Below are 252,640 nucleotides of genomic sequence, written 5' to 3'. Positions count from 1 at the left end.
TTACTATATTACCTGCCCAACAGAGTTTTTAGACTGATGGTGTTCTTAGTCCGTGACCTAGTGAACCAGTATCAGGATGTATTTATTGTTAGAGACTTCAAAGCACTGCTGGAAGTCGCTCTGGATAAGGGCATCTGTCAAATGTCATAAATGTAAATGTAATATAAATGTATTTGATGATCTAACACACACTGCCACTCCTTGGTTAACCTTAGGAAGGGTGTGTTGATGAGATTATGTGCAGGAAATCATTGAACTGGGCCATGTCATGTGTAACGTCACCACAGAATACTTCGCCATCTTTGGATCCAGCAGAGCGCGCGAGTTTCCAGGCGGTGGTGGCCCGCCAAGGCACCATCATTCGTGCGTATCAGGAGCAACTCGCGGCGCTACAGGCCGCCCACGAACATCTCCAGCAAGCAGCGGCGAGCCCCCTACTGTCACCACGCCAATCCACGGCAAATCGGCCTGGATGGCGCTCCCAGAAAAATTTGACGGCTCCGCGGAACACTGCCGAGGATTTCTACGGCAATGCGCGAATTTTTTTCGCTTTCCAACCCCTGGCATACCGAGAGGAGAACACCAAGTGTGCCTTCCTCCTGTCTCTGCTCACAGGGAGAGCACTGGACTGGGCCTCGGCCGTCTGGGACACTGACCCCCAGGTAAAAACCTCCTTTGCTTACTTCTCTGGGCTAATCCGTGATGTGTTTGAATACCCAGCAGGGGGGCGTGACGTGGCTGTTCAACTTTTGGAGTTACGTCAAGGCACCAAGCCGGCGGCTGACTACGCCGTAAAATTTCGTACCCTAGCGGCCCAAAGTGGGTGGAATGATCCTGCCCTGCTAGCGGTATTTCGGGAGGGATTACGGCCGGCTTTACAGGCCGAGTTGGCCTGCCACAGCACGGACGTTACACTGTCTGAATATATCACCAAGGCTATTCGTCTGGACAACCTCCTCCGCCAACAACGACGCATGTCTCGCCCACACTATGAATCCCGGTTTCGGGAGGACCACTGCAGACCACGGGAGGAGGGGCCGGAGCCTATGCAGCTGGGCGGCACCAGAGTCTCTCAGGACGAGCATCAACGTCGGGTATGCCGAAACCTCTGTTTCTACTGCGGGGGAGCTGGCCACCGGGTTAGCAACTGTCCCGAGAAACCATCTACCTCCAAGGTGAGAAGCGATTTCGTATCTTCCTGTATGACACTGAAAGTTACTGTGCATTACACTCAGGGTACCATTGTGGTTCCAGCGCCAGTGGATTCCGGGGCGGCCGTCAACCTGATTGACCAACAGCTCGCAGAGGACCTTCATCTCCCCACACTGCCATGCGAACCACCCTTGCGAGTGACGGCCGTCGACAATCGTCCCATCGGGGGAGGCCTCATCACCCATCAAACCCATCTGCTCACCCTACAGGTTGGCCTACTTCACTATGAGGAGACAGCATTTTACATCATTTTACATCCCCACTCCTTCGAATCCCATCATCCTGGGTTTTCCCTGGCTGCAACTCCATAACCCCGTTGTGTCCTGGAAGGAGGGAGAATTAGTTAGCTGGTCACCCCACTGCCAAAATCACTGTCTTCGCAGGGTTCAGTCACTGCCATGTCTCGTGACCTCCACTGAAAGCCCTGACACACCAACGAACATCTCCATACCTCATGAATACCAGGGGGCACTATGAATATCTCGTGATGCCATATGGACTAACCAACGCGCCAGCAGTATTTCAGTCATTCATTAACGAAATTTTCAGGGATGTACTCCATCACTACGTCATCACCTACATCGACGACATTCTTATCTACTCGTCCACCTAAGACGAACACATCCACCATGTTAGAACAGTCCTCACTCGGCTGCTGAAACATCAGTTATACGTCAAGGCCGCAAAATGCGAATTCCACCGAGACTCTATCACCTTTCTGGGTTATGTCATCTCGAAGAAGGGGGTAGAGATGGACGGCGGCAAAGTCAAGGCGGTCGCGGACTGGCCCGAACCTACCACGATCAAAGAATTTCAGAGGTTCCTGGGGTTCGCAAACTTTTACCGGCGATTCATAAGAAACTACAGCATCGCTAACCCTATGACATCACTCCTGCGAGGCAAACCACGATGCCTCCATTGGAATGAACAGGCCCGATCCGCCTTCAACCAGCTAAAGTCAAGTTTTACTACAGCACCGATCTTGAGGCACCCAGACCCCAGCCTGCCCTTCATCGTTGAGGTGGATGCCTCCAGCTGCGGGATAGGGGCCGTACTATCAGAAAGCCAGGGAAACCCAGGGAAAGTTCATCCGTGTGCCTACTTCTCACGTAAACTAACTCCAGCCGAAGTTAATTATGATGTCGGCAATCGGGAGCTCCTTTCCATTAAGGAGGCATTAGTAGAATGGCGGCATTGGCTGGAAGGAGCATGCCACCCGTTCTTAGTATTGACAGACCACCGGATCTTGGAATATCTACGCAACGCTAAGAGACTGAACCCAAGACAGGCTCGATGGGCCCTATTCTTCACCCGGTTCAGGTTCTCAGTCATATATCGACCAGGCACTAAGAACAGCAAGGCTGATGCACTATCCCGGCGTCACGACCCCATAAACTCGCCCAGCAGCCCGGAGCCGATACTACCATCCACCACAGTACTCGCACCAATCAGGTGGGACATCATGGAAGAGATCCAGCGCGCCCAGAGCAACGAACCCCCACCACCAGCCTGCCCACCCACGAAACTCTTCGTACCTACCTCACTACGTCCGAGAGTAATGCAATGGGTCCACGAGGCGCCCAGCTCCGGCCACCCCGGTATCCGGCGCACAACAGCCCTGATTAGCAACCGATTTTGGTGGCCCGCACTGGCACAAGATGTAGAGGAGTACGTGGGAACCTGCAGTACCTGTGCGCAGTCTCGAACCAGCCGCCAGCTCCCCATGGGTTTGTTAGAACCCCTGCCCATTCCCAGGCGTCCCTGGTCTCACATGGCCATAGATTTTGTGACCGACCTCCCTAGTTCGGCAGGATACACCACGATCCTAGTTGCCATCGACAGGTTCTCTAAGGCCTGCCGACTGGTCCCTCTCAAAGGCCTACCCACAGCCATGGAAACAGTGACAACAGTATTTCACCACATTTTTTGTACCTACGGCCTTCCTGAAGATATCGTGTCCGATCGAGGCCCGCAGTTCACGTTCAGAGTCTGGAGAGCCTTTTGGACCCATTTAGGGGTCAACATAAGCCTCAGTTCTGGGTACCATCCACAGTCTAATGGACAGACCGAGCATTTAAATCAGGAAATCGGCAGGTACCTCCGCTCCTACTGCAGTCGGGAACAACAGCGCTGGAGTGAGTTTCTCCCGTGGGCAGAGTATGCCCAAAACTCGCTCATCCACTCATCCACAGGACTCACTCCATTCCAGTGTATTCTGGGGTATCAACCTCCTCTGTTTCCCTGGTCAGGAGAACCTTCTGACGTTCCTGCCGTAGATGACTGGGTCCGCCACAGCCAGGAGGTCTGGGAAAGCGCCCATGTCCGCCTGCAACGAGCCATACGACGTCAAAGGATACAGGCGGACCGTCGCAGACGGCCACATCCCAGGTTCCAGGTGGGCCAAAGGGTCTGGTTATCTACACAAAATCTCAGAATGAGGCTACCCTGCCGCAAGCTGAGCCCACGATTCATTGGCCCCTTCCGCATCGTCCGCCAAGTGAACCCAGTGACTTACCAACTGCGACTTCCTGCCTCGTATCGAATTTCCCCCACCTTCCACGTGTCCCTGCTCAAACCAGCATGCCCCCGCCTGGACAATTCGACCACAGAGAATGATCCACCGCCACTGCTCGATATTGACGGGGCCCCAGCCTACAGGGTGAGCGCGCTCCTCAACTCTGGCCGCCATGGTAACCAGTTACAGTATCTGGTGGACTGGGAGGGGTACGGACCTGAAGAACGTTCCTGGGTAAATGCGGATGACATCCTGGACCCCTCTTTAGTAGAGGATTTCCATCGCCTCCACCCCAATCGGCCCGCTCCGCGACCCCGGGGCCGTCCACGTCGTAGAACACCAGGAGGTGTTCCTAGAGGGGGGGGCTCTGTAACATCACCACCGGCACCTGCCCGCCAGAGGGAGCCCTCACCTGAGTTTTGACTCCACGCTTGAGAAACACTTCCGGGGTTTTCAGGGACATTTAAGCAGTGCGTTCACCACATGAGGACGTGAAGTATTGTTTTCGGGACATTACTGAGCGTTTTCTTTTGCATTGTTTACGGTTTTCTTCATGTGTATGACCCTGGTTTGTTTTTCTGATTTTTGCCTTTGCCTTGCGATTTTGGATTATATTTTCTCGCTGATTGACTTCCTGTTTTTTTCGGACTTTTGCTCTCGTTTCCTGATTGTGTATTTGCCTGCCATTTCGGATTTATCTGCTTTGATCTCTGCTGATGGATCCTACACAACCCGCTTCGGACGAGGCGTTACATCATGGTCTTCCAGGATTAAATTTTATTTCTATAATATAATGTACAGAAGTTTGTTATTTAAACAAAGTGCAATGTGGCTTAAAGTTGTACAGTTTTGTACTGATATTAGGATGTAATGTAGTATTTAATTTCCATCATCTGTGTAATAAGATACACTTTCTGTGACATTTAGACCGGGACCACTGATTGCTGGTCTTAGGTAACATTTCTTTTCCTATATAAAACTGTTTGTTTTTATAATGTAGAGTCCAGTGTGAAGGCTAGTTTTGCACGTTAAGTCAGCACTGGAAAACAATGATACTTTTTATTTGCCAAGAAAATATATGCAAATAGTCACAATGCGCTTTTCCTAACACTGTAAGGTGTGTAAGAATCTAACCTTGACCTGTTTCTGGCCTTTAATACATCACGTAGATCCTTAGTTCTTTAGATCTGTAGTTCTTTGTAGATCCATCATTTTGAAATAATTACGATTAAGATGCCCCTATATTTTTCCTCTGGTTTCCCAATGGGTTAGATTTTATCTCACTGCCCCAAAATGCTGCCTCCTAGTTACCAAGAAGAGGCAGTGATGATTTTATAAAGCAGCCATGATAATATTGTGCATGCTGAATGTTGTATTATTGGCACATGGAAATTCCACACTAAAGGCAACCGAAGGAATTTGGTTTTGTTTAAATAAGGAGTCTCGATTCCAAGGGAAAGTTAAAGTAATATGGAAATCACTCTGCATCACATGTCATAATCTTTCCAGCATTAAGAGGACAGGTGAAGTAAGCAGATCAGCTTTGTAGAGAGTTGTGTGCAAGCAGTGAAGATCTAAACCGGAGAATCACCAGCCTTCAGATTTTCCTATTACAGGTATATTTTAATGCTCAATGCTTATCTTTATTGTTAGAATTGACTGAAACGTAAATTACATTAATTTACAGTTTGGAAATAAACCAGTTATAAGCAAGCAGTTGGTAGCATAATATTTAAAACCTAATGAATAATAATGAATAACTGCTGTAGAAATTTTAAAATTCATTTTATACAATGCATAATATTATATAAATGTTATAAAGTTAAAAACATTTTAATAAAGGCTTCATTTAATTATTGCCAGATAAAACTAATTAAACCCTGAAGCAATGTTTCATTTTTGTTAGTTGATTATAAATAATGAATTACTAAACATTAAAGTCCTTCTAAAATTTCATTGTGCCTGAAAGCTGTATACAGTATGTAGGGGTGTGTGATCAATATCTCTGTAAATATTATTTATAACAAACTGCATGACGTTTGTAAGTTAATATATTGTTATAACTATTATTTTGGTAATTACTCATCTACAAAAAGGGGGGGAGGGAGGGGGGCATAGACATCCAGCTTTGACACACATATTAGTTTCCAAGGCATTTATTGATATATTTCATACCCAAGGCAATCAAACACTTTACATAATGAAAATATGAGAGCAAGTCCCAATAGTTGAGGTTCAGAACAGTCTTAGCTCAACAAATCCGTTAAAGAGGATACTTGAGAAAAAGTCTATTTTGTGATGAGATCTTTAATCCCACCTCATATGAAAAGAAAAGAAAAAAAAAACACAGATTAGGGCAACAAACTCCAGTCAGTTCACACTACTAACATATCCTTGCACATATCATTTGCAATCATGTCTCCAGGCAAGACGATATCCCCATCTGAATTTTCTCAGAGGAAAAGAAATCCTTTATGATTGGCAGAAAAGAATCCTCAAAATCTCAACCAGGTCTCAAGATGCAAATGGATTGGCAATATAATCAGGCCTGACACAATCCTGACACGTCTCATTACATAGGAAACTCTAAAACAATTATCTAAACAATCACCCTCTAGTGGTCAGGATGAGCATTGCATTCACAAACACAGTAACAGAATTCTGTTAGTTAGTTTATACAGTGTTCATCAAGGACAAATCTGCTGCAGTGTTATACAGTGTTTAGTGCCGTACTCTGTAAATGTGAAGTTGTAAGCAGATATTATTATATACTGAAAATAATAGTATTGAGTTAGATGTTTATCAATGTGATTTCATCATGACACTTTAGGACACAGTGAACTGTGTCCTGAAAGAAATTGAAAAAATTTCAAATTCATTTTAAGAAAATAAATTATGCTTTGGATGCTCTGGAGGGAGCTCTGCAGGGGAGGCTGCCTCATCGGCCTCAGCAGGAGACTTCACTTCCTCTTCATCTCCAGCTTTCCTCTCCTCGTAATAGATACTGAACAGCTGAGTGGGTTCAGCTGACAGACTGGCCCTCCCCAGAACATTTTCTAAATCAAATTTAAAGTCAGCCTTCCCGTAAATCACTCTCAGGAGAGATATGAATTCTGCCATGCTGCCTAGGCCCATGGATCCCGTGGTGACCAAAAGCTCCACCCACTGGGCAGCTCAGCCGGGCTTTGGGTTCGACTGGATCTCAAAATAAAATTGGCTCTGAAGCAGGAAACCTTTGAGCTGGTCTTGCGCTGGGAACTGGACTGAGTTGAATGCCAGCATGGTGATCCTGGCAGTACAACCCTCTCGCTTTCCTGCTGCATCCACAGTGAAGGTGAAGTAATCTCTCTTCTAACGGGAGTTGAGACGGATGCAAATGCAGTAAAAGCATTTATTTAGACAAATCCAAAACGAGAGTCAAAATCAAAAAACAGGAAACAGGCAGAGGTCAGGTGATCCACAAACAACAGTGTTGAGGGGATATCCAAAAAACACAAAAACAAGAGACAGAATGAGATCAAGAACCACAGTAGCAGGTACGGAAACAAAAGGCTTGGTAAAGACAGGCAGCAAAACATTGAACACACTCTGAACTCCACACTTCACTGAACATTACTTCACCCCAAAAAGGCACACAGGGGTTTAAACACACAAACTAATCACAGGGAAAACTACGAACAGGTGTGAGTGACAATGATACAGAAACTTCTAGGAAATTCACAAGAGTTGTTTTAATCATTATGCTGAATGTGATTATTATATTTGTGCTGCACGTAAGTTGGCTTTCACATTAATAAGTAACAAATGCTACACTAAATATTATGTAGTGTTTTTTTTACTGTTTACTATGTGACTATCTACAGAGATTAGCGTTCACACTCTAATTATTGTTTTTCTTGTAGAAGATGTTTCCATCTGGCTGCACCCTCCAGGTCACTGTGGTGTTCTCCAGCATGCCATGTTGCTTCAGTTTCTGCTTCATCTAAAAAAAAAAATCTGAATTTTATAACTGAATTATAAAATTTGATTTGTTCATTTTACATGTGCTGCACCTCATGGACCAGGGTCTGTATTCACAAAAGACTTAAACCTTCCCTAACCCTATCCTAAAAATATGACACACTGATCCTTCTTAAGGCTTCTATATTTTTTCTACGCTCTATAAAGGTAAATGTTCTTTTTTTATGGTAGCTCTATTTCCTCAGTGATATCTTGGAACAAAAAATGACTGTTCAGAGAGTGTGCAAAATTTAGAAGGTTTAGGTAAGGTTTGTTTGAGGAGTGGCACTTAGTGCTCATAACTTTCCTTACAGCTTCATCTACAAAAAACTAAAAATTAGTGAACTTTTTTCAAGCGTTAGAATTTAGCTAAATGGAGTTTAGCATCAGATCGATGTACCATGTGAGCAGTAAAATAAAAAACCCACAAAAATTCTAAAGATATTGTGTTACTCACTTGCTCTAAAATGGACGACTGCACAGCAGGATCAAACACATTCCCATCAGACTTCACCTGCAGTTTTATTATCTGCCACCTCACTAGTGGAACTACACACACACACACACACACACACACACACACACACACACACTGCCACAGCCACCAGGGACAATTCCTCCCCAGACCACTAGAGGGTACCCACGTTCACCTTTTGAACTTTTTCTTTTGTTGTCTGCTCCATTTTCTCTTTTGATTATGCACACCTGTTTGTATTTTCTAATTTGTTGCCTTATATAAGTCCTGTGTTTTCCCTCTTTGTTTTGTTGGCATATTAAGCTTATGCTTGTGCCTGTGTTTATGTCTGTGGTGAGATATTTGTTGCTATCTGCCCTGTGTATAGTTCTGGTTTTCAAGTTTAAGCTTTCCTAGCTTTGCCTAGCTTTAGCTTAGCTCCTTGTTGTCCCAGTTTTTGGTTCATTTCCTGTGATTTGGTCTGTTTTAGTTGTTTTTGTCCGCATTAAAGAAGTTCTGCACTTTGTATCCCTCTCCCTGGACTTTCCCTTATGACACAAACAGAGTAATACAGCATTTTCAAAACACAGTGCAAGTGTGCAACACTAAGTAAAAAATATAGTAAATGTGTTGTTATTCTTATTAATAATAATGTTTTAATAATATAATAATAATAGCTAATAATAGCTAACTTACAGATTAGCAGAAAGATGCAGTTTGCCAAGTTTCAGCTCTGCTGGACTTGTGTTTCCTGAGATGTTTATTTTTCATACTTGTTAAAGGTTAGATAAATCCTAGGACTAGTTAATGAAAAAGTAGGTTTCACATATGTAAACTAGCTCAAAATCTAAGTGGGCGGAGCTTAATGATCCAAAGTGCAAACTGGCTTGCTATTAGCCACAGCATCAATACCTAGTGCTTGGCCCCTAATAATAAATTAGTTGTTGCTTATTGCTGAGTTTTACTTCCGCTACATAAATTCATCATGTTGAAAGTGTGACCTAGACACATCTGAATCAAATAAGGCACTAGTTAAATCAAGTACAGGGTTTGAAGAAGGAAGATGGTTTGTCATGCCCTGCAAGCTCACTTGCTCATAGCATTATTAAAATTTCTTTAGTTAGCAAGGAAAATGTGAAATATTATACAAGGCATGGAGGGCAATTAAAAGATCACTCACTGAATTCACAGAAGAAATAGTATTGGCTTGTGCATGATTCATCACCGAACAGTCCATCATACAGCATCCCGCAGTTCTCCTGAGGTCTATAGTTATCAGGCTGTCCAGGACCCCACAGGAGGTTTGAAGCTTTGGAATTGTTCAGCCACTTCCACGTGTCCCTGTACAGGCCAAACCAGGAAGGGCCCTGTAGAGACGCCACGTGCGCTAACAGGTCGTTGTCTGTTTGGTTGAGTGCGCTGGCCAGATCAGTGTGAAATGTTCGGCAGTAAGTCTGAGCTCCAGACCACGTCAGCTGAGGACTACTGACTCCGACGAACCTGCCAGCACCACTGTTACTAGCTGTAAAAACAAAATGGGTAGAAAACAAATGTAAAATTAATTTTCCAAGTTGGTTTTAAAAATTATTTTATTTTTTAATCTTACCCATTTTTTCTACAAATTTATCTTTACTTATTTATTTTTTCTACACATTTATCACATTTATCTTGTTAGTTCATCTGTACAGGTAGAGAGCTCATAGCAAATATGGTTTATAGCTACTGTGTGTGTAAAAGTTATAAAACAAAAGAAAACTAAAATTCAGGATGTTTACTCACCATTGTAGCATATAAATGGGTTCAGTGTTGTGCAGTTATAGTCATTCCAGTACCCAGGACCGAAGATTACACCACATGCTTCAGCCCCTTTGTAATTATCAAGTTGTCCAGGGTACCAACTCATTGGAGTTGTGTTTGTCAGTAGGAGGTTATTAAAGGACCAGCGCCAACTGTCAAAGTCATTGTACAGGCCGATCCAGATAGGCCACATTGTCAGACCTCTACTTGCCGCCATTTCTCTTAGTTTTAGCAAAACACTATCATCCATAACCCTAGCCAGATCAGTGTACTTCATCCTGCAGTAATTCTGAGCAGCAGGCCATGTCACTGCCTGGTTGATGAAATACAGACCACGCGTAGTTTGCAGAATGGAGGCGGTGATTGGCACCACGCCTGTCAACAATAATTTATTAAAGAATGCACCCAGTAGACATTTATCATTAGATCTCTGTTTTTAATGTGAAGTTTCAAAGTAAAGGAATAAAATTCAATTCTGAAATCTAGTCATGCTTCTGTGTTAACTTGACCTTGTTGACATTTCCTTAATGACACTGAACTGAAATTAGTAAAATAAGAAATATATACAATTTAATTTTTTATCAAGAAAAAAGAGGTTTATTTGTTTATTTAAAAAATGCTCTCACCACTGAGATAAAGGAGAAGAAACAGATCCAACTTCATGGTGGCTGAACAGCTAGGTAAAGAAATCGGTTACATTACATTGGGTTTGGAGAGTTAATTCCTGATGAAATTTCAGGAAACTTGCTGCATGTTTGGATCAAGCTTTTTGTCAGGGAGTGGAGAAAGAGGCGGATACAAGTGCAGGAAATTAATTAAATTATATTAAACAAAACACAAATAAAACAAATACAGAGAGCTTAGAATCATAAAACTGAACTATGAACATGAAGTAAGAACCGCACAGGATAATAGGCACACAGAACAACAAGCCACAACAGCTTAACCCTGAACACAAAGACACCAGAACTTAAATAGAGATACTCTTGAATGTTTATGAGTAATTTGAGACTGTGACTATAGTCACGTGATATGCTAGGGCTGTCAGCCATTTTGTGGCCAAAACCAGCATAACAAAATATTTGTTCAGTATTTCAAACATTAATCAGAACAGGGTGTATTTAGGATTAAGTGTATAGTGAGGAGTTAATACTGAAATTGTGCACATCAATATTCAGAGCTCAGATGTAACTACAGACGTGCACATAGCGTGGACATTTGTGCATGATTTGTATGAGCAGGATGGAGTGTGCCAAAAAGTGTAGTTCCTACCCAGCTCACCTGATGTGGATGTAAATACTTTCACGTTAAAGCTGAAAGTCTGCACTTTGAGCTCATATACATTATTTAATCTCCAATGCACTGCAGAAGATGGCTGAAATAACAATAACTTTAATAATTTTAGCATATATATATGCTGTAATTACTGATGTATGCATTTTTCAGGTTTGTAAAACATTACGCTCAATTTAAACACACTCTGACTCCGACACACTTAAGTATTAATTAATGTGTCTTAAAATAGAAATAATAGCAATTAAGCACTGCTTAACAATTTATTGATGTCCATGATACTTATCTGCAAGTTGTACTTATGTTAACAAAAGTCTTTAGTCATTCATTAGCAAGTACTTTATGAAAAGTAATTAAAGATATTTAACAAGTAGAACAAATGAAAGTTAAATAATAGAAGTAAAAAATTAAGCAACTATTGTAGACACTTTATTAATGCAATAATTAGTAATTATAGTATTAATTACTCTTAGGCATTTATCAATATGTTTTCAACTGTACTAAAACAATGTGCTGTTGTAGCTTTAAGGTACAAACGTATTGAAAATTAATTAATTCTATCTTATGAACTAACGCCAATGCCCTAGTCATTTTCATTTACTAAGAATGACATCACTATGTTTGGAGTGCAGCTTCACTGCTAACATCTGTCAGATAGCTAACATAACAGGATTTTAATTTATAAAAGTTCATACAAAGTGTACATAACTACAATAGCATAAAAGCTTAAAAAAGTAGTTAAATGAATGAGAAAACCATCTAAGCAAAGAAGTAACACTGAAACCTACCTGAAATTTAAAACAGACAGGATAGATCTGAGTGCTGCTCCTAGGTCTGTTTCAGATCTTCAGTAACATCCTCAGACTTTCTAAAGAAGCTTAACTGGACTTGTTATACCATCTTATGCAAAAGAGTTGTACTTGGAGATCATTTAAATCACAGAGACTGATTTCCATCTCAGCTCTCACTAGGTCTATCAGCATGAAAATACAAACTGCTTTTCCTCAAACCTAAAACCAGAGAAGATGAGGTCAGCATTTCCCGATCATAAATCTTTAGATACATACTGGAAAAATACAGTTTCTGACAAACTACAGTATAATAAAATAATACTACTACAGTGTAAATAAAGTCTTTTCTGTTCTTGTGGTTACTACTGTTTGCTATTACTGTATTGCTCCCACGTCTAAAAAGTGTAGTTCCTACCCAGTTCACCTGATGTGGATGTAAATACTCTCACATTAAAGCTGAAATCTGCACTTTGAGCTCATATTCATTATTTAATTTCATCTCCAATGCACTGCAGGAGATGGATGAAATAACAATAACTTTAACAATCTCCAAATATGTACCTGCACGTATATAAATATTAGGTTTTAGGTTTATAAAATATTATGATCAGTTTACACAAACTCCCAGATGTGTGTTTGAGCGTACAGACACTACAAAGAAAAAAATTATGAATCAGAAAACTTTCAGTGGAATTTATCTAAGCTTGTTTTTTTAATTAGATTTGACTTTTATAAATAAAGATGAGTATTAGGGGATGTAATGTCATGTCAACTACAGCAATAGTTATAGCATGAGCTTGAGACCATGCTAGTCTAGGTAATACAGGCAATAATAATAATAATAATAATAATAATAATAATAATAATTTTGAATGAGGAGAATTACTTGAAATGTCACAAGACTTTCAGTGAAAATCTGAGAAAATTGAAAAATCTGAAGGAGTGAAAACTACATTTCAGTCAATATTTGGTGTGACTCCCTTTGCTTTTTAAAAATGCCTCTGTACTCTCAGTCACACTGTGCAGTTTTTAAGGAATTATCTAAGCAGGAAGGTTTTTCTAAGCATCTTGTAGAATCTGCCACATTTCTTCTGGACATTTTGACTGTCACAGTTGCTTTGTTTTTGCAGGTAAAGCCTGACAGCCTTCAGTATGTTTTTGGTTTGAAAAGTAGTCTATTACGTAATGTGTTACCTTCTGTATCTTCTCTACATCTGTTCTGTAACATGTTTCTGTAACATTAAATTTGTATTGGAAAAGTAATGTTTGGAAATCCTTTTTACTGACTCAATAATTGTTGAAATGGACATTGGCACTTCATCTTCTGTGTAAAACACGATCTGTGTTTGTGTTTAAAAGTGAAAAGCTTGCCTTGCTACTCATTCCAACACTGGGGAAGACTTCCTATTTGTTAGGAAAATCTATTTAAATTGCCATGAAGAGTTATTCTGTGCCATTGCTGCTGTTTTACAGGAATTATAACTTTCAATAAACTGTATAATATCTTTTTTGTTACTAAAATATTGCAAGATGTATAATGATAGTAAATCCCAATAGAATTAGAGTTTATGTTATCTCATCTCATCTCGTCCTGAGGAAGACTGAGATGGAAATTTATCTCTGTAATGTAAATGTTTGCCAAGAATGCTTTGTATATAATTGTGCAATGCAAAACTAATCCCTGAATAAACTGTAGCAAGTTAAATATCATCTCATTTGGATTGGATCTTTACCTGGAACAAATTAACATTAGACACCAAGTAATTAAGGTCTAAGATTCAAGTTAAAGAGGTCACAATGTATGCATATCTCCATTTACTCCTGATAACAGACATCAGTTTGATGTGCCTGGGGTTCATTCAATTCAATTCTATTCAATTTTATTTGTATAGCGCTTTTAACAATGGACATTGTCACAAAGCAGCTTTACAGAAATAAATGGATTCACAAAAATATATTGTAAATATTTGAATTTATCACTGTGAATTTATCCCTAATGAGCAAGCCAGTGGCGCAGCAACTACAGCAATCGCAGTCCCAAGCCATTACAGTACAGCTCCCCATATGTGATCCCCATGCCATCTCCACAGCCCCCAGGTGGCGCCATCCCCAGCAATCCAAACAGTTCTTCAGGCAGTCCATATGGGGCCGCCCCCAGCAGCAGCGAGCGAACTCAACCGATGAGAACTCGAACCAGAAGTAGGGCATCAGGATGGGTCAGGCAGCGAGGAGGAGCAGAAGGGGTCAGGATCACTGGCATCTCTGGCATCTCAGAAGTAGCATGTGTAGCTTGACAGAGAGTGAGGGAGAGAGAGAGATGGAGAGAAAGGAAGAGATTGTTAGGTGAGCTTTTGTCCTCTAATGGTTAAGCACGATGTACTTTGCATGCAGAGTGCAAGCAGGGACTCCGGCAAGACTAGCTATGACAGCATAACTAAAAGGGAGAGCCAGAAGCTAACACAGACATGAGGGCACCCTGGGACATAAGGCAGCCAGCCACTCCACCGTCGACAAACCTGAGTGAACGTGTGAGAGTGGGGGGGCGACAGCATCCAAACATCCCAGTTCACCACAACACTCTATGCCTGTGAACCCTCCAGACCTGCTCCTGTACCTAAGAAAACTATTCACAAAAGGCTTGACTAAACAAATATGTTTTCAGCCTCGACTTAAACACTGAGACTGTGTCTGAGCCCCGAACACTAAGTGGAAGGCTGTTCCATAACTGTGGGCTTTGTAAGAGAAAGCTCTACCCCCAGCTGTAGCCCGCATTATTCGAGGTACCAACAAATAGCCTGCATCTTTTGATCTGAGTAGGCGTGGCGGATCATAAAAGATCAAAAGTTCGCTCAGGTACTGTGGCGCGAGACCATTTAGTGCTTTATAGGTCAATAGTAGTATTTTATAATCAATACGAAATTTGATTGGGAGCCAATGCAGTGTGGATAAGATAGGGGTGATGTGGTCATATCTTCTGATTCTAGTAAGGACTCTCGCTGCTGCATTCTGTAGTAACTGGAGCTTGTTTATGCATCCACTGGAACATCCAGACAGTAAGGCATTACAATAATCCAACCTAGAGGTAACAAAAGCATGAACTAATTTTTCTGCATTGTGTAGTGACAATATATTTCTTATTTTAGCAATATTTCTGAGATGAAAGAAAGCAATCCTAGTTATATTATCTACATGAGCTTCAAAAGAAAGACTAGAGTCGATAATCACACCAAGGTCTTTTACTGCTGCACATGATGAAACAGAAAGGTCATCCAGAGTTATTATGTAATCAGAAAGCTTACTTCTAGCTGCATGTGGTCCTAGTACAAGTACTTCTGTCTTGTCAGAATTAAGTAAGAGAAAGTTAATAAGCATCCAGTTTCTAATGTCTTTTACACATTCCTCAACTTTATTAAGCTGGTGTCCGTCATCTGGCTTTGCTGAAACATACAACTGTGTGTCATCAGCGTAACAGTGGAAGCTAATACCATGCTTATGGATAATTTTGCCCAGAGGTAGCATATATAGAGAAAAGAGCAGTGGGCCTAAAACAGAGCCTTGTGGGACACCAAACTTTACCTTAGTCTGAGAAGAGAAGTCATCATTTACGTTTACAAACTGATAACGATCAGTCAAATAAGACCTGAGCCAGGAAAGGTGAGAGATATGAATACCATTGATACCATTGATCATGCTATTCTCCTCGATAGACTAGAAAATGTAGTAGGCATTAAGGGAACACTTAATGCCTACTACATTTTCTAGTCTATCGAGGAGAATAGCATGATCAATGGTATCAATGGTATTCATATCTCTCAGCATCTCCACTTAGAGATAAAGGACAATGTGTGCTTCAAATGGTGTGAACCGCTTCTCAGGCTCGCTGGCTAAAGTGTGAAAATAGCTCAAGAAAAATCTCAGCATGATTCATGCGTTCACTTATCTTCAGTAACCAGGTCATTTTATAGAAAAATGATCAAATTCAGTGGTAAAGCCCACTGAAATATAATACCATAACTTTAGTGCATCTTGTACAGAAATTACTATATTTGTAAACAAAATGCAATGTGGCTTTATTGTTTCACTGAATTCATACAATCTGGCACTGACATTAAGATTTAATTTGCACTACTTTAGCCCACACTGGTGTAATAAGGGAGTCTTTCTGCTCTACTCTTTGTACAGTAGTTCGAAGCAAATGTAAAGGTTTTGCACATTTTTTTTACAAAAGTAACAGTGCTACTCTTTATTTGCCAAGAAAATATATTAAAATGAATATAACTGCCTTCTCTTGACATTGTAAAGGCATGTACTCTACATGGTATTTCTTCTTCTGTAACAGGATATTCGCTATTTAAATGTTACACAAAGGAAAATAACAGCAGCAGTGCTGCAGTTTTATATATTTAAACCATATGAGTGTGTAGTTTTGCAGTTGATTTCTCTCCTGGGATGACCTGGGGAAATTCGTGAATAATTAAAAATTAATTTATGATTGTGGGTATCTTTATCCGGTCACTTTGAGGAAGGGAAGGTAAAGACTTTTATCTTTTATTAACAGGTCTAATTAGGTTAGCTAATAGGCTAGTTCACATTAAGCTGACAGAAACAGCTAAGTTGGTGTTACGTTAAAAGTGAGAAATTTCTGCAACCAATTCAATGGAGAACAACGAATTAAAAATCTAGTGTTATTCCTGACCTCTTCTTGGTTTGGCCTTTTTAGGGAAACTTGGACATGGTCAGAAGGGACCATAGCTTCAAAAATCCTGTGGGTTCTTTCCAGTGCATCAGTGGCACAATCACGTAATGTAAATGTCTTACTAGATAGTTTGAATAATGTTGTCATGCTGAAATCAGCACTGAACTACATTACCCATCAGCCCCAGCACGTCACATGACACACACAAGTCTCATGCCCCACTGATCACTCACACCTGTTCTGTGTTGCCCCTAATAAGCACCTCTACTTAAGTTCTGGTTTCTGCATCGTCAAGCTTTTGTCACTATCGTGTGTGTCACAGTCTCACTCAGAGTCTGCTTGGTTTTTGCCTTATATCTAGTGTTTATGTTTATGGTTTTTGTTTCACTGTTTTGGTTTGTTTCTTTTACACTTTTATAATAAGACCTGTATCCTCTGTCTCTATATAATTGTGACAAATGGATGCTCAGCAGTGATGGATAAAATTGCTCAGGTTAGAATCAGAGCCAAACCTCTGCTGAACATCACCCTTAAAAACACAGCAAAATCTTAAATGCAAGAAATAAGAGAATGTAGGAGAGCAGAGCTCCAGGTCCATTATTTACACATGAAAGACCTGCTGTTCTCTACACCGTTTCAGATACGAGGACTGATTATTCCAAAGATTTGATTTCTTTTAATAGGCGCAACTCTGTTTTTATTTGACAAAATTGATCACCTGGTAAATGGTGCCCCCTCAGCTGCTCCTGGTATAATTATGGACTGTGAGAAACACATGACACGACAATTTTTGTTAACAAAATTAGTCATACTCAAGCAAGGATTACATCTCCACTCATTCACTGAGCCTTGTCTCCACCAAGTGGTCACATGGACAATCTCAGTCATTTCAGCCTTTTCTCCTTGCATGAATTAACGAACACTTTGATACTTGCGTCCATCCTCAAGTCCTTATCCCTGCTACATTAAAAAAAAAAAAAAGTTTTAGTGACTATTGCCCCCTTTTTTTATTTTTACTAGCTATCATATATGTGTCTCTTTCATCTGGTTGTGTCGCTGACTTTACCAAGTGCCTTTCTTTAGCCTCTGCTAAAAGAAAATTTGTCTGGATCCCACTGACTGTAATAATTATAGGCCTTTCACCAAAATGACATTCCTATCAAAAATCCTGGAGAAAGTGGTTTCCAAACAACTGCAAAATGAGCACAGAGACTGCACTTCTTAGAATTTTAAATGATATTTTAATGCAGCAGATGTTTCCATCTTGGTGCCGATAGATCTGAGCGCAGCCTTTGATACAGCTGACTATGATGGGTTAAAAGACGGGCTTCGTGAATGGAAGGGTGTATCAGGGACTGCGCTCAAATGATCTTATCACTAAAACCAAGCACAGAGAACACAGCACCAGTGCTGGCATCTCTTCACTGTTTACCATTCAGGATTGATTTTAAAAACCTGGTCCTCACTTACAAGGCCTTGCATGGCCCCAGAGTACCTATCTGAACTGGTCTCCTTTCACAGCAGTGAAAGGTCATTGAGGTCATCTAATCAAGGTTTAATCTCCTTGCCTATAACGAGGCTGACTCTAAAAGGTGATTATACTTTTTTCATGCTCCAAAATTATAGTACAGCCTCCTGTTATATATTTGATGTTAAAATTCATCTGTACACTGTTGCTGTTAATTCTCTTTTGCTATTTTTTGATGACTGTGATGCACTTTGTAACCTTGGGTTTTGAAAAGTGCTATATAAATAAAGGATTACTTACTTTACTTGCGTACGTAATATATTACTGTGCTGTGATCAATAGGAGGTCTGTGAGGCACCTGGAAACTTTGAGAATCATAGCAGAAAAACATACTCAGATCAGTTATTAAACTCACACCTTGTTAATATTTCATGCTTAAAGTTAATATTCTGCACCTGATTACATCATTAAATTAAAAAAAGAAAAGAAAAAACATTCTGATGTTATCTGTGGTGAAAGCACATCAGCACCATTCTCATGCTTCATGCGCAATACAGACTTTGACCACAAGGTGGAAGCAGAACACAAAGCAAATCATGCCCTGGTTGTGGAGGATTGTTGTGCTACAGGCAGAACATTCCACAGAGAGATAAAGACTCATGACTGCAGGGTAACACTGATATGGACCACATGATCATTTTCTAATAGCAAAAGTTCATCAATCCTTTCATTTTGTACACACACACATACACATGTATTTTAGTAATTGTTCACTTTTGCAGCCATGAATGTGAATGTGTAGTACAGCATCCTGTGGCACTTTTGCTTCCCTCACCACATTCGTTCCAAACACACACACACACATAAATTAATCAAACAGACCAGTACAACTTGGCCAAAATCTGTGCTTCAACAATAAGACAAAATGGAAAAAAGAACAACGCCAACCACTGTGTTCTCTCTTGCAGTGTTCTTCCAGTGAAACATTGCTAAAATAATCCACAGCTAAGTTTACTTTAACAGTTGTTACAGTAACAGACTGTTGTTATTTAAAATGTTTGGTGGAGCAGTGATTATATTATACCCTCTTTCAGTAAAAAAAAGAAGTCAGAAGTGAGATTTCTTGTTTGCTTTGGTTGTTTTTAAGCAGTCTTCACGCCACCTTTGCTTATCAGTGTGTACGGCTGTAAGAAGGGAAACATCACTGCCTGTCAAGACTTTTGCTGCTCTGAACTTGATCATTATTCTTTATTATTTTATTTATTACTTTATTATTAAGAAATAAAACCTACTCAACCCTGTTAGTTTGTTTTAATAAGTTATATGTGACTCATGAAAGCTTTAGAAATTACAGAAATACATAAAAAGTACAAATTACTCGAGTTATTTTATATGTGGAAGCAGAAAAGAGATGATTATTTTAATTTTAAAACTTATTGAATCCTAAATAATGAAATTTACACACCATTACACAGAAATATATACTTTATGAGTTACTTATGATTATGTACATTTTGATGCAGCACATTAACATTAATAGTGTGTGTTGATTGTTGACTGGGATTTGATGCTTTCAGACACATCAGCCCCAAATCAACTCTCTGTGCCACCACAATCATGGACCATGTCATTAGATCAGCCTGAATGTTTCCCTTATATTTTATTGAATTATAAATTATATATGCTGAAACTGAATTACTGAATTGGAATCTTCAAACACAAAACTTCATTTTAAAATGTATATTACTGAATACTGATACAAATATATTTTGAATTTCGTGGACGTTGTTTCAAAGTACGTACAACGGGGTCCAAAAGATTATAGTAGAATCTTTGAAACATTTTCATGAATTCGAGCGTAAGACTCCACAAGTTTGTGTAAAAACTGATGATCCATGTTAGAACAAATCCATCAGTGTTGTCTGAACAGGCGTTTCAATGGAGTTGATCATCTTGTACACAAGATAATCAATATCACAAATTTGATCAATTCAATTTAAATACCTAGAAATAGTTCAGAATCTCATCTACTAAATATTGAAGACATCGAAATTTTACTTTCTTTGTTTTAAATTTTTTTAAATTCTATAATTGTGGTTTCAGATTTTTGGAGCCCAAAATGCAAATCATTTAAAGTCAAATTCAAATTTTAATTATTTATTTACTTGTTTCTTTCTACAAATTTGAACAATTTTCACTAATCATAGTGGGTTTTTTTTTGCAATTTCACAGATAAAAGTGGCACTGACAGGTTCGTTGGTGTCACTAGTCCGATGTTGACCTGGTCTGATGCTCGAGCTTACTACAGAGAATTTCACACAGATTTAGTCACTGTGACCAACAGCACAGACAACAACCTGCTAGCGAACGTGGCATCACACAACAGTATTTGTTACTGGATTGGCCTATATAGGGACACGTGGATGTGGTCAGATGGAACCAAAATTTAAAATCTCCAGTGGGCTACTGGACAGCCCAATAACGCTTACAAAAATGAGAATTGTGGAGTGCATTATAACCTATTGGAAGATGAAAACTGCAACAACCTGCACTTTTTCATGTGTCACACCAGTAAGTCTTTATGAACAGTCCAGTTTTTGTCTTTATCTTTCAGAGGAGAGAAGGATATGAGGTTTGAATTAGTACAAATTCTTTATAGCAGAAATTCTTGTCAGGGACACCTTTAAAAGCTAAATTAATTCTACTCACCCCTCAGCACAGTTATATTGTTTTTAAATCCAACTAGACAAATGCTAGGCTGATTATTTAAACATATTCAATACTAGGCTGCTTGACCCTTTTTCTTCCTGAACATTCCACAGGCTTGCCAGCATGTTTTTGAGTTACAGAAGTTTTGATTAAACCCGTTTAATTCAACTGACTAGTCAAACTGCTGAATAACTATAAGAATAATAATAAATATATTAACACTGATAGTGGTGGGTGGTAATTTACACCACTTTAATAAAATGTCCAAGATGTTGTCTTGGTTCCTTAATTATTATGTGGCTTGAAGTTTACGTGTGAATGAAGGATACAAAGGAGGAAGAGGAGGAAATGTGGGTTAAACTGGTACATGCAATACTTCAATACCACATGGACTTCAACGCAGCATGCAACAATAAGACAAGAATATAACACATACTTACTGCTATCATTAAAACTTCAGATTCATAAAAATATGAAATCAGTTTGTCTACTTTACCAGATTTGGATGAAATGCTTTTTTTAATTGGATGGCAACCAAGCTTTAATATGTGCTTGCAATGTATTAAAAGTCTTAAGAGACTGCAGGTGAAGTTTTACGGGAGTGTGTTTGACCATGATGCACAATTATCCATTTTAGATGTGGTGAGTTTTACATGACAGAAATGTTTCCTACATTCCTAACCCCGTGAAGCAGCTCAGTAGTACCACTAATGCAATTCAATTCAATTCAGTTTTATTTGTATAGCGCTTTTAACAATGAACATTGTCTCAAAGCAGCTTTACAGAACATAAGAAACAAAAAGCATGCAAACAGAAACAAAAACATGCAAAGAAAGTCCTAGATGTTAAACAGAATTATCCCTAGTTAGCAAGCCTGAGGTGACTGAGGTGACAGTGGTGAGGAAAAACTCCCTGAGATGATGTGAGGAAGAAACCTTGAGAGGAACCAGACTCAAAAGGGAACCCATCCTCATTTGGGTGACACTGGAGAGTGTGATATGAACAATGTCCTTTCTGTATTTATTTATAGTCATGTAGGTTGTTGTCTTCCTCCTAATGCAATCTCATTCAATATGTGCTGTAATTCCAGCAAGTAAACAAGGTTGCCTCTTAACCAACCATTGAAAAATGTTAAACAAGTAGCGCTGCACTCAAACACGGGATATATATTTAACTCCTCTTAAGTCTGATTAAGGCTCTATATATATTGGTATTCAGTAATTAATGACATTCAGTAATAAAATCCTGTTCTGTCCTACAGATCAAGCAGAAGCTGGAGGAAAAGGGCATGATGGAGAACAGCACAGTGACATGGAGGGTGCAGCGAGACGGAAACATCCCAGTGCTCACCTTCATGTCAAGAAGATTGACGGAAATTCCATTTAATCTATTTAACATGTTAACTTTAAATCAGTAGGGGGCAGCAGAGGCAAAGAGTAGCTACAAGGACTAAGAATAGCTTTTTTTTTTTTTTTTGAGTCGTGCTCTTGTGCTGTTTGTAAAACCCCAGTCAGGTTCACTCTTTCACCCTTTGGTCATGGACTGTTATTATTTTACTTTATCAGAAAATGTTAGCTAAGCCTTGGAGGTCTGTACATAATATTGCTAATAATGAAATTACACACAACAGCAACATAGCTTAACATTTAACACCAAATTACAAGAAAAATAAATCGTAGATTTACCTGTATACAGGTTAAGTGCTGAAACACACTGCCAAATGTGCAATATTTTGCCGTAGCATTGAAGATGTGACCTTTCTGTGGACAAGCATTTTGTCTCTGCAAGCTAACAGTAATCTAGTGCAGCATGAAGGCTGATGCCTGTCGGGGTTGGTAACTAAACGATTGCAACAAAAAGAGAAGTGGAAATCTGAAGTAGGATTTTATGTAACAGAGTAAAGCGTAGCTACATTACAATATATTGTACCTAAAACACGTTGGAGAAAACGTAAATACTATGTTGACATTCAGTTTTTTGTAGTTTTGCGTAGTATTTTTTTCAAGATTACACAATAAGGGTCTGCACTTTCAGATCATGAGGTTAAGTTAAAGACGGCATGTTTAGACATGTTTTTAAAATGCAGGGTTTATTGTAGCAATTAAAATGGCAGATAAATATACTGTAATATTGGGTGGGATTTCACCTTAACCACTTGTTAAAACTCTGTACCTTGAATGGTTACATTTATTATTGTAATTTTGTCTTCTGTGAACTCATTAGGCATTTTTAGTCAGAAATTATAATTATTTTATTTATAACAATCATATTAGTAGTAGGTAGTAGTAGCTATTGGTTTTGTCTGTATTAATAAATGACTCAATAAATGTCTGTTTGTTTTATGAAGCAATTTCTGTTTATTGTACTATACTATTATCAGTCTGGTTTGAAATTTTATTTTAATAGTTATCCCTAATAATACATTATGACAGATACAGCAGGACACAAACTGTCCTCATGTCCCACATTTTCAGATAATACAGTATCCTTATCTTGGTTTTGACTTTCTCACAACAATATGTCACTAGTAACATTAAAACATTACTGATATATCAGTCTCAAGAAATCAGGCCTGGCTTCAGAAACATGCACACAGTCTTGCCCTTGCTGCATTGTGTCATGGTTGCCATGGTAACAAGAAACTTCTGTTTGGGATATCTTGTTTCTATTTCATCTCTAATTTTTAATTAAGCATTAATTTCTAACGTTTTCCTCATCGTGCTAACCTGTTTCTCATTTTTCTATCCTTAGTTTGTTTATTTAAATCTCGTTTTCATTTGTTCAGGGGAATATTCTCCTTGTGCATTCTTATCTACAATTCTGAGCCTTGATTTCCTCGTGTCTGTCGAGCATCTTGGAAAATAATCCACTTTGCTTCGAGTCTGGCCGTATTACACAACCCCATCGTGGATTAGTTTCCTATAACAGCACACACAGTCATGTTTCATTCCTTACTTATTATACCAGTCACAGAAAACTGCAATATCCTTTCATGTCATTTTTCGTTGTTGTTTACAGTAATTTGATCTTGTTGTTTTTTTTTATTCTTGACAAATTGTGTGCAATACTATTAGCACAGATTAAAGTTTATAATTAAGTGCATCATGTACAAAATATGTTTTTGTTTTTTCTTAATAAAGTCTCAACTATAATTTAAGTTACAGCTTTGTTTTACTCTCAACTCTGTAATTTGATACTTTTCCTGCATTGTCACATTTAGACCTTTGACACTGAAAGCTGGTGTTAGGTGACACTTCTTTTCCTATGTAAAGCAGGACTCAAAGAGGAGAGTCAGTAGAGCTTGATTTACACATTAATCCAATGCTGGTTAATCCAACAGTGCTACTTTTTATTTGCCAAGAAAATGTATTCAAAAAATCACAATGCAATTCTCAACCTTTAATACAGCAAATAGATCTTCCTTCATGATTACAATAATATTCCTCTGATTACAGTGTAGTTCCTTTTGTAGATCCATCATTCTGAAATAATTATGATTAAGATGCCTCTATATTTTTCCTCTGGATTCCCAATGGGTTAGATTTTATCTCACTGCCCCAAAAATGCTGCCTCCTAGTTACCAAGAAGAGGCAGTGATGATTTTGTAAAGCAGCCATGATAATATTGTGCATGCTGAATGTTGTATTATTGGCACATGGATATTCCACACTAAAGGCAACCTGATGAACTCATTCACTTCCTTTCTGTGCTGAAATCTGAGGACAAGGGGATCAGCATTTGGTTTTGTTTAAATCAGGAGTCTAAAACCGGAGGTAGTCACATCGAAATGTAAATCAGTCTACGTTGTCCAAGTCGTAATCTTCCAGCATTAAGAGGACAGGTGAAGTAAGCAGATAAGCTTTATAGAGAGTTGTGTGCAAGCAGTGAAGATCTAAAGCTGAGAAGAAACACCAGCCTTTGGATTTTCATATCACAGGTATGTTTTAATATTGAATGTTTGTCCTTATTGTTAGAATGACTTGAAGAGACTTAAAAACAATTTTTAATTAAGGACCCACTTGTCGTTTGATTGTAAATAATTTATTACTGAATTTTAAATTAAAGTCTTACAGGGGGTTCATTCTGAAAGCTGTATACAGTATATCAGGATTGTGATAACATTAATATTAATTATTACATTCTGAATAATTAATTAGAATTTAATCATTACAATTATTTAGAAATACTGTAAATGTACAGGTGGGCAATATTTCATGTGATATTGTTCAGTATCCAGGCAATAATAATAATGAAGATAGTTATTTAAAAATATTTCTTTGCAGCACTACTGAACTCCTAGGCTTAATTAAATAACAGGTCATTTATTTTCTCAAAAAACTTCCCTATTTTCTAGAAAATAAGCTAAAATTGTTGCTTCTCTAACCTGCCATTTTCTTTCTTGCCCAAACAATACAATGCTGTAAACCTTTTTTGTGACTCTCTAGTTTATATCTAAACTAACAGCAACAAGAAAAAAACTATTTTAACACTGAAGGGAGTATTCAAAAATCTTGCACTACTTTAGTTGAGGTTGTCTGCGGCTCAGCCAGTTTGCAAGCCATAACTGATACTATTTTTTTTTTTACTATAACAACAACTATTTCACAGCTAATCTCAGTGGTGCTGCAGGTTCACTGATGTTGCTAGTCCTCCGTTGACTCTCTCAACAGCTCAGACAGCAGCATGATAGAGCAGATGGTGACACATGAAGTTGATCCCTGGTTTGGGTTATATAGAGACACGTGGAATTATTAAAGCATTAAACCTCTCATGGGCTCCTGGACAACCGGATAATTCTGGAGGCAATGAGAACTGTTTATCAGTTAACAACGGACACTTCTACGATGATCCCCTGCGCCAAACTGCACTATTTCTTCTGTCACACAAGTGAGTCTTTTTTTTCCTCAGCTTTCTTCTAATATCAAGTTAATATTACTATCAAAATCCCTAAAAATTAATTACTTATCATCTTTTCATCTTTTCATTATTAATTATTTTGCTGTCTGTATCTAGTCAAACAATCACATTTTCAAACATCTTTAGTGGCTCCATAAGAAGTCAAAAAAGCCATGTTTTAATAAAAATAAGTTTCTGATAATGCTTATCAACAGCTTCACCCACAATTTATTGGAGTTTGCAATGCCTTCTGGGTAAACTGTCCTTCAGAAATGTCAATTTCCCTTGAGTAATAAGGAAAGGGAAGGATGGTTGACCAGGGCTCATTAAAAATATGTCTGCTACCAACTTCTTCTGAGCTGGATGTTTTATGCCTTTTACTCCTCAGGATCTCCAGAGTGATTGCTCTGGAAATCCCCAGCAGCCAACCTCAGCTGCGAGACGCCAGGCCTTCCACCCCTTCTGCTGTCTGTCGAAGATCAGAGGCTGGTATTTGCTGATCTTCCTCTCTTCCCAGGACAATGTCAGCTTGATTAAAATGACTTGCTTTGTGCCTTTCAAACAGAGGACAGTGTCTGGCTGGAAGTTAGTGACCGCAGTTTCCTCTGGGAATTTTTGCTGCCTTCTGATGTCTGATGTCCTCCTACATTTCCCAGTCATCCACTGTGCTCCTTAACTGCCTGGTCTTAGAAAATAGATGAAGTGTTCATTTTCCTCTCCTGTGCTTCTAATTTGGAAAGGGGAACTTCATATTAATTCAGTAATATGATGGATAGATGACATTTTACAGTATAAAAATATTATATAAATGAAATGATAAACTAAAATATAAGGGCTCTCTGTGCAAGTCTAGTCTGTCTTGTTAGTATTTTGTATGCCGGAATACTTTTAAAATATCCTTCAGACAGGGAGGAAGATACTGAAGATATTTGACCTTGCTGTGACCTTGTGCTTATGATTTATGAGCCTGTAATCTGTCTTAAAATGCTGAATTATACTTGTGTGCGTTCCAGAGTTTCCCCAATGACGAGTCAGACAGTGAAACTGCAGGTGAAGTCTGATGGGAGTGTGTTTGATCCTGCTGTGCAGTCGTCTGTTTTAGAGCTGGTGAGTCTCTGGATGTTGTGTTAAAATGTCCCTGTTAGCATTTCTCTCTGCATTTCTCACACAGATTGCCGGCCAAAGCAAGCTACTTTCATAAACACAATGTTGCTACAGTAATCAGACTGTGTTCCTGTAGTATTAAATATAGACAATATTCATTCAAACAAGTTGATACTTGATGTACAAAACTGACTTACGTTAAGTTAAGAATGATAAACAAATGGCCTCCCTTCTTTACTTTAAACATCAATAGTAATGAAGTGCAAACATGACGGTTTCTGACATTCACTGATCGTTCTGTAACTGTGACGTGTTTCAGGTTTTCTGTATTATAGCAACAGAATGATTAATAGAATGAGGCACAGATTAATTAAATCCTGATTCTGTTCTTCAGAACAAGCAGAAGCTGAAAGAAAATGGCATGAGAATGGAGAACACCACAGTGACCTGGAGGGTGCAGCCAGACGGAAACATTCAATTCAATTCAATTCATTTTTATTTGTATAGCACTTTTTTACAAAGGTCATTGTCTCAAAGCAGCTTTACACAAACAAAAGTAAAGTGAAGTGTGTGTGTGTGACGTCTCTGATGAGCAAGCAGGGCGACAGTTTAGTACAGTGTAGGGTTAGGGAAGTACCCTACTTCCTCCATTTCTTAAATATTTGAACAGATAGATTATACATAACTATACTATTGTGCTGTGATCATTAAGACGTCTGTAAATTTTTTAGATTGAGATGTGAGACCTGTAAAGTTTGAGAACCAAACAAAGCAGTAAACATCATACTCAGTTCAATTATTAAAATGATTCTTTTTAATATTTATTGCTAAAATTTTATATTGCGTAGCTCTTGTCTACATTATTACATAAGCTTTTTATTGAATAAAAGCTGGAATTAACTCACTTAGGAAATGTAATCCAGTCTGTCTGTGGTGAAAGCACACCAGCACCATTTTCATGCTTTATGTGCAATACAGACTTTGACCACAAGGTGGAAGCAGAACTGGTTGGCTGAGGACTGAACACTCAACGTTTAAGGCTACTGGACAAAACTTATTTTATATTTGTGCTCAGTCACTGGTTCCCCTTCACCCACTCTGTGCTCTGAAAGCTTCTCCAAACCATCTCACATCCCTGGAGAATCAAGTACTTTATCTTGTCCAAGACTAGTTTGGCATTGTCCAGGGTTGGTTTGGTTTCAGTAATGGCTCAAAATGTTATCATGAGATTTCATTAATTTTTATATACATAAGTAGTTTAGCTTTATAACAAAACTAAAGTTCTTTTCGTAGGCCAGGCATGTCTCTGATGATTTATTACATCTGGGTCAAGTGACAATTTACATGAATTTGTTTTACGTCAGAACCTCCAAATCCTGGACAAACCCAATGCAAATGAAAGTTCCAACAGAAGAAAGGAAAATTCAAGAAATGACTAAGCATTTACAGATTCTCTTCTCCAATGAGGGAAATGATTAAGATGAATATTGCAAGAGAATATTTTTAAAATAGAAATAAATAATTAGCTTAATTACATTATTACATTATAAATGACTTTATGTATACACTTAGTTATAACCTACTGTTAAATTTTCCCAATCATTTTTAGAAAACCTCCATGCCGAAAGAGAAAGGAACTTTGTAGGCAAATTTCTAGAAGCTTGTCTAAAAATTCCTTGTTTATTTACTAATGTGATTTTTGTCCTGTATTTTATTATTTCTGTGTTGATTTTATATTTATTATTGATCTGTAATTGTATTGAGATTCATGGTGTGTTGGGCATGTTACTTTATTCTGTGTTAAGTATTGCATCTTCATGCTATGTATCCATCCATGTACATATCCTGTCTTATCACCGTGTGTGTGTGTGTGTGTGTGTGTGTGTGTGTATGTGTCTTACTCTATATCTTTTTATGTATCTTTATACTGTATATCTTTACATATCCTGTACTAGCAATCTGTATATAGGCCTGTATGTGTGTGAGAGTGTGTGTGTGTGTGTGTGTGTATACAAGATCACCTCTCCATTATATTTTTTTTCTTATTTCTGTTTGATTTTAATTTATTACTTTCTATTATCAAATGGCATGGCATTCCATGTAATATTGTTTTAACTGGATTTGGTTTTGTGTAATTGTATTGTTTTATGTAATATAGTTAAAGTGTGCTGATTTACTAAAGGCGCAAAATGAGTCTACGAAGTACTTGTTGTGTATGCTAGCATCTTTAGAACAAAACAAAAGCTGCACCATTTGGACAGTAAGCATGTCTTTGATGATGGACTGCATTTGGGTAAAGTGGAAATTATCTCTGAACCTTTACGTCACGAAGAAACCCAATGCAAATGAAACGTTCACAAGGGGAAAGGATTATTTACTGAGTTCTAGGAAGAGAAATTTCTTTTAAACATTTAAATGTAAACTCTGTGGGGGGATAAAAGCTTGTATTATTACTTTTAACAAGTCACCATCATCCCAAACTTTCAACATCTCACAGCACACCATTAAATCCATCATTAAAACATGGAAAGAATATGGCTTAACCTTGACTAAGCCCAGAGGAGGCTGTCCACTAAAAGACTGTGAGCAAGTAAAGATGGGATTAGAGAAACAATCACAAGGCCAAGGGTAAGTCTGAAGGAGCTGGAGAGATCCACATCTCTGATGGGAGCAGCACCGGACAACCATAGCTTGGAAACTCCATAAAACGCCTGCAGTTCCAGGTTGTTACACTACAAATTGTGGTTGAACATACTTATGCAAACTTCCGTAAGTTTTCTTCAGCCAACCGTAAACAATTTCTTCTGTTATGGCTTCCAATTTAGCTCCTTTTAAGGGAAACCTTTTAGCCGCCCAGATTACAGGATGTTCTTTTACTCTGATGTGACACCAATGTTCAAGTAATCAATACTTTTCTATATTAAGTCTCCTTAACTTAATAAAAACTTAACTTGTCTACTGAGTAAAAATTCATACACTCACTAAATATTACCTTGAGTAAATATCTTCCTAAGTCAGCTTCAAAGGCTTGAAGTGATCTTAAATGTTGGCGTGAACAGCTAAAGGGGATATCATACACTTTATTTCAGACACACGCATAGTCAACTTTAAAGGGGTTACGGAACTTCAAAAGCAAAAACTGGATGTTAATTAGGGATGAAGGATCAGGTCACACACACCTAAAGCCAAGAATCAAACATCATGCTATTCCCATCTTCAAAGCCACTATCAGTTTACAGCCCTTATTGCTACAGCGCTGTCAGTGTGTGTGTGTGTGTGTGTGTGTGCGCATCGCTGTAATTCTACTCTACCCATGAAGCCTGTTTGTCTGCTGATATCTGAGGTTGACTAAGGACAATCGATGGGTATTTCCATGTTCTGGTGTTGTTTAGATAAGCAGACTCATACCCTAGGGAAATCAGTTTTCCTCATTGTAAATTCCTGCCATTCTGTAATCTTTGTGGATGCTCAAGAAAGTTTTGCATAAGAAATCTGAAATTTCAAGAGTTCACTACCCAGTTAAGACTTACAGAAAGTCCAACACTGGCAGCAAAGATCAGAAACAGACAGAGCTACTGAAGAAACAACAGCCTTCAGATATTCCCTTCACAGGTATGATTTGAGGTGGAACTCCTGTCATTTAGAAATCTCACTTTGGTTACGTTTTCATGTCGCTCGTTTCTTTAGTTTTTAAACTTTTTTTTTACTTGCATGGTGAAAAGCATATACTGCATTTACTGTAAGATATTGATGATAAACCATTGCCCAGTCGCTGCAATAGTCAGGGTACTGTAAATAAATAAATAAATAAATAAATAAAAGGGGTCCATATTTTCTCCTGGCACTCTTTTTAATAGTATTTGTTAAAAATTGGAAGTAGTACGCAGATGCCATGATTTACTGTAAAAAATGTGTGACTGGGTTGAATAATTATTGTGCTGCATATTTGATATTTTATACTATTTATAGTTTTACTTTATAAATATACTTTCACTATATATTCTAACTATATTTCAGTCCTAAAGTTATGTCTCTGGCAGATTAAGATACACTGAGATTATGGCAAAATTAGCATTAAAATATTTATAATATTTAAAAGATTATTATTGTTGGGATTTTCCTTTTAAGGTCTCAGATTTAATAACTGAACTGTTGCTTCTCTTCTTGTTTGCGCATTAATCATGATGAGATTTTCTTGTAATGTTGCTGCTATCAGTATTTGTAAATGGACACAAACCTTTTTTTTGACGCCCACAGCTACTTGTCCATCATGAAGCTAAATCTTTTTCTCTTGTGTCTCACTGGTGAGTGGATTTTTTTATCTATTTGTCCCTCTCACTGAAAAAAAAAATCTTAGCAAGTGAAAATATCTTGAGCAAAGGAAAAGGTAGCTCATATTTCTCATTATGAGGTTATTATATAACTAATATAAGGCCATTGAACTTATTTCTAGACTCATTTACTAACTTTAAATTGCCCTTATTATATTGACAACTAGTTTTGCTTCTTTTTTAAAATAAATTTGTGAAATAAGCAAAATTATCTGACAATAAAGTAAGTTCATTTCAATCTAGTAGAGATATATTAGCTGAATTAGCTCAATTTATTCAAGTTATTTTTACTTGCTAAGATTTTTGCAGTGCTCTTTTGCTATTAAATTTATTTACTCAAGATGGCATCAGTATCTCTAATTTTTTCACTATAAATGTTTTAAACAGTTATTGAGTAGACTTAGTGCTCAGTATTGCAGTAGGAGGCATGATAAGGCAATGTGAAAAATATCACATTTTAAAGCCGTCTATTTTTTCACATATTAAGCGTATCATTGCAATTATAGTTATTATTAGTGGTAGTATTGTTGTTGTTGTTGTTGTCTTTTCTTTATTATTATTGTCTTCTTTCTCTTTACTGACTCACTCTTCCTCTTCTATGTGTTTTCTATTTATTGTTACTAAATGTGGATGGGGAGGAATGTTAAAAGAGGTGGATGGACACACAAAATTCACTTTTGTCAAAAAAAAAAGTAACACACATTGTCTCTATCGAAACTCATACTGTCTGGAACATAAAACTGTAAACGATTCAAGTGTGAAAACCAGGCAAAAAAGAAACACTCGAAAACGAGAAGGAATAAACACAGCGGAAGAATGCATAAAAAAGCTCTAACAAATATAAGATTAACACCAGAGAGAATAAAATATACCTCCAAGTCTCCAAGAAAGACATTAAAATGAATCATTAACAAGCTGGGAACATTATATATCTCACATAAAAATATTACAAGGCACTATTACTGATTTATAGCCACATTATAGATTTTATTTAGAATGTAATTGGTTTAGTTTAATACTATGTGAATTGTTCACACTCACTCTATATAATTCAACCTAGTAATTATTGTTTAAATTAAGATTAGTATAAGCAATTAAATCACATACTTAGCATTTTTATGTAAACTACATGTAATATCTTCTCTTAAATCTGACCATAGTCACTCTTTTCAGTGTACCATCTATCTTCCAAAAAGACTTGTACTCAACCTCAATGTCCCAAACTGGCTTCACCTGTTTAATAATAATTAATTAATACTCACATGCAGCAATTTATAATGTTGATGCCTTAAAACCAAATCCAAAACCAAAATGCTGAAACCAACATAAGAGATCCATCCACTTATACCCGGATACCACATGCGCTCATAATAACACACCCAAGCCCAGCTTTGGAGAAAGAAATTTCCCAGGAAATGGATGACACTGAATATGTCTGAATTAATCATCTTCTTGATTAACTAATGCTGAGAGAGGGAACTCTACCACTTAACATGTACATAAGAGAAGAATATCTCCATAGCAAAATAACCTGTGCTACCTGTCACAAATCATAACCTTAATTTATCACGTTCCAACCAGCAATCATTATTAATTAATAATGTTGTTAAACTTAGAGTTTCTCAGATAGGTTATAAAGTAAGAGGTGGTAAAGTTCTTACATTTCTCTATCTACAACCTATCAATGTCTATTCTTCTATCAATCCCCGCTCTGTCCCGTCTCAGTCACTCTTCTCTTACCAGTATCGCTCCCTTTCTTCACATTCTATCCCTTTTTTTTTTTGGTTTGTCCTTCTCACAATAACATGAATATGTCTTTAGTATTAAAACATTACTGATATATCAGCCCAAGCAATATAGTATCCAAAAAAATCTGATCTTCTGATTTTCAGACACTTGCACTAATCTCACCATCTCACTATTGTATAATGGTGACCATGGCAACAAGAATCATGTGCTTGTTTGGATATTTAAATGCTGTTTTTCTTTGTCAGAGCGGTACGCTTTTTTAGTGGTAGCACTGATCCAAGCAAACTAAAAAAGATCAGTAGCACAAAGGAGCACACATTTGAAAACACATTCAAAAATAAACGACCTGTACAAAAATCTTGCTTCATACATTCATATCTGAGAATTTAGAAACTACTAATAAATTTAATGGGGAAAAAAAACACTCTAGAGACCATTAATCAAAACAAATGCAGTGTAATAATTCTGTAAAAGAGCTCAATCGAAATTTGAAAAAAGTCCATGTAGCCTTCACACCTGGATTGGAATACAGTAAACTGATTGAGGCCAATCCAAATTAAAGTCCAAATTAAAGTCCAAATTAAAGTCCTTTTATTAATCTGTTAAATGCAATAATAATAACCGTGTAACACACCTTTGTGTCTAATTACTTTCTCTACCGGAATCTGCTCGTGTGTTTGAGACACGATGCACTTCTTGGGCACAACCGTGCAAGAAAACAGAGTTCATATTACACATTTTAATCTGTTTAAAATAATTGTGAGGTTTGGTTTGGTATCAAAGTAGCATTTTAAGGCAGATGAGGAACTGGAACTGTCCTTGGTAAAGTTGGCTCAGTGTTTGAAATTAGTCAGATATTCAGTGAGAGTCTCAGTCACTTGTTCTTCTTTTATGTCATCGGCTATCAGGCCAATCATGTCAGCTCAACCCAGTAACTTTTTAGCGATTCAGAACATTACTTTCTTTTCACTAAAAACATCCTCATTCATCTGTTCATCTGTCTACAGCAGCGGTGACAGTGACAGGGTGGCTCGGTTGAGTCTTGGGAAGAGAAGCATCTCGACATGCGGCACATGCTTATAAGTGTTGTCCTGTTTAAAAACTGAACTCCGGTTATGTAGAGCATCTTTCTTGCTGTTTCATTTGCTTCAGGACAGTACTCACAGAACTAAACTTTGTGGCTTAGTCAGAAAAGCCAAGGCAAATCTTTAACTAATTGTGTGTCAAATTGATAGATTTTTGAGGGAGTTTTGAGGGATGAAAAATAAATGTGGATTGTTTACTTTTGGTTTATTTTGGCTGATTAATCATTAATGAAACTCTCATCTTGACTCGAGTGCTCTGTTTGTGTAAAATATTACACTGTTGCTCACAGGTATTGTGCCAATCACCCTGTCCACCGTCGCTCACAAGTACCACCTGATCACGACGCCGATGACGTGGTCAGCTGCTCAGAATTACTGCAGGGAAAAGTATGACGACCTGGCTGCGATTCAAAGTGTTACTGACTGGTTAAGGATATCAGCAGAAGCACTGAGAAAATTTATGATTTTTCCTGCCTGGATCGGAATGTATAACAACGTGGACAGCTGGCGCTGGTCCTTTAACGATCTCCCGTTGAAGAATATAACTCTGAGGAAGTGGTACTTTTCTGAGCCTTCTAATGGGAAAGAAGCATGTGGTGCAATTGATTTCAATGGATACTGGTTCGATTATCCCTGCACAAATCTGAAATCCTTCATCTGCTACGATTGTGAGTCTCCATCCTGATTTAAATATCCTGTTTCTGTTTACTGACTAGATTTACAACAATTCAGCAACACACAACATGCCTCTTAGATCAAGCGCAGCACACAGGCGTCGATTTTAACCCATGTTTCAGCCCTTGCTCAAGCCAGCGGAGATAGAAACCTGAGTGTATGTGTATAAATAGTGGTTTACAGTAACTGCCTTCAGATTGCTACACAACAGATCTGTGGTAAATTCTGGATAGTGTGAAATTGCTGCGCAGTCGTGTACTATGGGCCGTTTTCATTATTTTTTAATCTATGTTCATGCAGGCCGAATGAAACAGGGTTGTGGACCAGGTTTGTCCCTCAGGCCTTATGTTTGACACACGTGCCATAACCTTTTGGACTGTTAAGTAAGCATGCTTCGAGGCAGTTAGGTTCGCACTCTCAGATTTTGTGCTATGTATGCTACTACCTCTGATGCTGCAACCTTGTGAAAGAAGCAATCAAGATCATAATGAATATTAAATCGCAATTTTCCAGACAACAAAATTCTGTCTCATCCCTATGTATTATAATTTCTGCATCATCATATTGTTTAGCGGAACAACAGCCATCTATAGGTTAGAATATTTCCTGATTTAATGTATACAGTTCAAGTATGTTCTTTGGTGTCTCCAACTATCCATTAGTTTTGGGATGATATAACACTGATATTATAACAAATTGTCACAATACACTTTTCAGAAATCATGCATATTCATTAACTCATTCATGCCTCATAAAAATTGAAATGGTTCCACATGGACAAAATGTTTTCAGCTGCTCAAACTGATCTGATGCTGATCTGCTTCTTTGACCCTCAAGCTTCATATGTGGCCTCCTGCTCCTGTGACTTGTGTCCCACAGGATCCCACAGGATCCCACAGGATCCCGCAGGATCCCACAGGATCCCCGTCCCCAAAGCGCACCTCTGGCTCCGAATGAATGCATCTGTTCTGATCAGAAACAAATAGTGTTTTAATCACTTTAAAGTTTTCATTACCATTAAATTTTTTTATAAAGTGTTAGATATGACACGTAGGACTATAAATCTTAAATGCCTTGTGTGTTCTGGGATGGTTAATATTAAAAAGATAAATTATGCATATTATCATGCACTTCTCGAAGCATTAATCATGTATTTTTTTATTGTTTTTTCACAGCTAGATTGAGTGGAGGTGCCAGATTCATCCCCTACCTCCTTCCTCTTCTGGACTGGTCTGGAGCTCAGGCTTACTGCAGAACATTTCACACTGATTTGGCCACCGCATCCAACTCAATCGAGAACAGCGAATTAAAGAATAAAGTGTTATTCCTGACCTCTTCTTGGTTTGGCCTGTTTAGGGACACTTGGACATGGTTAGATGGGAGCATAGCTTCAAGCATTCCATGGGGTCTTTTCCAGCCGGATAACCTGTTTGGTGCGCAGAACTGCGCCACGTATGCTGTAGGAATGATCAGTGATGAAACCTGCAGCAGTGAATATGCTTTCTTTTGTCACTCCAGTGAGTCTGTTTTTTGTGACTATTTATTAAGAAAATGTTATGCTTTAACAGGAAAAGCAGTACTTATGATTTTATGATTCTAGCTTTTGTGTTTTCTTTTTTAAATCTCTCAACATCACTTAGTTCAAAGTGAACAATAGAAAAGAAAAGGAGATTTCTGTGGTTCAAATGTGGCACACGCATTAGTTTTATGCAATATAGATTTAACTTTATGTGGTTTATAAACAAGTCCATGCCACACATATACTAAACTTAGCTACAATTTATACTGCGTAGCTTAAACCATGGCAAAGACCTACAAGAAGAACACTAATGTTCATTAATAGGGACAGATGCAGGTGAGGGTGTCATCAAAAAATAAAATAAAATAAACATACCAGCCTATGGCACATTTTGTCTATTTTTTGCACTTTAATGTGCACGTCTACTTTAATATGACTAAAATGAGCTTGTATCCTGTCTTAAAATGCTGAATTATACAGAGTGTGTGTGTGTGTGTGTGTGTGTGTGTGTTCCTCAGCTCCCCCAGTGAGGAAACAGCAGATAATGAGACTGCAGGTGAAGTCTGATGGGAGTGTGTTTGATCCTGATGTGCAGGCGTCCATTTTAGAGCAAGTAAGTCACACAAAACTCACACAATAACAAATATTACAGCAACACTGCTGTACAGTATTTAATTGGTTTAGACCCTGCAGGATTTTACTCACTAAGGCACATACCTCTGAATAATATGAGATTTAATACTCAATTAAATTTAGAAATATGTTGATACTATGATATATCAATAATAAATACCTTTACATGACGTAAATGAGACCCATTCAAAGTAATACTGTCCAGATAGGGTTTTACTTATTCATCACTCAAAATTTTACAATCAATAGGATTTAAAGTAAAATGTGAAATTTCTTAGCTGATTTAAACAAAGTGTTAATCATCAGTGAAACCAGGAAACGTTTTGAAGCCGGGTGACTGGTAGCTCACATTGTTTTGTTTCCAAACAAAAGACATACAGCAACTATATGACAATACTAGTCAGAAATAAAAGATCTCATTGTTCCTCAGATTAAGGAGAAGCTGGAGGAAAATGGCATGTTGGAGAACACCACAGTGGCCTGGAAGGTGCAGCCAGAAGGAAACATCTTTTACAAGAAAAAAAATAATGACCTGTAACGTCTAAATGCCGACTCTGTAGTTAACATATAACATTTACTCTAAAGCTCAAATAATGTCAACTATAATATAACTGCAGTCTGCAACCTTTTTTTAGAGTTTTTAAGGTTACGCTTTTCTAGTTGCTCTGTTTGAATAGATGGATTATACATAACTATATTATTGTGCTGTGAGGTCTGTAAAATTTTTAGATTGGGATGTGAGAATTGTTTTAGACTGAAAGTTTAAAGTTTGTGCTGTAAAGTTTGAGACCTATTGCTGTAGACATCATATTCAGTTCAAATATTATCACTTAATATCTTTTTTAACAGTATGTTTTGAAAGTTAATACTCTGTAGATGTTTACATCATTAAATAAAAATCTTTTAATTGACAGTTGGTGTAGGAGTGATTTAATTTATTCACTTAGGAAATATAATCCAGTCTGTCTGAGGTGAAAGCACATCCATACCATTTTAATCCTTTATGTGCAATACAGACTTTAACCACCAGGTGGAGGCAGAGCACAAAGCAATAATATAAGCAAAACACTCAGAAAATCTGTTGTTGTTGTTGTTGTTGTTGTACGAATAAATTATTTAATATGTGTGCTCAGTAATAGTCACTGATTCCCCTGGAGCAGATATTCCACAGAGAGATAAAGACTAATGACTGCAGGGTAACACTGATACGGACCAAGTGATCTTTTTCTAACTGCAAAAGTTCATAAGTTATGTAAATTCCTTTCATACAGTTTTGCCATACAGTAAATATTCATTTTCACATGGTGTATGAAAAAAATTATATTCTCCAAAATGGTCAAATTCTTGGTATTAAAAAGATAATTGATGGATCAGATGCTCCTGTCCACACTTCACATGCTGTGCTAACTAAAATACTAAAAAACAATCAAATAATAATAATTATAATAATCTGCTGGACATGTCTTATCTAGAACATTCAGTGTCAGTGTTTACGGTGAGTGCAAACCTTCTCATCATATCGTGTAATTATATTTAACCTCAGTTTGTTCCTGTGTCCTCTCCGTGCATAACCACACACTCAGTCCATGATCACTGAACAAACTGTTGTGTTCTGTAGAGCGTCACATATTAAACCAGACCAGTGATTCTCATAATGTTAATAAACTCACTCTTCCTCTTGACGTAAATGTTCGAGAGCACAGTGTTTAGAGCTGTGTGTCTGCCAATCCGTCATCACACATCCACTTCTGATCAGCATCCCATGTTCTAGTGGTCACTACTATTTCAGCTCTACTGGTGCATCATCAACACTCGGAGACAAACACAAATTCTGATGCAATGAATACGATTTTAATATTCCCTTTGATTCTTTTTTATTTTTTAATGCAAAAAGTACATTTTAGTCACAATCTAATACTAGTACTCAATAAATACATAAATCTATGGATTTTTATACTCAGTAAGCCAATTAGGCTATTAAAAAAAAAAAATAATAATCCTGGTTTGATCTAGACATCAAGAATGAAACGAATGCTGATAGGTCAATTTTAACACATTCCAGGAACAAAGAGCACAAAACTAGAAAATATTAACGTCTTTTATAAAAGACATGACAAATGTTGTGCATCTCTGGCAATGTTACAACAAGTCCTAAAACTCTGTAAATAGCTCTGGTCAGGCAAAAATTAGGCTACGTTTCTGTTTGTTTGTTTGTTTGTTTGTTTGTTTTAGCTGATATTAAAAAAGTAAAAGCAAAGCACAGGCTTTATGGTTAAAGTCTAATGGATTGGAATCTATTGTAGGAAATATCAGCTGTAGATCATATTAAAAGCTTTAGTAGATTAGATTCTGGCATGTGGGTTACACTGGGGACAATATAAGAAAATATGTTGGGTTGTTTTAAAGGATCAAAATTTTAAACAACAGGGGAAAACAACTTAAATGTGAAGCTAATTAAAAATATTAAAACAAATAGAACGATAAATTGAATTATCTGGATTTCTTCACATCTGAATACACCACAGAGTCACTCTCCGCTTCAGCCTGCGTTACTCTCGAGTTTTCTTCCTGTGAGACACAACAGTATATTTCAGTATCTGAATCAGGGAGAGACTTTATCACTCCTGTGGAACAAATGTGATTTTTCTTTCATACTAAAACCAATAATACATTTCACATCATGATCATTTTCAACAGTTTTCTTTAAATGTTTTCCTCTTTAACTCTCTCTGCACTGTGAGCTGTAATATTCACATCAGCGTAAATCTGTTCATCAGGTTTTTCAGAAATCAAAGATAAAAAAATCTGATTAAATTTCATTAAACATGGAAAACATAAAAACAACACTAAATACAAGAACAAAAAGAAGATGCATTTCTTGCCTTGTTGTCTTTTCTTTCACTGTCCAACCCACACGGATACGGATATTATTAAGACCACAAAAAATGCAGCAGATATCAGGGCAGGAAGCAGTGAATTTAAAGAGTTACCTGTGAAAATTAAGATATATTCATAAATAGACTCAGATATAAGGCTGGGCAATATGACAAAAATAATCATGTTATAATACTTGAAGACATTCTTAAGATACGTGATATAGATCACAATATTGAGGCCAGCAAAACAGAAGCAGCAGGAAAAATAAAATACAAAATCTCTGTGTATTTTGTATATATATATACACACACACACACACACACACACAAAAGAGTGTACTGTGGCATAATTTATCACGATATAAATCTCATCCTATTACTCACCATGTTCCCCTACATAAGACACGTGTTAGTATTGAATCCACTGAATGATGTCATTACGCTGCAGGAAGCTCACTGACACTTTCACACACAGGTGTTTCAAATACTGATTTTTTCTTTTTGTGCAATCAGATTGACAGACCAGCAAAAATACATTTATTTTACACCTTAATCCTCAGTCACCTCTCGCTCAGTCCAACATAAATATTCATTATTCATTCATTATTCCCAACCAGAAGAAAGTAATGATGACTTCTGAGCAGTGACGTACCTGAGTTATAATCACAGAGCTCTGCGCTGCTGAGAGAAGCTGTTTTACTGCTGACAGGGTTTGCAGACACACAGGTATAAGCTTTATTGGCTGGGAGTTGTATCTGAAGTGGGAGATTGAGGGGAACACTGAGATCTGTGTTATTGGTGACACTGAGTCTCTCATTCTCTCTGTACCAGGATAACTTCACATCTTCTCCATTCACCACAGTGCACAGGAGGGAACACTTCCTACTTCTTTTTTCTCCATGATTTTCTATTACTGGAGTTGATACTGGAGCTAAGAAACAGAAACAAAGATAAAACAGAACAGGTTAGAAATAACAGCTTTAGTCAGGTAAAGCAGCATAATCATTAAATAAGATAAAACACATTGGGACATGCTGTTACTGAGGGCCAGGATGGTGTGAGGAAGAAGAGTTACTGTTACCAACCTGAAGATGATTATTTTCCTGTAACAGCACGTCCCCAGGTGTTTTATTTCTCTTATGCCACAGCAATTTACCAACCAGTTTTTATTATTTATTGAAGAACACATCATACATTTCTATCCATTTACTTATTTACATTTAATGTAGAACAGCTATGAAATAAGTTACTTCCTGTTCTCACTTATGGTATAACAGCTATAAACAGTCATTCTCTCACCAGCCTCTTGTTCTATATTTGGATAAAGTCTATTAACTGTACACCTGTACCAACATTATAGATCAGAGCTCTTCAAATCTGGCCCTTGAGGTCCACAGTCCTGCCAAGTTTAGCTCCGACACTAATCAAACACACCTGAACAAGCTAACCAAGGTCTTCAGGATTACTAGCTCCGTAGCCAGTGGAGTCTCAAACTCCTATTCAAAAAATTTCACTTTCTCACCCCCATAAAAAAATAAGAGAGACATCTCAAACCTGAAATGCTCTGCATGCACAGTATGCTTACCTAGATACCCTCTAAAAAATTAAAACTGAGACCTTCCCATTATAAACTGACCCTAATAGTGGACTTAAGTTCTAAGTCTAAGGAACAAGAATGTGCAAAATGCTTATATATGTACATTTAACTTGCAATGTGTTCTAGACTGCAGTCTTTGTTCCAAGGAGCTAAGACCATCCTGAGCCAAAAATTGTTGTGTGCCATGACACAGAGATGGCCATCATGGTTAAACAAAGTGAAATAAGGTTATTGTTCTTCTTCTTTCGGCTGCTCCTGTTAGGGGTCGCTACAGCAGATCACCGGTCCGCATATTTGATTTGGCACAGTTTGTACGCTGATTGCCCTTCCTGACGCAACTCTCCCCAATTTTTTTTTTATCCAGGCTTGGGACCAGCACTGGGAGCACACTGATAATTAAAAATGGTCAAGCAACCTGTATTGGACCATTTGAGATGGAATGACCCACATGAGACTCCTTCCATAAATGTTAAATAACGTCTCCTTACAGAAACTTCACCATATCAGTGATTACACATTTTTTATTTGATTTATGTAGAGTGTCTGCTGAATCAGCAGTCATTTTAGAAACTATAAAGTATTAGAACGAGCACATTAATACAAACCTGCAGCTGCGCTACTAAGATATTAATTCGTTTTCTATAATAGCAGCTCAGCAGCCCAGTCCTCAACCAGTTATCCAGCAGTGCCTCATGACCATAGATGTTGGTGATGCGGGACGACATTAATAACAACATAACTACAATCAAAATCAGCAGCTGAGATTCTACAACATGTAGTCATCCAGTGTACAGTCTAGCAGCTCGATTTAGCAGTTTTAGACATACATTTGTTCAACTGTTTGTATATTTTTTTCCCCCTGATTTTCTCCCTAATTTAGTCTTGGCCAATTTCTATCCACCAGTCAGCTTTCCCCATCATACGACAACTGCCATGTCTATGAAGTTAAATGGGGCATTGAGCATGTTGCACCATGATTGCATCTAGAAATGTGAGCAAATCAGTGGAACATCAGCTTATATCTGTCAAATAGCAGCATTATTTAATCGTTGGTCCTTCAAAAAGAGTACTTCATATTTCAACAGAATTTAAAATGTATGTAGCTGTGAATAAGGAGTTTATGAAGATTAATATTTGTTAAACGGCTCATATAGATGATGTGGCTGTGCATCACCTGTCCCTACTGACAAGCCACCACTGCAAGTATCGTTTTATCACACGTTTTACTGAAATATTACAGCTGAAGCCGATGAAGTTATTTACTGATAGACGCCAGTTGCTGGTTAGGTTTAAAACAAATGCTGAGGACAGTTAATCCAATCAGCAGCTAATGGTTCAGGATCAGGTCTTTTCCATGATTTGAACACTAGTCTACAAATGTCCAGGTTTTCCAGATTGAAATGATGATTATACAGTGAATTGTTTGCTTATGATGAATTTTTGTCCTTGATAAACTGCATCTGTCAGTGTAGTTTATAGTTGTTATAATAGCAAGAAAAAAAGCTATAACCTACAGTTTTTCCCCTATTTTCATAATAGGTACAAAGTAAAACTCTAAATTCTAAAATAAACCAAAAAAATTATATTTTATAGCAGATTCATCTCTAAATGATGTTCCTACTACAGTTTATCTACACACAGCTCTGATTGGCCTTTTGGTATTTATGAAGTTATGAGACTGAACATGGACAGGAAGGAGACATGAAACACTTTTACTCACCATAAACACTGACACTGAAAGTCCTCGTTGTGAGACGTCCAGTGATGACGTGTAATAAATAAACTCCAGAATGGTTTCTACTGACGTTCCTGATGGTTAAAGCTCCACTGGTTCTGTCCAGCTGCAGTCGCTCTTTAAATCTCTCACTGATTTCTGTAGCAGTTTCTCCTTTAAACACCTGACTGTTCAATATCTTTTCCTCTGCTTTCTCAGGTCCATAAGACCACAGAATCTGAGCATCACTCTGAATTCCAGTTATTCCAGTATGGAGAGTTATAGTGGTTCCTTTCACTTCCTGCAGTTTGACCGTCTCGTCTCCAGCCGCACACAGTAAACCTGCATCACAGCTTCAGCTTCAGATTCGTCATTTCACTCACAAACACAATCACATACAGTCCATTAAAACTACACTGTGCTACAGATTTGGGATGAGGGTCAAGATGATGCTGTTTTCAAGGCAGAAATGAAAAAAAAATCACACTTCTGGAAACTGAATATATGTGTGTGCGTGTGTGCGTGTGTGTGTGTGTGGAGTGCCTGTTATGGTCAAACTGGTGGATTCTTTAACTTCTACAAGTTCTTTAAAAGTTATACAGGAAAAACTGACTAACTGCGTGAAGCTCTTTACATTTACAGCTAGAGTTTCTTCTGTTGTGAAAGAAAGACACCAACTTACAGCACAGCAGGAGAAGAAGAGTCCTGAGAGTCCTGATTTCTGCTAAATCATTTTCATGAGCCATAGTAAGCGTTGCTCAGCTTAACTGTTTTCTCCGAGGTCCCGAACATCAGTGTCAGTCAAGCATGTTGTGCGCAGTGCAGTTACACAACCTTCCGTTACTGTTAGTGTAACGTCTTTACTGGCTCACTTCCATCAAACCACTGAAGGGGAACACCTGTGTCAGCTTGTTCAGTCTGTAACCTGCTCTTGCCTTGGTGTGGACAAAAAAATGCAAAAACACCAGTGTATACAGTTTGATATAAAACATTTTTTTTCAGACGTAATTAGTGGAGACATCGCATTCTCACCTCATTGTTAGATCAGTTTACAATTAGATTAGTTTAAAATGGAGCAAAACTTGTAAGAACAGTTGCTTTAAAAATATATAATTACATTGCAATCATACAAATGTTATATTACATTACAGAAATAAATGTAGAACAACATTTACTTTGCAGATTTTAGCATTTTGCTTCTGTATAACTTTTGTTCCTACAGTCTACAGTTAGATTTATGAACACTTCCAAGTGTTCTGAGTTTATATCTAGCTTTTCCTCAATGAGAGTAATGACAGTGTGTGATTTCCAGCCTGATTTCACTGTCACAGACAAAACACTCACAAAAAAAATAAATAAATTCTGGTCGGCACTTGATTTAGTGCCACTGCAAACAAAGATGGGAGATAATAAAAAAATTAAAAAAAAATTTTTTAAATCTCACAGTGCTGCTTTAACACTCGTCTAAAAGCCACCAATAGGAGGACGGTATAAGAAGACAACAAACTCACAGGACAAATAAAGTAATGGTGATTCAGAAACGTATACGAAACATGCTACTGGACAGGAAAATCTGCTTATTACTTCAAGCTCACTTCAAAGAATGTTTCCGTTTAAGCGAGCCAGTTTTCCGCATCACGCAGATCGATGATGTAAGCAGAACATCAGTGATTTAAACACAGGTCTATCGTTAGAGGATCTTCATTACGTAATCTGAGATGGAGAACGCAGATTATCACACATGTCTGTTATAAAATTTGGCCAAGATTTCTCTGGGATCCCATGGACACAGGAAGAACATGCAGAGAAACTGCACACAGATAGTAACCTGAGCTCAGGTTCAAATCATCAGCATCACCATAATATTGAATTTTTTTTTTTTTTTTTTTTTTGCAATATTGTACTAAAACAGAGAACAATTCTGACTGCCATTGTTATAGACCTTTATTTTGTGTGTGTGTGTGTGTGTGTGTGCATCAGATCAGTATGTGTCAAATCAGTTATGGAACGTTTACAGTATTTAGCACCACAGTAACCTACAGAAGTGTTTGTAGTCGGTAGAAAAACATCCTCATGATAGTACCGATAGTTCAGAGTATTAGTGTAACACAGTGCAGAGAAGTCTTACTTAAAATGTCTGTGCTTATATTTCTTTTTTTTAACCTTGCGAATGTGTTTCCTGAACTGCTTTTGTGTCATGAAGACCTCGATGTGTACAAAGACACCTGACTCGCTCTGACCCAGATAAAACTAGCCACAGAGTTTAAAAGATTAAAATAACATAGTTTGAGATTTTCCTGTGAAGTTCGCATATCACAATCTTTATCAAATCAATCAATTAAACATAGACTCACAATTTTTACATTTTAAAGCTGTTAATTAGTTATGATTTTAGTGTACTTTCAGTACTCCCGTCTAGATTTTAGCATAAGTTTGTACACCCTCAGGGAGATTTACTTAAAACTTTTTTTAAGTAACATGATTATGCTTTATTCTTACAAAGTAATCACTTCTGTGGTCTTTTTAAGACTTTGCAGGCCCTGTGTAAAAAAAAAAAATTGATGCTATCACCACTTCCCCTTTACCGTATCTGTGAGACGTGGGCTGCAAGCTTGAACCAACCACAAACCTCTGCAACTACAAGAAATATCAGTTCAGTGTTTAGTCATTTCCTTTCTCTGTTAAGGCTTCATTAAATGCTTTTGTGTGTATTTGGAGGTTGTGCATTGCAAACAATGAAGAGATGTCAGTATTTGTGTGAGACATTTTGGTACCTGAGCGCTTATTAAAGGTAAAAGCACGTGAGACGAGATTTGTGTCTCGTCAGCTGAGATACAGTTTAACTGTGTATCTACTGTATGTCCAATTAATTAAGCATTGTATAGACCTAATGGCATATCTACATTATTAGGTCAGTATTAAAGCTGCTATATGATGCAATCGCTAATAGCGATGGATAGAAAGATTAACAGATAGCAACATTAACCAACATTTATATAGCATGTTCATCTTGCACCATGGTCTCTTGCACTTTAGTATTGTTTTACCCTTGTTATTGCGTTGCATTTTTGTATTTTTGTATTCTTCATTTCATCTCCCCCTTGACTTTATATCTTTGATTCTGTGTTTGCACGTGACATCAAGACAAATTCCTAGTACTGTAGAGTATCCTTTACTGTACCTGGCAATAAATTGTTTCTGATTCTGATTCTACTGTTAACGTTGTTACTGTTATTATTGTGATGGTTTTTGTGATCCTTTCTTTTACTATACATTATATGTTTAATGTGTAATTGGTGTATTTGTATTTGTTTGTCTTTGTATGTGTTGTATTCCATTGCTGCAAAACAAATTGCCCCCAAGGGGGACAAAAAAATTTTAAGTAAGTAAGTTATTACTGTTACTGTTAAATAGACTAATAATGCTGCATAAATATCCAGAAGCACACCATCAAATGATGAGAACTGTAGTTAGTGAATATTATCCAGATAATTAGCTAGCTAGAGAGAGAACAGTCGTATCTGCATGGAAAGAAGTCTGGATGGAGGATGCAGGACTGAAGGGACTGTTTTGGTGACTGTTTGAAGCAATATGTTAATAATATGGCCAACAATTGTAACACCTTTAAAGTTCAGCTTTCACTGTCATTGTTTTTCCATGATATATAATGTTGAGAAGGATGGTCTTCTTGTTGAAGAAGGCTCTGGTACCTCCTGCCAGATGGTAAAAGGAGTAAATGGTCCATGAGAGGAGTGGGACGAGCCGTCCACAGTGCTGTGCTGAGAGACAGTTCATGGTAAGTGACCCTGTTTGAGGAGAGAAACACCCTGATAAGGTTCTCAGCTATTTTTTGGGTTTTGGGTTCGCATCTATTGTAGGTTTCTATGTTCCAAGATGTTGCGGTTCCCTTGTGTAATAGTTCTCCTTTAGAATGTAAGAGGGTGGAAGAACAGAGATGTGCTAAGCATCTGCAGGAAATGGAGGTGTTGATCGTCTTTTTGGCTTTCAGTGGTGTTAATTATAGAGAAGATTCTGTGATTGGACAGTGATTGCATTTCAGTGTTGCATGACTGCACTGCGCTGATGAAAGTGAAATAAAATGTAAAGGGCAAGTACATTCAGTTCTGATGTGAAGTCAGTGTGTAATTCTTAAAAATTCCACTTCTGTTTGTTTTATACTGGCAATAACGTTCTGGTCCTCTGTGATGTGAACACCAAAGGGCTTGGAGTTCTTCACTTTCTCCACATTGGGAATGTAGTAGAGTGTGATGATCACAGATCCTCCTGAAGTCAACAGTCATCTCTTACATTTTGTCCACATTTTGCTCCTACACTAGTTTGTGCTCAGGAAGTCCAGCACTGTCATCAGTAAACTTCATCTGCTTCTGAGATCTCCAATCAGGAAGTCCAGGATCCAGCTACAGAGGGATGCGTTCAGACCCAGCAACCTCAGTTCTGATTATTTATAGCCATTCATGAGCAAACAAAATAATTGACAGGAACATCTATGTCTTTGCAGAGATTTGACCATGTTAAAAAATGTAGAGCTGTTTAAGCAAGTTAAGATTGTTAGATTATATAACACAAGGGTCAACTTTGAAATAGATCTCCCCCCATACTCCCCCAGGAGTGTGAAGACTCTTAGGATTTATATCATACCAGCAAACATAGGTTTCGCTATATCTCTTTCTGAAGTCTAATATGATGAAGAAATTCCCCTCAGGTGTATGTATAGAACGAGGAATGAGTCAGTTACAGACAACAATGAGAAAACGGCTGATAACTCTTCACCTGCTTTCTGGTTTCCCAAAAGGCAAGCTTGAACAGGTTGAAAGATTTCTCAATACAAGTCCCATACTTCCAGTTTGTAAAATTCCTGCAGTAACTCTATTCTGGTGATGAGCCTTCGGTGTGTCTGGACTTGTTGCATTGATGTTAGAATTTAAGAAATGATAATGTAACATGACAATATGGTCTCCCCAAAGGTTTTTGTAAAACCTTTGTAAAACTAGTTTTACTTTTACTTTGTAAAACTAATATAACGAACGTGACCTCAGACAAAAATAGACACAATACATCTTACTGACAAGTTACTGCCACTTGACAGTTCAGCAAACACATCTTTTACTTCAGATCTTTTCTGTTAAATGCAGGGGAACGATGTGAAAGCAGTTCTTCCTCAAATAGTTTCACAGGATTCTAATCCTAATATCTGGCGGATATTTGAATAGGCTGCTCAAAATCACTAGTGAAAACTATAGCAGTGGTCTATTTTACATTCTTTAATATAATTGTAACAGTAATGATGTTCAGTAGTTGAAAACCTAATTCATGTAGACTGGTTTTTGTCATTGCACAAAAAAGGTGTGGCTGGAAGCATACTCACTCAACTAGGTTTTTTTTTTTTTTTTTTCATATAGGTGCGAGAGCTCTTTATAGCATTTTAATTATAGAGAATGATAGTGTTATAGAAATTTTATATAGAGAGAAGTTTGCCAACTGTGCTAGAGTTGTTTGCTAGCAAGATAGTTAGATATCTATTAAACCTTCTTACAAATGTAAATATATAACTATTCATCATAGTTTATATAATCATCATATATCATCTACTCCAACCTCTCTCCTGATAGTGTGTACTCCAGCAAAGCATTGTTAATGATTTATGGCACAACTCTAATGTGGTCAACTCAAACATTATGATCGATCTATGTAAGTTCATGGATCTGAGCCAGAATATCAGTTTATCTCACCTACTGTGCTGTAATGTGTATGGCATTCGCTATTAACAAGATAAGACACAGTGTCAGGAAGAACAAGTTTTCCACCAAACAAACGAGTGTATCGAGATTCACAAATAACGATCTTCAGTCAGTTTTTGATGGTCAAGCCTAAACTCCTCCTCTTCTCTTCACACACAATCGGGCGTGCAAGTCACATGGTAACCCAACCTGATTGTTGGCATTCTGAATTTTCACACAATGATTCTAAAGTTTATAATTACGTCATAAAGATAATCAGGCAAACTCCATCAGCTACTAAAAAAATGATCAATCAGCAATCTCTCATCATCTTTTATTCTCATAAGCCCTATTCAGATTGGATTAGTTTATCATGAGGACGTCAGTAATAATTTTTTACATGACTCCTTAGTGATAAAACTCTCACATCCAGACAGCAGTAAAATTACTACAGGACTAGTGGGTTGTGTTTTCACTTCGTTCACAGCATGGCAGACAAGTGATTGAAGAGGTGCTGGAGTAGAGAAGAGATGCTGTTTCAGTTTGGGATGAACTAAAGTTCCAGCAAACAATTTGAAAATACAATACAAGAACAATCACAAAGTATACAAGAAGCATCCGTATTTTGTTTCGTGATTTAGAAAGTGTTTAATATCTAAGTGAGGGGCACTGATACGCACACTATGAGACAAAATACAGCAAGTAGCAGCAGTCAGACATCTTTTTTTCCAATGTAAGCCGACATCTGTATAGAAAATCACGAAATGACCAGATGACTGCTGAGTTTGGAGAAAAACAGAAGGTAATTCAGCCTGTAATTTTTCAGTAGAGGCCTGAGAAACAAATAGGAGCTCCTGTAAAATAGGAAATTACCCCCAGAACCCCATGTACATTTAATCCCATCCGAATAGGGCTTTAGTCAGCAAATCCACATCTGTGTAGCGAGATTCACAAATAACGATTGTCAGTCAGCACACAAAAAACTAATCTGCAATAATTTTATTTTTTGTTCATTTTATGTACGACCTTTTTGCTGCATTTTTGCTGCTTACTAATATGTTATGTTTACATTTACAACATTTATTATTATATTGTAATATCACCTTGCACCTTATTCCACACTACAACAGTGCACGGGTCAGCGCCGCTCTGTCTTTTACTGTGTCTATCGCCCTGGATAATAAGTGTTGTACAGGCCTGTTGCAGGTTTGCAAACGTGCACTTTATGTAGTAATGTGGTGATGATAATGACATTAATGTAGCTGTAGAGTGAAAGACAAAAAAGAGATTAGATGTGTATGAAATTCTTGAAGCTCACTGCAGTGCATCAGTAATGAAGCTTGTTCACATCATTTCACTGGCTGATCTCATTAAATGTGTATGAGGTTCAGTATAAACACAAAAAGATCAATGTCTAAGTCATATATCAGCACTGTGTACATTAGATCAGTAACACACCACCTGCAAATATTATTAAAGCGCATGATACATGAAAAACCACCAGATGTCGCTGTTGTTCCTGATAGACTGTGAGTTTTTCATCACGTGAATCATTGTGAATTTCTGCAGCTTTACCTCAGCACTAAATAACATTTATTTAGAGAATTATTAAGCAGCATTTGACTGTTTCTTCTCTTTTTTCAGTTACTTATACATATTATTACAAATATCCTCCTGTAGCTCTGGGACTGAGTTCTCTGTTGTGTTTGCGCTCAGCACTAGTGTGTAGTTCCCAGCATGCTTTGCACCACCATGTCCTTGGGCAGTTTTGTGGTTATTTGTGGTCTGTGTTACATGAGAATCTTCAGTGCTACAGTATGAAGCTTTTCTTTAGTCATGAGTTTTATTTTTGGTGAGGTGTTTTTTCTAACACTGTGTGTTGTGAGTCTGTTCAAGTTATTGCCTTTTAAGAACTTGGCTTTAAGCTTGTGTTCTTCATATTAGAACCGCTCCAAATGACCTCCAACAACAGCATGATGATTCCAGTGTATATGTTGTAACATGTTGTACTTCATAAATAGGTTTAAATGTGATCTTTATTGACCAATAGTAATGCTGTGTTTGCTGGATGATTACAGTCTTCACGCTGCTTTAGTTACACACCTCTGACCACTGACAAAACAACTCTCTGTGTTACTGTTACAGCACAGTGTGGAACAAGGAAATGGACCAGACAAATCACCATGGAAACTGCTTCATTTTGTTCATTTTGTTCAAACTGAAAAATCCACCCTGAGTTATAGTTTTGTGTTTTGTGATGTAAGTTCACATTCGTATGATGTCATTGATATTTACTCCTGAGGTGTGATGGAAAGTCTCGAGGTATCTGACGCTACCAAACTTTACTCCTATTAATAAACTTTTGTCCCCTTTTATTCTATAATTAATCTTTGCAGTTAAGATGCCTTAAGCTCTTGGTCTTGCGGTTTATCTGGTTTTCCAGCGTGGAAGCGGCTTTCACGTAAATCACACCAGATCACAAACCTCTTTTCAAGTAGTATATCTGTCACAGCTCTAAAGGAAGTGGTGAGCAAGCAGTGGGCAAATGTGTGAAAGAATTAACAGAAGGTGTAAAAAGATGCTGAGAAGGTTCATCTTCGTATTTTCAGGTGTTTGAGGTTGTGATGTAGTAGAATGTTGTGTGTGAGGTGCAGACGGATCTTCACCTCAGTGTGATGTAGTGCTACAGAGACTAAAGTCAAAAAGCAAAAAGATGAAAGAGATAAAAAGACAAGCCCTCTTATATACATATGTTTTGGTGTCATTTGTAATAAATGACGTTTGTCACACATGCATGTGTCATTACTTTTGCATGCATGTTTTCAAAAGGAAACCAGCACAGGGTCTCGTGCATCTCTGTGTCACTGCAACTCATAATAGAAGCTGTGGCTAGCTGTATGTAGGGCAGTACACTGGTGTGTATGAATGCGGTTTGCGCTGTTCGGTGGAACACAAGTATAAACGTTTGTGTGTGAAAGTGTGTGTGGTGTATGGACTGCTTCTTCCCACATGCATAAAACTAGCACTTAAAGTAGAACACACCACTGATGTGAATGAAACTGTATGCTGTATATTTACCTAAAAAAGCATAAACCACCACACAGAGCATTTCTAACCTCCATAAAACAATTCAACATTCAATTTCAATTGATAGGAAAAAGAAAATTAATTTTATTCCTGGGGTGTTTTTATTATTATATTACAAAACGAAGGCCGTTTGGAATTTAACACCATTAACAGCTTGTTGCCATAACAACAGTTTTAGATTAAATATTAACTCTCTCACCTCTGCATGAACACACACATACACCTAACAAAGAAAGGCCTGACAGCATACACACCGAGTCGTTCACTAACAAAAGGCAGTTATTATGTGTTCAGAAATTCCAGACCAGCTGTTGTTCAGTTCAGACATCTGGTCTGTGGAGCATAAAACCTTAAACCTGCATTAAACACATTATAGAAGCTCAGAGGAGTCTGAGTTTAAAAAGGGCAGCTAGACCAGTGATCTGGAAAGGACGTGTGACGTACAGGTGGATAAATTACGATCAATTATTTATTTAAATTATTTATTTATTTATGGTCACAGATCAGCAGAGGACGATAAAAATAAACTGTAACATGAACCTTTATTTAACTGGACAGTTATTATAATGAGATATTTTGAAAGCTGTCAGATTTAGAAGTAGAAAAAAACTCTTTCCAGTTTTAAATAATACAGAATAAAACAAAACACACCACACACATTCAAGGTCTTACTCACGTGATTGTTCAACAGGAAGCGTGATGATGAGAATACAAAGAGGGTCTCATAGTCAGAGAGACAGGAAATGCAAAAAACCACAACGCAAAATATCAAACGTCATACACGAACTCACACATTTTACACCAGACTCTGTTTATAAGAGACTTTTTACTAGACAACATGGAAATACGACACACTCAGAGATATAAATGTGAATCTGTAAATTAAAATTCTGTATAAAATATGTAAAGATTGAGGAGATCAGAAAGAAACATTAGTCCTTTTGCACATTTTCTGTTACTGAAATAAAGTTTAGTCTTTTCACAGATGCGCCACTGCAATCAGTCACTTCCTTTAGCACATGAGTATAAACAAGCTGACCATCGAAACTTCCTGTTTACTCAGAAATTCTGTACACATGCCACTGAAAGATCCCCAAAGACTGGGTTAAGGTTAAGTCGTGGGCAAGTTGTTTGTTTGCCAGCTGCGGCTAAATGTGAAAGACGAGGTGCAAGACACTGTATCAATGTACCAGTCATGATGGTGGCAATGAAAAGTCCATAAGTTTGAGCTAAAGAGGAGGAAACCTCTGGAAAGTACCGAGACTCAGCAGAGTGATTCTGTCTGGCTCTGTGACTCATGAGTTATTTTTATACCAGATGTTTTAAGAATACTAGTTTATAAGAAATAAAAGTAACTGGTAGTGATGAGGATTTAATATAGCAGGACAGGAGTCAGTATAACTGGAGTTATCTGTGCAGGCAGATAGAAAGCTGAATGTTCTGTGTTACATTAATGCTCTGTCGTTAAAGCAATCTTCTGCTTTCAGCTTGTTCTGACTTGCTCTTCCTGACGCTCTGTGGTTGATGATGATAAGTCTGAATGCCATACACATTACAGCGCGGTAGATGAGGTAAACTGATATTCAGGCTCAGATCCTGAACTTAGATCCATTGTGGTGTCTGAAGCTTGGCCATGTGATTTTGCGCCATAAATCAATAACAAAGCGACTTTGTATGTAAGAAGCTCTCATCAGAAGTGGCTCAGCATGATGTGTTACATAACAGTGAGTTGGGTAACTTCAGATTATATAATATTCCAGTATATTTTGTATAAACAATAAACTTTGTAGTCTTTTTAGAACTTGTTTTAGCATTTCTGAAGCTCCTCTGCTGTGGTCCGTCCTCATTTCTATAACACTGTCTTTCCCTCCAGCTATAATGCTGTGTCTCTGTAACCGGCTCTGCACACGCATAAGAAAAAACTAGTTTAGTGGGTGTTCTTCCTTTCCCGCCTTTTTATAACGACATGTAAAATCCAGTCCTTATCACTAGTAAATCTACAGGAACAAGGTTTTCAGCTACTGATCACGCTTCCTGTCCCTGAACGATTATATTAGAGAATGTGAAATAGACCATTGTTATAGTTTTTAATGGTGCTTTTGAGAACGAGCAGACTATTTAAATATTTCTTGTTTGCAAATGCAAATTAGGATTTGAACTGTGTTAAACTGTTGGCTATTTGGGGAAGCAGTGGCAGACTAGAAAACCACATCTCTACCTCATTCAACTGCAGAAACTGGCCAGATGTGTTTGCAGAGCCATCGAATGGTGATGATGCTATCTGGCACTAAAAGCAACAAGCCCAGACCCACACTGAGGCTTACAGTCAGAACAGAGTGTTAGTGCAGGAATATTACAAACTGAAAGTATGAGACTGATGATAGAAATTGTTCTCTCAACGTGTTCCAGCTTGCTGTTTGGGAAAACAGGAAGTAGGTGAAAGCCATCAGCCGTTGTCTGTAACTGACTCAGTCATCATTATCCACAAACATCTGCTGGGAATTTCTGTTTTTCGACCATTTTCAGATTATAACCTGACAGAGGTATAGCTAAACCTGTGATTGCTTTCTCTGTGGTGTTAAATAAATCCTAAGGGTCTTCACACTTCTGCATTAAGAGAGAGAATATTACAGGGTGTGGTCATGCAGTAGTGTGTTCTGTAAAATGTTTGTTCAGACATGCTCTCTGTCTCTCTCTCTCTCTCGTGATGGACGATCAGACTGCAGAAATCACCAACTTTATTTTTCTTTTACACAAGACATGAAAGTTCTGAAACTAACCCAGAAGTGATCATTCTGTTCATTCTACACTAAGTTCAATTCAATTTTATTTGTATAGCGCTTTTAACAATGGACATTGTCACAAAGCAGCTTTACAGAAATAAATGGATTCACAAAAATATATTGTAAATATTTGAATTTATCACTGTGAATTTATCCCTAATGAGAGAGCCAGTGGCAACGGTAGTGAGGAAAAACTCCCTGAGATGATATGAGGAAGAAACCTTGAGAGGAACCAGGCTCAAAAGGGAACTCATCCTCATCTGGGTGCAATGGATAGTGCGCTTATAAATAAATCCCTTCTATTATTGTGTACTATATGGACAAATAGTGCAATTGTGTAACCAATAAATTCATCACAGTTTTTGCAAGAAGTCCGGCTGGTTAAAATCTATCCACTGTCCACTGATGGAGTCCTGAGTACGAAGCTGCTCGTGGTTCACATAGGAATTCCGAATATGGCCCTGGGGGTCTGTAAATAATAATTACTGGAATCACCTATTTTTAGTGGCTACGTATGTTATGTTAGAATAAAGAACTTCAAGTGTTAATGTGTTTATTCAGAACCAACTGAGCTATATTTTTACAGAGTAATTTTTTGTCTAAAACTTCATTACGCTCGTTTTAAAATGTCACATAAAAAATGAAGCATGATCACACATTATATAAAAAGTTTTTTTATTAAATGTTTGCAAGCATGAGCATGAGCTTTCTGGTTAGTCACAAGGTTAAACACATAAAATGTAAGCACAGACATTTAAGTAACACTTCACTAGTATCGTTATTGTTTATTAGCTTTTGATCTAACGATCTAACACACACAAAACATCAAGTCCTGTAACAATTACAGTCAGAACTGTTCTCTGTTTTAGTAATATTGAAAAAAAATCATATGGAATTATGTAAAGCATTTCTCTCAGCTTATTTAAATACATGATGAAAAAGCATAACCACTGTATTTTAAATGCAAATGACTTCAAGTGCAAACTGCAGTTTATAATGCACAGATTGATGGCTAGATGTGAGTCACAGAAGGCCCTGAACACTTACCTTCTTACATCCACATCTACAGAAGCTCTGCGTTCCTGTATGCGTTTCTCTTTTCCTTAATGACTTACTCTCAGTGTGGGAAAATCTCCACTGTTATGTTAAAGGATTTTAACATTAGACGAGGCCTGTTAAGCCTGAGGATGGAGTGAACATAACTATAGACTGAATAATCCATCTATCCATCTATCCATCTATCTATCTATCTATCTATCCATCCATCCATCCATCCATCCATCTATCCCTACTTTACATTGTGAGCTAAAAAAAACGGTTTTACTGTATAGTTTGAAGGAATGAGAAGGAATTGCAGTAACAGAGTTTGAACTAAGAAACAGAGTTTACTCTGTTTACACAAACTAAATGACTTTAGGATGAGAATATTAGCTATTTAGATTGTTACTGTTCCATGGAGATGGTTGGAGTTAGCAGTGTAGTTTATGGTCAGTAACACTGATGAGACAGCTGAATTAACTTGTCCTCTGTTTAGGACGTTGGAGCTGGTATCATGTGACGTCAGGTAATAATTACAGGGCGATAGTGTTTGATGAAGGTGTTTATCAACGTTCTTTAAACACCTCTACAGCCCCATTTATGTACACAGTACTGTGTAATTGTCAGAGACCACTGTGGGGTTTTTTTTAATCAAAAGGTCATTCAGTATTTATTGTTAATTATTTGGTGGCAAACAATAAATATGGGAAAATGTACAGTACATGAATTCCATTTTCAGTCCAATAGACATGCAGTACTTATTTATGCAGGTCAATATTAAAGTTCAATATTACAAATAAAATGTTTGCAGAATTCATGCTGTTTTTCTGTTAAATATATTTTCCTGTCATTTTTGCTCATAAATCACACAAAGGTACTGCATGGCTGTTTGACTGAAAATGGAATTAATGTACTGTACATTTTTCCATCATATTGTTTACCACCAAATAATTAACAGTAAGTACTGAATGACCATGTGATCAAAAACAAAAGGGTGCACTGACTTTTGTACAGACTGTCTGTAACATTTGTAGACTTATGTAATCATACAATTTAAAAGATTTGCAATTTTAGTGTAAACACATCTGAGAAAGCCGTTTTGTACCCACAAAAGAAGGTGCACATGAAGGTGCACAGAGCTGAAAGGAGTGCACTGAGCATGTACAGACTGAACACTGAGACAGGAGTGAGCTTTTCTACAGGAGGAGGCAGTTCACTAAGCTAACAGCGTGTGGAAGCTTGTGATCTGCAGCTCCACACATCATGGCGTTCAACTGCTTTGTGCACTGAATCCTTCACTCACACTGATGTTCAGGACGACGGGAAAATGTCTGGCTGACAAACACTTACTATGGATTATGAAAATGTGACTATTTTATCAGGAAACAGGATTCTCTGGACTTTTCTCCTCCTGCTGTGCTGTAAGTTTACACCTTTCCTTCACAACAGAAGAAAGTGTAACTGTAAATCTACAGAGTTTTATAAAAGAAGTCCGTCCTGAAGAAGGGGAAAGTGGGTTGTGAAAGTCAGTGTAATACTTGGTGTGTTGGATGGAGTGAATTTTGCTCAGTGTTAAGCTGAACAGTGCTACAGCAGTTTAGAGCTGGTGTTAATGAGTCCTCTGAAAAGCTCCTGTTTCACAGCACTTTGACTTTTCAGACAAAAGCCAAACACAGGAACCTGTTTAGTTTCCTTTCTATTAAACTCTCAGAATAAACACTGAACAGCACTTTTCACTGTCACTGAGGTGGGACTCTCTACAGCACATCATCTATTCCTGTAGTGTGTGGTTTTTTTAATTATATGAGTGTATTTTACTTTTAATTGATCTGAGGAACATGATTAGTTTAAGAAACTCTCATGTACATTAATTAGCTTTGAGAGTAATGTTTAGAGACACACCTGAAGGTACAGAAGGTGTTTTTCTCCACTCCAGCGACAGGGAAAGATCCAGTTCAGTCCACTTTTCTGCAAATAAAATAATGTTAGCAATTAAAGTGTTCTGACTGTATAGTAAAGACAGCTTGTGCTTATTGATTTAGGATTCTTAAGACTATAAATCCATGATATTATAGATTCATTGTGCTGATTTGTGATGAGGATCTAAGTTTCTATTTTCTAATGTGTAAGTCATTTATAATCTTCCTATAATCCTAATAGCTTTTAAGGGGTTTGAAAATTTTTGCAAGACACTGTATAGAGTTAGCTGTGACATATATAGTAATAGATGCACTACTGTAGTACATAATAATTTATTTGCTACAGAATATATCAGATTCTCTGAACTGTAATATTTTTGCATTTTGAAGTTGAAAACATCATCAGCTGAAATGACAAATCTGTAGCACAGTGTAGTTTTAATGGACTGTATGTGATTGTGTTTGTGAGTGAAATGATGAATCTGTAGCACAGTACAGTCTGTGAGTGAAATGATGAATCTGAAGCTGAAGCTGTGATGCAGGTTTACTGTGTGCGGCTGGAGACGAGACGGTCAAACTGCAGGAAGTGGAAGGAACCAATATAACTCTCCATACTGGAATAACTGGAATTCAGAGTGATGCTCAGATTCAGTGGTTTTATGGACCTGAGAAAGCAGAGGAAATTATATTGAACAGTCAGGTGTTTAAAGGAGAAACTGTTACAGAAATCAGTGAGAGATTTAAAGAGCAACTGCAGCTGGACAGAACCAGTGGAGCTTTAACCATCAGGAACATCAACAGAAACCATTCTGGAGTTTATTTATTACACGTCATCGCTGGACGTCTCACATCCAGGACTTTCAGTGTCAGTGTTTATGGTGAGTAAAAGTGTTTCACGTCTCCTTCCATGTTCAGTCTCATTAACTTCATAAATATTAGAAAGGCCAGAGCTGAGTGTAGATAAACTGCAGTAGGAACATCATTTACAGATGAATCTGCCATGAAATAAAAATATCTAACCATATCTATTTAACCTGTGTTTCTGTTTCTTAGCTCCAGTATCAACTCCAGTAATCAGAAATCAAAGAGGAAAACGAAGTGTGTCTTCCACAGAGCAGTGTTTCCTCCTGTGCACTGTGGAGAATGGAGAAGATGTGAAGTTATCCTGGTACAGAGGGAATGAGAGAATCTCCATCACCAATAACACAGATCTCAGTGTTCCCCTCAATCTCCCACTTCAAATACAACTCCATGATATTAACACTAACACTTATATCTGTGTGTCTGCAAACCCTGTCAGCAGTAAAACAGCTTCTCTCAACATCGCACAGCTCTGTGATCATAACTCAGGTACGTCAGAGACTCTAAACTATCATCACTGTGACTAGAACAGAATAATGAATATTCATGTAGGAGTGAGACAGAGGTGACTGAAGATTAAGATATAAAATAAATTCATTATTGATGGTCTGTCAGTCTGGTTGTTTAAAGAAAATTCAGTAGTTTAAATGCTTATGTGTGAAAGTCTCAGTGAACACAACATCATTCAGTGGAGTCAATATCAACAATACCATGAAAAAGTACATCGAGGATTCATATTTACTGACTGCAATGGAATATTAATCAAGTGCCAGCTTCATGTTACAGGTTTCTCATGGATTTGAGTCAAGAATCAAAATAACATGGGCTTAGTGTGTGTGTTATGTAGAGCTGGGTGATATGACGATATAATATCGCTATTGAGATAAATTATAACACAGTACACTTTTCTGAGATATTGTAATCTTTTTATGATATTTCTCTACTATTTTTGTAACAATTACATTTACACAATTACACAATAATAATTTAATAAATATCACCAAACTCTTTCTTTACATTTTGTTTTACTGCTAGTTTGTTAGAAAACCTAAATACTGTGATACGTATCATCTAACTTCAAGTATCATGATATATTTTTGTCATATCTCCCAGCTCTAGTCTTATGTCTGCATCATACAGAGAAAATAATTAATGAATATATCGTATTGTTCACAGGACAAACTGATCGTTCCCGTTCACTGCTTCCTGTCCTGATATCTGTTGGAGTTTTTGTGTTCATAATAATATCTGTATCTGTGTGGCTTTGGCTGAAAAAGAAAAAGCAACCAGGCAAGTAACGCATCTTTCTGTTCATGTGTTTAGTTTAGTTTTTACATTTGCCATGTTTAGTAAAATTTCATCTGATTTGTGTGTTTTTAGTTTCTGAAGTGACTTACGCTGCTGTGAATATTACAACTCACAGTGCAGAGAGCGTTAAAGAGGTAAACATCTAAAGAAAACTTCTGAACATGATCATGATGTGAAATGCATTAGAGGTTTTGGTATAAAAATCACATTTGTTCCACAGGAGTGATAAAGTCTCTCCCTGATTCAGATACTGAAATATACTGTTGTGTCTCACAGGAAGAAAACTCGAGAGAAACGCATGGTGAAGCAGAGAGTGTCTGTGTGGTGTATTCAGAGGTGAACAGATCCACATAATTCAATATATAATTTTTACTATATTGTTAATTATAAACCTTATTATTATGATCTATGTAATTGGTCACAAAAGGTCACTGTACATGTTACCTAAGGCATTTACATGTGCTGTTTGTCTTCAGGCATCAGTGTTTAATATTAATTTAACATTTGCATGTGCTCGTTATGTAAATCTGAATATCAACTTTAAAGTTAGCTTAAAAAAAAACCCTAATGTCAAAAATGGCAAGCTAATCAAAAATGCTTCACTGGAACACGTCAGTTTTTTTAAAGGAATCAGCAGCTTCAGTTTTCCAGCTGCTCCTCGGTGTTTACGCTTCTCACATTACAGCCCTATTGTCCAGATCAGATACAGATACAGGTACAGAGCTCTGGGTTAGAGGTGTGTGTGGGACTGGAACGAGAAAACTGAACACACTGCACGATAAAGCCTGTAACCCTGAAGACATAACACCAGCCTGTTAAAGCTCCTGACTGAGAGAGAGACAGATCTAGAAGATGAAGTTAAAGGTGTTAGAGTTGTCGTTTGTTTGTTCATCAGATTAACACGGGTACCGTAATTCCTGAAAAACCTGATAAGTCAATATTGTTCCTGGAACACTGCTTGTTCAGGCTCAGTGTGTAGCTCTAAACACAGCGTCATAACTGAAAGACACAGAAGCGTCAGAGAGCTTGTATTATATGAAAGAGAGAGAGAAGTGTTTGCTGTGTGTGTTTGTTTTTTTAATAAAAATGTAAAAGTGTAAATTCCCCTTTTGTGATTTTTGCTTTATGGCCATTAAAAGGCTGAGCTTCTGCCCAGTTTGAAGATAATTGGGAATAATTAAACATTCAGTTAAAAACATGATAATGCTAAAGGTGTAAAGCTGTAAAGTTCTTCTCTATAAAAGACAATAAGTCCATTACTGTTTATTTCACACACAGCAGGCGGGATCAGGCCTTCATTAGTAGGTTTGTTACTTTTAGCCCACAGAGATCTGTCCTTCCCTGGTTTAATGGGCGTTGTCCCTGAATTTAATTATAAATGATGTTACACACAACACTGCCCCCTGCTGTTCTTATACAGTACTGTGCAAAAGTCTACACACCCTTAATTGTTTTTATACAAAAGTAGTCTTAGCTGCTTATTTGATGTTTTTGGCATTAAACTGTGAGGAAAAACACAAACAACTAGATTTCCAAACTTTCATGTTTTTTTTTCCAAAAACATTAAATGTTACAGAAAAAATGAAATGTTTTTAGAAGTGGTCAGTAATGGAGCACTTTCCAGATAAACCCATAATGGAGGCTGTTCTGGTTTCAGAAACAGGAGCAAAGTGAGAAGCAAAGTGTCCAGAAGAACTGTGTTAGGTTCTCCAAGATGCAGAAAAACACTTCCAGCTGCTTTCTGTATAAAACTGTACAGCAGTGAACCTGAGAGAAGTTTAGGCTTAAAGCCAGAGTTCCAACAAATATTCATTTACTTTATTATTGTTTAGTGTAAATGAGAGTTCATTTATTGGCCTAAAAGTAGAAACTTTTCATTTCATCAAGTTTGAGGACTTTTGCCCAGAACTGTACAAACTATTATATTTCAGTGAAAACTGTTCAATTAGAAACCTCAATTCTGATCCTTTAAAACAAGCAGCCAGAGTTATTTTACTGTCACCTGTATGAGTATTTCTTTATATTAACTGTTTTTACCAAACCATAAGCCAAGAACTAATCTCCCAGAGCTTTTAATAAGATTTACACTTTAAACATTAAAACATCTGCCTTGTGTTTACTTTCTTAATATCAGCTAAAAAAGAGAAACACAATTATTTAAAAAAGCTATTATATTATATTATGTTATATTATATTTTACAGTATTATGTAATACATTAATATTTACTAGTTTGATGTTCCATCACAGGATCATAAAATCTCAGGAGTTTTTCCCAGTGTATAATTATCTCTAAAGTAGCATTGTAAACTAAAACACTAAATAATCTCAGTAAATAAGAAACAATTCAGCCAGCAGGTATTACACATGTATATTATTATCAGTATTTTCCATTTCATCCCTGTGCACTTAAATAAAGCATTAAACAGTGTAAAGAAGGTGAATAATGTGATTTGCTGTGAGAAGAGAAAGTTCATTAAACAGTTTCTCCTACCGTAAAGAGCTCAGTAAAGCCTCCAGCTCAGACGATGACGATGTCCTTTAAATCACGTCCATGTGAGGACACTGATGTGTAAATGGTCAACAGTTAGCATTGTTCATTAGCAGAAAATCTGGTTCCAGGAATGTTTAAAGAGGTTTATCAGCATTACTTTCATTCTTTCGCTGTACTGAATGCTCTGTCCTTCTGAGGCACGGACACGGAAGCGACCTGCTTTTATTCCCATCTACACACAGGGCGGCCCGAATAGCGTGACGAAGACGTGACGATGACGCTGACGATTTCTAGCTTATTTACATGTTACGACTCCAAATCCTTTACCGACTGAACACATTAGACATTAACGCTGGTGAAGCACAGAGTCCTACCTGTCTAGAAACTTCCAGCAGGTAAATTAGTTCTCTTTCAGAAGCCTGAGAGTAAAAGCAGGAAGATGTTTCACCACATCACACAGGATTAAACAAGTTCCTCAGCTGTTTATTTCATTTTTGTTCAAACTGGGAGCAGTGTGATGGACACTGAGCTCAGAACAGATGAGGAAATTCACTGTCCTGCTGATATTTCCATAAGTTTGCCTAGTAGATCACATGAGAGAGAAAACTGCCATTCAGTTTAAAACAATGACTTATTCACTTCTCCTTTCTCACATTTAACACATTCATAATGTTTTCTATCACTTATGGCTTTCATGATTATCTTTAATATGATAAAGTGTTAGTTTCAGAAAGTATTATTTCTGAACTTTATTTGGAAGAGTGAGTGTAGACAGGTACAGTAGGTACAGAACATCACTTCCTCTTTAAATGTCTTTTAAAATGTCCCTCTTTTATTGCCCTAAAGCCCAAAAAGAGGTTTTATGAGTTTGCCACACTTTGTAAGTTAATAAAGACATTAACAAAGACATTTCTTTTAGAAAAGTTTACACTTTGTGGTTTCTCAGTAACATGACAAGCTGTGATTTTTGTCTTTATAAATTTTTGTGGACGTTCCACAACATAAAATGTAACTATAAACAGATAAAAAGTATGACATGGTGGAATAAAACACTTGGGGACATGCTGTTATAGGAAAATAATCAACTTCAGTGTTGTATCAGTAACACGCTTCATCACACCACCCCATCACTGATTATTTTACTGTAACAGCAACACACACAGTGTTTATTAATTATTTAAACTACACTTGACCGCCTGTTGGTTTATAAATTAATTTAATTTATTGTGGAAATGTGATATTCCCATTCTTGTCCTCTGGCCGCTGCACATTTTGGGTTATATTCATGTTAAAAAGGAACGATTTTCATCTTCCAGGCTGAAGGTTGTCTATTTCTGCATAGTCAGGAATTTAAACTGAACTTAATCCTGAAATCTCCACATCATAGGAGAGAGTGAGTTAATGTTGTTGTGTGATCTGGAGTGTGTTCACTGTCAGATTTTAGTACCAGGAACTGTGTGTGTGTAAAACACAAAATAAGGGAAGCGTGTACACTATCAGAGGAATTATTTATGCTAAAATTATACTCATGTGCTGGTTACATTATCAAAAACCTAATAAATGCCATATTATCAATAAACTCTACTGAGAGACAGTAAACAGTTGCTGCATGTGTACATTATTTAATTGAATCACTGTAAATTTACATACAGAATTAGACAATTTAAAACATTGAACAAAGAATTGATTTACTGTTAAAGTAGAAATTTCATTTTAAAAGCTGAACCTACTGTAAATCCACTGAGTTCCAGACGGCTATTAAATGAAACAGTGACACGTGTTCCAGTCAGAACCATTAAATGACGTCTGCACTGATTGTTCTGAAGCAGAAAATCAGCTCTCAGGTTTCTAAAACTGACCTTCAGCATTTTTTCCATTCTTTTGTACTGAGGTGTACTGAGGAGGAGAGAGAGACAGATCTACAGGATGGTGTTAAAGGGGTTAGTCAGTGTTGTTGTTTATTTATTCATCAAATTAACACGTGTTCTGTAGTTCCTGAAAAACCTGATAATCTGATCCTCATCCTGGAGCACTGCTTGTTCTGGCTCAGTGTGTGTAGCTCTAACAAACACAACTTCATAAGAGTAAAGAACAGAAAGTGTAAGATGTAAGAGGGGTGTGTGCTGTGTTCTTTCCAACTCAGTGTTTACAGTGTTTTCTTTTTTTAAATAAATTCCCCTTTTGTTATTTTTGCTTCATGGCCATTAAAAGGCAGAACTTCTGCCCAATTTGGAGATGAATTAAAGTTTTCATCTTTAAAATTTAATGGAGTTAAATTAAAAGTTTAATTAAAAACTAAATACTAAACCAGTAAGGCTGTAAAGTTCTTCTCAATAAATGACAATAATTCCATTATTGTGTATTTCAGTGATAATATACACACACATCTACACACAGCAGGCGTGATCCGTTCATCAGATTTTCAGAAGAACTGTGTTAGGTTCTCCAAGATGCAGAAAACCTGAGCCTGAGAGAACTGATACAGGTTTAAATGCCTCACAACAAATATTGATTTAGTTGTTTACTGTTTACTGCTATTTATAGTTTATTAATTATATGTTGAAACATTTATTTATATTTATTATATACTGTACAATCTATTCTGTTACAGTGATGAAAGTTAAAGAAGAAATATCAGTTCTGATCCTTTAAAACAATGTCACCTGAATAAGTATTTCTTTATATTAATTGTTTTTACCAAACCATAAGCCAAGAACTAATTTCCCAGAGCTTTTAATACGATCTACAGCTGATATTTCCTACAACAGTTTCCCGTCACTTAGACTTTAACTTTTCCTTTCTTAATATCAGTTAAAACAGAAAAGCACAAATAATTTGACATGTCATTTATAAAAGATATTAATATTTATCATAGAATTATAAAAAGATTGGATAAAATCTCAGGAGTTTTTCCCAGTGTATAATGATCTCTAAAGTAGCATTGTAAACTAAAACACTAAATAATCTCAGTAAATAAGAAACAATTCAGCCAGCAGGTTTTACACATGTATATTATTATCAGTATTTTCCATTTCATCCCTGTGCACTTAAATAAAGCATTAAACAGTGTAAAGAAGGTGAATAATGTGATTTGCTGTGAGAAGAGAAAGTTCATTAAACAGTTTCTCCTACCGTAAAGAGCTCAGTAAAGCCTCCAGCTCAGACGATGACGATGTCCTTTAAATCACGTCCATGTGAGGACACTGATGTGTAAATGGTCAACAGTTAGCATTGTTCATTAGCAGAAAATCAGGTTCCAGGAATGGTTCAAGTGGCTCATTAGGGGTCCAAGCACGAAGTGTTTTCTTCTTCTTCTTGTTATTATTATTATTATTATTATTATTACTGATAAGGGGCCCAAGCACTGAAGGAGCATAGGCATCCTATTGTTATTCTTTGTTTTTTTATTATTATTAGGGGCCCAAGCACCGGAGGTACCAAGCGCCCTATTGTTATTATACGTTTTCTTCTTTTTCTTCTTCTTCTTCTTCTACTTCTTCTGGCTATGGTCTGTATGGTGCCCACAGAACCGTCTGGTAAAAAGTTGTGAAACCAGACTGAATTGTTATACTTATATTAGTTATAAAATTATATTTATGTATAATTGCCATTATAATATTCTATTATTAATACACATCATATATCATTTATATAAACTATTATTTCAAATAAAAATAATAATATAATACTACTTCATAATACTAAGATCAACAATAATAATAGTTAATTTTTTTAATAAAATATTTTTTACATAAATAACAACCACAATGGTAAAAGATACAAACAATAATTAAAATCATCAGTCCCAATAAACACACAGAGCATGTGGGTGGAGTACACACCATTTAATTAACAATCACAATCATAAAACACAAACAGGAAAGACAGAAGCTGCAGTGTTGATGACAGAGCAGACACGTGCACGCGGCGAGCTTGTCTATAAGACCATGAACAGAATCTCTCCGCGCTCCCGATCACGTGCTCGCGCCGACAGCATTTACTGAACAGCGCCCTCTAGTCACAGATTTGTCTGGGTCACCGATTTGGACACAGCTCACGTGCTGCACTTCTCGCTCGCGCTCCGATCCGGTGAAATCACAGAACAGAAATGCAAACAAATGCTGATACACATCCACTGACCTACAGCTCTAACTGTGTTTAATAAAAGCTAAATCAAGGATGTTATTAAAGCAAGAGACACACACCCACACACACACACACGCACGGTGTCAATTTAAAACAGAAAGGCGCTATGACACTAGACTGTTTCCTGTGGGATTTGGTGGCCTTGTGGTAAACTCTTTGTCTCTGGACTTGGATATGGCTGGTTTGAATCCAGGCCATGCCTGTGTTTGGTATGTTGGGTAAAAAGTGCAGTTAAAATTATAGGCTTTTGTGATGTTAAAAATATATAAAGTTACTTGGTTATATGAAGGTGAAAAGGTCTATGAAACAGGTGACTTGTATGAGTTCCTGTGGCTCATGTGGATGAGCATTGCCTCTGGGTTGTGAGGTTGCTGGGTCAAACCCCAGCCAGGACTCCAGGATGTGAGCGTAAATGGTTCAGGAATCAATGGCAGTGTCATTGAATCAGAAGGCCTGAGGGCATGCGTTCATGAAGTTGGGGGGGTAATATCCGGGCAGCTGCCCCCCCTCAGTCCGGGCTGCTGGGGAAAGGGGTTATGGTGCTCGGCAAAGGAGTGTCGACTTAGTTTTGCATAATAGAGGGACCACTGCAAAAACTAAGTCAACACTCCCTTGCCAGGCACCATAATCCCTCCCACCTGCATCCCTGACCCATGGGGGCCAGCTTCACCAGCACATACACTCATTACCTTCCACCTCACTCACACAGCAACTGATTCATGAGCCACCTACTTTGACATCCTGGAGCCCTGGCTGGGGTTTGAACCAGCAACCTCTCAACCCAGAGGTGAAACTCATCCACATGAGCCACAGGAACTCACACACACGGCCTTTTTTATAAACCTTTTCACCTTCATTTAAGTCACCGTCATATAGCCAAATTAAGTACACGGACAGCACAAAAAACTGCCCTTTTAACACCACCTTCCCTAGTTCTCAACCCAAAAAAAACAAGCAGCGGAATGAGCAAGATTTGAACTAACAATCTCCAACAGCAGAGACAAGCATTTTACCACAAGGCCACCAAATCCCAACACAAAGGTGCTTCTGTCATAGCACCTTTGTGTTTTAAAATGACAAGTGCAAAAAAAAATAAAAAATTTTTGTCTTTTGCTTCATCCATATATACATTGCATATAAATATGTATATCTCGACTCCATCAGTGAGCAGATGATATCTACAAAAACCTCTAAACTGTCAAAGCTGTAATTACTTAAAACTACTAACTAACTACTTACTGTAGGTTACACAATCCCACTATTTGTCTATTTAGTACACAGTTATATAGAAGGGAATTATTTATAAGCGCACTATCTGTTGTCATCCAGATGAGGAAGGGCTTCCTTTTGAGCCTGGTTCCTCTCAAGGTTTCTTCCTCATATCGTCTCAGGGAGTTTTTCCTCACCACCGTCACCTCTTGCTCATTAGGGATAAATTCATAAATTTAAAATTTATATCGTGAGTTTATATATTTATGTAAAGCTGCTTTGTGACAATGACCATTGTTAAAAGTGCTATACAAATAAAATTGAATTGAACTGAAGAACAGACATATGATATTTTTGTATAAGAGTCCCAGGAGCTCCTCAGAAGCTAGAATTTCAGCCCATGGCAAACAATCCTTTGCTATATAAATATATTGTAGCACCATGAGGTTGCAAGGGGCAGAACACAGACAACGGGAGGCACAAGTGGGGGGAAAGTGCTTTATATCTTATATATCTTATTATATCTTTATATTAAAAGTGCTGGTGTATGGGAAAGGTTGGTGTGAAGGTGAGGGTGGCTGGCCCAGAAAGGTGAGGTCACAGTCGTCCCGGAACTGGGCATGGTGAACACGGAGCAGCAGCATCGTGGCGGGACCCAGGAGGCAGGGCGGTTGTTCTCGGGATAGGCGAGGGTCGGTGCGCAGGAGTCCAGGCTCTTCGTCCTCGCTGATGTCGGCTTCTAGCAGCGAGAGGGAGAGAGATGTTAGTACCCAGCTTTACCGTACCTTTCCTTCCCTGAGAGCAGCCGCTGGCCCCTTTTATACTCTCCTGGTTTCTGCAGGAGGGTAGGGAGCTGCCGCCGCAATCATTGGCCACCAGCCGAGTCGAGTTTCTCCGCCCTGCCTTGCAACCACATGCTCTAATGCTCTCCAAAACAGTGGTGGTACTGAATCAATGCTGTCCATTCAGCACCATGGCAACAGTCGTGTGAGGAGCGCTGTGTGTCTTTTGTGCACGGGCTGACGGCCCGCCATTACAGTACCCCTCCCTTAGCTCCGAGCCTATTGCTGGCATGCGATGGGCCCAGATGGAGAACCGTCGTGAGAGCCCATCCGCATTACTGTGCTGAGCCTGCGCTTGATGTTGCACCTGGAAAGAGAAATCCTGGAGGGAGAGGAACCACCTGGTGACACGAGCGTCAGTCGCCAGGGTGAAGTGTCGGCCTGCCAGGTAGTAGCACAGCTCCTCTACAGCCCACTTGATGGCCAGGGCCTCTCTCTCCACAGCCGCATACTTCCTCTCTGCGGGGGTCAGCTTTCGACTTATGTAGGGGACCGGGTGCTCCTCCCCATGAAAAGAGCCGCTCCCAGGCCGGTCTGTGAGGCGTCTGTATGTATGGTGAAGGGGAGGCTGAAGTCGGGATTACATACGATGGGGGAACTGGTGAGGGCATCTGGAAGGCGAGGTCGGCTTCGTGACTCCGGCACACCCGATCCGGTTGTCCCTTCTTGGTGAGGTCTGAGAGGGGAGAAGCTATATAGAAGAACCGGTAGTACCCCCAACCCCAAAAAGGCACGTACCTGTTTCTTCGTTGTGGGTGGCAGATATTCCTCAACTGCTCTCAATTCTTCTCCTGTGGCTTTAGAAGCCCCCGGCCAATCCGGTAGCCCAGGTACTGTGCCTCAGTCAGCACCAGATGACACTTCCTGGGATTAGCAGTCAACCCATCCTTCCAGAGCTCTCCCAGGACGTCCCTGAGGTGGTGAGACAAGGTGGAGGAGTGACTGACCTCGGTGAGGTTGAGGGTGGGGATAAACTGGGCTCTCCCCAGTCACTCCACCAGATCATCAACCCTACATTTACATTTACGGCATTTGGCAGACACCCTTATCCAGAGCGACTTACAATTATCTCATTTACACAACTGAGCAGCTGAGGGTTAAGTAGCAGCAGCTTGATGGTGCTGGGATTTGAACTCTCAACCTTCTGATCAGAAGTCCAACATCTTAACCACTGAGCTACCTTGGAAGGGTATAGCTGCCAAAGTCCGAGACCTGGTCGGAAGCCGTCGGAAATCGTTACAAAGGTGGATGCTTCCGTCGAGCTTGGGGACCACCAAAATGGGGCCGGACCAGGGGCTGGTGGGCTCTTCAATCACCCCGTCCCGGACCATACGCCTGATTTCCTCCTCTATAGCCATACGGCGGGCCTCTGGGACAACTCCCGGTGGGGTCTTGATGTCGTGGAGGACCAGATGCGTTAGGCCTGGGGTGGAGGAGAACACATAAGCAAACTAGTCCACCAGCTCAGATAGCTCCCGCATAGGTCCATGCCTATTCACTCGAAAGGGATGCCGATGATAGGGAGAAGAATGAGGGAAGCTGGTGCAGGCTTATAGGGCGTGGTCCTCTGACACTGGAGGCACCACTGGCAGAATGAGCGGACCTCCGCGTCCATCCCGGGCCAGAGAAATTGGTCCTTCAACTTCTCCAAGGTGTTGCAGGCCCCCAGGCGTCCTCCCAGCGGTCATGAGTGGGCCAGGTGCATGAGGGCTTGGGTCTTGCTGCCTGGGACCACCAGCAGTTCACAGGGCTGGCCTCTGCGCTCCGTCCGTAAGTATAAGAGGCCCCCGGGTACCAGGAAGTATGCAGCTGGGAGTCTCCGCTCTGGGTCCTGCTGGACTCCCTCGATGACCTGCACCTGGCCCCAACAGTGCTTCAGTCTGTCGTCCTCCTTTTGCTCCCGCCCGAAGTTCCCCTCCCGTGGGGGTCTCACCTGCTGAGGTCGCCCCGGCATCACCTTCGTCCTGGGCCGGGCAGGCCCGCCGGACCCGCAGCCGCGTCGATCTGTGCCTCCGTCTCTGAGGAGGCCTCGAAGCCCTGGTGGTGGAGAAGCCCGGCCAGTCTCGACCCAGGAGTAGAGTGTAGGGAAAGTTTAGCTCATTTAGATTAAGCTGATGTATTCTCCACCAATATGTAAGGAAATTAGCTGTTTAGGTTAAGCTGTTGTATTCTCCACCAAATTATGTAGGAGAATAGCAGATCAGCTCAAAAGGGGAAATTTGTAAACTTAATATTTTAATAGCTGATCAACTATTCGTCCAGCGATAAGTTGAAATGAGTGTATTTATTAATTGTGCATGGGATATTACCTCCATGGCCACCGGCAATAATATCTTAAATATAGTGAAACACTATATTGAGAGCACAGTAACAAGATCGGCAGTTTAAGGCAATAAATTTGAAGCACAGAGACACAAGACACTGGCCTTTAAACATCAGACGAGACTTTATTATACTAACAACACAGAAACTAATCTAACACAAACACACACACACACACACACACACACGTGTAAACTGGGGTGAAAATGGCTTTGAAGAGAGAGTGAATGAAATTCCAAGTTACTAGCAGTTTCTCAGACCATGACCTGAATGAACTATCAACTTATGAGTTTGATTTAACATTCGCTTCGTTTAGAAGGGCTTTAAACTTGTATTAAATGCACCAGTTCAGCGAGAATCTGGAGGTACTATACTTGCGTTTGTGTTGCCAGGGATTCCCTCGTTGCGTTGTTGTTTGGAAGGGGTTTCCGGCGATGTTGATTGGTCGGCGGTCTGGTTGGCCTTATGTAGCGTCTCGAAAGACCAATGAGGAAGATAAACAGAGTGAGGCGCGAACCCGGCGGAGTCTCGTAGGCGGGTTGCAAAACTTTGAAGAGTGGTTCACAGCGGTGCGAAGCCGAGAGTTGGAAGCTTTGCAAGAACCAGTCTGGATGCAGTCTCGGAGCAAGCGTGATCTCCTTGTGATGAACTTCTAAAGCTCTTGGTTGATGAGACTTCCTTCAGATGTGGATGGAGACTCTTGCAGAGATGTAGTGGATGAGACTCCAAAGATGTGTTGGATTCTCTCAAAGATGGATAGGATGAGACTCTTGCAGAGGTGTTGTGGATGAGACTCCTGCAGAGGTGTGTTGGATGAGACTCCAAAGATGTTTTTGGACTCTCTCAAGGATGGATAGGATGAGACTCTTGCAGAGGTGTTGTGGATGAGACTCAGAGTTTCCTTTGTGTCAGGGGGTTTTAACCCTTTCCAGTTGGGCTGACCCCAAAGTGTTTGCTCCAATCAGCAGGATCTTGGGGCAGGGTGTAAACTGTATTCTCCTCCTCTGACACTAATTAACATTCTGGTCTCTGAGTTATGTGCTCTACAAACTTTGCATAAGGTTAAGTTAGAACTTTGTTAAGGAATTTGGTAACATGCATGTAATACATCGTACTCAACTTTACATTATACCAACCCTTAGGAAATTCAATAGTGATCACACACATACCAAACATGACATACCTGGTGTTATTGATACACACACGAACACTATGGTCCGTGTTAAACGATCAAAAAGCATCATAATGACCTGGTGGCTATAAGCATGACACACATAAGGAATGACATTAAAAGAGGCAACAAGTTTCCAAACTATGGTGCATCATCTTAAAAGTCATTGTCCTTATAGGAGATGTAAAGTAGCCTTATGCAGTCTGTTAAAGCTGGGTTCTGTGGAATGTGTGAAGGGTGGTAAACTTTGTGCTCCTGGGGAGAACAAAGGTCTCATTCCATGAGGGTCCTTGGGTGAGTTCCCCCCCTCCTTTTCTGTAGTTATCAGTTTTAGCATCGTGTTGGGTGAGCCATCTGGTCTTGGCCAGCGATCTAGATCAACAAGTTTGACAGAGGTTCCTCTTGGCTAAGAGGGTTCGTCCTCTGGTCAGGGATGTCCTTTCAGTTGGTGATTGTTGACAGGGCAGTTGAAATCCAGCAATCAGTAAACAAGTGGTAATTAACTTGGGTCTGCAAAGTCTGGAAGCAGGATTCCTAGGTTTATGGCTTCTTTGCTTTCCTTGCCTGTTCACTTCAGATCCTACAAGAGGCACAGGGAGATTGGGAATGAGGCCCGCGAGGAGCAGCCACTCCTCGGCCTGATGTTTGATTCTGACTCTAGCAGCGAGCCAGGGCTTGTGGAAAGGCTGGTGTGAAGGTGAGGGTGGCTGGTGCACAAAGGTGAATTACAAATACAGTAATTGTAAAATGGCAGCTACAAGATTAGCCTTATAAACTTTTCAGTTTGACTGGAGCAAAGAGAAACATATTTTAATTTTCTGAAATATTATTACTTTACTTTTGTCATTATCAGGTATCAAACAACTTCTGTATCAGAGAGAATGTCCAGGTAAAGCTGGGGTTATTTGATGACACTGGTGTACAGGAGAGAATGTCAGAGATCTCAGCAGTAAAGATGGACAGAACCGTGTTCTACATGTTCATCGCGTTTTCACTGATGCCGGTGCCGAGCAGTCTAAGTTACATATCATTCTACCTGTCACTTTTATAATAAACAGCAGCCTCCACATTACAACTCTTACCTGATATAGAAAAGGAAAAGCAGACTCATTCGTTGACGGGGGAAGCAGGTCCCATTTTGCTTTATAATCTTCACTTCATTATCACCTATTCTAAATGAACGTCTGCAATTCAGGAGCTCCTCAGAAGCTAGAATTTCAGCCTATGGCAAACAATACATTGCAGTGTGATCATTTCAGAAATAATACTGTTTTGTATGTCTGATTCATTCTTTACATCATAATAGTCTGTCCCTTCTTTTCTGGTAAACATCTGCACATTCACAAGAAACAACATGTGATCTTTACCCTGGTGATAAACACCTCATCACATGCTTCATCCTTCATCCAATCCTGGAACCTCGTGTTACTTTTTCCTCAAGTTTTTCCGGCAGATACTTGTGGCTTTCTTTGAAACTGTTTTTCTCTTAATTAAAAGCCTTTAATAATAAATCTATGGTGATGATAATGACATTAATGTAGCTGTAAAGTGAAAGACAGAGAAGAGATTAGATGTGTATGAACTTCTTGAAGCTCACTGCAGTGCATCAGTAATGAAGCACATTAAATGTGTATAAGGTTCAGTATTAAACACAAAAGGATCAATGTCTAAGTCATATATCAGCACTGTGTACATTAGATCAGTAACACACCACCTGCAAATATTATTAAAGCACATGATACATGAACCTGATAAAAATCTGAAGAAACTAAATGTAGAGTAATTTAAAGACCACTAGATGTCGCTGTTGTTCCTGATAGACTGTGAGTTTATCATCACGTGAATCATTGTGAATTTCTGCAATAATAAATTTATTTAGAGAATTATTAAGCAGCATTTGACTGTTTCTTCTTTGTATTCAGTTACTTATACATATTATTACAAATATCCTCCTGTAGCTCTGGGACTGAGTTCTCTGTTGTGTTTGCGCTCAGCACTAGTGTGTAGTTCCCAGCATGCTTTGCACCATCATGTCCTTGGGCAGTTTTGTGGTTATTTGTGGTCTGTGTAACATGAGAATCTTCAGTGCTACAGTATGAAGCTTTTCTTTAGTCATGAGTTTTATTTTTGGTGAGGTGTTTTTTCTAACACTGTGTTGTGAGTCTGTTCAAGTTATCGCCTTTTAAGAACTTGGCTTTAAGCTCGTGTTAGAACCGCTCCAAATGACCTCCAACAACAGCATGATGTTTTGATCATTAGAGGATACCAGTGTATATGCTGTAACACGCTGTACTTCATAATTAGGTTTAAATGTGATCTTTATTGACCAATAGTAATGCTGTGTTTGCTGGATGATTACAGTCTTTACACTGCTTTAGTTACACACCTCTGACCACTGACAAAACAACTCTCTGTGTTACTGTTTACAGCACAATGTGGAACAAGGAAATGGACCAGACAAATCACCATGGAAACTGCTTCATTTTGTTCATTTTGTTCAAACTGAAAAATCCACCCTGAGTTATAGTTTTGTGTTTTGTGATGTAAGTTCACACTCGTATGATGTCACTGATGTTTACTGCTGAGGTGTGATGGAAAGTCTCGAGGTATCTGACGCTACCAAACTTTACTCCTATTAATAAACTTTTGTCCCCTTTTATTCTATAATTAATCTTTGCAGTTAAGATGCCTTAAGCTCTTGGTCTTGCGGTTTATCTGGTTTTCCAGCGTGGAAGCGGCTTTCACGTAAATCACACCAGATCACAAACCTCTTTTCAAGTAGTATATCTGTCACAGCTCTAAAGGAAGTGGTGAGCAAGCAGTGGGCAAATGTGTGAAAGAATTAAAAGAAGGTGTAAAAAGATGCTGAGAAGGTTCATCTTCGTATTTTCAGGTGTTTGAGGTTGTGATGTAGTAGAATGTTGTGTGTGAGGTGCAGACGGATCTTCACCTCAGTGTGATGTAGTGCTACAGAGACTAAAGTCAAAACGCAAAAAGATGAAAGAGATAAAAAGACAAGCCCTCTTATATACATATGTTTTGGAATCATTTGTAATAAATGACGTTTGTCACACATCCATGTGTGATTACTTTTGCATGCATGTTTTCAAAAGAAAACCAGCACAGGGTCTCGTGCATCTCTGTGTCACTGCAACTCATAATAGAAGCTGTGGCTAGCTGTATGTAGGGCAGTACACTGGTGTGTATGAATGCGGTTTGCGCTGTTCGGTGGAACACAAGTATAAATGTTGTGTGTGAAAGTGTGTGTGGTGTATGGACTGCTTCTTCCCACATGCATAAAACTAGCACTTAAAGTAGAACACACCACTGAGGTGAATGAAACTGTATGCTGTACATTTACCTAAAAAAGCATAAACCACCACACAGAGCATTTCTAACCTCCATAAAACAATTCAACATTCAATTTCAATTGATAGGAAAAAGAAAATTAATTTTATTCCTGGGGTGTTTTTATTATTATATTACAAAACGAAGGCCGTTTGGAATTTAACACCATTAACAGCTTGTTGCAATAACAACAGTTTTAGATTAAATATTAACTCTCTCACCTCTGCATGAACACACACATACACCTAACAAAGAAAGGCCTGACAGCATACACACCGAGTCGTTCACTAACAAAAGGCAGTTATTATGTGCTCAGTAATTCCAGACCAGCTGTTGTTCAGTTCAAACATCTGGTTTGTGGAGCATCTGGTCTTAATCCTGCATTAAACACATTATAGAAGCTCAGAGGAGTCTGAGTTTAAAAAGGGCAGCTAGACCAGTGATCTGGAAAGGACGTGTGACGTACAGGTGGATAAATTACGATCAATTATTTATTTAAATTATTTATTTATTTATGGTCACAGATCAGCAGAGGACGATAAAAATAAACTGTAACATGAACCTTTATTTAACTGGACAGTTATTATAATGAGATATTTTGAAAGCTGTCAGATTTAGAAGTAGAAAAAACTCTTTCCAGTTTTAAATAATACAGAATAAAACAAAACACACCACACACATTCAAGGTCTTACTCACGTGATTGTTCAACAGGAAGCGTGATGATGAGAATACAAAGAGGGTCTCATAGTCAGAGATACAGGAAATGCAAAAAACCACAACGCAAAATATCAAACGTCATACACGAACTCACACATTTTACACCAGACTCTGTTTATAAGAGACTTTTTACTAGACAACATGGAAATACGACACACTCAGAGATATAAATGTGAATCTGTAAATTAAAATTCTGTATAAAATATGTAAAGATTGAGGAGATCAGAAAGAAACATTATATACACTCTGCTGTGGTCCGTCCTCATTTCTATAACACTGTCTTTCCCTCCAGCTATAATGCTGTGTCTCTGTAACCGGCTCTGCACACGCATAAGAAAAAACTAGTTTAGTGGGTGTTCTTCCTTTCCCGCCTTTTTATAACGACATGTAAAATCCAGTCCTTATCACTAGTAAATCTACAGGAACAAGGTTTTCAGCTACTGATCACGCTTCCTGTCCCTGAACGATTATATTAGAGAATGTGAAATAGACCATTGTTATAGTTTTTAATGGTGCTTTTGAGAATGAGCAGACTATTTAAATATTTCTTGTTTGCAAATGCAAATTAGGATTTGAATTGTGTTAAACTGTTGGCTATTTGGGGAAGCAGTGGCAGACTAGAAAACCACATCTCTACCTCATTCAACTGCAGAAACTGGCCAGATGTGTTTGCAGAGCCATCGAATGGTGGTGATGCTATCTGGCACTAAAAGCAACAAGCCCAGACCCACACTGAGGCTTACAGTCAGAACAGAGTGTTAGTGCAGGAATATTACAAACTGAAAGTATGAGACTGATGATAGAAATTGTTCTCTCAACGTGTTCCAGCTTGCTGTTTGGGAAAACAGGAAGTAGGTGAAAGCCATCAGCCGTTGTCTGTAACTGACTCAGTCATCATTATCCACAAACATCTGCGGGGAATTTCTGTTTTTCGACCATTTTCAGATTATAACCTGACAGAGGTATAGCTAAACCTGTGATTGCTTTCTCTGTGGTGTTAAATAAATCCTAAGGGTCTTCACACTTCTGCATTAAGAGCGAGAATATTACAGGGTGTGGTCATGCAGTAGTGTGTTCTGTAAAATGCTTGTTCAGACATGCTCTCTGTCTCTCTCTCTCTCGTGATGGACGATCAGACTGCAGAAATCACCAACTTTATTTTTCTTTTACACAAGACATGAAAGTTCTGAAACTAACCCAAAAGTGATCATTCTGTTCATTCTACACTAAGTTCAATTCAATTTTATTTGTATAGCGCTTTTAACAATGGACATTGTCACAAAGCAGCTTTACAGAAATAAATGGATTCACAAAAATATATTGTAAATATTTGAATTTATCACTGTGAATTTATCCCTAATGAGAGAGCCAGTGGCAACGGTAGTGAGGAGAAACTCCCTGAGATGATATGAGGAAGAAACCTTGAGAGGAACCAGGCTCAAAAGGGAACTCATCCTCATCTGGGTGCAATGGATAGTTCGCTTATAAATAAATCCCTTCTATTATTGTGTACTATATGGACAAATATTGCAATTGTGTAACCAATAAATTCATCACAGTTTTTGCAAGAAGTCCGGCTGGTTAAAATCTATCCACTGTCCACTGATGGAGTCCTGAGTACGAAGCTGCTCGTGGTTCACATAGGAATTCCGAATATGGCCCTGGGGGTCTGTAAATAATAATTACTGGAATCACCTATTTTTAGTGGCTACGTATGTTATGTTAGAATAAAGAACTTCAAGTGTTAATGTGTTTATTCAGAACCAACTGAGCTATATTTTTACAGAGTAATTTTTTGTCTAAAACTTCATTACGCTCGTGTTAAAATGTCACATAAAAAATGATCACACATTATATAAAAAGTTTTTTTATTAAATGTTTGCAAGCATGAGCATGAGCTTTCTGGTTAGTCACAAGGTTAAACACAGAGAAATGTAAGCACAGACATTTAAGTAACACTTCACTAGTATCGTTATTGTTTATTAGCTTTTGATCTAACGATCTAACACACACAAAACATCAAGTCCTGTAACAATTACAGTCAGAACTGTTCTCTGTTTTAGTAATATTGAAAAAAATCATATGGAATTATGTAAAGCATTTCTCGCAGCTTATTTAAATACATGATGAAAGAGCATAACCACTGTATTTTAAATGCAAATGACTTCAAGTGCAAACTGCAGTTTATAATGCACAGATTGATGGCTAGATGTGAGTCACAGAAGGCCCTGAACACTTACCTTCTTACATCCACATCTACAGAAGCTCTGCGTTCCTGTATGAGTTTCTCTTTTCCTTAATGACTTACTCTCAGTGTGGGAAAATCTCCACTGTTATGTTAAAGGATTTTAAAGAAAGCTGGTTTTACTGTATAGTTTGAAGGAATGAGAAGGAATTGCAGTAACAGAGTTTGAACTAAGAAACAGAGTTTACACTTCCGTTCCTCCTAGCCTTGTGCTGCAAGTGTCCACTAGTTAGATTTCTGTGATCTGTTAGTGTTGAGCCATTAGAGAGAAGTCGAGAACACTGTGTTAATCATAATATTAAAGCGCAGGTGCATGGCTCTGAAACTGTAAAATAGAAACTAAACGACTTTAGGATGAGAATATTAGCTATGTAGATTGTTACTGTTCCATGGAGATGGTTGGAGTTAGCAGTGTAGTTTATGGTCAGTAACACTGATGAGACAGCTGAATTAACTCGTCCTCTGTTTAGGATGTTGGAGCTGGTATCATGTGACGTCAGGTAATAATTACAGGGCAATAGTGTTTGATGAAGGTGTTTATCAACGTTCTTTAAACACCTCTACAGCCCCATTTATATAAACAGTACTGTGTAATTGTCAGAGACCACTGTGGGGTTTTTTTTAATCAAAAGGTCATTCAGTATTTATTGTTAATTATTTGGTGGCAAACAATAAATATATGAAAATGTACAGTACATGAATTCCATTTTCAGTCCAATAGACATGCAGTACTTATTTATGCAGGTCAATATTAAAGTTCAATATTACAAATAAAATGTTTACAGAATTCATGCAGTTTTTCTGTTAAATATATTTTCCTGTCATTTTTGCTCATAAATCACACAAAGGTACTGCATGGCTGTTTGACTGAAAATGGAATTAATGTACTGTACATTTTTCCATCATATTGTTTACCACCAAATAATTAACAGTAAGTACTGAATGACCATGTGATCAAAAACAAAAGGGTGCACTGACTTTTGTACAGACTGTCTGTAACATTTGTAGACTTATGTAATCATACAATTTAAAAGATTTGCAATTTTAGTGTAAACACATCTGAGAAAGCCGTTTTGTACCCACAAAAGAAGGTGCACATGAAGGTGCACAGAGCTGAAAGGAGTGCACTGAGCATGTACAGACTGAACACTGAGACAGGAGTGAGCTTTTCTACAGGAGGAGGCAGTTCACTAAGCTAACAGCGTGTGGAAGCTTGTGATCTGCAGCTCCACACATCATGGCGTTCAACTGCTTTGTGCACTGAATCCTTCACTCACACTGATGTTCAGGACGACGGGAAAATGTCTGGCTGACAAACACTTACTATGGATTATGAAAATGTGACTATTTTAGCAGGAAACAGGATACTCTGGACTTTTCTCCTCCTGCTGTGCTGTAAGTTTACACCTTTCCTTCACAACAGAAGAAAGTGTAACTGTAAATCTACAGAGTTTTATAAAAGAAGTCCGTCCTGAAGAAGGGGAAAGTGGGTTGTGAAAGTCAGTGTAATACTTGGTGTGTTGGATGGAGTGAATTTTGCTCAGTGTTAAGCTGAACAGTGCTACAGCAGTTTAGAGCTGGTGTTAATGAGTCCTCTGAAAAGCTCCTGTTTCACAGCACTTTGACTTTTCAGACAAAAGCCAAACACAGGAACCTGTTTAGTTTCCTTTCTATTAAACTCTCAGAATAAACACTGAACAGCACTTTTCACTGTCACTGAGGTGGGACTCTCTACAGCACTTCATTTATTCCTGTAGTGTGTATTTTTTTTAATTATATGAGTGTGTTTTACTTTTAATTGATCTGAGGAACATGATTAGTTTAAGAAACACTCATGTACATTAATTAGCTTTGAGAGTAATGTTTAGAGACACACCTGAAGGTACAGAAGGTGTTTTTCTCCACTCCAGTGACAGGGAAAGATCCAGTTCAGTCCACTTTTCTGCAAATAAAATAATGTTAGCAATTAAAGTGTTCTGACTGTATAGTAAAGACAGCTTGTGGTTATTGATTTAGGATTCTTAAGACTATAAATCCATGATATTATAGATTCATTGTGCTGATTTGTGATGATGATCTAAGTTTCTATTTTCTAATGTGTAAGTCATTTATAATCTTCCTATAATCCTAATAGCTTTTAAGGGGTTTGAATACTTTTGCAAGACACTGTATAGAGTTAGCTGTGACATATATAGTAATAGATGCACTACTGAAGTACATAATAATTTATTTGCTACAGAATATATTAGATTCCCTGAACTGTAATATTTTTGCATTTTGAAGTTGAAAACATCATCATCTGAAATCCCAAATCTGTAGCACAGTGTAGTTTTAATGGACTGTATGTGATTGTGTTTGTGAGTGAAATGATGAATCTGAAGCTGAAGCTGTGATGCAGGTTTACTGTGTGCGGCTGGAGACGAGACGGTCAAACTGCAGGAAGTGGAAGGAACCAATATAACTCTCCATACTGGAATAACTGGAATTCAGAGTGATGCTCATATAATGTGGTTTTATGGACCTGAGAAAGCAGAGGAAAAGATATTGAACAGTCAGGTGTTAAAAGGAGAAACCGTTACAGAAATCAGTGAGAGATTTAAAGAGCAACTGCAGCTGGACAGAACCAGTGGAGCTTTAACCATCAGGAACATCAGCACAAATGATTCTGGAGTTTATTTATTACAAGTCATCACTGGACGTCTCACATCCAAGACTTTCAGTGTCAGTGTTTATGGTGAGTAACGTTTCTCCTTCCTGTCCATGTTCAGTCTCATAACTTCACAATTATTAGAAAGGCCAGAGCTGAGTGTAGATAAACTGCAGCATGAACATAATTTACAGAAGAATCTGCCCTGAAATAATAATATAAAAATAACAGAGGCTGGTGAGGGAACATGTAACATGTGGTGATAAGCAGGATGCAAGCGTGTAAACTCTGTGTGGTCTTTATTAAGGGCAATCCAATAGTTGTATTCGGAAGTGAAATCATGGGCTGATAAACATGCAGCCAAAATAATCACAGGGAAATTCATATTCCAAAACGATTATACATACGGTTACATATTAACTCTAATTATAAACCGATTATGCTGGTGGTAACAGTAACACTGCTTCATCAAACTACCCTGTCACTCAGTGTTTTACTGTAAGAGCAACAGAATCATCTCACTTTGACTTCTAAAGCTGTTGTATCTAACCATATCTATTATAACCTGTGTTTCTGTTTCTTAGCTCCAGTATCAACTCCAGTAATAAGAAATCAAAGAGGAAAACGAAGTGTGTCTTCCACAGAGCAGTGTTTCCTCCTGTGCACTGTGGAGAATGGAGAAGATGTGAAGTTATCCTGGTACAGAGGGAATGAGAGAATCTCCATCACCAATAACACAGATCTCAGTGTTCCCCTCAATCTCCCACTTCAAATACAACTCCATGATATTAACACTAACACTTATATCTGTGTGTCTGCAAACCCTGTCAGCAATAAAACAACTTCTCTCAACATCGCACAGCTCTGTGATCATAACTCAGGTACGTCAGAGACTCTAAACTATCATCACTGTGACTAGAACAGAATAATGAATATTCATGTAGGAGTGAGACAGAGGTGACTGAAGATTAAGATATAAAATAAATTCATTATTGATGGTCTGTCAGTCTGGTTGTTTAAAGAAAATTCAGTAGTTTAAATGCTTATGTGTGAAAGTCTCAGTGAACACAACATCATTCAGTGGAGTCAATATCAACAATACCATGAAAAAGTATATAGAGGATTCATATTTACTGACCGCAATGGAATATTAATCAAGTGCCAGCTTCATGTTACAGGTTTCTCATGAATTTGAGTCAAGAATCAAAATAACATGGGATTAGTGTGTGTGTTATGTAGAGCTGGGTGATATGACGATATAATATCGCTATTGAGATAAATTATAACACAGTACACTTTTCTGAGATATTGTAATCTGTTAGTGATATTTCTCTACTATTTTTGTAACAATTACATTTACACAATTACACAACAGACATTAAATAAATATCACCAAACTCTTTCTTTACATTTTGTTTTACTGCTACTTTGTTAGAAAACCTAAATACTGTGATACGTAGCATCTAACTTCAAGTATCATGATATATTTTTGTCATATCGCCCAGCTCTTGTCTTATGTCTGCATCATATAGAGAAAATAATTTATGAATATATCGTATTGTTCACAGGACAAACTGATCGTTCCCGTTCACTGCTTCCTGTCCTGATATCTGTTGGAGTTTTTGTGTTATTAATAATACCTGTATGTGTGTGGTTTTGGCTGAAAAAGAAAAAGCGACCAGGCAAGTAACGCATCTTTCTGTTCATGTGTTTAGTTTAGTTTTTACGTTTGCCTTGTTTAGTAAAATTTCATCTGATTTGTGTGTTTTTAGTTTCTGAAGTGACTTACGCTGCTGTGAATATTACAACTCACAGTGCAGAGAGACTTAGAGAGGTAAACATCTAAAGAAAACTTCTGAACATGATCATGATGTGAAATGCATTAGAGGTTTTGGTATAAAAATCACATTTGTTCCACAGGAGTGATAAAGTCTCTCCCTGATTCAGATACTGAAATACACTGTTGTGTCTCACAGGAAGAAAACTCGAGAGAAACACATGGTGAAGCAGAGAGTGTCTGTGTGGTGTATTCAGAGGTGAACAGATCCACATAATTCAATATATCATTTTTACTATATTGTTAATTATAAATCTTATTATTATGATCTATGTAATTGGTCACAAAAGGTCACTGTACATGTTACCTAAGGCATTTACATGTGCTGTTTGTCTTCAGGCATCAGTGTTTAATATTAATTTAACATTTGCATGTGCTCGTTATGTAAATATGAATATCAACTTTAAAGTTAGCTTAAAAAAAAACCCTAATGTCAAAAATGGCAAGCTAATCAAAAATGCTTCACTGGAACACATCAGTTTTTTTAAAGGAATCAGCAGCTTCAGTTTTCCAGCTGCTCCTCGGTGTTTACGCTTCTCACATTACAGCCCTATTGTCCAGATCAGATACAGATACAGGTACAGAGCTCTGGGTTAGAGGTGTGTGTGGGACTGGAACGAGAAAACTGAACACACTGCACGATAAAGCCTGTAACCCTGAAGACATAACACCAGCCTGTTAAAGCTCCTGACTGAGAGAGAGACAGATCTAGAAGATGAAGTTAAAGGTGTTAGAGTTGTCGTTTGTTTGTTCATCAGATTAACACGGGTACCGTAATTCCTGAAAAACCTGATAAGTCAATATTGTTCCTGGAACACTGCTTGTTCAGGCTCAGTGTGTAGCTCTAAACACAGCGTCATAACTGAAAGACACAGAAGCGTCAGAGAGCTTGTATTATATGAAAGAGAGAGAGAAGTGTTTGCTGTGTGTGTTTGTTTTTTTAATAAAAATGTAAAAGTGTAAATTCCCCTTTTGTGATTTTTGCTTTATGGCCATTAAAAGGCTGAGCTTCTGCCCAGTTTGAAGATAATTGGGAATAATTAAACATTCAGTTAAAAACATGATAATGCTAAAGGGGTAAAGCTGTAAAGTTCTTCTCTATAAAAGACAATAAGTCCATTACTGTTTATTTCACACACAGCAGGCGGGATCAGGCCTTCATTAGTAGGTTTGTTACTTTTAGCCCACAGAGATCTGTCCTTCCCTGGTTTAATGGGCGTTGTCCCTGAATTTAATTATAAATGATGTTACACACAACACTGCCCCCTGCTGTTCTTATACAGTACTGTGCAAAAGTCTACACACCCTTAATTATTTTTATACAAAAGTAGTCTTAGCTGCTTATTTGATGTTTTTGGCATTAAACTGTGAGGAAAAACACAAACAACCAGATTTCCAATCTTTCATGTTTTTTTTCCAAAAACATTAAATGTTACAGAAAAAATGAAATGTTTTTAGAAGTGGTCAGTAATGGAGCACTTTCCAGATAAACTCATAATGGAGGCTGTTCTGGTTTCAGAAACAGGAGCAAAGTGAGAAGCAAAGTGTCCAGAAGAACTGTGTTAGGTTCTCCAAGATGCAGAAAAACACTTCCAGCTGCTTTCTGTATAAAACTGTACAGCAGTGAACCTGAGAGAAGTTTAGGCTTAAAGCCAGAGTTCCAACAAATATTCATTTACTTTATTATTGTTTAGTGGAAATGAGAGTTCATTTATTGGCCTAAAAGTAGAAACTTTTCATTTCATCAAGTTTGAGGACTTTTGCCCAGAACTGTACAAACTATTATATTTCAGTGAAAACTGTTCAATTAGAAACCTCAATTCTGATCCTTTAAAACAAGCAGCCAGAGTTATTTTACTGTCACCTGTATGAGTATTTCTTTATATTAACTGTTTTTACCAAACCATAAGCCAAGAACTAATCTCCCAGAGCTTTTAATAAGATTTACATTTTAAACATTAAAACATCTTCCTTGTGTTTACTTTCTTAATATCAGCTAAAAAAGAGAAACACAATCATTATAAAAGCTATTATATTGTATTATGTTATATTATATTATACAGTATTATGTAATACATTAATATTTACTAGTTTGATGTTCCATCACAGGATCATAAAATCTCAGGAGTTTTTCCCAGTGTATAATTATCTCTAAAGTAGCATTGTAAACTAAAACACTAAATAATCTCAGTAAATAAGAAACAATTCAGCCAGCAGGTTTTACACATGTATATTATTATCAGTATTTTCCATTTCATCCCTGTGCACTTAAATAAAGCATTAAACAGTGTAAAGAAGGTGAATAATGTGATTTGCTGTGAGAAGAGAAAGTTCATTAAACAGTTTCTCCTACCGTAAAGAGCTCAGTAAAGCCTCCAGCTCAGACGATGACGATGTCCTTTAAATCATGTCCATGTGAGGACACTGATGTGTAAATGGTCAACAGTTAGCATTGTTCATTAGCAGAAAATCAGGTTCCAGGAATGTTTAAAGAGGTTTATCAGCATTACTTTCATTCTTTCGCTGTACTGAATGCTCTGTCCTTCTGAGGCACGGACACGGAAGCGACCTGCTTTTATTCCCATCTACACACAGGGCGGCCCGAATAGCGTGACGAAGACGTGACGATGACGCTGACGATTTCTAGCTTATTTACATGTTACGACTCCAAATCCTTTACCGACTGAACACATTAGACATTAACGCTGGTGAAGCACAGAGTCCTACCTGTCTAGAAACTTCCAGCAGGTAAATTAGTTCTCTTTCAGAAGCCTGAGAGTAAAAGCAGGAAGATGTTTCACCACATCACACAGGATTAAACAAGTTCCTCAGCTGTTTATTTCATTTTTGTTCAAACTGGGAGCAGTGTGATGGACACTGAGCTCAGAACAGATGAGGAAATTCACTGTCCTGCTGATATTTCCATAAGTTTGCCTAGTAGATCACATGAGAGAGAAAACTGCCATTCAGTTTAAAACAATGACTTATTCACTTCTCCTTTCTCACATTTAACACATTCATAATGTTTTCTATCACTTATGGCTTTCATGATTATCTTTAATATGATAAAGTGTTAGTTTCAGAAAGTATTATTTCTGAACTTTATTTGGAAGAGTGAGTGTAGACAGGTACAGTAGGTACAGAACATCACTTCCTCTTTAAATGTCTTTTAAAATGTCCCTCTTTTATTGCCTTAAAGCCCAAAAAGAGGTTTTATGAGTTTGCCACACTTTGTAAGTTAATAAAGACATTAACAAAGACATTTCTTTTAGAAAAGTTTACACTTTGTGGTTTCTCAGTAACATGACAAACTGTGATTTTTGTCTTTATAAATTTTTGTGGACGTTCCACAGCATAAAATGTAACTATAAACAGATAAAAAGTATGACATGGTGGAATAAAACACTTGGGGACATGCTGTTATAGGAAAAATAATCAACTTCAGTGTTGTATCAGTAACACGCTTCATCACACCACCCCATCACTGATTATTTTACTGTAACAGCAACACACACAGTGTTTATTAATTATTTAAACTACACTTGACCGCCTGTTGGTTTTTAATTTAATTTAATTTATTGTGGAAATGTGATATTCCCATTCTTGTCCTCTGGCCGCTGCACATTTTGGGTTATATTCATGTTAAAAAGGAACGATTTTCATCTTCCAGGCTGAAGGTTGTCTATTTCTGCATAGTCAGGAATTTAAACTGAACTTAATCCTGAAATCTCCACATCATAGGAGAGAGTGAGTTAATGTTGTTGTGTGATCTGGAGTGTGTTCACTGTCAGATTTTAGTACCAGGAACTGTGTGTGTGTAAAACACAAAATAAGGGAAGCGTGTACACTATCAGAGGAATTATTTATGCTAAAATTATACTCATGTGCTGGTTACATTATCAAAAACCTAATAAATGCCATATTATCAATAAACTCTACTGAGAGACAGTAAACAGTTGCTGCATGTGTACATTATTTAATTGAATCGCTGTAAATTTACATACAGAATTAGACAATTTAAAAACTCTGAACAAAGAATTGATTTACTGTTAAAGTAGAAATTTCATTTTAAAAGCTGAACCTACTGTAAATCCACTGAGTTCCAGACGGCTATTAAATGAAACAGTGACACGTGTTCCACTCAGAACCATTAAATGACGTCTGCACTGATTGTTCTGAAGCAGAAAATCAGCTCTCAGGTTTCTAAAACTGACCTTCAGCATTTTTTCCATTCTTTTGTACTGAGGTGTACTGAGGAGAGAGAGAGAGACAGATCTACAGGATGGTGTTAAAGGTGTTAGTCAGTGTTGTTGTTTATTTATTCATCAAATTAACACGTGTTCTGTAGTTCCTGAAAAACCTGATAATCTGATCCTCATCCTGGAGCACTGCTTGTTCTGGCTCAGTGTGTGTAGCTCTAACAAACACAACTTCATAAGAGTAAAGAACAGAAAGTGTAAGATGTAAGAGGGGTGTGTGCTGTGTTCTTTCCAACTCAGTGTTTACAGTGTTTTCTTTTTTTAAATAAATTCCCCTTTTGTTATTTTTGCTTCATGGCCATTAAAAGGCAGAACTTCTGCCCAATTTGGAGATGAATAATTAAATTAAAAGTTTAATTAAAAACTAAATACTAAACCAGTAAGGCTGTAAAGTTCTTCTCAATAAATGACAGTAAGTCCATTATTGTGTATTTCAGTGATAATATACACACACATCTACACACAGCAGGCGTGATCCGTTCATCAGATTTTCAGAAGAACTGTGTTAGGTTCTCCAAGATGCAGAAAACCTGAGCCTGAGAGAACTGATACAGGTTTAAATGCCTCACAACAAATATTGATTTAGTTGTTTACTGTTTACTGCTATTTATAGTTTATTAATTATATGTAGAAACATTTATTTATATTTATTATATACTGTACAATCTATTCTGTTACAGTGATGAAAGTTAAAGAAGAAATATCAGTTCTGATCCTTTAAAACAATGTCACCTGAATAAGTATTTCTTTATATTAATTGTTTTTACCAAACCATAAGCCAAGAACTAATTTCCCAGAGCTTTTAATACGATCTACAGCTGATATTTCCTACAACAGTTTCCCGTCACTTAGACTTTAACTTTTCCTTTCTTAATATCAGTTAAAACAGAAAAGCACAAATAATTTGACATGTCATTTATAAAAGATATTAATATTTATCATAGAATTATAAAAAGATTGGATAAAATCTCAGGAGTTTTTCCCAGTGTATAATGATCTCTAAAGTAGCATTGTAAACTAAAACACTAAATAATCTCAGTAAATAAGAAACAATTCAGCCAGCAGGTTTTACACATGTATATTATTATCAGTATTTTCCATTTCATCCCTGTGCACTTAAATAAAGCATTAAACAGTGTAAAGAAGGTGAATAATGTGATTTGCTGTGAGAAGAGAAAGTTCATTAAACAGTTTCTCCTACCGTAAAGAGCTCAGTAAAGCCTCCAGCTCAGACGATGACGATGTCCTTTAAATCACGTCCATGTGAGGACCCTGATGTGTAAATGGTCAACAGTTAGCATTGTTCATTAGCAGAAAATCAGGTTCCAGGAATGGTTCAAGTGGTTCATTAGGGGTCCAAGCATGAAGTGTTTTCTTCTTCTTCTTGTTATTATTATTATTATTATTATTATTATTATTATTATTACTGATAAGGGGCCCAAGCACTGAAGGAGCATAGGCATCCTATTGTTATTCTTTGTTTTTTTATTATCATTAGGGGCCCAAGCACCGGAGGTACCAAGCGCCCTATTGTTATTATACGTTTTCTTCTTTTTCTTCTTCTTCTTCTTCTACTTCTTCTGGCTATGGTCTGTATGGCGCCCACAGAACCGTCTGGTAAAAAGTTGTGAAACCAGACTGAATTGTTATACTTATATTAGTTATAAAATTATATTTATGTATAATTGCCATTATAATATTCTATTATTAATACACATCATATATCATTTATATAAACTATTATTTCAAATAAAAATAATAATATAATACTACTTCATAATACTAAGATCAACAATAATAATAGTTAATTTTTTTAATAAAATATTTTTTACATAAATAACAACCACAATGGTAAAAGATACAAACAATAATTAAAATCATCAGTCCCAATAAACACACAGAGCATGTGGGTGGAGTACACACCATTTAATTAACAATCACAATCATAAAACACAAACAGGAAAGACAGAAGCTGCAGTGTTGATGACAGAGCAGACACGTGCACGCGGCGAGCTTGTCTATAAGACCATGAACAGAATCTCTCCGCGCTCCCGATCACGTGCTCGCGCCGACAGCATTTACTGAACAGCGCCCTCTAGTCACAGATTTGTCTGGGTCACCGATTTGGGCACAGCTCACGTGCTGCACTTCTCGCTCGCGCTCCGATCCGGTGAAATCACAGAACAGAAATGCAAACAAATGCTGATACACATCCACTGACCTACAGCTCTAACTGTGTTTAATAAAAGCTAAATCAAGGATGTTATTAAAGCAAGAGACACACACCCACACACACACACACACGCACGGTGTCAATTTAAAACACAAAGGCGCTATGACACTAGACTGTTTCCTGTGGGATTTGGTGGCCGTGTGGTAAACTCTTTGTCTCTGGACTTGGATATGGCTGGTTTGAATCCAGGCCATGCCTGTGTTTGGTATGTTGGGTAAAAAGTGCAGTTAAAATTATAGGCTTTTGTGATGTTAAAAATATATAAAGTTACTTGGTTATATGAAGGTGAAAAGGTCTATGAAACAGATGACTTGTATGAGTTCCTGTGGCTCATGTGGTTGAGCATTGCCTCTGGGTTGTGAGGTTGCTGGGTCAAACCCCAGCCAGGACTCCAGGATGTGAGCGTAAATGGTTCAGGAATCAATGGCAGTGTCATTGAATCAGATGGTGCAGGATGGCCTGAGGGCATGCGTTCATGAGGTTGGGGGGGGGGTAATATCCGGGCAGCTGCCCCCCCCTCAGTCCGGGCTGCTGGGGAAAGGGGTTATGGTGCTCGGCAAAGGAGCGTCGACTTAGTTTTGCATAATAGAGGGACCACCGCAAAAACTAAGTCAACACACCCTTGCCAGGCACCATAACCCCTCCCACCTGCATCCCTGACCCATGGGGGCCAGCTTCACCAGCACATACCCTCAGGCCTTTCTGCACCTCCTGCCTAACTCACACTGCAACTGACTCATGAACCACCTACATTCATATCCTGGAGCCCTGGCTGGGGTTTGAACCAGCAACCTCTCAACCCAGAGGTGAAGCTCATCCACATGAGCCACAGGAACTCACACACACTGCCTTTTTTATAAACCTTTTCACCTTCATTTAAGTCACCGTCATATAGCCAAATTAACTACACAGACAGCACAAAAAACTGCCCTTTTAACACCACCTTCCCTAGATCTCAACCCAAAAAAAACAAGCAACGGAATGAGCAAGATTTGAACTAACAAACTCCAACAGCAGAGACAAGCATTTTACCACAAGGCCACCAAATCCCAACACAAAGGTGTTTCTGTCATAGCACCTTTGTGTTTTAAAATGACAAGTGCAAAAAAAAAAAAAAAAAAATTTTTTGTCTTTTGCTTCATCCATATATACATTGCATATAAATATGTATATCTCGACTCCATCAGTGAGCAGATGATATCTACAAAAACCTCTAAACTGTCAAAGCTGTAATTACTTAAAACTACTAACTAACTACTTACTGTAGGTTACACAATTCCACTATTTGTCTATTTAGTACACAGTTATATAGAAGGGAATTATTTATAAGCGCACTATCTGTTGTCACCCAGATGAGGAAGGGCTTCCTTTTGAGCCTGGTTCCTCTCAAGGTTTCTTCCTCATATCGTCTCAGGGAGTTTTTCCTCACCACCGTCACCTCTTGCTCATTAGGGATAAATTCATAAATTTAAAATTTATATTGTGAGTATATATTTATGTAAAGCTGCTTTGTGACAATGACCATTGTTTAAAGTGCTATACAAATAAAATTGAATTGAACTGAAGAACAGACATATGATATTTTTGTATAAGAGTCCCAGGAGCTCCTCAGAAGCTAGAATTTCAGCCCATGGCAAACAATCCTTTGCTATATAAATATATTGTAGCACCATGAGGTTGCAACAGAACACAGACAACGGGAGGCACAGGTGGGGGGAAAGTGCTTTATATCTTATATATCTTATTATATCTTTATATTAAAAGTGCTGGTGTATGGGAAAGGTTGGTTTGAAGGTGAGGGTGGCTGGTGCAGAAAGGTGAGGTCACAGTCGTCCCGGAACTAGGCACGGTGAACACGGGGCAGCAGCATCGTGGCGGAACCCAGGAGGCACGTCGGTTGTTCTCGGGGTAGGCGAGGGTCGGCGTGCAGGAGTCCAGGCTCTTCGTCCTCGCTGACGTCGGCTTCTAGCAGCGAGAGGGAGAGAGACTTTAGTACCCTGCTTTACCGTACCTTTCCTTCCCTGAGAGCAGCCGCTGGCCCCTTTTATACTCTCCTGGTTTCTGCAGGAGGGTAGGGAGCTGCTGCCGCAATCATTGGCCGCCAGCCGAGTCGAGTTTCTCTGCCCTGCCTTGCAGCCATGTGCTGTAATGCTCTCCGAAACAGTGGTGGTGCTGAACCGATGCTGTCCGTTCAGCACCATGGCAACAGTCGTGTGAGGAGCGCTGTGTGTACAGTACCCCTCCTTTAGCTCCGAGCCTACTTTCTTCGTTGTGGGTGGCGGATATTCCTTAACTGCTCCCATATTCTTCTCCTGTGGCTTTAGAAGCCCCCGGCCAATCCGGTAGCCCAGGTAATGTGCCTTGGTCAGCACCAGATGACACTTCCTGGGATTGGCAGTAAACCCATCCTTCCGGAGCTCTCCCAGGACGTCCCTGAGGTGGTAGAGGTGGTCAGACCAGGTGGAGGAGTGACTGACAACATCGTCCACGTAGGCAGCCGCGAAATGGCGATGTGGCCGCAGGACAATGTCCAGTAGGCATTAGAAAGTGGCTGGAGCTCTGTGCAGGCCGAAGGGGAGAACCCGGTACTGCCAGTGGCCGCTGGCGGTGGTGAAGGCCGTCTTTGTCTCGGCCTCTGGGCTGAGAGCTACTTGCCAATACCCCTCGGTGAGGTCGAGGGTGGGGATAAACCGGGCTCTTCCCAGTCGCTCCACCAGATCATCGACCCTGGGGAGGGTGTAGCTGCCAAAGTCCGAGACCTGGTCGGAAGCCGTCGGAAATCGTTACAAAGGTGGATGCTTCCGTCGGGCTTGGGGACCACCAAAATGGGGCTGGACCAGGGGCTGGTGGGCTCTTCAATCACCCCGTCCTGGACCATACGGCTGATTTCCTCCTCTATAGCCATACGGCGGGCCTCTGGGACAACTCCCGGTGGGGTCTTGATGTCGTGGAAGATCAGATGCGTTAGGCCTGGGGTGGAGGAGAACACGTCAGCAAACTGGTCCACCAGCTCAGATAGCTCCTGGCTCTGCAGGATGAGCTCCTCTCCTCAGTGGACCAAGGTACGCTCAGGTGGACCTGTGGGGAGACTTCAAACGCAGACACTGCGGGAACTGGTTCAACCCATTTTTTCAGTAGATTTATGTGGTTAAGTTGGGTGTCTGCGCGCTTACCTGGCTGTTGCAGGCGATAGTTCACGGGACCCACCTTCTCAAGGACTGTGTACAGGACCATAAACTTGCAGGAGGCAGTGGGAAGGAGAAGGAGGACCCGGTCCGCAGGCTGGAACTCACTGGGCTGAGCAGGCCGGTTGTAGACCCTTTGTTGTTCCTGTTGGGCGGCCTCCATATGCTCCCGGACAATGGGGGCGACACGGTCGATTCGTTCCTGCATTTCCTGTATATATTCCACGAGGGAACAGAATGAGGAGGGCTGCTCTTCCCAGGCCTCCCGGGCCAGGTCCAGCCGTCCGAAGAGGTCACCGTCCGAAGAGGAGCTCGAAGGGGTGAAGCCGGTGGATGCCTGTGGAGTCTCTCGGACGTCAAAGAAGACGTACGGGAGGAGAAGGTCCCAGTTCCTCCCTTCCGCGTCTACCACTCGCCGCAGCATGCGCTTGAGAATCTGGTTAAAGTGCTCCACGAGACCATCAGTCTGGGGGTGGTAGACGGACGTCCTCGGGTGCTTTACCTGCCACAACCCACACAGATGCAGCAGAAGAGGAGAAGGAGCTCTCTGGCGATGTTGCGGGAGGTGGCTTTCCGAAGTGGTACTGCCTCGGGGTACCGGGTGGCGTAGTCCACGATGACCAGGATGTACTCATGGCCCCGGGCAGACTTTGGCAGCGGCCCCACGAGGTCCATGCCTATTCACTCGAAAGGGATGCCAATGATAGGGAGAAGAATGAGGGAAGCTGGTGCAGGCTTATAGGGCGTGGTCCTCTGACACTGGAGGCACCGCTGGCAGAATGGCGGACCTCCGCGTCCATGCCGGGCCAGAGAAATCGGTCCTTCAACTTCTCCAAGGTGTTGCAGGCCCCCAGGTGTCCTCCCAGCGGATGCGAGTTGGCCAGGTGCATGAGGGATTGGGTCTTGCTGCCTGGGACCACCAGCAGTTCACAGGGCTGGCCTCTGCGCTCCGTCCGTAAGTATAAGAGGCCCCCGGGTACCAAAAGTATGCAGCTGGGAGTCTCCGCAGTGGGTCCTGCTGGATTCCCTCGATGACCTGCACCTGGCCCCAACAGTGCTTCAGTCTGCCGTCCTCCTTTTGCTCCCGCCCGAAGTTCCCCTCCCAGGCGACCTGCGAAAACACAGAGGAGACAGGGTTAGTAGGGGTGGGGGTCTCACCTGCTGAGGTCGCCCCAGCATCACCTCCGTCCTGGGCCGGGCAGAGTCCAGGAGGGCCGAGACTGGATTGCAGTTTACCTCCACAGGGATGGTCGGGGAGCTGGGAGGGGTCACCGTGTGGAGAGCGCAGCCTGCGAGCCAGGGCTTGTGGAAAGGCTGGTGTGAAGGTGAGGGTGGCTGGTGCAGAAAGGTGAATTACAATTACAGTAATTGTAAAATGGCAGCTACAAGATTAGCCTTATAAACTTTTCAGGTTGACTGGAGCAAAGAGAAACACATTTTAATTTTCTGAAATATTATTACTTTACTTTTGTCAGTATCAGTTATCAAACAACTTCTGTATCAGAGAGAATGTCCAAGTAAAGCTGGGGTTATTTAATGACATTGGTGTACAGGAGAGAATGTCAGCGATCTCAGCAGTAAAGATGGACAGAACCGTGTTCTACATGTTCGTCGCGTTTTCGCTCGGTGCCGAGCCGTCTGCAGGAAACGAAACCTCATGGAACAGGCAAAAGGTCAGGCAATCAAAAATATTGTGGTAAATCCAAAATCCAAAAACCAGACTATCAGTACACCGAATACACGGCTTGGCAAGTTCAAGTAGTGGCACACTGAGCGTTACCTCGCAAAGAGATTGTGTGTGAGGAGTCCTATTATACTGTGTGGAGCTGATTGGGAACATACATTAGATTTATATTCTGCAAAGTAATATATTACAATGTACAACTCTGAAGAAGTAAAATGTATTCTCACATCACAAACACTATTTACACACACAGTTAAACACAACCTCTCAAAGGCTTCTGTATTATTATTTATTAAAAGAATTTAACATTAAAGGGGATTCACATTAGTGAGTAAACAGACCCATCCTACAAAGTACATACAGTATTATCTCCCTGGATCTGATTACAAACCTGTTTCACAGCACAAGCACAATTTGAAAGTCAGATATGTTGAAAAATCTCCAACATCTAAGAACCAAGGAGAACTCGAACATTTTAGATCTGCTGTTGGGGAGGTGATATAGTAACGAGCACACAGACAACACAAAGTTTAGTTTTTTCAGTGTTAATTTAACTACTTTAGGAAGAGGTAGGTCTTTATACGTAGTTTGAAAAAATGTCTTGCGTATTTGGTCTCCAGCCATCATCTACCTCTAAAGAATGTGTTCTCAAGTTCTGAAGGACCAGCAGGTGTGGTCAGTAGGAAGCGCCAGATTTTTTATTACTAATATTTTTTAAATAAGTTCTTGTATCTTCTCCCACTCCCACTTCCCAGCCATGCTCTAGTTCTCTGTAGGAGAGTGATAACCTCCTCTTCCTTGTACGTGAGCTTATAGATGCCCGACTGACTGCTGTTGCTCTGATCCTCCTCACACAGGCAGCAGAGCTCTTTATGGATCTCTTTATGATTTCTGGACATTATGACTTGTTCCCACCCACAGAGTGAATGCTTAGTTACAATAGCTAAGTATCAGATTTAAATGTAAATGGATACATGAACTTTTTTTGCACATACAGTGTGTGTGATGTAGATGTTTTTGATATCATGCTTTTTTGCTTGTTTATCACTTCCCCTGCTAAAAAAAATCCTGTTTATTCTGACCAGCTATCAGCTTCTGAACAGTGGACACTGGGAAATTATTTTCCAGCTTTCTTATTTTTTGTCCAAATTGATCAATAATTTTTTTTTAATCGATTTTCTAATAGCCTTGTAGTATCATCTGTGACGTTACATGCGTAGCAGTAATCGTGAAGGTGTTTCCATGTAGTAAATGGTCTTTGACCAGCAGGAGTTTTAGAAAGTTGGATTTTTCAGCAGGGCCCTGCCTCCATTTTAGTGAAAGACTAAGGGAGAGAGAGAGAGAGAGAGAGAGAGGTCCATGTACTCCATCTGACTGTGGCTCAGATCTCCTCTCGATAGAACAACTGAGGCATCTCACACACACACACACATAGACACGCGCACACACACACACACACACACACACACACACACAAAGACAGATTTTGGACTGATTTGATTTCCCCTCTTTTCAGTGCTAAATAACTGATTTCTGGAGACAGTAAATAAAACTCAAAGTTTTTGTAGGTTTTCATGCAACGTGACCGTTTTGCTTGCAGCTTGTTAAAAAATAAACATTTTCTGATTTAGATATTACTGATATATTAATAGAAATGTCTTGAAGTATAGAGATATGATATTGTTGTATAATAGACTCAGGAGCTCCTCAGAAGCTAGAATTTCAGCCCATGGCAAACAATCCTTTGCAGCGTGATCATTTGAACAAAAGTACTTTTCTGGTAAACATCTGCACATTCACAAGAAACAACATGTGATCTTTACCCTGGTGATAAACACCTCATCACATGCTTCATCCTTCATCCAATCCAGGAACCTCTTGTTACTTTTTCCTCAAGTGTTTCCGGCAGATAATTGTGGCTTTCTTTGAAACGGTTTTCTCTTAATTAAAAGCCTTTAATAATAAATCTATGGTGATGATAATGACATTAATGTAGCTGCAGAGTGAAAGACAAAGAAGAGATTAGATGTGTATGAACTTCTTGAAGCTCACTGCAGTGCATCAGTAATGAAGCTTGTTCACATGATTTCACTGGCTGATCTCATTAAATGTGTATGAGGTTCAGTATAAACACAAAAAGATCAATGTCTAAGTCATATATCAGCACTGTGTACATCAGATCAGTAACACACCACCTGCAAATATTATTAAAGCACATGATACATGAACCTGATAAAAATCTAAAGAAACTAAATGTAGGATAATTTAAAGACCACTAGATGTCGCTGTTGTTCCTGATAGACTGTGAGTTTTTCATCACGTGAATCATTGTGAATTTCTGCAGCTTTACATCAGCACTAAATAACATTTATTTAGAGAATTATTAAGCAGCATTTGATTTCTTATTTTCCTTCAGTTAATTATACATATTATTACAAATATCCTCCTGTAGCTCTTGGACTGAGTTCTCTGTTGTGTTTGTGCTCAGCACTAGTGTGTAGTTCCCAGCATAGATTCAGAGTCTGAGTTACTAAAAGAGTCCCTTCAGTCCTCCACCCTCCATCTAATTCTCTCTCCAAGCAGCTACAGCTGTTCTCTTGTTGTGCTAACTAGCTAACTAGTTCTCTAGGTAATATTAGCTAACTACAGTTCTGTATCCCCCCTTATAGTACCCTGGCTGTTCTGCTGCACAGTGTGCTTTTATCGCTTCAAGCCACACAGGCTTTTAGATGACAAAAGCATTTGATATCTTAGTTGTATTGATTTGTGGATAATGGGAAATGGAGTGATGGTGCATTAGGTTCTCCAGCACAATAGGAATCTCAGAGGAAATGAAAACTGCCTGTGAGGTCTCGAATACTCAGCTGGGGAATCTACTGACTCTCTGATTCTTCTCTCTGTGTCTGTGTTCTTACTGACCAAAGCGTTAAACTGTTAACATCTTCACATCTGTACAATGTCCAAATTCCAGTAAGTTTCCATTTCTGTTTTAAAATTGTATCATATAGTAGCTTTAATACTGACATGATAATGTGTGCATCATTTGACTTGTACACTGCTTAACTAATTTAACACAGATACACATTTACACCTGATTCTCAGCTAACGAATCTGATTCTCAGCTAACGAGACACAAATCTACAGAACTGAGTCGTGCTTTTACCTTTAACAAGCGCTCAGGTACCAAAATGTCTCACACAAATACTGACAACTCTTCACTGTCCCCATCTTTATAATGCACAACCTCCAAAACATTTAATGAACCATTAAGAGAGAAAGGAAATGACAAAACAGTGACACTTGTCATAGTTGGTGCAGAAGTTTGTGGTTGGTTCAGTGTTCAGCTCTCCGTCTCACACACACAGTAAAGGGGAAGTGGTGATGGACGACCAGACTGCAGAAATCACCAACTTTATTTTTCTTTTACACAAGACGTGTAAAGTTCTGAAACTAACCCTGAAGTGATCATTCTGTTCATTCTACACTAAGTGTTAATGTGTTTATTCAGAACCAACTGAGTTATATTTTTACAGAGTAATTTTTGTCTAAAACTTCATTACGCTCGTTTTAAAATGTCACATAAAAAATGAAGCATGATCACACATTATATAAAAAGTTTTTTTATTAAATGTTTGCAAGCATGAGTATGATCTTTCTGGTTCTAAGTACAGACTGAAGTGAAATTGGCATGTTACCTGCATGTAATGTAACGTCTACCTGAGGGTGTACAAACTTCAAGATCTAGACAGGAGTCCAGTCCAGTGCTGAACTTCCTACAACAGGCTCGATAGAATAATTACTGACAATCATTACTTTAGAATAAACACCACACATTTATTTAAAACACAAATGTAAAAGGATGTTATACACACTGACACATGCTGATTCCCGTAAAAAGCAAAATCTAACCAACACATCTGTTTGCTCAGTGCATTACTAACAAGTTCAAATGAGCTCAGTTATGAATTTCAAGTCTTTGTTTAATTGTTGATTGATTTGATAAAGAATTCTCAAACCACAATCATAATATTAAAGCGCAGGTGCTTGGCACGGCTCTGAAACTGTAAAATAGAAACTAAATGACTTTAGGGTGAGAATATTAGCTATTTAGATTGTTACTGTTCCATTGAGATGGTTGGAGTTAGCAGTGTAGTTTATGGTCAGTAACACTGATGAGCATTCAGGAGTCAGTCGTACAGCAGAGAATATAAACTACTGCATCTTTTACTCAGGGCTTTTGTGTTCATACTGTATGTGTTTATGATGTTCAGCTGTGAATAAAGTTATGTTTAGGATGGTGGAGATGGTATCACGTGACATCAGATAATAATTACAGGGCAATGGCAGTGTTTTCCCACATTCTTCTTTTGACTACAAACACAATTATTCAAGTAATATTTGTAGGATCAGTATGTAATTATAACATTTAATTTTTTCTAATTATAACATTTTAAAGCCCTCACTAAATCCACCTGAAAATATCTTTAAAAAGGTGTGTTACACAGAGCTGAGGGGAAAGTGTGTACTGAGCATGTACACTAAACACACCTGAAAATATCTTTAAAAAGGTGTGTTACACAGAGCTGAGGGGAAAGTGTGTACTGAGCATGTACACTAAACACACCTGAAAATATCTTTTAAAAGGTGTGTTACACAGAGCTGAGGGGAAAGTGTGTACTGAGCATGTACACTAAACACACCTGAAAATATCTTTAAAAAGGTGTGTTACACAGAGCTGAGGGGAAAGTGTGTACTGAGCATGTACAGACTGAACACACTGCCACAGGAGGAGCTGCAGCGGGTTGATGGATGTGAGCCAGTAAAGACGCTAAGCTAACAGCATCGGAAGCATAACATACAGCAGAAACACACACCATGTCGCTTATCTGCTAGTTTTATTGTTTATAAAATCCTTCAGTGACACTGATGTTCAGGACGACGGGAAAATGTCTGGCTGACAAACACTTACTATGGATTATGAAAATGTGACTATTTTAGCAGGAAACAGGATTCTCTGGACTTTTCTCCTCCTGCTGTGCTGTAAGTTTACACCTTTCCTTCACAACAGAAGAAAGTGTAACTGTAAATCTACAGAGTTTTATAAAAGAAGTCCGTCCTGAAGAAGGGGAAAGTGGGTTGTGAAAGTCAGTGTAATACTTGGTGTGTTGGATGGAGTGAATTTTGCTCAGTGTTAAGCTGAACAGTGCTACAGCAGTTTAGAGCTGGTGTTAATGAGTCCTCTGAAAAGCTCCTGTTTCACAGCACTTTGACTTTTCAAACAAAAGCCAAACACAGGAACCTGTTTAGTTTCCTTTCTATTAAACTCTCAGAATAAACACTGAACAGCACTTTTCACTGTCACTGAGGTGGGACTCTCTACAGCACATAATTTATTCCTGTAGTGTGTGGTTTTTTTATTATATGAGTGTATTTTACTTTTAATTGATCTGAGGAACATGATTAGTTTAAGAAACTCTCATGTACATTAATTAGCTTTGAGAGTAATGTTTAGAGACACACCTGAAGGTACAGAAGGTGTTTTTCTCCACTCCAGCGACAGGGAAAGATCCAGTTCAGTCCACTTTTCTGCAAATAAAATAATGTTAGCAATTAAAGTGTTCTGACTGTATAGTAAAGACAGCTTGTGGTTATTGATTTAGGATTCTTAAGACTATAAATCCATGATATTATAGATTCATTGTGCTGATTTGTGATGATGATGTTTTCCACTCTGATAATTTCACACTTTAAGTCTATATTTTCTATTGTGTAGCTATAACTTTAAAAAGTGTACCATCTGATTAATGAAAATAAAACACAAATGATCCAGGCTAAAATCAAGTGACTCTTACTTGTACATTGATGTTATTTTTCAGTGAAAATCCTCTTTCAAATAAATCAACCCAGATCCATTTAATTTCTCAGTAACAGTCTCTCCTTATGCAATAGAAATATATTGGAAAATCCTGTGCACTATATTTGTAAATATATGCAAATTCCTCCACTGTTATTTAACTGTACGGTGTCTTGCAAAAGTATTTGACCCCCCTGGAATTGATCAGATTTGTCTGAATTACAAATAATATGAATTACAAATAATAAATGAACATATTCTTCCTCTCAGTATTTTTTCTGCTGACTCATGATCTCTTACAGTGAATTTCCAGTCAAAATAATTATCAGTCTGCAGGAATCTCAAAGCTCCAGATGAAAGATATTGTCTTAACAAGGACATAACTGACTTAGAATTGACCTTCACCTGTGAAATATTAAAATAGTTCCCTGAATAAAAACCACCTCAGCTGAACTGCCCTTGAAAAGAGGGTCAGTCTGAAGGAAAGGAGTGAAAGTGAAGGCTAAGGAGCATTCTAATGAAGTTAAAGATAGGGTCATAGAATTTCATCACTTAGGAATAGGATGTAAAATTATATATAAGAGGTTGGACATCCTAGTGAGATCAATACTGAGGACGCGGAAGCTGCATCACACCACCCAAGCAGTACTTAGACAAACAGTAACTAGAGAAGCAGTACTTAGACAAACAGTAATTAGAGAAGCAGTATTTAGACAAGCAGTAATTAGAGAAGCAGTATTTAGACAAGCAGTACCTGGACAAGACTGTCCCTCAAAACTCATAAACAAGACAGAGACTGTGCCCCAAAAGTCACTCTGAAGGAGTTATAGAGTACAGTGGCTGAGAGTGAAGTGAAGGTGCATCAGACAACCATTTTATGAGCTCTGCATAGCCGGGGAATGTGTGGAAGGCATGGCTAAAAAGAAACTGATGCTCAAGAACAGCTGTATGAAAACACAAGAGCCAATCAGTGAAGATGTGTTTTTTGGTGAGATGAGACCAAGATCTAGATACTGTATTTGGGCAAGTGCTGTGTGTGGTGCAAACCCAATTAACACCAGTCTCTACAGTGAAATATGGTGGTGGCAGCATCGTGCTCTGGGGATGCTTTCTATCCACTGAACCTGGGCTTCTTGTCAAAATTGAAGAAAGAATGGATAGAGTCAAATACAGGAGGATATTAGAAAAGAAATTGCTTCAGTCTGCTAAAAAACTAAAGCTTGGAAGAAACTTCACCGTTCAGCAGGACAATGGTCTCAAACACAAGACCAAAGCAGCCTGAAGAACCTGGAGCAAATCTGGCAGGAAGAATGGGTGAAAATCTCAAACAGCGTGCAGAGCTGGCAGGAACTTCACCGACCCCAACACACTTACAGCTGTTACTGCAGCAAAGGGTGGTTCTTCCAAGTGCTAGTCTGAAGGGGGTGAATACTTATGCAAGCAGCATTTTTCAGTTTTTAATTTTTTAAAAGATCTGATGACAAATAATGAATTTTGACTTTGAAAATGTACTTTAAGAGCAGATTGGTTTGCAGTAAAAATACTGGCTGGAACGATCTGCATAAGTTTCGTTTATAAACATCATCATCTGAAATCCCAAATCTGTAGCACAGTGTAGTTTTAATGGACTGTATGTGAATATGTTTGTGAGTGAAATGATGAATCTGAAGCTGAAGCTGTGATGCAGGTTTACTTTGCAGGTTTGTGTGCGGCTGGAGATGATATGGTCAAACTGCAGGGAGTGGAAGGAACCAATATAACTCTCTGTACTGGGAGAACTGGACTTCAGAGTGATGCTCATATTCTGTGGTTTTATGGACCTGAGAAAGCAGAGGAAAATACATTAATTGGTCAGGTGTTAAAAGGAGAAACTGTTCCAGAAATCAGTGAGAGATTTAAAGAGCGACTGCAGCTGGACAGAACCAGTGGAGCTTTAACCATCAGGAACGTCAGCAGAAACCATTCTGGAGTTTATTTAATACAAGTCATTGCTGGACGTCTCACATCTTGGACTTTCAGTGTCAGTGTTTATGGTGAGTAAAAGTGTTTCATGTCTCCTTCCTGTCCATGTTCAGTCCATTAACTTCATAAAGGCCAAAAGGCCAGTCAGAGCTGAGTGTAGTCAAACTGCATCATTTACAGATAAATCTGCCCTGAAATCATAACAAAAAATACATCTATATTTTTTTATTTCCCTGCATTTAATCAAAACTCACAAACACCTGCAGTAGAACCGTATAAACTACATTACACTCACAGATGCAGTTTATCAAGGAGAAAAATTCAACATGCACAAACAAGTAATTTATAATCATCATTTTAATCTGGAAAACCTGGAAGTGTATAGACTAGTGTTCGAATAATGGAAAAGACCTGGAAACTGAGAGCATGGATAAAACATCCTGAAATTATTAGCCACTGAGATTTGGATTAAATTAACCCGAGTTATTGTTTTAAACCAGTCACTGGTCTCTAGCAGTGAATAACTCTGCAGGCTTCAGCTGTAATATTTCAGTAAAACTTGTGATATAATGATAATTGGTTAAGAATGATTCGTGTCAGTGTGTGTCTCCATTTGAACTTAGTCAATAAGTCATTACTGGAGGATTTATTATTGACTTTTACACCACAACACTGTTGAATTCTGGACTGTGATTGGTCAGAAGGTGTTGATTAATTTTCTAGAACAGCAGCTCTGACAGTAGTGCAGCTACAAATCACAGGTTTATATTAATGCCCTCGTTCTAATACGTTATCGTTTCTATAGTAACAGCTCATTCACAGGGCGAAGTTTTCTGTAAGGAGAATTGTGTTTATAGCTGTTTCATGGATGTTCCACATTAAGTGTAACTATAAATAGATTTTAAAAATGACTTTTTATTATGGCTTCATTTAATAAAAATTGTAATAATTGGCAATTTGCTGTGGTATAAGAGGAATAAAAAACATGGGGATGTGCTGTTATAGGAAAATAATCACCTTCAGAGTGGTAACAGGAACTCCACTAATTTTTTTTAACCATTGTCTTGATTTAAAAGATTTCTAAAGCTGATGTTTCTAATCTGTGTTATTTACTCTGTGTTTCTGTTTCTTAGCTCCAGTATCAACTCCAGTAATAAGAAATCAAAGAGGAAAACGAAGTGTGTCTTCCACAGAGCAGTGTTTCCTCCTGTGCACTGTGGAGAATGGAGAAGATGTGAAGTTATCCTGGTACAGAGGGAATGAGAGAATCTCCATCACCAATAACACAGATCTCAGTGTTCCCCTCAATCTCCCACTTCAAATACAACTCCATGATATTAACACTAACACTTATATCTGTGTGTCTGCAAACCCTGTCAGCAGTAAAACAACTTCTCTCAACATCGCACAGCTCTGTGATCATAACTCAGGTACGTCAGAGACTCTAAACTATCATCACTGTGACTAGAACAGAATAATGAATATTCATGTAGGAGTGAGACAGAGGTGACTGAAGATTAAGATATAAAATAAATTCATTATTGATGGTCTGTCAGTCTGGTTGTTTAAAGAAAATTCAGTAGTTTAAATGCTTATGTGTGAAAGTCTCAGTGAACACAACATCATTCAGTGGAGTCAATATCAACAATACCATGAAAAAGTATATAGAGGATTCATATTTACTGACCGCAATGGAATATTAATCAAGTGGCAGCTTCATGTTACAGGTTTCTCATGGATTTGAGTCAAGAATCAAAATAACATGGGCTTAGTGTGTGTGTTATGTAGAGCTGGGTGATATGACGATATAATATCGCTATTGAGATAAATTATAACACAGTACACTTTTCTGAGATATTGTAATCTTTTTATGATATTTCTCTACTATTTTTGTCACAATTACATTTACACAATTACACAATAATAATTTAATAAATATCACCAAACTCTTTCTTTACATTTTGTTTTACTGCTACTTTGTTAGAAAACCTAAATACTGTGATACGTATCATTTAACTTCAAGTATCATGATATATTTTTGTCATATCTCCCAGCTCTAGTTTTATGTCTGCATCATATAGAGAAAATAATTTATCAATATATCGTATTGTTCACAGGACAAACTGATCGTTCCCGTTCACTGCTTCCTGTCCTGATATCTGTTGGAGTTTTTGTGTTATTAATAATATCTGTATCTGTGTGGCTTTGGCTGAAAAAGAAAAAGCAACCAGGCAAGTAACGCATCTTTCTGTTCATGTGTTTAGTTTAGTTTTTACATTTGCCATATTTAGTAAAATTTCATCTGATTTGTGTGTCTTTACTTCCTGAACTGACTTACGCTGATGTGAATATTACAGCTCACAGTGCAGAGAGACTTACCTTAGAGAGTTAAAGAGGTAAACATCTAAAGAAAACTTCTGAACATGATCATGATGTGAAATGCATTAGAGGTTTGGTATAAATATCACATTTCCTCCACAGGAGTGATAAAGTCTTTCCCTGATTCAGATACTGAAATACACTGTTGTGTCTTACAGGAAGAAAACTCGAGAGTAACGCATGGTGAAGCGGAGAGTGACTCTGTGGTGTATGCAGCTGTGAAGAAATCCAGATAATTCAACACATCAGTATATCCTTTTTATTATTTTAATCAATTTGTTATTAAACCTTTTTTTAAACAGTATTTATCTTGTTCACAGTTGGTCGCAAGTGTTCACTATGTGTGTTTAAAATGTGTAGATTATGTACACTGGCTGTTAAAAAGTTGACTTGGTTATGTTTAAGATCATATTTCATCCTAAATACCTTTGAGGGGATTTTAGGAAGTAGATTTCAGGGTCTCGTAACTGATTCCTATCTGAACGTCTGCTGGTTAAACTTGTGTTTTTCTCACGAACGTATTTGTGAACTGATTAATCTGTTTGCTCTGAGCTGTGCTGAAATCCTGTAGGAGTTAGGTGTGTGTTTAATGTTAATATAATATTTGCATGCTCTCGTTATATAATCATGAATAGCAACATTAAAGTTAGCTAAAAACCAAGTGTCAAAAAGGCAAGCTCATCAGAAATGCTTCAGAGTTTTTACTGGAACACGTCAGGTTTGTTATAACGAATCAGCAGCTTCAGTTTTCCAGCTGCTTCTCAGTGTTTAAGCTTCTCAGGTTGCAGAGCTGTGAGACAGCACAACTTCATAACCGGAAGAGACAGAAGCGTCAGAGAGCTTGTCTTATACAGTCAGGTCCATAAGTATTTGGACAGTGACACGATTTCTGTAATTTTGCTTCTGTACACCACCACAACGGATTTGAAATGAAGCAATCAAGATGTGATTGTAGTGTAGACTTTCAGCTTTAATTCAAGGGGTTTAACAGAAATACTGCATTAACTGTTTAGGAATTTCAGCCATGTATGTAAGAGAGGCTTCTTTCTAGTTTGTTTTTTTTTTCCAACTCAGAGCTTGCAGTTTTTTTTAAATAAAAATGTAAACATGTAAACTCCCCCTTTTGTTATTTTTGCTTTATTGCCTATTAAAAGGCTGAAGGGATGAATAATTAACTATTCAGTTAAAAACATGATAATGCTAAAGGTGTAAAGCTGTAAAGTTCTTCTCTATAAAAGACAATAAGTCCATTACTGTTTATTTCACACACAGCAGGCGGGATCAGGCCTTCATTAGTAGGTTTGTTACTTTTAGCCCACAGAGATCTGTCCTTCCCTGGTTTAATGGGCGTTGTCCCTGAATTTAATTATAAATGATGTTACACACAACACTGCCCCCTGCTGTTCTTATACAGCACTGTGCAAAAGTCTACACACCCTTAATTATTTTTATACAAAAGTAGTCTTAGCTGCTTATTTGATGTTTTTGGCATTAAACTGTGAGGAAAAACAGAAACAACCAGATTTCCAAACTTTCATGTTTTTTTTCCAAAAACATTAAATGTTACAGAAAAATGAAATGTTTTTAGAAGTGGTCAGTAATGGAGCACTTTCCAGATAAACCCATAATGGAGGCTGTTCTGGTTTCAGAAACAGGAGCAAAGTGAGAAGCAAAGTGTCCAGAAGAACTGTGTTAGGTTCTCCAAGATGCAGAAAAACACTTCCAGCTGCTTTCTGTATAAAACTGTACAGCAGTGAACCTGAGAGAAGTTTAGGCTTAAAGCCAGAGTTCCAACAAATATTCATTTACTTTATTATTGTTTAGTGTAAATGAGAGTTCATTTATTGGCCTAAAAGTAGAAACTTTTCATTTCATCAAGTTTGAGGACTTTTGCCCAGAACTGTACAAACTATTATATTTCAGTGAAAACTGTTCAATTAGAAACCTCAATTCTGATCCTTTAAAACAAGCAGCCAGAGTTATTTTACTGTCACCTGTATGAGTATTTCTTTATATTAACTGTTTTTACCAAACCATAAGCCAAGAACTAATCTCCCAGAGCTTTTAATAAGATTTACATTTTAAACATTAAAACATCTTCCTTGTGTTTACTTTCTTAATATCAGCTAAAAAAGAGAAACACAATCATTATAAAAGCTATTATATTATATTATATTATATTATATTATATTATACAGTATTGTGTAATACATTAATATTTACTAGTTTGATGTTCCATCACAGGATCATAAAATCTCAGGAGTTTTTCCCAGTGTATAATTATCTCTAAAGTAGCATTGTAAACTAAAACACTAAATAATCTCAGTAAATAAGAAACAATTCAGCCAGCAGGTTTTACACATGTATATTATTATCAGTATTTTCCATTTCATCCCTGTGCACTTAAATAAAGCATTAAACAGTGTAAAGAAGGTGAATAATGTGATTTGCTGTGAGAAGAGAAAGTTCATTAAACAGTTTCTCCTACCGTAAAGAGCTCAGTAAAGCCTCCAGCTCAGACGATGACGATGTCCTTTAAATCACGTCCATGTGAGGACACTGATGTGTAAATGGTCAACAGTTAGCATTGTTCATTAGCAGAAAATCAGGTTCCAGGAATGGTTCAAGTGGTTCATTAGGGGTCCAAGCACGAAGTGTTTTCTTCTTATTTTTATTATTATTATTCTTCTTCTTATTCTTCTTCTTATTATTATTATTATTAGGGGCCCAAGCACCGAAGGAGCATAAGCATCCTATTGTTATTCTTTGTTTTCTTATTATTATTATCTTATATCTTAATATCTTATTATTATTAGGGGCCCAAGCACCGAAGGTGCTCAGCACCCTATTGTTATTCTATGTTTTCTTCTTCTTCTTCTTCTTCTGGCTATGGTCTGTATGGCAGCCCACAGAACCATCTGGTAAAAAGTTGTGAAACCAGACAGAATTGTTATAATTATATTAGTTATAAAATTATATTTATGTATAATTGCCATTATAATATTCTATTATTAAAAACACAAACAGGAACACAAACAGGAAAGACAGAAGCTGCAGTGTTGATGACAGAGCAGACACGTGCACGCGGAGAGCTTGTCTATAAGACCATGAACAGACTCTCTGCGCGCTCCCGATCACGTGCTCGCGCCGGCAGCGCGTTCCCGCATGAACATTTACTGAACAGCGCCCTCTAGTCACAGATTTGTCTGGGTCACCGATTTGGGCACAGCTCACGTGCTGCACTTCTCGCTCGTGCTCCGATCCGGTGAAATCACAGAACAGAAATGCAAACAAGTGCTGATACACATCCACTGACCAACAGCTCTAACTGTGTTTAATAAAAGCTAAATCTTTACAAGGATGTTATTAAAGCAAGACACACACACACAGAGTGTCAATTTAAAACACAAAGGCGCTATGACACTCAACTGTTTCCTGTGGGATTTGGTGGCCTTGTAGTAAACTCTTTGTCTCTGGATTTGGATGTTGCTGGTTTGAATCCAGGTCATGTCTGTGTTTGGTATGTTGGGTAGAAAGTAGAGTTAAAATTATAGGCTTTTGTGATGTTAAAAGTTACTTGGTTATTTGAAGGTGAAAAGGACTATGAACTAATTGGCTTGTATGAGTTCCTGTGGCTCATGTGGATGAGCATTGCCTCTGGGTTGTGAGGTTGCTGGGTCAAACCCCAGCCAGGACTCCAGGATGTGAGCGTAAATGGTTCAGGAATCAATGACAGTGTCATTGAATCAGAAGGTGCAGGATGGCCTGAGGGCAGGCGTTCATGAGGTGGGGGGGTAATATCCGGGCAGCTGCCCCCCCTCAGTCCGTGCTGCTGGGGAAAGGGGTTATGGTGCTTGGCAAAGGAGCATCGACTTAGTTTTGCATAATAGAGGGACCACTGCAAAACCTAAGTCAACACCCTCTTGCCAGGCACCATAACCCCTTTCTCCCACAACCCTGACCCATGGGGGCCAGCTTCACCAGCACATACACTCAGGCCTTCCTGCACCTCCTGCCTAACTCACACTGCAACTGATTCATGAGCCACCTACTTTGACCTTCTGGAGCCCTGGCTGGGGTTTGAACCAGCAACCTCACAACCCAGAGGTGAAACTCATCCACATGAGCCACAGGAACTCATACTCACTGCCCTTTTTATAAGCCTTTTCACCTTCATTTAAGTCACCGTCATATAGCCAAATTAACTACACAGACAGCACAAAAAACTGCCCTTTTAACACCAGCTTCCCTAGATCTCAACCCAAAAAAAACAAGCAGAGGAATGAGCAAGATTTGAACTAACAATCTCCAACAACAGAGACAAGCATTTTACCACAAGGCCACCAAATCCCAACACAAAGGTGCTTCTGTCATAGCACCTTTGTGTTTTAAAATGACAAGTGCAAAAAAAAAAAATTTTTGTCTTTTGCTTCATCCATATATACATTGCATATAAATATGTATATCTCGACTCCATCAGTGAGCAGATGATATCTACAAAAACCTCTAAACTGTCAAAGCTGTAATTACTTAAAACTACTAACTAACTACTTACTGTAGGTTACACAATCCCACTATTTGTCTATTTAGTACACAGTTATATAGAAGGGAATTATTTATAAGCGCACTATCTGTTGTCATCCAGATGAGGAAGGGCTTCCTTTTGAGCCTGGTTCCTCTCAAGGTTTCTTCCTCATATTGTCTCAGGGAGTTTTTCCTCACCACCGTCACCTCTTGCTCATTAGGGAGAAATTCATAAATTTTAAATTTATATTGTGAGTTTATATATTTATGTAAAGCTGCTTTGTGATAGTTACCATTGTTAAAAGTGCTATACAAATAAAATTGAATTGAATTGAAGTATAGACATATGATATTTTTGTATAAGAGTCCCAGGAGCTCCTCAGAAGCTAGAATTTCAGCCCATGGCAAACAATCCTTTGCTATATAAATATATTGTAGCACCATGAGGTTGCAACAGAACACAGACAACGGGAGGCACAGGTGGGGGGAAAGTGCTCTTTATATTAAAATGCTGGTGTATGGGAAAGGCTGGTGTGAAGGTGAGGGTGGCTGGTGCAGAAAGGTGAGGTCACAGTCATCCCGGAACTGGGCGTGGTGAACACGGGGCAGCAGCATCGTGGCGGAACCCAGGAGGCACGTCGGTTGTTCTCGGGGTAGGCGAGGGTCGGCGCGCAGGAGTCCAGGCTCTTCGTCCTCGCTGACGTCGGCTTCTAGCAGCGAGAGGGAGAGAGACTTTAGTACCCTGCTTTACCGTACCTTTCCTTCCCTGAGAGCAGCCGCTGGCCCCTTTTATACTCTCCTGGTTTCTGCAGGACGGTAGGGAGCTGCCACTGCAATCATTGGCCGCCAGCCGAGTCCAGTTTCTCCGCCCTGCCTTGCAGCCATGCGCTATAATGCTCTCCGAAACAGTGGTGGTGCTGAATCAATGCTGTCCATTCAGCACCATGGCAACAGTCGTGTGAGGAGCGCTGTGTGTCTTTTGTGCGCGGGCTGACGGCCCGCCATTACAGGACCTCTCCCTTAGCTCCGAGCCTATTGCCGGCATGCGATGGGCCCAGAGGGAGAACCGTCGTGAGAGCCCATCCGCATTACTGCACTGAGCCCCCTCTTGAGGAGAGGGAAGAGGCTATATAGAAGAAGTTAGGCACAAACCTCCAGTAGTACCCCCAACCCCAAAAAGGCACGTACCTGTTTCTTCGTTGTGGGTGGCGGATATTCCTTAACTGCTTCCATATTCTTCTCCTGTGGCTTTAGAAGCCCCTGGACAATCCAGTAGCCCAGGTACTGTACCTCGGTCAGCCCCAGATGACACTTCCTGGGAATGGCGGTCAACACAGCCTTCCAGAGCTCTCCCAGGACGTCCCCGTGGTGTTAGAGGTGGGGTTGGAAAATGGCTGGAGCTCCGTGCAGGCCAAAGTGGAGAACCCGGTACTGCCAGTGGCTGGTGGTGGTGGTGAAGGCCATCTTTGGCTTGGCCTCTTGAAGTTTGATCCATTGAAGTTGAAAATTGGTATGCATCATGTTCGGTACACATGCTAACATATTTTTTAAATATGATTTGGACAAGTCAACAAATACGGCCACCAGCAGCCAATCAACATTCAGCAGCTACTAACGTCATATCAAAATGGCTGAATGTTAGAAAATTGACACATTTGTATGTAGTGTCAAAACGACGCTGTGTACCAAATGTTTTGAGAGTCGATCACAAGATGGCGCTATAATAAGCAAATTTGGGGTTTTTTCTAATAACTCTGCATCCGTGCATGCTAGCATATAATTCTTGCTTCCTATGAATCCTTGCATCAAGTGCTACAAAACGTATATCTCATCAAAAAACGTTACTTTTTTTGAACTCGTCCTAGGCCGTTTGTCTGATTCCCACAAAATTAGCTTTGCACCATCTCGAGATGCTCCAGACAAAGAATTATCAAAAGAATTTTGATTGATTTAATCACTGTGGAGATACAGGCCCATATATTTGTGGGTGTGGTAAATAATAACTAATTAGCTTATATCTTGTGAACGCAATGTCCAAACTTCATGAATCTCGGTTCACATGCACAACAGGAAAGTCTGATCTAACATACCAAATTTCACGAATTTCTGATGTTCGGGGGCCAAACAGCAAATTCTAAATCATCAGCCATTTATCTCAGTGTGAGGGACAGATGTCGGCTGTAATACTAAAGTTGCCCACAAGAGGGAGCCACAGGATAATAAACCTTTTTAAGTTTAAGCTTTTTCCATCAGTTTCCGTCAATTTGAAAGGCTGAATAATTCAACATGTATTAAAATATAAAGATGCATCTCCTGACTTTTATAAAATTAATTTGCAAACTAATGTATGAAATGCTCAAAGATGATTAAATGTTATCTTAATTTTTATATTTATTATTATTCTGCTGCAGCTTCTTCCGCCAATTTCTTAATCCATTTCACATATTCATTAAAAAGTACAGAGTAAAAACAGTGATACATTTCCAACACAGACACTTATATAATGATTCTGATTTTTAACAATAGCAAAAAATAAATAAATAAATAAAAATAAACATATCCTTTTAAACCTATTCACTGTAGTCTATTCTATATGCCACGTTTTTCCCAACAAGTAATTTCATTCCCTATTCACAACACAAACTATTCTTTCGAATTTGAATGTTTTAGACATTTTTCTCCACTTTGCCCTGCTGCTTGGACCCCGATGATCGCCGCTTGCAGCTATATTTATTATTATTATTATTATTATTATTATTATTATTATTATTATTATTATTATTATTATTCCCTTATTATGTGCAGAGGGCCACATCAGCCACACAGTGGCGCTACAGTGATCAAAACAAAAATACATTTACAAAAATGGCCATAACTTTTGAACCTTTCGTCACAGACTCAAGTGTCTTAGATCACTGGAATCCTTGGGTCAAGATGAACAAAACATATATCTCCAATTTCATTGCAAAAAAGTTACATTCTGCAGACCTACACACCAACATATGCAACAACTCAGTCAAACTCTTCACACAGACAAAATTTCACATCACCTCATGCATCAAGCTGACACTTACTACCAAAATAAACTTCTTTTTTTTCAATTTCCTTCCCTTAACACTAATTTTACTCCATTTACAACTACATTAATAAACCTGAAATCAGGAGACAGCTGCCTAAAGGGGGCGCCATTTCCCCCAAACCTTCCATTATGTATGTGAACTTACTTTCAGCTTTCACCTGTGCAGCTCCATTAAACCACTGAGTGACTTCTGACCTGCTGACTTCATATAAAGCTTTCAACATTCAGTACCACCTGGATTACCATAACAACCTCCTGGACTACCATAACAACCACCTGGTACAATACAGTAGCTCAGGCATTGGGCTACTAATCAGAAGGTTATGAGTTCAAATCCCAACATCACCACACTGCCACTGCTGGTCCCTTGAGCAGGCCTCTTAACCCTCAACTGTTCACTCGTATCTGATCTCAACTGTAAGTTGCTTTGGATAAAAGCTATCAGTCGAATGTAAGTAATAACATCTTAGCAACCACCTCACAACAGCTTGAAATACCATAGAAACTGCCTGGTAAAACCCTAGTTACCACCTAGCAACACCCTAGGAACAATGCTGGATACCATTGCAAACACCTTGAATTTCAACAGGTTGAAATTTAAAAATACAGTTTAGGGGTTTGAGATTTAAAATATCATAATGATTTAGAAAGTGGAAGGGAGTTGAAAAAAAATAGAAAATTGTTTTGGTAGTTAGTGTCAGCTTCATGCATGAGCTGATGTGAAATTTCACCTGTGTGAGGAGTTTGACTGATTTGTTGCATGTGTTGGTGTGTAGGTCTGCAGAATGTAACTGGAGATGAGACGGTCACACTGCAGGAAGTGGAAGGAACCACTATCACTCTCCATACTGGGAGAACTGGAATTCAGAGTGATGCTCAGATTCTGTGGCTCAATGGACCTGAGAAAGCAGAGGAAAAGATATTGAACAGTCAGGTGTTTAAAGGAGAAACTGTTCCAGAAATCAGTGAGAGATTTAAAGAGCGACTGCAGCTGGACAGAAACAGTGGAGCTTTAACCATCAGGAACATCAGCAGAAATGATTCTGGAGTTTATTTATTAACGTCATTACTGGACGTCTCTCATCCAGGACTTTCAGTGTCAGTGTTTATGGTGAGTATATATTATATTTTTTCCCCAATCTTTCTCCTTACACAATGTGTGATTATATTTAACCTCAGTTTGTTCTTCTCTCAACTCCTCTATCCTTTCTGTACATAACCAGACACACAGTCCATGATCACTCAGCCTCTGTAGCAACATCTGGATCCAAATGTTCAGTGTTGTGTTCTGTAGAGCGTCACAGAGACACGACTCTGTCTTGGTTCAAAGGGACAGCGATATTAAACCAGACCAGTGATTCTCATGACGCTAATAAACTCACTCTTCCTCCGGATGTAAACGTTGAAGAGCACGACGTTTACAGCTGTGTGTCGGCCAATCCCATCAGCAATCACACCGTCACACTGAACATCACAGAGATCTAATCACAGCACGCTGGTATGAGAACAATGCTGAAATGTACAATTCACAAACTGCTCCCAAACAAAGAAAGAAAGTAAATGTACTCTGTTTCTCTTGTAGGAAAGCGCGAGTGCTGTGGCTTCATCGAGTTCCTGATTCGATCAGTGTGCTGTGTTCTAGTGCTCGCTGCCATTTCAGCTCTGCTGGTGCATCATTTTATTACACTCTGAGACAAACACACAGTCTGACACAACAAAGACTATTTTAGTGTTTCCTTTAATCCATTTTTCCAATCCAGAACTGTTGGAGGATTTTGCTTAGGCAGGAAGGCAGGAAATTGTACTAAAGAAAATGTTAAGAAAGAAAAATAAAGGCACAAATATGTAGCTTTTGCAGGCTTTTCGGCCCGTCTCATTGTACACAATACTGAACACTCTGTGATTCACCATCTCAGTACAGGCAAAACATGAAAGTAATGTTGATAAACCTGTTTAAACATTCCTGGAACCTGATTTTCTGCTAATGAACAATGCTAACTGTTGACCATTTACACATCAGGGTCCTCACATGGACGTGATTTAAAGGACATCGTCTGAGCTGGAGGCTTTACTGAGCTCTTTACGGTAGGAGAAACTGTTTAATGAACTTTCTCTTCTCACAGCAAATCACATTATTCACCTTCTTTACACTGTTTAATGCTTTATTTAAGTGCACAGGGATGAAATGGAAAATACTGATAATAATATACATGTGTAAAACCTGCTGGCTGAATAGTTTCTTATTTACTGAGATTATTTAGTGTTTTAGTTTACAATGCTACTTTAGAGATAATTATACACTGGGAAAAACTCCTGAGATTTTATGATCCTGTGATGGGACATCAAACTAGTAAAGTTTAATGTATAACATAGTATAATGTATTATACTATACTATGATCAGTGTGCTGTGTTCTAGTGCTCGCTGCCATTTCAGCTCTACTGGTGCATCATTTTATAACACTCTGAGACAAACACACAGTCTGACACAACAAAAACTATTTTAGTGTTCCCTTTGGTCCATTTTTATTTTTAATATTAAAAAATACATTTTAGTCATAATCCAGAACTGTTGCAGGATTTTGCTTAATCAGGAAAGACAAGAAATTCTACTAAAGGAAATGATAATAACTACAAGGCAATGGCAGTGTTTTCCCACACTCTCCTTTTGATTACAAGATTATGTAATTATAACATTTAAAAATGTTTAAAATTATAACATATTAGAGCCCCCACTAAATACACCTGAAAATATCTTTAAAAATGTGTTTGTTCACAGTGTTTGGGTATTTGTACAGCAAAAACATACACCATGTCGCTTATCTGCTAATTTTATTGTTTATAAAATCCTTCAGTGACACTGATGTTCAGGACGACGGGAAAATGTCTGGCTGACAAACACTTACTATGGATTATGAAAATGGTGACTATTTTATCAGGAAACAGGATTCTCTGGACTTTTCTCCTCCTGCTGTGCTGTAAGTTTACACCTTTCCTTCACAACAGAAGAAAGTGTAACTGTAAATCTACAGAGTTTTATAAAAGAAGTCCGTCCTGAAGAAGGGGAAAGTGGGTTGTGAAAGTCAGTGTAATACTTGGTGTGTTGGATGGAGTGAATTTTGCTCAGTGTTAAGCTGAACAGTGCTACAGCAGTTTAGAGCTGGTGTTAATGAGTCCTCTGAAAAGCTCCTGTTTCACAGCACTTTGACTTTTCAAACAAAAGCCAAACACAGGAACCTGTTTAGTTTCCTTTCTATTAAACTCTCAGAATAAACACTGAACAGCACTTTTCACTGTCACTGAGGTGGGACTCTCTACAGCACATCTATTATTCCTGTAGTTTCTATCTCTTCTGTTGTACTGTGAATGTATTTTACCCTACAACTGATTTTAAGAAGACAATTAACTTTTCCCCAATATTATTAAATATACTCCCCTGTCCACTTTATTAGGAACACCTGTACACCTGCACATTTATGCAGTTATCTAATCAGCCAATCATGTGGCAGCAGCACATTGCATAAAATCCTGCAGATGCAGGTCAAGAGCTTAATTAATGTTCACATCAAACATCAGAATGAAGAAAAAGTGTGATCTCTGTGACTTTAATCGTGGCATGGTTGTGGGTACCAGACGGGCTGGTTTGAGTTTTTCAGAAACTGCTGATCTCCTGCGATTTTCACCCACAGCAGTCTCTAGAGTTTACACAGAACGGTGCAGAAAACAAAAACCATCCTGTGAGCGGAGAGTCTGCAGCTTAAACACCTTGATGATGAGAGAGATCAGTGGAGAATGAGCAGACTGGTCTGAGCTGACAGGAAGTCTATAGTAACTCAAATAATCACTCTTTACAACCAGTTTCTGAAATACTCAAACCAGCCCTTCTGGTACCGACAACCATGCCACGATCAAAGTACAGGTGTTCCTAATAAAGTGGACGGTAAGTATATCGTTAGCTATATTGAAACATATCTAGTAATGAAAGCACTTCAGTAGTACATAATAATATAGTGAGTTCCAGTGAAGGGAAAGTTTAATGCTACAGCGTACAAAGACATTCTGTACAATTGTGTGCTTCCAAATTTGTGGTAACAGTTTGGGGAAGAAACACATATGGGTGTGATGGTCAGGGGTGCACATACTTTTGGCCATATAGTGTGTCAGATTCGCAGAAGTGTGATATTTTGAAAACAGTTGAAAACAGCATTGATCTGTAGCACAGTGTAGTTTTAATGGACTGTATGTGATTGTGTTTGTGAGTGAAATGATGAATCTGAAGCTGAAGCTGTGATGCAGGTTTACTGTGTGCGGCTGGAGACGAGACGGTCAAACTGCAGGAAGTGGAAGGAACCAATATAACTCTCCATACTGGGAGAACTGGAATTCAGAGTGATGCTCAGATTCTGTGGTTTTATGGACCTGAGAAAGCAGAGGAAATTATATTGAACAGTCAGGTGTTTAAAGGAGAAACTGTTCCAGAAATCACTGAGAGATTTAAAGAGCGACTGCAGCTGGACAGAACCAGTGGAGCTTTAACCATCAGGAACATCAGCAGAAATGATTCTGGAGTTTATTTATTACACGTCATCGCTGATGATCTCACAACGAGGACTTTCAGTGTCAGTGTTTATGGTGAGTAAAAGTGTTTCATGTCTCCTTCCTGTCCATATTCAGTCCATTAACTTCATAATTACTAAAAGGCCAGTCAGAGCTGAGTGTAGTTAAAGTGCATCATTTACAGATGAATCTGCCCTGAAATTATAATACAAAATATGTCTATATTTTTTATTTTCCTGCGTTAATAAAAACTCAAAAACACCTGCAGTGGAACCGAATAAACTACATTACACTCACAGATGCAGTTTATCAAGGAGAAAAATTCAACATGCACAAACAAGTAATTTATAATCATCATTTTAATCTGGAAAACCTGGAAATGTATAGACTAGTGTTCGAATAATGGAAAAGACCTGGAAACTGAGAGCATGGATAAAACATCCTGAAATTATTAGCTACTGGGATTTGGATTAAATTAACCCGAGTTATTGTTTTAAACCAGTCACTGGTCTCTAGCAGTGAATAACTCTGCAGGCTTCAGCTGTAATATTTCAGTAAAACTTGTGATATAATGATAATTGGTTAAGAATGATTCGTGTCAGTGTGTGTCTCCATTTGAACTTAGTCAATAAGTCATTACTGGAGGATTTATTATTGACCTTTACACCACAACACTGTTGAATTCTGGACTGTGATTGGTCAGAAGGTGTTGATTAATTTTCTATAACAGCAGCTCTGACAGTAGTGCAGCTACAAATCACAGGTTTATATTAATGCCCTCGTTCTAATACGTTATCGTTTCTATAGTAACAGCTCATTCACAGGGCGAAGTTTTCTGTAAGGAGAATTGTGTTTATAGCTGTTTCATGGATGTTCCACATTAAGTGTAACTTTAAATAGATTTTAAAAATGACTTTTTATTATGGCTTCATTTAATAAAAATTGTAATAATTGGCAATTTGCTGTGGTATAAGAGGAATAAAAAACATGGGGATGTGCTGTTATAGGAAAATAATCACCTTCAGAGTGGTAACAGGAACTCCACTAATTTTTTTTAACCATTGTCTTGATTTAAAAGATTTCTAAAGCTGATGTTTCTAATCTGTGTTATTTACTCTGTGTTTCTGTTTCTTAGCTCCAGTATCAACTCCAGTAATAAGAAATGAAAGAGGAAAACGAAGTGTGTCTTCCACAGAGCAGTGTTTCCTCCTGTGCACTGTGGAGAATGGAGAAGATGTGAAGTTATCCTGGTACAGAGGGAATGAGAGACTCAATATCACCAATAACACAGATCTCAGTGTTCCCCTCAATCTCCCACTTCAAATACAACTCCATGATAATAACACTAACACTTATATCTGTGTGTCTGCAAACCCTGTCAGCAGTAAAACAACTTCTCTCAACATCGCACAGCTCTGTGATCATAACTCAGGTACGTCAGAGACTCTAAACTATCATCACTGTGACTAGAACAGAATAATGAATATTCATGTAGGAGTGAGACAGAGGTGACTGAAGATTAAGATATAAAATAAATTCATTATTGATGGTCTGTCAGTCTGGTTGTTTAAAGAAAATTCAGTAGTTTAAATGCTTATGTGTGAAAGTCTCAGTGAACACAACATCATTCAGTGGAGTCAATATCAACAATACCATGAAAAAGTACATCGAGGATTCATATTTACTGACCGCAATGGAATATTAATCAAGTGGCAGCTTCATGTTACAGGTTTCTCATGGATTTGAGTCAAGAATCAAAATAACATGGGCTTAGTGTGTGTGTTATGTAGAGCTGGGTGATATGACGATATAATATCGCTATTGAGATAAATTATAACACAGTACACTTTTCTGAGATATTGTAATCTTTTTATGATATTTCTCTACTATTTTTGTCACAATTACATTTACACAATTACACAATAGACATTTAATAAATATCACCAAACTCTTTCTTTACATTTTGTTTTACTGCTACTTTGTTAGAAAACCTAAATACTGTGATACGTATCATCTAACTTCAAGTATCATGATATATTTTTGTCATATCTCCCAGCTCTAGTTTTATGTCTGCATCATATAGAGAAAATAATTAATGAATATATCGTATTGTTCACAGGACAAACTAGTGGTTCCCATTCACTGCTTCCTGTCCTGATATCTGTTGGAGTTTTTGTGTTCATAATAATATCTGTATCTGTGTGGTTTTGGCTGAAAAAGAAAAAGCAACCAGGCAAGTAACGCATCTTTCTGTTCATGTGTTTAGTTTAGTTTTTACATTTGCCTTGTTTAGTAAAATTTCATCTGATTTGTGTGTCTTTACTTCCTGAACTGACTTACGCTGCTGTGAATATTACAACTCACAGTGCAGAGAGACTTAGAGAGGTAAACATCTAAAGAAAACTTCTGAACCGTAATTCCTGAAAAACCTGATAAGTCAATATTGTTCCTGGAACACTGCTTGTTCAGGCTCAGTGTGTAGCTCTAAACACAGCGTCATAACTGAAAGACACAGAAGCGTCAGAGAGCTTGTATTATATGAAAGAGAGAGAGAAGTGTTTGCTGTGTGTGTTTGTTTTTTTAATAAAAATGTAAAAGTGTAAATTCCCCTTTTGTGATTTTTGCTTTATGGCCATTAAAAGGCTGAGCTTCTGCCCAGTTTGAAGATAATTGGGAATAATTAAACATTCAGTTAAAAACATGATAATGCTAAAGGGGTAAAGCTGTAAAGTTCTTCTCTATAAAAGACAATAAGTCCATTACTGTTTATTTCACACACAGCAGGCGGGATCAGGCCTTCATTAGTAGGTTTGTTACTTTTAGCCCACAGAGATCTGTCCTTCCCTGGTTTAATGGGCGTTGTCCCTGAATTTAATTATAAATGATGTTACACACAACACTGCCCCCTGCTGTTCTTATACAGTACTGTGCAAAAGTCTACACACCCTTAATTGTTTTTATACAAAAGTAGTCTTAGCTGCTTATTTGATGTTTTTGGCATTAAACTGTGAGGAAAAACAGAAACAACCAGATTTCCAATCTTTCATGTTTTTTTTCCAAAAACATTAAATGTTACAGAAAAAATGAAATGTTTTTAGAAGTGGTCAGTAATGGAGCACTTTCCAGATAAACCCGTAATGGAGGCTGTTCTGGTTTTAGAAACAGGAGCAAAGTGAGAAGCAAAGTGTCCAGAAGAACTGTGTTAGGTTCTCCAAGATGCAGAAAAACACTTCCAGCTGCTTTCTGTATAAAACTGTACAGCAGTGAACCTGAGAGAAGTTTAGGCTTAAAGCCAGAGTTCCAACAAATATTCATTTACTTTATTATTGTTTAGTGTAAATTCATTTATTGGCCTAAAAGTAGAAACTTTTCATTTCATCAAGTTTGAGGACTTTTGCCCAGAACTGTACAAACTATTATATTTCAGTGAAAACTGTTCAATTAGAAACCTCAATTCTGATCCTTTAAAACAAGCAGCCAGAGTTATTTTACTGTCACCTGTATGAGTATTTCTTTATATTAACTGTTTTTACCAAACCATAAGCCAAGAACTAATCTCCCAGAGCTTTTAATAAGATTTACACTTTAAACATTAAAACATCTTCCTTGTGTTTACTTTCTTAATATCAGCTAAAAAGAGAAACACAATCATTATAAAAGCTATTATATTATATTATATTATATTATATTATATTTTACAGTATTATGTAATACATTAATATTTACTAGTTTGATGTTCCATCACAGGATCATAAAATCTCAGGAGTTTTTCCCAGTGTATAATTATCTCTAAAGTAGCATTGTAAACTAAAACACTAAATAATCTCAGTAAATAAGAAACAATTCAGCCAGCAGGTTTTACACATGTATATTATTATCAGTATTTTCCATTTCATCCCTGTGCACTTAAATAAAGCATTAAACAGTGTAAAGAAGGTGAATAATGTGATTTGCTGTGAGAAGAGAAAGTTCATTAAACAGTTTCTCCTACCGTAAAGAGCTCAGTAAAGCCTCCAGCTCAGACGATGACGATGTCCTTTAAATCATGTCCATGTGAGGACACTGATGTGTAAATGGTCAACAGTTAGCATTGTTCATTAGCAGAAAATCAGGTTCCAGGAATGTTTAAAGAGGTTTATCAGCATTACTTTCATTCTTTCGCTGTACTGAGAGAATGCTCTGTCCTTCTGAGGCACGGACACGGAAGCGACCTGCTTTTATTCCCATCTACACACAGGGCGGCCCGAATAGCGTGACGAAGACGTGACGATGACGCTGACGATTTCTAGCTTATTTACATGTTACGACTCCAAATCCTTTACCGACTGAACACATTAGACATTAACGCTGGTGAAGCACAGAGTCCTACCTGTCTAGAAACTTCCAGCAGGTAAATTAGTTCTCTTTCAGAAGCCTGAGAGTAAAAGCAGGAAGATGTTTCACCACATCACACAGGATTAAACAAGTTCCTCAGCTGTTTATTTCATTTTTGTTCAAACTGGGAGCAGTGTGATGGACACTGAGCTCAGAACAGATGAGGAAATTCACTGTCCTGCTGATATTTCCATAAGTTTGCCTAGTAGATCACATGAGAGAGAAAACTGCCATTCAGTTTAAAACAATGACTTATTCACTTCTCCTTTCTCACATTTAACACATTCATAATGTTTTCTATCACTTATGGCTTTCATGATTATCTTTAATATGATAAAGTGTTAGTTTCAGAAAGTATTATTTCTGAACTTTATTTGGAAGAGTGAGTGTAGACAGGTACAGTAGGTACAGAACATCACTTCCTCTTTAAATGTCTTTTAAAATGTCCCTCTTTTATTGCCTTAAAGCCCAAAAAGAGGTTTTATGAGTTTGCCACACTTTGTAAGTTAATAAAGACATTAACAAAGACATTTCTTTTAGAAAAGTTTACACTTTGTGGTTTCTCAGTAACATGACAAGCTGTGATTTTTGTCTTTATAAATTTTTGTGGACGTTCCACAACATAAAATGTAACTATAAACAGATAAAAAGTATGACATGGTGGAATAAAACACTTGGGGACATGCTGTTATAGGAAAAATAATCAACTTCAGTGTTGTATCAGTAACACGCTTCATCACACCACCCCATCACTGATTATTTTACTGTAACAGCAACACACACAGTGTTTATTAATTATTTAAACTACACTTGACCGCCTGTTGGTTTTTAATTTAATTTAATTTATTGTGGAAATGTGATATTCCCATTCTTGTCCTCTGGCCGCTGCACATTTTGGGTTATATTCATGTTAAAAAGGAACGATTTTCATCTTCCAGGCTGAAGGTTGTCTATTTCTGCATAGTCAGGAATTTAAACTGAACTTAATCCTGAAATCTCCACATCATAGGAGAGAGTGAGTTAATGTTGTTGTGTGATCTGGAGTGTGTTCACTGTCAGATTTTAGTACCAGGAACTGTGTGTGTGTAAAACACAAAATAAGGGAAGCGTGTACACTATCAGAGGAATTATTTATGCTAAAATTATACTCATGTGCTGGTTACATTATCAAAAACCTAATAAATGCCATATTATCAATAAACTCTACTGAGAGACAGTAAACAGTGGCTGCATGTGTACATTATTTAATTGAATCGCTGTAAATTTACATACAGAATTAGACAATTTAAAACATTGAACAAAGAATTGATTTACTGTTAAAGTAGAAATTTCATTTTAAAAGCTGAACCTACTGTAAATCCACTGAGTTCCAGACGGCTATTAAATGAAACAGTGACACGTGTTCCACTCAGAACCATTAAATGACGTCTGCACTGATTGTTCTGAAGCAGAAAATCAGCTCTCAGGTTTCTAAAACTGACCTTCAGCATTTTTTCCATTCTTTTGTACTGAGGTGTACTGAGGAGAGAGAGAGAGAGACAGATCTACAGGATGGTGTTAAAGGTGTTAGTCAGTGTTGTTGTTTATTTATTCATCAAATTAACACGTGTTCTGTAGTTCCTGAAAAACCTGATAATCTGATCCTCATCCTGGAGCACTGCTTGTTCTGGCTCAGTGTGTGTAGCTCTAACAAACACAACTTCATAAGAGTAAAGGACAGAAAGTGTAAGATGTAAGAGGGGTGTGTGCTGTGTTCTTTCCAACTCAGTGTTTACAGTGTTTTCTTTTTTTAAATAAATTCCCCTTTTGTTATTTTTGCTTCATGGCCATTAAAAGGCAGAACTTCTGCCCAATTTGGAGATGAATAATTAAATTAAAAGTTTAATTAAAAACAAGATAATACTAAACCAGTAAGGCTGTAAAGTTCTTCTCAATAAATGACAATAAGTCCACTATTGTGTATTTCAGTGATAATATACACACACATCTACACACAGCAGGCGTGATCCGTTCATCAGATTTTCAGAAGAACTGTGTTAGGTTCTCCAAGATGCAGAAAACCTGAGCCTGAGAGAACTGATACAGGTTTAAATGCCTCACAACAAATATTGATTTAGTTGTTTACTGTTTACTGCTATTTATAGTTTATTAATTTTATAGGAAACATTTTATTATATTTATTATATACTGTACAATCTATTCTGTTACAGTGATGAAAGTTAAAGAAGAAGATCCTTTAAAACAATGTCACCTGAATAAGTATTTCTTTATATTAATTGTTTTTACCAAACCATAAGCCAAGAACTAATCTCCCAGAGCTTTTAATAGGATCTACAGCTGATATTTCCTACAACAGTTTCCCGTCACTTAGACTTTAACTTTTCCTTTCTTAATATCAGTTAAAACAGAAAAGCACAAATAATTTGTCATGTCATTTATAAAAGATATTAATATTTATCATAGAATTATAAAAAGATTGGATAAAATCTCAGGATAAATAATCTCAGTAAATAAGAAACAGTTCAGCCGTTAAAAGCAGACTCTGGCTTCATAAAACAAAGTCTCTCTGCCCTGTCTCTGTCACACACTAACTATCACTATCAGCAGTGTGATTACAAATCATGGAGCAATTTTACACCAACACACTGATTTTATTATTTATGCCAAAATCATTCTCACTTGTTGTATTGAAAAAACTGTAATGTAACAACATGTTATAACTCAAACTCCACTATAGCTTTATAATATTTGTTATAAGCAGGTATTACACATGTATATTATTATCAGTATTTTCCATTTCATCCCTGTGCACTTAAATAAAGCATTAAACAGTGTAAAGAAGGTGAATAATGTGATTTGCTGTGATAAGAGAAAGTTCATTAAACAGTTTCTCCTATTACTGTTAAGGGACCCAAGCACCGAAGGAGCATAGGCATCCTATTGTTATTCTTTGTTTTTTTATTATCATTAGGGGCCCAAGCACCGAAGGTACCAAGCGCCCTATTGTTATTATACGTTTTCTTCTTTTTCTTCTTCTTCTTCTTCTACTTCTTCTGGCTATGGTCTGTATGGCGCCCACAGAACCGTCTGGTAAAAAGTTGAGACTGAATTGTTATAATTATATTAGTTATAAAATTATATTTATGTATAATTGCCATTATAATATTCTATTATTAATACACATCATATATCATTTATATAAACTATTATTTCAAATAAAAATAATAATATAATACTAATTAAAACAATAATTAAATCATCAGTCCCAATAAACACACAGAGCATGTGGGTGGAGTACACACCGTTTAATTAACAATCACAATCATAAAACACAAACAGGAAAGACAGAAGCTGCAGTGTTGATGACAGAGCAGACACGTGCACGCGGAGAGCTTGTCTATAAGACCATGAACAGAATCTCTCCGCGCTCCCGATCACGTGCTCGCGCCGGCAGCGCGTTCCCGCATGAACATTTACTGAACAGCGCCCTCTAGTCACAGATTTGTCTGGGTCACCGATTTGGGCACAGCTCACGTGCTGCACTTCTCGCTCGCGCTCCGATCCGGTGAAATCACAGAACAGAAATGCAAACAAGTGCTGATACACATCCACTGACCAACAGCTCTAACTGTGTTTAATAAAAGCTAAATCAAGGATGTTATTAAAGCAAGAGACGCACACCCACACACATGCACGGTGTCAATTTAAAACAGAAAGGCGCTATGACACTAGACCGTTTCCAGTGGGATTTGGTGGCCTTGTGGTAAACTCTTTGTCTCTGGATTTGGATATGGCTGGTTTGAATCCAGGCCATGCCTGTGTTTGGTATGTTGGGTAAAAAGTGCAGTTAAGATTATAGGCTTTTGTGATGTTAAAAATATATAAAGTTACTTGGTTATATGAAGGTGAAAAGGTCTATGAAACAGGTTACTTGTATGAGTTCCTGTGGCTCATGTGGATGAGCATTGCCTCCGGGTTGTGAGGTTGCTGGGTCAAACCCCAGCCAGGACTCCAGGATGTGAGCGTAAATGGTTCAGGAATCAATGGCAGTGTCATTGAATCAGCTGGTGCAGGATGGCCTGAGGGCATGCGTTCATGAGGTTGGGGGGGGGAGGGGTAATATCCGGGCAGCTGCCCCCCCTCAGTCCGGGCTGCTGGGGAAAGGGGTTATGGTGCTCGGCAAAGGAGCGTCGACTTAGTCTTGCATAATAGAGGGACCACTGCAAAAACTAAGTCAACACTCCCTTGCCAGCCACCATAACCCCTCCCACCTGCTTCCCTGACCCATGGGGGCCAGCTTCACCAGCACATACCCTCAGGCCTTTCTGCACCTCCTGCCTAATTCACACTGCAACTGACTCATGAACCACCTACATTCATATCCTGGAGCCCTGGCTGGGGTTTGAACCAGCAACCTCTCAACCCAGAGGTGAAGCTGAGCCACAGGAACTCACACACACTGCCTTTTTTATAAACCTTTTCACCTTCATTTAAGTCACCGTCATATAGCCAAATTAACTACACGGACAGCACAAAAAACTGCCCTTTTAACACCACCTTCCCTAGATCTCAACCCAAAAAAAACAAGCAGAGGAATGAGCAAGATTTGAACTAACAATCTCCAACAGCAGAGACAAGCATTTTACCACAAGGCCACCAAATCCCAACACAAAGGTGTTTGTGTCATAGCACCTTTGTGTTTTAAAATGACAAGTGCAAAAAAAAAAAAAAAAAAATTTTTTGTCTTTTGCTTCATCCATATATACATTGCATATAAATATGTATATCTCAACTCCATCAGTGAGCAGATGATATCTACAAAAACCTCTAAACTGTCAAAGCTGTAATTACTTAAAACTACTAACTAACTAATTCCACTATTTGTCTATTTAGTACACAGTTATATAGAAGGGAATTATTTATAAGCGCACTATCTGTTGTCACCCAGATGAGGATGGGCTTCCTTTTGAGCCTGGTTCCTCTCAAGGTTTCTTCCTCATATCGTCTCAGGGAGTTTTTAAAAAAATTTAAATTTAAAATTTATATTGTGAGTTTATATATTTATGTAAAGCTGCTTTGTGACAATGACCATTGTTTAAAGTGCTATACAAATAAAATTGAATTGAACTGAAGAACAGACATATGATATTTTTGTATAAGAGTCCCAGGAGCTCCTCAGAAGCTAGAATTTCAGCCCATGGCAAACAATCCTTTGCTATATAAATATATTGTAGCACCATGAGGTTGCAACAGAACACAGACAACGGGAGGCACAGGTGGGGGGAAAGTGCTCTTTATATTAAAATGCTGGTGTATGGGAAAGGCTGGTGTGAAGGTGAGGGTGGCTGGCGCAGAAAGGTGAGGTCACAGTCGTCCCGGAACTAGGCACGGTGAACACGGGGCAGCAGCATCGTGGCGGAACCCAGGAGGCACGTCGGTTGTTCTCGGGGTAGGCGAGGGTCGGCGTGCAGGAGTCCAGGCTCTTCGTCCTCGCTGACGTCGGCTTCTAGCAGCGAGAGGGAGAGAGACTTTAGTACCCTGCTTTACCGTACCTTTCCTTCCCTGAGAGCAGCCGCTGGCCCCTTTTATACTCTCCTGGTTTCTGCAGGAGGGTAGGGAGCTGCTGCCGCAATCATTGGCCGCCAGCCGAGTCGAGTTTCTCTGCCCTGCCTTGCAGCCATGTGCTGTAATGCTCTCCGAAACAGTGGTGGTGCTGAACCGATGCTGTCCGTTCAGCACCATGGCAACAGTCGTGTGAGGAGCGCTGTGTGTACAGTACCCCTCCTTTAGCTCCGAGCCTACTGCCGGCATGCGACGGGCCCAGAGGGAGAACCGTCGTGAGAGCCCATCCGCATTACTGTGCTGAGCCTCCGCTTGATGTTGCACCTGGAAAGAGAAATCCTGGAGGGAGAGGAACCACCTGGTGACACGAGCGTCAGTCGCCAGGGTGAAGTGTCGGCCTGCCAGGTAGTAGCACAGCTCCTCTACAGCCCACTTGATGGCCAGGGCCTCTCTCTCCACAGCCGCATACTTCCTCTCTGCGGGGGTCAGCTTTCGACTTATGTAGGGGACCGGGTGCTCCTCCCCGTGAAAAGAGCCGCTCCCAGGCTGGTCTGTGAGGCGTCTGTATGTATGGTGAAGGGGAGGCTGAAGTCGGGATTACATACGATGGGGGAGCTTGTGAGGGCTTCGTGACTCGGGCACACCCGATCCGGTTGTCCCTTCTTGGTGAGGTCTGAGAGGGGAGAGGCTATATAGAAGAACCTGTAGTACCCCCAACCCCAAAAAAGCACGTACCTGTTTCTTCGTTGTGGGTGGCGGATATTCCTTAACTGCTCCCATATTCTTCTCCTGTGGCTTTAGAAGCCCCCGGCCAATCCGGTAGCCCAGGTAATGTGCCTCGGTCAGCACCAGATGACACTTCCTGGGATTGGCAGTAAACCCATCCTTCCGGAGCTCTCCCAGGACGTCCCTGAGGTGGTAGAGGTGGTCAGACCAGGTGGAGGAGTGACTGACAACATCGTCCACGTAGGCAGCTGCGAAATGGCGATGTGGCCGCAGGACAATGTCCAGTAGGCATTAGAAAGTGGCTGGAGCTCTGTGCAGGCCGAAGGGGAGAACCCGGTACTGCCAGTGGCCGCTGGCGGTGGTGAAGGCCATCTTTGTCTCGGCCTCTGGGCTGAGAGCTACTTGCCAATACCCCTCGGTGAGGTCGAGGGTGGGGATAAACCGGGCTCTCCCCAGTCGCTCCACCAGATCATCGACCCTGGGGAGGGTGTAGCTGCCAAAGTCCGAGACCTGGTCGGAAGCCGTCGGAAATCGTTACAAAGGTGGATGCTTCCGTCGGGCTTGGGGACCACCAAAATGGGGCTGGACCAGGGGCTGGTGGGCTCTTCAATCACCCCGTCCTGGACCATACGGCTGATTTCCTCCTCTATAGCCATACGGCGGGCCTCTGGGACAACTCCCGGTGGGGTCTTGATGTCGTGGAAGATCAGATGCGTTAGGCCTGGGGTGGAGGAGAACACGTCAGCAAACTGGTCCACCAGCTCAGATAGCTCCTGGCTCTGCAGGATGAGCTCCTCTCCTCAGTGGACCAAGGTACGCTCAGGTGGACCTGTGGGGAGACTTCAAACGCAGACACTGCGGGAACTGGTTCAACCCATTTTTTCAGTAGATTTATGTGGTTAAGTTGGGTGTCTGCACGCTTACCTGGCTGTTGCAGGCGATAGTTCACGGGACCCACCTTCTCAAGGACTGTGTACAGGACCATAAACTTGCAGGAGGCAGTGGGAAGGAGAAGGAGGACCCGGTCCGCAGGCTGGAACTCACTGGGCTGAGCAGGCCGGTTGTAGACCCTTTGTTGTTCCTGTTGGGCGGCCTCCATATGCTCCCGGACAATGGGGGCGACACGGTCGATTCGTTCCTGCATTTCCTGTATATATTCCACGAGGGAACAGAATGAGGAGGGCTGCTCTTCCCAGGCCTCCCGGGCCAGGTCCAGCCGTCCGAAGAGGTCACCGTCCGAAGAGGAGCTCGAAGGGGTGAAGCCGGTGGATGCCTGTGGAGTCTCTCGGACGTCAAAGAAGACGTACGGGAGGAGAAGGTCCCAGTTCCTCCCTTCCGCGTCTACCACTCGCCGCAGCATGCGCTTGAGAATCTGGTTAAAGTGCTCCACGAGACCATCAGTCTGGGGGTGGTAGACGGACGTCCTCGGGTGCTTTACCTGCCACAACCCACACAGATGCAGCAGAAGAGGAGAAGGAGCTCTCTGGCGATGTTGCGGGAGGTGGCTTTCCGAAGTGGTACTGCCTCGGGGTACCGGGTGGCGTAGTCCACGATGACCAGGATGTACTCATGGCCCCGGGCAGACTTTGGCAGCGGCCCCACGAGGTCCATGCCTATTCACTCGAAAGGGATGCCGATGATAGGGAGAAGAATGAGGGAAGCTGGTGCAGGCTTATAGGGCGTGGTCCTCTGACACTGGAGGCACCGCTGGCAGAATGGCGGACCTCCGCGTCCATGCCGGGCCAGAGAAATCGGTCCTTCAACTTCTCCAAGGTGTTGCAGGCCCCCAGGTGTCCTCCCAGCGGATGCGAGTTGGCCAGGTGCATGAGGGATTGGGTCTTGCTGCCTGGGACCACCAGCAGTTCACAGGGCTGGCCTCTGCGCTCCGTCCGTAAGTATAAGAGGCCCCCGGGTACCAAAAGTATGCAGCTGGGAGTCTCCGCAGTGGGTCCTGCTGGACTCCCTCGATGACCTGCACCTGGCCCCAACAGTGCTTCAGTCTGCCGTCCTCCTTTTGCTCCCGCCCGAAGTTCCCCTTCCAGGCGACCTGCGAAAACACAGAGGAGACAGGGTTAGTAGGGGTGGGGGTCTCACCTGCTGAGGTCGCCCCAGCATTACCTTCGTCCTGGGCCGGGCAGGTCCGCCGGGCCCGCGGCCGCGTCGATCTGTGCCTCCGTCTCTGAGGAGGTCTCGAAGCCCTGGTGGTGCAGAAGCCCGGCCAGTCTCAACCCAGGAGTAGAGGCACGGGTAGTTCGGGAATGAGGCCCGCGAGGAGCAGCCACTCCTCGGCCTGATGTTTGATTCTGACTCTAGCAGTGGGCACCTCTCGGACATCCCTGTGCACACAAGAAACAGTTAGGGTGATAGCAGGTAGGCATGGGCCAGGGTTACGGTTACGCTTCCCGAGTCCAGGAGGGCCGAGACTGGATTGCAGTTTACCTCCACAGGGATGGTCGGGGAGCTGGGAGGGGTCACCGTGTGGAGAGCGCAGCCTGCGAGCCAGGGCTTGTGGAAAGGCTGGTGTGAAGGTGAGGGTGGCTGGTGCACAAAGGTGAATTACAATTACAGTAATTGTAAAATGGCAGCTACAAGATTAGCCTTATAAACTTTTCAGTTTGACTGGAGCAAAGAGAAACACATTTTAATTTTCTAAAATATTATTACTTTACTTTTGTCAGTATCAGTTATCAAACAACTTCTGTATCAGAGAGAATGTCCAAGTAAAGCTGGGGTTATTTAATGACATTGGTGTACAGGAGAGAATGTCAGCGATCTCAGCAGTAAAGATGGACAGAACCGTGTTCTACATGTTCGTCGCGTTTTCGCTCGGTGCCGAGCCGTCTGCAGGAAACGAAACCTCATGGAACAGGCAAAAGGTCAGGCAATCAAAAATATTGCGGTAAATCCAAAATCCAAAAACCAGACTATCAGTACACCGAATACACGGCTTGGCAAGTTCAAGTAGTGGCACACTGAGCGTTACCTCGCAAAGAGATTGTGTGTGAGGAGTCCTATTATACTGTGTGGAGCTGATTGGGAACATACATTAGATTTATATTCTGCAAAGTAATATATTACAATGTACAACTCTGAAGAAGTAAAATGTATTCTCACATCACAAACACTATTTACACACACAGTTAAACACAACCTCTCAAAGGCTTCTGTATTATTATTTATTAAAAGAATTTAACATTAAAGGGGATTCACATTAGTGAGTAAACAGACCCATCCTACAAAGTACATACAGTATTATCTCCCTGGATCTGATTACAAACCTGTTTCACAGCACAAGCACAATTTGAAAGTCAGATATGTTGAAAAATCTCCAACAGCCGAGAACCAAGGAGAACTCTTTTTAGATCTCATTTTAGATCATGTGTTGTGAAAAACCTTCATTTATTAAATAAGAATTAATGCATTTGTTCGTGTTTGTGTTTTCTTTCATGCTGCATTAACATCCTTCAGCAGGGTTTTAGCTCAGTGCTGTGCTCTTAAATGTAAATCTTCTTTAGTTTAAGTTAATATAATCTGGTGTTAATTCTAATATTTTCCATCTGTGCCAGTTTTTAAATTATGTCTAACACTGAAACATGAGCCATTCAGATATGCACATCATTCTACCTGTCACTTTTATAACAAACAGCAGCCTCCACATTATAACTCTTACCTGATATGAAAAGGAAAAGCAGACTCATTCGGTGACGGGGGAAGCAGGTCCCCATTTTGCTTCACTTCATTTTATCACCTATTCTAAATGAGTCTTTCTAAACAGATCGACTTACAGAAGTGCTCTGAAGACTTTATCAATAAATACATTCTGATGCTGGTCCACTAGGTCACGGATTAGGAATACCATCAATCTAAAAACTCTGTTGGGGAGGTGATATAGTAACGAGCACACAGACAACACAAAGTTTAGTTTTTTCAGTGTTAATTTAACTACTTTAGGAAGAGGTAGGTCTTTATACGTAGTTTGAAAAAATGTCTTGCGTATTTGGTCTCTAGCCATCATCTACCTCTAAAGAATGTGTTCTCAAGTTCTGAAGGACCAGCAGGTGTGGTCAGTAGGAAGCGCCAGATTTTTTATTACTAATATTTTTTAAATAAGTTCTTGTATCTTCTCCCACTCCCACTTCCCAGCCATGCTCTAGTTCTCTGTAGGAGAGTGATAACCTCCTCTTCCTTGTACATGAGCTTATAGATGACCGACTGACTGCTGTTGCTCTGATCCTCCTCACACAGGCAGCAGAGCTCTTTATGGATCTCTTTATGATTTCTGGACATTATGACTTGTTCCCACCCACAGAGTGAATGCTTAGTTACAATAGCTAAGTATCAGATTTAAATGTAAATGGATACATGAACTTTTTTTGCACATACAGTGTGTGTGATGTAGATGTTTTTGATATCATGCTATCATGAGAGAGAGAGAGAGAGAGAGAGAGAGAGAGAGAGAGAGAGAGAGAGAGAGAGAGGTCCATGTACTCCATCTGACTGTGGCTCAGATTTCCTCTCGATAGAACACCTGAGGCATCACACACACACACACACACACACATAGACACAAAGACAGATTTTGGACTGATTTGATTTCCCCTCTTTTCAGTGCTAAATAACTGATTTCTGGAGACAGTAAATAAAACTCAAAGTTTTTGTAGGTTTTTATGCAACGTGACCATTTTGCTTGCAGCTTGTTAAAAATATACATTTTCTGATTTAGATATTTCCGATATATTAATAGAAATGTCCTGAAGTATAGAGATATGATATTGTTGTATAATAGTCCCAAGAGCTCCTCAGAAGCTAGAATTTCAGCCCATGGCAAACAATCCTTTGCAGCGTGATCATTTGAACAATAATACTGTTTTGCACCTCTGATTCATTCTTTACATCATCACAGTCTATCCCTTCTTTTCTGGTAAACATCTGCACATTCACAGGAAACAACACGTGATCTTTACCCTGGTGATAAACACCTCATCACATGCTTCATCCTTCATCCAATCCTGGAACCTCGTGTTACTTTTTCCTCAAGTGTTTCCGGCAGATAATTGTGACTGTTTTTCTCTTAATTAAAAGCCTTTAATAATAAATCTATGGTGATGATAATGACATTAATGTAGCTGTAAAGTGAAAGACAAAGAAGAGATTAGAGATGTATGAACTTCTTGAAGCCCACTGCTGTGCATCAGTAATGAAGCTTGTTCACATCATTTCACTGGCTGATCTCATTAAATGTGTATGAGGTTCAGTATAAACACAAAAAGATCAATGTCTAAGTCATATATCAGCACTGTGTACATCAGATCAGTAACACACCACTTACAAATATTATTAAAGCACATGATACATGAACCTGATAAAAATCTAAAGAAACTAAATGTAGAGTAATTTAAAGACCACTAGATGTCGCTGTTGTTCCTGATAGACTGTGAGTTTTTCATCACGTGAATCATTGTGAATTTCTGCAGCTTTACATCAGCACTAAATAACATTTATTTAGAGAATTATTAAGTAGCATTTGATTTCTTATTTTCCTTCAGTTAATTATACATATTATTACAAATATCCTCCTGTAGCTCTTGGACTGAGTTCTCTGTTGTGTTTGTGCTCAGCACTAGTGTGTAGTTCCCAGCATAGATTCAGAGTCTGAGTTACTAAAAGAGTTCCTTCAGTCCTCCACCCTCCATCTAATTCTCTCTCCAAGCAGCTACGGCTGTTCTCTTGTTGTGCTAACTAGCTAACTAGTTCTCTAGGTAATATTAGCTAACTACAGTTCTGTATCCCCCCTTATAGTACCCTGGCTGTTCTGCTGCACAGTGTGCTTTTTCTCGCTTCAAGCCACACAGGCTTTTAGATGACAAAAGCATTTGATATCTTAGTTGTATTGATTTGTGGATAATGGGAAATGGAGTGATGGTGCATTAGGTTCTCCAGCACAATAGGAATCTCAGAGGAAATGAAAACTGCCTGTGAGGTCTCGAATACTCAGCTGGGGAATCTACTGACTCTCTGATTCTTCTCTCTGTGTCTGTGTTCTTACTGACCAAAGCGTTAAACTGTTAACATCTTCACATCTGTACAATGTCCAAATTCCAGTAAGTTTCCATTTCTGTTTTAAAATTGTATCATATAGTAGCTTTAATACTGACATGATAATGTGTGCATCATTTGACTTGTACACTGCTTAACTAATTTAACACAGATACACATTTACACCTGATTCTCAGCTAACGAGACACAAATCTACAGAACTGAGTTGTGCTTTTACCTTTAACAAGCGCTCAGGTACCAAAATGTCTCACACAAATACTGATAACTCTTCACTGTCCCCATCTTTATAATGCACAACCTCCAAAACATTTAATGAACCATTAAGAGAGAAAGGAAATGACAAAACAGTGACACTTGTCATAATTGGTGCAGAAGTTTGTGGTTGGTTCAGTGTTCAGCTCTCCGTCTCACACACACAGTAAAGGGGAAGTGGTGATGGACGACCAGACTGCAGAAATCACCAACTTTATTTTTCTTTTACACAAGACGTGTAAAGTTCTGAAACTAACCCTGAAGTGATCATTCTGTTCATTCTACACTAAGTGTTAATGTGTTTATTCAGAACCAACTGAGCTATATTTTTACAGAGTAATTTTTGTCTAAAACTTCATTACGCTCGTTTTAAAATGTCACATAAAAATGAAGCATGATCACACATTATATAAAAAGTTTTTTTATTAAATGTTTGCAAGCATGAGTATGATCTTTCTGGTTCTAAGTACAGACTGAAGTGAAATTGGCATGTTACCTGCATGTAATGTAACGTCTACCTGAGGGTGTACAAACTTCAAGATCTAGACAGGAGTCCAGTCCAGTGCTGAACTTCCTACAACAGGCTCGATAGAATAATTACTGACAATCATTACTTTAGAATAAACACCACACATTTATTTAAAACACAAATGTAAAAGGATGTTATACACACTGACACATGCTGATTCCCGTAAAAAGCAAAATCTAACCAACACATCTGTTTGCTCAGTGCATTACTAACAAGTTCAAATGAGCTCAGTTATGAATTTCAAGTCTTTGTTTAATTGTTGATTGATTTGATAAAGAATTCTCAAACCACAATCATAATATTAAAGCGCAGGTGCTTGGCACAGCTCTGAAACTGTAAAATAGAAACTAAATGACTTTAGGGTGAGAATATTAGCTATTTAGATTGTTACTGTTCCATTGAGATGGTTGGAGTTAGCAGTGTAGTTTATGGTCAGTAACACTGATGAGCATTCAGGAGTCAGTCGTACAGCAGAGAATATAAACTACTGCATCTTTTACTCAGGGCTGCTGTGTTCATACTGTATGTGTTTATGATGTTCAGCTGTGAATAAAGTTATGTTTAGGATGTTGGAGATGGTATCACGTGACATCAGATAATAATTACAGGGCAATGGCAGTGTTTTCCCACATTCTCCTTTTGACTACAAACACAATTATTCAAGTAATATTTGTAGGATCAGTATGTAATTATAACATTTAATTTTTTCTAATTATAACATTTTAAAGCCCTCACTAAATCCACCTGAAAATATCTTTAAAAAGGTGTGTTACACAGAGCTGAGGGGAAAGTGTGTACTGAGCATGTACACTAAACACACCTGAAAATATCTGTAAAAAGGTGTGTTACACAGAGCTGAGGGGAAAGTGTGTACTGAGCATGTACAGACTGAACACACTGCCACAGGAGGAGCTGCAGCGGGTTGATGGATGTGAGCCAGTAAAGACGCTAAGCTAACAGCATCGGAAGCATAACATACAGCAGAAACACACACCATGTCGCTTATCTGCTAGTTTTATTGTTTATAAAATCCTTCAGTGACACTGATGTTCAGGACGACGGGAAAATGTCTGGCTGACAAACACTTACTATGGATTATGAAAATGTGACTATTTTAGCAGGAAACAGGATTCTCTGGACTTTTCTCCTCCTGCTGTGCTGTAAGTTTACACCTTTCCTTCACAACAGAAGAAAGTGTAACTGTAAATCTACAGAGTTTTATAAAAGAAGTCCGTCCTGAAGAAGGGGAAAGTAGATTGTGAAAGTCAGTGTAATACTTGGTGTGTTGGATGGAGTGAATTTTGCTCAGTGTTAAGCTGAACAGTGCTACAGCAGTTTAGAGCTGGTGTTAATGAGTCCTCTGAAAAGCTCCTGTTTCACAGCACTTTGACTTTTCAAACAAAAGCCAAACACAGGAACCTGTTTAGTTTCCTTTCTATTAAACTCTCAGAATAAACACTGAACAGCACTTTTCACTGTCACTGAGGTGGGACTCTCTACAGCACATAATTTATTCCTGTAGTGTGTGTTTTTTTAATTATATGAGTGTATTTTACTTTTAATTGATCTGAGGAACATGATTAGTTTAAGAAACTCTCATGTACATTAATTAGCTTTGAGAGTAATGTTTAGAGACACACCTGAAGGTACAGAAGGTGTTTTTCTCCACTCCAGCGACAGGGAAAGATCCAGTTCAGTCCACTTTTCTGCAAATAAAATAATGTTAGCAATTAAAGTGTTCTGACTGTATAGTAAAGACAGCTTGTGGTTATTGATTTAGGATTCTTAAGACTATAAATCCATGATATTATAGATTCATTGTGCTGATTTGTGATGATGATGTTTTCCACTCTGATAATTTCACACTTTAAGTCTATATTTTCTATTGTGTAGCTATAACTTTAAAAAGTGTACCATCTGATTAATGAAAATAAAACACAAATGATCCAGGCTAAAATCAAGTGACTCTTACTTGTACATTGATGTTATTTTTCAGTGAAAATCCTCTTTCAAATAAATCAACCCAGATCCATTTAATTTCTCAGTAACAGTCTCTCCTTATGCAATAGAAATATATTGGAAAATCCTGTGCACTATATTTGTAAATATATGCAAATTCCTCCACTGTTATTTAACTGTACGGTGTCTTGCAAAAGTATTTGACCCCCCTGGAATTGATCAGATTTGTCTGAATTACAAATAATATGAATTACAAATAATAAATGAACATATTCTTCCTCTCAGTATTTTTTCTGCTGACTCATGATCTCTTACAGTGAATTTCCAGTCAAAATAATTATCAGTCTGCAGGAATCTCAAAGCTCCAGATGAAAGATATTGTCTTAACAAGGACATAACTGACTTAGAATTGACCTTCACCTGTGAAATATTAAAATAGTTCCCTGAATAAAAACCACCTCAGCTGAACTGCCCTTGAAAAGAGGGTCAGTCTGAAGGAAAGGAGTGAAAGTGAAGGCTAAGGAGCATTCTAATGAAGTTAAAGATAAGGTCATAGAATTTCATCACTTAGGAATAGGATGTAAAATTATATATAAGAGGTTGGACATCCTAGTGAGATCAATACTGAGGACGCGGAAGCTGCATCACACCACCCAAGCAGTACTTAGACAAACAGTAACTAGAGAAGCAGTACTTAGACAAACAGTAATTAGAGAAGCAGTATTTAGACAAGCAGTAATTAGAGAAGCAGTATTTAGACAAGCAGTACCTGGACAAGACTGTCCCTCAAAACTCATAAACAAGACAGAGACTGTGCCCCAAAAGTCACTCTGAAGGAGTTATAGAGTACAGTGGCTGAGAGTGAAGTGAAGGTGCATCAGACAACCATTTTATGAGCTCTGCATAGCCGGGGAATGTGTGGAAGGCATGGCTAAAAAGAAACTGATGCTCAAGAACAGCTGTATGAAAACACAAGAGCGAATCAGTGAAGATGTGTTTTTTGGTGAGATGAGACCAAGATCTAGATACTGTATTTGGGCAAGTGCTGTGTGTGGTGCAAACCCAATTAACACCAGTCTCTACAGTGAAATATGGTGGTGGCAGCATCGTGCTCTTTTGTTATGCTTTCTATCCACTGAACCTGGGCTTCTTGTCAAAATTGAAGAAAGAATGGATAGAGTCAAATACAGGAGGATATTAGAAAAGAAATTGCTTCAGTCTGCTAAAAAACTAAAGCTTGGAAGAAACTTCACCGTTCAGCAGGACAATGGTCTCAAACACAAGACCAAAGCAGCCTGAAGAACCTGGAGCAAATCTGGCAGGAAGAATGGGTGAAAATCTCAAACAGCGTGCAGAGCTGGCAGGAACTTCACCGACCCCAACACACTTACAGCTGTTACTGCAGCAAAGGGTGGTTCTTCCAAGTGCTAGTCTGAAGGGGGTGAATACTTATGCAAGCAGCATTTTTCAGTTTTTAATTTTTTAAAAGATCTGATGACAAATAATGAATTTTGACTTTGAAAATGTACTTTAAGAGCAGATTGGTTTGCAGTAAAAATACTGGCTGGAACGATCTGCATAAGTTTCGTTTATAAACATCATCATCTGAAATCCCAAATCTGTAGCACAGTGTAGTTTTAATGGACTGTATGTGAATATGTTTGTGAGTGAAATGATGAATCTGAAGCTGAAGCTGTGATGCAGGTTTACTTTGCAGGTTTGTGTGCGGCTGGAGATGATATGGTCAAACTGCAGGGAGTGGAAGGAACCAATATAACTCTCTGTACTGGGAGAACTGGACTTCAGAGTGATGCTCATATTCTGTGGTTTTATGGACCTGAGAAAGCAGAGGAAAATACATTAATTGGTCAGGTGTTAAAAGGAGAAACTGTTCCAGAAATCAGTGAGAGATTTAAAGAGCGACTGCAGCTGGACAGAACCAGTGGAGCTTTAACCATCAGGAACGTCAGCAGAAACCATTCTGGAGTTTATTTAATACAAGTCATTGCTGGACGTCTCACATCTTGGACTTTCAGTGTCAGTGTTTATGGTGAGTAAAAGTGTTTCATGTCTCCTTCCTGTCCATGTTCAGTCCATTAACTTCATAAAGGCCAAAAGGCCAGTCAGAGCTGAGTGTAGTCAAACTGCATCATTTACAGATAAATCTGCCCTGAAATCATAACAAAAAATACATCTATATTTTTTTATTTCCCTGCATTTAATCAAAACTCACAAACACCTGCAGTAGAACCGTATAAACTACATTACACTCACAGATGCAGTTTATCAAGGAGAAAAATTCAACATGCACAAACAAGTAATTTATAATCATCATTTTAATCTGGAAAACCTGGAAGTGTATAGACTAGTGTTCGAATAATGGAAAAGACCTGGAAACTGAGAGCATGGATAAAACATCCTGAAATTATTAGCCACTGAGATTTGGATTAAATTAACCCGAGTTATTGTTTTAAACCAGTCACTGGTCTCTAGCAGTGAATAACTCTGCAGGCTTCAGCTGTAATATTTCAGTAAAACTTGTGATATAATGATAATTGGTTAAGAATGATTCGTGTCAGTGTGTGTCTCCATTTGAACTTAGTCAATAAGTCATTACTGGAGGATTTATTATTGACTTTTACACCACAACACTGTTGAATTCTGGACTGTGATTGGTCAGAAGGTGTTGATTAATTTTCTAGAACAGCAGCTCTGACAGTAGTGCAGCTACAAATCACAGGTTTATATTAATGCCCTCGTTCTAATACGTTATCGTTTCTATAGTAACAGCTCATTCACAGGGCGAAGTTTTCTGTAAGGAGAATTGTGTTTATAGCTGTTTCATGGATGTTCCACATTAAGTGTAACTATAAATAGATTTTAAAAATGACTTTTTATTATGGCTTCATTTAATAAAAATTGTAATAATTGGCAATTTGCTGTGGTATAAGAGGAATAAAAAACATGGGGATGTGCTGTTATAGGAAAATAATCACCTTCAGAGTGGTAACAGGAACTCCACTAATTTTTTTTAACCATTGTCTTGATTTAAAAGATTTCTAAAGCTGATGTTTCTAATCTGTGTTATTTACTCTGTGTTTCTGTTTCTTAGCTCCAGTATCAACTCCAGTAATAAGAAATGAAAGACGAAAACGAAGTGCGTCTTCCACAGAGCAGTGTTTCCTCCTGTGCACTGTGGAGAATGGAGAAGATGTGAAGTTATCCTGGTACAGAGGGAATGAGAGAATCTCCATCACCAATAACACAGATCTCAGTGTTCCCCTCAATCTCCCACTTCAAATACAACTCCATGATAATAACACTAACACTTATATCTGTGTGTCTGCAAACCCTGTCAGCAATAAAACAACTTCTCTCAACATCGCACAGCTCTGTGATCATAACTCAGGTACGTCAGAGACTCTAAACTATCATCACTGTGACTAGAACAGAATAATGAATATTCATGTAGGAGTGAGACAGAGGTGACTGAAGATTAAGATATAAAATAAATTCATTATTGATGGTCTGTCAGTCTGGTTGTTTAAAGAAAATTCAGTAGTTTAAATGCTTATGTGTGAAAGTCTCAGTGAACACAACATCATTCAGTGGAGTCAATATCAACAATACCATGAAAAAGTATATAGAGGATTCATATTTACTGACCGCAATGGAATATTAATCAAGTGCCAGCTTCATGTTACAGGTTTCTCATGGATTTGAGTCAAGAATCAAAATAACATGGGCTTAGTGTGTGTGTTATGTAGAGCTGGGTGATATGACGATATAATATCGCTATTGAGATAAATTATAACACAGTACACTTTTCTGAGATATTGTAATCTGTTAGTGACATTTCTCTACTATTTTTGTAACAATTACATTTACACAATTACACAATAATAATTTAAACTCTTTCTTTACATTTTGTTTTACTGCTACTTTGTTAGAAAACCTAAATACTGTGATACGTATCATTTAACTTCAAGTATCATGATATATTTTTGTCATATCTCCCAGCTCTAGTTTTATGTCTGCATCATATAGAGAAAATAATTAATGAATATATCGTATTGTTCACAGGACAAACTGATCGTTCCCGTTCACTGCTTCCTGTCCTGATATCTGTTGGAGTCTTTGTGTTATTAATAATATCTGTATCTGTGTGGCTTTGGCTGAAAAAGAAAAAGCAACCAGGCAAGTAACGCATCTTTCTGTTCATGTGTTTAGTTTAGTTTTTACGTTTGCCATGTTTAGTAAAATTTAATCTGATTTGTGTGTCTTTACTTCCTGAACTGACTTACGCTGATGTGAATATTACAGCTCACAGTGCAGAGAGACTTACCTTAGAGAGTTAAAGAGGTAAACATCTAAAGAAAACTTCTGAACATGATCATGATGTGAAATGCATTAGAAGTTTTGGTATAAAAATCACATTTCCTCCACAGGAGTGATAAAGTCTCTCCCTGATTCAGATACTGAAATACACTGTTGTGTCTTACAGGAAGAAAACTCGAGAGTAACGCATGGTGAAGCGGAGAGTGACTCTGTGGTGTATGCAGCTGTGAAGAAATCCAGATAATTCAACACATCAGTATATCCTTTTTATTATTTTAATCAATTTGTTATTAAACCTTTTTTTAAACAGTATTTATCTTGTTCACAGTTGGTCGCAAGTGTTCACTATGTGTGTTTAAAATGTGTAGATTATGTACACTGGCTGTTAAAAAGTTGACTTGGTTATGTTTAATATCATATTTCATCCTAAATACCTTTGAGGGGATTTTAGGAAGTAGATTTCAGGGTCTCGTAACTGATTCCTATCTGAAGGTCTGCTGGTTAAACTTGTGTTTTTCTCACGAACGTATTTGTGAACTGATTAATCTGTTTGCTCTGAGCTGTGCTGAAATCCTGTAAGGGTTAGGTGTGCGTTTAATGTTAATATAATATTTGCATGCTCTCGTTATATAATCATGAATAGCAACATTAAAGTTAGCTAAAAACCAAGTGTCAAAAAGGCAAGCTCATCAGAAATGCTTCAGAGTTTTTACTGGAACACGTCAGGTTTGTTATAACGAATCAGCAGTTTCAGTTTTCCAGCTGCTTCTCAGTGTTTAAGCTTCTCAGGTTGCAGAGCTGTGAGACAGCACAACTTCATAACCGGAAGAGACAGAAGCGTCAGAGAGCTTGTCTTATACAGTCAGGTCCATGACAGTGACACGATTTCTGTAATTTTGCTTCTGTACACCACCACAACGGATTTGAAATGAAGCAATCAAGATGTGATTGTAGTGTAGACTTTCAGCTTTAATTCAAGGGGTTTAACAGAAATACTGCATTAACTGTTTAGGAATTTCAGCCATGTATGTAAGAGAGGCTTCTTTCTAGTTTGTTTTTTTTTTCCAACTCAAAGTTTGCAGTTTTTTTTAAATAAAAATGTAAGCATGTAAACTCCCCCTTTTGTTATTTTTGCTTTATTGCCTATTAAAAGGCTGAAGGGATGAATAATTAAATATTCTGTTGAAAACATGATAATGCTAAAGGTGTAAAGCTGTAAAGTTCTTCTCTATAAAAGACAATAAGTCCATTACTGTTTATTTCACACACAGCAGGCGGGATCAGGCCTTCATTAGTAGGTTTGTTACTTTTAGCCCACAGAGATCTGTCCTTCCCTGGTTTAATGGGCGTTGTCCCTGAATTTAATTATAAATGATGTTACACAAAACACTGCCCCCTGCTGTTCTTATACAGTACTGTGCAAAAGTCTACACACCCTTAATTATTTTTATACAAAAGTAGTCTTAGCTGCTTATTTGATGTTTTTGGCATTAAACTGTGAGGAAAAACAGAAACAACCAGATTTCCAAACTTTCATGTTTTTTTTCCAAAAACATTAAATGTTACAGAAAAAATGAAATGTTTTTAGAAGTGGTCAGTAATGGAGCACTTTCCAGATAAACCCATAATGGAGGCTGTTCTGGTTTCAGAAACAGGAGCAAAGTGAGAAGCAAAGTGTCCAGAAGAACTGTGTTAGGTTCTCCAAGATGCAGAAAAACACCTCCAGCTGCTTTCTGTATAAAACTGTACAGCAGTGAACCTGAGAGAAGTTTAGGCTTAAAGCCAGAGTTCCAACAAATATTCATTTACTTTATTATTGTTTAGTGGAAATGAGAGTTCATTTATTGGCCTAAAAGTAGAAACTTTTCATTTCATCAAGTTTGAGGACTTTTGCCCAGAACTGTACAAACTATTATATTTCAGTGAAAACTGTTCAATTAGAAACCTCAATTCTGATCCTTTAAAACAAGCAGCCAGAGTTATTTTACTGTCACCTGTATGAGTATTTCTTTATATTAACTGTTTTTACCAAACCATAAGCCAAGAACTAATCTCCCAGAGCTTTTAATAAGATTTACACTTTAAACATTAAAACATCTTCCTTGTGTTTACTTTCTTAATATCAGCTAAAAAAGAGAAACACAATTATTTAAAAAAGCTATTATATTATATTATGTTATATTATATTTTACAGTATTATGTAATACATTAATATTTACTAGTTTGATGTTCCATCACAGAATCATAAAATCTCAGGAGTTTTTCCCAGTGTATAATTATCGCTAAAGTAGCATTGTAAACTAAAACACTAAATAATCTCAGTAAATAAGAAACAATTCAGCCAGCAGGTTTTACACATGTATATTATTATCAGTATTTTCCATTTCATCCCTGTGCACTTAAATAAAGCATTAAACAGTGTAAAGAAGGTGAATAATGTGATTTGCTGTGAGAAGAGAAAGTTCATTAAACAGTTTCTCCTACCGTAAAGAGCTCAGTAAAGCCTCCAGCTCAGACGATGTCCTTTAAATCACGTCCATGTGAGGACACTGATGTGTAAATGGTCAACAGTTAGCATTGTTCATTAGCAGAAAATCAGGTTCCAGGAATGGTTCAAGTGGTTCATTAGGGGTCCAAGCACGAAGTGTTTTCTTCTTATTTTTATTATTCTTATTCTTATTCTTATTCTTATTCTTATTCTTATTATTATTATTAGGGGCCCAAGCACCGAAGGAGCATAAGCATCCTATTGTTATTCTTTGTTTTCTTATTATTATTATCTTATATCTTAATATCTTATTATTATTAGGGGCCCAAGCACCGAAGGTGCTCAGCACCCTATTGTTATTCTATGTTTTCTTCTTCTTCTTCTTCTTCTTCTGGCTATGGTCTGTATGGCAGCCCACAGAACCATCTGGTAAAAAGTTGTGAAACCAGACAGAATTGTTATAATTATATTAGTTATAAAATTATATTTATGTATAATTGCCATTATAATATTCTATTATTAAAAACACAAACAGGAAAGACAGAAGCTGCAGTGTTGATGACAGAGCAGACACATGCACGCGGAGAGCTTGTCTATAAGACCATGAACAGACTCTCTGCGCGCTCCCGATCACGTGCTCGCGCCGGCAGCGCGTTCCCGCATGAACATTTACTGAACAGCGCCCTCTAGTCACAGATTTGTCTGGGTCACCGATTTGGGCACAGCTCACGTGCTGCACTTCTCGCTCGTGCTCCGATCCGGTGAAATCACAGAACAGAAATGCAAACAAGTGCTGATACACATCCACTGACCTACAGCTCTAACTGTGTTTAATAAAAGCTAAATCTTTACAAGGATGTTATTAAAGCAAGACACACACACACACACACACCCCCACTGACCTACAGCTCCAACTGTGTTTAATAAAAGCTAAATCTTTACAAGGATGTTATTAAAGCAAGACACACACACACAGAGTGTCAATTTAAAACACAAAGGCGCTATGACACTCAACTGTTTCCTGTGGGATTTGGTGGCCTTGTAGTAACTTCTTTGTCTCTGGACTTGGATGTTGCTGGTTTGAATCCAGATCATGCCTGTGTTTGGTATGTTGGGTAAAAAGTAGAGTTAACATAATAGGCTTTTGTGATGTTAAAAGTTACTTGGTTATTTGAAGGTGAAAAGGTCTATGAAACAATTGGCTTGTATGAGTTCCTGTGGCTCATGTGGTTGAGCATTGCCTCTGGGTTGTGAGGTTGCTGGGTCAAACCCCAGCCAGGACTCCAGGATGTGAGCGTAAATGGTTCAGGAATGAATGGCAGTGTCATTGAATCAGATGGTGCAGGATGGCCTGAGGGCAGGCGTTCATGAGGTGGGGGGGGGGGGTAATATCCGGGCAGCTGCCCCCCCTCAGTCCGGGCTGGTGGGGAAAGGGGTTATGGTGCTTGGCAAAGGAGCGTCGACTTAGTTTTGCATAATAGAGGGACCACTGCAAAACCTAAGTCAACACCCTCTTGCCAGGCACCATAACCCCTCCCACCTGCATCCCTGACCCATGGGGGCCAGCTTCACCAGCACATACACTCAGGCCTTCCTGCACCTTCTGTCTCACTCACACAGCAACTGATTCATGAGCCACCTACTTTGACCTTCTGGAGCCCTGGCTGGGGTTTGAACCAGCAACCTCTCAACCCAGAGGTGAAACTCATCCACATGAGCCGCAGGAACTCATACTCACTGCCCTTTTTATAAACCTTTTCACCTTCATTTAAGTCACCGTCATATAGCCAAATTAACTACACAGACAGCACAAAAAACTGCCCTTTTAACACCACCTTCCCCTTGTTCTCAACCCAAAAAGACCAAGCAGAGGAATGAGCAAGATTTGAACTAACAATCTCCAACAACAGAGACAAGCATTTTACCACAAGGCCACCAAATCCCAACACAAAGGAGCTTCTCTCATAGCACCTTTGTGTTTTAAAATGACAAGTGCAAAAAAAATAAAAATTTTTTGTCTTTTGCTTCATCCATATATACATTGCATATAAATATGTATATCTCGACTCCATCAGTGAGCAGATGATATCTACAAAAACCTCTAAACTGTCAAAGCTGTAATTACTTAAAACTACTAACTAACTACTTACTGTAGGTTACACAATCCCACTATTTGTCTATTTAGTACACAGTTATATAGAAGGGAATTATTTATAAGTGCACTATCTGTTGTCATCCAGATGAGGAAGGGCTTCCTTTTGAGCCTGGTTCCTCTCAAGGTTTCTTCCTCATATTGTCTCAGGGAGTTTTTCCTCACCACCGTCACCTCTTGCTCATTAGGGATAAATTCATAAATTTAAAATTTATATTGTGAGTTTATATATTTATGTAAAGCTGCTTTGTGATAGTTACCATTGTTAAAAGTGCTATACAAATAAAATTGAATTGAATTGAAGTATAGACATATGATATTTTTGTATAAGAGTCCCAGGAGCTCCTCAGAAGCTAGAATTTCAGCCCATGGCAAACAATCCTTTGCTATATAAATATATTGTAGCACCATGAGGTTGCAAGGGGCAGAACACAGACAACGGGAGGCACAGGTGGGGGGAAAGTGCTCTTTATATTAAAATGCTGGTGTATGGGAAAGGTTGGTTTGAAGGTGAGGGTGGCTGGTGCAGAAAGGTGAGGTCACAGTCGTCCCGGTACTGGGCGTGGTGAACACGGGGCAGCAGCATCGTGGCGGGACCCAGGAGGCACGTCGGTTGTTCTCGGGGTAGGCGAGGGTCGGCGCGCAGGAGTCCAGGCTCTTCGTCCTCGCTGACGTCGGCTTCTAGCAGCGAGAGGGAGAGAGACTTTAGTACCCTGCTTTACCGTACCTTTCCTTCCCTGAGAGCAGCCGCTGGCCCCTTTTATACTCTCCTGGTTTCTGCAGGACGGTAGGGAGCTGCCACTGCAATCATTGGCCGCCAGCCGAGTCGAGTTTCTCCGCCCTGCCTTGCAGCCATGCGCTGTAATGCTCTCCGAAACAGTGGTGGTGCTGAATCAATGCTGTCCATTCAGCACCATGGCAACAGTCGTGTGAGGAGCGCTGTGTGTCTTTTGTGCGCGGGCTGACGGCCCGCCATTACAGGACCTCTCCCTTAGCTCCGAGCCTATTGCCGGCATGCGATGGGCCCAGAGGGAGAACCGTCGTGAGAGCCCATCCGCATTACTGCACTGAGCCCCCTCTTGAGGAGAGGGAAGAGGCTATATAGAAGAAGTTAGGCACAAACCTCCAGTAGTACCCCCAACCCCAAAAAGGCACGTACCTGTTTCTTGGTTGTGGGTGGCGGATATTCTTTAACTGCTTCCATATTCTTCTCCTGTGGCTTTAGAAGCCCCTGGACAATCCAGTAGCCTAGGTACTGTACCTCGGTCAGCCCCAGATGACACTTCCTGGGAATGGCGGTCAACACAGCCTTCCAGAGCTCTCCCAGGACGTCCCCGTGGTGTTAGAGGTGGGGTTGGAAAGTGGCTGGAGCTCCGTGCAGGCCAAAGTGGAGAACCCGGTACTGCCAGTGGCTGGTGGTGGTGGTGAAGGCCATCTTTGGCTTGGCCTCTTGAAGTTTGATCCATTGAAGTTGAAAATTGGTATGCATCATGTTTGGTACACATGCTAACATATTTTTTAAATATGATTTGGACAAGTCAACAAATACGGCCACCAGCAGCCAATCAACATTCAGCAGCTACTAACGTCATATCAAAATGGCTGAATGTTAGAAAATTGACACATTTGTATGTAGTGTCAAAACGACGCTGTGTACCAAATGTTTTGAGAGTCGACCACAAGATGGCGCTATAATAAGCAAATTTGGGTTTTTTTCTAATAACTCTGCATCCGTGCATGCTAGCATATAATTCTTGCTTCCTGTGAATCCTTGCATCAAGTGCTACAAAACGTATATCTCATCAAAAAACGTTACTTTTTTTGAACTCGTCCTAGGCCGTTTGTCTGATTCCCACAAAATTAGCTTTGCACCATCTCGAGATGCTCCAGACAAAGAATTATCAAAAGAATTTTGATTGATTTAATCACTGTGGAGATACAGGCCCATATATTTGTGGGTGTGGCAAATAATAACTAATTAGCTTATATCTTGTGAACGCAATGTCCAAACTTCATGAATCTCGGTTCACATGCACAACAGGACAGTCTGAGCTAACATACCAAATTTCACGAATTTTTGATGTTCGGGGGCCAAACAGCAAATTCTAAATCATCAGCCATTTATCTCAGTGTGAGGGACAGATGTCGGCTGTAATACTAAAGTTGCCCACAAGAGGGAGCCACAGGATAATAAACCTTTTTAAGTTTAATCTTTTCCATCAGTTTCCGTCAATTTGAAAGGCTGAATAATTCAACATGTAATAAAATATAAAGATGCATCTCCTGACTTTTATAAAATTAGTTTGCAAACTAATGTATGAAATGCTCAAAGATGATTAAATGTTATCTTAATTTTTATATTTATTATTATTCTGCTGCTGCTTCTTCTGCCAATTTCTTAATCCATTTCACATATTCATTAAAAAGTACAGACTAAAAACAGTGATACATTTCCAACACAGACATTAATATAATGATTCTGATGTTTAACAATAACAAAAAATAAATAAATAAATAAAAATAAACATATCCTTTTAAACCTATTCACTGTAGTCTATTCTATATGCCAAGTTTTTCCCAAGAAGTAATTTCATTCCCTATTCACAACACAAACTATTCTTTCGAATTTGAATGTTTTAGACATTTTTCTCCACTTTGCCCTGCTGCTTGGACCCCGATGATCGCCGCTTGCAGCTATATTTATTATTATTATTATTATTATTATTATTGTTATTATTATTATTATTATTATTATTATTATTATTATTATTATTATTCCCTTATTATGTGCAGAGGGCCACATCAGCCACACAGTGGCGCTACAGTGATCAAAACACAAATACATTTACAAAAATGGCCATAACTTTTGAACCTTTCGTCACAGACTCAAGTGTCTTAGATCACTGGAATCCTTGGGTCAAGATGAACAAAACATATATCTCCAATTTCATTGCAAAAAAGTTACATTCTGCAGACCTACACACCAACACATGCAACAACTCAGTCAAACTCTTCACACAGACAAAATTTCACATCACCTCATGCATCAAGCTGACACTTACTACCAAAATAAACTTCTTTTTTTTCAATTTCCTTCCCTTAACACTAATTTTACTCCATTTACAACTACATTAATAAACCTGAAATCAGGAGACAGCTGCCTAAAGGGGGCGCCATTTCCCCCAAACCTTTCATTATGTATGTGAACTTACTTTCAGCTTTCACCTGTGCAGCTCCATTAAACCACTGAGTGACTTCTGACCTGCTGACTTCATATACAGCTTTCAACATTCAGTACCACCTGGAATACCATAACAACCTCCTAGATTACCATAACCACCTCCTGGACTACCATAACAACCACCTGGACTACCATAACAACCTCCTGGTACAATACAGTAGCTCAGGCATTGGGCTACTAATCAGAAGGTTATGAGTTCAAATCCCAACATCACCACACTGCCACTGCTGGTCCCTTGAGCAGGCCTCTTAACCCTCAACTGTTCACTCGTATCTGATCTCAACTGTAAGTTGCTTTGGATAAAAGCTATCAGTCGAATGTAAGTAATAACATCTTAGCAACCACCTCACAACAGCTTGAAATACCATAGAAACTGCCTGGTAAAACCCTAGTTACCACCTAGCAACACCCTAGGAACAATGCTGGATACCATTGCAAACACCTTGAATTTCAACAGGTTGAAATTTAAAAATACAGTTTAGGGGTTTGAGATTTAAAATATCATAATGATTTAGAAAGTGGAAGGGAGTTGAAAAAAATAGAAAATTGTTTTGGTAGTAATTGACAGATTCATGCATGAGCTGATGTGAAATTTCACCTGTGTGAGGAGTTTGACTGATTTGTTGCATGTGTTGGTGTGTAGGTCTGCAGTTTATTTATTACAAGTCATTACTGGACGCATATCATCCAGGACTTTCAGTGTCAGTGTTTATGGTGAGTATATATTATATTTTTTCCCCAATCTTTCTCCTTACAATGTGTGATTATATTTAACCTCAGTTTGTTCTTCTCTCAACTCCTCTATCCTTTCTGTACATAACCAGACACACAGTCCATGATCACTCAGCCTCTGTACCAACATCTGGATCCAGATGTTCAGTGTTGTGTTCTGTAGAGCGTCACAGAGACACGTCTCTGTCTTGGTTCAAAGGGACAGCGATGTTAAACCAGACCAGTGATTCTCATGACGCTAATAAACTCACTCTTCCTCCGGATGTAAACGTTGAAGAGCACGACGTTTACAGCTGTGTGTCGGCCAATCCCATCAGCAATCACACCGTCACACTGAACATCACAGAGATCTAATCACAGCACGCTGGTATGAGAACAATGCTGAAATGTACAATTCACAAACTGCTCCCAAACAAAGAAAGAAAGTAAATGTACTCTGTTTCTCTTGTAGGAAAGCGCGAGTGCTGTGGCTTCATCGAGTTCCTGATTCGATCAGTGTGCTGTGTTCTAGTGCTCGCTGCCATTTCAGCTCTGCTGGTGCATCATTTTATTACACTCTGAGACAAACACACAGTCTGACACAACGAAGACTATTTTAGTGTTTCCTTTAATTCATTTTTCCAATCCAGAACTGTTGGAGGATTTTGCTTAGGCAGGAAGGCAGGAAATTGTACTAAAGAAAATGTTAAGAAAGAAAAATAAAGGCACAAATATGTAGCTTTTGCAGGCTTTTCGGCCCGTCTCATTGTACACAATACTGAACACTCTGTGATTCACCATCTCAGTACAGGCAAAACATGAAAGTAATGTTGATAAACCTGTTTAAACATTCCTGGAACCTGATTTTCTGCTAATGAACAATGCTAACTGTTGACCATTTACACATCAGGGTCCTCACATGGACGTGATTTAAAGGACATCGTCATCGTCTGAGCTGGAGGCTTTACTGAGCTCTTTACGGTAGGAGAAACTGTTTAATGAACTTTCTCTTCTCACAGCAAATCACATTATTCACCTTCTTTACACTGTTTAATGCTTTATTTAAGTGCACAGGGATGAAATGGAAAATACTGATAATAATATACATGTGTAAAACCTGCTGGCTGAATTGTTTCTTATTTACTGAGATTATTTAGTGTTTTAGTTTACAATGCTACTTTAGAGATAATTATACACTGGGAAAAACTCCTGAGATTTTATGATTCTGTGATGGGACATCAAACTAGTAAAGTTTAATGTATAACATAGTATAATGTATTATACTATACTATGATCAGTGTGCTGTGTTCTAGTGCTCGCTGCCATTTCAGCTCTACTGGTGCATCATTTTATAACACTCTGAGACAAACACACAGTCTGACACAACAAAAACTATTTTAGTGTTTCCTTTGGTCCATTTTTATTTTTAATATTAAAAAATACATTTTAGTTATAATCCAGAACTGTTGCAGGATTTTGCTTAAGCAGGAAAGACAAGAAATTCTACTAAAGGAAATGATAATAACTACAAGGCAATGGCAGTGTTTTCCCACACTCTCCTTTTGATTACAAGATTATGTAATTATAACATTTAAAAATGTTTAAAATTATAACATATTAGAGCCCCCACTAAATACACCTGAAAATATCTTTAAAAATGTGTTTGTTCACAGTGTTTGGGTATTTGTACAGCAAAAACATACACCATGTCGCTTATCTGCTAGTTTTATTGTTTATAAAATCCTTCAGTGACACTGATGTTCAGGACGACGGGAAAATGTCTGGCTGACAAACACTTACTATGGATTATGAAAATGTGACTATTTTAGCAGGAAACAGGATTCTCTGGACTTTTCTTCTCCTGCTGTGCTGTAAGTTTACACCTTTCCTTCACAACAGAAGAAAGTGTAACTGTAAATCTACAGAGTTTTATAAAAGAAGTCCGTCCTGAAGAAGGGGAAAGTGGGTTGTGAAAGTCAGTGTAATACTTGGTGTGTTGGATGGAGTGAATTTTGCTCAGTGTTAAGCTGAACAGTGCTACAGCAGTTTAGAGCTGGTGTTAATGAGTCCTCTGAAAAGCTCCTGTTTCACAGCACTTTGACTTTTCAAACAAAAGCCAAACACAGGAACCTGTTTAGTTTCCTTTCTATTAAACTCTCAGAATAAACACTGAACAGCACTTTTCACTGTCACTGAGGTGGGACTCTCTACAGCACATCTATTATTCCTGTAGTTTCTATCTCTTCTGTTGTACTTTGAATGTATTTTACCCTAAAACTGATTTTAAGAAGACAATTAACTTTTCCCCAATGTTATTAAATATACTCCCCTGTCCACTTTATTAGGAACACCTGTACACCTGCACATTTATGCAGTTATCTAATCAGCCAATCATGTGGCAGCAGCACAATGCATAAAATCCTGCAGATGCAGGTCAAGAGCTTAATTAATGTTCACATCAAACATCAGAATGAAGAAAAAGTGTGATCTCTGTGACTTTAACCGTGGCATGGTTGTTGGTACCAGATGGGCTGGTTTGAGTTTTTCAGAAACTGCTGATCTCCTGCGATTTTCACCCACAACAGTCTCTAGAGTTTACACAGAACGGTGCAGAAAACAAAAACCATCCTGTGAGCGGAGAGTCTGCAGCTTAAACACCTTGATGATGAGAGAGATCAGTGGAGAATGAGCAGACTGGTCTGAGCTGACAGGAAGTCTATAGTAACTCAAATAATCACTCTTTACAACCAGTTTCTGAAATACTCAAACCAGCCCTTCTGGTACCGACAACCATGCCACGATCAAAGTACAGGTGTTCCTAATAAAGTGGACGGTAAGTATATTGTTAGCTATATTGTAACATATCTAGTAATGTATGCGCTTCTGTAGTACATAATAATATACTATGTGCTACAGAATATACACTATATGGTCAAAAGTATGTGGACACCTAACCATAACGCTCATATGTGATTGTTGAACATCCTGTTTCAGATTTATTCCCCCTTTACTGTTATAATAACCACCACTCTTCTGGGAACCATGTCTTCATGAAGCTTGCTTTGTGCACAGGGGCATTGTCATGCTGGAACAGGTTTGAGTATCTTAGTTCCAGTGAAGGGAAAGTTTAATGCTACAGAGTGCAAAGACATTCTATACAATTGTGTGCTTCCAACTTTGTGGCAACAGTTTGGGGAAGAAACACATATGGGTGTGATGGTCAGGGGTGCACATACTTTTGGCCATATAGTGTGTCAGATTCGCAGAAGTATGATATTTTTAGAGTTGAAAACAGCGTTGATCTGTAGCACAGTGTAGTTTTAATGGACTGTATGTGATTGTGTTTGTGAGTGAAATGATGAATCTGAAGCTGAAGCTGTGATGCAGGTTTACTGTGTAAACCTGGAGACGAGACGGTCAAACTGCAGGAAGTGGAAGGAACCACTATAACTCTCCATACTGGGATCACTGGGATTCAGAGTGATGCTCATATAATGTGGTTTTATGGACCTGAGAAAGCAGAGGAAATGATATTGAACAGTCAGGTGTTTAAAGGAGAAACTGTTACAGAAATCAGTGAGAGATTTAAAGAGCGACTGCAGCTGGACAGAACCAGTGGAGCTTTAACCATCAGGAACATCAGCAGAAATGATTCTGGAGTTTATTTATTACAAGTTCTTACTGGACGTCTCTCATCCAGGACTTTCAGTGTCAGTGTTTATGGTGAGTAAAAGTGTTTCATGTCTCCTTCCTGTCCATGTTCAGTCTCATAACTTCATAAATACCAAAAGGCCAATCAGAGCTGAGTGTAGTTAAAGTGCATCATTTACAGAAGAATCTGCCCTGAAATTATGACAGAAAATATGTCTATATTTTTTTATTTCCCTGCGTTAATATTCAGTAAAACTGAATATTTCAGTAAAACTTGTGATATAATGATAATTGGTTAAGAATGATTCGTGTCAGTGTGTGTCTCCATTTGAACTTAGTCAATAAGTCATTACTGGAGGATTTATTATTGACCTTTACACCACAACACTGTTGAATTCTGGACTGTGATTGGTCAGAAGGTGTTGATTAATTTTCTAGAACAGCAGCTCTGACAGTAGTGCAGCTACAAATCACAGGTTTATATTAGTGCGCTTGTTCTAATACGTTATCGTTTCTATAGTAACAGCTCATTCACAGGGCGAAGTTTTCTGTAAGGAGAATTGTGTTTATAGCTGTTTCATGGATGTTCCACATTAAGTGTAACTATAAATAGATTTTAAAAATGACTTTTTATTATGGCTTCATTTAATAAAAATTGTAATAATTGGCAATTTGCTGTGGTATAAGAGGAATAAAAAACATGGGGATGTGCTGTTATAGGAAAATAATCACCTTCAAAGTGCTAATGGTATTTTTTAACGATCTTGTTGCTTTAAAAGATTTCTAAAGCTGATGTTTCTAATCTGTGTTATTTAATCTGTGTTTCTGTTTCTTAGCTCCAGTATCAACTCCAGTAATAAGAAATGAAAGAGGAAAACGAAGTGTGTCTTCCACAGAGCAGTGTTTCCTCCTGTGCACTGTGGAGAATGGAGAAGATGTGAAGTTATCCTGGTACAGAGGGAATGAGAGAATCTCCATCACCAATAACACAGATCTCAGTGTTCCCCTCAATCTCCCACTTCAAATACAACTCCATGATAATAACACTAACACTTATATCTGTGTGTCTGCAAACCCTGTCAGCAGTAAAACAACTTCTCTCAACATCGCACAGCTCTGTGATCATAACTCAGGTACGTCAGAGACTCTAAACTATCATCACTGTGAATAGAACAGAATAATGAATATTCATGTAGGAGTGAGACAGAGGTGACTGAAGATTAAGATATAAAATAAACTCATTATTGATGGTCTGTCAGTCTGGTTGTTTAAAGAAAATTCAGTAGTTTAAATGCTTATGTGTGAAAGTCTCAGTGAACACAACATCATTCAGTGGAGTCAATATCAACAATACCATGAAAAAGTACATCGAGGATTCATATTTACTGACCGCAATGGAATATTAATCAAGTGCCAGCTTCATGTTACAGGTTTCTCATGGATTTGAGTCAAGAATCAAAATAACATGGGCTTAGTGTGTGTGTTATGTAGAGCTGGGTGATATGACGATATAATATCGCTATTGAGATAAATTATAACACAGTACACTTTTCTGAGATATTGTAATCTTTTTATGATATTTTTCTACCATTTTTGTAACAATTACATTTACACAATTACACAATAGACATTTAATAAATATCACCAAACTCTTTCTTTACATTTTGTTTTACTGCTACTTTGTTAGAAAACCTAAATACTGTGATACGTATCATTTAACTTCAAGTATCATGATATATTTTTGTCATATCACCCAGCTCTAGTCTTATGTCTGCATCATACTGAGAAAATAATTAATGAATATATCGTATTGTTCACAGGACAAACTGATCGTTCCCGTTCACTGCTTCCTGTCCTGATATCTGTTGGAGTTTTTGTGTTCATAATAATACCTGTATCTGTGTGGCTTTGGCTGAAAAAGAAAAAGCAACCAGGCAAGTAACGCATCTTTCTGTTCATGTGTTTAGTTTAGTTTTTACGTTTGCCATGTTTAGTAAAATTTCATCTGATTTGTGTGTCTTTAGTTCCTGAAAAACCTGAACTGACTTACGCTGATGTGAATATTACAGCTCACAATGCAGAGAGCGTTAAAGAGGTAAACATCTAAAGAAAACTTCTGAACATGATCATGATGTGAAATGCATTAGAGGTTTTGGTATAAAAATCACATTTCCTCCACAGGAGTGATAAAGTCTCTCCCTGATTCAGATACTGAAATACACTGTTGTGTCTCACAGGAAGAAAACTCGAGAGTAACGCATGGTGAAGCGGAGAGTGACTCTGTGGTGTATGCAGCTGTGAAGAAATCCAGATAATTCAGTGTTACGACCCGCAGTGTCCTGCCACTAATGCCGTATGACCCAACCTTAAACTGGGTCGTAACAGATTTGGGGGCTCGTAAGGGATAGTTAATAACAGTATTTCATGTTGTTTGGTTTTTGTTTTTTGTATTTGGAACGGGACTGAGTGCCCTTATCTTTTGATCGTCGTGATATATTGTGCTTATCGTTATTTGGGGAAATAGTAATCATGGCAGGATTTGATTTAACTGCTTTCACGCTGTGTCCTACGTTAGAAGAATTTGATAAGTGTGGGAAAGATGATCTCCTTGTAATCGCAGACCTCTTTGATGTTTCCGTCCCGCGATTCGCCAGTAAAAAGGTGGTGAAAGCTGCATTATATGAGGCACTAGTGGTTTCCCACGCGGCAGAGGCCGGGACGGAGCCTGAGGATTGGGTGGGCGCGGACGTAGGCAGGCACCTCGTTAGAGCGCTGTTTTGCATCCGTGGTGGAAGATTCTGAGTTAGAGAATCACCCGATTGCTTATTTTATTGAAGATGGAGTGTTGATGAGAAAATGGCCCCCTTCTAGTTCCACTGAGGGTTGGCCGAAAGTTTTCCAGGTGGTGGTCCCTTGTTCCCTAAGAAGTCATGTTTTAAGTTTAGCTCATGACCATCCTTGTTCTGGACATGCCGCTGTTCGTAAAACTTACCTGCGTGCTTTAAAGTATTTCGTTTGGCCTGGCATGAAAGGCAATGTAGCACTTCACACTTGTCACACATGTCAAGTAGTGGGTAAACCTAACCAAGCTATTTCGCCTGCACCATTACAGCCCACTTTGATTCAGACAGAGCCATTTGAACGCACTATTGTTGATTGTGTTGGGCCCTTGCCTAAAACGCGTTCTGGTAACTGTTACCTGCTGACACTCATGTGTGCTGCCACCAGGTTTCCTGAAGCAATTCCTATGCGCACTCTGCGGTCTAAGACTGTCATCAGAGCACTCGTTAAGTTCTGCACTACGTTTGGGTTACCAAAGTATATCTAGACTCACCGTGGGCCTAATTTTATGTCACAGCTGTTTTCTCAGGTAGTGAAAGAATTAAAGATTACCCATCAGGTCTCTAGTGCCTATCACCCCGAGTCACAGGGAGCCCTGGAGCGATCTCATCAGACTTTTAAAACCATGCTGCGCTCATACTGTATGGAAACTGGGAAGGACTGGGATGAGGGTGTGCCCCTGTTGTTGTTGCGGTTCGTGATGCTGTGCAGGAGTCACTGGGGTTTAGCCCATCTGAGTTGGTGTTTGGTCACACTATTAGAGGTCCTTTAAAAGTTCTTCAAGAACATTGGATGTCTGTGTCACCAATTCACCAAGGGAAGTCTATTATGAAGTATGTTCATGCCCTTCGAGAACATTCAAGTTTAGCTAGAGACATGGCACGTAAAGTGTTAAGCTCCTCGCAGGAAGAAATGAAGAAGCAGTATGACCTTAAGGCAGTGCCCCGATCGTTTGATGCTGGCGATCAGGTTCTAGCCTTACTGCCTGTGCCAGGGTCTTCTCTTCAAGCTCGGTTTGTGGGACCTTATGACTTTAAGCAGAAGCTAAGTCCTACTAATTATTTGCTTAGTACTCCTGATTGTAAAAACAAAACTCATATTTGTCTTATAAACCTACTAAAGAAATATCATGCTCGCACCGCATCACCGAAAACCTAAATTGGATTCATCTGTGATTCCGGTAGTTGCTCTAGCTGCCGAAAGCCATGTCGCACCTTCAGAATACTCCCCGGAGTTAGATGATCTCCATCTTGGCCGAAACTGCATGTTCTCTATGCATTTAGCCAATTCTGAGGTATTACAGTGGTTGCCAGAGAAATTAGCGAAATTGCCTGCATCTTTTCAGCAGGACATCAGGGCTCTGATAGATAGGTTTCCATGTCATGTATTTACATGCCTCGCTGCTGCTTCCCTGGTTTTGAATTTAGATAAGTGTGAATTTGGAAATGGGGTTGTCTCGTATCTTGGGAAAGTTGTTGGACAAGGTCTGGTGAAACCTTTGGATGCTAAAATCCAGGTCATCTAAACATTTCCTGCTCCCAAGATGAGGCGAGACCTCAGGCGTTTCTTGGGTATGGCGGGCTATTTTCGTTGTTTCTGTAAGAATTTTTCTGATGTTGTGTTGCCACTCACTAACCTGTTACGGCAGAATGTTGTGTTTAACTGGTCCCCAGCATGCCAGTCTGCTTTCAAATCTGTGAAACTCCTCCCAACCAGTGCTCAGGTTCTCTCTGCCCCTAATTTGGGAAAACCCTTCAAGCTGGAAGTTGATGCCAGTGGTACTGGTGCGGGTGCTGTGCTGATCCAAGAGGATGATCATGGGGTGGATCACCCGGTGTGTTACTTCTCCAAGAAGTTTCTGAAACACCAACTCAATTACAGCACTATCGAGAAGGAGGCCCTTGCTTTACTAAGGGCACTACAGCATTTCGAGGTATACCTTGGTAACAGTTTAGCTCCAGTCCAGGTTTATACGGACCATAACCTACTAGTTTTTTTGCATAGAGTGTGTAATGGGAACCAGAGACTGATGCGTTGGTCTTTAATTGTACAAGGTTTTAACCTAGTCATCCACCATAAGAAAGGTGTACACAACGTAATTGCGGACACCCTGTACCATTGTTAGTCTGTCTAGTTTTTTATGTGCTATGTTGTTGTGAACCCAGTAGTAGGGGTTCACATTTGTGTGTGGGGGTGTTACGACCCGCAGTATCCTGCGGTATGCCTTGGTTGTGTGTCATTCTGTGCAGGTATGCCAATCCGGAATCCAGTCCGGCCCACCTTGCCCTGCTGCTCCACGCCTGGATTTTGTGGCTGCCGTCTACAATGATGTCATCCAGAGGCGACAGTATTTAAAGCCCCGCTGTGACGCGGGGGTGTTTTGACTTGCCTGACTGTTGTTTGATTCTGAACTTGGATTGCCCCTTGGTACTTCTGCTGTCTGTAAAAAGCTACTATCCGCTGTATATTTGTAAATATTATTCTTTGCTAGTTTTCACCGGTAGTAGGGGTGCGGCCGCCATTTATTTTGGCAGTGGGTTTTATCTATGTTTCTGCTTAGAGAGTTAGGGAAGTAATGCTGTATTTTGTTTTGGTGTTTCTTTTAGGAAGGTAGTTCCCTATAACAGTGTCTTTTGTTTATTATTTTGGCCTTGGTCCACCCTGAAGCTTCACCCGGTTATTGCATGTACAGCACTTGTATCTATCTTGTATAATATACCACGTTTTGTATATATCTGGTGTGTCCTGTGTGTGTTGTTGACAACACCTCATACTGCCCTCCAGCTAACACTATCCCATGCCACTAATGCTGTATGACCCAACCCTAGACTGGGTCGTAACATCACATAACAGCACATCAGTATATCCTTTTTATTATTTTAATCAATTTATGGAACTTTTTTAAATAGTATTTATCTTGTTCACAGTTGGTCACAAATATTCACTATGTGTGTTTAAAATGTGTAGATTATGTACGCTGGCTGTTAAAAAGTTGACTTGGTTAGGTTTAAGATAGTATTTCATTATTTCATCCTGTGGGATTTGATGGGATTTTAGGAAGTAGATTTCAGGGTCTTGTAACTGATTCCTATCTGAACGGCTGCTGGTTAAACTGATTAATCTGTTTGCTCTGAGCTGTGCTGAGAAATCCTGTAGGGGTTAGGTGTGTCTTCAGGCATCAACTTTAATATTAATATAATATTTACATGTTCTCGTTATATAATCATGAATAGCAACATTAAAGTTGGCTAAAAACCAAGTGTCAAAAAGGCAAGCTCATCAGAAATGCTTCAGAGTTTTTACTGGGACATGTTTTTTTTAACGAATCAGCAGTTTCAGTTTTCCAGCTGCTTCTCAGTGTTTAAGCTTCTCAGGTTGCAGAGCTGTGAGACAGCAACCTTACCTGCTGTACCGCTGTTCCACCCTGCTTCTGTTTCCCAAAATAAAAATATAAATATATTAGTAATTTAAACCACAGTGATCCTGACCAGGATAAAGCATGTAGTGCAGATGAGTGAATGAAAGCAGTAACACATCACCGCACTGCGCAAACACCCAGCACATGTTCATGTTAATAAACGTGACCTTTTATTTCCCATAAGTTTCATACGTTGATTTTTTTGCTGTTTCTTGTTCCCAGTACTGAAGCACACGTCTGCTCAGTATTTTACCTGCAGTCTACATTTACAGAGTTAGTGCACAGTGGTGTCTGTAATTTACAGTAAAATTTAAAATGCTCTGATCAGCAAAACCATTAAAACTAGAATAATGGACATATTGTACAATAAAGCTTTAACCCTTAACACATAACACCAGACTGTTAAAGCTCCTGAGAGAGAGAGAGACAGATCTAGGAAGATCATGTTAAAGATCAGACTGTTAGTCAACATGTTTATTTCTTCATCAAATTAGCACATGTCCTATAGTTCCTGAAAAACCTGATAGTCTGACCTTCTTCCTGGAACACTGCTTGTTCTGTCTCAGTGTGTAGCTCTAAACAAACACAACCTCATAACCGGAAGAGACAGAAGCGTCAGAGAGCTTGTCTTATACAGTCAGGTCCATAAGTATTTGGACAGTGACACGATTTCTGTAATTTTGCTTCTGTACACCACCACAACGGATTTGAAATGAAGCAATCAAGATGTGATTGTAGTGTAGACTTTCAGCTTTAATTCAAGGGGTTTAACAGAAATACTGCATTAACTGTTTAGGAATTTCAGCCATGTATGTAAGAGAGACTTCTTTCTAGTTCAGTTTTTTCCCCAACTCAAAGTTTGCAGTTTTTTTTAAAAAAATAAAAGTGATCCTGACCCCTTCTGCTGCTCCTCGCTGCCTGACCCATCCTGATGCCCTACTTCTGGTTGGAGTTCTCATCGGTTGAGTCGCTCGCTGCTGCTGGGGCCCCATATGGACTGCCTGAAGAACTGTTTGGATTGCTGTGGATGGCGCCACCTGGGGGCTGTGGAGATGGCAGGGGGATCGCATATGGGGAGCTGTACTGTAACCAGCCGGACTTCTTGCAAAAACTGTGATGAATTTATTGGTTGCACAATAATAGAAGGGATTTATTTATAATCGCACTATCCGTTGCACCCAGATGAGGATGAGTTCCCTTTCGAGCCTGGTTCCTCTCAAGGTTTCTTCCTCATATCATCTCGAGGAGTTTTTCCTTGCCACCGTTGCCACTGGCTCGCTCATTAGGGATAAATTCACAGTGATAAATTCAAATATTTACAATATATTTTTGTGAATCCATTTATTTCTGTAAAGCTGCTTAGTGACAATGTCCATTGTTAAAAGCGCTATACAAATAAAATTGAATTGAATTAAACTCCCCCTTTTGTTATTTTTGCTTTGTTGCCTATTAAAAGACTAAAGGGATGAATAATTAAATATTCTGTTAAAAACATGATAATGCTAAAGGGGTAAAGCTGTAAAGTTCTTCTCTATAAAAGACAATAAGTCCATTACTGTTTATTTCACACACAGCAGGCGGGATCAGGCCTTCATTAGTAGGTTTGTTACTTTTAGCCCACAGAGATCTGTCCTTCCCTGGTTTAATGGGCGTTGTCCCTGAATTTAATTATAAATGATGTTACACACAACACTGCCCCCTGCTGTTCTTATACAGTACTGTGCAAAAGTCTACACACCCTTAATTATTTTTATACAAAAGTAGTCTTAGCTGCTTATTTGATGTTTTTGGCATTAAACTGTGAGTAAAAACACAAACAACCAGATTTCCAAACTTTCTTTCTTTTTTTGTTCAAAAAACATTAAATGTTACAGAAAAAATGAAATGTTTTTAGAAATGGTCAGTAATGGAGCACTTTCCAGATAAACCCGTAATGGAGGCTGTTCTGGTTTCAGAAACAGGAGCAAAGTGAGAAGCAAAGTGTCCAGAAGAACTGTGTTAGGTTCTCCAAGATGCAGAAAAACACTTCCAGCTGCTTTCTGTATAAAACTGTACAGCAGTGAACCTGAGAGAAGTTTAGGCTTAAAGCCAGAGTTCCAACAAATATTCATTTACTTTATTATTGTTTAGTGGAAATGAGAGTTCATTTATTGGCCTAAAAGTAGAAACTTTTCATTTCATCAAGTTTGAGGACTTTTGCCCAGAACTGTACAAACTATTATATTTCAGTGAAAACTGTTCAATTAGAAACCTCAATTCTGATCCTTTAAAACAAGCAGCCAGAGTTATTTTACTGTCACCTGTATGAGTATTTCTTTATATTAACTGTTTTTACCAAACCATAAGCCAAGAACTAATCTCCCAGAGCTTTTAATAAGATTTACACTTTAAACATTAAAACATCTTCCTTGTGTTTACTTTCTTAATATCAGCTAAAAAAGAGAAACACAATTATTTAAAATAAACTATTATATTATATTATGTTATATTATATTATACAGTAGTATGTAATACATTAATATTCACTAGTTTGATGTCCCATCACAGAATCATAAACTAGTATCACAACAAGTAGCAGTGTAAACTAAAACACTAAATAATCTCAGTAAATAAGAAACAATTCAGCCGTTAAAAGCAGACTTTGGCTTCATAAAACAACGTCTCTCTGCCCTGTCTCTGTCACACACTAACTATCACTATCAGCAGTGTGATTACAAATCATGGAGGAATTTTACACCAACACACTGATTTTATTATTTATGCCAAAATCATTCTCACTTGTATTGATAAAACTGTAATGTAACAACATGTTATAACTCAAACTCCACTATAGCTTTATAATATTTGTTATAAGCAGGTATTACACATGTATATTATTATCAGTATTTTCCATTTCATCCCTGTGCACTTAAATAAAGCATTAAACAGTGTAAAGAAGGTGAATAATGTGATTTGCTGTGAGAAAAGAAAGTTCATTAAACAGTTTCTCCTACCGTAAAGAGCTCAGTAAAGCCTCCAGCTCAGACGATGACGATGTCCTTTAAATCATGTGAGGACACTGATGTGTAAATGGTCAACAGTTGGCATTGTTCATTAGCAGAAAATCAGGTTCCAGGAATGGTTCAAGTGGTTCATTAGGGGTCCAAGCACGAAGTGTTTTCTTCTTATTTTTATTATTATTATTATTATTCTTATTCTTCTTCTTATTATTATTATTATTATTATTAGGGGCCCAAGCACCGAAGGAGCATAAGCATCCTATTGTTATTCTTTGTTTTCTTATTATTATTATCTTATATCTTAATATCTTATTATTATTAGGGGCCCAAGCACCGAAGGTGCTCAGCACCCTTTTGTTATTCTATGTTTTCTTCTTCTTCTTCTTCTTCTTCTGGCTATGGTCTGTATGGCAGCCCACAGAACCATCTGGTAAAAAGTTGTGAAACCAGACAGAATTGTTATAATTATATTAGTTATAAAATTATATTTATGTATAATTGCCATTATAATATTCTATTATTAAAAACACAAACAGGAACACAAACAGGAAAGACAGAAGCTGCAGTGTTGATGACAGAGCAGACACGTGCACGCGGAGAGCTTGTCTATAAGACCATGAACAGACTCTCTGCGCGCTCCCGATCACGTGCTCGCGCCGGCAGCGCGTTCCCGCATGAACATTTACTGAACAGCGCCCTCTAGTCACAGATTTGTCTGGGTCACCGATTTGGGCACAGCTCACGTGCTGCACTTCTCGCTCGCGCTCCGATCCGGTGAAATCACAGAACAGAAATGCAAACAAGTGCTGATACACATCCACTGACCTACAGCTCCAACTGTGTTTAATAAAAGCTAAATCTTTACAAGGATGTTATTAAAGCAAGACAAACACACACACACACCCCCACTGACCTACAGCTCCAACTGTGTTTAATAAAAGCTAAATCTTTACAAGGATGTTATTAAACCAAGACACACACACACAGAGTGTCAATTTAAAACACAAAGGCGCTATGACACTCAACTGTTTCCTGTGGGATTTGGTGGCCTTGTTGTAAACTCTTTGTCTCTAGACTTGGATGTTGCTGGTTTGAATCCAGGTCATGCCTGTGTTTGGTATGTTGGGTAAAAAGTAGAGTTAAAATTAAGGCTTTTGTGATGTTAAAAGTTACTTGGTTATTTGAAGGTGAAAAGGTCTATGAAACAATTGGCTTGTATGAGTTCCTGTGGCTCATGTGGATGAGCATTGCCTCTGGTTTGTGAGGTTGCTGGGTCAAACCCCAGCCAGGACTCCAGGATGTGAGCGTTAATGGTTCAGGAATCAATGGCAGTGTCATTGAATCAGAAGGTGCAGGATGGCCTGAGGGCAGGTGTTCATGAGGTTGGTGGGGGGTAATATCCGGGCAGCTGCCCCCCCCCCCCCCCCCCCCCTCAGTCCGGGCTGCTGGGGAAAGGGGTTATGGTGCTTGGCAAAGAAGTGTCGACTTAGTTTTGCATAATAGAGGGACCACTGCAAAACCTAAGTCAACACCCTCTTGCCAGGCACCATAACCCCTCCCACCTGCATCCCTGACCCATGGGGGCCAGCTTCACCAGCACATACACTCAGGCCTTCCTGCACCTTCCGCCTAACTCACACTGCAACTGATTCATGAGCCACCTACTTTGACCTTCTGGAGCCCTGGCTGGGGTTTGAACCAGCAACCTCTCAACCCAGAGGGGGAACACATCCACATGAGCCACAGGAACTCATACTCACTGCCCTTTTTATAAACCTTTTCACCTTCATTTAAGTCACCGTCATATAGCCAAATTAACTACACAGACAGCACAAAAAACTGCCCTTTTAACACCACCTTCCCCTTGTTCTCAACCCAAAAAAAAACAAGCAGAGGAATGAGCAAGATTTGAACTAACAATCTCCAACAGCAGAGACAAGCATTTTACCACAAGGCCACCAAATCCCAACACAAAGGCCTTTCTCTCATAGCACCTTTGTGTTTTAAAATGACAAGTGCAAAAAAAATAAAAAATTTTTGTCTTTTGCTTCATCCATATATACATTGCATATAAATATGTATATCTCGACTCCATCAGTGAGCAGATGATATCTACAAAAACCTGTAAACTGTCAAAGCTGTAATTACTTAAAACTACTAACTAACTACTTACTGTAGGTTACACAATCCCACTATTTGTCTATTTAGTACACAGTTATATAGAAGGGAATTATTTATAAGCGCACTATCTGTTGTCATCCAGATGAGGAAGGGCTTCCTTTTGAGCCTGGTTCCTCTCAAGGTTTCTTCCTCATATTGTCTCAGGGAGTTTTTCCTCACCACCGTCACCTCTTGCTCATTAGGGATAAATTCATAAATTTAAAATTTATATTGTGAGTTTATATATTTATGTAAAGCTGCTTTGTGACAGTTACCATTGTTAAAAGTGCTATACAAATAAAATTGAATTGAATTGAAGTATAGACATATGATATTTTTGTATAAGAGTCCCAGGAGCTCCTCAGAAGCTAGAATTTCAGCCCATGGCAAACAATCCTTTGCTATATAAATATATTGTAGCACCATGAGGTTGCAAGGGGCAGAACACAGACAACGGGAGGCACAAGTGGGGGAAAGTGCTCTTTATATTAAAATGCTGGTGTATGGGAAAGGCTGGTGTGAAGGTGAGGGTGGCTGGTGCAGAAAGGTGAGGTCACAATCGTCCCGGAACTGGGCGTGGTGAACACGGGGCAGCAGCATCGTGGCGGGACCCAGGAGGCACGTCGGTTGTTCTCGGGGTAGGCGAGGGTCGGCGCGCAGGAGTCCAGGCTCTTCGTCCTCGCTGACGTCGGCTTCTAGCAGCGAGAGGGAGAGAGACTTTAGTACCCTGCTTTACCGTACCTTTCCTTCCCTGAGAGCAGCCGCTGGCCCCTTTTATACTCTCCTGGTTTCTGCAGGACAGTAGGGAGCTGCCACTGCAATCATTGGCCGCCAGCCGAGTCCAGTTTCTCTGCCCTGCCTTGCACCCATGCGCTGTAATGCTCTCCGAAACAGTGGTGGTGCTGAATCAATGCTGTCCGTTCAGCACCATGGCAACAGTCGTGTGAGGAGCGCTGTGTGTACAGTACCCCTCCTTTAGCTCCGAGCCTACTGCCGGCATGCGACGGGCCCAGAGGGAGAACTGTCGTGAGAGCCCATCCGCATTACTGTGCTGAGCCTCCGCTTGATGTTGCACCTGGAAAAAGAGAAAAAAGCAGCTCCTCTACAGCCCACTTGATGGCCAGGGCCTCTCTCTCCACAGCCGCATACTTCCTCTCTGCGGGGGTCAGCTTTCGACTTATGTAGGGGACCGGGTGCTCCTCCCAGTGAAAAGAGCCGCTCCCAGGCCGGTCTGTGAGGCGTCTGTATGTACGGTCAAGGATTACATACGATGGGGGAGCTGGTGAGGGCTTCGTGACTCGGGCACACCCGATCCAGTTGTCCCTTCTTGGTGAGGTCTGAGAGGGGAGAGGCTATATAGAAGAACCTGTAGTACCCCCAACCCCAAAAAAGCACATACCTGTTTCTTCGTTGTGGGTGGCGGATATTCCTTAACTGCTCCCATATTCTTCTCCTGTGGCTTTAGAAGCCCCTGGACAATCCAGTAGCCCAGGTAATGTGCCTCGGTCAGCACCAGATGACACTTCCTGGGATTGGCAGTAAACCCATCCTTCCGGAGCTCTCCCAGGACGTCCCTGAGGTGGTAGAGGTGGTCAGACCAGGTGGAGGAGTGACTGACAACATCGTCCACGTAGGCAGCCGCGAAATGGCGATGTGGCCGCAGGACAATGTCCAGTAGGCATTAGAAAGTGGCTGGAGCTCTGTGCAGGCCGAAGGGGAGAACCCGGTACTGCCAGTGGCCGCTGGCGGTGGTGAAGGCCGTCTTTGTCTCGGCCTCTGGGCTCAGAGCTACTTGCCAATACCCCTTGGTGAGGTCGAGGGTGGGGATAAACTGGGCTCTCCCCAGTCGCTCCACCAGATCATCGACCCTGGGGAGGGTGTAGCTGCTGTCGGAAATCGTTACAAAGATGGATGCTTCCGTCGGGCTTTGGGACCACCAAAATGGGGCTGGACCAGGGGCTGGTGGGCTCTTCAATCACCCCGTCCTGGACCATACGGCTGATTTCCTCCTCTATAGCCATACGGCGGGCCTCTGGGACAACTCCCGGTGGGGTCTTGATGTCGTGGAAGACCAGATGCGTTAGGCCTGGGGTGGAGGAGAACACGTCAGCAAACTGGTCCACCAGCTCAGATAGCTCCTGGCTCTGCAGGATGAGCTCCTCTCCTCAGTGGACCAAGGTACGCTCAGGTGGACCTGTGGGGAGACTTCAAACACAGACACTGCGGGAACTGGTTCAACCCATTTTTTCAGTAGATTTATGTGGTTAAGTTGGGTGTCTGCGCGCTTACCTGGCTGTTGCAGGCGATAGTTCACGGGACCCACCTTCTCAAGGACTGTGTACAGGACCATAAACTTGCAGGAGGCAGTGGGAAGGAGAAGGAGGACCCGGTCCGCAGGCTGGAACTCACTGGGCTGAGCAGGCCGGTTGTAGACCCTTTGTTGTTCCTGTTGGGCGGCCTCCATATGCTCCCGGACAATGGGGGCGACACGGTCGATTCGTTCCTGCATTTCCTGTATATATTCCACGAGGGAACGGAATGAGGAGGGCTGCTCTTCCCAGGCCTCCCAGGCCAGGTCCAGCCGTCCTCGAGGTCACCGTCCGAAGAGGAGCTCGAAGGGGTGAAGCCGGTGGATGCCTGTGGAGTCTCTCGGACGTCAAAGAGGACGTACGGGAGGAGAAGGTCCCAGTTCCTCCCTTCCGCGTCTACCACTCGCCGCAGCATGCGCTTGAGAATCTGGTTAAAGTGCTCCACGAGACCATCAGTCTGGGGGTGGTAGACGGACGTCCTCGGGTGCTTTACCTGCCACAACCCACACAGATGCAGCAGAAGAGGAGAAGGAGCTCTCTGGCGATGTTGCGGGAGGTGGCTTTCCGAAGTGGTACTGCCTCGGGGTACCGGGTGGCGTAGTCCACGATGACCAGGATGTACTCATGGCCCCGGGCAGACTTTGGCAGCGGCCCCACGAGGTCCATGCCTATTCACTCGAAAGGGATGCCGATGATAGGGAGAAGAATGAGGGAAGCTGGTGCAGGCTTATAGGGCATGGTCCTCTGACACTAGAGGCACCGCTGGCAGAATGGCGGACCTCCGCGTCCATGCCGGGCCAGAGAAATCGGTCCTTCAACTTCTCCAAGGTGTTGCAGGCCCCCAGGTGTCCTCCCAGCAGATGCGAGTTGGCCAGGTGCATGAGGGATTGGGTCTTGCTGCCTGGGACCACCAGCAGTTCACAGGGCTGGCCTCTGTGCTCCGTCCGTAAGTATAAGAGGCCCCCGGGTACCAAAAGTATGCAGCTGGGAGTCTCCGCAGTGGGTCCTGCTGGACTCCCTCGATGACCTGCACCTGGCCCCAACAGTGCTTCAGTCTGCCGTCCTCCTTTTGCTCCCGCCCGAAGTTCCCCTCCCAGGCGACCTGCGAAAACACAGAGGAGACAGGGTTAGTAGGGGTGGGGGTCTCACCTGCTGAGGTCGCCCCGGCATCACCTTCGTCCTGGGCCGGGCAGGTCCGCCGGGCCCTCGGCCGCGTCGATCTGTGCCTCCGTCTCTGAGGAGGTCTCGAAGCCCTGGTGGTGCAGAAGCCCGGCCAGTCTCAACCCAGGAGTAGAGGCACGGGTAGTTCGGGAATGAGGCCCGCGAGGAGCAGCCACTCCTCGGCCTGATGTTTGATTCTGACTCTAGCAGTGGGCACCTCTCGGACATCCCTGTGCACACAAGAAACAGTTAGGGTGATAGCAGGTAGGCATGGGCCAGGGTTACGGTTACGCTTCCCGAGTCCAGGAGGGCCGAGACTGGATTGCAGTTTACCTCCACAGGGATGGTCGGGGAGCTGGGAGGGGTCACCGTGTGGAGAGCGCAGCCTGCGAGCCAGGGCTTGTGGAAAGGCTGGTGTGAAGGTGAGGGTGGCTGGTGCACAAAGGTGAATTACAATTACAGTAATTGTAAAATGGCAGCTACAAGATTAGCCTTATAAACTTTTCAGGTTGACTGGAGCAAAGAGAAACACATTTTAATTTTCTGAAATATTATTACTTTACTTTTGTCAGTATCAGTTATCAAACAACTTCTGTATCAGAGAGAATGTCCAAGTAAAGCTGGGGTTATTTAATGACATTGGTGTACAGGAGAGAATGTCAGCGATCTCAGCAGTAAAGATGGACAGAACCGTGTTCTACATGTTCGTCGCGTTTTCGCTCGGTGCCGAGCCGTCTGCAGGAAACGAAACCTCATGGAACAGGCAAAAGGTCAGGCAATCAAAAATATTGTGGTAAATCCAAAATCCAAAAACCAGACTATCAGTACACCGAATACACGGCTTGGCAAGTTCAAGTAGTGGCACACTGAGCGTTACCTCGCAAAGAGATTGTGTGTGAGGAGTCCTATTATACTGTGTGGAGCTGATTGGGAACATACATTAGATTTATATTCTGCAAAGTAATATATTACAATGTACAACTCTGAACAAGTAAAATGTATTCTCACATCACAAACACTATTTACACACACAGTTAAACACAACCTCTCAAAGGCTTCTGTATTATTATTTATTAAAAGAATTTAACATTAAAGGGGATTCACATTAGTGAGTAAACAGACCCATCCTACAAAGTACATACAGTATTATCTCCCTGGATCTGATTACAAACCTGTTTCACAGCACAAGCACAATTTGAAAGTCAGATATGTTGAAAAATCTCCAACATCCAAGAACCAAGGAGAACTCTTTTTAGATCTCATTTTTGAGCATGTGTTGTGAAAAACCTTCATTTATTAAATAAGAATTAATGCATTTGTTCATGTTTGTGTTTTCTTTCATGCTGCATTAACATCCTTCAGCAGGGTTTTAGCTCAGTGCTGTGCTCTTAAATGTAAATCTTCTTTAGTTTAAGTTAACATAATCTGGTGTTAATTCTAATATTTTCCATCTGTGCCAGGTTTTAAATTATGTCTAACACTGAAACATGAGCCATTCAGATATGCACATCATTCTACCTGTCACTTTTATAACAAACAGCAGCCTCCACATTATAACTCTTACCTGATATGAAAAGGAAAAGCAGACTCAATCGGTGACGGGGGAAGCAGGTCCCCATTTTGCTTCACTTCATTTTATCACCTATTCTAAATGAGTCTTTCTAAACAGATCGACTTACAGAAGTGCTCTGAAGACTTTATCAATAAATACATTCTGATGCTGGTCCACTAGGTCACGGATTAGGAATACCATCAGTCTAAAAACTCTGTTGGGGAGGTGATATAGTAACGAGCACACAGACAACACAAAGTTTAGTTTTTTCAGTGTTAATTTAACTACTTTAGGAAGAGGTAGGTCTTTATACGTAGTTTGAAAAAATGTCTTGCGTATTTGGTCTCTAGCCATCATCTACCTCTAAAGAATGTGTTCTCAAGTTCTGAAGGACCAGCAGGTGTGGTCAGTAGGAAGCGCCAGATTTTTTATTACTAATATTTTTTAAATAAGTTCTTGTATCTTCTCCCACTCCCACTTCCCAGCCATGCTCTAGTTCTCTGTAGGAGAGTGATAACCTCCTCTTCCTTGTACATGAGCTTATAGATGACCGACTGACTGCTGTTGCTCTGATCCTCCTCACACAGGCAGCAGAGCTCTTTATGGATCTCTTTATGATTTCTGGACATTATGACTTGTTCCCACCCACAGAGTGAATGCTTAGTTACAATAGCTAAATATCAGATTTAAATGTAAATGGATACATGAACTTTTTTTGCACATACAGTGTGTGTGATGTAGATGTTTTTGATATCATGCTTTTTTGCTTGTTTATCACTTCCCCTGCTAAAAAAAATCCTGTTTATTCTGACCAGCTATCAGCTTCTGAACAGTGGACACTGGGAAATTATTTTCCAGCTTTCTTATTTTTTGTCCAAATTGATCAATAATTTTTTTTTAATCGATTTTCTAATAGCCTTGAAGTATCATCTGTGACGTTGCATGCGTAGCAGTAATCGTGAAGGTGTTTCCATGTAGTAAATGGTCTTTGACCAGCAGGAGTTTTAGAAAGTTGGATTTTTCAGCAGGGCCCTGCCTCCATTTTAGTGAAAGACTAAGAGAGAGAGAGAGAGAGAGAGAGAGAGAGAGAGAGAGAGAGAGAGAGAGGTCCATGTACTCCATCTGACTGTGGCTCAGATTTCCTCTTGATAGAACACCTGAGGCATCACACACACACACACACACACATAGACACACACACACACACACACACAAAGACAGATTTTGGACTGATTTGATGTCCCCTCTTTTCAGTGCTAAATAACTGATTTCTGGAGACAGTAAATAAAACTCAAAGTTTTTGTAGGTTTTTATGCAACGTGCCCATTTTGCTTGCAGCTTGTTAAAAATATACATTTTCTGATTTAGATATTTCCGATATATTAATAGAAATGTCCTGAAGTATAGAGATATGATATTGTTGTATAATAGTCCCAAGAGCTCCTCAGAAGCTAGAATTTCAGCCCATGGCAAACAATCCTTTGCAGCGTGATCATTTGAACAATAATACTGTTTTGCACCTCTGATTCATTCTTTACATCATCACAGTCTATCCCTTCTTTTCTGGTAAACATCTGCACATTCACAGGAAACAACACGTGATCTTTACCCTGGTGATAAACACCTCATCACATGCTTCATCCTTCATCCAATCCTGGAACCTCGTGTTACTTTTTCCTCAAGTGTTTCCGGCAGATAACTGTGACTGTTTTTCTCTTAATTAAAAGCCTTTAATAATAAATCTATGGTGATGATAATGACATTAATGTAGCTGTAAAGTGAAAGACAAAGAAGAGATTAGATGTGTATGAACTTCTTGAAGCTCACTGCAGTGCATCAGTAATGAAGCTTGTTCACATGATTTCACTGGCTGATCTCATTAAATGTGTATGAGGTTCAGTATAAACACAAAAAGATCAATGTCTAAGTCATATATCAGCACTGTGTACATCAGATCAGTAACACACCACTTACAAATATTATTAAAGCACATGATACATGAACCTGATAAAAATCTAAAGAAACTAAATGTAGAGTAATTTAAAGACCACTAGATGTCGCTGTTGTTCCTGATAGACTGTGAGTTTTTCATCACGTGAATCATTGTGAATTTCTGCAGCTTTACATCAGCACTAAATAACATTTATTTAGAGAATTATTAAGTAGCATTTGATTTCTTATTTTCCTTCAGTTAATTATACATATTATTACAAATATCCTCCTGTAGCTCTTGGACTGAGTTCTCTGTTGTGTTTGTGCTCAGCACTAGTGTGTAGTTCCCAGCATAGATTCAGAGTCTGAGTTACTAAAAGAGTTCCTTCAGTCCTCCACCCTCCATCTAATTCTCTCTCCAAGCAGCTACGGCTGTTCTCTTGTTGTGCTAACTAGCTAACTAGTTCTCCAGGTAATATTAGCTAAATACAGTTCTGTATCCCCCCTTATAGTACCCTGGCTGTTCTGCTGCACAGTGTGCTTTTATCGCTTCCAGCCACACAGGCTTTTAGATGACAAAAGCATTTGATATCTTAGTTGTATTGATTTGTGGATAATGGGAAATGGAGTGATGGTGCATTAGGTTCTCCAGCACAATAGGAATCTCAGAGGAAATGAAAACTGCCTGTGAGGTCTCGAATACTCAGCTGGGGAATCTACTGACTCTCTGATTCTTCTCTCTGTTTCTGTGTTCTTACTGACCAAAGCGTTAAACTGTTAACATCTTCACATCTGTACAATGTCCAAATTCCAGTAAGTTTCCATTTCTGTTTTAAAATTGTATCATATAGTAGCTTTAATACTGACATGATAATGTGTGCATCATTTGACTTGTACACTGCTTAACTAATTTAACACAGATACACATTTACACCTGATTCTCAGCTAACGAATCTGATTCTCAGCTAACGAGACACAAATCTACAGAACTGAGTTGTGCTTTTACCTTTAACAAGCGCTCAGGTATCAAAATGTCTCACACAAATACTGATAACTCTTCACTGTCCCCATCTTTATAATGCACAACCTCCAAAACATTTAATGAACCATTAAGAGAGAAAGGAAATGACAAAACAGTGACACTTGTCATAGTTGGTGCAGAAGTTTGTGGTTGGTTCAGTGTTCAGCTCTCCGTCTCACACACACAGTAAAGGGGAAGTGGTGATGGACGACCAGACTGCAGAAATCACCAACTTTATTTTTCTTTTACACAAGACGTGTAAAGTTCTGAAACTAACCCTGAAGTGATCATTCTGTTCATTCTACACTAAGTGTTAATGTGTTTATTCAGAACCAACTGAGCTATATTTTTACAGAGTAATTTTTGTCTAAAACTTCATTACGCTCGTTTTAAAATGTCACATAAAAATGAAGCATGATCACACATTATATAAAAAGTTTTTTTATTAAATGTTTGCAAGCATGAGTATGATCTTTCTGGTTCTAAGTACAGACTGAAGTGAAATTGGCATGTTACCTGCATGTAATGTAACGTCTACCTGAGGGTGTACAAACTTCAAGATCTAGACAGGAGTCCAGTCCAGTGCTGAACTTCCTACAACAGGCTCGATAGAATAATGACTGACAATCATTACTTTAGAATAAACACCACACATTTATTTAAAACACAAATGTAAAAGGATGTTATACACACTGACACATGCTGATTCCCGTAAAAAGCAAAATCTAACCAACACATCTGTTTGCTCAGTGCATTACTAACAAGTTCAAATGAGCTCAGTTATGAATTTCAAGTCTTTGTTTAATTGTTGATTGATTTGATAAAGAATTCTCAAACCACAATCATAATATTAAAGCGCAGGTGCTTGGCACAGCTCTGAAACTGTAAAATAGAAACTAAATGACTTTAGGGTGAGAATATTAGCTATTTAGATTGTTACTGTTCCATTGAGATGGTTGGAGTTAGCAGTGTAGTTTATGGTCAGTAACACTGATGAGCATTCAGGAGTCAGTCGTACAGCAGAGAATATAAACTACTGCATCTTTTACTCAGGGCTGCTGTGTTCATACTGTATGTGTTTATGATGTTCAGCTGTGAATAAAGTTATGTTTAGGATGTTGGAGATGGTATCACGTGACATCAGATAATAATTACAGGGCAGTGGCAGTGTTTTCCCACATTCTCCTTTTGACTACAAACACAATTATTCAAGTAATATTTGTAGGATCAGTATGTAATTATAACATTTAATTTTTTCTAATTATAACATTTTAAAGCCCTCATTAAATCCACCTGAAAATATCTTTAAAAAGGTGTGTTACACAGAGCTGAGGGGAAAGTGTGTACTGAGCATGTACAGACTGAACACACTGCCACAGGAGGAGCTGCAGCGGGTTGATGGATGTGAGCCAGTAAAGACGCTAAGCTAACAGCATCGGAAGCATAACATACAGCAGAAACACACACCATGTCGCTTATCTGCTAGTTTTATTGTTTATAAAATCCTTCACTCACACTGATGTTCAGGACGACGGGAAAATGTCTGGCTGACAAACACTTACTATGGATTATGAAAATGTGACTATTTTAGCAGGAAACAGGATTCTCTGGACTTTTCTCCTCCTGCTGTGCTGTAAGTTTACACCTTTCCTTCACAACAGAAGAAAGTGTAACTGTAAATCTACAGAGTTTTATAAAAGAAGTCCGTCCTGAAGAAGGGGAAAGTGGGTTGTGAAAGTCGTGCTCCATGAAACCACGGTTAATCTAGCCGCTCGTGCGATTTTGGGGCGCGGCTTTTAGACACTTAGAGGTAATAACACTCACAGTGGAAAGCGAGCGTTAATATACTTTGGATCTGTAAAATACACTGCATGGCCAAAAAAAAGTCGCACAATCTAGTATTTTGTTGCACTGCATTTCGCTTTGATTATGGCACGCATTCGTCCTGGCATTGTTTCAACAACCTTATGCAACTTCACAACATTTATTTCCATCCAGAGTTGCATTAATCTTTGGCTGAGATCTTGCGTTGAGGACAGAGAGTCTAACCGCTGCGTAAAGTCTTCTCCAGCACGTTCCAAACACTTTCAATGGGGTTAAGGTCAGGACTCTGTGGTGGCCAATTCATGTGTGAAAATGATTCCTCATGCTCCCTGAACCACTCTTTCACAGGTTAATCCTGATGAATCTTAGCATTTTCATCCACTGACGGGAAAACCTGGTCATTCAGTATATTCAGGTGCTCAGCTGACTTCATTTTATTGCCGCACAATGAAGCTGAGCCTCGACCTGAGCAGCTGATGCAAAGCCAGATCATCACACTGCCTCCAGAGGCTTGTACAGTAGGCACTATGCATGACGGTGAATCACTTCATGCATTTCCCTTCTTACCCTGACACGCCCATTGCTCTGGAATAGAGTAAATCTGATTTGATCAGACCACATGACCTTTTTCCATTGCTCCACAGTCCAGTCTTTATGCTCCAGAGCAAACTGAAGTCATTTTTTCCGATTAGTTTCACTAACAAATGGCTTTCTTGTGGCCACACAGCTGTTTAGTCCCAATCCTGTAAGTTCTCATCACACTGTGCGTATGGAAATGCTCTTACTTTCACTATTAAACATAGCCGTGAGTTCTCCTGTCGATTTTTTTACGATGTCACATCACCGAGCATTATAAAGATCTCTGATCACGATCATTCAGGATTTTTTTCCCACTACATTTCTGCTGTAAAGCTGAAGGTTCACCACAATCCTTCCAGGCTTTAATAATGCACTGGACATTTCATAACCCAGTTCCAGTGATTTCAGCAATCTCATTAGCTGTTTTCTTTGCTTGATGCAGACCAACAATTTTCCCCTTCAGTAACATCTTTTCCACGACCATGGGAAACGTAATCTGCCATGTTTAAGAAATGAGAAGCTACACACTGCATCAGTTCAGGTTAAAAGAACTGTTACCAGCTGAAACATATTAATCTCTGCAGTAATCATCCAGTCACAGGCTCTGAAGTATTTACTTATTTAAACCCAGACAGCGACCTTTTTTTGGCCAGGCAGTGTATATATAAATATAATATCTGGATCTGTTAATATAATTGGGCCATGAGGCTGTTTTGATTCATTATAAAAGGGACATTTCAAATTGGTAGAAGACAAAACCAAATGATCAACTGAACCAACAGCTCACTCTGAACCGATATCAGTTGGGTTTGAGATTTGAAATGTCCATTTTATTTCAGCAGTACGTAAGGAAGTATTAATATTTAATAATATAATAAGACAAATATTAATATTTTTGTTGTCAGAGACATCCTCTGTGAAATGATCCATCTATATTTTTAAAAATTTTATTCATGGTTAGATTTATAATAATATTTTATATTGTTATATTAATATATATTTTATATAATAATATTTTTAATATATAATAATAATAATAATAAGGTTTCTTAAATGATGTTTTTATTTTTATTTGCCTTAATGATTTATACCCTCTCTATAAACTTGATCGATTTTGCCCATTATTTAAAAGTAAAGGCGTAAATATGAAAACATTTACCCTGGATACTCATAAATAGTGTGATCTGTTGTGTGTTGGTTTTGTTGTTTATTTAAATTTCAGTTTATATAAAAGTTAAGTTGCTTTGGGTGTGTAGGAGCTCGCTTTCCGCTGTCGGTGTTATTACCGCTAAGTGTCTAAAAGCCGCGCCTCAGAATTGCACGAGCGGCCTCATTAACCGCAGTTGAATTTTGCTCAGTGTTAAGCTGAACAGTGCTACAGCAGTTTAGAGCTGGTGTTAATGAGTCCTCTGAAAAGCTCCTGTTTCACAGCACTTTGACTTTTCAGACAAAGCCAAACACAGGAACCTGTTTAGTTTCCTTTCTATTAAACTCTCAGAATAAACACTGAACAGCACTTTTCACTGTCACTGAGGTGGGACTCTCTACAGCACATCATTTATTCCTGTAGTGTGTGTTTTTTTAATTATATGAGTGTATTTTACTTTTAATTGATCTGAGGAACATAATTAGTTTAAGAAACTCTCATGTACATTAATTAGCTTTGAGAGTAATGTTTAGAGACACACCTGAAGGTACAGAAGGTGTTTTTCTCCACTCCAGTGACAGGGAAAGATCCAGTTCAGTCCACTTTTCTGCAAATAAAATAATGTTAGCAATTAAAGTGTTCTGACTGTATGGTAAAGACAGCTTGTGGTTATTGATTTAGGGTTCTTAAGACTATAAATCCATGATATTATAGATTCATTGTGCTGATTTGTGATGATGATGTTTTCCACTCTGATAATTTCACACTTTAAGTTTCTATTTTTAATGTGTAGCTATAACTTTAAAAAGTGTACCATCTGATTAATGACAAGAACCAAATGATCCAGGCTAAAAAAAAAAAATCAAGTGACTCTTACTTGTACATTGATGTTATTTTTCAGTGAAAATCCTCTTTCAAATAAATCAACCCAGATCCATTTAATTTCTCAATAACAGTCTCTCCTTATGCAATAGAAATATATTGGAAAATCCTGTGCACTATATTTGTAAATATATGCAAATTCCTCCACTGTTATTTAACTGTACGGTGTCTTGCAAAAGTATTTGACCCCCCTGGAATTGATCAGATTTGTCTGAATTACAAATAATATGAATTACAAATGAACATATTCTTCCTCTCAGTATTTTTTCTGCTGACTCATGATCTCTTACAGTGAATTTCCAGTCAAAAATAATTATCAGTCTGCAGGAATCTCAAAGCTCCAGATGAAAGATATTGTCTTAACAAGGACACAAGTGACTTAGAATTGACCTTCACCTGTGAAATATTAAAACAGTTCCCTGAATAAAAACCACCTGAGCTGAACTGCCCTTGAAAAGAGGGTCAGTCTGAAGGAAAGGAGTGAAAGTGAAGGCTAAGGAGCATTCTAATGAAGTTAAAGATAAGGTCATAGAATTTCATCACTTAGGAATAGGATGTAAAATTATATATAAGAGGTTGGACATCCTAGTGAGATCAATATTGAGGATGCGGAAGCTGCATCACACCACCCAAGCAGTACTTAGACAAACAGTAACTAGAGAAGCAGTATTTAGACAAGCAGTATTTAGTCAAGCAGTACCTGGACAAGACTGTCCCTCAAAACTCATAAACAAGACAGAGACTGTGCCCCAAAAGTCACTCTGAAGGAGTTATAGAGTACAGTGGCTGAGAGTGAAGTGAAGGTGCATCAGACAACCATTTTATGAGCTCTGCATAGCCGGGGAATGTGTGGAAGGCATGGCTAAAAAGAAACTGATGCTCAGGAACAGCTGTATGAAAACACAAGAGCGAATCAGTGAAGATGTGTTTTTTGGTGAGATGAGACCAAGATCTAGATACTGTATTTGGGCAAGTGCTATGTGTGGTGCAAACCCAATTAACACCAGTCTCTACAGTGAAATATGGTGGTGGCAGCATCGTGCTCTTTTGTTATGCTTTCTATCCACTGAACCTGGGCTTCTTGTCAAAATTGAAGAAAGAATGGATAGAGTCAAATACAGGAGGATATTAGAAAAGAAATTGCTTCAGTCTGCTAAAAAACTAAAGCTTGGAAGAAACTTCACCGTTCAGCAGGACAATGGTCTCAAACACAAGACCAAAGCAGCCTGAAGAACCTGGAGCAAATCTGGCAGGAAGAATGGGTGAAAATCTCAAACAGCGCGCAGAGCTGGCAGGAACTTCACCGACCCCAACACACTTACAGCTGTTACTGCAGCAAAGGGTGGTTCTTCCAAGTGCTAGTCTGAAGGGGGTGAATACTTATGCAAGCAGCATTTTTCAGTTTTTAATTTTTTAAAAGATCTGATGACAAATAATGAATTTTGACTTTGAAAATGTACTTTAAGAGCAGATTGGTTTGCAGTAAAAATACTGGCTGGAACGATCTGCATAAGTGTCGTTTATAAACATCATCATCTGAAATCCCAAATCTGTAGCACAGTGTAGTTTTAATGGACTGTATGTGAATATGTTTGTGAGTGAAATGATGAATCTGAAGCTGAAGCTGTGATGCAGGTTTACTTTGCAGGTTTGTGTGCGGCTGGAGATGATATGGTCAAACTGCAGGAAGTGGAAGGAACCAATATAACTCTCTGTACTGGGAGAACTGGACTTCAGAGTGATGCTCATATTCTGTGGTTTTATGGACCTGAGAAAGCAGAGGAAAATACATTAATTGGTCAGGTGTTAAAAGGAGAAACTGTTCCAGAAATCAGTGAGAGATTTAAAGAGCGACTGCAGCTGGACAGAACCAGTGGAGCTTTAACCATCAGGAACGTCAGCAGAAACCATTCTGGAGTTTATTTAATACAAGTCATTGCTGGACGTCTCAAATCTTGGACTTTCAGTGTCAGTGTTTATGGTGAGTAAAAGTGTTTCATGTCTCCTTCCTGTCCATGTTCAGTCCATTAACTTCATAAAGGCCAAAAGGCCAGTCAGAGCTGAGTGTAGTCAAACTGCATCATTTACAGATAAATCTGCCCTGAAATCATAACAAAAAATACATCTATATTTTTTTATTTCCCTGCATTTAATCAAAACTCACAAACACCTGCAGTAGAACCGTATAAACTACATTACACTCACAGATGCAGTTTATCAAGGAGAAAAATTCAACATGCACAAACAAGTAATTTATAATCATCATTTTAATCTGGAAAACCTGGAAGTGTATAGACTAGTGTTCGAATAATGGAAAAGACCTGGAAACTGAGAGCATGGATAAAACATCCTGAAATTATTAGCTACTGGGATTTGGAATAAATTAACCCGAGTTATTGTTTTAAACCAGTCACTGGTCTCTAGCAGTGAATAACTCTGCAGGCTTCAGCTGTAATATTTCAGTAAAACTTGTGATATAATGATAATTGGTTAAGAATGATTCGTGTCAGTGTGTGTCTCCATTTGAACTTAGTCAATAAGTCATTACTGGAGGATTTATTATTGACCTTTACACCACAACACTGTTGAATTCTGGACTGTAATTGGTCAGAAGGTGTTGATTAATTTTCTATAACAGCAGCTCTGACAGTAGTGCAGCTACAAATCACAGGTTTATATTAATGCCCTCGTTCTAATACGTTATCGTTTCTATAGTAACAGCTCATTCACAGGGCGAAGTTTTCTGTAAGGAGAATTGTGTTTATAGCTGTTTCATGGATGTTCCACATTAAGTGTAACTATAAATAGATTTTAAAAATGACTTTTTATTATGGCTTCATTTAATAAAAATTGTAATAACTGGCAATTTGCTGTGGTATAAGAGGAATAAAAAACATGGGGATGTGCTGTTATAGGAAAATAATCACCTTCAGAGTGGTAACAGGAACTCCACTAATTTTTTTTAACCATTGTCTTGATTTAAAAGATTTCTAAAGCTGATGTTTCTAATCTGTGTTATTTACTCTGTGTTTCTGTTTCTTAGCTCCAGTATCAACTCCAGTAATAAGAAATGAAAGAGGAAATCGAGCTATCTCTTCCACAGAGCAGTGTTTCCTCCTGTGCACTGTGGAGAATGGAGAAGATGTGAAGTTATCCTGGTACAGAGGGAATGAGAGAATCTCCATCACCAATAACACAGATCTCAGTGTTCCCCTCAATCTCCCACTTCAAATACAACTCCATGATAATAACACTAACACTTATACCTGTGTGTCTGCAAACCCTGTCAGCAGTAAAACAACTTCTCTCAACATCGCACAGCTCTGTGATCATAACTCAGGTACGTCAGAGACTCTAAACTATCATCACTGTGAATAGAACAGAATAATGAATATTCATGTAGGAGTGAGACAGAGGTGACTGAAGATTAAGATATAAAATAAATTCATTATTGATGGTCTGTCAGTCTGGTTGTTTAAAGAAAATTCAGTAGTTTAAATGCTTATGTGTGAAAGTCTCAGTGAACACAACATCATTCAGTGGAGTCAATATCAACAATACCATGAAAAAGTATATAGAGGATTCATATTTACTGACCGCAATGGAATATTAATCAAGTGCCAGCTTCATGTTACAGGTTTCTCATGGATTTGAGTCAAGAATCAAAATAACATGGGCTTAGTGTGTGTGTTATGTAGAGCTGGGTGATATGACGATATAATATCGCTATTGAGATAAATTATAACACAGTACACTTTTCTGAGATATTGTAATCTGTTAGTGACATTTCTCTACTATTTTTGTAACAATTACATTTACACAATTACACAATAATAATTTAAACTCTTTCTTTACATTTTGTTTTACTGCTACTTTGTTAGAAAACCTAAATACTGTGATACGTATCATTTAACTTCAAGTATCATGATATATTTTTGTCATATCTCCCAGCTCTAGTCTTATGTCTGCATCATATAGAGAAAATAATTAATGAATATATCGTATTGTTCACAGGACAAACTGATCGTTCCCGTTCACTGCTTCCTGTCCTGATATCTGTTGGAGTCTTTGTGTTATTAATAATATCTGTATCTGTGTGGCTTTGGCTGAAAAAGAAAAAGCAACCAGGCAAGTAACGCATCTTTCTGTTCATGTGTTTAGTTTAGTTTTTACGTTTGCCATGTTTAGTAAAATTTAATCTGATTTGTGTGTCTTTACTTCCTGAACTGACTTACGCTGATGTGAATATTACAGCTCACAGTGCAGAGAGACTTACCTTAGAGAGTTAAAGAGGTAAACATCTAAAGAAAACTTCTGAACATGATCATGATGTGAAATGCATTAGAGGTTTTGGTATAAAAATCACATTTCCTCCACAGGAGTGATAAAGTCTCTCCCTGATTCAGATACTGAAATACACTGTTGTGTCTTACAGGAAGAAAACTCGAGAGTAACGCATGGTGAAGCGGAGAGTGACTCTGTGGTGTATGCAGCTGTGAAGAAATCCAGATAATTCAACACATCAGTATATCCTTTTTATTATTTTAATCAATTTGTTATTAAACCTTTTTTTAAACAGTATTTATCTTGTTCACAGTTGGTCGCAAGTGTTCACTATGTGTGTTTAAAATGTGTAGATTATGTACACTGGCTGTTAAAAAGTTGACTTGGTTATGTTTAATATCATATTTCATCCTAAATACCTTTGAGGGGATTTTAGGAAGTAGATTTCAGGGTCTCGTAACTGATTCCTATCTGAAGGTCTGCTGGTTAAACTTGTGTTTTTCTCACGAACGTATTTGTAAACTGATTAATCTGTTTGCTCTGAGCTGTGCTGAAATCCTGTAAGGGTTAGGTGTGTGTTTAATGTTAATATAATATTTGCATGCTCTCGTTATATAATCATGAATAGCAACATTAAAGTCAGCTAAAAACCAAGTGTCAAAAAGGCAAGCTCATCAGAAATGCTTCAGAGTTTTTACTGGAACACGTCAGGTTTGTTATAACGAATCAGCAGTTTCAGTTTTCCAGCTGCTTCTCAGTGTTTAAGCTTCTCAGGTTGCAGAGCTGTGAGACAGCACAACTTCATAACCGGAAGAGACAGAAGCGTCAGAGAGCTTGTCTTATACAGTCAGGTCCATGACAGTGACACGATTTCTGTAATTTTGCTTCTGTACACCACCACAACGGATTTGAAATGAAGCAATCAAGATGTGATTGTAGTGTAGACTTTCAGCTTTAATTCAAGGGGTTTAACAGAAATACTGCATTAACTGTTTAGGAATTTCAGCCATGTATGTAAGAGAGGCTTCTTTCTAGTTTGTTTTTTTTTTCCAACTCAAAGTTTGCAGTTTTTTTTAAATAAAAATGTAAACATGTAAACTCCCCCTTTTGTTATTTTTGCTTTATTGCCTATTAAAAGGCTGAAGGGATGAATAATTAAATATTCTGTTGAAAACATGATAATGCTAAAGGTGTAAAGCTGTAAAGTTCTTCTCTATAAAAGACAATAAGTCCATTACTGTTTATTTCACACACAGCAGGCGGGATCAGGCCTTCATTAGTAGGTTTGTTACTTTTAGCCCACAGAGATCTGTCCTTCCCTGGTTTAATGGGCGTTGTCCCTGAATTTAATTATAAATGATGTTACACACAACACTGCCCCCTGCTGTTCTTATACAGTACTGTGCAAAAGTCTACACACCCTTAATTATTTTTATACAAAAGTAGTCTTAGCTGCTTATTTGGTGTTTTTGGCATTAAACTGTGAGGAAAAACAGAAACAACCAGATTTCCAAACTTTCATGTTTTTTTTCCAAAAACATTAAATGTTACAGAAAAAATGAAATGTTTTTAGAAGTGGTCAGTAATGGAGCACTTTCCAGATAAACCCATAATGGAGGCTGTTCTGGTTTCAGAAACAGGAGCAAAGTGAGAAGCAAAGTGTCCAGAAGAACTGTGTTAGGTTCTCCAAGATGCAGAAAAACACTTCCAGCTGCTTTCTGTATAAAACTGTACAGCAGTGAACCTGAGAGAAGTTTAGGCTTAAAGCCAGAGTTCCAACAAATATTCATTTACTTTATTATTGTTTAGTGGAAATGAGAGTTCATTTATTGGCCTAAAAGTAGAAACTTTTCATTTCATCAAGTTTGAGGACTTTTGCCCAGAACTGTACAAACTATTATATTTCAGTGAAAACTGTTCAATTAGAAACCTCAATTCTGATCCTTTAAAACAAGCAGCCAGAGTTATTTTACTGTCACCTGTATGAGTATTTCTTTATATTAACTGTTTTTACCAAACCATAAGCCAAGAACTAATCTCCCAGAGCTTTTAATAAGATTTACACTTTAAACATTAAAACATCTTCCTTGTGTTTACTTTCTTAATATCAGCTAAAAAAGAGAAACACAATTATTTAAAAAAGCTATTATATTATATTATGTTATATTATATTTTACAGTATTATGTAATACATTAATATTTACTAGTTTGATGTTCCATCACAGAATCATAAAATCTCAGGAGTTTTTCCCAGTGTATAATTATCGCTAAAGTAGCATTGTAAACTAAAACACTAAATAATCTCAGTAAATAAGAAACAATTCAGCCAGCAGGTTTTACACATGTATATTATTATCAGTATTTTCCATTTCATCCCTGTGCACTTAAATAAAGCATTAAACAGTGTAAAGAAGGTGAATAATGTGATTTGCTGTGAGAAGAGAAAGTTCATTAAACAGTTTCTCCTACCGTAAAGAGCTCAGTAAAGCCTCCAGCTCAGACGATGTCCTTTAAATCACGTCCATGTGAGGACACTGATGTGTAAATGGTCAACAGTTAGCATTGTTCATTAGCAGAAAATCAGGTTCCAGGAATGGTTCAAGTGGTTCATTAGGGGTCCAAGCACGAAGTGTTTTCTTCTTATTTTTATTATTCTTATTCTTATTCTTATTCTTATTCTTATTCTTATTATTATTATTAGGGGCCCAAGCACCGAAGGAGCATAAGCATCCTATTGTTATTCTTTGTTTTCTTATTATTATTATCTTATATCTTAATATCTTATTATTATTAGGGGCCCAAGCACCGAAGGTGCTCAGCACCCTATTGTTATTCTATGTTTTCTTCTTCTTCTTCTTCTTCTTCTGGCTATGGTCTGTATGGCAGCCCACAGAACCATCTGGTAAAAAGTTGTGAAACCAGACAGAATTGTTATAATTATATTAGTTATAAAATTATATTTATGTATAATTGCCATTATAATATTCTATTATTAAAAACACAAACAGGAAAGACAGAAGCTGCAGTGTTGATGACAGAGCAGACACATGCACGCGGAGAGCTTGTCTATAAGACCATGAACAGACTCTCTGCGCGCTCCCGATCACGTGCTCGCGCCGGCAGCGCGTTCCCGCATGAACATTTACTGAACAGCGCCCTCTAGTCACAGATTTGTCTGGGTCACCGATTTGGGCACAGCTCACGTGCTGCACTTCTCGCTCGTGCTCCGATCCGGTGAAATCACAGAACAGAAATGCAAACAAGTGCTGATACACATCCACTGACCTACAGCTCTAACTGTGTTTAATAAAAGCTAAATCTTTACAAGGATGTTATTAAAGCAAGACACACACACACAGAGTGTCAATTTAAAACACAAAGGCGCTATGACACTAGACCATTTCCAGTGGGGTTTGGTGGCCTTGTAGTAAACTCTTTGTCTCTGGACTTGGATGTTGCTGGTTTGAATCCAGGTCATGCCTGTGTTTGGTATGTTGGGTAAAAAGTAGAGTTAAAATTATAGGCTTTTGTGATGTTAAAAGTTACTTGGTTATTTGAAGGTGAAAAGGACTATGAACTAATTGGCTTGTATGAGTTCCTGTGGCTCATGTGGATGAGCATTGCCTCTGGGTTGTGAGGTTGCTGGGTCAAACCCCAGCCAGGACTCCAGGATGTGAGCGTAAATGGTTCAGGAATCAATGGCAGTGTCATTGAATCAGAAGGTGCAGGATGGCCTGAGGGCAGGCGTTCATGAGGTGGGGGGGTAATATCCGGGCAGCTGCCCCCCCTCAGTCCGGGCTGGTGGGGAAAGGGGTTATGGTGCTTGGCAAAGAAGTGTCGACTTAGTTTTGCATAATAGAGGGACCACTGCAAAACCTAAGTCAACACCCTCTTGCCAGGCACCATAACCCCTTTCTCCTACAACCCTGACCCATGGGGGCCAGCTTCACCAGCACATACACTCAGGCCTTCCTGCACCTCCTGCCTAACTCACACTGCAACTGATTCATGAGCCACCTACTTTGACCTTCTGGAGCCCTGGCTGGGGTTTGAACCAGCAACCTCACAACCCAGAGGTGAAGCTCATCCACACGAGCCACAGGAACTCATACTCATTGCCCTTTTTATAAGCCTTTTCACCTTCATTTAAGTCACCGTCATATAGCCAAATTAACTACACAGACAGCACAAAAAACTGCCCTTTTAACACCAGCTTCCCTAGATCTCAACCCAAAAAAAACAAGCAGAGGAATGAGCAAGATTTGAACTAACAATCTCCAACAGCAGAGACAAGCATTTTACCACAAGGCCACCAAATCCCAACACAAAGGTGCTTCTCTCATAGCACCTTTGTGTTTTAAAATGACAAGTGCAAAAAAAAAAAAAATTTTTGTCTTTTGCTTCATCCATATATACATTGCATATAAATATGTATATCTCGACTCCATCAGTGAGCAGATGATATCTACAAAAACCTCTAAACTGTCAAAGCTGTAATTACTTAAAACTACTAACTAACTACTTACTGTAGGTTACACAATCCCACTATTTGTCTATTTAGTACACAGTTATATAGAAGGGAATTATTTATAAGCACACTATCTGTTGTCATCCAGATGAGGAAGGGCTTCCTTTTGAGCCTGGTTCCTCTCAAGGTTTCTTCCTCATATTGTCTCAGGGAGTTTTTCCTCACCACCGTCATCTCTTGCTCATTAGGGATAAATTCATAAATTTAAAATTTATATTGTGAGTTTATATATTTATGTAAAGCTGCTTTGTGATAGTTACCATTGTTAAAAGTGCTATACAAATAAAATTGAATTGAATTGAAGTATAGACATATGATATTTTTGTATAAGAGTCCCAGGAGCTCCTCAGAAGCTAGAATTTCAGCCCATGGCAAACAATCCTTTGCTATATAAATATATTGTAGCACCATGAGGTTGCAACAGAACACAGACAACGGGAGGCACAAGTGGGGGGAAAGTGCTCTTTATATTAAAATGCTGGTGTATGGGAAAGGCTGGTGTGAAGGTGGCTGGTGCAGAAAGGTGAGGTCACAGTCGTCCCGGAACTGGGCGTGGTGAACACGGGGCAGCAGCATCGTGGCGGGACCCAGGAGGCACGTCGGTTGTTCTCGGGGTAGGCGAGGGTCGGCGCGCAGGAGTCCAGGCTCTTCGTCCTCGCTGACGTCGGCTTCTAGCAGCGAGAGGGAGAGAGACTTTAGTACCCTGCTTTACCGTACCTTTCCTTCCCTGAGAGCAGCCGCTGGCCCCTTTTATACTCTCCTGGTTTCTGCAGGACGGTAGGGAGCTGCCACTGCAATCATTGGCCGCCAGCCGAGTCGAGTTTCTCCGCCCTGCCTTGCAGCCATGCGCTGTAATGCTCTCCGAAACAGTGGTGGTGCTGAATCAATGCTGTCCATTCAGCACCATGGCAACAGTCGTGTGAGGAGCGCTGTGTGTCTTTTGTGCGCGGGCTGACGGCCCGCCATTACAGGACCTCTCCCTTAGCTCCGAGCCTATTGCCGGCATGCGATGGGCCCAGAGGGAGAACCGTCGTGAGAGCCCATCCGCATTACTGCACTGAGCCCCCTCTTGAGGAGAGGGAAGAGGCTATATAGAAGAAGTTAGGCACAAACCTCCAGTAGTACCCCCCAACCCCAAAAAGGCACGTACCTGTTTCTTCGTTGTGGGTGGCGGATATTCCTTAACTGCTTCCATATTCTTCTCCTGTGGCTTTAGAAGCCCCTGGACAATCCAGTAGCCCAGGTACTGTACCTCGGTCAGCCCCAGATGACACTTCCTGGGAATGGCGGTCAACACAGCCTTCCAGAGCTCTCCCAGGACGTCCCCGTGGTGTTAGAGGTGGGGTTGGAAAATGGCTGGAGCTCCGTGCAGGCCAAAGTGGAGAACCCGGTACTGCCAGTGGCTGGTGGTGGTGGTGAAGGCCATCTTTGGCTTGGCCTCTTGAAGTTTGATCCATTGAAGTTGAAAATTGGTATGCATCATGTTCGGTACACATGCTAACATATTTTTTAAATATGATTTGGACAAGTCAACAAATACGGCCACCAGCAGCCAATCAACATTCAGCAGCTACTAACGTCATATCAAAATGGCTGAATGTTAGAAAATTGACACATTTGTATGTAGTGTCAAAACGACGCTGTGTACCAAATGTTTTGAGAGTCGATCACAAGATGGCGCTATAATATGCAAATTTGGGTTTTTTTCTAATAACTCTGCATCCGTGCATGCTAGCATATACACTATATTACCAAAAGTATTCGGTCACCTGCCTTGACTCACATATGAACTTAAGTGCCATCCCATTCCTAACCCATAGGGTTCAATATGATGTCGGTCCACCTTTTGCAGCTATTACAGCTTCAACTCTTCTGGGAAGGCTGTCCACAAGGTTGAGGAGTGTGTTTATAGGAATTTTTGACCATTCTTCCTAAAGCGCATTGGTGAGGTCACACACTGATGTTGGTCGAGAAGGCCTGGCTCTCAGTCTCCGCTCTAATTCATCCCAAAGGTGTTCTATCGGGTTCAGGTCAGGACTCTGTGCAGGCCAGTCAAGTTCATCCACACCAGACTCTGTCATCCATGTCTTTATGGACCTTGCTTTGTGCACTGGTGCACAGTCATGTTGGAAGAGGAAGGGGCCCGCTCCAAACTGTTCCCACAAGGTTGGGAGCATGGAATTGTCCAAAATGTTTTGGTATCCTGAAGCATTCAAAGTTCCTTTCACTGGAACTAAGGGGCCAAGCCCAACTCCTGAAAAACAACCCCACACCATAATTCCTCCTCCACCAAATTTCACACTCGGCACAATGCAGTCCGAAATGTACCGTTCTCCTGGCAACCTCCAAACCCAGACTCGTCCATCAGATTGCCAGATGGAAAAGCGTGATTCATCACTCCAGAGAACGCGTCTCCAAAGCTCTAGAGTCCAGTGGCGGCGTGCTTTACACCACTGCATCCGACGCTTTGCATTGCACTTGGTGATGTGTGGCTTGGATGCAGCTGCTCGGCCATGGAAACCCATTCCATGAAGCTCTCTGCGTACTGTACTTGGGCTAATCTGAAGGTCACATGAAGTTTGGAGCTCTGTAGCAATTGACTGTGAAGAAAGTCGACGACCTCTTTGCACTATGCGCTTCAGCATCCGCTGACCCTTTCCGTCAGTTTACGTGGCCTACCACTTCGTGGCTGAGTTGCTGTTGTTCCCAAACTCTTCCATTTTGTTATGATAAAGCTGACAGTTGACTGTGGAATATTTAGGAGCGAGGAAATTTCACGACTGGATTTGTTGCACAGGTGGCATCCTATGACAGTTCCACGCTGGAATTCACTGAGCTCCTGAGAGCGGCCCATTCTTTCACAAATGTTTGTAAAAACAGTCTGCATGCCTAAGTGCTTGATTTTATACACCTGTGGCCAGGCCAAGTGATTAGGACACCTGATTCTGATCATTTGGATGGGTGACCGAATGCTTTTGGTAATATAGTGTAATTCTTGCTTCCTTTGAATCCTTGCATCAAGTGCTACAAAAAGTATATATCATTTTTATTTTTATATCTAAAGTGTATCTGCAATTCTAATTTTCTGAAAACGTTACTTTTTTTTAACTCGTCCTAGGCCGTTTGTCTGATTCCCACAAAATTAGCTTTGCACCATCTCGAGATGCTCCAGACAAAGAATTATCAAAAGAGTTTTGATTGATTTAATCACTGTGGAGAAACAGGCCCATATATTTGTGGGTGTGGCAAATAATAACTAATTAGCTTATATCTTGTGAACGCAATGTCCAAACTTCATGAATCTCGGTTCACATGCACAACAGGACAGTCTGATCTAACATGCCAAATTTCACGAATTTCTGATGTTCGGGGGCCAAACAGCAAATTCTAAATCATCAGCCATTTATCTCAGTGTGAGGGACAGATGTCGGCTGTAATACTAAAGTTGCCCACAAGAGGGAGCCACAGGATAATAAACCTTTTTAAGTTTAATCTTTTTCCATCAGTTTCCGTCAATTTGAAAGGCTGAATAATTCAACATGTAATAAAATATAAAGATGCATCTCCTGACTTTTATAAAATTAATTTGCAAACTAATGTATGAAATGCTCAAAGATGATTAAATGTTATCTTAATTTTTATATTTATTATTATTCTGCTGCAGCTTCTTCCGCCAATTTCTTAATCCATTTCACATATTCATTAAAAAGTACAGACTAAAAACAGTGATACATTTCCAACACAGACATTAATATAATGATTCTGATGTTTAACAATAACAAAAAATAAATAAATAAATAAAAATAAACATATCCTTTTAAACCTATTCACTGTAGTCTATTCTATATGCCACGTTTTTCCCAACAAGTAATTTCATTCCCTATTCACAACACAAACTATTCTTTCGAATTTGAATGTTTTAGACATTTTTCTCCACTTTGCCCTGCTGCTTGGACCCCGATGATCGCCGCTTGCAGCTATATTTATTATTATTATTATTATTATTATTATTATTATTCCCTTATTATGTGCAGAGGGCCACATCAGCCACACAGTGGCGCTACAGTGATCAAAACAAAAATACATTTACAAAAATGGCCATAACTTTTGAACCTTTCGTCACAGACTCAAGTGTCTTAGATCACTGGAATCCTTGGGTCAAGATGAACAAAACATATATCTCCAATTTCATTGCAAAAAAGTTACATTCTGCAGACCTACACACCAACACATGCAACAACTCAGTCAAACTCTTCACACAGACAAAATTTCACATCAGCTCATGCATGAAGCTGACACTTTTCTTTCAACTTCCTTCTCCTAACACTAATTTTACTCCATTTACAACTACATTAATAAACCTGAAATCAGGAGACAGCTGCCTAAAGGGGGCGCCATTTCCCCCAAACCTTCCATTATGTATGTGAACTTACTTTCAGCTTTCACCTGTGCAGCTCCATTAAACCACTGAGACTGCTGACTTCATATACAGCTTTCAACATTCAGTACCACCTGGACTACCATAACAACCTCCTAGATTACCATAACAACCTCCTGGACTACCATAACAACCACCTGGACTACCATAACAACCTCCTGGTACAATACAGTAGCTCAGGCATTGGGCTACTAATCAGAAGGTTATGAGTTCAAATCCCAACATCACCACACTGCCACTGCTGGTCCCTTGAGCAGGCCTCTTAACCCTCAACTGTTCACTCGTATCTGATCTCAACTGTAAGTTGCTTTGGATAAAAGCTATCAGTTGAATGTAAGTAATAACATCTTAGCAACCACCTCACAACAGCTTGAAATACCATAGAAACTGCCTCTTAAAACCCTAGTAACCACCTAGGAACAATGCTGGATACCATTGCAAACACCTTGAATTTCAACAGGTTGAAATTCAAAAATACAGTTTAGGGGTTTGAGATTTAAAATATCATAATGATTTAGAAAGTGGAAGGGAGTTGAAAAAATTTTTTAAATGTTTTGGTAGTTAGTGTCAGCTTCATGCATGAGCTGATGTGAAATTTTGTCTGTGTGAGGAGTTTGATTGATTTGTTGCATGTGTTGGTGTGTAGGTCTGATGCTAATAAACTCACTCTTCCTCCGGATGTAAACGTTGAAGAGCACGACGTTTACAGCTGTGTGTCGGCCAATCCCATCAGCAATCACACCGTCACACTGAACATCACAGAGATCTAATCACAGCACGCTGGTATGAGAACAATGCTGAAATGTACAATTCACAAACTGCTCCCTAACAAAGAAAGAAAGTAAATGTACTCTGTTTCTCTTGTAGGAAAGCGCGAGTGCTGTGGCTTCATCGAGTTCCTGATTCGATCAGTGTGCTGTGTTCTAGTGCTCGCTGCCATTTCAGCTCTGCTGGTGCATCATTTTATTACACTCTGAGACAAACACACAGTCTGACACAACAAAGACTATTTTAGTGTTTCCTTTAATCCATTTTTCCAATCCAGAACTGTTGCAGGATTTTGCTTAGGCAGGAAGGCAGGAAATTGTACTAAAGAAAATGTTAAGAAAGAAAAATAAAGGCACAAATGTATTGCTTTTGCAGGCTTTTCGGCCCGTCTCATTGTACACAATACTGAACATGAAAGTCATACTGGATTTACAGTAAAGTGTACTTCACATAAGGAAGAAAATGAAGGTTATACAGTTAACCATGCCTGATCAAAACCTGTACATTTCTGTGAGATGAAAATAAAATAAATGAAATTCAGCTGCTTCTATTGTTGCTTACACACAGTGAGCCAAATTAGCTAACAATCTCCATCAAACTGGTTTGGCTTGTGTACAGAACCTTTTGTAAATCTACAGCTCAGTACAAAAGAATGGAAAAAATGCTGAAGGTCAGTTTTAGAAACCTGAGAGCTGATTTTCTGCTTCAGAACAATCAGTGCAGACGTCATTCTGAGTGGAACCATTAAATTGGGCAGAAGTTCTGCCTTTTAATGGCCATAAAGCAAAAATAACAAAAGGGGAATTTATTTAAAAAAAGAAAACACTGTAAACACTGAGTTGGAAAGAACATAGCACACACCCCTCTTACATCTTACATTTTCTGTCCTTTACTCTTATGAAGTTGTGTTTGTTAGAGCTACACACACTGAGCCAGAACAAGCAGTGTTCCAGGATGAGGATCAGATTATCAGGTTTTTCAGGAACTACAGAACACGTGTTAATTTGATGAATAAATAAACAACAACACTGACTAACACCTTTAACACCATCCTGTAGATCTGTCTCTCTCTCTCTCTCCTCAGTACACCTCAGTACAAAAGAATGGAAAAAATGCTGAAGGTCAGTTTTAGAAACCTGAGAGCTGATTTTCTGCTTCAGAACAATCAGTGCAGACGTCATTTAATGGTTCTGACTGGAACACGTGTCACTGTTTCATTTAATAGCCGTCTGGAACTCAGTGGATTTACAGTAGGTTCAGCTTTTAAAATGAAATTTCTACTTTAACAGTAAATCAATTCTTTGTTCAATGTTTTAAATTGTCTAATTCTGTATGTAAATTTACAGCGATTCAATTAAATAATGTACACATGCAGCAACTGTTTACTGTCTCTCAGTAGAGTTTATTGATAATATGGCATTTATTAGGTTTTTGATAATGTAACCAGCACATGAGTATAATTTTAGCATAAATAATTCCTCTGATAGTGTACACGCTTCCCTTATTTTGTGTTTTACACACACACAGTTCCTGGTACTAAAATCTGACAGTGAACACACTCCAGATCACACAACAACATTAACTCACTCTCTCCTATGATGTGGAGATTTCAGGATTAAGTTCAGTTTAAATTCCTGACTATGCAGAAATAGACAACCTTCAGCCTGGAAGATGAAAATCGTTCCTTTTTAACATGAATATAACCCAAAATGTGCAGCGGCCAGAGGACAAGAATGGGAATATCACATTTCCACAATAAATTAAATTAAATTAAAAACCAACAGGCGGTCAAGTGTAGTTTAAATAATTAATAAACACTGTGTGTGTTGCTGTTACAGTAAAATAATCAGTGATGGGGTGGTGTGATGAAGCGTGTTACTGATACAACACTGAAGTTGATTATTTTTCCTATAACAGCATGTCCCCAAGTGTTTTATTCCACCATGTCATACTTTTTATCTGTTTATAGTTACATTTTATGCTGTGGAACGTCCACAAAAATTTATAAAGACAAAAATCACAGCTTGTCATGTTACTGAGAAACCACAAAGTGTAAACTTTTCTAAAAGAAATGTCTTTGTTAATGTCTTTATTAACTTATAAAGTGTGGCAAACTCATAAAACCTCTTTTTGGGCTTTAGGGCAATAAAAGAGGGACATTTTAAATGACATTTAAAGAGGAAGTGATGTTCTGTACCTACTGTACCTGTCTACACTCACTCTTCCAAATAAAGTTCAGAAATAATACTTTCTGAAACTAACACTTTATCATATTAAAGATAATCATGAAAGCCATAAGTGATAGAAAACATTATGAATGTGTTAAATGTGAGAAAGGAGAAGTGAATAAGTCATTGTTTTAAACTGAATGGCAGTTTTCTCTCTCATGTGATCTACTAGGCAAACTTATGGAAATATCAGCAGGACAGTGAATTTCCTCATCTGTTCTGAGCTCAGTGTCCATCACACTGCTCCCAGTTTGAACAAAAATGAAATAAACAGCTGAGGAACTTGTTTAATCCTGTGTGATGTGGTGAAACATCTTCCTGCTTTTACTCTCAGGCTTCTGAAAGAGAACTAATTTACCTGCTGGAAGTTTCTAGACAGGTAGGACTCTGTGCTTCACCAGCGTTAATGTCTAATGTGTTCAGTCGGTAAAGGATTTGGAGTCGTAACATGTAAATAAGCTAGAAATCGTCAGCGTCATCGTCACGTCTTCGTCACGCTATTCGGGCCGCCCTGTGTGTAGATGGGAATAAAAGCAGGTCGCTTCCGTGTCCGTGCCTCAGAAGGACAGAGCATTCTCTCAGTACAGCGAAAGAATGAAAGTAATGCTGATAAACCTCTTTAAACATTCCTGGAACCTGATTTTCTGCTAATGAACAATGCTAACTGTTGACCATTTACACATCAGTGTCCTCACATGGACGTGATTTAAAGGACATCGTCATCGTCTGAGCTGGAGGCTTTACTGAGCTCTTTACGGTAGGAGAAACTGTTTAATGAACTTTCTCTTCTCACAGCAAATCACATTATTCACCTTCTTTACACTGTTTAATGCTTTATTTAAGTGCACAGGGATGAAATGGAAAATACTGATAATAATATACATGTGTAAAACCTGCTGGCTGAATTGTTTCTTATTTACAGAGATTATTTAGTGTTTTAGTTTACAATGCTACTTTAGAGATAATTATACACTGGGAAAAACTCCTGAGATTTTATGATCCTGTGATGGAACATCAAACTAGTAAAGATTAATGTATTACACAATACTGTATAATATAATATAACATAATATAATATAATAGCTTTTATAATGATTGTGTTTCTCTTTTTTAGCTGATATTAAGAAAGTAAACACAAGGAAGATGTTTTAATGTTTAAAGTGTAAATCTTATTAAAAGCTCTGGGAGATTAGTTCTTGGCTTATGGTTTGGTAAAAACAGTTAATATAAAGAAATACTCATACAGGTGACAGTAAAATAACTCTGGCTGCTTGTTTTAAAGGATCAGAATTGAGGTTTCTAATTGAACAGTTTTCACTGAAATATAATAGTTTGTACAGTTCTGGGCAAAAGTCCTCAAACTTGATGAAATGAAAAGTTTCTACTTTTAGGCCAATAAATGAACTCTCATTTACACTAAACAATAATAAAGTAAATGAATATTTGTTGGAACTCTGGCTTTAAGCCTAAACTTCTCTCAGGTTCACTGCTGTACAGTTTTATACAGAAAGCAGCTGGAAGTGTTTTTCTGCATCTTGGAGAACCTAACACAGTTCTTCTGGACACTTTGCTTCTCACTTTGCTCCTGTTTCTGAAACCAGAACAGCCTCCATTATGGGTTTATCTGGAACGTGCTCCATTACTGACCACTTCTAAAAACATTTCATTTTTTCTGTAACATTTAATGTTTTTGGAAAAAAAACATGAAAGTTTGGAAATCTGGTTGTTTGTGTTTTTCCTCACAGTTTAATGCCAAAAACACCAAATAAGCAGCTAAGACTACTTTTGTATAAAAATAATTAAGGGTGTGTAGACTTTTGCACAGTACTGTATAAGAACAGCAGGGGGCAGTGTTGTGTGTAACATCATTTATAATTAAATTCAGGGACAACGCCCATTAAACCAGGGAAGGACAGATCTCTGTGGGCTAAAAGTAACAAACCTACTAATGAAGGCCTGATCCCGCCTGCTGTGTGTGAAATAAACAGTAATGGACTTATTGTCTTTTATAGAGAAGAACTTTACAGCTTTACACCTTTAGCATTATCATGTTTTTAACTGAATGTTTAATTATTCATCCCTTCAGCCTTTTAATAGGCAATAAAGCAAAAATAACAAAAGGTTATTTACATGTTTACATTTTTATTTAAAAAAAAACTGCAAGCTCTGAGTTGGAAAAAAAAAACGAACTAGAAAGAAGCCTCTCTTACATACATGGCTGAAATTCCTAAACAGTTAATGCAGTATTTCTGTTAAACCCCTTGAATTAAAGCTGAAAGTCTACACTACAATCACATCCTGATTGCTTCATTTCAAATCCGTTGTGGTGGTGTACAGAAGCAAAATTACAGAAATCGTGTCACTGTCCAAATACTTATGGACCTGACTGTATAAGACAAGCTCTCTGACGCTTCTGTCTCTTCCGGTTATGAGGTTGTGTTTGTTTAGAGCTACACACTGAGCCAGAACAAGCAGTGTTCCAGGAAGAAGGTCAGACTATCAGGTTTTTCAGGAGCTATAGGACATGTGCTAATTTGATGAAGAAATAAACATGTTGACTAACAGTCTGATCTTTAACATGATCTTCCTAGATCTGTCTCTCTCTCTCTCAGGAGCTTTAACAGTCTGGTGTTATGTGTTAAGGGTTAAAGCTTTATTGTACAATATGTCCATTATTCTAGTTTTAATGGTTTTGCTGCTCAGAGCATTTTAAATTTTACTGTAAATTACAGACACCACTGTGCACTAACTCTGTAAATGTAGACTACAGGTAAAATACTGAGCAGACGTGTGCTTCAGTACTGGGAACAAGAAACAGCAAAAAAATCAACGTATGAAACTTGTGGGAAATAAAAGGTCACGTTTATTAACATGAACATGTGCTGGGTGTTTGCGCAGTGCGGTGATGTGTTACTGCTTTCATTCATTCATCTGCACTACATGCTTTATCCTGGTCAGGATCACTGTGGCTTAAATTACTAATATATTTATATTTTGGGAAACAGAAGCAGGGTGGAACAGCGGTACAGCAGGTAAGGTTGCTGTCTCACAGCTCTGTAACCTGAGAAGCTTAAACACTGAGAAGCAGCTGGAAAACTGAAACTGCTGATTCGTTAAAAAAAAAACCTGACGTGTTCCAGTAAAAACTCTGAAGCATTTCTGATGAGCTTGCCTTTTTGACACTTGGTTTTTAGCTGACTTTAATGTTGCTATTCATGATTATATAACGAGAACATGCAAATATTATATTAATATTAAACACACACCTAACCCTTACAGGATTTCAGCACAGCTCAGAGCAAACAGATTAATCAGTTCACAAATACGTTCATGAGAAAAACACAAGTTTAACCAGCAGACCTTCAGATAGGAATCAGTTACGAGACCCTGAAATCTACTTCCTAAAATCCCATCAAATCCCACAGGATGAAATATGATCTTAAACATAAGCAAGTCAACTTTTTAACAGCCAGTGTACATAATCTACACATTTTAAACACACAGAGTGAACATTTGCGACCAACTGTGAACAAGATAAATACTGTTTAAAAAAAAAGGTTTAATAACAAATTGATTAAAATAATAAAAAGGATATACTGATGTATTGAATTATCTGGATTTCTTCACAGCTGCATACACCACAGAGTCACTCTCCGCTTCACCATGCGTTACTCTCGAGTTTTCTTCCTGTGAGACACAACAGTGTATTTCAGTATCTGAATCAGGGAGAGACTTTATCACTCCTGTGGAGGAAATGTGATTTTTATACCAAAACCTCTAATGCATTTCACATCATGATCATGTTCAGAAGTTTTCTTTAGATGTTTACCTCTTTAACGCTCTCTGCACTGTGAGCTGTAATATTCACATCAGCGTAAGTCAGTTCAGGTTTTTCAGGAACTAAAGACACACAAATCAGATGAAATTTTACTAAACATGGCAAATGTAAAAACTAAACTAAACACATGAACAGAAAGATGCGTTACTTGCCTGGTTGCTTTTTCTTTTTCAGCCAAAGCCACACAGATACAGATATTATTAATAACACAAAACCTGCAGCAGATATCAGGACAGGAAGCAGTGAACGGGAACGATCAGTTTGTCCTGTGAACAATACGATATATTCATTAATTATTTTCTCTATATGATGCAGACATAAGACTAGAGCTGGGAGATATGACAAAAATATATCATGATACTTGAAGTTAAATGATACGTATCACAGTATTTAGGTTTTCTAACAAAGTAGCAGTAAAACAAAATGTAAAGAAAGAGTTTGGTGATATTTATTAAATTATTATTGTGTAATTGTGTAAATGTAATTGTGACAAAAATAGTAGAGAAATATCATAAAAAGATTACAATATCTCAGAAAAGTGTACTGTGTTATAATTTATCTCAATAGCGATATTATATCGTCATATCACCCAGCTCTACATAACACACACACTAAGCCCATGTTATTTTGATTCTTGACTCAAATCCATGAGAAACCTGTAACATGAAGCTGGCACTTGATTAATATTCCATTGCGGTCAGTTAATATGAATCCTCGATGTACTTTTTCATGGTATTGTTGATATTGACTCCACTGAATGATGTTGTGTTCACTGAGACTTTCACACATAAGCATTTAAACTACTGAATTTTCTTTAAACAACCAGACTGACAGACCATCAATAATGAATTTATTTTATATCTTAATCTTCAGTCACCTCTGTCTCACTCCTACATGAATATTCATTATTCTGTTCTATTCACAGTGATGATAGTTTAGAGTCTCTGACGTACCTGAGTTATGATCACAGAGCTGTGCGATGTTGAGAGAAGTTGTTTTATTGCTGCCAGGGTTTGCAGACACACAGGTATAAGTGTTAGTGTTAATATCATGGAGTTGTATTTGAAGTGGGAGATTGAGGGGAACATTGAGATCTGTGTTATTGGTGATATTGAGTCTCTCATTCCCTCTGTACCAGGATAACTTCACATCTTCTCCATTCTCCACAGTGCACAGGAGGAAACACGGCTCTGTGGAAGACACACTTCGATTTCCTCTTTGATTTCCTATTACTGGAGTTGATACTGGAGCTAAGAAACAGAAACTCAGGTTAAAACAGAACAGATTAGAAACAACTGCTTTAGAAGTCAGTTAAAGCAACATGATTTAAGTAAATAAACACTGTGTGAGTTGATCTTACAGTAAAACACTGAGTGATGGGGTGGTGTGAGTTACAGTTAATGTGGAACGTCCATGAAACAGCTATAAACAGTCGTTCTGTCACAGATTCCCCTCTCAGTGCTGCAAGTGCTGCTTTCTCTTGTTTCATTTTCCATGTCGTTTGTTCTGGTGTCAGAATTGTCTCCGCCTTGGACATGTCATTGGTTGGTTCCTCTAAAGTGTTCACCGGTTCTGTGTTTTGCTTTAATTAATTATTAATTATATCAATTATATTTAACCCTGTTGTTTCTCTGTTGCTCACGTGTTCTAGCTTTATTCCAGTTTTCTGACTCTTACATGTGTTATCGTTTTGGAATATGGATTTCCCTGTGATTATTTTGCCTCCATGTTTATGAACCCGTTCTTTCGCTTCTGACTGCAGCTATTGGAATGCCCTGAATAAGGACATACTGACTTTACGCACTTTCATTCTGGCTATCACCACACATTACACTCTCTTTTTTCTCTCTCTTAAAGTTAATAAAACAAAAAATGCAGCTTGTAACTGAGACCAGTTAGAGACCAGTGACTGGTTACGTTTAAAACAAGGACTGAAGTTAATTTAGTTAAAAATCTCAATGGCTAGTTTCAGACTGTTTTATCTATGCTCTCTTTTCCCACGTGTTTTCCATGATTTGAACACTAGTCTTTAAATTTCCAGGTCTTCCAGATTGGGCAGAAATGATGATTATACATTGTTTGTCCATGATTAATGTTTGTCCTCATAAACTGCATCTGTCAGTGTAAAAAAAATATTGTTTCATGGCAGATTCATCTGTAAATGATGTTCCTGATGCAGTTTGACTACACTCAGCTCTGTCTGGCCTTTCTATATTTATGAAGTTATGAGACTGAATATGGACAGGAAGGAGACATGAAACACTTTTACTCACCATAAACACTGACACTGAAAGTCCTGGATGATATGCGTCCATTGATGACTTGTAATAAATAAACTCCAGAATCATTTCTGCTGATGTTCCTCATGGTTAAAGCTCCACTGATTCTGTCCAGCTGCAGTCGCTCTTTAAATCTCTCACTGATTTTTGTAGCAGTTTCTCCTTTAAACACCTGACTAAACAATATCTTTTCCTCTGCTTTCTCAGGTCCATAAGACCACAGAATCTGAGCATCACTCTGAATCCCAGTGATCCCAGTATGGAGAGTTATAGTGGTTCCTTCCACTTCCTGCAGTTTGACCGTCTCGTCTCCAGCCGCACACAGTAAACCTGCATCACAGCTTCAGCTTCAGATTCATCATTTCACTCACAAACACAATCACATACAGTCCATTAAAACTACACTGTGCTACAGATTTGGGATTTCAGATGATGCTGTTTTCAAATACAAAATGCAAAAATATTACATTTCAGAGAATCTGATATATTCTGTAGCAAATATATTATTATGTACTATAGTAGTGTATCTATTACTAAATATTTTACAATATAGCTAACAATATACAGCGCTTCGCAAAAGTATTCAACCCCCTTAAACTTCATGGGATTCGTCTGGATTATAAAAAACACTTATACAGATTGTTCCAGCCAGTATTTTTACTGCAAACCAATCTGCTCTTAAAGTACATTTTCAAAGTCAAAATTCATTATTTGTCATCAGATCTTTTAAAAAAAAAGAAAAAAAGAAAAAAAAAAAAAAAGAAAAATGCTGCTTGCATAAGTATTCACCCCCTTCAGACTAGCACTTGGAAGAACCACCCTTTGCTGCAGTAACAGCTGTAAGTGTGTTGGGGTCGGTGAAGTTCCTGCCAGCTCTGCGCGTTGTTTGAGATTTTCACCCATTCTTCCTGCCAGATTTGCTCCAGCTTCTTCAGGCTGCTTTGGTCTTGTGTTTGAGACCATTGTCCTGCTGAACGGTGAAGTTTCTTCCAAGCTTTAGTTTTTTAGCAGACTGAAGCGATTTCTTTTCTAATATCCTCCTGTATTTGACTCTATCCATTCTTTCTTCAATTTTCACAAGAAGCCCAGGTTCAGTGGATAGAAAGCATCCCCAGAGCACGATGCTGCCACCACCATATTTCACTGTAGAGACTGGTGTTAATTGGGTTTGCACCACACATAGCACTTGCCCAAATACAGTATCTAGATCTTGGTCTCATCTCACCAAAAAACACATCTTCACTGATTGGCTCTTGTGTTTTCATACAGCTGTTCTTGAGCATCAGTTTCTTTTTAGCCATGCCTTCCACACATTCCCCGGCTATGCAGAGCTCATAAAATGGTTGTCTGATGCACCTTCACTTCACTCTCAGCCACTGTACTCTATAACTCCTTCAGAGTGACTTTTGGGGCACAGTCTCTGTCTTGTTTATGAGTTTTGAGGGACAGTCTTGTCCAGGTACTGCTTGTCTAAATACTGCTTCTCTAGTTACTGTTTGTCTAAGTACTGCTTGGGTGGTGTGATGCAGCTTCCGCGTCCTCAGTATTGATCTCACTAGGATGTCCAACCTCTTATATATAATTTTACATCCTATTCCTAAGTGATGAAATTCTATTACCTTATCTTTAACTTCATTAGAATGCTCCTTAGCCTTCACTTTCACTCCTTTCCTTCAGACTGACCCTCTTTTCAAGGGCAGTTCAGCTCAGGTGGTTTTTATTCAGGGAACTATTTTAATATTTCACAGGTGAAGGTCAATTCTAAGTCAGTTATGTCCTTGTTAAGACAATATCTTTCATCTGGAGCTTTGAGATTCCTGCAGACTGATAATTATTTTGACTGGAAATTCACTGTAAGAGATCATGAGTCAGCAGAAAAAATACTGAGAGGAAGAATATGTTCATTTATTATTTGTAATTCAGACAAATCTGATCAATTCCAGGGGGGTCAAATACTTTTGCAAGACACCGTACAGTTAAATAACAGTGGAGGAATTTGCATATATTTACAAATATAGTGCACAGGATTTTCCAATATATTTCTGTTGCATAAGGAGAGACTGTTATTGAGAAAATAAATGGATCTGGGTTGATTTATTTGAAAGAGGATTTTCACTGAAAAATAACATCAGTGTACAAGTAAGAGTCACTTGATTTTAGCCTGGATCATTAATGTTTTATTTTCATTAATCAGATGGTACACTTTTTAAAGTTATAGCTACACAATAGAAAATATAGACTTAAAGTGTGAAATTATCAGAGTGGAAAACATCATCATCACAAATCAGCACAATGAATCTATAATATCATGGATTTATAGTCTTACGAATCCTAAATCAATAAGCACAAGCTGTCTTTACTATACAGTCAGAACACTTTAATTGCTAACATTATTTTATTTGCAGAAAAGTGGACTGAACTGGATCTTTCCCTGTCACTGGAGTGGAGAAAAACACCTTCTGTACCTTCAGGTGTGTCTCTAAACATTACTCTCAAAGCTAATTAATGTACATGAGAGTTTCTTAAACTAATCATGTTCCTCAGATCAATTAAAAGTAAAACACACTCATATAATTAAAAAAACACACACTACAGGAATAAATGATGTGCTGTAGAGAGTCCCACCTCAGTGACAGTGAAAAGTGCTGTTCAGTGTTTATTCTGAGAGTTTAATAGAAAGGAAACTAAACAGGTTCCTGTGTTTGGCTTTGTCTGAAAAGTCAAAGTGCTGTGAAACAGGAGCTTTTCAGAGGACTCATTAACACCAGCTCTAAACTGCTGTAGCACTGTTCAGCTTAACACTGAGCAAAATTCACTCCATCCAACACACCAAGTATTACACTGACTTTCACAACCCACTTTCCCCTTCTTCAGGACGGACTTCTTTTATAAAACTCTGTAGATTTACAGTTACACTTTCTTCTGTTGTGAAGGAAAGGTGTAAACTTACAGCACAGCAGGAGGAGAAAAGTCCAGAGAATCCTGTTTCCTGCTAAAATAGTCACATTTTCATAATCCATAGTAAGTGTTTGTCAGCCAGACATTTTCCCGTCGTCCTGAACATCAGTGTCACTGAAGGATTTTATAAACAATAAAACTAGCAGATAAGCGACATGGTGTGTGTTTCTGCTGTATGTTATGCTTCCGATGCTGTTAGCTTAGCGTCTTTACTGGCTCACATCCATCAACCCGCTGCAGCTCCTCCTGTGGCAGTGTGTTCAGTCTGTACATGCTCAGTACACACTTTCCCCTCAGCTCTGTGTAACACACCTTTTTAAAGATATTTTCAGGTGTATTTAATGAGGGCTTTAAAATGTTATAATTAGAAAAAATTAAATGTTATAATTACATACTGATCCTACAAATATTACTTGAATAATTGTGTTTGTAGTCAAAAGGAGAATGTGGGAAAACACTGCCATTGCCCTGTAATTATTATCTGATGTCACATAATACCATCTCCACCATCCTAAACATAACTAATAAATAGCTAATATTCTCATCCTAAAGTCATTTAGTTTCTATTTTACAGTTTCAGAGCCATGCACCTGCGCTTTAATATTATGATTAACACAGTGTTCTCGACTTCTCTCTAATGGCTCAACACTAACAGATCACAGAAATCTAACTAGTGGACACTTGCAGCACAAGGCTAGGAGGAACGGACGTGTAAACTCTGTTTCTTAGTTCAAACTCTGTTACTGCAATTCCTTCTCATTCCTTCAAACTATACAGTAAAACCAGTTTTCTTTAGCTTACTATGTAAAGTAGGGATAGATAGATAGATAGATGGATAGATAGATTATTCAGTCTATAGTTATATTCACTCCATCCTCAGGCTTAACAGGCCTCGTCTAATGTTAAAATCCTTTAACATAACAGTGGAGATTTTCCCACACTGAGAGTAAGTCATTAAGGAAAAGAGAAACGCATACAGGAACGCAGAGCTTCTGTAGATGTGGATGTAAGAAGGTAAGTGTTCAGGGCCTTCTGTGACTCACATCTAGCCATCAATCTGTGCATTATAAACTGCAGTTTGCACTTGAAGTCATTTGCATTTAAAATACAGTGGTTATGCTTTTTGATCATGTATTTAAATAAGCTGCGAGAAATGCTTTACATAATTCCATATGATTTTTTTCAATATTACTAAAACAGAGAACAGTTCTGACTGTAATTGTTACAGGACTTGATGTTTTGTGTGTGTTAGATCGTTAGATCAAAAGCTAATAAACAATAACGATACTAGTGAAGTGTTACTTAAATGTCTGTGCTTACATTTTATGTGTTTAATCTTGTGACTGTATTTCCTGAACCGAACTGTTGTTGTGTCATGAAGACCTCGAAATAAAAAGAATCCACACAAGCTCTGACCCAGATAAAACACACCACAGAGATTAAAAGATTAAAAGAACCGTGTTTGAGAATTCTTTATCAAATCAATCAACAATTAAACAAAGACTTGAAATTCATAACTGAGCTCATTTGAACTTGTTAGTAATGCACTGAGCAAACAGATGTGTTGGTTAGATTTTAGTTTTGCTTTTTACGGGAATCAGCATGTGTCAGTGTGTATAACATCCTTTTACATTTGTGTTTTAAATAAATGTGTGGTGTTTATTCTAAAGTAATGATTGTCAGTCATTATTCTATCGAGCCTGTTGTAGGAAGTTCAGCACTGGACTGGACTCCTGTCTAGATCTTGAAGTTTGTACACCCTCAGGTAGACGTTACATTACATGCAGGTAACATGCCAATTTCACTTCAGTCTGTACTTAGAACCAGAAAGATCATACTCATGCTTGCAAACATTTAATAAAAAAACTTTTTATATAATGTGTGATCATGCTTCATTTTTATGTGACATTTTAAAACGAGCGTAATGAAGTTTTAGACAAAAATTACTCTGTAAAAATATAGCTCAGTTGGTTCTGAATAAACACATTAACACTTAGTGTAGAATGAACAGAATGATCACTTCAGGGTTAGTTTCAGAACTTTACACGTCTTGTGTAAAAGAAAAATAAAGTTGGTGATTTCTGCAGTCTGGTCGTCCATCACCACTTCCCCTTTACTGTGTGTGTGAGACGGAGAGCTGAACACTGAACCAACCACAAACTTCTGCACCAATTATGACAAGTGTCACTGTTTTGTCATTTCCTTTCTCTCTTAATGGTTCATTAAATGTTTTGGAGGTTGTGCATTATAAAGATGGGGACAGTGAAGAGTTATCAGTATTTGTGTGAGACATTTTGGTACCTGAGCGCTTGTTAAAGGTAAAAGCACGACTCAGTTCTGTAGATTTGTGTCTCGTTAGCTGAGAATCAGATTCGTTAGCTGAGAATCAGGTGTAAATGTGTATCTGTGTTAAATTAGTTAAGCAGTGTACAGGTCAAATGATGCACACATTATCACTTCAGTATTAAAGCTACTATATGATACAATTTTAAAACAGAAATGGAAACTTACTGGAATTTGGACATTGTACAGATGTGAAGATGTTAACAGTTTAATGCTTTGGTCAGTAAGAACACAGAAACAGAGAGAAGAATCAGAGAGTCAGTAGATTCCCCAGCTGAGTATTCGAGACCTCACAGGCAGTTTTCATTTCCTCTGAGATTCCTATTGTGCTGGAGAACCTAATGCACCATCACTCCATTTCCCATTATCCACAAATCAATACAACTAAGATATCAAATGCTTTTGTCTTCTAAAAGCCTGTGTGGCTGGAAGCGATAAAAGCACACTGTGCAGCAGAACAGCCAGGGTACTATAAGGGGGGATACAGAACTGTAGTTAGCTAATATTACCTAGAGAACTAGTTAGCTAGTTAGCACAACAAGAGAACAGCTGTAGCTGCTTGGAGAGAGAATTAGATGGAGGGTGGAGGACTGAAGGGACTCTTTTAGTAACTCAGACTCTGAATCTATATCCTGATGATCCACTGCTTTAATTAAATTTATATTTTAATTATTCAGAGAGCGGTAACTGCATTGTTTTTTTCTAGTTTTTTTTTCCAGCACAAATTTCACTTCTTTGTTTTGTGGTTTGTCTATTTTGGTTTCTAATGAATTTCTTAAAAGAACCAAACGTCACATCTCTTTTTCATCCGCCCACATCCACACGCTATTTAGGTTATAGTCAGAAGATGAGATCTCAGAGAGAGAGAGAGAGAGAGAGAGAGAGCATGTCTGAACAAGCATTTTACAGAACACACTACTGCATGACCACACCCTGTAATATTCTCTCTCTCTTAATGCAGAAGTGTGAAGACCCTTAGGATTTATTTAACACCACAGAGAAAGCAATCGCAGGTTTAGCTATACCTCTGTCAGGTTATAATCTGAAAATGGTCGAAAAACAGAAATTCCCCGCAGATGTTTGTGGATAATGATGACTGAGTCAGTTACAGACAACGGCTGATGGCTTTCACCTGCTTCCTGTTTTCCCAAACAGCAAGCTGGAACACGTTGAGAGAACAATTTCTATCATCAGTCTCATACTTTCAGTTTGTAATATTCCTGCACTAACACTCTGTTCTGACTGTAAGCCTCAGTGTGGGTCTGGGCTTGTTGCTTTTAGTGCCAGATAGCATCACCACCATTCGATGGTTCTGCAAACACATGTGGCCAGTTTCTGCAGTTGAATGAGGTAGAGATGTGGTTTTCTAGTCTGCCACTGCTTCCCCAAATAGCCAACAGTTTAACACAGTTCAAATCCTAATTTGCATTTGCAAACAAGAAATATTTAAATAGTCTGCTCGTTCTCAAAAGCACCATTAAAAACTATAACAATGGTCTATTTCACATTCTCTAATATAATCGTTCAGGGACAGGAAGCGTGATCAGTAGCTGAAAACCTTGTTCCTGTAGATTTACTAGTGATAAGGACTGGATTTTACATGTCGTTATAAAAAGGCGGGAAAGGAAGAACACCCACTAAACTAGTTTTTTCTTATGCGTGTGCAGAGCCGGTTACAGAGACACAGCATTATAGCTGGAGGGAAAGACAGTGTTATAGAAATGAGGACGGACCACAGCAGAGGAGCTTCAGAAATGCTAAAACAAGTTCTAAAAAGACTACAAAGTTTATTGTTTATACAAAATATACTGGAATATTATATAATCTGAAGTTACCCAACTCACTGTTATGTAACACATCATGCTGAGCCACTTCTGATGAGAGCTTCTTACATACAAAGTCGCTTTGTTATTGATTTATGGCGCAAAATCACATGGCCAAGCTTCAGACACCATAATGGATCTAAGTTCAGGATCTGAGCCTGAATATCAGTTTACCTCATCTACTGCGCTGTAGTGTGTATGGCATTCAGACTTATCATCATCAACCACAGAGCGTCAGGAAGAGCAAGTCAGAACAAGCTGAAAGCAGAAGATTGCTTTAACGACAGAGCATTAATGTAACACAGAACATTCAGCTTTATATCTGCCTGCACAGATAACTCCAGTTATACTGACTCCTGTCCTGCTATATTAAATCCTCATCACTACCAGTTACTTTTATTTCTTATAAACTAGTATTCTTAAAACATCTGGTATAAAAATAACTCATGAGTCACAGAGCCAGACAGAATCACTCTGCTGAGTCTCGGTACTTTCCAGAGGTTTCTTCCTCTTTAGAGCAATTTTATGGACTTTTCATTGCCACCATCATGACTGTATTTACCTAGCTCACTGGGTTTTTCCTGAATGATGTGTCCTGAATATTGTACTTGTATATAGATGTATATAGATTTGTGTGATAATGTGGGGGGTAACAGAGTTCCTGAGTGGCACCAGTTTAAATCCTGACGAAGCCACAGCCATCAGGGAGCTAAGAGAGGAAACTTGGCTGTGCTGTCTGGGTGGGAGGGGCTTACTCTCTCTCTCACCTATCAATCACAGCGACACTAGCCAATCATGGGTGTCTATGAGTTCATGTATATGGAAGAGGGCAGATAGCGCTTTCCTCTGAGTGTGTTACGCCGCCCTGTGACGCAGCATGAGCAGCACTTTGAAAAGATGCAGTTGTTTGGCTTCATGTGTCTTGAGGAAGCACGTGTTAGCCTTCATCCTCCCGGTTGTTAGCTGGTGTATGATGGGGAGAGCTGATTGGTGGGTGGAAAGTGGCATGTGATCAAACTGGGAAGAAATTTTTTAAAAGTCCAGCACACAATATCTTCCAGCGGGTTTTTCTGGGATATTAGCATGACTTAACTACAGAGCAGATAGACAGTGTAACCTGTCGAAAACAACACTTCCGTACTATAAGTTAGAGCACTAATGAATAAACAGTGTTAGAAAATGATGAAACATTTTTAAAAAGTCATTGTGTAAAGTGGATTATTTTCCTACAATATACTGAAAAACCACAAAGACATAAACGTCTCCTTACACAACATTTCACCAAATTAAAATCATTATGTGATTTCACTGAATGCTTTTAAGTCTGAGTTGTGAAAAAATAAAATACTGTTCCTGAAAGCTTAATAGAACATCCATTATAAATGATCATTTCTAGATGAAATTCAGTACGTAAAAGATTTTCATTTTTAATACAGTGTCTTGCACCTCGTCTTTCACATTTAGCTGCAGCTGGCAAACAAACAACTTGTCCACGACTAAACCTTAACCCAGTCTTTGGGGATCTTTCAGTGGCATGTGTACAGAATTTCTGAGTAAACAGGAAGTTTCGATGGTCAGCTTGTTTATACTCATGTGAGGGCTAAAGGAAGTGACTAATTGCAGTGGCGTATCTGTGAAAAGACTAAATTTTATTTCAGTAACAGAAAATGTGCAAAAGGACTAATGTTTCTTTCTGATCTCCTCAATCTTTACATATTTTATACAGAATTTTAATTTACAGATTCACATTTATATCTCCGAGTGTGTCGTATTTCCATGTTGTCTAGTAAAAAGTCTCTTATAAACAGAGTCTGGTGTAAAATGTGTGAGTTCGTGTATGACTTGTCTGATATTTTGGGTTGTGGTCTTTTCCATTTCCTGTCTCTCTGACTATGAGACCCTCTTTGTATTCTCATCATCACGCTTCCTGTTGAACAATCACGTGAGTAAGACCCTGAATGTGTGTGGTGTGTTTTGTTTTATTCTGTATTATTTAAAACTGGAAAGAGTTTTTTTCTACTTCTAAATCTGACAGCTTTCAAAATATCTCATTATAATAACTGTCCAGTTAAATAAAGGTTCATGTTCCAGTTTATTTTTATCGTCCTCTGCTGATCTGTGACCATAAATAAATAAATAAATAATTTAAATAAATAATTGATCGTAATTTATCCACCTGTACGTCACACGTCCTTTCCAGATCACTGGTCTAGCTGCCCTTTTTAAACTCAGACTCCTCTGAGCTTCTATAATGTGTTTAATGCAGGTTTAAGACCAGATGCTCCACAGACCAGATGTTTGAACTGAACAACAGCTGGTCTGGAATTTCTGAACACATAATAACTGCCTTTTGTTAGTGAACGACTCGGTGTGTATGCTGTCAGGCCTTTCTTTGTTAGGTGTATGTGTGTGTTCATGTGGAGATGAGAAAGAGTTAATATTTAATCTAAAACTGTTTAACTGATGCTTGGAGATTGTTGTTATGGCAACAAGCTGTTAATTGTGTTAAATTCCAAACGGCCTTCGTTTTGTAATATAATAATAAAAACACCCCAGGAATAAAATTAATTTTCTTTCTCCTATCAATTGAAATTGAATGTTGAATTGTTTTATGGAGGTTAGAAATGCTCTGTGTGGTGGTTTATGCTTTTTTAAATGTACAGCATACAGTTTCATTCACCTCAGTGGTGTGTTCTACTTTAAGTGCTAGTTTTATGCATGTGGGAAGAAGCAGTCCATACACCACACACACTTTCACACACAACATTTATACTTGTGTTCCACCGAACAGCGCAAACCGCATTCATACACACCAGTGTACTGCCCTACATACAGCTAGCCACAGCTTCTATTATGAGTTGCAGTGACACAGAGATGCACGAGACCCTGTGCTGGTTTCCTTTTGAAAACATGCATGCAAAAGTAATGACACATGGATGTGTGACAAACGTCATTTATTACAAATTATTCCAAAACATATGTATATAAGAGGGCTTGTCTTTTTATCTCTTTCATCTTTTTGCGTTTTGACTTTAGTCTCTGTAGCACTACATCACACTGAGGTGAAGATCCGTCTGCACCTCACACACAACATTCTACTACATCACAACCTCAAACACCTGAAAATACAAAGACGAACCTTCTCAGCATCTTTTTACACCTTCTTTTAATTCTTTCACACACTTGCCCGCTGCTTGCTCACCACTTCCTTTAGAGCTGTGACAGATATACTACTTGAAAAGAGGTTTGTGATCTGGTGTGATTTACGTGAAAGCCGCTTCCACGCTGGAAAACCAGATAAACCGCAAGACCAAGAACTTCAGGCATCTTAACTGCAAAGATTAATTATAGAATAAAAGGGGACAAAAGTTTATTAATAGGAGTAAAGTTTGGTAGCGTCAGATACCTCGAGACTTTCCATCACACCTCAGGAGTAAATATCAATGACATCATACGAATGTGAACTTACATCACAAAACACAAAACTATAACTCAGGGTGGATTTTTCAGTTTGAACAAAATGAAGCAGTTTCCATGGTGATTTGTCTGATCCATTTCCTTGTTCCACATTGTGCTGTAACAGTAACACAGGGAGTTATTTTGTCAGTGGTGAGAGGTGTGTAACTAAAGCAGTGTAAAGACTGTAATCATCCAGCAAACACAGCATTGCTATTGGTCAATAAAGATCACATTTAAACCTATTTATGAAGTACAGCGTGTTGAGTTATAATTTGTCATCATTTCCAAACAGGTTCATGTAAATGTGTCACAGATGCCAGAACAAGAGTACCCAGAAACAGAACACAGACACAGGTTAAGAGGGTTTTATTAACAACATGAGGAGGGTGGCTGTGAGTGAGCTTGAATGTTGACCAGGGCTTGAACTCGGATCATCAGCGTGGGAGAAAACGAGGCATCAACCTCTAAGGCATCGACTTCTATGATGAACTGAAGTGAGGGGTCAGGCTGAACCAACACAGGGGTGGAGATAAATAGCTCCTTCAGTTTGATAAAGGCGGACTAGCCTTCAGGGGCTTCGGGACGGGCGTAGAGGTGGAGGTGAGTCTAGCGAGGGGTACCGTGACCCGGCTGTAGTTTCTGATGAAGCGGCAATAGAAATTGGCAAACTTGTTGACAAGAGCCTGAAACACTGCTGGAGCAAAAGGCATGACCAGGTATTCGAAGTGGCCCGGGGGGTGTTGAATGACGTTCACTGGTCCAACTTCATGAAAACAGTGGCCCCAGGCAGCAGCTCGAAGGCAGAATTGAGGAGTGGCAGGGGGTACTTGTTTTTCACAGTGATGTTGTTTAGGCCCCGGTAATCAATGCAAGGGCAGAGGTTTTTGTCCTTTTTGACCACAAAAAGGTCTGGAGGAGCGGGAGCCAGGGAAGTCGTAGTGGCCACAGTGGGTGTAAGGCAGGTTTCAGGCATGAGGAGTGACAAAAGGGGCTCCAGTTCGCAACTCTCCCAGCTGAACAGTCTACTTGTGGGTTGTGTTTCTTTAGCCAAGAATAGCCTAGCACCAGCAGGGTACATGGAGATTACTGGAAGCTAGAGGCACCTGGGGTCGGCTGGTTCTCTGTGTCACTCCCACATGTGGTTATCCAATCTGATAGCAAGAGAGATTAGTTGGTCGAGGGAGTCTGACTCGTCCTTTAGGGCTAGGTCATCCTTCATCTGCTTGCTGAGTCCGCTCACGAACACTCCCTGGAGTGCCTCCTCTTTCCAGCCAGACCCCAAGGGAACAAGGGAACACTGGAAGAGGAAGGATTTGCACTACCCTAAGTCGCCCATATAGGGTTCAGGATCTGGGACATATGCTTCACCCTGGGGTGGACTGGGAGGAGAAGCAGATGGAGCCACAGGGTTAACTTGACTGGGCTGGGGATCAGTGGGCATCTGGGCCAGTTGGAGGAGAGTGCAACTGAGTTGCTGGCTGAATTGCCCAATGGATAATCATGGTGCTGCTACTCAAGCCCACCAAAGATGGTACCATGGTTAGTTAGGGCTGAATGACAAGGATCTGGTTCTGCTGGGTCCATGTCAGCCAGAATGTCCTGTCACAGACACAGGCTCAGAAGCAGAACACAGACACAAAATGGAGGTTAATAGGGTTTTATTAATAATGTGAGGAGGTTGGCTGTATGTGGGAAGGGAGCTGGAAATCAGTGTCAGTTTAACTTAGGATTCAAGCCTGGGTCAGCTGCATAAGAGACCAGTGTTCATCCAACGCGCCACAGGGGAGAGGGAATGAAGATAAGTGCGAGCAAGCTTGAATTATGGCTTGAGCAGCGCTTGAACTCAGGTCAGCAGCATGGGAGCTGCGTGCAGAGCCAGTGAACCACGAGGAAGACAAGGCAGGGCTGGGCGTTTCAGGAAGAGTACCAAGAACGAGCAGAGAAGGCAGGATGAGCAGGGAACTTGGAACTCGGGGAGAAAAACACAGGATAACTCGACGAGGAAAACATTTTACATAACATGAAAGAAACTGTGAGGAAAGCTGGAAGTGTACCACACTGAGGCAGGAACAATCTGGAGATGAGTGGCTGAAGAACTGGGGCTTATAAATGCTGCAGATTGGGTGAGTAGGTGAGAACCAGGTGTGATCAATCTGTAATCAGGCTAGGCACGAACTGGAGTGCTACGCCCCGACACACACACACACACAAAAACATAAACAGAAGGGAGAGGGAGCGAAACCACTGGAAACACTAGAAGGGGAAACACATGGATATACAGGATATGGTCGAACCATGACAAAATGACTGTAGATTATACACTGGTATCCTCTAATGGTCAAAACATCATGCTGTTGTTGGAGGTCATTTGGAGCGGTTCTAATATGAAGAACACAAGCTTAAAGCCAAGTTCTTAAAAGGCAATAACTTGAACAGACTCACAACACACAGTGTTAGAAAAAACACCTCACCAAAAATAAAACTCATGACTAAAGAGAAACTTCATACTGTAGCACTGAAGAGTCTCATGTAACACAGACCTCAAATAACCACAAAACTGCCCAAGGACATGGTGGTGCAAAGCATGCTGGGAACTACACACTAGTGCTGAGCGCAAACACAGCAGAGAACTCAGTCCCAGAGCTACAGGAGGATATCTGTAATAATATGTATAACTAACTGAATACAAAGAAGAAACAGTCAAATGCTTCTAAATAAATGTATTTAGTGCTGAGGTAAAGCTGTAGAAATTCACAATGATTCACGTGATGAAAAACTCACAGTCTATCAGAAACAACAGCGACATCTGGTGGTTTTTCATGTATCATGTGCTTTAATAATATTTGTAAGTGGTGTGTTACTGATCTGATGTACACAGTGCTGATATATGACTTAGACATTGATCTTTTTGTGTTTAATACTGAACCTAATACACATTTAATGAGATCAGCCAGTGAAATAAATGTGAACAAGTTTCATTACTGATGCACTGCAGTGAGCTTCAAGAAGTTCATACACATCTAATCTCTTCTTTGTCTTTCACTCTACAGCTACATTAATGTCATTATCATCACCATAGATTTATTATTAAAGGCTTTTAATTAAGAGAAAAACATTTCAAAGAAATCACAATTATCTGCTGGACACTCTCGAGGAAAAAAGTAACACGAGGTTCCTGGACTGGATGAAGGATGAAGCATGTGATGAGGTGTTTATCACCAGATCACGTGTTGTTTCCAGTGAATGTGCAGATGTTTACCAGAAAAGAAGGGATGGACTGTGATGATGTAAAGGATGAATCAGAGGTGCAAAACAGTATTATTGTTCAAATGATCACACTGCAAAGGTTTGCCATGGGCTGAAATTCTAGCTTCTGAGGAGCTCTTGGGACTATTATACAAAAAAAATTATACTGCATCTTTATACTTCATTTCAATTTTATTTGTATAACACTTTTAGCAATGGACATTGTCACGAAGCAGCTTTACAGAAAAATATAAATTCAGGATATAAATTGTAAATGTATGAATTTTTCCCTAATGAGCAAGCCAGAGGCGACGGTGGTGAGGAAAAACTCCCTGAGACATCATGAGGAAGAAATCTTGAGAGGAACCAGACTCAAAAGGGAACCATCCTCATCTCGGTGACACTGGATAGTGCAATTATAAATCATTCCCTTCTATAACTGTATACTACATGGTCAAATAGTGTAACCAGGAAATTCATTACAGTTTTCACATGAAGTCTGTTTTGCTGAAGTTATCAAACTGTAGTGGCTTCCTTTGGTTTGTAGCCAGTTCTGTGCAGGAAAGTATATTTGACGCTACTCCAAACCAGTTTGAGGTAGACTTGAGTTTATTGTGACAAAAAAAGAAGAAGAAGAAGAAGAAGAAGAATACTGGAAAACAAAAACTGTGAATAAAAGGTAATTGCTACGCAGGTCAAAAAACTGTCTCCCTTCCCACTCCCCATTGCATATCACATCCTGTTTAAGATGGCTGCCGGCAGAAAATGCCAAAACGGATGCAATTCATCACATTTACCACAGGGGGGAGTACAGAAAACTAAGACATCTAATGAAACAAGCAATAGACTATAATGAAGACATTGTGCAGCAATATTAGTAACTTTATGGCTCCTGTACAAACTGTTCACTTCAAGACATTCTGTTATACACGATATGCATTTTACAAAAACCATTTTAAAAAAAACTTCCCTTCTTTTTGTAGTTTATTTTGGAAATTCACAAAACCCCATCTGACAATATTGTGTCTTATTATCGTAAGTGTGTCTTATTATGCTTGATATATGAGAACAACATATAACACAATAACATGACATAAAATACAAAAACAAAATAATATAAACTAAAATAAAATAATAATTGTATGGCCCAACAATCAGTAATAAACAATACACTAAGCAAGGCAACGTGTGCTAGAAATGTGTGTTAATGCTGACGCTGTGAGTGCAGATGTAGCAGAAATGAACAGAAACATAAATAACATCCCATAAATAAGTAAACAAACAAACATATAAGTAATATGCAAGATATAATTTTAAAATCTACAAATCATAAATGAAAAACATTTTATTGTTATAACAACAGGGGACACTGATGCTGTTGTTTGCTTCATGGACTCTCTTTTTATGTCTCATCTGTCTTTAACTCAGGCTGGATTTTTCAGTTGGACTTTTAGCAACACAAAGAAAGTGAAGCCGTTTCCATGGAGATTTGTATGGTCCATATCCTTTACACAGTTACACCCGCTATTTTCCTGTCTCCAATTATAAACAGCTTTATCTGACTTTTTTTTTCACTATTCTGGCTGGGTAATATAAGACCACAATGCCTTCTGCGTAAATTCTGTTTCTGATGTTGACTCGACCCTCAAAAAGTTCACTTAAGTGAGTAAACTATTGAAATAGTGGAAAAGCTCTTGAGATTTCTATAAGAGGAAATAACAAGGTTTGTTATTCTTCTAACCAGTCAGAATTCAATTTAATTCAATTGTATTTCTATAGCGCTTTTAACAATGGACATTGTCACAAAGCAGCTTTACAGAAATAAATACATTCAGGATATAAATTTTAAATTTAAAAATTTATCCCTAATGAGTGAGCCAGAGGTGACGGTGGCGAGGAAAAACTCCCTGAGACGATATGAGGAAGAAACCTTGAGAGGAACCAGGCTCAAAAGGGAACCCATCCTCATCTGGGTGTCACCGGATAGTGCGATTATAAATAATTCCCTTCTGTAACTGTGTACTACATGGACAAATAGTGCAATTGTATAACCAGGAAATTCATTATAGTTTTCACATGAGGTTTTTTTAAGCTATCAACTGTTTACTGATGGAGACTTGAGCGCAAAGCTCAATAAACACTTTTTGAGTTCAAGCCATTTTGATGGTTTCTAAGTGGAACCATCCACAGTAATCTCAATGATATTCAGGCTGTCTGTGTTGGATGCCATCCTCAGTAACACCGAGTGATTTCCAAGTAATGAGAAATCCAACCAGAAGTAGGGCATCAGGATGGATCAGGCAGGTCCGGAGAGCAGAAGGGGTCAGGATCACTGGCATCTCAGGAGTAGCATGTGCAAATCGACACAGAGAGAGAGAGAGAGAGAGAGAGAGAGAGAGAGAAAGAGAGAGAAAGAGAGAAACACAGATTATTAAGTATGCTCTTGTATGGTAATGATTAAAGACAATGTACATTGTGTTGGTATGGGTCTTGGCACTAGGATGTACAATAGTGTTGTGCAGGGCCGAGAGGACAATATATGGTGTGGAGTGGAACCAAGTGCAGAGACGGACCGCAAAACCACTCCGCCTAAAATGTGAACACCTTGAGCATCCGTAGCGCTAGCCACTAAGCTAACTCTGGGGGTAATACACACAAGGGTCATCGTGCTTATGTGATACTGTGTAGCCTGAAAACGAGCACCTCAATCAGGGTGTGAACCAACACTGAGCCAGATACTCCACACACATCAGCTGTTGTAGCCAAAAAGAAGGATCAGAGGAAGCCAGGCACCCGAGGGAGCGCTCCAAATCCCGGTTGACTCTTTCGGTTTGGCTGTTGGATTCAGGATGGAAACCCCAAGGATAAACTAACCGTAGCCCCCAAGGACCTGAACCACACGTCGTAGTAGAAGCTTATCTGTCTCCTTGGCCAAAGGGAATCTGGGCAGGGGAATGAACTTACAGGCCTTCGAGAACTGATCCACAATGAACAGTATAACCACCATCCCTTGGGATGTCAGCAGACCTGTAACAAAGTCCAATGAAAGGTGGGGCCATGGGTGAGAGGGTATGGGGAGGGGATGAAGCAAACCAGGTGGGTGAGTGCGTGGCTCCTTGTTCCGAGCACAGACCTGACAGGCAGCCACATAGGCCTGGACGTCCTTCTCCATATTGGGCCACCAGAAACGTTGAAGCAAAAACTCCAGGGTTCAGGTGACCCCGGGGTACCCTGCAAATAGAGATGTATGACCCCAAGACAGGGCCTGAGGCCGTATGGTCAACAGTATATAGAGTTTTCCTGGAGGGCCACCACCCGGGTCTGGCTCCTGATGGAGAGCCTTGCGGATGGCTTCCTCCAGGCCCCAGCGCAAGGGAGCCACTATTCGAGGAGGGGAAATTATAGGCTTGTGGGTGGGTTCCCGTGAGGGTGCATCCCATTGCCTAGAGAGCGCATCTAGCTTAAGATTTTTGGAGCCTGGCCTATAAGACAAGACAAAGTTAAAGCGTGTAAAGAGCAAAGATCACCAGGGTTCAGGCGCATGGCCTTCTGAATGTAGGTCAGATTCTTGTGGTCCATCCAAATAAGGACCTGGTGCTTTGCACCTTCCAGCCAGTGCCTCCACTCCTGCAATGGTAGTTTCACAGCCAGGAGTTCACGGTTCCCAACATCATTGTTACGTTCTGGGGTATGTCCGCATGTTTTTTGTGTTTTGTTCTCTCCCCATTTTCTCCCGCCCTCCCTCTCTTTCTCTCTCTCTGCAGCAGTTGCCCCATTGGATAACGTTCCTGTCTGTCTCAATTAACCCCGCTGATGTCATTGCCCATGACATCCAATCAACCTCTGACCCCGCCTATTTAAAACCCGCTGCCATTCATTCATGAGAAGTCGTTGTTGTCCTGGTCGTGTAAAACTAAATCCCTGTTGTACCTCTGTTTGTTCTGTGTTGAGTTACGCTGCCTTACTGTGTTTGTCCTTGTATGTCAATTGTTCCATGTTTCCCCGCTTTGTTCTAGTCACTTGTTTGTATGGTTAATTTGTTGTTTGTTACTGTGGTTGTGACTTTGTTAGTGTTGGGGAAAAGGGGACAGGTAAGTACGTCACGTGACATACATGGTGCAGCACGCAGGAGGTCCGTTTTTGTATTAGACACACTAGGTTAGGAGCGAGCACCACCCTCTGTACTTTTGGTTTGGCTAGTTAGAATAGGTAGTTAGAGCATCCTGGACGCTGAAGATTTATTTTCTATCTTTTGTTGTAGTTAGGTTAGAGGGCTAAAATAGGTAAGCTTGTTTTGTTTTGTTCATTACTTTGCTTTGGTGCCGCTCGCGTCCCTTTTTCCCCTTTGGTGTCCTGTTCTGTGTTACTGTAAATAGTTTGTAAATATTACCACTCTCACCCGGCACTACACACTTTACCACTTGTATATAGATAAATAAATCACTTGGATTGTTTTGCACTACTGGTTACTGTTCCCTGATTACCCACACACCACTCATATTTTTTAATAATCAAATAGTTATTCCCCACATACCCCTAGACTAATTGGGGTTGTAACAATTAGTTGTAAAATGAAGCGTTGGAAAAAATTTTCTGAACCCCAGGAAGCACTCTACCAGCCAGCCTGAAGTGGGTTGTGGCCACTGTGCTACTGCCTTTACCTGGTCCAGGTCCATACTAAGTCTCCCTTGGGACACAACAAAGCCCAAGAAGGGGATTGTGGAAAATGAAATTGTGACTTCTCAAGTTTGACATAAAGATGATCCTGCAGGAGGAGCTGAAGGACCCGGCGCATATGAACAACATGTTCCTCCAGCAAGCTGCTAAAAATCAAAATGTCATCTAAATAGATGAAGGTGCAGTGGTTCAGGATCTCCTGAAGGACCTCATTAATGAACTGCTGGAAGAACGTGAGGGCATTCATCAGTCCAAAGGGCATCACCAAATACTCATAGTGCTCAGACGGCATGAGGAATGCAGTCTTCCACTCTTCCCGGATCAGATTGTAGGCGCTATGTAGATGCAGTTTTGAAAAATCTTTGCCTGCTGCTGGCACTCAAATGCAGAATTCATCAAGGGTAGCGTGTCCCTATCCTCCTGAGTCATGGCGTTAAGGCCGCGGTAATCAATGCAAGGCTGCAGATCCCCTTCTTTCTTCATGACCAAAAAGAACCCTGCCCCCACAGGCGAGGTGGATGGGCAGATGAATCCCAAAGACAAAGCCTCTTTAATATAGTTTTCCATGGCCTGGTGTTCTGGGGGTGTCAGGGAGAATAACCTGCCCCTAGGCGGGGCAGCTCCTGGGAGCAGGTTGATCTCACAATCAAAGGACCTATGGGATGGCAGCATCTGGGCCCTTCATTTGAAAAAGATCTCTTGGAAGTCCCAATAATCTTGGGGCACATGGGATCAATCTACCAGTTCCAACGTAGCTGGAGGTAGGGTGAGTGTTCCTTTGAGGCAGCTCTGGGAACAACTAGAGCCCCAAACAGAAATGGAGCTGGTAGACCTGTCAATGCAGAGATTATGCACTTGAAGCCATGGGAACCCGAGCACTAGGCACAGCTCAGGAACCCAGCTCACATAGAAGATTAAGCGTTCTGTGTGGTGGTCTAACTGAAGTATGATGGGTCACGTTTGGGTGGTTATGGGTCCTGAGCTTAATGGTGTCCGTCAAGCACGGAGACTGGTATGGGATGGGGGAGCTGGTCTACTGGCAACCCTAGTCTCTTGATTAAAGTCTCATCCATAAAATTGCCAGCCGCCCCTGTGTCAGCGAAGGCCTGTAGACTGTTTTTTTTGGTCATCTCCCCAAACAATGATGACAGGAATGAAAAGGCCAGATAGGTGAGGAGCAGCGAAGGAAGGTCCCAGGAAGAGGGACCTGTGATGGCCCCAGCCTCCAGATTCGGGCCCCCTGGAAAGGCCCATGGTATCCAGTCTGTATTTGTTTGCCAGCATGTCCGCAGTTGCCGAACAGCGCTCCATGCGTCCTTCACGCAAGCGGTTGTCGATTCTGATCGACAAATCATATAATGCATCTAGATTCTGGGGGGGATCATGAGTAGCCAGTTCATCCTTTAAGCTCTCGCAAAGGCCCCGCACATATGCAGCTAGGAGAGCTTGGGTATTCCAGCCCGAGCTCGCCGCGAGAGTCCTGAACTCCATGGCTTAATTGGCCACCGAGTGGCTACCTTGACGGATCAGCAGAAGGGATGAAGTCATGCCCCCCACCCCTCCGAGTGGGTGGTCAAAGGTGCTCCTTAGCTCTGACACAAATGAGTCAAGGGTGGGGTGGTCACCTATTCTATTCTGCCACACTGCTGTGGCCCATGCAACAAGCTGAAGGTTATAGACAGAAACATGTGCAAAAGAGCTTCAACCTCAGATGCTCCATATCATGGAAAGGGGTATCTTTAGAGCACTAACTGATTAACCATTAGAAATTTAAAATTAATCTTTATTTACTTCTACTTGACAATTCAACAGCATAATTTACAATTACACTCAGGCCTGAATACAGAAATATACAGTGACTCAGTGTTCCACACTGTGCTGTAACAGTAACACAGAGAGTTGTTTTGTCAGTGGTCAGAGGTGTGTAATTAAAGCAGCGTAAAGACTGTAATCATCCAGCAAACACAGCATTACTATTGGTCAATAAAGATCACTTTTAAAACTAATTATGAAGTACAGTGTGTTACAACATATACACTGATATCCTCTAATGATCAAAACATCATGCTGTTGTTGGAGGTCATTTGGAGCGGTTCTAATATGAAGAACACGAGCTTAAAGCCAAGTTCTTAAAAGGCGATAACTTGAACAGACTCACAGCACACAGTGTTAGAAAAAACACCTCACCAAAAATAAAACTCATGACTAAAGAGAAACTTCATACTGTAGCACTGAAGATTCTCATGATTCACAGACCACAAATAACCACAAAACTGCCCAAGGACATGATGGCGCAAAGCATGCTAGGAACTACACACTAGTGCTTCACCAGAAAAGAAGGGATGGGTCGTGATGATGTAAAGAATGAATCAGTGGTACAAAGTAGGATTGTTTTCAGAATGATCACACTGCAAAGGATTGTTTATAATCCTTATAAAGCTTCGGAGGGGCTTCTGGGACTATTATACAAAAATATCGTATCTCTATAGTTCAACATTTCTATTATACACGATATGTATCAGAAAATTTCTATTTGTTAACAAAACAGTCGTGTTGCATAAAAACCTACAAAAGCTTTTAGTTTTATTTACTGTCTCCAAAAATCAGTTATTTAGCACTGAAATTACAAGACTTGTACAAAATCTGTGTGTATGTGTGTGTGTGTGTGTGTGTGTGGGTGTGTGTGTCCTCCTGACTCACTAGTCTTGTATTTTAAGCTTGATATTTGAGAAAGGGGAGTTTTGGATCCTCAGGCAAAATACATGTCTGTGTGAAGAAGTGTAGAGTTTAGCACTTGTGCAGTAACTCAAGACAATTTCAAGAAAATCTTTGTGGCAATAAAATAAAATAAAAAGTTCAGTAGAGCTCAACAATCAACAACACACTAAATAATAAAATGCTGTAAATGTGTGTTAATACTGAGTCAGTGAGTGTAAATTTAGTAGACATTAGTAGAAACATGACATCCAACAAACTAATAAAGAAATACAGTAGAGGGCGCTGCAGCTGTGGTCTTCACACAGTATCCACTCATCTGCTTACAAAATACTGATTTAATTCCAGCTTTTATTCTTATTTAATCCTATAGATTTATATAAGACATTAGACAGTGATTTCAACATTCAGTAATTATAATTCCTTCAGTGGTGTAAAGGAGTTTAGTCCGCATTTAATAGAGAAAGATCACGGAGGATAAATATTTAATCTTTTTAAAGTCCCAAAGTCATTTCTACATTTTACAAAACTGTCTCTGTCTTATCTGAGTCTACTGTTCAGCTCCATGAAACAGCTTAGTGTTTTGTGTGTGTGTGTGTGTGTTTGTGTTAATGATATTGTCTTAGTGATAAGAAACACAGACAGACGCCTCAGCTGGCCTCCTGAGAGACTCTAATGAGCTCTCTGTTGGTCTCCATGGCTTATAATTACAAACTTCCCGTGTAGTCAGTGATTTACAGGAAATCTGAGCTGAAGTCAGACAGATGATTGTGTTTACTCTTTTCCTCCTCTCTCTCTCTCTCTCTCTCTTAGTCTTTCACTAAAATGGAGGCAGGGCCCTGCTGAAAAATCCAACTTTCCAAAACTCCTGCTGGTCAAAGACCATTTACTGCATGGAAACACCTTCACAATTACTGCTACTCATGCAACATCACAGACAATACTACAAGGTGATTAGAAAATCGATTTTAAAACAAAATATCAAAACATCTAAATCACACATACTGTATGTGCAAAAAGAGTGTTTATGTATCCATTTACTGATACTCAGCTATTGTAACTAAGCATTCATTCTGTGGGTGGGAACAAATCATAATGTCCAGAAATCATAAAGAGATCCATAAAGAGCTCTGCTGCCTGTGTGAGGAGGATCAGAGCAACAGCAGTCAGTCTGGCGTGTGTGAGCTCATGTACAAGGAAGAGGAGGTTATCACTCTCCTACAGAGAACTAGAGCATGGCTGGGAAGTGGGAGTGGGAGAAGATACAAGAACTTATTTTAGAAATAATAATAATTTTTAAAAAAACTGGCGCTTCCTACTGACCACGCCTGCTGGTCCTTCAGAACTTCAGAACACATTCTTTAGAGGTAGTTTTTTATGTTTAGGTTTACTCCAGGAACTGAGATAACATCTGAAATGGAATAAACATCCTGAAAATACCCTTTTGGTAAACTGAATTAAGTGCTACCACAGCTCTCTCATACTGCTGAGGATAATCTGACTCTTGCAGCAGGGATGATAAACGCTCTTCCGCCAGCTCCTCCTCCAGCTCCACCCTTCCTGCAATCGACCTTCTGAAGCTGAAGCTTGCTCGTATTGCTGTAGTTCAGTACAGTGAAATGATTCTAATCTTTTACTTACTGTAACCTGAGAGAGTCATGGTGATAAAATGAAGTGAAGATTATAAAGCAAAATGGGGACCTGCTTCCCCCGTCACCGATTGAGTCTGCTTTTCCTTTTCATATCAGGTAAGAGTTATAATGTGGCTGCTGCTGTTTGTTATAAAAGTGACAGGTAGAATGATGTGCTTATTTGAATGGCTCATGTTTCAGTGTTAGACATAATTTAAAACCTGGCATAGAGAAAAAAATATTAGACTAAACACCAGATTATATTAACTTAAACTAAAGATGATTTACATTTAAGAGCACAGCACTGAGCTAAAACCCTGCTGAAGGAGGTTAATGCAGCATGAAAGAAAACACAAACACGAACAAATGCATTAATTCTTATTTAATAAATGAAGTTTTTTCACAACACATGATCTAACTTGTTGGAGTTCTCCTTTGTTCTCGGCTGTTGGAGATTTTTCAACATATTTAACTTGCAAATTGTGCTTGTGCTGTGAAACAAGTTTGTAATCGGATCCAGGGAGATAATATGTACTTTGTAGGATGGGTCTGTTTACTCACTAATGTGAATCCCCTTTAATGTTAAATTCTTTTCATGCTCAGTGGAATAAAGGAACCTTTGAGAGGTGTGTGTGTGTAAATAGTGTTTGTGATGTTAGAATATATTTTACTTCTTCACAGTTGTAAATCATAATATATTACTTTGCAGAATATAAATCTAATCTATAAAATGTTCATAAGACTCTTTCAGATGATGGTGAGCTGTTGTGCACTTTAGTCTTATTCACTGTGGTTCTTTATCGAAGCAGGATTTCCTGAGTTTTGGTCGGCTTGTGCTGAGACAGAGTTAGAAAATTTATATAAGAGGAAAGATGTCTATTAAGATATAAAAATGGGGAAACATTGAATAATGGTAAAGGGATTGTAGCTTCCTTCTGATGTCAATATCTGTTCATAAGAGCACATTTCCTGGTATAAAGCGTATACAGTATACACATCATGTCCTTGATTAAAGTCGGAAAGTCTTTCACACTCAAATTATTCCCATAACAAGCATTACAGTGTTTGTTTACAGTTCTGCAAGAACTCACATGACTTGTAGTCTGAGGACACTGTATACTATATGGAAGGAATATATGCATGAATTTATGCATTATGAAAAATACCATCAGCTGTTCAGACTGATGAATGACATCACTGATTCTCTCTTAATGTATGAAGCAGCTAATATCCTGACAGAACCAGGTTACAGTTTTGCTTTATTAAACCATTATCAAACACCAGATCAACCACAGAAATAGAAAAAATACAGGAAACATCATTTTACATGTAAACTGCCCAAAACTGTCTGAGGAAGTTGTATTGTATTCAGATTCAGATGCAATTAGAAAGAATAGAGGAAACCAGTCATTTATATACAGTAAATACTCTCTCTACTCTGACTCTTAGTGTTTCTTTACAATAAATGACACTGAAATGGCTAAATGAAGAAATGAAAATATAAGGATATAAGAATATAAGATATCTAATATATCCAATCTAAGAATATTGGAATTTGATCTTGTCTATTCACCGGAGTTTGAGTATAAAAGACTCATATATGTATTATATGTGTATTATGCAAAGATCTTCTCTTTCACTGGTAAAGAATGATCTTTTGTAGCCTGTGTAGTGTCTCGTGTGATGAGTGGAAAGTCAGTGGGTGAGTAAACAACATGGTGGGATTTTAGACGTTTAACCACTAAAGCAATAAAGCATGTTGTGCATAAGCCCCCACTCTGTGCATAGATGCAGCAGAACAATGCACGGAAGCTGACCGAGAAGCTGCACAGGCGAGTGAGCATGAAATTATCCACATTTTGAACAGCACACAGTGAAACTGGATTCTGCAGAAAAGATACGTACAACAAATAAAACCAGTGGGGTGAAACTCAGGTGTCAGTGGGTGAAACTCATTTGTTATTTTCCTAACTGTAAAGTGAATTTCTAATCCTATAGCACAGAGGACCAGATGTATTAATCAGTCTCTTTTCAATAAGACTGCATTCTGCATGAAAAACATTGTGTCATGTAGAGACTTGGAGCATGAGAATAAACACGCAGTTTAATCACTGTGCTCATGAAAAAAAATATAAATATGAGTAAGGGTGGACGTAGGGCTTTGGGTGCGTCTGAACAACTTCTGCAACCATAAAAAGCAACAGTGGCTATGATAATATCACGATGAAATGGAATTAGCAGATGTATTTTCAAATTGGTGTAGGAAGTGTTGTAGGAGGTGCTTGTTGTTGTAGCAGTGTTGGAGCTACTCTTCTACTGACATGTTCTAATTATTCCCAGTTGGAAAAAGGAACTTTATCTAACCAGTTTGGCAGTAGTTGGTTGGAGTGATTTGCATTTCGTAGGTCCTATGCAGCAAGACGCTACTGAAATCAGCGGTTGTTAATGTCAACGTTTTCACACTTTTGTTTCTTTGCCACACGCTAATGACGATCCCTAATGTTTCAGTAATTTTTGACGTAATGTTAAAAACACTAATAGAGTAGTAATAGAATATGTGGGCGTGTCCTTCTTGTGCTATTGACCAGGAATACCTGAACATCTAACTATAAAACTTTACTGCAGTAAAAGAGACGCAGTGCCACCACCTTGAATCGAAGCTCTACACAGCCACATCACACACTCACTAATGTGGATTATTATCAGACAGCATCGTCCTCCATTAAATAAAAAACATAATAATGTGACAATATTTCTCTGAATATATTTTGAATACTAGACTAAATACGTATTCATAGCTTTTGATTAATTTGGGGCCCCGAACTACAGCCAGGTTTGTCTGTGAATAAAGTCAGCTCTGAATATGAGGGAGGATCGAGATCGTGCAAGTGAGAAGTAGGTGCAGATACGAGGTGGAGAAATGGGAAGTGTGATTAATTACATATCCTGCTCCATGAACTAAACTTCAGAGGCCTGTTGCACGAAGCCTGTTTCGGTGGCTACCCAGGAAAGTGTTTTTCCGTTTCAACAAGGTTAATTGTATTTTTAGAGGTTTTCATCGCCATGGTAACTTACACTACAAGGCTAACCTGCTCCGGAGCAGGTTTTATTCTGGAGAAGAGAATCCAACCCCAAATTGGCCCAATCAGCTGTGAGCAAACTGATATAAATCTGACGCATGAAAGTGAACCCTTTAGTGTTTGTAGTGATGGCTTCAGCGTTTGTGGAGAATCCTCTGGAGCGCAAATAATAAGAACGGCACTTTGATGGGAAGAAATTTTAGGGACAGACACAAATCCCCTGGATTTTCCTCATGGAAATTTGCATGAAAGATAGAGATTTTCAGCAGATGGTGTTGTTTATCTATGCCAGCTTCTTGAATCATACATTTAAGCTCTGACACACTTCAACCACACGCTTATTGTACTGCTAACTGTATGCACTGCTTTGCGGTTCTTTGCGAGTGGTACATATTTTTATGCGGTGACATTATTCCTTCCTAATATAGTTTCACAAATTGATAAATTTTTTATTAATATTTAATATTAAAGAGTTTTTTTTCCTTTTCAATCCGTTTATTCTCTTTGTGAGCCTATAAAAGTAACTCACAAATTTACACAATCAGTAATTTTCCCAAGCTTTGGCAGCCGCAACGGTGTCACTTTTTTGCAGTTAGTGAGGTTTAAATTCCTCATATTTACACATAATAATTTCTTATTTGCTCTTCAGACAGAAGTATGCTCACCTGCTTTTTTCCATGTTGAACGCTGTTGGTTGTTTGCTGTAAACATCTGGTTTTATGTGCACATGCACGAAGAGTAAACATTGATTCAGGGTTAAAACCTGAGTTGACTGAGAAAGTGCATAACCTGCATTATGAAACCTGTTAACCTTAATTAACCCGGGTTGGATTAGTTTGGTTTTGTGAACTCTAAACTCTCTCTGTGACTCTGAGTTTGTTCGACTCGGTTCGTGCAACAGGCCTCAGGTGAGTAGTGGTGCTGGTTTAAACACCAACCAAAAGCAGGTGTAAATCAGCACCATCAACTGTGTTAAGAAATAATCACACTGTATATAGTACACTGTACATTTGTAGAGATATTGAGAAAATAAATTTCTATAGAACTAAGGCAGTTTTTGCTGCAGCACTTTTCTAACACCATCAACTGTGTTAAGAACTAATATATTGTAATCATACTATATATAGTACACTGTATATGTGTAGAGCTGCAGCACCTTTCTAACAAGCTCCTGTGTTCTAACAATATTTGAGGGTTAGCTGGTGATGTATATTTGCTGTATATTTGCTGTATATGTGCTTGATTGTGAGATTTTGTTAAGGAATATGACAGTAAAAGGTTTTGAGTGTATGTAGGAGTTCAGACAGTGTGAAACGTGTGTGTAATCAGTAAAAGCATGATTTAGAACTGCACAGGTAATTGCTTACAGATAATCAATCGCCAGTTTTGAGTCTTTATAATATACGGAATATGGTGTCGCCTTCAAACAAGTCACATTTAAATGAAGAGCGTCTGCGCTATTTTAGTCTTTTTTGCTATCCTGATACACTGCACTAGTTACAGTCATGAGAGGAAGAAAGTACTCTCCCTCAATTCTGCGTTTTTATTTTTCAGGGCCTTGATCACAATTGTGTGGCCCTCACTAACGTCTATAAACAAAAATATAACCTCGTGTGACAAAAAAAAACACAACAGATTTCAATATTAGATTTAACACAACTGTTAGTGTGAAACATGAAACATAGAAGTGAAACAACTTTTTTCCATGACTGTTAGTAATAGAAATGAAAAATTTCGGGGAAAAAACAAAACAAAAAAAATAACAGTGACTGTGGGGGAACAAAAGAATTCAAGAAAACACACACAAAAATCCAGCAAGACATTTACTGAATATGGATTTTTCAAGCGTGACATGAAGCATTACATATTATAAGTTACTGACTTGAAGTTACTAAATAAATGTTCAAATGTTACAATAGTCCTAGATTATAAATTGGGAAAATCTCGGATGGTCAAGGCTTGGCGGCTGTTTGACCAAAAATCTAATCTCTGATTTAAAGCGAAACTGCAGGTTGAAGGAGAGATGAGAGTGTATGAACACACATGTAGTTTTAGTACATTTTGATGATTTATGATACTTTTTTTAAACAATATTTTTAATGTGATTTATTATGACTCTGACATGAGACTCACTCTCAGTGCTGTTTTCTCTTTCAGAGATCTTCAGCTCTGTTGGTGGATCTTCAGGTCAGGAGCTGCTCGGTGCTGTAGGCGAGTCTGTTACTTTCCCTACCAGTGTGCCTGTTTCTGGCAATCTAATTTATAAAGGCAACACAGTTGGACAGGTGTTTAATAAACAGAGTGACACAAATGTCAGTGAGAAGTTCATGAATCGTCTTCACTGGGTGAGTCAGAGTGGGTTCTTCACTCTCTCAGACCTGAGAACAGATGATTCAGGACTTTACACAGCGGAGAGCACTAAAGAGCTGAAGGGAAAACAGGATTATCAGCTGGAGGTGTACAGTGAGTTTGTTTTTCACAGATTTTAGACATAAACAATAAAGAACCTTAAATTCTTAACTTATCAGATTGTTCATGATGTTTCTATACAGAGAGAGTTTCAGCTCCTCGGGTGATGAAGGCAGCCTCCAGTTCTTCAGAGTTCTGTTCATTACTGTGTTCTGTGAGGAACGTCAGAGGACTGAAGCTGTTTTTGTATGAAGATGATGTTTTATTAAACAACGCCAGCAGCAGCAACACATCCAACATCATACTCAATCTTCATCTGGAAATAAAAAAGACGGACAATCGCACCTTCAGCTGTGTGGCTTCCAACCCAGTCAGTAAAGAGTCAACTCCAATCAACATCTCACAGTACTGCTCTCTGGACACAGGTACGAGACGAGACTGCAAAATACACAACACTGTCTGTTATGAGGTCATTAATGTGATCATTAAACACTTTGTGGTGCTGTTATAGTAAAATAATAAGTGTAATGTATTAGACTGAGAGCATTAATATAAACCTGTGTGCTACTGTCAGAGCTGCTGTTATAGAAAATTAATCAACACCTTCTGATCATCACAATCCAGAATTCAACAGTGCTGTGATGTAAATAGATAAAGTTAAATTTTCTCCAACTGATAATTATAAATTTGACAAAGACATGAACATCTGTTATGTCTACCGGTAGACATAGTTCCTAAAACTTGATGTGCATGATGTGATGAGAGTGTTATAGTTATCTGTCCTGAATGATTAATATTTTAATATAGAGGCATGCAACTGTATGTGTCCTTCCAGTGAATTGCTGATATTATGCTCTATAATCTACACTTGATATCCCCATGACCTGTTCTTAGTTTTGGTTCTTTATAGCTTTATCTGCATATTTTATACACACACGTTTCCCATGCTCAGATTAACGTTGACTGCTGCTGAGCCAGCATTAAAAACTGTGACCTGTTTCTAAATGGCTATATCACATCCTCAGCAACGTGTGTAGCTAAATCTGTTACTCCACCCTCATGATTAAATTATTAATCATGTATTAAATTATAATGTTAAGCCTGACTGATTAAGTTAAGCTCTCAGTGTTGGTACACCCTTTACATCCTGTTTAATCCTGAACAAACTTGAGCGTTTACTGTTCATGTGTGCTCAGAATTTGGTTTGCTGGAAATATCCATTTTTTGACACACACTATTTAAAATCTTTGAAAGCCAATCTTTCTGAAAGACGTTATTTTCTGGGAACATGGTTCCCCAATATCTGTTAGATCGAGCTGATTCAGGACGCTCCCAGAAATAAGATTTTTACCTCGTGTCAAAATGCACATCATTTTCAGATGAATCTGAGTGGGCGATCCTAAACGTTATTCAAAATAATGATGTGAATTTATAAAATTATAACATACTTTGCTTTGAAAGCCAATTCACACAATTAAGCTTTTTCCCCAAGTGAAGCCATGAGAAAATCCATTCGAGTCATGATCACACCGGTTTTCACCTTGTCTCAGCTCACAACAAATTCTTTTACAATGTGCGATACTTGTACTTTACAGCACAAGGCCGGCTTTAGAGACACATAAAATGGCCGCATGTCTCACTTGCATTATATGTGGAAATGTGAATAATAACCAGGTTAGCGATGTTCATGAAACATCTCTAAAAACACATTTCACTTTGTATTTCTACTATTTTAAACCACATCCATATTACAGCAGAGTACATAATGTTATTTAATTAAAAAATAAACACTTGGACAGCTCTAATGGTACTGTTTTTTGTTATTTAAACCATGTATTGTTTTGTACAGAAGATGACGTTAGTCCTCCTCGGTCCAGTGTGCCCATTGCTGTCATATGCAGTGTGATTTCAGTCCTAGCAATAATCGTGATGTTTGTGTGTCTGTGGAAAAGGAAACAAAAGGAATCCAGGAGGCGTACAGAAGGCAGGTATTTGTCTGATTACGGGCAAAAAAGCAGAAGTGAAATTTACCTCTACACCTCATCTCACTTCTTAGTAACCCTGTATTACTGCAAATAATTCCAGTTTTGCTATTTAGGAATTTATTCATGTCCTTGAGAAACAAACAAATTCTGCATTTGACTTTTCATTTTAAATTGCAACGTAACAAGCACGTGCAGAACGGCATAACACACAGTACACATGATTAAAAATAACTTTTAACTTACATATTTCTACCAATCTCATTTACATCCTGATCATTTTTCTCATCTGTGAGTCAGTGTCTGTCAGTCTCTCATTATAGACCAATAAACAGTCTTTACTGATGCTGCTATATATATTTTTTATCTTTGCAGACTCATCTGCAACTGAAGGACTGAATGAAGAAATACAGTATTCTGTGGTAAATCATAAAAATCCCACTCAGGTCAGTAACTGATGGACTGACAGACAGTGACAAACATTTTTCTATGAAAATATATAAAAATAAACCCGACAGTATGGTGTGATGTGTAGCAGCTTTTCTCACAGAGCAGTCGGGTTTCACAGCATGGAGGACTTCAGTGTGGTTAAAGCTCTTGTGAATGCTGTGGTCTGAGTGGATTTAAGCGTTACTGAGCTCATGCACGCGATGTCTGACTCTCACAGCTTTATAAACATGTACAATGTGCTGAAGTGGACAGAAAGTCCCTAATGACAGAAAGTCACTTCTCATAGAGTTACAGTATTTAATTATAAGTGACACTGTTTCTCTCAGATAAATGCACTGAATTTTCTCTCTCTCTCTTGTTTAAACAGGCAAATATACGAGAACCTGCCTCTGAGGAAGTCTGTCCGCTGACGACCATTTATGACCAAATTAGAATAGAGAGAACGGCTGACTGCGACAGTAGCAGAACAGAATAAACCGGAACTGGAGGGTGCTTATCTTATTATATTGCTTGAAGAAAAAACTTCCACATATTTTATAAAGACACAAACAAAAGGTTGCACTAATAAAAAAGGGTTTTTAAACTTTTTAACCAAAACATCATATTGTGCTTATGCTTATGTTCTTTATTCAGATGAAAGGTTTTGAGCTTAACAGGTGGTTTCTGAATTTTTTTTTACAGTTTAATGCAGCCGAAAAACCTTTGAGTGAATGTCTCTGCATTTATAATATATAATATAATATAACAATATACTAATATAATATAATATAAGCTTATTTATTTAAATAAAACCCTTCATCTACTGCAAAAAAGGTGTTTCAGTTATTGTTTTTTCCAATGTTCTGCTTTTGTATGTCAGTATTCTGCCAGTGTCAACAGACCTGAATGCGATCTGTCATTTATGGCTCAGTGAGCAGCTGTTCCTTTATCTGATGTGGTTGTGAAAGAACAATGAGGCCCTAATCATCAGGATGCTGCTGTATTCCAGTTCCTCTTGTGTGGAGTGGGAATGAGTCCAGGTGGATCCTGTAATTCAGTGAGGGGAATTTTGGGAAGAGAAACGTCGAGTGAACTGACACACAGACATGCAGCAGAAGCTGAACATGAATTATACTGTAGTTATAAAGTTGCGTCTGATTTATAACCATGGAACTTTTTCAGGTCATACTCTGACAGTCTGATAAAGCCAATTATTTAATATTTTACCACCAGTTACCTAGATTTACTGCTATACAACTTCATGACCTGATAACTAAGATTATTCATAAAAACATTTCAGGTCAAACATGTCCACTTTCACACCAATCTTTCATTTTCATAAATTCACCCTGTAAAAATATCTAAAGCAACAACCACAAGACCATCAGATTTGACTTATACAGTTTCCACTTGTGGCAATGGAACATACTACTTTTCTGTTCTGGACTTTTAAGGTCACTAGTTTCGTTTTCACATAGCCTCAGCTTTTCTGCATTTGCATATTAATTTGTATAACCAGTATCACCAGGGGAACTTTATCATTCGCACAACAAATTTGTAGTATAATATTTTAGTCCTGTGTATTTACGTGAAGAAGTTGTTGTGCTGTAATACATTTGCTTAAAGTGTTTCCCTTAAAGTCCTGTAGTTATTCTAATCTCACTGTATATTCACACTCACACGCAACAAAGCAACAGGTGACTTCATTTTCTACGTATGTGCCTAACTTCAGTTACAGAGCAACCAATGAACTGAGATTTCTATGCAGATTAGGTATGATGTTGTGCACTAATAAATCCAAATGCTCACATGATTCCTCAGACCAGTCCTATGGTGTGTGTGGTCCAATATTTCTTCAGTTCCTCACTCACAACTTTAGTTCCTACCTGCAGTTAGTTCCTGTTTACTGTTTAACAGAAAAATAGAAAAACTGAAGTTTCATCTTCTCCTGTCGTATATAACCTCTTATTAAATATGTACAGCGACATTATGAAGGAAAATAAAGCTCAGGAGGAAGTAGCAGAGATGGTTGGGGTCTCTAGTGAGGGTATGTAGTTATGTCAGTGAGCTTATTTTGCTAATCTAATAAGCACAAAGCTGATCATTTAACGTAAATCAAACAATTAATTCTCACTCTGATTACTGCATTAATTAGTTTGTGTTTAAGTAATATATAGCTACTGTATACATAGTGATATATAGCTATGTATCTCATTATAACTAAAAAAACTAAAAAAAAAAAAAAAAAAACTGGACAAGCCACACCCATTAGCAACAGCAGCGGTGAGAATACACACTGACTGTCCACTAGACACTGACTACAAGCAACAACTCAATCACTTCCTAGTGGGAACTCAGGGTTAAACTTTTTCCAAATAAGAACATGTTAATTGTGCTGAAGCAGACACTATATTACACTATAATACCATATTAGTACATTTGTAGTTTGGGTTTGTTTGTTTTTTTAGAAGAATGATGTGTCACAATCTCTGTAATATGATTTTAACACATGTTGGAAAAGTTAAGGGTTAATAATGAGCCACTTGCAGGATGTTCTTCAGAGCAGTACTGCAGTAGGTCAGAGGATTGAAACGGTCTCACACCTCAGCTCTTCCTGTGCATTTCAAAGAAAACCCCCAAGTATGTGTGGTTTTGTCCTCACAGAGACACCTGTGTGTGTGTGATTGTGTGTGTGTGAGTGTGAGTGTGTGTGGTTGTAAGTCTTGCAAGTCTGTTTCACACTGTACACCACGTGATAATCATGTGACCTGAATGTGCATGCTATTATTTTTCATTTGTTCTATTACATAAAATACCTCTCATGCTCTTAAATATCTTATTTATATATCACGTTGATCTCCAGAATTATTGGCACCCTTCAAGAGAATCGGCAAATTGATGGGATAAAGTGTTACACAAAATGATTCACATTTACCTGGGAAAACTACTTAACTTTGCTATTTGGCCACATTTACAGAATTGTTTATTTATTTATTAAAAAAGAAGAAGTATGAAAACACAGCAATGCAAGAACAATGCACAGTTTGTCAGAATCTATGAATTTTATGGGGTTTTTTTAATAACGTTTTTGTCTCATAACAGCAACATGTCTTTCGCTGATAGAGATTTTGTTGTTGTGTGGTAGCAGTGTGCTTCTACAAACGAGTTTCATCTTTAATATCTTTTTATTGCTTTCAGTTTCCAGACTTAACACCAGGTTGCACATAAACTCAATGAAAAAAGACCTTTGACCACAAAAAAGCCATTAAAAAGCATATATATAAAACATATACTGAGCATTAAACCGAAATATTAATAAATCCATCCAGTCTGCTTTAAAAACAAACTCATGTAGCTGTATGGAATCGCATTAAACTGACGCCTGCTGCCACCTGGTGTCCAAGTGTGGTACTGCACCTCACAAATCCTCACCAGAGCTGAACAAAGTTCATTGTTAAATTGTTCAACTGAATAAAAACTGTAAATTATTTCAGTAGTCAATTATAAAGTCATCCCATGTTTAAGTGTATACATATATATATATATATATATATATATATATATATATACATAATTTTATATATATAAAAATATGTATATATTATATATATAAAATATATATAATAATTTACAGTTTTTATTCATTTGAACAATTTAACAAAGAACTTTGTTCAGCTCTGGTGAGGATTTGTGAGGTGCAGTACCACACTCGGACACCAGGTGGCAGCAGGCGTCAGTTTAATGCGATTCCACATATATATATATATATATATATATATATATATATATATATATATATATATATATATATATATATATATATATATATATATATATATATATATATGCGCGCTGTGGTATATTTGTGTAATAGCATCAACATCATGTTCTCATTTTAAATATCTACACGATTTTCCAAGCCATTCAGGGCTTCAGGAGCAGTGTTTATTCTGAACATTTTAGAGTCCTAACATCTAAGAACCGACAAACTGCTTTAATTTGGTCTGTTTTACGAAGCCACACTGTTGTTTGTGCATGTGTGTTTCTGAGGCCTACAGATTTTAGGAAGATTATCTCTGTGCTACTTTCTGCAGTGATGAAAAGCATTCATTGTAAAGTCAAAGGTCTTCCATCCATCTTCATCATGTCTTCATCACAGCGACTCTTTTAGGGATTTGAGTTATCAAAATGATGTGAATCTTTGACTCCTGATTCATTCTTTTACTTTGTCTGTTAGTATAAAAAAATAACAAACAAGAACAGGATTTGTTCTGAGAGTCTTTGTTTATTGCTCATAAACAGTGTGTGATGATGTCAATATATAAAAAATGAAATCTTAGCATATGGGAATTATTGTATATAAATATTATAGAATATTATAATGTATTTCAGGTTTAATTATGGGGTTCAATTTATTTCTCTTTTTTGATATAATGCTGTTTTTTTTTCTCAGAGTTAACAGAGTTCCAGTTTAAATTTCTGTTACACTGCTATTTATTTATTTTTTTAGAGATTGTTAAAAATAAAATTTTCCTCAGTTTAAGTGCTGAAATGTGCTGAGTGATAGACAGAGAAGTCTGATGGAAAGAGCTGTGTTTATGCAGGAGGTTGATTCTGACAGCAGTAAGTGAATCATTTGACGAGAAGATGAACGAGTCTTTAAGTTTCACTTCACAGGTTCGTTTGGTCCACACCAGTCACATCACTGCTGACAAAATGAAGCCAAGACTATACAGCAAACCGCGGCCACGTTTCCTTCATCACAGCCTGAGGCTACTTCTCCTTTTCCTATCAGGTGAGCATTTTACTTATGACTGTTTTTTATTATTTTATAACTAAATGAAGTATGAGGTGAAGTAACAGGTAAAATCATGTGCTTTAGATTCCTCCACAAGCTCCTGAGTGATTTTAATTCTAAACACTTCTACAGATTCTTTGTTCTGAATATTTCATTGATTAGAATTAAGACCTCGTTATTTTAACTCAGTTTAAACAAAGGAACAAATGTATAAGTCTAATTTAATACACAATATATATCTTTTTTTCATAACAAATTAATGACTGAAAATTGCTTAGTTTCTGTAGTAAGAAAAAAAAACAGAATTATTAAAAGTGTAATCAGTTTCATGAAACGTTCCTCTGGTGTGAAGAATAAAATCAGGAAGAGCGAAGCAGCACTGCGTGCGATCAGATATGAAATGTGTTCTCAGTTAGTCTAATAATTCCTTGTTATAGTTTTGTGTTCCTGCATGTAATGATTACAGAAACTATTGGTTCATTAAATTTCACCAAAAACTCCACCATCAGCCTTTCAGACTCTGGCTTTAAAAGACAGACTGCTGAATTTACTGCATGATAGATACTTTATAAATATTTATACTGTATATACAGTATTTCTTATATATAACCTGTTGTGTGTATTTCTTTTTCATGCTTTGCGCTGTGTTTTCAGACACTTTGATTTTAACTGATGTTCTTCTAAAATAAATTCTTGTAATAAATGATTAGGATTATTGTCATTATCATGGCACACACTGATGTACTGTATGTGTATGATGGAGATGATGATGATGATGACGATGGTGATGAAGAATGCTGACAGTGTGAAGTAGAGACAGGAGTGTGTGAACATGACAGAAGTGGTTTTACTTTATTTGAATGATTTATAGCGTTTGATGAATGTACTGTATTTATTTTTTCAATGTGATTTATTATGACTCTGACATGAGACTCACTCTCAGTGCTGTTTTCTCTTTCAGAGATCTTCAGCTCTGTTGGTGGATCTTCAGTTCAGGAGCTGCTCGGTGCTGTAGGCGAGTCTGTTACTTTCCCTACCAGTGTGCCTGTTTCTGGCAATATAATTTATAAAGGCAACACAGTTGGATATGTGTTTAATAAACAGAGTGACACAAACGTCAGTGAGAAGTTCATGAATCGTCTTCATTGGGTGAGTCAGAGTGGGTTCTTCACTCTCTCACACCTGAGAACAGATGATTCAGGACTTTACACAGTGGAGAGCACTAAAGAGCTGAAGGGAAAACAGGATTATCAGCTGGAGGTGTACGGTGAGTTTGTTTTTCTCAGATTTTAGACATAAACAATGAAGAATCTTAAATTCTTAACTTCTCAGATTGTTCATGATGTTTCTGTACAGAGAGAGTTTCAGCTCCTCGGGTGATGAAGGCAGCCTCCAGTTCTTCAGAGTTCTGTTCATTACTGTGTTCTGTGAGGAACGTCAGAGGACTGAAGCTGTTTTTGTATAAAGACGATGTTTTATTAAACAACGCCAGCAGCAGCAACACATTCGACATCATACTGAATCTTCATCTGGAAATAAAGAAGACGGACAACCACAGAGGGAGAACCTTCAGCTGTGTGGCTTCCAACCCAGTCAGTAAAGAGTCAACTCCAATCAACATCTCACAGTACTGCTCTCTGGACACAGGTACGAGACGAGATGATGCTTAAATTAAACCTGTTGTAGTGGAATTTCTCTCACACAAAAAGACTTCTTAAGAGATCAAACTACACAATTACAAATTAAAAAAAAAATACTGTGTGTGTAATTTTACTCAGAAGAACAGTTTCTGTAAAATAATAAACAATATGGTTATTAAAACCCAAATTTAAAAAAATGTCCAAATATTAATTTTCTTATATAAATGTTTGAGAAAGTTAGAGAAAAAAACATTTAATAATTTTATTTTAATGAAGCTATGACTGGTTTAGTGAGCGGTGTGAAAGCACAGGTTCAGCGGTTTAGAATGTTGTTGTTGTTGTTGTTGTTGTTGTTGTTGTTTCATGTTATTAAACCCCATCGTTCATATACCACACTGTAAACCTTTCACACCTTTAGAGCAGAAAAACAAAAGATTGCATTACCAATTTTCTTAAATCAATTAATAATATACTTTCTGAAATTTGTGTTAATGTGTGTGTGTGTGTGATGGGATCTTCTCCTTAAACACACACTTATTCCTTATATACCTCTTTTTGAAACCACATCTGTGTTACAGCACAGAGGAGATGATCTTATTTAAAGTGGAATCACTGCTGGACAGATGTAGTGATGACAGCTTTAGATGTTTTGTTTAATATAATTCTAATATTAAAAATGATGTTTTTTGCAGATGTTGAATCAGGTGTGGAGGTTCAGGTGTGCTGTGATGTCAGTAAAGGCAGTTGTAGTGATTGTTGTGTGTCTGTGGAAAAGGAATGAAAATGACAGAAGACAGAAATTAGTCTGGTTAACTTTTAGTAAAACAAACATACTGAAGTCGAACTCTTCGGTTTAAATCACTTCTTTTCCTATCGAGTGTGTGTTGCTGCGAATGATAAGTTCTGAACCAGACTTTGGCCACCAGTTTATACTCAGGAGAAAACAAAAACCACCAAAAGGATGTGTTAGAAATTCAGTAAAAATGAATCAGGAGACAGGAGACTGGAGTGATCTTCAGGTTCTCGATGTTTATTTGCAGGCTTTAGGTTCAGAAAGTCTACATCAGCTCGCTCTCAGGATTAAGAAGCCAGTTTATGTAGAAAGTGACTTTTTGTACCAGCAGCCATTAATCATTACTCTGTATTTTGATGAGAATATTATTACATATTGTTTGTTTAAGGGTCCCTGGAGGGCTAGTGGTTCAGCCTCTGCGCTCTCACCGCTGCAGCCTGGGTTTGATTCACACGACAGCGCGCTCTCAGTGCCAGTCCCAAGCCGTACTTTACAGCACAAGGCCGGCTTTAGAGACACATAAAATGGCCGCATGTCTCACTTGTATTATATGTGGAAATGTGAATAATAACCAGTTTAGCAATGTTCATGAAACATCTCTAAAATCACATGACTTTGTATTTCTACAATTTTACCCTCATATATACTACAGCAGAGTACATAATGTTATTTAATGAAAAAATAAACACATGGACAGCTCTAATGGTACTGTATTTTGTGATTTAAACCATGTGTTGTTTTGTACAGAAGATGACGTTAGTCCTCCTCGGTCCAGTGTGCCCATTGCTGTCATATGCAGTGTGATTTCAGTCCTAGCAATAATCGTGATGTTTGTGTGTCTGTTGAAAAGGAAACAAAAAAAATCCAGGCGGCGTACAGAAGGCAGGTATTTGTCTGATTACGGGCAAAAAAGCAGAAGTGAAATTTACCTCTACACCTCATCTCACTTCTTAGTAACCCTGTATTACTGCAAATAATTCCAGTTTTGCTATTTAGGAATTTATTCATGTCCTTGAGAAACAAACAAATTCTGCATTTGACTTTTTATTTTAAATTGCAACGTAACAAGCACATGCAGAACGGCATAACACACAGTACACGATTAAAAATAACTTTTAACTTACATATTTCTACTAATCTCATTTACATCCTGATCATTTTTCTCATCTGTGAGTCAGTATCTGTCAGTCTCTCATTATAGACCAATAAACAGTCTTTACTGATGCTGCTATATATATTTTTTATCTTTGCAGACTCATCTGCAACTGAAGGACTGAATGAAGAAATACAGTATTCTGTGATAAATCATAAAATCCCACTCAGGTCAGTAACTGATGGACTGACAGACAGTGACAAACGTTTTTCTACGAAAATATATAAAAATAAAACCCGACAGTACGGTGTGATGTGCAGCAGCTTTTCTCACAGAGCAGTCGGGTTTCACAGCATGGAGGACTTCAGTGTGGTTAAAGCTCTTGTGAATGCTGTGGTCTGAGTGAATTTAAACGTTACTGAGCTCATGCACGCGATGTCTGACTCTCACAGCTTTATAAACATGTACAATGTGCTGTAGTGGACTCTGATATCTAATAACAAGCGTCACTGTTACTCTCAGATAAATGCACTGATCTCTCTCTCTCTCTCTCTCTCTGTTTCTTTTTTCCAAACAGGAAAATACACGAGATTCTGTCTGTGAGGACAACAGCAGTTTATGAGCAGGTTTGCATGCAGTGACTGCAGCAGAAGCCGAACAGAAAAGATCAGAACTGAAAGCTGCTTATCAGATTATTATCAGACCAAAAAAAAAAAAAGATATATATTTTATTGATACGTTTTGTTTTTTTACCTAAACCACAGAATCAACCCACAATGCAACAATGCATAACCAAACATTTAATCATTTTTATATTTATAATTTTTTAAACAATAGATGATACAGTTCTTTCATATTTGCATATTAATTTACATAATCACCTGTGCAACTAACAAATGTTAGAAAACATACAGTATGACCTCATTATGTTTCATCTTCTCCTGTCATGTACGACCTCTCATTAAAGGTGTATAGAGACAATATGAAGGAAAGTAAAGCTCAGAAGGAAGAAGCAGAGATCACTGGTGACTGTGGTATATATATATATATATATATATATATATATATATATATATATATATATATATATATATATATATATATATATGTTACTGTTTCTCAAAAACATCTTTAAGTTGGAGTTGTATGTATGAAATTATGATTAAATAAAGAGGACAAGGCTTTGCTAGAATATAAAATGTCAGTAATGTTGATAATGTTGATTCGGCCTTCACAAACCCTTGACTGTTGCCCCATTATGAGCTCCCACTCATTTGCAGCGTCTTGTATAATTACAAAATATAATTACTTTGCAGAAAGCACAGAGAGCCTTTTCCACATTCACTTCTTTCTACACTGTACAGCTATAAAACTGCTTTTAAAATCCACACTATTCATGTCTCTGTCTTCATTATTTGCAATATAAACAATATTATACCAATAATGCACACTAAAATAAAAAAATTTATATAAACATACCTTTTTTTGTAAATCTTTGGTATTTACAAACAATAGTAACGTTTTAACATTTATTTCACTGTGTAAAGGTTGGAATATAATGAGCACAATATGATTTTAGCACAAAGTTTCATTGAAAAGAAGAAAAAGTGTTGTTCCACTTTTTAAAAATAACCCGAGCTGGACAGAAGATTCTCACACCACAGCTCTTCCTGTGCATTTCAACTAAAAAAAAACACAAGAGTGTGTGGTTTTGTCCTAACTGTGTGTCTGAATCAGTCAGAGCATCAGTTCACTCTGTACTCCACATGATAATCACACAGCCTGTACGTGATCACTCCTTTAGCATTTGCACTATTTCTTTTTATGATGTTTTATTACATAAAATACCACTCTAGCTCAATTATTTTAAATCTAACATTGAACTCCAACATAAGTGGCACCTTTTATGGACAATGATGGTATAAAATGTTAAATGAAATTCAGTTTCCTGGAGAAAATACTTAGCTTTGCTCAAACTAAAATAATTCCCACAAGTGCATTTAAAAAATATTCTGTCAAAATGTATTTAACACGAGTGTATGAAAACACATCAGGACCTCGTTATTACAAGGAAACATCTCGCTATTGAGTGAAAAGCAGCTTGTTATCATCAGAAAAGGCCTCAAGAACTACGAGAAAAATCTTTATTATGAGAAAAATATCTGATATCGCGTGACATCTATTGGCCGAGAGCGGTACTGCATCTCATAAATCCTGCAGAAAGCTGAAGAAAGCTTGTTGTTAAATTGTTCAACTAAACATAAATGCTGTAAATAATTTCAGTAGTAAATTATAAAGTCATCCCATGTTTAAGTGTATATATGCTGTGGTATATGTGTGTAATAGCATCAACATCATGTTCTCATTTTAAATATCTACATGATTTTCCAAGCCATTCAGGGCTTCAGGAGCAGTGTTTATTCTGAACATTTTAGAGTCCTAACATCTAAGAACCGACAAACTGCTTTAATTTGATCTGTTTTACGAAGCCACACTGTTGTTTGTGCATGTGTGTTTCTGAGGCCTACAGATTTTAGGAAGATTATCTCTGTGCTACTTTCTGCAGTGTGTGATGATGTCAATATATAAAAAATGAAATGCTAGCACATGGGAATTATTGTATATAAATATTATAGAATATTATAATGTATTTCAGGTTTAATTATGGGGTTCAATTTATTTCTCTTTTTTGATATAATGCTGTTTTTTTTCTCAGAGTTAACAGAGTTCCAGTTTAAATTTCTGTTACACTGCTATTTATTTTTTTTTAGAGATTGTTAAAAATAAAATTTTCCTCAGTTTAAGTGCTGAAATGTGCTGAGTGATAGAGAAGTCTGATGGAAAGAGCTGTGTTTATGCAGGAGGTTGATTCTGACAGCAGTAAGTGAATCATTTAACGAGAAGATGAACGAGTCTTTAAGTTTCACTTCACAGGTTCGTTTGGTCCACACCAGTCACATCACTGCTGACAAAATGAAGCCAAGACTATACAGCAAACCGCGGCCACGTTTCCTTCATCACAGCCTGAGGCTACTTCTCCTTTTCCTATCAGGTGAGCATTTTACTTATGACTGTTTTTTATTATTTTATAACTAAATGAAGTATGAGGTGAAGGAACAGGTAAAATCATGTGCTTTAGATTTCTCCACAAGCTCCTGAGAGATTTTAATTCTAAACACTTCTACAGATTCTTTGTTCTGAATATTTCATTGCAAATTATAATAAAAATGTTACAGAGTGAAATATTAGAATTAAGACCTCGTTATTTTAACTCAGTTTAAACAAAGGAACAAATGTATAAGTCTAATTTAATACACAATATATATCTTTTTTTCATAACAAATTAATGACTGGAAATTGCTTAGTTTCTGTAGTAAGAAAAAAAAACAGAATTATTAAAATGTGTAATCAGTTTCATGAAACGTTCCTCTGGTGTGAAGAATAAAATCAGGAAGAGCGAAGCAGCACTGCGTGCGATCAGATATGAAATGTGTTCTCAGTTAGTCTAATAATTCTTTGTTATAGTTTTGTGTTCCTGCATGTAATGATTACAGAAACTATTGGTTCATTAAATTTCACCAAAAACTCCACCATCAGCCTTTCAGATTCTGGCTTTAAAAGACAGACTGCTGAATTTACTGCATGATAGATACTTTATAAATATTTATACTGTATATACAGTATTTCTTATATATAACCTGTTGTGTGTATTTCTTTTTCATGCTTTGCGCTGTGTTTTCAGACACTTTGATTTTAACTGATGTTCTTCTAAAATAAATTCTTGTAATAAATGTTTAGGATTATTGTCATTATCATGGCACACACTGATGTACTGTATGTGTATGATGGAGATGATGATGATGACGATGATGATGAAGAATGCTGACAGTGTGAAGTAGAGACAGGAGTGTGTGAACATGACAGAAGTGGTTTTAGTTTATTTCAATGATTTATAGCGTTTGATGAATGTACTGTATTTATTTTTTTAATGTGATTTATTATGACTCTGACATGAGACTCACTCTCAGTGCTGTTTTCTCTTTCAGAGATCTTCAGCTCTGTTGGTGGATCTTCAGTTCAGGAGCTGCTCGGTGCTGTAGGCGAGTCTGTTACTTTCCCTACCAGTGTGCCTGTTTCTGGCAATATAATTTATAAAGGCAACACAGTTGGACATGTGTTTAATAAACAGAGTGACACAAACGTCATTGAGAAGTTCATGAATCGTCTTCACTGGGTGAGTCAGAGTGGGTTCTTCACTCTCTCAGACCTGAGAACAGATGATTCAGGACTTTACACAGCGGAGAGCTTTAAAGAGCCGAAGGGAAAACAGGATTATCAGCTGGAGGTGTACGGTGAGTTTGTTTTTCTCAGATTTTAGACATAAACAATAAAGAACCTTAAATTCTTAACTTATCAGATTGTTCATGATGTTTCTGTACAGAGAGAGTTTCAGCTCCTCGGGTGATGAACATAACCTCCAGTTCTTCAGAGTTCTGTTCATTACTGTGTTCTGTGAGGAACGTCAGAGGACTGAAGCTGTTTTTGTATAAAGACGATGTTTTATTAAACAACGCCAGCAGCAGCAGAAACACATCCAACATCACACTGAATCTTCATCTGGAAATAAAGAAGACGGACAATCGCACCTTCAGCTGTGTGGCTTCCAACCCAGTCAGTAAAGAGTCAACTCCAATCAACATCACACAGTACTGCTCTCTGGACACAGGTACGAGACGAGATGATGCTTAAATTAAAGCTGTAGTAGTGGAACTTTCTCTCACACAAAAAGACTTCTTAAGAGATCAAACTACACAATTACAAATAAAAAAACACTGTGTGTAATTTTACTCAGAAGAACAGTTTCTGTAAAATAATAAACAACAATATGGTTATTAAAATCCAAATTTAAAAAAATGTCCAAATATTAATTTTCTTATATAAATGTCTGAGAAAGTTAGAGGAAAAAAAACATTTAATAATTTTATTTTAATGAAGCTATGACTGGTTTAGTGAGCGGTGTGAAAGCGCAGGTTCAGCAGTTCAGAATGTTGTTGTTGTTGTTGTTGTTTTTCATGTTATTAAACCCCATCGTTCATATACCACACTGTAAACCTTTCACACCTTTAGAGCAGAAAAACAAAAGACTGCATCACCAATTTTCTTAAATCAATTAATAATATACTTTCTGAAATTTGTGTTAATGTGTGTGTGTGTTAATGTGTGTGTGTGTGTGATGGGATCTTCTCCTTAAACACACACATTCCTTATATACATCTTTTTGAAACCACATCTGTGTTACAGCACAGAGGAGATGATCTTATTTAAAGTGGAATCACTGCTGGACAGATGTAGTGATGACAGCTTTAGATGTTTTGTTTAATATAATTCTAATATTAAAATGATGTTTTTTGCAGATGTTGAATCAGGTGTGGAGGTTCAGGTGTGCTGTGATGTCAGTAAAGGCGGTTGTAGTGATTGTTGTGTGTCTGTGGAAAAGGAATGAAAATGACAGAAGACAGAAATTAGTCTGGTTAACTTTTAGTAAAACAAACATACTCAAGTCAAACTTTTCGGTTTAAATCACTTCTTTTCCTATCGAGTGTGTGTTGCTGCGAATGATAAGTTCTGAACCAGACTTTGGCCACCAGTTTATACTCAGGAGAAAACAAAAACCACCAAAAGGATGTGTTAGAAATTCAGTAAAAATGAATCAGGAGACAGGAGACTGGAGTGATCTTTAGGTTCTCGATGTTTATTTGCAGGCTTTAGGTTCAGAAAGTCTACATCAGCTCGCTCTCAGGATTAAGAAGCCAGTTTATGTAGAAAGTGACTTTTTGTACCAGCAGCCATTAATCATTACTCAGTATTTTGATGAGAATATTATTACATATTGTTTGTTTAAGGGTCCCTGGAGGGCTAGTGGTTCGGCCTCTGCGCTCTCACCGCTGCAGCCTGGGTTTGATTCACACGACAGCGCGCTCTCAGTGTCAGTCCCAAGCCGTACTTTACAGCACAAGGCCGGCTTTAGAGACACATAAAATGGCCGCATGTCTCACTTGTATTATATGTGGAAATGTGAATAATAACCAGGTTAGCGATGTTCATGAAACATCTCTAAAAACACATTTCACTTTGTATTTCTACAATTTTACCCTCATATATACTACAGCAGAGTACATAATGTAATTTAATGAAAAAATAAACACTTGGACAGCTCTAGTGCTACTGTTTTTTGTTATTTAAACCATGTGTTGTTTTGTACAGAAGATGACGTTAGTCCTCCTCGGTCCAGTGTGCCCATTGCTGTCATATGCAGTGTGATTTCAGTCCTAGCAATAATCGTGATGTTTGTCTGTCTGTTGAAAAGGAAACAAAAGGAATCCAGGCGGCGTACAGAAGGCAGGTATTTGTCTGATTTCGGGCAAAAAAGCAGAAGTGAAATTTACCTCTACACCTCATCTCACTTCTTAGTAACCCTGTATTACTGCAAATAATTCCAGTTTTGCTATTTAGCAATTTATTCATGTCCTTGAGAAACAAACAAATTCTGCATTTGACTTTTCATTTTAAATTGCAACGTAACAAGCACATGCAGAACGGCATAACACACAGTACACATGATTAAAAATAACTTTTAACTTACGTATTTCTACCAATCTCATTTACATCCTGATCATTTTTCTCATCTGTGAGTCAGTATCTGTCAGTCTCTCATTATAGACCAATAAACAGTCTTTACTGATGCTGCTATATATATTTTTTATCTTTGCAGACTCATCTGCAACTGAAGGACTGAATGAAGAAATACAGTATTCTGTGATAAATCATAAAATCCCACTCAGGTCAGTAACTGATGGACTGACAGACAGTGACAAACGTTTTTCTATGAAAATATATAAAAATAAACCTGACAGTACGGTGTGATGTTCAGCAGCTTTTCTCACAGAGCAGTCGGGTTTCACAGCATGGAGGACTTCAGTGTGGTTAAAGCTCTTGTGAATGCTGTGGTCTGAGTGGATTTAAACGTTACTGAGCTCATGCACGCGATGTCTGACTCTCACAGCTTTATAAACATGTACAATGTGCTGTAGTGGACTCTGATATCTAATAACAAGCGTCACTGTTACTCTCAGATAAATGCACTGATCTCTCTCTCTCTCTCTCTCTCTGTTTCTTTTTTCCAAACAGGAAAATACACGAGATTCTGTCTGTGAGGACAACAGCAGTTTATGAGCAGGTTTGCATGCAGTGATTGCAGCAGAAGCCGAACAGAAAAGATCAGAACTGAAAGCTGCTTATCAGATTATTATCAGACCAAAAAAAAAAAAAGATAGATATTTTATTGGTACGTTTTGTTTTTTTACCTAAACCACAGAATCAACCCACAATGCAACAATGCATAACCAAACATTTAATCATTTTTATATTTATAATTTTTTAAACAATAGATGATACAGTTCTTTCATATTTGCATATTAATTTACATAATCACCTGTGCAACTAACAAATGTTAGAAAACGTACAGTATGACCTCATTATGTTTCATCTTCTCCTGTCATGTACGACCTCTCATTAAAGGTGTATAGAGACAATATGAAGGAAAGTAAAGCTCAGAAGGAAGAAGCAGAGATCACTGGTGCCTGTGGTATATATATATATATATATATATATATATATATATATATATATATATATATATATATATATATAATATATATATGTTACTGTTTCTCAAAAACATCTTTAAGTTGGAGTTGTATGTATGAAATTATGATTAAATAAAGAGGACAAGGCTTTGCTAGAATATAAAATGTCAGTAATGTTGATAATGTTGATTCGGCCTTCACAAACCCTTGACTGTTGCCCCATTATGAGCTCCCACTCATTTGCAGCGTCTTGTATAATTACAAAATATAATTACTTTGCAGAAAGCACAGAGAGCCTTTTCCACATTCACTTCTTTCTACACTGTACAGCTATAAAACTGCTTTTAAAATCCACACTATTCATGTCTCTGTCTTCATTATTTGCAATATAAACAATATTATACCAATAATGCACACTAAAATAAAAAAATTTATATAAACATACCTTTTTTTGTAAATCTTTGGTATTTACAAACACTAGTAACGTTTTAACATTTATTTCACTGTGTAAAGGTTGGAATATAACGAGCACAATATGATTTTAGCACAAAGTTTCATTGAAAAGAAGAAAAAGTGTTGTTCCACTTTTTAAAAATAACCCGAGCTGGACAGAAGATTCTCACACCACAGCTCTTCCTGTGCATTTCAACTAAAAAAACCCACAAGAGTGTGTGGTTTTGTCCTAACTGTGTGTCTGAATCAGTCAGAGCATCAGTTCACTCTGTACTCCACATGATAATCACACAGCCTGTACGTGATCACTCCTTTAGCATTTGCACTATTTCTTTTTATGATGTTTTATTACATAAAATACCACTCTAGCTCAATTATTTTAAATCTAACATTGAATTCCAACATAAGTGGCACCTTTTATGGACAATGATGGTATAAAATGTTAAATGAAATTCAGTTTCCTGGAGAAAATACTTAGCTTTGCTCAAACTAAAATAATTCCCACAAGTGCATTTAAAAAATATTCTGTCAAAATGTATTTAACACGAGTGTATGAAAACACATCAGGACCTCGTTATTACAAGGAAACATCTCGCTATTGAGTGAAAAGCAGCTTATTATCATCAGAAAAGGCCTCAAGAACTACGAGAAAAATCTTTATTATGAGAAAAATATCTGATATCGCGTGACATCTATTGGCCGAGAGCGGTACTGCATCTCATAAATCCTGCAGAAAGCTGAAGAAAGCTTGTTGTTAAATTGTTCAACTGAACATAAATACTGTAAATAATTTCAGTAGTAAATTATAAAGTCATCCCATGTTTAAGCGTATATATATATATATATGCGCTGTGGTATATGTGTGTAATAGCATCAACATCATGTTCTCATTTTAAATATCTAAATGATTTTCCAAGCCATTCAGGGCTTCAGGAGCAGTGTTTATTCTGAACATTTTAGAGTCCTAACATCTAAGAACCGACAAACTGCTTTAATTTGATCTGTTTTACGAAGCCACACTGTTGTTTGTGCATGTGTGTTTCTGAGGCCTACAGATTTTAGGAAGATTATCTCTGTGCTACTTTCTGCAGTGTGTGATGATGTCAATATATAAAAAATGAAATCTTAGCATATGGGAATTATTGTATATAAATATTATAGAATATTATAATGTATTTCAGGTTTAATTATGGGGTTCAATTTATTTCTCTTTTTTGATATAATGCTGTTTTTTTTCTCAGCGTTAACAGAGTTCCAGTTTAAATTTCTGTTACACTGCTATTTATTTATTTTTTTAGAGATTGTTAAAAATAAAATTTCCTCAGTTTAAGTGCTGAAATGTGCTGAGTGATAGAGAAGTCTGATGGAAAGAGCTGTGTTTATGCAGGAGGTTGATTCTGACAGCAGTAAGTGAATCATTTGACGAGAAGATGAACGAGTCTTTAAGTTTCACTTCACAGGTTCGTTTGATCCACACCAGTCACATCACTGCTGACAAAATGAAGCCAAGACTATACAGCAAACCGCGGCCACGTTTCCTTCATCACAGCCTGAGGCTACTTCTCCTTTTCCTATCAGGTGAGCATTTTACTTATGACTGTTTTTTATTATTTTATAACTAAATGAAGTATGAGGTGAAGGAACAGGTAAAATCATGTGCTTTAGATTTCTCCACAAGCTCCTGAGAGATTTTAATTCTAAACACTTCTACAGATTCTTTGTTCTGAATATTTCATTGCAAATTATAATAAAAATGTTACAGAGTGAAATATTAGCATTAAGACCTCATGATTTTAACTCAGCTTAAACAAAGGAACAAATGTATAAGTCTAATTTAATACACAATGTATATCTTTTTTTTTTTATGACAAATGAATGACTGGAAATTGCTTAGTTTCTGTAGTAAGAAAAAAAACAGAATTATTAAAAGTGTAATCAGTTTCATGAAACGTTCCTCTGGTGTGAAAAATAAAATCAGGAAGAGCGAAGCAGCACTGCGTGCGATCAGATATGAAATGTGTTCTCAGTTAGTCTAATAATTCTTTGTTATAGTTTTGTGTTCCTGCATGTAATGATTACAGAAACTATTGATTCATTAAATTTCACCAAAAACTCCACCATCAGCCTTTCAGACTCTGGCTTTAAAAGACAGACTGCTGAATTTACTGCATGATAGATACTTTATAAATATTTATACTGTATATACAGTATTTCTTATATATAACCTGTTGTGTGTATTTCTTTTTCATGCTTTGCGCTGTGTTTTCAGACACTTTGATTTTAACTGATGTTCTTCTAAAATAAATTCTTGTAATAAATGATTAGGATTATTGTCATTATCAGGGCACACACTGATGTACTGTATGTGTATGATGGAGATGATGATGATGATGATGAAGAATGCTGACAGTGTGAAGTAGAGACAGGAGTGTGTGAACATGACAGAAGTGGTTTTACTTTATTTGAATGATTTATAGCGTTTGATGAATGCACTGTATTTATTTTTTTTAATGTGATTTATAATGACTCTGACATGAGACTCACTCTCAGTGCTGTTTTCTCTTTCAGAGATCTTCAGCTCTGTTGGTGGATCTTCAGGTCAGGAGCTGCTCGGTGCTGTAGGCGAGTCTGTTACTTTCCCTATCCGTGTGCCTGTTACAGGCACTATAAGTTATAAAGGCAACACAGTTGGATATGTGTTTAATAAACAGAGTGACACAAACGTCATTGAGAAGTTCATGAATCGTCTTCATTGGGTGAGTCAGATTCGGTTCTTCACTATCTCACACCTGAGAACAGATGATTCAGGACTTTACACAGTGGAGAGCACTAAAGAGCTGAAGGGAAAACAGGATTATCAGCTGGAGGTGTACGGTGAGTTTGTTTTTCTCAGATTTTAGACATAAACAATAAAGAACCTTAAATTCTTAACTTATCAGATTGTTCATGATGTTTCTGTACAGATAGAGTTTCAGCTCCTCGGGTGATGAAGGCAGCCTCCAGTTCTTCAGAGTTCTGTTCATTACTGTGTTCTGTGAGGAACGTCAGAGGACTGAAGCTGTCTTTGTATAAAGATGATGTTTTATTAAACCACACCAGCAGCAACAACACATCCAACATCACACTGAATCTTCATCTGGAAATAAAGAAGACGGACAACCAGAGAGGGAGAACCTTCAGCTGTGTGGCTTCCAACCCAGTCAGTAAAGAGTCAACTCCAATCAACATCACACAGTACTGCTCTCTGGACACAGGTACGAGACGAGATGATGCTTAAATTAAAGCTGTAGTAGTGGAACTTTCTCTCACACAAAAAGACTTCTTAAGAGATCAAACTACACAATTACAAATAAAAAAAATACTGTGTGTGTAATTTTACTCAGAAGAACAGTTTCTGTAAAATAATAAACAACAATATGGTTATTAAAACCCAAATTTAAAAAAATGTCCAAATATTAATTTTCTTATATAAATGTTTGAGAAAGTTAGAGAAAAAAACATTTAATAATTTTATTTTAATGAAGCTATGACTGGTTTAGTGAGCGGTGTGAAAGCGCAGGTTCAGCAGTTTAGAATGTTGTTGTTGTTGTTGTTGTTTTTCATGTTATTAAACCCCATCGTTCATATACCACACTGTAAACCTTTCACACCTTTAGAGCAGAAAAACAAAAGACTGCATTACCAATTTTCTTAAATCAATTAATAATATACTTTCTGAAATTTGTGTTAATGTGTGTGTGTGTGTGTGTGTGTGTGTGTGTGATGGGATCTTCTCCTTAAACACACACTTATTCCTTATATACATCTTTTTGAAACCACATCCGTGTTACAGCACAGAGGAGATGATCTTATTTAAAGTGGAATCACTGCTGGACAGATGTAGTGATCACAGCTTTAGATGTTTTGTTTAATATAATTCTAATATTAAAATGATGTTTTTTGCAGATGTTGAATCAGGTGTGGAGGTTCAGGTGTGCTGTGATGTCAGTAAAGGCGGTTGTAGTGATTGTTGTGTGTCTGTGGAAAAGGAATGAAAATGACAGAAGACAGAAATTAGTCTGGTTAACTTTTAGTAAAACAAACATACTGAAGTCGAACTCTTCGGTTTAAATCACTTCTTTTCCTATCGAGTGTGTGTTGCTGCGAATGATAAGTTCTGAACCAGACTTTGGCCACCAGTTTATACTCAGGAGAAAACAAAAACCACCAAAAGGATGTGTTAGAAATTCAGTAAAAATGAATCAGGAGACAGGAGACTGGAGTGATCTTCAGGTTCTCGATGTTTATTTGCAGGCTTTAGGTTCAGAAAGTCTACATCAGCTCGCTCTCAGGATTAAGAAGCCAGTTTATGTAGAAAGTGACTTTTTGTACCAGCAGCCATTAATCATTACTCTGTATTTTGATGAGAATATTATTACATATTGTTTGTTTAAGGGTCCCTGGAGGGCTAGTGGTTCAGCCTCTGCGCTCTCACCGCTGCAGCCTGGGTTTGATTCACACGACAGCGCGCTCTCAGTGCCAGTCCCAAGCCGTACTTTACAGCACAAGGCCGGTTTTAGAGACATAAAATGGCTGCATGTCTCACTTGTATTATATGTGGAAATGTGAATAATAACCAGTTTAGCGATGTTCATGAAACATCTCTAAAAACACATTTCACTTTGTATTTCTACAATTTTACCCTCATATATACTACAGCAGAGTACATAATGTAATTTAATGAAAAAATAAACACATGGACAGCTCTAATGGTACTGTTTTTTGTGATTTAAACCATGTGTTGTTTTGTACAGAAGATGACGTTAGTCCTCCTCGGTCCAGTGTGCCCATTGCTGTCATATGCAGTGTGATTTCAGTCCTGGCAATAATCGTGATGTTTGTGTGTCTGTGGAAAAGGAAACAAAAGGAATCCACACAGCTTACAGAAGGCAGGTATTTGTCTGATTACGGGCAAAAAAGCAGAAGTGAAATTTATCTCTACACCTCATCTCACTTCTTAGTAACCCTGTATTACTGCAAATAATTCCAGTTTTGCTATTTAGCAATTTATTCATGTCCTTGAGAAACAAACAAATTCTGCATTTGACTTTTCATTTTAAATTGCAACGTAACAAGCACATGCAGAACGGCATAACACACAGTACACATGATTAAAAATAACTTTTAACTTACATATTTCTACTAATCTCATTTACATCCTGATCATGTTTCTCATCTGTGAGTCAGTATCTGTCAGTCTCTCATTATAGACCAATAAACAGTCTTTACTGATGCTGCTATATATATTTTTTATCTTTGCAGACTCATCTGCAACTGAAGGACTGAATGAAGAAATACAGTATTCTGTGATAAATCATAAAATCCCACTCAGGTCAGTAACTGATGGACTGACAGACAGTGACAAACATTTTTCTATGAAAATATATAAAAATAAAACCCGACAGTACGGTGTGATGTTCAGCAGCTTTTCTCACAGAGCAGTCAGGTTTCACAACATGGAGGACTTCAGTGTGGTTAAAGCTCTTGTGAATGCTGTGGTCTGAGTGAATTTAAACGTTACTGAGCTCATGCACGTGATGTCTGACTCTCACAGCTTTATAAACATGTACAATGTGCTGTAGTGGACTCTGATATCTAATAACAAGCATCACTGTTACTCTCAGATAAATGCACTGATCTCTCTCTCTCTCTCTCTCTCTCTCTCTCTCTCTCTCTCTCTGTTTCTTTTTTCCAAGCAGGAAAATACACGAGATTCTGTCTGTGAGGACAACAGCAGTTTATGAGCAGGTTTGCATGCAGTGACTGCAGCAGAAACCGAACAGAAAAGATCAGAACTGAAAGCTGCTTATCAGATTATTATCAGACCAAAAAAAAAAAAAGATAGATATTTTATTGGTACGTTTTGTTTTTTTGCATAAACCACAGAATCAACCCACAATGCAACAATGCATAACCAAACATTTAATCATTTTTATATTTATAATTTTTTAAACAATAGACAATACAGTTCTTTCATATTTGCATATTAATTTACATAATCACCTGTGCAACTAACAAATGTTAGAAAACGTACAGTATGACCTCATTATGTTTCATCTTCTCCTATCATGTACGACCTCTCATTAAACGTGTATAGAGACAATATGAAGGAAAGTAAAGCTCAGAAGGAAGAAGCAGAGATCACTGGTGCCTGTGGTATATATATATATATATATAGAATATAGAATATAAAATGTCAGTAATGTTGATAATGTTGATTCGGCCTTCACAAACCCTTGACTGTTGCCCCATTATGAGCTCCCACTCATTTGCAGCGTCTTGTATAATTACAAAATATAATTACTTTGCAGAAAGCACAGAGAGCCTTTTCCACATTCACTTCTTTCTACACTGTACAGCTATAAAACTGCTTTTAAAATCCACACTATTCATGTCTTTGTCTTCATTATTTGCAATATAAACAATATTATACCAATAATGCACACTAAAATAAAAAAAAAATTATATAAACATACTTTTTTTTTTTTTTTTGTAAATCTTTGGGATTTACAAACACTAGTAACGTTTTAACATTTATTTCACTGTGTAAAGGTTGGAATATAACGAGCACAATATGATTTTAGCACAAAGTTTCATTGAAAAGAAGAAAAAGTGTTGTTCCACTTTTTAAAAATAACCCGAGCTGGACAGAAGATTCTC

At 38.7% G+C, this 252,640-nt stretch overlaps 13 protein-coding genes and 4 long non-coding RNA genes across 40 annotated transcripts; 11 read left to right on the top strand and 6 right to left on the bottom strand.

The window, feature by feature from the left end:
- Positions 1–7,532: 7,532 nt before the first annotated feature.
- On the bottom strand, positions 7,533–10,643 carry LOC128317674 (putative C-type lectin domain family 20 member A). The gene is made up of 5 exons (XM_053231151.1): positions 10,604–10,643; positions 9,960–10,352; positions 9,361–9,702; positions 8,184–8,275; positions 7,533–7,709 (listed from the first exon to the last, which is right to left on the bottom strand). Exons 1-5 carry the CDS (start codon positions 10,638–10,640, stop codon positions 7,608–7,610), a joined length of 966 nt encoding a protein of 321 aa, XP_053087126.1. The 5' UTR covers positions 10,641–10,643; the 3' UTR covers positions 7,533–7,607.
- Positions 10,644–31,192: 20,549 nt separating this feature from the next.
- On the top strand, positions 31,193–37,833 carry LOC128317673 (secretory phospholipase A2 receptor-like). Its single transcript, XM_053231143.1, has 5 exons — positions 31,193–31,238; positions 34,390–34,767; positions 35,950–36,291; positions 36,812–36,906; positions 37,357–37,833. The coding sequence occupies exons 1-5, from the start codon at positions 31,205–31,207 to the stop codon at positions 37,462–37,464; spliced, it is 957 nt and encodes a 318-aa protein (XP_053087118.1). The 5' UTR covers positions 31,193–31,204; the 3' UTR covers positions 37,465–37,833.
- An 869-nt stretch (positions 37,834–38,702) lies between these two features.
- Positions 38,703–44,030, bottom strand: LOC113545724 (SLAM family member 5-like). 2 transcript variants are annotated; one of them, XM_026945201.3, is made up of 5 exons: positions 43,796–44,029; positions 43,120–43,455; positions 40,455–40,733; positions 39,809–39,916; positions 38,703–39,494 (listed from the first exon to the last, which is right to left on the bottom strand). In XM_026945201.3, exons 1-4 carry the CDS (start codon positions 43,857–43,859, stop codon positions 39,825–39,827), a joined length of 771 nt encoding a protein of 256 aa, XP_026801002.3. In that variant the 5' UTR covers positions 43,860–44,029; the 3' UTR covers positions 38,703–39,494; positions 39,809–39,824. The 2 variants fall into 2 exon arrangements, with proteins under 2 accessions (XP_026801002.3, XP_053086690.1); XM_053230715.1 differs by lacking the exon at positions 38,703–39,494 and having other exon boundaries at positions 39,808–39,916; positions 43,796–44,030.
- Positions 44,031–57,037: 13,007 nt separating this feature from the next.
- Positions 57,038–105,572, top strand: LOC117596365 (CD48 antigen). Of its 2 annotated transcripts, none has more exons than XM_053230803.1 (6): positions 57,038–57,180; positions 58,221–58,556; positions 58,732–59,028; positions 59,716–59,829; positions 59,920–59,981; positions 104,539–105,572. In XM_053230803.1, exons 1-6 carry the CDS (start codon positions 57,111–57,113, stop codon positions 104,614–104,616), a joined length of 957 nt encoding a protein of 318 aa, XP_053086778.1. In that variant the 5' UTR covers positions 57,038–57,110; the 3' UTR covers positions 104,617–105,572. The 2 variants fall into 2 exon arrangements, with proteins under 2 accessions (XP_053086778.1, XP_034157150.2); XM_034301259.2 differs by lacking the exon at positions 104,539–105,572 and adding an exon at positions 60,124–60,948.
- On the bottom strand, positions 57,174–62,742 carry LOC117596369 (uncharacterized). Its single transcript, XR_008301161.1, has 3 exons — positions 62,340–62,742; positions 58,227–58,343; positions 57,174–57,727 (listed from the first exon to the last, which is right to left on the bottom strand). It is a non-coding gene; the product is annotated as an uncharacterized LOC117596369 (long non-coding RNA).
- LOC117596379 (CD48 antigen-like) lies at positions 79,593–83,788 on the top strand. Its single transcript, XM_053230804.1, has 6 exons — positions 79,593–79,735; positions 80,739–81,074; positions 81,572–81,868; positions 82,556–82,669; positions 82,760–82,821; positions 82,964–83,788. Exons 1-6 carry the CDS (start codon positions 79,666–79,668, stop codon positions 83,039–83,041), a joined length of 957 nt encoding a protein of 318 aa, XP_053086779.1. The 5' UTR covers positions 79,593–79,665; the 3' UTR covers positions 83,042–83,788.
- LOC128317637 (uncharacterized) lies at positions 80,104–85,354 on the bottom strand. The gene is made up of 2 exons (XR_008301163.1): positions 85,178–85,354; positions 80,104–80,861 (listed from the first exon to the last, which is right to left on the bottom strand). It is a non-coding gene; the product is annotated as an uncharacterized LOC128317637 (long non-coding RNA).
- On the top strand, positions 99,088–140,647 carry LOC117596316 (CD48 antigen-like). 3 transcript variants are annotated; one of them, XR_008301160.1, is made up of 5 exons: positions 99,103–99,225; positions 116,278–116,613; positions 117,674–117,970; positions 118,658–118,923; positions 140,502–140,647. XR_008301160.1 is itself a non-coding variant. In XM_053230806.1 (4 exons), the coding sequence occupies exons 1-4, from the start codon at positions 99,156–99,158 to the stop codon at positions 104,238–104,240; spliced, it is 822 nt and encodes a 273-aa protein (XP_053086781.1). In that variant the 5' UTR covers positions 99,088–99,155; the 3' UTR covers positions 104,241–104,315. The 3 variants fall into 3 exon arrangements, 2 of the variants coding, with proteins under 2 accessions (XP_053086781.1, XP_053086782.1); XM_053230806.1 differs by lacking the exons at positions 116,278–116,613; positions 117,674–117,970; positions 118,658–118,923; positions 140,502–140,647 and adding exons at positions 101,740–102,072; positions 103,135–103,431; positions 104,119–104,315 and having other exon boundaries at positions 99,088–99,225; XM_053230807.1 differs by lacking the exons at positions 99,103–99,225; positions 118,658–118,923; positions 140,502–140,647 and adding exons at positions 113,214–113,481; positions 113,566–114,959 and having other exon boundaries at positions 117,674–118,278.
- LOC128317636 (uncharacterized) lies at positions 99,222–120,936 on the bottom strand. Its single transcript, XR_008301162.1, has 3 exons — positions 120,530–120,936; positions 116,284–116,400; positions 99,222–99,771 (listed from the first exon to the last, which is right to left on the bottom strand). It is a non-coding gene; the product is annotated as an uncharacterized LOC128317636 (long non-coding RNA).
- On the top strand, positions 134,587–158,072 carry LOC117596373 (uncharacterized). The gene is made up of 13 exons (XM_053230719.1): positions 134,587–135,198; positions 137,715–138,047; positions 139,110–139,406; positions 140,081–140,194; positions 140,321–140,352; positions 145,957–146,017; positions 146,201–146,374; positions 150,733–150,798; positions 152,315–152,650; positions 153,415–153,711; positions 154,399–154,512; positions 154,603–154,673; positions 154,816–158,072. Exons 1-13 carry the CDS (start codon positions 135,129–135,131, stop codon positions 154,891–154,893), a joined length of 2,043 nt encoding a protein of 680 aa, XP_053086694.1. The 5' UTR covers positions 134,587–135,128; the 3' UTR covers positions 154,894–158,072.
- A 14,995-nt stretch (positions 158,073–173,067) lies between these two features.
- Positions 173,068–181,341, top strand: LOC128317635 (CD48 antigen-like). Its single transcript, XM_053230805.1, has 6 exons — positions 173,068–173,604; positions 178,052–178,384; positions 179,447–179,743; positions 180,418–180,531; positions 180,658–180,696; positions 180,839–181,341. Exons 1-5 carry the CDS (start codon positions 173,535–173,537, stop codon positions 180,690–180,692), a joined length of 849 nt encoding a protein of 282 aa, XP_053086780.1. The 5' UTR covers positions 173,068–173,534; the 3' UTR covers positions 180,693–180,696; positions 180,839–181,341.
- An 11,658-nt stretch (positions 181,342–192,999) lies between these two features.
- LOC117596381 (uncharacterized) lies at positions 193,000–203,602 on the top strand. The gene is made up of 3 exons (XR_004577510.2): positions 193,000–193,406; positions 198,974–199,090; positions 201,172–203,602. It is a non-coding gene; the product is annotated as an uncharacterized LOC117596381 (long non-coding RNA).
- On the bottom strand, positions 195,490–201,887 carry LOC117596377 (signaling lymphocytic activation molecule). The gene is made up of 6 exons (XM_034301313.2): positions 201,717–201,887; positions 198,761–199,096; positions 197,441–197,737; positions 196,640–196,753; positions 196,479–196,549; positions 195,490–196,336 (listed from the first exon to the last, which is right to left on the bottom strand). Exons 1-6 carry the CDS (start codon positions 201,784–201,786, stop codon positions 196,259–196,261), a joined length of 966 nt encoding a protein of 321 aa, XP_034157204.2. The 5' UTR covers positions 201,787–201,887; the 3' UTR covers positions 195,490–196,258.
- Positions 203,603–221,144: 17,542 nt separating the features above from the next.
- LOC117595688 (SLAM family member 7-like) lies at positions 221,145–231,945 on the top strand. 4 transcript variants are annotated; one of them, XR_004577504.2, is made up of 6 exons: positions 221,145–221,735; positions 226,856–227,161; positions 227,251–227,532; positions 228,957–229,095; positions 229,465–229,535; positions 229,907–231,942. XR_004577504.2 is itself a non-coding variant. In XM_053231096.1 (6 exons), the coding sequence occupies exons 1-6, from the start codon at positions 221,681–221,683 to the stop codon at positions 230,012–230,014; spliced, it is 957 nt and encodes a 318-aa protein (XP_053087071.1). In that variant the 5' UTR covers positions 221,151–221,680; the 3' UTR covers positions 230,015–231,937. The 4 variants fall into 4 exon arrangements, 3 of the variants coding, with proteins under 3 accessions (XP_053087072.1, XP_053087073.1, XP_053087071.1); XM_053231096.1 differs by having other exon boundaries at positions 221,151–221,735; positions 228,957–229,091; positions 229,907–231,937; XM_053231097.1 differs by lacking the exon at positions 229,465–229,535 and having other exon boundaries at positions 229,907–231,945.
- A 2,205-nt stretch (positions 231,946–234,150) lies between these two features.
- Positions 234,151–238,873, top strand: LOC113524541 (SLAM family member 7-like). 7 transcript variants are annotated; one of them, XR_008301204.1, is made up of 6 exons: positions 234,151–234,313; positions 235,278–235,583; positions 235,673–235,963; positions 237,497–237,635; positions 238,003–238,072; positions 238,420–238,558. XR_008301204.1 is itself a non-coding variant. In XM_053231088.1 (6 exons), exons 1-6 carry the CDS (start codon positions 234,166–234,168, stop codon positions 238,481–238,483), a joined length of 1,014 nt encoding a protein of 337 aa, XP_053087063.1. In that variant the 5' UTR covers positions 234,151–234,165; the 3' UTR covers positions 238,484–238,872. The 7 variants fall into 7 exon arrangements, 6 of the variants coding, with proteins under 6 accessions (XP_053087063.1, XP_053087066.1, XP_053087062.1 ...); XM_053231088.1 differs by having other exon boundaries at positions 237,497–237,631; positions 238,420–238,872; XM_053231091.1 differs by lacking the exon at positions 237,497–237,635 and having other exon boundaries at positions 238,420–238,873.
- A 1,858-nt stretch (positions 238,874–240,731) lies between these two features.
- Positions 240,732–245,500, top strand: LOC117596363 (SLAM family member 7-like). Of its 5 annotated transcripts, none has more exons than XR_008301205.1 (6): positions 240,732–240,894; positions 241,889–242,194; positions 242,284–242,568; positions 244,107–244,245; positions 244,615–244,684; positions 245,031–245,500. XR_008301205.1 is itself a non-coding variant. In XM_053231093.1 (6 exons), the coding sequence occupies exons 1-6, from the start codon at positions 240,747–240,749 to the stop codon at positions 245,092–245,094; spliced, it is 1,008 nt and encodes a 335-aa protein (XP_053087068.1). In that variant the 5' UTR covers positions 240,732–240,746; the 3' UTR covers positions 245,095–245,500. The 5 variants fall into 5 exon arrangements, 4 of the variants coding, with proteins under 4 accessions (XP_053087068.1, XP_034157144.2, XP_053087069.1 ...); XM_053231093.1 differs by having other exon boundaries at positions 244,107–244,241; XM_034301253.2 differs by lacking the exon at positions 245,031–245,500 and having other exon boundaries at positions 244,107–244,241; positions 244,615–244,808.
- A 1,856-nt stretch (positions 245,501–247,356) lies between these two features.
- Positions 247,357–252,363, top strand: LOC117596364 (SLAM family member 7-like). Of its 7 annotated transcripts, none has more exons than XR_008301147.1 (6): positions 247,357–247,519; positions 248,510–248,815; positions 248,905–249,195; positions 250,735–250,873; positions 251,243–251,312; positions 251,680–252,363. XR_008301147.1 is itself a non-coding variant. In XM_053230708.1 (6 exons), exons 1-6 carry the CDS (start codon positions 247,372–247,374, stop codon positions 251,741–251,743), a joined length of 1,014 nt encoding a protein of 337 aa, XP_053086683.1. In that variant the 5' UTR covers positions 247,357–247,371; the 3' UTR covers positions 251,744–252,363. The 7 variants fall into 7 exon arrangements, 6 of the variants coding, with proteins under 6 accessions (XP_053086683.1, XP_053086686.1, XP_053086682.1 ...); XM_053230708.1 differs by having other exon boundaries at positions 250,735–250,869; XM_053230711.1 differs by lacking the exon at positions 250,735–250,873.
- The last annotated feature ends 277 nt before the right edge of the window (positions 252,364–252,640 follow it).

The sequence above is a fragment of the Pangasianodon hypophthalmus genome, chromosome 28 (genome assembly GCF_027358585.1).
Source record: "Pangasianodon hypophthalmus isolate fPanHyp1 chromosome 28, fPanHyp1.pri, whole genome shotgun sequence".
NCBI lineage: Eukaryota > Metazoa > Chordata > Actinopteri > Siluriformes > Pangasiidae > Pangasianodon > Pangasianodon hypophthalmus.
This window is presented reverse-complemented; position numbering and strand designations above follow the sequence as displayed.

What these genes read in the sequence shown, in the direction of transcription:
- LOC128317674 (XM_053231151.1), bottom strand. Translation starts at nt 10,640, where the DNA reads ATGAAGTTGGATCTGTTTCTTCTCCTTTATCTCAGTG. An exon ending in TCTTCTCCTTTATCTCAGTG is followed by an intron (nt 10,353 to 10,603) that starts GTGAGAGCATTT and finishes TATTGTTGACAG; the next exon opens with GCGTGGTGCCAATCACCGCC. An exon ending in CCCATTTATATGCTACAATG is followed by an intron (nt 9,703 to 9,959) that starts GTGAGTAAACAT and finishes TTGTTTTTACAG; the next exon opens with CTAGTAACAGTGGTGCTGGC.
- LOC128317673 (XM_053231143.1), top strand. Translation starts at nt 31,205, where the DNA reads ATGAAGCTAAATCTTTTTCTCTTGTGTCTCACTG. An exon ending in TTTTCTCTTGTGTCTCACTG is followed by an intron (nt 31,239 to 34,389) that starts GTGAGTGGATTT and finishes TGTTGCTCACAG; the next exon opens with GTATTGTGCCAATCACCCTG. An exon ending in AGGCGTCCATTTTAGAGCAA is followed by an intron (nt 36,907 to 37,356) that starts GTAAGTCACACA and finishes ATTGTTCCTCAG; the next exon opens with ATTAAGGAGAAGCTGGAGGA.
- LOC113545724 (XM_053230715.1), bottom strand. Translation starts at nt 43,859, where the DNA reads ATGGCTCATGAAAATGATTTAGCAGAAATCAGGACTCTCAGGACTCTT. An exon ending in TTTCAGTGTCAGTGTTTATG is followed by an intron (nt 40,734 to 43,119) that starts GTGAGTAAAAGT and finishes TCTGTTTCTTAG; the next exon opens with CTCCAGTATCAACTCCAGTA. An exon ending in GCTCTGTGATTATAACTCAG is followed by an intron (nt 39,917 to 40,454) that starts GTACGTCACTGC and finishes TAATTTTCACAG; the next exon opens with GTAACTCTTTAAATTCACTG.
- LOC117596365 (XM_053230803.1), top strand. Translation starts at nt 57,111, where the DNA reads ATGGATTATGAAAATGTGACTATTTTATCAGGAAACAGGATTCTCTGG. An exon ending in TTTTCTCCTCCTGCTGTGCT is followed by an intron (nt 57,181 to 58,220) that starts GTAAGTTTACAC and finishes GCTGTGATGCAG; the next exon opens with GTTTACTGTGTGCGGCTGGA. An exon ending in GAAAAAGAAAAAGCAACCAG is followed by an intron (nt 59,830 to 59,919) that starts GCAAGTAACGCA and finishes GTGTGTTTTTAG; the next exon opens with TTTCTGAAGTGACTTACGCT.
- LOC117596379 (XM_053230804.1), top strand. Translation starts at nt 79,666, where the DNA reads ATGGATTATGAAAATGTGACTATTTTAGCAGGAAACAGGATACTCTGG. An exon ending in GCTCTGTGATCATAACTCAG is followed by an intron (nt 81,869 to 82,555) that starts GTACGTCAGAGA and finishes TATTGTTCACAG; the next exon opens with GACAAACTGATCGTTCCCGT. An exon ending in GAAAAAGAAAAAGCGACCAG is followed by an intron (nt 82,670 to 82,759) that starts GCAAGTAACGCA and finishes GTGTGTTTTTAG; the next exon opens with TTTCTGAAGTGACTTACGCT.
- LOC117596316 (XM_053230806.1), top strand. Translation starts at nt 99,156, where the DNA reads ATGGATTATGAAAATGTGACTATTTTAGCAGGAAACAGGATTCTCTGG. An exon ending in TTTTCTCCTCCTGCTGTGCT is followed by an intron (nt 99,226 to 101,739) that starts GTAAGTTTACAC and finishes TTTACTTTGCAG; the next exon opens with GTTTGTGTGCGGCTGGAGAT. An exon ending in TTTCAGTGTCAGTGTTTATG is followed by an intron (nt 102,073 to 103,134) that starts GTGAGTAAAAGT and finishes TCTGTTTCTTAG; the next exon opens with CTCCAGTATCAACTCCAGTA.
- LOC117596373 (XM_053230719.1), top strand. Translation starts at nt 135,129, where the DNA reads ATGGATTATGAAAATGTGACTATTTTAGCAGGAAACAGGATTCTCTGG. An exon ending in AGAGACTTACCTTAGAGAGT is followed by an intron (nt 140,353 to 145,956) that starts TAAAGAGGTAAA and finishes CCGCCATTACAG; the next exon opens with GACCTCTCCCTTAGCTCCGA. An exon ending in GAAAAAGAAAAAGCAACCAG is followed by an intron (nt 154,513 to 154,602) that starts GCAAGTAACGCA and finishes GTGTGTCTTTAG; the next exon opens with TTCCTGAAAAACCTGAACTG.
- LOC128317635 (XM_053230805.1), top strand. Translation starts at nt 173,535, where the DNA reads ATGGATTATGAAAATGTGACTATTTTAGCAGGAAACAGGATTCTCTGG. An exon ending in TTTCAGTGTCAGTGTTTATG is followed by an intron (nt 178,385 to 179,446) that starts GTGAGTAAAAGT and finishes TCTGTTTCTTAG; the next exon opens with CTCCAGTATCAACTCCAGTA. An exon ending in GAAAAAGAAAAAGCAACCAG is followed by an intron (nt 180,532 to 180,657) that starts GCAAGTAACGCA and finishes TGAATATTACAG; the next exon opens with CTCACAGTGCAGAGAGACTT.
- LOC117596377 (XM_034301313.2), bottom strand. Translation starts at nt 201,786, where the DNA reads ATGGATTATGAAAATGTGACTATTTTAGCAGGAAACAGGATTCTCTGG. An exon ending in TTTTCTCCTCCTGCTGTGCT is followed by an intron (nt 199,097 to 201,716) that starts GTAAGTTTACAC and finishes GCTGTGATGCAG; the next exon opens with GTTTACTGTGTGCGGCTGGA. An exon ending in GAAAAAGAAAAAGCAACCAG is followed by an intron (nt 196,550 to 196,639) that starts GCAAGTAACGCA and finishes GTGTGTCTTTAG; the next exon opens with TTCCTGAAAAACCTGAACTG.
- LOC117595688 (XM_053231096.1), top strand. Translation starts at nt 221,681, where the DNA reads ATGGGGACCTGCTTCCCCCGTCACCGATTGAGTCTGCTTTTCCTTTTC. An exon ending in GCTTTTCCTTTTCATATCAG is followed by an intron (nt 221,736 to 226,855) that starts GTAAGAGTTATA and finishes TTTCTCTTTCAG; the next exon opens with AGATCTTCAGCTCTGTTGGT. An exon ending in GTACTGCTCTCTGGACACAG is followed by an intron (nt 227,533 to 228,956) that starts GTACGAGACGAG and finishes TGTTTTGTACAG; the next exon opens with AAGATGACGTTAGTCCTCCT.
- LOC113524541 (XM_053231087.1), top strand. Translation starts at nt 234,166, where the DNA reads ATGAACGAGTCTTTAAGTTTCACTTCACAGGTTCGTTTGGTCCACACC. An exon ending in TTATCAGCTGGAGGTGTACG is followed by an intron (nt 235,584 to 235,672) that starts GTGAGTTTGTTT and finishes GTTTCTGTACAG; the next exon opens with AGAGAGTTTCAGCTCCTCGG. An exon ending in ATCCAGGCGGCGTACAGAAG is followed by an intron (nt 237,632 to 238,002) that starts GCAGGTATTTGT and finishes TTATCTTTGCAG; the next exon opens with ACTCATCTGCAACTGAAGGA.
- LOC117596363 (XM_034301253.2), top strand. Translation starts at nt 240,747, where the DNA reads ATGAACGAGTCTTTAAGTTTCACTTCACAGGTTCGTTTGGTCCACACC. An exon ending in ACTTCTCCTTTTCCTATCAG is followed by an intron (nt 240,895 to 241,888) that starts GTGAGCATTTTA and finishes TTTCTCTTTCAG; the next exon opens with AGATCTTCAGCTCTGTTGGT. An exon ending in TTATCAGCTGGAGGTGTACG is followed by an intron (nt 242,195 to 242,283) that starts GTGAGTTTGTTT and finishes GTTTCTGTACAG; the next exon opens with AGAGAGTTTCAGCTCCTCGG.
- LOC117596364 (XM_053230707.1), top strand. Translation starts at nt 247,372, where the DNA reads ATGAACGAGTCTTTAAGTTTCACTTCACAGGTTCGTTTGATCCACACC. An exon ending in ACTTCTCCTTTTCCTATCAG is followed by an intron (nt 247,520 to 248,509) that starts GTGAGCATTTTA and finishes TTTCTCTTTCAG; the next exon opens with AGATCTTCAGCTCTGTTGGT. An exon ending in GTACTGCTCTCTGGACACAG is followed by an intron (nt 249,196 to 250,734) that starts GTACGAGACGAG and finishes TGTTTTGTACAG; the next exon opens with AAGATGACGTTAGTCCTCCT.